Below are 225,824 nucleotides of genomic sequence, written 5' to 3'. Positions count from 1 at the left end.
GTTATGTTTTATCCTTTCTTTCTTTTTTTGCGGGGGGCGGGGGGGAGGTGCTGGGGATTGAATCCAGGGGCGCTTGACTACTGAGCCACATCCCCCAGCCCTATTTTGTATTTTATTTAGAGACAGGGCCTCATCAAGTGCTAAGCGCCTCACCATTGCTGAGGCTGGCTTTGAATTTATGACCTCTTGCCTCAGTCTACCAAGCCACTAGGATTATAGGCATGTGCCTCCGTGGCTGGGTTTTTTCTTTCTTAATACTGTTTTAAATCCTTTCTTACACATTAGGACCATAGCATACTCCTTATGTATGCCCAAAGGGAATCTCTCATTTAATTTGCAGAATAAACAGTATTATTTCCACTCTAAATACATAAAATTAAAAGAACATATGAGATTAAAGGTATTAAAACTGGGTCCCTTGCTTATAACTATGCATCCATCCAAGTGTCAATCTTCCACAGAGAACATACAGTCTTGCCCTTTTACTTAATACTGATTGGGACTATTAATCTCACAACCTGGTCAGGCTCCCAGGTTGGACAGATTTCTGCAGGGCTTGGTCCCCCTACAAGTGGGAAAGACTTAGCTGCTTCTTACCCCTTGTCTTCAAAAAGATCCAGAGGATCTGTTTTACCCACAGGCTTCTGAGATAAATGACTGATTGTCTTTCAGGAATTCAGAGTTTTTGTTTGGGGGCAGCCCAACCCTGATTGCTCAATTTTGTAGGCAGAGTCACAGATTAATCATCCATATATGAGTTCTTCTTCTATACTATCTAAAGTTTCTTGGATGGTTTTTTAATTTATATGATAAAGTTGTAGCCTATTTAATGTTTCTAATTCATGAAGCATTTATACAAGAAAAAAGAGAAAAACAATCGAGGGGCTAGTGACAAATATTATTTGGCACAGAGTGAGATTGAGTTTTGTATCTGGGTGAATAGTTGGTGCAAAATTGTGATGCTGTGGTGTTTTGTCACTAAAAAGTGCTCCATTTGGGACGGCAGAAGGAAACTGAGATTGCTGGGTTCACACAGGCCAGAGGAAGGTACACTGAGAGTTGCAGCTACTGTTTCAACATGTTGTCTTTTTTTCTTCTTCCTTTAATGCAGTTTGAACCTGACTAATCAAAAAATCTGAAATGATCCAAAATCTAAATTCCGGATTTCAGATTTTTGACTTAGGGATGTTCAACTGGTGAAGTTTGTACAAATATTCCAAAGTCTGAAAAATTGTGAAATCTGAAATACTTGTGGTCTCAAGCATTTTAGATGAGGGATACTCGACATAGAGTTATCTTGTTACAAAAGGAACACTTCCTCATTATCCAAATAGAAAATTGATGACACAGAGAGAGTAAAAAACACCTCAATACTACCAAGGATTATTAATTTCTGCACTGGTTTTCCATCTCCTTGGGACTTAATTTCTAAATTAAGAGGAGAATATAAGATGGGGATGTATTTTGGTGATAGAGCTATGGTCTAAGATGTGCAAGGCCCTAGGTTCAAAAGAGGGCACTAAGAATCACCCTCTAAAATACCTCAAATCACTTAGTGTCAAAATAGAATGTTGTTTTGTGTGTTAAGCAATAAAGAAAAGTTGTAATTGTAATCCATTTTATTTAATTGTTAACAAACATTTACAACAAACAAAAAAGATTCTGTTAAGACTAGAGTCACACTCAGCATGAGCAGATATTTGAAATATGAAAAGCACATGGGGCCAGAAATGGATCATATTTACATCATTCCTTTCAGATTTATTTTTGGCTAAGTTCATGTTAATTCAAGGGGAGGTAAAACAGGACTCATCATATCATTTAAATGTCCTCTTTTGCTCTCCTGTTCTTTCTCTTTTTTTCCCTTCTTTTTCTCTTTCCCTTATTCTTTCTCATTTGCCTTTTATCCTTTCCAAGTTAAGGCGAATCCTACTTAAGCTAAATGCAAAATAGTGTACTGCTACTGTATTCCTACTTTTGTATCTAGCCTTCAATACCTTTTTCCTCCACACTGGGGATTAAACCCAGGTGCACTTTTAACACTGAGATGCAGCCCCAGCCCATTTTAATTTTTAAAATTAAATTTTAATTTTAATTTATATTTTAACTTAAATGTCTCACCAATAACTTTTAAAGTTTGAAAAATACATAGTCGGAATGAGAACATTCAAATACAGTAGTTGTCCCTTAACTGTGATTTTAATTCCTGAGGTTCCAGTTATCCATGGTCAAATGAGTTCTAAAAATATTAAATGGAAAGTTTCAAAAATAAAGAATTCACAAGTTTTAGTAACTTTAGTATAGTATTATTATAATTGTTCTACTTTATAGTTATGTTGTTAACCTCTTACTGTGCCTAATTTATAAATTAAACTATCATAGTAGTTAATAATTTAATTAAAAAAGTCAATAATTTAAAAAATAATTTAAAAAAGGCACTAAATTTGTATATGCATGTGTATATAGGAATGAACACAATATACAGTGTTTGGTACTATCTGAGGTTTGGAGCATTTACTAAGGGTTTTGGGACATATCTTCTGCTGATAAGGGGGGAATATTATAGCACAAAAAGATAAAATAAAAAGTAAAAATATTTTTTCCCCATTCTTACTCCTCAGCATTCTTCCCACTTCCAGAGATGGAGTCAAGACCCAGAGATAGGATGGGGTGAACTTAGGGGAATTTCTTTTTGCACTTTTATAATTATGTTCTTTGTGACTGTCTATATGTGTGTTTTAAATCATTTTAGAGGGATTTGGAGAGTAAACAGGGATTTTTCCTTTCTTTTCTTTTTTTTTTTTTTTGTGGTGCTGGCGATTGAACCCAGGGCCTTATGCATTTTGTGGTGCTGGCGATTGAACCCAGGGCCTTATGCATGTGAGGCATTCTACCAATTGAGCTACATCCCAAGCCCTTAAAGGGGGATTTAAAAGTATGAATTAAATTTATCATCTTGAGCCCAAAGCCCTTTAAGAACTTTTAGAAGAGCATGCATACACATGCACACATATTTACTTTACTAAAAGGGAATCATTGAGCACATATTGATTGGTCATCTGTTTGTCCTTAATACATTTTAGATATCCTATCACATTAATAAACATTTACATATATATTAAATATATACATACAATGATATGATATTTTATCATATCATTTATATTTTATATATATTATATATATTTTATAAATACATTTTATATCATACATTATATTATATATCATTGTATGTATGTATTTAATTAAACTCTTATTTTTCAACACTCAGGTTACTTTTATTGTTTCTGTATGATGAACACAGCTCGTATGATCTGCTTAGTAGTTCAATCTTTGTATACATGCCTAAATGCTTCCTAAAAATAGTTATAAAATTGAAATGATATAAATACTTTTCCCCTAGTGCTAGAGATCAAACCAGTGCCTTGGGCATGCTATGCAGGTACTCTACCACTGAGCTACATTCCTGCCTCAATATGTGCTTTTTATTTTATTTTATTTATTTATTTTTTGCAGTACTGGGGTTGAAATCCAGGGCCTCATGCATGCTAGGCAAGTGCTTTATCACTGAACCACACCAGTTAGCTCCTACTATACATGCATTGTTAAGGTCTTTGAAAATAACTAGGTACTTGCTGTTTTTACACCTTATTTTATTATTATTTAATATTTTTATTAACATGTATGGGTCATACATATTAAAAGAGCTTAGCCTCAACACATGTATACTGCATGCATTAATCAAATTCAGCTTTCCTTTATCCATTCTCTCCCAACACCAAGCTGTAGTAATCACTATTCTACATTCAAGTCCACAATTTTTAGCTTCTACATTTGACAGAGAAATGGGGTACTTGTTTTTCTGTCTGACTTATTTCATTTAATTAATGTCCTTCAGTTCCATCCATTTGCTGAAAATTATGGGATTTTTATTCTTCTTTATGGATGAATAATATTCCATTGTGTATATATGCCATATTTTCTTTATTCATTCATCCATTGATGGGCACCTGGGTTGATTCCACATTTTAACCATTGTGAATAGTGCTGCAGTAAGCAAGTAAGCATGGGTGTGCATGTTCTTGCATTTTAACTATGCAATCTAGAAGCTAACAATGAATTTAGCTTCTTTTCTAGGTTGAGACACTGTAAACTGCTTTCATGTCAAGATCTGCCTCATTTTCTAAAGTGGGAGTTCCCAGCATCAGGCTTGTGGGGGTGTATGCTTAATCCTTCCACAAACTGGAGTGAGTCACTCTCCATTTCCTTTCTCCACCCTTCCTGAGTCCATACATATCCTGGCTTTAAAAAAAAATCTTTTTTAAGAGGTGGAGTCCAGCCTAAAGATTCTATTGGAGTGAAAATGGAAAGGGGCATCTGTTCTAGGTCATTATTATTTCCAAATTGGAATTGACCTTGTCTCTTAAGACAAAGCTATCTCAAATTCTTATCTTAGCAGCTACCTTAATAAATATTAACTACTTTTACAGAAGAGAGAAAAAAATCTCTAAAACTCTTTGAAAAATGGGGCTGGGGTTGTGGCTCAGTGGTAGAGTGCTTGCCTCACATGTGTGAGACACTGGGTTCAATTCTCAGCACCACATATAAATAAATGAATAAAATAAAGGTCCATCAACAACTAAAAAAAATCTTTGAAAAGTATTAGCAATAAAAACTTGGTTTGCTTTGTTTTATTTTGGTGGTGCTGGGCTGTCTGAGGGTATAGCTTAGTAGTACAGCACTTGTCTAATATTGCTTGAGGCTTTGGGTTCAATCCCTAGCACTGAAAAAAAAAAAAATAGTGCTTGGGATCAAACCAGGGCCTCACACATGCTAAGCACATGATCTACCACGAAGCTATATGCCCAGCCAATGGTTATTTTTTAAGAAATAATGAAATGACTTGGTTGGGATGGACAGCTATTTTGGCAGTAAGATTAATATGGATTCTTTGACACTTGGGTAGATTCCCCAGCTGATCTGTGCTCCTTTCCTTCTGAACGCTGGGCAGCCTTCACAAATCCTTTGGGGCATACAGAAAAATTGGTATATGGCATGGACACAAACACACCTCACTCCACCCTCCTGTTTTTTTTCTTTCTTTTTCTGTTGTGACTATTATATCACCACCACTGAGATTTAGTGATGGTTTTATTTTTTATTTTTAGGTACTATTGACTGAATCCAGGGACTGTTTACCACTGAACTACATCCCAAGTCATTTTTATTTTTTAAAATTTTCAGACAGGGTCTTGCCATGTTGCTGAGGGCTAGCCTTGAACTTGCAATCATCTTGCTTCAGCCTCTAAGTGGCTGGGATTATAGATGTGGACCACCACGCCAGGCTAGTAATGGTTTTAAAATATAATGTAGTAATTATAGTTGGTCAGGTACATTCTAGGTTAAAAAGCAAAGGAAACATAAAAATAAATTTTCAAAAATCTGTAATGTTGTATAGCTTTAAAATTTATAAAGCACTTTCACATATCTCATGTGCTTTTACAACAGCCTTGTTAAATAGGTACTATGACCTCATTTACAGATAACAAAACCATGGTGGATGGAGGTTTTAAAATTGCTCAAGACAAAGTATATAGTTATCTTTCATTTCAATACTCTTCCTTTCCAACAGGTGAGGTGTACAGGAAACTCATCCTATTGAAATGACTCTTAACCTAGAAGGGAAGCAACAAGATGAACTTACCAGTCTCTGGAGTTAGGAATTCAATGTTTTTGTTTTTGGGTTTTTTTTCCTTTTCTTTTCTTTTGAAGCCTTGACATTCTGCTTTCCATCAGGATCATGAAGTGTTTGGCCAGACATGCCCAAAAGAGTGGAGAAAATGGTTCTGGTTTTTCCTTCTTTAGGACTAAAGTCATAGTCATCGAAATCTAAGATAAATTTCAGGAAAACTAGCTCCCATAATTGATCATCTTACCTTCAGCCAATTAGGGGTTAATTTTTAGTAGATTTCAGATTTTTTTTTTAAGGGTAGTTAGAACTTATTAACACTGCTATTGAAGTCTTAATCCCTACCAGAGAGCTCTCTCTGCCCTGGACTGGCTAGAAGCACATATTTGTTCAAATTAAGAACAGGTGTTACGACAGAAACATCTGCTGCAGTCTGGAAGAGTAAAGACTATAGAAAATATAAATCAGAAGTTCTACTTTTAAGTGATCAGGTTAATAATGATTAAGACACAAGAAATGCAAGGAATTTGAAACATGTTTCTTAACTAAGTTTTGTATCCAGATTGAGTTCCATTTTTTTTTTTTTAGAAGTAGAAAAATTTTTCTACAAAAACTACATGTAGTGGCTAGGTACAGGGTTCATAAACTCTTTAAGGCTGTATTTACTTTTAAATAGCATTTCCAAATTTCTCAAGATTTCATCTTGGAAGTAGAAGCATTGAGTGTGTTAGCAAATAGGAAAATTAAATCTTGAGACCTATTGAACACAAGTGGTAACAGATGGGCCCTTTTTTGGATTTGGTAGCCTTTAGATGAGTGTAAAAGGAAACTTATGACACTTTAGGAGGTGACCCAAAAGAAAGGGCCATCAAAAACAAAAATAGGTTTTATATATCTGAGCATCAAATCAATGGGTGAGTGACAGAAAGACTCAGCTTTCTAACCAATTTAAATTCCATTAGAATAAGAGAGATAACTTAGAAAAATTAACTTTTGTGTTCCCTATGATTCTTGTACTTCTTTTTCTCCCTATCCCATTCAGCCATCAGAACTTGTATAGAATGTATACCCAGTGCCCAGAAATATTTGATTCATGATTGAAAAAGATTAAGATGACATGCCTTCGTGTAATGGATCTTTGCAAAGGTGAATTCTTTGAGATGATAATAAGAGGTTTGTATAAAATCTGAGAGGCAGAGTAAGGGTGGACGAATGGATTATTAATGAGCATTCACACAAAAGAGTAAAGAGAATCAACCCACAGCGAAAGGTTCACCGATAATGAGATACGAGGGCTTTGGCTATATTACCTAACCTAAATGTCCTCATCTATAAAATGTGAATAATAACAGCAACTATAATATAGGGTTATTATGTGGATTAAATAAGACAATGAACATAGAGTAATGATAGACTGCCTGGCAAGTAGGAATTGGCAAGATCCTAAGGGCTGTGCAGATGGTTACACTTCTAGTAACCCCCAAACAATATAAGGCCCTGCCTACAAAGGGGCCATGGGAATTCTACAATGTATATCAGTTTGGGCCATATCATCATAAACCAATTAAGGACTAAGATGCCTGCCCCATTCCAGAGTCCTTGGCAATAAAATCCTAAAACTATATGATACAACTTATAAATATACCCTGAAATGACTTCCTAATGGCCCAGAGATATGGGGACATGAAATAGAAATTGAGTTGGATAATAAAAAAGTCATATTTCACAACCCACTTCAGCTATTATTATTAGTGAATCAAAGGATATATCTAAATGTCAAAGGAAAGAGCAGGGATTCAGGCGCAAGGTGGTTAATAACTTTACTCCAGATACATTTTATTGTCTTAGTAGGCGCCTCATAATTTCTAGAGGACCCTTTGGGGGAAAATCTGGTTGTAGGGAAGCTAGGAAGTTGTTTCAAAACCTCCTCCTTTGCATAGCTTCTCTTATAAGATTGAGAAGACATCAATTGTTTCGCAAGGGGGAAAAACCCCTACAGGGGGCGGTTATGCCTATAAGTGGTGATAAGCAGGATGATGAGCTTATTTCATTCATTTAGGAGAGTCAACTTTTTTTTCAAACCTTTAAAAACAATCCCTTATATTTACTTTCTTAGAATAGGTAATAAATTCTACATTTCTTTTGTTTTTGCGGTACTGGGTATTAAACCCAAAGCCTGGAGTATGCCAGGCAAGCACTGTACTACTGAGCTATACCCTCCGCCCACAGCTACATTTCTTTAAAAGTATTCTGACATTCACACTTTTCCTCCAACTCTAACCCTGCTCTTCCTTTAATTTATTTGAAAGTAGATCAATTCTTGCCATAACTTCTAAAAAAGAACACAGTGCTCTGGGCAGCACTGATGACATTCTAAGAGGCTAGATAAGAAAGAAGAGGCAAAGCAGCTGTAGGAGGTGAACTGGTGCCAGTATGCAGTGTGGGAATCACAGAAGAGAACAATTTTTATTTTTGATACAGAGGATTGAACCCTGTGGTGCTTATCTCTGAGCTATGTCTCCAGCCCTTTTTTCTTTTCTATATTTTCAGGTCTTGGTAAGTTGCTGAGGGTCTTAATAAGTTGATGAGGCTGGCCTCAAACTTGTAATCCTTCTGCCTTAGCCTCCCAAATCATAGGGATTACAGGCATATACCATAGCACCTGGATATTAGGAGATCACATTTGGAAAAAAGATAACAGGGTTGAGAGTATAGCTCAGTGGTAGAGTATTTGCCTTGCACGTACGAAGGCCCTGGTTTCTGTCCCCCAAACTGAAGGGGGAAAAAAATTCACAAATTGGAGCTACTCCACACACCACTCAGGCCAGGGATCAAGCCCAGGGCCTCACACATTCTAAGCAAGAACTTTATCCCTAAGTTACATCTGCAGACTGAAGCTATGTGTTTTATGGTGTAAAAACAACACCCAACTCTGCTAGATATGGCTTTTTGCATTCATTTTCACCACTTTCTATATTCAACCCATCTCTAAATCACAGTGGTGCAGGAATTGGAAAACTTGAAATCCAGTTCCCACTTTTCACCATACATGAAAGTCAACACCAAATGAATTGTAAATCTAAATGTAAACAGTAAGGCAATAAAATTTTTATAAGAAAACAGAATATCCTTATAACTTTGGAGTCAGCAAAATATGTTAAACTGAATACACAAAAATAAGTGAACCATGAAGGAAAACATCTGATAAACAGAACTGCATAAAAAAGTGAAAAAACAAGCCATAGAGGGAAAAAGCCATTCTCAACATCTATACCCAACCACAGACTCATATTCAGTATATATATAAAAAAAAAAAAAACTACAGAGAACAACAAAAAAGACAGGTCAATAAAATAGAAATTTAGGCAAAAGATCTGAATGGCATTTCAAGGAAGAGGGTATCCAAAAGGCCAACAAACATGAAAAATCATTTATTGTTAAACATCAGGAAAATAAAAACTAAAATGATGATGCAATTTCAATATATTAACCTTTCAAGAGAATGGCTAAAATCTGAAAATTGAAAAACTTCAAGTTTTGATTAAGGATGTGGGACATCTACTAGTAGTAAGACTATAGTAAAACTACCATCTCCTTACCTGATATTTCCCTTTCTTTGGTTTCAATGACTCATGGTCAATTGCAGTTCAAAAATTTTTAGTAGAAAATTTTAGAAACAGGGCTGGGGATGTGGCTCAAGTGGTAGCGCGCTCGCCTGGCATGCGTGCGGCCCGAGTTCGATTCTCAGCACCATGTACAGACAAAGATGTTGTGTCTGCCGATAACTAAAAAATAAATATTAAAAAATTCTCTCTCTCTCTCTCTCTCCTCTCTCACTCTCTCTCTAAAAAAAAATTAGGAGCATATGATTCCTTAAAAAAAAAAAAAAAAGAAAGAAAATTTTAGAAACAATTAACAGATTTAAAAATTGCATGCTGTTCTGAGTAGCATGATGAAAGCTCCCATTGTCCCATTTCCTCCCACATGGAAAATGAATCATCCCTTTGTCCATTGCATCTATACTGTATCCACTATTCACCTGTTAGGCAATTAATTGTCATCTTGGTTACCAGATTGACTGCCATGGTGCTGCAGTGCTTATGTTCATGTAACCCTTAGTTTACTTAATGATGTCCCAAAGCGAAAAGGTTTGACTGGAAATTTGAAAATGACAGAGTAGCAGTGAACTGTTTTCTTTATGTGAAAAGATAAAAGTTGTTAACTTAGTTAAAACAGCAAAAAAAATCTTATGCTGAGGCTAAGAATGAGTCTTGTGGTTGTTTTGTCATGCTGGGGATCATTCTAAGAACTTTCTCGATCAGCATCTGGCTACATCCCCAGCCCCAGAATGAATCCTCTATCTGTGAAATTCTAAAGACAAAGAAGGACAAAGAAATTCATGGTAGTTTTGCCACTGCATATCAAACGGCAAAAGTTAAGGCTATAGTGTGATAAGATGAAAAAAGATATTACATTTATGTATGTGTTTATAGGAAAGTACATAATATATTCAGAGTTTGGTACTATCTATGGTTTCCAGTATTACTGGGAGTCTTGTAACACATCACTCATAGTTAAGAGGGGACTCTGTACAGAGGTTTCTTGACTTATGATTAGGGTTACATCCTGATAAACTCATCATACGTTGGAAATACTATTCAGTTGAAACCTACTGAATGTCAATAGCTTAGCCTAGTCTACCTTATATGTGTTTAGAACACTATGTTAGCCTACAGTTGGGAAAAATCATCTAACATGCTGGGTGTGGTAGTGTATGCCTGTAATTCCAGTGACTTGGGAGACTGAGGCAGGAGAATCACAAGTTTGAGGTCAGCCTGGGCAAGTTCAAGGCCTGTCTTGGTAACTTAGCAAGACCTATCTCAAAATAAAACAGGTTGGGGGTATGTAGTTCAGTGGTAGAGCACCCCTGGGTTGTGGTAAGGTGCGCCAGGTTTATCCTTAGTACTGCCCAAAACAAAACAAAACAAAACAAAAACATCTAACCCATAGCCTTTGTAAAGCATTGAACACATTGTGTAGTTTATTGAATACTGAAAGTGAAAATCAGAATGGTTATATGGGTATATTTTCATGCCAATAAATTGTATTTCAATAAAATTTGATTTATAGTTAAAACAACTGTCATTCTTAGACTGCCCTGCTAACATGATTCTATAAATAACTGAGATTTTTGTTAACCATATGTAATGATGTAAGATTTTGAAGAGAAAGGAATATAGAAGCTATTTTCCCTGTTAGTTTTCATTTCAAGTTTTGCTATATGTCCTACATTAAATGTGATTTTTTAGTAACCAGACTTTCTGTGCCTCTGTTTTCCCACCACTTCCACTGGTGAGAAGTAGCTGTTATGTCAGCAGTGGTCTCTACACTTCCTGACCTCTAGATTGTAGCTGTGAGGTCTGTGCAGGAAGCCTAAGGGCAGCCCTCTGACTTCTGTTCTTCCAGCTCTTCTAAGGGTTTTATAAGCATACGATTCCTAATATTCAAAATCTGGAGTGGTGTCTTTACTGAATCCCAACAGACAGGTAATCAACTATAGCACAAATGAAAGGCAACCAACTAGGGGGTTATGGCTGATTTTAATAATGTTTGAAAAATTACCATTGGTAATCCTACACCTAAGATCATGATTATCACGAGAAAGTTTTGCTTTAGAGTGAAGCTAAATCTAATCTGGCATACTATAAAGCTATTTACTTCAGAGAATGTGCTGGTTTCAATTGCCATTCATCTTTTTTTTGTCTTCTCTTCACAAGTAAATAGTACCAATGCTTTTAATTTTTATTACATGGTGTGTGCTCTTCCAAGTTGTGGCTAATCTGAATAAGGTATTCATAGAAGGACTCCTTATTCTGGTAGGATTAACTGTCCCTTTCTTTTGGTGATACTCCCAAGTTCACACTTGCTTATCTCACCAAAGCCCTGCATTGCTGACTCAAGTATATAGCATATGCTCCCAGCCCATACCATGTTATTATTTCCCATGAATTGAGGTAGATTTGTAGGAGATTGAAAAACAAAACATGTGAACTATGAGAATTTTTACCTGCTTCCCCATAAAGAACAACACCTAAAATAACAGATTTAAATGAGAATCAGAAAACTAAAGAAAATTATTTAATAGGTGAAAAGGGATTATTACATTGTGGAATTGTAGCTATAATGGACCTTAGAAATACTCTATATATTCCAGGAACCTGATCTCAGATCCAGGCTCACAGTAGTGCTGAATAACTTTCAGTCTGCCCATGCTTGATACTCAAAGTGTGACCCAGACCAGCAGCACAAGCTACTTGGACCTTGTTAGTATTACAGAATCTTTGGCCCCAAGACCCACGGAGTCTGAATCTGCATTCTAATGAGACCCCTCCAGGTGATTGTTATGCATGTTAAAAATTTGAGGACTAGAGGCAAATGCACCACAGGTGTTTGTTTTACCACTTAAAGACTTGTCTAAATTACATTTCACAGAAAATCTGATCTCTTTTGTGTTATTACAGGTCCTGTAAGATGAATTGAAGAAAAAAAGAAAAACTCTCTCTAATGATCTCTGGAAAAAGAGGGCATCTATTTGAGCTGTGCTAGTTTTTAATGTACCTATTTAGATCTTAATCCACTAGAAAAATGAATAGCCTATTTGGTAGTGGCATGTCTTGCAAAAATAAGTGCAATAAAATTGAAAGTATTTAAATGGATATTTAAACTATGCAGTCCTCAGTGATTTAGTTTTCAATTACACAAAGGTAATTACACTAGAATCCACCTCATTCACCCTTCCGTGAGAATATGCTGGAGTGTTGCAATAAACTGGTGCTTTCAGGCAATGACTGATCTCCACTCCTTTTTGGCCAGGACCTGAATTCATTTGCTTTAAGCAGTTTAGGGAGTATGCCAGGAATATAAATGATGGAAACACCCTTCATGACCCTTTTCACAAATTAAGTCACATCATTCTTTAGGGTGCTTGTGAGGCTCTCAGATTTGGGAGTACTCACACAGTATGAGGCTTTGGCCCTTAAGGGAAAGGTGGGACCCTGGGGAAGGAGAGTGTCACAATTGGGCTCTGACTAGAGCAGTAGTTCTTAGAGTTTGCATTCAGAGGAGGCTTCGAGGTGCTGGTAATATTTTGTTTATTGATCTGGGTGCTGCCTTGTGGTTAGTTGCCTTTAGCTTAGAAGTTTGAGGACTTTGAAAAGAGCAAAAATGGACTTTACAAAACGGAGACAGTATTACAAAGGTAACGTGATTCAAGGGCACCTTCTGCCACCCCCACTAACCTAATGGATTTATTCTAGATTTAAACTATGTCCTTGAACAACCTAGATGTTCACTTGACCCTGGTGTTCAGTGGTAAAAGTACAGAGGTGATGTCATACAGTCAGTAACTTCCCTATCTCATCTGTCAAGTAGAGTAAATAAGTTGATAAAGTGCTTTTTTTTTTATTGGAGTTAATAACTTACTTCAAAGTAGACTTTAACTACTGGACCTTGCTAACGACCAACATATGAATTAATTATCTCAAGTCACTGCCAAGTTCAATCCCTGTACAAGTTTGAAGGAGAACTTTTCACAGCACTCAAACCTAAAGGAAATATTAATGATATAGATGATGGAACACAATTAAGTTTATCATGCATCATTATAAATACGAACAAAATACAGTGAATAATACTATAAGCCAGAATTGGAATCAATTGGGTTTTCCACAAACCATCTTAAGCAAAAACATGCTTCTATCTAGGCTGGAGATATAACCTAGTAGTGGAGTGCTTGCCCAGCACAATCAAGAGGGAAAAGAAGCAAAACAAAACAAAACAAAAACCCCAAAACTGTTCCCATTCTAAGCCTTACCTCATTTGAGGAAAGAGTCCTTCTACCTTATTTGTGGAATTAGAGTCCTATGTTTCATTTCTTTCCACATATGGAAGTGCAGTTAAGAGATCTTTCAGTCAGGTAATATATTCTAGGCCCAAATACTAGAGAAATGATCAATCTCTATCAATTTTACAAAAAATTATGGTGGGGCCAGGCATAGTGATACAGGCCTGTATTCCTACCTACTGGAGGCTGACATAGGAGAATTGAAAGCTAGAAGCCAGCCAGGCAACTTAGTGGAAACTTGTTTCAAAATAAAAATTTTAAAGGGCTGGAATGTAGCTCAGTGGTTGAGCACTTACCTGGCACGTGTGTGGGCCTGGGTTTCATCCTAGCGTGTGTGCACATGCGCATGCATGCGCATGTGCTCGCATACACACACACACACACACACAATTAATACTACTTTTCCAGATGAAAGGAAAAATGAGCACAAAAAGGGAAATTAGAATACATAACTAGAAATCAGAAGACCCTTTTTCTATCCTCTTCCCCTAGTTTATTTAGATTTGTTTCATGTCTGGGTAAAATACCTCCAAAGGGAAAGATTGCTTCTTGCTGCAGATAGAATTTTCTGACTCTAAAGAAGTAAACAATTGTTAAAGTAGCTTGTATTCAAAACTTTGTATTTAAAAGAGTCATAGTAACCTGGGATGTGATCTATAACATATTCCTTTACATATATATCAGAGAAGTGCTCTACCATTTATTTATTTATTTGGCACTGGGGATTGAACCCATATACACTTAGCCACTGAGCCACATCCGCAGCCTTTTTTTATTTTTTATTTTGAGACAGGGTCTCACTAAGTTGCTTAGGGCCTCACTAAGGTGCTGAGGCTTGGTTTAAACTTGAGATCCTCCTGCCTCAGCCTCTCTACCTTTGGGATTACAGGTGTATGCCAACACGCCCAGCTGAGAAGTGGCCTTCTAAACGCTTATACACATTCTCGTTGATTTTTAAAAAAAATTTTTTTTAGTTGTAGATGGACACAATGCCTTCATTTTGTTTATTAATTTTTATGTGGTGCTGAGGATCGAACCCAATGCCTCCTTTGTACTAGGCAAGTCCTCTATCACTGAGCTGCAACCCCAGCCTGTCACAATAATTTTTTATGGTCAGTTGATTTTTGACAAGAATGCCAGAATTGCTCAATGGGGAAAGAATAGTCTTTTCAACAAAGATTCTGGGACCACTGGATACTGCATTCAAAATAATAAAGTTTACCTTACACCAAATATAAAAATTAACACAAAATGAATCAAAAACCTAAATATAGACACTTAAATGATAAAAATCTAGAAGAAACCATAGGCATAAGTATTTGTTAATTGGGATTAGACATTGGTTTCTTAGGACAACACAAGAAAGCACAAGAAACAAAAGCAAGCATAGATAAATTTGACTTCATCAAAATTTAAAACTTCTACATTTCAAAGGATACCAACAAGAAACTATACAGAGTGGGAGAAAATATTTTTAAATAATATATTTGATATAGTATTTGAATCTTGAGATACAGAACTCTTATGACTAAATGATGAAAAGACAAATAGCCCAATTTAAAAATGGGCAAAAGATCTGAATAGACATTTATGTAAAGAAGATATGCCGTAAACTTTAAGAACAGCTGGATCTTTAAGAAGGGTCCCAAGTGGCTAATTGGGCCTAAATTTAGAATGGAGGCTGATCATACTCTGTGTTTTCAGTACTGCAAACTAAACTTTGAGGCTCTTGCCTGGGCATGTTCTCGTTTGAATTGCCAAGATAAACAGCCTCCGTAAAGTCCTATTTTGCTACTGGAACCTGACCAATGAACTATGACCAACTTATCAGGACCAAATGCTTCCCTCATACTTTCATCCCTCATTTATATAACAGACTGCAGTAGGAACTGGGTGGGAACTTTATGTAGTCAACCCCTTTCTTTGTTCCTTGGAGCATGCTTTCATTTTGTACCAAAGTCTGGTTTGTAAACTGTTTATTATTTTTGAAATAAAGCTTCCTTTTTTATGTTGAAAATTTCTTCTGGTAAATTTTTTTTTGATGAAACAAATAGTCCAGGAAATGATGCTTAACATCATCAGCCTTCAGGAAAATGCAAATCAAAACCATAAGGAGCTACCACTTCATACACTAGGATGGCTAGAATAAAAAAGAACAGATAATAGTATGTGTTAGTGAGAGCGTGGAGACATGGAAATCTTCATACTTCGATAGTTGTTGGGAATGTAAAATGGTGTAGTCGCATGAAAAACAGTCTGGCAGTTTTTCAGAAAGCTAAATGTGAAGTTACCATATGATCTAGCAATTTCTCTCTTAGATGTTTAAGCCAAGAGAAATTAAAATATATGTCCAAACAAAACTTGTATATAACTGTTCATAGCAGTGTTATACTTGCTTTTCAACACCTAAAAAACAGAAATAGCCCAAATATCTATCAACTGATGAACAGATAAATAAAATGTGATATTCATACAATAGAATATTATGTAGCAATAAAAAGGAAGTACTGACACAAACTTCAACATGGATGAAGCTTGAAAACATTATGGTAAGTGAAGAAGCCAATGACGAAGGACCATATAATATATGATTCCATTGACATATAAGGTCCAGGATAGGCAAATATATAGAGATAGAAAATAGATTAATGGTTGCCTAGGGGGAGAACAGGGGTATTGGATGAAAATTGGGAGAGGTTGTTAATGGGTACAGAATTTCTTTTGGGTAATGAAAATGTTCTAACATTTCAGTTGTGGTGATAATTGCACATATATACAAATATTTTAAAACTATTGAATTTTATGCTTTAAATGGGTGAATTATATGGTACATAAATTATAACTCAGTAAAATTGTTTATTTGAAGAAAAAAAAGGGGGCTGGGGTTGTAGCTCAGTGGTAGAGCACTTGCCTAACATGAGGGGGCCTTGGGTTCAATCCCCATTAACAAAAACAAAACTCAGGGAGACACTGTCACATCCATAGAATCATTACAGCATGTGGTTCTATATGCTTCTTGCCTTGCCAAGGCAATTGTAGAAACACATATGGATAGAAGATGCCATAAGAACTGAGCAACTAAAATACAGCACCAACATATGGAAGAAAATTGTTCTGGAGACACACTCAGACCCACAGTTGACTTTGACTAAAAGAGAAATAAAATTTTGTGTCTTCAGAAAACAAGAAATACCCCATTCCAATTTTAGTGTTGAAAGAAGATTTAGAAACAGTTCATAGTTTTTCAATCCCTTAGTATTATTGACAGTTTGGGCTGGATAATTCTTTCTTGTGGAGGGCAGTCCTGGCATTGTAGGATGCTAAAATGGCCTCCCTAAGCTGACAACCCAAAATGTCTCCAGATATTGCTAAATGCCAAATGTCCCCATGGAGTGTGAAGGCACCAACACACACACACACACACCCCCAACACACACAGACACACACACACACAGACACACACACACCCCTGCTGAGAACCACTGAGTTAGTTTAACATTTACCAAGTCCAGGCTGAAAAATAAAAAGGTTCCACAGTTTACTAAGTTTGGGAAACAGTAAGCTAAATAAATTCTCCCTTTCCTGCCTCCCACTTACATTTTAAAACAATCAAAGCTCAGGAACAGAAAAGTGAGATGACCTTGCCTTGTGTCAGTCCACAAACAGTCTAATGTGCTCTCTGAGTGAAAAGCTTAGATTTTTCTCTAGCTTAGACAAATGCTCTTTTTCCTTCTTTATAAACTGAGCCTCCTACTTCCTGATTTGGTATCAACCAAATAAGCCTTTGGGACTTGTTGGCAGATTCTACTGGAAAGGTCCTACCATATAGATTCTCCCAAAAGGTCATCTCTTTTGAGATTTAGATGTAGTAGAGGGCTTGTCAAGGGGCAAATGGAAGGAAGATTCAACAGGTCAGAAAGAATTTAACAGTAAGCATCTGCAATTTGTGAAAAAGTGTGATCAATAATCCTTAAGATTAAAAGGAGTGTACTGAAGATATATTCTGATGTTTATTTAGCTGATATTCGAAGCTCAGATGTGCATCTTAAATATGAACATTAAAAAACAGGGAAACATACTGTATCAAATGATACCAAAGAATCATTTAAATTAAAAAACAGGGGAAAATAACATCAATAATACAAAAATTAATCAATATAAAAGTAGGGGAAAGGGTTTAGGCTACCAAATGTTTTTAGAAACCAAACAGATTTTTTTAATGGATTTTTGCTTTTTACTATCTTGGAATACAATTCAGACCTAAATATTATGTCAAGTAAACTTAGAATGGTAATTTCAAAGGGCTGTTCTTCGTGACAGCTAAATAATACATTGCAGGAGCCAAGCCTCTCCCTAACATTTGTTCGGCCAAAGGCAAGAGTACAAATGGAGGCCCATATTCCATGTGAACGATAACTATGGTAAAGTTATAAATCAAACTACTAAACAAATTATGTTTTCCTACCTTGATAACTGTCTTCTTAAAGACCAGAAGACCAGGAGTGAATGTACAATTCTTGTATTCTTTGGAGTTCTGCACCATGATCTCTAGACATGTGAGGGCAGGACCCCAACTTGAGGTTGTCCCCTGTCCTCCTATCCTGGCTGAGAAGGGCCTCCTGTGCATGCATGTGACACCCCAGTGCTCCATGTGTCTTTTTACATATGATCCCCTGGGCCACAGTCAGGCGGATTACATGTACCAGAAGCCTGGTCTGCCCTGGGGAGGGTGGGTTTGGGGATGAAATCTAGGCAGACCCTGGAAGTAGTGGTGGGGGCATTTGGGCAAGGAATTCTGAGATAGCCCAAGACATCTTGGGTATGGTCTAGACAGAAGCAAAATGGGTTCTAAGTGGCTACATCCCCTCGGGCCCATAGTCTCCTCACCCTGTGGTAAGGAGCACAACCAAGGAGGGTCAGAGCAGGGTGCTCTAAAAGCCTAAAGGCAGAACCAGCAAGAGCCCCACATTCTGGAATGTGGTAATTAGCACAAGACACGCAATCCTGGCTCATACCTGGGGCTTGGTGCAGCACAAGGGAGGGAGGCCAGAGCGACTTGTCTAGACAGGAATGGTAGAGCATACATCACTTGCCCTGGAGGGGTCACAGAAGTTAATCAATTCTTGGCAAAGCAGATCAGCCCCGCCTGAGAGTCTGCCCAGATTTAGCTAATGATTTAAAGGGGCATTCACCTCTTTACTTTATGAAGAAAATACCTGGAAGATCGTGGTGCTGTTTTTATCAGGGCCACTGAACTTCCTGTTTGTCCTCTTCCTTATGACCCCTGCTCCCTTGCCTTCCACTCTTCTCACAGTGCCAACGATCATCTGTTCATGCTGATGATTTCAGCAATAGCTCTGATAGGTGCCCTTATTCCCTTGGTCCTTCATTCATTCCTGTCTTTTTAGTCAACATCCCTGAATTAAGTTCATTATATACTTTCTGGTTTTGCTCCCAAGCAGAAGATATTATTGGAAGAAATTTAAAAATCTGATCCAAGCCAGTATTAACTTATTGGTTCTAGCTGAGCGCTTGATACTACCAGGCAATTCTCTGATTTTTCAAAATTGTTTTCCTGTAATATTCCCCACCACTATTTTTCTAAATCTTTTCTATTTCCCTCCAGCCCCAATCCCACTTCTGCATATGACTTTCCCTTCTTGCTTAATGGAAAAAATCAAAATACTCCAACGTCACCCTCCTCTTCCTTTTTCTTCTCTACCAAGAAATACTTAAAGATGACACCTCTTCTCCTGTCTCACTTCAGAGGAAGAAGGAAACCTTATCCTTTTGGGGAGTTATTTTCCTCTTGGGTCCTGGATCCCGTGGACTCCTATTCCCTTCAATCATAAATAGGCCCTTCACTGTTTTGTATTTCTTTTGTATTTTGTATTTCTTATTACAAAATAAGAAATCTAGACAGACCCTGGAAGTAGTGGTGGGGGCATTTGGATAAGGAATTCTGAGGTAGCCCAAGACATCCTGGATATGGTTTAGACAGAAGCAAAATGGGTTCTAATTTTCTCACTTATTTTTTGTTACAGCAAAACATCCCTTCCCTTCCATTCTCTCTTCATTGTGCTGGAGATTGAATCCTTACACAGGCTAGGCAAATGCTGTACCACTGAGCCATATCCCCAGGTCCAGTTTCTTGACCCTCCCCTTCTCTCCCAATCTATCTGCACCACCCAGGCCCACTTCTATCACCATGGAGCCTAGTGCCATTGTTCATCATTTTGAATATTTTTTTCATGGCATTGTCAATCCCTCTCCCTCTTATCTTCTGCCCCATCTTCTCAGCACATTTCAAATCTTGGATCAATCCACCACCCATTTTCTCAGCTCTTACTATAGGCATTCCAAGTTAGTATAGAAAAATCACACATTTGTGTAGACTAGTGCCCATATCAATTTTGTTTTCTAACTTCAGACCCTTAGGAGGTAATAACCCTTACACTTTTTCTTCCTTACTTAATCGTGTGGGTGGGCCTGATTCTGCAGCCTCATGGAGGAATGCTTATCTTGCTCATTGTGCAGCAGGGAAGTCCTAACATAGATCGCTATGTTTTGGGATGAAGTGCTGTCAGAACACTGACAAGCACCATTTCCTTGCTCCTTTGACAAGAAGTTATTCCCTTGTTGGTACAAGTTCAGCCTACATGGCAGTTCCTGAAACTCTCGGTGTCTGGACTCCTATAATATGGTATGCTGTGATTCTAGCCTATTGTGACTGTTTTATATTAATTGGCACATACCCATTATAAAAGCTATTTTTGTGGAGCAATAAAGCAGACACAGTTTTCTGAAACCCTCTCCAGAGGGGTTTCTCTGAACCCTCAAGCTTCCCACAATCAATGCTGGAAGGACAGGCCCCTCAGCATAATTGTCTTTCCTAGTCCCCTTACTAATACTACTAATCCTATGACTCTTTCAATCCCTACTCTCTCCATCTTCCAACTATCATCATCTTCCTTCCTCCCTTCCCTTTCCTTATCTCTTTCTTCTTTCTTTTTCTATTTTCCTATGAGATGAACCCTATATTCCTCTTTCCTTTCTCTTCTGCCTTCCCAGACTTCTTTTAACCCCACTCTCTTCTCTTTATTTTGTTATTTTCTTAGTTCAGGCCACCATTTCTGTCTGGCCTCATTCAATTTTCTTCTAAATGGTACTGCCTGATACTAGCCTCATCTATTTCCAGTTGGTCTTCTATAGTCCTCTCAATGTGATATTTGCTTAGGGAAAGGAAGTAGAGACCTAGTTGGAGGTGGGGAGCAAGAGGAAGGGAAAATCAAAAGAGGAAGATCAACATCTAAAAGCCTGGTTATAGATAAATAAAAATATAAAAATATGTGCTATTTAAACCACCATTATCTTTATGAAATCTTCAGCCAAGTCTACATTGGCCACCTCTACTTTGTGGAGTTGACTTGCTGTGGGTGAAACAATAAAGTATTGAGTCCTTCTACAAGGTAATAAGAATGCACATGAAGCTGGCTAGTATCTGGCTTGCTCATTCAATTTATTTTTTATTCATTTATTTAATTTTTATTTAACAAACACTTATTGAGCATCTATCAGGTGTCAGCACATGCTAGGTACTGGAGAGTAGACACTGATTAAAACAGACACAGTCCTGCTTTAAAAGCATTTGTAGTCCAATGATAGAACAAAGGAAAAAAATAAATATTAAAAGTGGTATGACATGAGAAGATTATGAGAGCAGATATCAGGGGCACATTTTATCAGGGTTTAAAAGGAGGCCAAGGAAGGTTTCCTGGGGAGGTGGCATTTAACCTGAGATCAGAGGAACATGCAAGAATTAGCCAGATGTAGGGAAAAGTTGGAGAGAGTCTTCTAGGAATGTGAGAAAATCGAGAGGCAAGAGGGAGCAAGGAACTGAAATAAGAGAAGAAATTGAAGGAAATGAAATGGAAGAGGTAATCTGCAGACAGATCTTAATTTGTATATCAAGTATTAAAGTTTAGACTTTATCCTAAAGGCAGTGAAAAGCTACAGATGGCTTTAAGCAGGTGAAAGACTTGTTTAGATTTGTGATTTAGAAAGAACACATGATGGGATGATATGTGAAGTATTAAGAAATACACTCTCTTCATTCATCTTTCTTCTCAGGCTCTGGATTTCCAGCCTGAACCTAAGCCCCCACCCTATACCTTCACACACTTGTGCAAACGAATGCTTGCCCACAAATGCATGCCCATACAGGAACACAAACATTCTGCCAGACTCATTTGTCAGTAGAAGGGAAAACATATTAATTATTACGAAGGGACTGTAGTTGAAAGAGATCCAGACTCTACATTGCAAAACTTAAACATGAAAGGCTTTGCACTTGAACTCAGAGATGAAACCAGTGAGAGGAAATCAATTCATGCAAATGCATAAATGTGAATTGGGTTTTCCTTCTGTGCTGTGAAGGAGAAGAAATGGCCTGCTGTGAAAGATGATGTGCTAGGCAAAAGGATGGGGTGTCCCTAGATTGCTTACTGGGGTTGCAGGAGATGTGGCTGTTCCTCTGACAGATGAAGCTAAAGCACCATATGTATAACCAACCAGCCCATCACCTGTTATCAGAATCAGCAGGATCCAATATCCCAGAGGACACACTGGGCCCTGCTATGTTGAGAGGATAAACAACAATGGCATTAGCAGTTCAGACTAGCATTAGGACCACCTCAGATTACACTTGATGGATGGCTTCCCTCTACCTCACCCCGCAATCACAACATGCACCCAATCACACATGCACCTCCATCCTCTTCCCCACTTCCCTTGGGCCCCAGCCAGAGAAGCCTTTAAGAGTTAACAGGCAAGAAAGGGAAAGAAGGCCTGAAATTGAATTCTGAACTGAAATATTTATGTAATCTTAGTTGACAGACAAAATTGGTGAACTCACTTTAGAAAACTTAGATTAAGTTGTCTGCCAGGAAAAAGGCTGGAGGTTCAGATTCAGAAATCAAATTTACTCCAGGAAAAAAATAAAGTTACCTTTTTGCATACCTGAGTGTTTACAGACTCTTATCTGTGAGATTCCTTGTGCATTACAATCACCTGGCTACTGCATGGAGAATGGTTTGAAAGGAAGACTGAAAATGGATTTAGGGTGATGGGAACAGAGGAGAAAGAGATAAGCACCAGAGTAAGAGAGGTATTTAGGTGAGAGGATCAAGAACTATTGGTGATGCAACTTGATGTGAGAGATGATGAAGAGAAAGCAGTTAGGAATGATACACAAGTTTCTAGATGTAACAACAAGTCCATACTAGTGTTTGCCACTTCCAGGAGGAATCCAGGAAGAGAAGTGTTTTTGAAGAGGAAATGAGTTCAGTTTAAGATACCTGTGGAAATAATAGAGTCTGAATCTCCAGAGAAGGGTCAGAGCTGGTGAGATATCTGACTGTTTATAGATGGTGCCATAGATACTCAGGCAAAAGAAAGTATCAAGAAGGGAGGCCAGGTATGGTGGTGCAGGCCCATAATCCCAGCTACTGAGGGGTTGGGGCAGGAGAAATGCAAGCATAAAGCTAGCCTGAACAATTTAGTAAAACCCTGTCTCAAATTTAAAAAAATTAAAAATAGGAGCTGAAGATGTAGCTCAGTGCTTGTATTGCATGTATGAGGCTCTGGGTTCAATACCCAGCCCTGGAGGAAAAAAAAAAGAAAGGTGGGGTGGAGGTACATATGTCAAATATTAACATAGGTCAATGAAGAGAGAACCAAAAAGAGTCCTTTGAATTTAGCTACCCAGAGATCATGGGTTACTTTGGAGAGAGCAATTTTGGAGAGTGAGTGGGAGGGGACAAAGTTGAAACAGTGAATGGAGATGACTTTTCTAAGAAGTACAGTTGATAAGGGGAGAGAGGACTGTGGATAATGGGCAATGCGACTGTCTTCCTTCCTTCCTTCTTTCCTCCCTCCCTCCCTTCCTTCCTTCTTGGAACGAAGGAAAGATTCAGAAGAGAGGAAGAAGTTTAAGATAAAATAGAAATGAGAAAGAATAACTGAGAAAGGTGGGATCTAAAAAGTAAGAGGTATGACCAGGTGGCCAGTAGATGACAACTGGAATAGGGAGTTTGGTATAATGAGTCTGCAGCCTGGGACTCAGAGGGCAGATAACTCAAGACTTTGGGAAATGACTGTATGACAGGAAGGATCCGACCCTGCAGCCTCCACTTGTGAGGGCTGTAGAGGAAACAGTATGCTTGTGGGAAAGCTAGGGTTCTTAGTGCTAGAAAGCTAAAGAATGTTCAGTGAAGAGTCTGGGAGTCTCAGGGTTTGGTGATGAAATGGGATTCCTGAGGCCATAGAGGAACAGTTTGGGAGGAATGGGAGTGAAGAGATGTAGGAAAAATCCAAACTGCTTTTCTTTTTCTCACAAACTCAACCAATACGACAGTTCTGGTCACCAAAATATACAGGGCTCCCTCCACCAATAATCAATTTTTTCCAGCGGATATTAATTGGGTGTCTTATAATTCAACTGAATTCTGACACTATGTACCTTGAGGGCTCAGTCCCGCAAGTTTGCCCCCACTTCAGATGCTTATTGCAAGAGGCTGGTCATATTCTGACTGGCTATTTTGGGGGTTCCCACAACCTCCTCCTCAGGATAAGTCAGTTTGCTAGAATGACTCACAGAACTCAGGAAAACACATCACTTGTGTTTACCCATTTATTACAAAAGATATTACAAAGGATATGGATGATTAGCCAGATGGATGCACAGGGTAAGGCACTGGGGAGGCACATGCCTCCCTTCAGGTACTTGTATGTGTTCAGGAATATGGATGCTCTCCAAACTATGTATTTTGGATTTAATGGAGGCTTTATTACCTAGGCATGATTGATTACATCATTGGCCATGGGACTCAACTCAACCCCAGCCTCTCTCCCCTCTCCAGAGGTGGAGGGTGAGACTGTAAGTCCCAATCCTCTAATCATGCATGGATTTTACTGTGACCATGACCAGCTTCCATTCTGAAACTACTTGGGGGCCCCAGCAACCAGTCATTTCATTACCATACAAAAGACACTTTTTTTTTTTTTTTTTTTTAACTCTGGAGACTTTGAGGGTTTTAGGAATTTGTGTGTCAGGAACTAAGGATAGAAACCAAACACCTATTTCTTATCTTTTTCACAGATAAGAAAGGGAAATTGAGTCAAACATGAGGATGAAAAATTCATAAGATAGCTCATTGGAAGGGCCCCTCTCTTGAGCACATATGAAGGATAATGAGGGTCTGAGGGATGGTGGTTTGGACAGGCTGCAGGGACACAGGAACATTAATGGGAAGAGGAGAAGATTCCAACTCTCAGGATTCAGCTTTGTCCTGGGTGTACCATTACTCCAACGCTCCTGAGTCTCTGGAAGAAATCATCTGAGGATTGACTCTAGGGATAGACTCAGAGCTGAGGGCTGTTGGTCAGCAGCCCTTGGTGGCATGATTCTTGAGATGGATGCAGACTGGGGCTAGGTATTCTTCTCTGCCCCTTGTGCTGTGCTTTCTTAATGCCTCTCTTCCTGTTTATTTTAGGTCTTGATTTTCTCTCTAAACTTGGAGCCCAGGAAAAAGCATTGAGTAGTCTTGGAGAACCAGGAGTTGCTTTGGGAAAGACAGGCTGATCCACCATAGTATTACTCAATTTCAACCCACATGAGTTATTAAAGGTACTCACTCAAGGAAAGATCTGATTTTAGAGTTACATTCTGGAATGACCACTTTCATTAAAAAAGAAAGAAAAGCAACAGAGAATTTAAAAATTCTCTGTACATTGCAAATTGATTTTTTTTTCTTAAATACAAACCAAAATCCACTAATTTATTATTTTGGACTTAGGTTGGTTTATTTATGGACTATCTTCCCATGGTGATTTTTTGTTTTACTGTTTAAAAGGCACAGGTCACCTTTTAGCTGCTGTCCAGTTCATTACACATGAACAATTTAGTGTTTTTTGAGCACTTTGGAGCCCTTGAAATGCCATACATTGCAGGGACCAGCTTCCTTATGTTTTTTTCCCTGTCAGCAGATTTTGTTGAGAACATCTTGGTTGGTAGATCCCATTTTATTATTTAATGAAGAGATTCAATGAACCACTGAAGGGTAAGGTTTTAAAAAACATCCCTAGTGGGGCTCTGATATAAAGTATAAAGGTCTTCTAAGTCTGTTCCACTCCTTTTCTCTTGCATTATTAATTCAACTATAAATTGTGCACTTTAATGAAGTGTTACCTTCATGCTAACTTCCTAAGCTTTAGTGCAACATCTAGTGACACAAGGATCACTTTACAGTGGCTTCAAAACATGGGTTGGCAAAAGGGTCAGTAAAGAGAATTGTTACAGATCTTAAATTCAATACTTAAAGCAAAGGAGGTGTCTCAGAGTTTGGCTGTATCTGATGCTCAGTGTAATGATGCAAGTGATCATGCTCATATGGTATGCTGCATGACTTAGGAATGTTGCTGACATTATTTTTAAGATAGAGAAAATGCAGCTAGCCTGTGAGCGATGCTGGTAAGCTCCCTCATCCACTGATTATCAGTTGTCATTAATTCTTTGCATCCCTAGTTAACCAATTAAATCTATTTGGGAAAAAGATAAATGTTAGCCATCATACCTTAGGTTCTGTTTCTTAAGGGGAGAAAAAAAAAGAGAGAGAGAGAGAGGAGAGAGACAGAGAGAGAGAAGAGAAAAGAAGAGAAGAGAAAAGGGAAGGGAAGGGAAGGGAAGGGAAGGGATGAGGAGAGGAGAGGAGAGGAGAGGAGAGGAGAGGAGAGGAGAGGAGAGGAGAGGAGAGGAGAGGAGAGGAGAGGAGAGGAGAGGAGAGGAGAGGAGAGATGAATCGGAGGAGGGCAGTTGGTGACAGTTTGCTTCTGCTAAAGCCAGCCTGCTCTGAGCGAGCTCTTCTGTCATTTTTTCATCTGTGCTGCCATCTAGAGAGAAGAATTAAAAAGACACAAAAATAAACTGGAAGTCCTCAGATGGAATTAAGAGGAAATGGATATCAAATATTTATTTGTATAAAACTTTTAAAAACATCTGATGACTAACATATAATGCTTTTCTTCTCTCTATCCATCCTGCCCAGTTACAAAACAAGATTTGGATACCTTTGACTGTTATAAAAATGTTTTAGGCATTGCTGGAAAGCCATTTCCTGGATTCAAATTGACCTCTTAAATATGTAAAAATCCAGTTGTGTAAACTTTCTGGTAGCTTTTAACTGTCATATCATGGCCTCATTTTTCTATAACTAAAACATTGCTAGAAAAATGCTCACGTTCCAAGTATTGAAAGATTCAGAGATGAAATAGAGGCATTTGTTACTGTTGTTTTTTGTGAATTAATGAGAAGAAAAAGTCCTTTCAACACAGAGGGACAGTTTCCTGAAGTCTGTTGTGTTCTGCAGAACCTACTTGTTCTGCAAGATGTCTATCGTTGAAATGTTGGACAAATAAATTTGGGGACTGCTACGGAAAACAGTGTTAGCCAGTTTTCTTTATAGTCTTTAACTTACAAATGTGCATTGTGAACTTTTAAGAGAGCAAAGTGCTGGGTAAGCTTTCCCAAATGTACTTGACCTTAAAACCCTGGGTTTTTCATAAGATTAGTGTTGTGAGGAGCATACTTTAGGAGATACTATAAGAGGGAAAGGAAGTTGGCCTGCTGCATGCACAGCATTCACAAACATACCAGTCCTCCCTGGTCCTGTTCTATTTCTTCTCTCTGTGTCCAAACATTTTCTAAGCTTTGTTTTGGGCGGAGCGGATTGAGGAATTTAGCTACAGTCACTAACAATGGGGATAAGTCATTATGAGAACATCATTGAGTGTGCTTGCGCAAACTTAGGGGGTATAGGTTAATTACTTGACGTATCTTGTGGTAAACACCAGATGTATGAGGCTGCTGTAGCTTAACACGGTGTACTGTCTTATAGTAATTTTTTTTATTAGTAGAAGAATTTTCCTCTAAAATGATGATAAAATTATAGTATAGCAAATTATAAACCAGTAATATTGCCCTTTATTATCATTTCTGAGCACTATGCACTGTACATAATGTATTACACTTTTACTTGTATGGCAGCACAGTAGGTTTTTTATTTGTACGGCATCATAACACATGAGGGAGTAATGTGCTACACTACATTACGATAGTGACAATGTCACAAAATTTCTGCTTCATTACAATCTTCTAGGGCCACTGGTCATACATGTGATCTATTGTTAACCTAAACATTGGCATGTGGCATGTGACTGTACTTTTTTTTACTAGCAGGAATGTGATAGAGGTGGGATTTGTTTGATATTTGCTACTTGTTAGGGAGAAAAAAGTAAGTTTACCTATAGCACAAGTCAGATTTTCTCCGAGCTTGCATGTTGAGTAGCATATTGGAAGATGGTCTTTTTATTTAGTACATATTTAGTGTGCTCTAACTCTAAGGTACCAATGGGAGGGGAGACACAGCTGAGTAAAACATGACTCTTGTCTTTGTGTAACTATTATACATGTGGAAGTGTGTTAAGGTCTGTAAACAAGTCAGATTGGCACCTGTTATTTTGCCAGAGAAATGTTAGAGTCTGCAAACAAGTCTGCATGGCGCTTGGCAAAATGCCAGAGGGAGTGGTTTGTGAAGTAACAAAAGCGAGCCATTAAGTGTGGAGATTCCTTATTGGTTGACTGCTGTATCTATTTTATGCTAATTAGATAAGCTGTGTAAAATGTATAAATACCGCTCTTATTCTACAATAAATGGCTCTTACTCCTGCTGTATCAAGGTACACAAGTCATTCGTCACCCCCCCGGATATTCTGCTGCAGCCGGACTGCGGCAGAAGTGATAAGTTTACATACAAATTACTGAAAGATTCCTTATAAAGATAAATAATGGTGATACCACATTTTTTCATCATAACCGAAATAATAGATTAATTTCTATGAAGGAAAACCACACTGATCTATGGGAAAAGAAAACAGCCTTACAGAAAGGCTGTTGTAGTAGCATCATTGTTAAATCATTTCAATCTATTTTTTAAAAAAAATCAGAATGTCAAGGGCCATAAATATTTATCTGTATTAATTATGGAAAATTATTCTAGATAAAATGAAGTGAACAATATTGTTTCTCTTTTGATAACTTTTCTGCATTTTAGGAAAGGAATATATAATTTATGCTTTCACTCAGGAAGTAATGTCTCAGTTCAGGTATTAATAAATGTGATAAAAAAATCACCCTTTAGAAGGGAAACATTATTTTAATTTTATAGAAGCAACTGTGGCTCAGAGAAGTTATTTAGTTTATCCCATAGCTTATAAAGGGAAGAATAGGTATTCAAATTCAGTACTATCTGGTTCCTAGTCCTTATTATTTGTTCCCCTTAAGGTGGAGCAGATTAATTCTAGAAAATGTTTGAATATTCCCTGATTTTTATAACCTAAAAATATAACTTGCCAAAGTGAAATAGGAAAAAGTTTTCCTAGAATTTAGAAAATTATACACACAAACATAGGAGACTATATGAAAACAGAAACTGTGGGATCATATCTGTTCTTTTTATCATACTAAACCCAGTGCTTGCTACATGCCTGACATGTAGGGCCTCAATAAAAATTTGCTTGATGTGGTACCCATAAATGATAATGTTTGGGAATAGGTGGTGTGTACACATGAACACTTCAATATCTTATTGTCATTTTTTGCAAAATAATTCACAATTATGAATCTGTAAAAAGGAAATAAGATAAAGGTTAATGCAGGTCAATTAAAAATAAGTCTTAGATGGGCATGGTGGTGCACACCTGTAATTCCAGCAGCTTAGGAGGCTGAGGCAGAAGGATCATGAGTTCAAAGCCAGCTTTAGCAATTTAGCGAGGGCCTGAGCAACTCAGCAGAATCCTGTCTCTAAATAAAATACAAAAAAGGGTTGGGGATGTGGCTCAGTGGTTAAGCAATCCTGGGTTCAATCCCTGGTACTTAAAAATAAAAATCTTCTCTCTCCACAAAATGGTCTGAACCTGGCCAAGGGTTTTCCAGAATTGCAAACGTATTTCTAGTTAAATCTCAACTATTAACTATCACATTGCAAGTCAATTTGTAGATGATTAATTAGAGAATTTTCTCCTGCATAGCTTTCTTGTCATTCTCCAACAAATTCATTCCCTGAAGATTTCTAAAAAATTAGGCTTAAAAGAAAATTAGACTTGAAGATAAAGACTAAATTAATTTTTTTTTCTTAGCATCTTGCTTTATAGTACATACATAGTTCATGTTGAAAAAGAAGACAGAAGAAAGAAAGAAATGGAGAGGGGGAGAAAAAAGAGAGCTATGATCTTAGATTTTAGCCTTGGGTTAGTTATGTGAGCTTGAGATAATAATTTCTCCCTTTTGTTCAGTTTCCTTATCTGAAAGTCAGAGATGTTGACCTAATTAACCACTAAGGGATTTCTATATTCTAATTGCCTGGAGATGAGACTGAAGCCATTCTTGACTACAAACAAAACCAATCTTCCATGTGTCCACCAGGGGGTACTGTAGTACTAGTGCAGCAGCCTCTATCTTCCAATTTATCCAGTCCTATTGCTTGAGTATTTTCCTGAATTTATTCCCCTGGAAAACGTTTCTTTTCTTTACAATTTTCAAATTTAATTTTATACTACAAAGTCTAAGGTTTAATCCCATAATGGAAATTGGATAAACCAAGGAAGAATTCAGCTCAATGGATTTACATCTTTTTTTTTTGAGAGAGAGAGAGAGAGAGAGAGAGAGAGAGAGAAAGAAAGATAAGTTTTTAATATTTATTTTTTTTTAGTTCTCGGCAGACACAACATCTTTGTTTGTACATGGTGCTGAGGATCGAACCGGGCGGCATGCATGCCAGGCAAGCACGCTACCGCTTGAGCCACATCCCCAACCCGGATTTACATCTTAATAGGGAAATTAGAACCGTAGAGCTATTTGCACAGTAAATATTACCTTGTGATTTTTCATGGGCCAAAAGGAGGGCCTTGAAATTTTTTCAAAGGAAAAAAACTCAATTTATTGGCCATTCCCCAATAAATCCCAATTTCTATAACAACAAAAACATGAACTTAATACATGTGCTAAATCTATATGAAGACATCTATGAAATTACTCAAGAGTAGAAAGCAAGTTATACCATGTTTAAATAGTTATACCATGTTTTTGGATAAAAAGAAGTAAATTTGGGGCTGAAATAGTAGCTCAGTGGTAGAGTGCTTGCCTAACACGTGTGAAGCCCTGGATTAGATCCTCAGCACCACATAAAGACAAATGAAGTATTATGCCCATCTACGACTTAAAAAACAAATTTAATGCTCAAGGGAACCATACACCAACAAGACTTGACGATCATTAATATATATGCCCCAAACAATGGTGCAGCTATGTTCATCAAACAAACTCTTCTCAAGTTCAAGAGTCTAATAGACCACAACACAATAATCATGGGAGATTTTAATACACCTCTCTCACCAATGGACAGATCTTCCAAACAAAAATTGAATAAAGAAACCATAGAGCTCAATAATACAATAAATAACTTAGACTTAATTGATATATACAGAATATACCACCCAACATCAAGCGGATACACTTTCTTCTCAGCAGCACATGGATCCTTCTTAAAAATAGACCATATATTATGTCACAGGGCAAAGCTTAGCAATTACAAAGGAGTTGAGATACTACCATGCATTTTATCTGATCATAATGGAATGAAATTGGAAATCAATAATAAAATGAGAAAGGAAAAACCCTACATCACATGGAGATTAAACAATATGCTACTGAATGAACAAAGGGTTACAGAAGACATCAAAGAGGAAATTAAAAAATTCTTAGAGGTAAACGAAAACTCAGAAACAACATATCGAAATCTTTGGGACACTATGAAAGCAGTACTAAGAGGAAAATTCATTTCATGGAGTTCATTCCTTAAAAGAAGGAAAAGCCAACAAATAAATGACCTCATGCTACACCTCAAAGACTTAGAAAAAGAAGAACAAATCAGCAGCAAATACAGCAGAAGGCAAGAAATAATTAAAATTAGAGCAGAAATCAATGAAATCGAAACAAAAGAAACAATCGAAAAAATTGACAAAACTAAAAGTTGGTTCTTTGAAAAAATAAATAAGATTGATAGACCACTAGCCACACTAACAAGGAGAAGAAGAGAGAGAACCCAAATTACTAGCTTACGGGATGAAAAAGGCAACATCACAACAGACAATTCAGAAATACAGACGATAATTAGAAATTATTTTGAAACCCTATACTCTAATAAAATAGAAGATAGTGAAGGCATAGGTAAATTCCTTGAGACATATGAACTACCCAGATTGAATCAGGAAGATATAAACAACCTAAACAGATCAATATCAAGGGAGGAAATAGAAGAAGCCATCAAAAGACTACCAACCAAGAAAAGCCCAGGACCGGATGGATATACAGCAGAGTTTTACAAAACATTTAAAGAGGAACTAATACCAATACTCCATAATCTATTTCAGGAGATAGAAAAAGAGGGAGAACTCCCAAATTCATTCTATGAGGCCAATATCACCCTGATTCCCAAACCAGAGAAGGACACCTCAAAGAAAGAAAACTACAGACCAATATCCCTAATGAATTTAGATGCAAAAATCCTCAATAAAATTCTGGCAAATCGTATACAAAAACATATCAAAAAGATTGTGCACCATGATCAAGTAGGATTCATCCCTGGGATGCAAGGCTGGTTCAATATACGGAAATCAATAAACGTTATTCACCACATCAATAGACTTAAAGATAAGAACCATATGATCATCTCGGTGGACGCAGAAAAAGCATTCGACAAAGTACAGCATCCCTTTATGTTCAAAACATTAGAAAAACTAGGGATAACAGGAACTTACCTCAAAATTATAAAAGCTATATATGCTAAGCCTCAGGCTAGCATCATTCTAAATGGAAAAAAACTGAAGGCATTCCCTCTAAAATCTGGAACAAGACAGGGATGCCCTCTCTCACCACTTCTATTCAATATAGTTCTCGAAACACTGGCCAGAGCAATTAGACAGATGAAAGAAATTAAAGGCATAAAAATAGGAAAAGAAGAACTTAAATTATCACTATTTGCGGATGATATGATCCTATACCTAGAAGACACAAAAGGGTCTACAAAGAAACTACTAGAGCTAATAAATGAATTCAGCAAAGTGGCTGGATATAAAATCAACACGCATAAATCAAAGGCATTCCTGTATATCAGCGACAAATCTTCTGAACTGGAAATGAGGACATCTACCCCATTCACAATATCCTCAAAAAAAATAAAATACTTGGGAATCAACCTAACAAAAGAGGTGAAAGATTTATACAATGAAAACTACAGAACCCTAAAGAGAGAAATAGAAGAAGATCTCAGAAGATGGAAAAATATACCCTGTTCATGGATAGGCAGAACTAACATCATCAAAATGGCAATATTACCAAAAGTTCTCTATAGGTTCAATGCAATGCCAATCAAAATCCCAACGGCATTTCTTGAAGAAATAGATAAAGCAATCATGAAATTCATATGGAAAAATAAAAGACCCAGAATAGCAAAAGCAATTCTAAGCAGGAAGTGTGAATCAGGAGGTGTAGCGATACCAGATTTCAAACTGTACTACAAAGCAATAGTAACAAAAACAGCATGGTACTGGTACCAAAACAGGCGGGTGGACCAATGGTATAGAATAGAGGACACAGAAACCAATCCACAAAATTACAACTATCTTATATTCGATAAAGGGGCTAAAAGCATGCAATGGAGGAAGGATAGCATCTTCAACAAATGGTGCTGGGAAAACTGGAAATCCATATGCAATAAAATGAAACTGAATCCCCTACTCTCGCCTTGCACAAAAGTTAACTCAAAATGGATCAAGGACCTTGATATCAAATCAGAGACTATGCGTCTGATAGATGAAAAGGTTGGCTCCGATCTACATATTGTGGGGTCGGGCTCCAAATTCCTTAATAGGACACCCATAGCACAAGAGTTAAAAACAAGAATCAACAAATGGGACTTACTTAAACTAAAAAGTTTTTTCTCAGCAAGAGAAACAATAAGAGAGGTAAATAGGGAGCCTACATCATGGGAACAAATTTTTACTCCTCACACTTCAGATAGAGCCCTAATATCCAGAGTATACAAAGAACTCAAAAAATTAAACAATAAGAAAACAAATAACCCAATCAACAAATGGGCCAAAGACCTGAACAGACACTTCTCAGAGGAGGACATACAATCAATCAACAAGTACATGAAAAAATGCTCACCATCTCTAGCAGTCAGAGAAATGCAAATCAAAACCACCCTAAGATACCATCTCACTCCAGTAAGATTGGCAGCCATTATGAAGTCGAACAATAACAAGTGCTGGCGAGGATGTGGGGAAAAGGGTACTCTTATACATTGCTGGTGGGACTGCAAAATGGTGAGGCCAATATGGAAAGCAGTATGGAGATTCCTGGGAAAGCTGGGAATGGAACCACCATTTGACCCAGCTATTGCCCTTCTCGGACTATTCCCTGAAGACCTCAAAAGAGCGTACTACAGGGATACTGCCACATCGATGTTCATAGCAGCACAATTCACAATAGCTAGACTATGGAACCAACCCCGATGCCCCTCAATAGATGAATGGATAAAAAAAATGTGGCATTTATACACAATGGAGTACTACGCAGCACTAAGAAATGACAAAATCATGGAATTTGCAGGGAAATGGATGGCACTAGAGCAGATTATGCTAAGTGAAGCTAGCCAATCCCTAAAAAACAAATGCCAAATGTCTTCTTTGATATAATGAGAGCAACCAAGAACAGAGCAGGGAGGAAGAGCAGGAGGAAAAGATTAACATTAAGCAGAGTCATGAAGTGGGAGGGAAAGGGAGAGAAAAGGGAAATTGCTTGGAAATGGAAGGAGACCCTCATTGTTATACAAAATTACATATAAGAGTTTGTGAGGGGAATGGGAAAAAAATAAGGAGAGAAATGAATTACAGTAGATGGGGTAGAGAGAGAAGATGGGAGGGGAGGGGAGGGGGGATAGTAGAGGATAGGAAAGGTAGCAGAATCCAACAGTTACTATTATGGTATTATGTAAAAATGTGGATGTGTAACCGATGTGATTCTGAAATATTTGTAATGTTTTGAATAACCAATAAAAAAATAAAATTAAAAAAAAAAACAACAAATTTAAATTATTCCCTGAATAAATTCATACTATGCTTTCAACCAAAATCCCAATGGGATGATTTTGGATATTTGACAAAAAGAATTCTAAAATTCATGCAGAAAAATTAAGGTAGAAAAAAAAGACTTAAACTTTTGTGGAGGAAGAGGATTTGAACTACCAGATTTAAAAATAAATGATAAAAAAGCCAAAATTTAAACAATCTCATAGTGGCAAAAAAATAAAATAAAAACAGACCAATACAACAGAATAGCAAATCCAGAAACAAAACCAAGCACCACTATGCCCAGGATTTGTGTGTGTGTGTGTGTGTGTGTGTGTGTGTGTGTGTTGGTTACCCAATATCCCAATACTCTTCTCAATATGGGAACTAAAGGATTCTGACACTGAATCCAGAAGGAGAGAAGCAAAGGTGCAGGGTCCAACAAGTTATTTACAGACAGTGATGACAGTAATAATCCAGGAAAAGAGAATGTCTGGAGATGACAGGGTCACTAGGAGCTTAGATTCTTCCTATAATAGTTCTTGACCAAATTCTGGAAGCATTCTAACTAGGTTGTTCTTAGAGTCACCCTTGATTCATTTTTCTACTGCTAGCCTCCTTTGGTTCCAGTTTTCTGGCCTGTTTTAAAAACATTCTCATGGATTTTGTGAGACATTCCCAACAAATCCCTTTCTGTTTAAACCACCTAGAATTATTTTTAATGCTTGCAAATAGGAATCTTGATGTGCAGAAACTGGTAATGGGGAATTAGTTATAAACAACGGACTCTTAGAGAAATGAGGAGAATCTGGTTATCTAGATTCTTTATGCTTAAAGATAATAAGAGCCAATTACCATTCAGAGTTAGGACTCTGGAAGCCCATGCCGGTAGTAGTGAGATAGCTTACAAAATTAATATTCTTGAGGGGCTGGGTTGTGGCTCAGCAGTAGAGCACTTGCCTAGCATGTACGAGGTCCTGGGTTTGATCCTCAGTACTACATAAAATAAGTAAATAAAATAAAGGTATTATGTCCAACTACAACTAAAAGAATAAATATATTAAAAAAGTTAATACTCTTGAACCTTAGGCTGAGATGGGCATTGAAGACAAGACTATGGGGAACCTAATGGCAGTTGTCTTAGAACAATATGGAGGGTGTAAGTAGCTATGTGCTGAGGTTAGTTACTTCAGCTAGGAGATTGACAAATGAAAACCTCTAAATTCTCATTTTAAAATGTGAACTGAAACCCAAAGTGTGAATCTGTTATGAGAAACTGTTACAGCTTCCAGGTCTAAGATAGCTATAAACCAATATTTGTTGTTGTTGATGACTTGCAAATTAGTTGAATTTACTTCCTTACCTGGTTTATTGAATGAACATATTTAAGGTGTGGATACAGAAAGAAGTAGGTTCTTTAAAATTAAAATACAATACAGTGCCGCGGTCCGGCTGCAGCAAAATAACCGGGGGGTGACGAATGACTTGTGTACGTTGATACAGCAGGAATGGGAGCCGTTTATTGTAGGATCTGAGCGATATTTATACATTTTACACAGCTTATCTAATTAGCATAAAATAGATACAGCAGTCAACCAATAAGGAATCTCCACACTTAATGGCTCGCTTTTGTTACTTCACAAACCACTCCCTCTGGTATTTTGTCAGGCACCATGCAGACTTGTTTACAGACTCTAACATTTCTCTGGCAAAATACCAGGTGCCATCCTGACTTGTTTACAGACCTTAACAATACAGGGGAGAATTTGAGAACTTAGAGAACTCTTGCCCCTGAATTGTGAGCCTTCTTGACAGCTGAAACTTTTGCTTATGAGGTTATTTCTTCATCACCTAAAGATATTGAAACTCCATAGTTTGAAAGGATAACATTGTGAGAAAGTTGATTTTCTGATTCCCTACTCTCACTCTGCCAGATCTATAAAGTCAAATTTTAGTCTTATTCAAGAACTAATTACAAGGGCTGGAGGTACAGCTCAGTGTTAGAATGCTTGTTTAGCATGTGTGAGGCCTTGAATTTAATATCCAGCACTCCCCCCCCCCACACACACAAATGCAATTACAAAGTGAAATTCAGAAAGACAGGGCTCTAGCAACAAATGAATTGAAGACTTTGTTAATATGTGGGATGTGAGTTAGAACATATTTTAAGAAAGTTGAATGAAGACAAGGAGGACATAATTTTGAGTCTGGGTTCAATTTAGTAATAGGTTTATAAGTGATTCTAGATTAGTCGTGGTAGTTTGAGAAGTTGGAAATAATTCTGTTCAGCTAATGGTAGATTGGAATCTGGACTGAATGATTGATTGTTCATGCAAAATGAAATTGAGATACAAATTTCTTCAGTGGAATGTAAAAGAATAAAGTTTTAAATTTCAGAAGACAGAAGCTTGAGTAGATTTATATTTGACCTACCCACCCACCTCAACTGTATCTACCAAAAAAAAAAGAACCAGAAGACACTTGACAAATCTGTAAGAAGAAGGTCAGCATATTTGAAAAGTGCTTTGGAGAATGTTCTCTGTAGATCAGGACTGAGGGCAAAACAGATTATCGTTGAATTTGGCTACTGTATTTCATGGGAATGGGAGAATCCCAGAATGGGTTGGTCTAAGCAGTATTTGATACTTGCATGTGGCTAACTTGAAAGGTAGTAGGGTCAATGTGAAAAACAGAATGCTCTGACCCATTGATTCTTGAGAGGTGTTATGGTTTGGATCTTGCATGTCCCTCAAAAGTTCGTGTGTTGCAAGCTTGGTCCTCAATGCAGCAATGTTCAGAGGTGGAGCTTAAGGGAAGTGATTGAATCATGAGGGCTGTAACCTCATCAGTATATTAATCCATTGATAGGTGAGTGGACTCATGAGAGATGGTGGAAACTGTAGTCAGGTGGGGCATAGTTAGAGGAAGTAGAACAGTTTTTCTCCATCACTCCCTTCCACTGTTATATTCTGTCTTACCTCAAGCCCAAAGCAATGAAGTCATTCAAGCATGAACTGAAAACTCTGAAACCATGGGCCAAAATAAAATTCTCCTACTTAAAGTTTTCAGGTGTTTTGGTCAGTGACTATAAGCTGAGAAATATAGGTGGTGACTGACTGATCATGAAGCCCCTAGAACCAAAACAGACAGGGAGCTCACTAGTGGTCTTACATGACTTATGTAATAAACAAACTTCAGGTTGAAAAGAGAGACATTATCCAATTCTCAGTTATGAATGCACTCTCAGACACAGTTTTAAAAAAATCTAGGTACCTTGGGGAAATGCCTGCTTGACATTTCCTACTAGATCAAAAGAGTTAAAAATAGTAAATATTGTTGAAACCTTGAAAAAAATATGTGAAAGTTAGCAGAAAAATTTCAAATGTCCAGTAGTGCACAGAACATGTTTGGCTGTGATTCTACAGTGAGAGATAAACTGCAGTACCTAGCTGTTTATGAATATGAGGAGGCACTATTTTATAAAACTCTTTCAATTTCAGAGACCTGCTACTAGGTCCCCATAGAACACCTAACCCCGGGACACCAGGTAACTTTGTAATTGTAATTGCCAATTCTTATGTAGGAGTTAATTGAGACTCCTAACTCAAGTTGAAAAAGTGAATATAGAGCCAGACCTCGACAGATCTTGAAGGCAAGGACTTTAATAGACACATTGCTCATATTCTCCTGCTGCCTACCTGTCTTATTCTCCAATTTATATTTAACTGTCTCATTGGGCATTTGCTATGACAAACTGACTTGTGAAAATCCTGGTTCTCTGATGCTCCTTCCTGGCAAGAAGTTTATTGCTTTAGTATTTAAAGCTTACCAGAATGACCCAGAAAGATCAAGGAAAAAGACAATTCTCACAACAAGCAAAACTTGAAACAATATTGTTTCTAGGGATTAGTAGTAGTTAATGCTTTGATAATCTAAGTAGAGCTTCGTAAGGGGCAATATTGGTGACAAGGCAGTTTAAGAAAAAGGTATACATAAGGACATCTAAGAATGGGCCCAAAGATGCAAATATTATGTCTCATTTTATCATTGAAAGGGAAACCAGAGATGATCAAATTCCCTAATAATGATGTTTAAAGTTTTAATTAGTTTTGGACTTCACTCTGAAGATTAATAAATCAAATAAACTTGATCCTTCAGTGGTTGAATCTGGCTTTGTGTGTGTGTGTGTGTGTGTGTGTGTGAGAGAGAGAGAGAGAGAGAGAGAGAGAGAGAGAAATACCACATATTTTATTTTTTTACTCTTCCTTATAAATACCTAGGCTCCCCAGACTATGGTTTGAAATTCACTGATCTAGTTCAACCTCATTTTAGAGGCTGTTTAAAGAATTGGTTTGATTGGTCTCAGTCTTTACAGTTAGTGGCTTAGCCAGAAAAACCCAAATTTGTGTTTTAAACTAGTACTCTCTCTAAAAGAGCACATTACTTCTTACTTGGGAATAAATTTGATTTAATAGCAACTCCACTCATATTTTCTAATCCTTAACTCATCATGACAGAAAAGTATCATCATTTGCCATTCTTCAAAAGGTGGAAAGTTGAATGGCACTTGAGTAAAAACAGGATTAAATATTTGAAAATAAATTTATAATTTGCATCACATAAACTTTCCCTTTCAGACTTGGAGTGACCTTCCAGCCATGTAACAAACACTGTGCTAAGAATATTGTACCCATTGTCTAATTTAAGGGACAAGCAGCTCAAGTATTGGAAATATGCTATTGTCTCCATCTATGAGACTTCTCTTATTTAAGGTTGCTCTATCTAGTAATAGTAGCCAGTAGGCCCACATGAAAACTGGCTCTTGAAATCTGATTAGACTGAGATAAATATATCTCAGTGTGAAATGTGAAATGGTAAGTATGAAATGGATAGCCAGGCACAGGATGCATTCAGAACCCCAAACAGACAAGATCAAATTAGAACCTCTCCATGACACACATTATGATTAAATGCCTAACATAACATAACAAAGAAAAAAAAATTTTAAACCTGGAAAAGTAAAATCAGCATTACTTCTGATTTCTTAGCACAAACTCTTAAAGTCAGGAGGGCTTGGCATGATGTGTTCCAAGTTCTGAAAGAAAATAACTGTCAATGAAGAGCACTATGTCAGCAAAGCTATCCTTTAGATTCAATGAGAAATAGAAAGCTTTCCAGATAAGCATAAAATAAAAGAATTCATGACTACTAAGCCAGCATTATAGAAAACACTTAAAGAAATACTCCACACAGACAAAATCAAAAGCAAATCCCAGAGCTCACAAATAAACAGATCTCATTTGCAGAGTAGCTAAGAAAATGAGAAATGGGACTAAATTAAACATTTGAAATAAATCAAAATGGCAGGAATTAATAAACATCTCTTTTTTTAAAATTAATTTTTATTGTTGGTTGTTCAAAACATTACATAGTTCTTGATATATCTTATTTCACACTTTGATTCAAGTGGGATATGAACTCCCATTTTTACCCTGTATACAGATTGCAGAATCACATCAGTTGCACAACCATTGATTTACATATTGCCATTCTGGTGTCTGTTGTATTCTGCTGCCTTTCCTATCCTCTACTATCCCCCCTCCCCCCTCCCCCCTCCCCTCCCCTCTTCTCTCTCTACCCCCTCTACTGTAATTCATTTCTCCCTAATAAACATCTCTTTATAATACCACTGAATGAAAATGATCTCAACTATCAGATTAAAGACATTGGCTGGCAGAATGGATTAAAAAATAAGATCCTCCAGGCAAAGTGGCGCATGCCTGTAATCCCAGCTGCTTGGGAGGCTGAGGCAGGAGGATTGCAAATTCAAAGCTGCCTCAGCAATTTAGCAAGCACTAAGCAACTTAGTGAAACCCTGTCTCAAAATAAAAAATAAAAAAGACAGGGGATATGGCTCAGTGATTAAGCACCCTTGAGTTTTTTCAACTTGATTAAAAAAAAAAAGTGGGGGAGGACAAAAAGAGAAAAACAAGACCTAACTATATATTGTTGTAAGAGACCAACCTTACAGGCAAAGACAGCCACAGGCTAAAAATTACAGGATAGAACTTGATATACCATACAAATGGAGCCTGAAAACAAGCAGGAGTAGCTACTCTCATATCTGAAAAAGCAGATTTCAAGCTAAAATTAATCAGAAGAGACAAAAAGTGTCACTTCAGGGGCTGGCTCAGTGGTAGAATGCTTGCCCAGCACATGTGAGGCACTGGGTTCAATCCTCAGCACCACATAAAAATAAATAAAATAAAGGTATTGTGTCCATCTATAAGTAAAAAATATTTTTTAAAAAAGAATGTCATTTTATACTGGTAAAGGGAACAATCCAACAATAAGGTATAATGATAATAAATATTTATGCACCAAACGTTGGTTGTTTTAGTCACTTTTTTTACTGCTGTGACAAAAAGACCCAACCAGAACAATTGCAGAAGAGGAAAAGTTTATTTAAGGGATAACAGTTTCAGAGGTCTTAGTCTATAGAAGGCTAGCTTCATTCCCTGGGGCTCAAGGTGAGGCAGAACATCATGATGAAAGAGTGTGGCAGAGGGAAGTAGCTCACATGGTGATCAGAAAGCAAAGAGAGAGAGGTCTCCACTGGCCAGATACAAATATATACCCCCAAAGTCATGCCCCAATTCCCACCTTCTCCAGCCACACCCTACCTCAGTTACCACTCAGTTAATCCCTATCAGGAGATTACATCACTGATTGGGTTAAGACTCTCACAACCCTATTATTTCTCCTTTGAACCTTCTGGCATTGTCTTACATGTTAGCTTTTGGGGGACTCCTCACATCTAAACCATAACATTGGTGCACGTAATTACATAAAAGAGACACCACTTGAATTAAAGCCTCAGATAGATCCCAGTACGATTATACTTGGTGATTTCAACACACATTTCTCATCAATCAATAGGTCATCCAGACATAAACTCAGGAAAGACTCTTTAGACCAGAAAAATATTAATATTATAATAAAAATGGACTTAACAGATAGCTATAGAATATTTCATCCAAGAAAGTGAATACACTTTCTTGTCAGTAGCTCATGGAAACTTTTCCAAAATAGACCATGTTTTAGGGCACAAAGAAAGTCTTAGAAAATACACACACAAAAAAAAATTCATATAATTCTTTGTATCTTATCAGATCATAGAGGAACAAATTAACACCCAAAACAGCAGAAGACAGGAAATAACTAAAATCAGAGCTGAAATCAATGAAATTTAAACAAAAGAAACAATTCAAAAAGTTGTTTTTTTGGGCTGGGGATGTGGCTCAAGTGGTAGCACGCTCGCCTGGCATGCATGCGGCCTAGGTTTGATCCTCAGCACCACATACAAACAAAGATGTTGTATCTGCTGAAAACTAAAAAATAAATATTAAAAAATTCTCTCTTTCTCTCTTTAAAAAAAGTTGTTTTTTTTTGAAAAAAATAAATAAAATTGATAAGCCCCTAGTTATGCTAATGAAGAAAAAGAGAGCAAAACTCAAATTACTAAAATTCATGATGAAAAAGGAAATATTCATGATGGACACTACTGAAATACAAAAGGTAATTAGAAACTATTTTGAAAATTTTTATTGTCAGCTTCAATAAAATAGAAAATCTTGAAGGCATCCACAAATTTCAAGAGACATATGACCTACCCAAATTGAATCAGGGGATATACACAATTTAAATGGGTCAATTTCAAGCAATGAAATAGAAGACACCATAAAAATCTTAACAATCAAGAAAAGCCCAGGATCAGATGGATTCTCAGGCCAAGTTCTACAGAACCTTCAAAGAAGAATTAACACCAATACTCCAATTATTCCATGAAATAGAAAAGAAGGGAGCCCTTACAAACTCATTCTATGAGGCTGATATTATCCTGATATTGAAGCCAGACAAAGATATATCAAGGAAAGAAAACTTCAGACCAATATACCTGATGAACATAGATGCAAAAATTTTCAATAAAATTCTGGCAAACTGCATACAAAAGTGTATTAAAAAGATAGTGCACCTTGATCAAGTATGGTTCATCCCAGGGATGTAAGGTTGGTTCAACATATGGACATCAATAAAAGTAATTAATCACATTAATAGACTTAAAGACAAGAATCATATAATCATCTCAGTAAATATAGAAAAAGCATTTGACAAAATACAGCACACCTTCATGTTCAAAACACTAGAAAAACTAGGAATAGTAGGAACATACCTTAATATTGTAAAATCTGTATATGTTAAGCCCAAGGACAATATCATTGTAAATGAAGAAAAATTGAAAGCATTCCCTCTAAAAATTGGAACAAGACAAGGATGCCTTTTTTCACCACTTCTATTCAACATTGTACTTGAAACCCTAGCCAGAGCAATTAGAAGAAAGAAATTAAAGGGATACGGATAACAAAGGAAGAACTCAAACTATCACTATTTGCTGATGACATGATTCTGCATTTAGAAGATCCAAAAAATTCCACCAGAAATCTTCTGGAACTAATAAATGAATTCAGTAAAGTAGCAGGATATAAAACCAACACCCATAAATCAAATGTATTTCTTTATATCAGTGATGGATCTACTGAAAGAAAAATTAGGAAAACTATCCCATTCACAATAACCTTAAATAAAATAAAATACTTGGGAATCAACCTAACAAAAGAGGTGAAAGACCTCTATGATGAAAACTACAGAATGCTAAAGAAAGAAATTAAAGAAGACCTTCAAAGATGGAAAGAGCTCACATGCTCTCAGAGAGGCAGAATTAATAGTGTCAAAATGACCATACTACCAGAAGTGTTATACAGATTTAATGTAATTCCTATTAAAATCTTAATGACATTCTTCATAGAACTAGAAAAAGCAATTATAAAATTCATTTGGAGAAATGAGAGACTCAGAATAGAAAAAGCAATCTTTAGCAAGAAGTGTAAAGCCGGAGGTATCACAATGGCAGACCTTAAACTATACTACAGAGCCATAGTAACAAAAATGGCATGGTATTGGCACCAACACAGACAAAGACCAATGGTACAGAATAGAAGACAAGAGACAAATCCACATAAATAGACAAAGGCTATAAAAGCTTTCCATTGAAAAAAATAGCCTATTCAACCAAAGGTACTGGGAAAACTGGAAATCCATATGTAACAATATGTAATTAAACCCCTATCTCTCACCCTGCACAAAACTCAACTCAAAGTGGATCAAGGACCTAGGAATTAAACCAGAGACCCTGCACCTAATAGAAGAAAAAGTAGGCCCAAATCTTCACCGTCTCAGCTTAGGATCTAACTTTCTTAACAAGACTTCTAGAACACAAGAAGTAAAATCAAGAATCAATAAATGGGATAGATTCAAACTAAAACGTTTCTTCTCAGCAAAGAAAACAATCAATAAAATGAAGAGAGAGCCTACATAATGGGAGAAAATCTTTACCATAGGCACCTAAGATATAACACTAATCTCCAGGATATATGAAGAACTCAAAAAACTTAACACCAAAAAGCCAAATGACCCAATCAATAAATAGGCTAAGGAACAGAACAGACACTTCTCAGAAGAAGACATATAGTCAATCAACAAATATATGAAAAAATGTTCAATATCTCTAGCGATTAGAGAAATGCAAATCAAAATTATGGTAAAATTTCATCCCACTCCAGTCAGGGTGGTAATTACCAAGAATATAAGCAACAAAAAATGTTGGTGAGGATGTGGGGGAAAAGGTATACTCATACATTGTTGAAAGGACTACAAATTGGTGCAACCACTCTGGAAAGCAGTATAGAGATTCCTCAGAAAACTCGAAATGGAACCACTATGTGATTCAGCTTTCCCACTCCTTGGTTTATACCCAAAGGACATAAAATCAGTATATTACAGTGATGCAGCCACATCAATGTTTATAACAGTTCAACTCACAATAGCTATGGAACCAACCTAGGTGCCTTCAATGTGGTATATATATACAATGGAATATTACTCAGATTTAAAGTTAAAAAAGACATTATGGCATTTGCAAGTAAATTATGGAGCTGGAGAATATCATGCTAAGTGAAAGAAGCCATTCCCAAAATACCAAAGGCTGAATGTTTTCTCTGATATGCAGGTACTAATTCACAATAAGCTGTGGTCCCTAGGAAGAATAGAGGTACTTTGGACTAGGCCCGAGGGAAGTGAAGGGAGGGGAGGGGGTAAAGAGTGTAGAAAGGATAGTAGAATAAACCAGACATTATTACCCTGTGCGCATATATGACTAAATGACTGGTGTGATTCTACATGATGTACAACCAGAAGAATGAGAAGTTATACTCCATTTATGTATGATGTGTCAAAATGCATTCTACTGTCATGTATAACTAAATAAAGCAAATAAAAAAAATCCACAAGCCTAAGGTAGTGGGCCTGGGCCAGAAGAAAAAAAGTCTCTAAAAAGTAAATTAAAATTAATTTCACATGATTCTGTTTACATTTAGAAAATGTGACTATTAGAAATATTTAAATTACACATATGCCTTGCTTTATATTTTCATCCATCAGTGCTGACGTAAGAGATATATCAAAGGAGTGGAAATCAAACCAGCAGAATTTGGCCAATGTTTCCTGTAACTTGTGTCAGAAATATAAAGATGTTAATTTCTGGGGTTTTGGGTGTGGCTCAGTGGTACAGCTCATTCTGGGTTCAATTCCTAGCAACCAAGACAGATACAAAACAACATGCAAATAAGCAAACAAAAAGTTGTCAGTTTCTTCACAAGTATGAGCTGCTGAGCTTTCACTTTTGCATAAAATCACTGTCTGCAAACTTGAATTTCACATTTTCCAAAAAGTATTGCAATCATAGTGAGCTTGTTGTCCCCAGGAATGTGGACTGTGTCTAGTTATGCTTTCAACACAGAACAAGGTATCTTGTTGACATTTGGCAATTTTGTTTTAGAAATCTGATGGAAAAGAGCTCTTTGTTTAGTTCCTCTGGGAAGGTATAAATGGGTCTTCTAGTGAATGGCTTTGAACATAGAAATGTGTTTCGAAAATGTGAGCCTCACATCACCTTATCATATACTTTCTAATTCTATTTCACTATAATTTTTCTTTTTCTTTTTTTAAAATTTTTATTTTCTGGACCTGGGGATTGAATCCAGGTTCTCCTGCATGCTAAGCAAGTGCTCTATACACCACATTTTTTTTTTTTTTTTTTTTTGCTTTGCAAATCTGGAGTAGCTGGGATTATAGATATGCATCACCACATTTAGCACCCTACCATAAAATTTTAGTTCCTCTACCTCTAACCTTGAAGGTAGAAGAAGGTAGAGTAGATAATTATTTAATATCATTCTCTATATCTGATATATAAAATTTGAGTTTGACCGTTATTGCTTTTAATTATATCAATTAACCAAAGATTTCTATTAGACCAATATACATCACATGATAAAATCACAGTTAATGCCCTTCCTTATTAGAGACCAAGAAGGAATCCTAAATTTCTAGAATGTAACAATTTCCTTGACATCATAAATGTAGGGGAATTCCAGTAAAGTACAAATTACTGAGATATAATCATATTGTGACCGTTTTTGAAATGCTGGAGAATGAGAATACATAAGGACAGCATACCTGCTGAAGTATCAGTTAGTGTCTTCTCAAATCTGTTCCTCCTTCTGTGTTGATGGTTTTCCCATCTGTTCACAACCCTTTTACAGTTCCTCACAAATTGCTTCCCTGTGCTCAAGTGGTCATTCATTAGCATCAGTTCTACCTTTAAACCATCTTTTGACTTCCTCTGTTTTCCAATCATTTTCAGGGTATCTTTCCTAGGTAAGTTTCCTCATCAACTCTGACTTGAACACCTAAAATAGTCCTTAAGTGACTGGGTTTCCAGGATGAAAACCTATTGAACTTTTTTCAGTTTGTTTCCCATTTTATTGAAGTTACAAATTGCCATAAGAATTATGTATCTAAACATCCTAAACATATAAGTATATGATTCCCTCACTTGGACACTTTCCGAATAGATCCCAATGGTTTACTGGATAAAGTTTAAACTTTTTAACAGGATATTTAAGATCCTAGGTACTCTAATCTTAATTTATCTTCCCAGATTTATCTCCTGCCACTCCCAACATATTCTTTATCATGAATAACCAAGTTTAAAAAAATCATGCACATAAAAATCTATCAATATTTTGAGTTTTTTATTAGCAATAGTGGGCAGGAGGAGGGTGAAAGAGAGAGGAAGGTGAAATACTGGGCGATGATATTGATCAAATTATATTGTGATATTGTGTGCATGTATATGAATATATAACAACAAATCCCACTATCGTATATGATTTTAATGCATCAATATGGAAAAAATCAAGAGTCGGGGAATTGAAAGGACTTGTGTATGATACAATAAAATGGAAATTATTCAAATACAAATTTATTACTTGTGGAAATTTTATTCTATGTGATTCCTTTTGTTAATGAAGTGGGAATTCTTTTGATAGCAAACAACAGAAATACAATTTAAATGAGTTCTGGCAAAAATTAGAAATTATTGCCTTATGAATTCCATGAAAGAGTTAAAAAGTCAACCCAAGAGATGAGTAGGTGCAGTTGGACCTCAGGAACACCTGGAGGAACACTGCTGCCAACAAAATTCTCTGTCTCATTTGGCTTGTTTCCTCTCAGCAGGTTAGCTTCCTCTTCCTCTGCTCCAACTACATCAGAATCTCCTCATAAATCAGAAAAAATGGACACCAACAGCTCTTTGGTCAACATCCTTTAACAACTACATGGTTGCCTCTTTATTCCAGTCTAAAAAATCTAGATAAAGTCTTCTTATCTTACCGGTTTAGGTCAGGAGCCTACCCCTGGACCTATCAAGTGTGACCAGAGGAGGAGGATCATGTAGCATAGAAAAGTTCTGATTATAGTCATGTGGATGGTGACAGGAGAGGGAATATCAGTTCTTAGGAATGAGATTTTTGGGAAGGCAACATCACAGACATTTTCTATGGTAAGTAATTCTTAAGATCTTTTAGTGAATTAAGTTAAAAAGAGTTGAAATTTATGTTAATTATATTTAACTTCAATTATAATTATTAGTCAATCCATATCTGCTAATACTGCAGCCTGATTCATCATAATAGATTTTTAGGTCTTCTTGGCCTGCAAGTTTGTATTCATAATTTGCTTACTCTATTTTTTGCTCATTCAGTTTGTTTTAGGTACCTATATTGGTTCCAAATACTGATAATTTTCTTTACTGACAGTCATAGCTCATACTTGTTTTGTTGCTTATTTTATTGGTAATCATTTGTGCGGTTGTAAAGTTTGTAGATATGTGTATAAATAAAACCTAGTAGGATAAGGAGTCGGTAAAATGATTTCTCGATTGAGTGACTGTATATATTCTGGTGGGACTAGATGGGGACTTAAAGACACCAAAGTTTTAACTAGCCAGTATGCAGAGAATGAGCTTCCCAGTTTTTAAAATGTTGACACAGTCCCATGTGTGTTGGTGAGTTTCTGATCTCCTAAGGTATTATCCTTATTCGCCACCCCACAGTCCAATAACTAGAGAATAAGATCATGGTATAGCATAGGGCTGTCCGTTATGGATGATTCCAATTGCTTTTTAATATTTTGAGTATCACTGGTATTGAAGTACAAGTAATTTGGCTGAACACCTTTAGTGGGTATACCTCAGGACAAAACATAACAAAACAAAAAAACCAATAAAGGACTCTTATTATTACTACTACTATTACTCCTCTGTTGGGAATTGAACACTGGGGCACTCTACCACTGAACTACATCCTCAACCTTTTTTATTTTTTACTTGGAGAGCATTTTCCCCTAAGTTGCCAAGGCTGTCCTAGAACTTGTGATCAGCCTGCTTCAACTTCCTGAGTTGAAGGTGAGTACCGCAGTGTTTTGTAGTCAAATTATCTTTAATGACCAAATTGTTAGTAAAAAAAAAAAAAAAAAAAAAAATATATATATATATATATATATAGAATTTTTTTGAAAGTAATAATGGAAATAACGGAGCCAGGCATCATCATCAAGTATTGCTAACATCATAAAAAAGATATAACCAGACATTACTTCCTCCTGATGTAAGCCTTATCACCACCTATGAGTGTTCTTGCCAAGAAACTAAAAAATTAAACCCAAATAAAATAAAATCTCTAGCCCCATCTAGCAATTTACAGATGGTAAAGGGAAGAGAGAAGCAAACCAATTGATGCCACACAAAGTCAATTAGCACAAATCCAAAAATAGAAATCTCTTTAGAGTGAATGACCTGGCTTCTTTAAAATAACTTATAAGGAAAAAATATGGATGAGGTGAGGAAAACATAGATTAAAAGAGGCTTAAGAATGTCAGCCAGATACAATGTGAGGGCCTTATTTGAGTTCTGATTTAAATAAACAACTAGATAGATAGATAGAACATTTGCATCTAGATCCATGAGTTACAGCCATAGAAGAAAGGATTAAGTAAGGGAGTCTCTGCACCATGGGTTGTATACATCACACCACTCAGAAATAAACCAGTGCTGTAAAACCTAGGAAGAAACTGGCTACAAAGCTGGAAGAGTATATTCTATTTGAGGGGTGAAGAAACCTCATGGTTTCAGGTCTGGTACCATGGCATTCTGTGAAATTCGATGTTATCAGAAGTCCATTGAACTTGGGATTCACAAACTTCTCTTTCAGAGTTTGGTGTAAGAAATTGCTCAGGACTTTAAAATGGATCTCTGCTTTCAGAACACAGCCACTGGTGCTTTTCAGAGGCAAGTGAGGCCTATTTGGTTGACCTTTTTGAAGACATCAATCTGGATACTATCCAGGCCAAATGTAAAAGTAATAATTATGCCAAAAAACATCCAGCTAGTACACCACATACCTGGAGAAGATACTTAAGAATCCACTGGGGCAGGAAACATTTCATTCTAAAAAAACAAAACATAAAAAAACAACCGGTCTTTTCTTCCTGATACTGGTAGTTCTGGATATTAATTTTTTCCCCTCCATGAGGTCAAATGGTACCTAAATATATGCCCATGAATAGAAAAAAAAGGGGATGGAAGTCAGGTATTGGCAGTTATTCTGTTTATATTTGTGAATTTTTAATATAAATTCAGGGTAGTAAAGCATTAATACAAGTCAGTGTTTCAGCTACTAAGTTCCATCAGTTCAACTTTATAACAATTATAAATAAACTTGTTAAATTTTTCTAGATATTGCAATGTTAGGATTTTGTTTTGGTACTGGGGATTGAACTCAGGGGTGCTCTAACACTGAGCTACATCCCCAGCCCTTTTTATTTTTCATTTTGAAGACAGGGTCTTGCTAAGTTTCTGAAGATGTCCTGGAACTTGTGATCCTTCTGCTTCAGCCTCCAAGTTGCTGAATATGGATTATAGACACAGTTGACCATGCCAAGTTTAGATTTTTTAAAAATGAGAATATTTTGTATCGATGGCAACTAAATGGTATTAGTGGCATTTTTATTATAAAGCAGATAGAATCTACTCACTACAATTTTCTGAGTTGTCCTACATGCAAGTTTTTTTTTTGAGACAGAATCTTTTTTTTTTTTTTATTGGTTGTTCAAAACCTTACAAAGCTCTTGACATATCATATTTCATACATTAGATTCAAGTGGGTTATGAACTCCCATTTTCACCCCAAATACAGATTTCAGAATCACATCGGTTACACATCCACATTTTTACATAATGCCATACTAGTAACTGTTCTATTCTGCTACCTTTCCTATCCTCTACTATCCCCCCTCCCCTCCCCTCCCATCTTCTCCCTCTATCCCATCTACTGTAATTCATTTCTCTCCTTGTTTATTTTCTCATTCCCCTCACAACCTCTTATATGAAATTTTGTATAACAATGAGGATCTCCCTCTATTTCCATGCAATATCCCTTTTCTCTCCCTTTCCCTCCCACCTCATGTCTCTGTTGAATGTTAATCTTTTCTTCCTGCTCTTCCTCCCTGCTCTTTTCTTAGTTGCTCTCATTATATCAAAGAAGACATTTGGTATTTGTTTTTTAGGGATTGGCTAGCTTCACTTAGCATAATCTGCTCTAGTGCCATCCATTTCCCTGCAAATTCCATGATTTTGTCATTTTTTAGTGCTGAGTAATAATCCATGGTGTATAAATGCCACATTTTTTTTTTATCCATTCATCTGTTGAAGGGCATCTGAGTTGGTTCCACAGACTAGCTATTGTGAATTGTGCTGCTATGAACATCGATGTGGCAGTATCCCTCTAGTACGCTCTTTTAAGGTCTTCAGGGAATAGTCCGAGAAGGGCAATGGCTGGGTCAAATGGTGGTTCCATTCCCAGCTTTCCCAGGAATCTCCATACTGCTTTCTAAATTGGCCACACCAATTTGCAGTCCCACCAGCAATGTACAAGAGTATCCTTTTCCCCACATCCTCGCCAGCACTTGTTGTTGTTTGACTTCATAATGGCTGCCAATCTTACTGGAGTGAGATGGTATCTTAGGGTGGTTTTGATTTGCATTTCTCTAACTGCTAGAGATGGTGAGCATTTTTTCATGTACTTGTTGATTGATTGTATGTCCTCCTCTGAGAAGTGTCTGTTCAGGTCCTTGGCCCATTTGTTGATTGGGTTATTTGTTATCTTATTGTCTAATTTTTTGAGTTCTCTGTATACTCTGGATATTAGGGCTCTATCTGAAGTGTGAGGAGTAAAAATTTGTTCCCATGATGTAGGCTCCCTATTTACCTCTCTTATTGTTTCTCTTGCTGAGAAAAAAGTTTTTAGTTTGAGTAAGTCCCATTTGTTGATTCTTGTTATTAACTCTTGTGCTATGGGTGTCCTATTAAGGAATTTGGAGTCCGACCCCACAATATGTAGATTGGAGCCGACTTTTTCTTCTATCAGATGCAGAGTCTCTGATTTGATATCAAGCTCCTTGATCCATTTTGAGTTAACTTTTGTGCATGGCAAGAGAAAGGGATTCAGTTTCATATGGATTTCCAGTTTTCCCAGCACCATTTGTTGAAGATGCTATCCTTCCTCCCTTGCATGCTTTTAGCCCCTTTATCAAATATAAGATAGTTGTAACTTTGTGGATTAGTCTCTGTGTCCTCTATTCTGTACCATTGGTCCACCCGCCTGTTTTGGTACCAGTACTATGTTGTCTTTGTTACTATTGCTCTGTAATATAGTTTGAAATCCGGTATCGCTATACCGCCTGATTCACACTTCCTGCTTAGAATTGCTTTTGCTGTTCTGGGTCTTTTATTTTTCCATATGAATCTCATGATTGCCTTATCTATTTCTACAAGCAATGCCTTTGGGATTTTGATTGGCATTGCATTAAACCTATATAGAACTTTTGGTAATATCGCCATTTTGATGATGTTAGTTCTGCCTATCCATGAACAGGGTATATTTTTCCATCTTCTAAGATCTTCTTCTACTTCTCTTTTTAGGGTTCTGTAGTTTTCATTGTATAAATCTTTCACCTCTTTTGTTAGGTTGATTCCCAAGTATTTTATTTTTTTTGAGGATATTGTGAATGGAGTGTTTTTCCTCATTTCCGTTTCAGCAGTTTTGTCGCTGATATACAGAAATGCCTTTGATTTATGCGTGTTGATTTTATATCCTGCCACTTTGCTGAATTCATTTATTAGTTCTAGTAGTTTTTTTTTGTAGACCCTTTTGGGTCTTCTAGGTATAGAATCATGAGACAGAATCTTGCTAAATTGTCCTGGCTGCTCAAACTTGGGATCCTCCTACATCAGCCTCCCAAGTCTCCGGGATTATTGTTCTGTGCCACTGCACCCAGTTACAAGTACATTCTTTTAACATTGTCTTTGGTGCTATTCCTGTGAATCATTTATGAAAATAGATTAAAACATTAAGGAGAGAAAGAGATAATCAAGGAAACAAACACTGGATATTTGATGATATTAAAAATTGGGTTGGCTTGGCATGGTGGCACAGGCCTATAATCCCAACTACTTGAGAGGCTGAGGTAGAAAAATCATAAGTCGGAGGCTAGCCTGGACAACTTGCCAAGAACCTGTGCCAACCAACCAACCAATCAAACAAACAAACAAAAGCTAGGGATGTAACTCAGTGGTAGAGTATACTTGGGTTCAACCCTCAGTACCTAGGGTAGGATGGGGCAGAAGCGGGAGTCGGGTGGGGTGTTGGATCTAGTGTGGAGAAGGAAGTAGGGAAGGTGAATGAGGCATGACTCAGTGTACTAGTTTCTCTGTATGCTTAATATTTTCCAAATAAAAAGTCAACAAATAAATTACATTCATTTAATAACTCCCTTTGAGTTCACATAATTAAGTTCCCTAATATTACAGTTGGAAAAAAAATTGAAGTCTAAAGGATTGAATCAGTGTGAAAAAAATAAAGACTTCAGAATCTCACTAGCTATATGATCTGGGGCAAATTTCTTAACTTCTCTGAATCTCATTTTAGTCATCTCTATGAGACTAATAGCTCTTGCCTTAAAGACTTAAAGACTTTAATTTTGTGAAAATTAAAGTAAGATGTTCCTGTGAAGTGCCTAGCACAGTGAGCAGAATAAATGCTCACTAAGTGGCAAATGTTACTACTATTAAGGTGTCTTAAGATCCCTCAGCTTGAGGTGGCTCAGTCAGATCTAGAGCAAAGGTTTCCTCATAAATGGCATAAATGGATCTTCCATGTTATGTTATTTTTTCTGAATAAATGACTTCTAATTAAAACCAGTTGAGTGCGAACAGAAAAGAAATACCTGAATGGAAATTATCTGGTGAGTAATGAGAAGTTGTTTATTCTGAAAAAGACTTGTATCCACAGACATGACATCATCTCATTTTATTGATTGATTGATTGACACTGGGATTTGAACCCAGGGGCCCTCTACCTCTGAACTTCATCCCCAGCCCTTTTTATTTTACTGTGAGACAGGGTCTCACCAAATTGCTGAGTATGGTCTTTTTTTTTTTTTTTTTTTTTTGAGAAAGAGAGAGAGGGAGGGAGGGAGGGAGGGGGAGGAGAGAGAGAACCTTTCAACATTTATTCTTTTTTTTAGTTCTCCGCGGACACAACATCCCCATTTGTATGTGATGCTGAGGATGAACCCAGTGCGGCGCGCATGCCAGGCTAGCACACCAACCATGGAGCCGCATCTCCAGCCCCTAAAAAATATTTTTTAAAACTTATTTTAAAAATATTTTTCCTTTTAGTTGTAGATGGACACAATACCTTTACTTTTTTATTTTTATGTGGTGTTGAGGATCAAACCCAGTGCCTTCAACATGTGAGGTGAACACTCTACCACTGAGCTACAACCCCAGCCTGGCCTGAAAATTTTGATCCTCCTGCCTCAATCCCATGAGTAGTCAGGATTACAGGTATGTGCCACCACATCCAGCTCTCATGTGATGTCTTCAATAATGGTATCAATCTAGTTCTCCACCTGACAGTCATGATTTAATTACATCCTTTCCCATATCCCCATGTGGTTCCACAAGAGAGCATGTTTAAACAGAAGAAAGTTTCTTTAGGAGGCTCTCTATTTTTAATTCTGTAATAAGTGGTCCCATATTGCAACACAATTAACTATGGACAGTAATTTGACTTGCCCAAGGTCACCCTGCTAGATAGGGGCAGAAATTTCCAGGTCTGCATTTTTGGCATTAGGGAATTTATTACTTTTAGATATTTACATACTAGGAGAGATAATTTCACTACTGATAATGAACAGTATTGCCCTTCTAGAATCAACAATTAGGCATGCTCAACTTATTATTGCATGAACTACTGCTTTTCCTTTTTTTATCTTTATTTTTTTTTCAGACACTAGTTTCAGCAGATGCCCTTTATCAAATGTTCCTGGCATTTTCAACTTCTTATCATTTGGGGAAGAGATATGGGGTTTTAAACATACAACATACACAATGTATGTGTTTATTGGCATTATTCAGTTTGTTCTCCATTTTTATGCACCTCCTTACTACTTTTCTTCTTTCTCAGTAATTTTGGAAACCATTCATAGAAAGGACAAAGAAGGTAGAATATTTCTGTTCTCTATGTTTCTCTGAAGTACCGAGAAAGTGGAAATAAGAAATAACATATAGTAGAACTGATTAATGGAAATGATAAGACTGAAGGACTTTACCCCAGTCTCTGCTACTAGGCCAATGAGAAAAGTTAATGTTGTATAATATATACCTAACATTACGGTGGATGCTGAGGATACAAAGATAATTTGGATAATATATCAGTTCAGCATACTTGCCCTTGGAGAAACAGAGTTCAGTAATTTGAGTAAATGGGCATCAAATATCCATAATAAAAAGCCAGTAAACGTCTAAAAAATGCTTTGGAAGAAGAGAAAAGCTCTGACAAGAATAGGCAGGCTTCTATACTGAAGAAAGAAATTAAAGAAGACTTAGAAGATGTAAAGACCTCCTACGTTCTTGGAAATGCAGAATTAATATTATTAAAATGCCAGCACTGAAGGGACAGTAAGGGAGCAGATACCAGGGTTAGGGGTGAGGGTGGGGGAAGAGTGTTCAAGGTAGGGGGAGACAAGGGAGGTGGTGGTGTGATAGTAGAAGCAAATGTGACTCCATTTTATTTTATGACTCATCCTGTAAAACAACCATGCCAAGTAGAAGGGTCATGACTGGGGCAAGATGTTCTTTGCCTTTTGCTATAGAAACCTTTAAGAACACGGAACTACCTAATAGGGCATTGTTCTGTAACTAGGGTAACGGGGCTCTGTTTCTGTAACTGGGGTGACTGGGATAACTGTGATTGGTTAGGCTTCCCAACGCTTGACTGCACTCTCCCGCTTTTGTAACCTGGCTTGCTTGCATTGGCTAGACCCCCGAACATCCCTTTTGCCATTTTCAGGCTTATAAGGAGCACCCTTGCAATTGTTCGGGGCAGGGGAACAGCTTTATGTTCTGGTCAGCTGCCAATAGTGTGCTTCAATAAAGGCTTGATTTGATTATACATGAGTGGTGTGGAAATCAGTTTATGAAACCCTGGGACGAAGATTTAACTATAACAGTGGCACCAGGGTGGGTGGGCCATGAAGAGTAGGAAAACCGAGGATGTGGGTGAAAGATTATTTGTGCATGGTCTTGTATATCCCCATTCATTATTTGGGTCATTACCCTCACACACTAGGAAGCAACACAGTTTTGAAATATTGCTCTGAGGGCAAGATGATGACAGGGTAAAAGTGAGACAATAATAGATATGGAAAGAACAGTCAGAAAGTTATTGTGTCCTACCAGGAATCCAGACAAAGAAGTGGTGGTGAATTGTTCTAGGTGGAGACGATGGGGATGGGAAGAAATGTTCAGAGGAAGAGATAAAGATCTGAAGACAAAGCATAGCTTTGACCACATCATATCAGCTGGGGTGTGGGGTAAGTGTGTTTCATTGCACTGAGAAGAATCGGATTATTTCTAAGCAGGGATCAGATTTTACATTAGTAATTCTGTACCACTTTTAGTTATACACTCTTTTCCTTCATAGTAGAATCTCCAAACTCTAAGTCATACCAGAACTTCAAGAATCAGTCATCCTTTCTTAATCCCCATATACTGAAACTGTGCAAGATATGGCTTGTGGGGTCACACCCAACCATTCTCAATTCTTTCCCAGAACCTTGTGCCCAACTTTAAATAATGACAAGGAAAGGATTACAAGAAGACATAAAAGAAAATGGGAAATCTGTCTGTAATCAGCTAGAAAGAAAAGGGAGAGGAGTATCTATGGGTTAACAGAACTGAGATATAGAAATACTTAGTCAATTTCCCCAAGCCTTCCTGTTTTGGGTGGAGATGACATAACCCTACAGAGAGAATTTTAGCTGCAACTATGTTTGAGGCTCTTATCTGCTGGAACAGCACCAACTCGTAAGGCTTGGACATTGTTATCATTTAGTAAATATTTGTTGAATTGAAGTATAAGTTCAACAAAGTGTCCCTAGCTCCTAAAGACTATATTCTCAGCACAAATTAGAGTCCCAGCTTCTGTCATTTCACTACAAGAGAAAGATGCATGGAATAGTTAGGGGCTTGGCTACTGTAGTGGAAATAGAAACTTTGTGGCCTAACGTTCCAGCAAAAACTGGGTGACCCTTGAAAAGTCTGTGTTTTGTTCTCTCAGTTTCAAAGTAAGAACATTATATAGGATGGAAGCTAAGTGCAACTTTTGGCTAATAAAATATGGAAAACAAGATCCAAAAGCTTTTGTAGATTTGAACAGGGCTGGGGGTAGGGGAAAGAAAGAAAGTCAACTATTAGAGGTCTTCTGTGTTACATTTTGAAGAATCTGAAATTGAGACAGGATTCAAAGGTGGATTACTTTCTCTGGGCTTCTGACTAAGAAGTGATTGCTACCACCTGTTTTTATTCAAACTGGCATCTGTTACTGTCTAAAACAAATGTTCTTTTTTCAATACAATCCTCAGTTTCCCAACAACTTTTCTAAGAACTCAGGCAAGTACTCTTGTCAAAGACTTGGGTTCATCTGAGTTTCTTCAACCCTAGCCTCATAGGACCCTTCCCCAGGCAGCAAAGCCTCAGCCTTCTTGTCCAGGTCCTCAGTCTTCATAACAAAGGAAAACATATTTTTAAACTCTAGAAATAAAAATAATTTTTATAACTTTTAGTGACTTCTATTTTCTCCATGCGGCACTGGAGATTCATATTCTCTCTCTCTCTTTCTCTCTCTCTCTCTCTGCAGGGATCTTCATGGATATTTTCCCCATGAAAACAGTGGCTGCAGTAGCTACTGGAGTTCTCTGGACTTTGGCCTAGAAAAAACAGGAAACTGAGTCCCTGGAAATCTTAACTATTTCACAAGGTATAAATGTAGTGGTTGGGCACTCCTAATGTTTCAATCAGAGCAGAAAGTAAGGGCCAATGGTAATATCTCATACTAATCTTATCTTGTTTGAAACACTGAATGGAAAGTATTTCTCTCATCTTTTCTTTTTTAATGCAAACAGATCAGAAGAGCCATCAAGTGTAATCTCAAAGAGAGATTTTTATCAAAGAGCCTATTGATAAAAAAATGCTTATTAAAATTTTTTAACAAAGAACCTTTAGACATTTTATAATTCTCTTTCATTATAACAGATAGTCAAGTTACTTCTTGGAAGGGTCCCAAAGGTCTTCCTAAGGAACAATAGACAATAGTCACAGTCTCTTAATTCCATTAGTCAGAAAAAAATGTGGTTTCAGGGGTCTTTAGTCAGGGGAATTTTTTAAAGGTATCCTATAACAGGGGTTGACATAGATATGTGGAAAACTCCCAGTAGGCACAATTTTAGGAAAGCAAAGAAAATAACACTGGGGGCTAAGAATGTATATAGTTCAGTGTGTGATAGAATGCTTGCCTAGCATGAATGCTTTGCCAGCACTGCAAAAAGGAAAAAAAAATACCTCCAAAAAAACCCAAAAATAACCCTCCAACACATGCACACACATTAAATTGGATTTATTTGCATCACTTTGAGATATAGTCTCAGGCCTATTTGAATATTGTTAAACCACAGTGAAATATATTGGATTGTCCCATATTTTTTATAGGGGTTTCATGGCAATTCTAGAAATTTTCTGGTTTGCTAATAGCAACAGCTTTTGTGTTTGTAACAAATATAATCATAATAGATTTGGGTCTGAAGACATGTCACTCCACTTGGATGAGTTTCCCTTTTTTATGGTTAGAATAGTACGGTTGGCACTCAACCAGCATGCACAAAGAATCATCGAGAATGGTGTTCTCTTATATGGTGTCCATTATCTACATGGCCATTAAAATTAAAATTAATAAAAATTAATAAAAATTTAAAGTACAGTTTCTGAATTTCAAGTGCCATAGTTTGGGTCTTTTTTTCCTTTCCTTTCTTCTTTCTCTCTCTTTTCTTTCTTGTATTGGCAACTGGACCCAAGGCCTCCCTCCCATCTGTTAAGCTGCTCTCTATCACTGAGCTCCACCCCAGCCTCGAGTGCCATATTTCAAGTTCTGAACAGTCACATGGAGCTATTGGTTACCTATTGGACAGCACAGCCATAGAACATTTCCATTATCACAGAAATACAGAAGTTCTGCTGTATAGCATTGATCTAGAAGAATCATTCATCTGTAAATACATCAATTCCTAATTGAATTTGAATTCATTTAAATTGAAACACTCTTCCTAAATACTTTCAGCCTCACTAAAAACTAGGAAAAAAAACCCAGTCTCTACCAACCCTTAAAAGTATTCTTTAGTATCAATGATTATTCAGTTAAGTGGGATGGTTTTTCTGTAAGTTATCCAAAAATAAAGACTATGTTCCAGTGTAGCTCCAAGTGGGCAGAAGAAGAAGTCCTTATTAGTGCAATTTGTGGAATGATCCATGTTAGAAACATAATCCTTATTGTTTCAGAATTTGAAAAGAATCATCGACAAGGGATATCCATATGGTATGAATTCAGGGAATGTAGAAAAGTTCTTTTGTCTTGCCTCCTAAATAGAACTTCTCTACCTACTCACTGGTACATGAAATTCCTTCTATAAGAAGAAAAGACTTTTATTAAGTAGTTAGAATAAAATGTCAGTATAGATATCCTTGGGAGAAACACACTAAGCTATAAATTACTCATCTACCACTTTCCAACAGGTTTTCTCACAGGAGATGAAAGGGAAGTTTCAAATTTGCTAAATTCCTGGATTAGAGTGAAACTGGTTAAGGAGAGAAGGATCAGAAGGTTTGGAGAAAAGATATATTATTTACTGTCCAATTTTGCCAAAGTTTGACTGTAGATATGGAGGGACTATACAATGACAATTGAATAGAAAGAACATCCAGCTCCAGTTTCCTTTTGCTTTGAAAATGTTGTTCTCTTGGACTTTGAACAAATTTACTCTCAGCTTGAGAATGATCAATACTGGTTTAGAATAGTATCTTATAGAACTCAGGATTTTTGGTGACGATAAATTATAGAATTTCAGAGCCTAAGGAACTTTAAGCAGCATCTTGTCTACTCCACTAAAACAAGAATTTGAAAATTATCTTCTTCTGAACTTTAGGGGGACATTTCAGTGACGTCATAAAATTTTACCCAATTTTTCATTTCTGAGCTATAAAACCCACTAGATTAGACTACAAGTTTCCTGCCTGTCATCTTTGGGGTCCAGCACAGGGCAAAATACCTTATGATGTTTATGGAGTTCCAGTTTCCTAAATCAAAGATGAATAAAATGAAACCCAGAGAAGGAAAATGGCTTCTCAAGGCCTTGGAGTGAGGTAAAACTAGGATGGAACTGGGAAAGAGTCTTCTTGTGTTCTTCTAACAGCACTCTGTTGATTTCTCACAACTGCTTTCTTTCTTCCAAGTACTTAGTTGTGGAGGCTGATACAGCTTCCCACAGTTCAACTGGATGACATTGTCCTTTCTTTTTCTGTGTATGTTTTTATTCATTTCCTGTCTAGCAGTGCTGAAACCATCAAATGGTTTACTTATTCTGAGCAAAGATAGTTATAGCATTAAAGAAAACAATAGGAACAGTTAATACAAAATATTATTGAAATATCTGAGTGCTAGAATCATCAACTATTTTTGTTTTATTTATTTTTGAATCTCCCGATTTTTCTAGAGTATCATTTTTAAAAGTGTATTTTTCTCATGAATTACTTTATAATCAAAAAAGAACATTATATATAATATATGTATGACAAACATGTTTTATATAGACACACCAAACCAGATATTTCCTTGTTCATTTTTTTAAAAATTATAAAAGTATTTTCCTATCAAAATTGCTTTCTTTGGTATCTTATTCTCCAGGGGTCATGTGTATAGATACAAGCTCTCCTTCTCCCTCTATTTCTACTGTTTGAAAGGATCCTGCCTTCATTTTCATAGAGTGAAGCAATGGGCTTGCAGTAAGCAGGATGAAGAGCACATTAATTATCCTATAGATATCTGGGACAGTCAAGGAGGCCACTTCATTTCTCATATTTTCAGTTGAAAAGAACTGACTGTTGTCTGAAGATTCCTGGTCTTATAAGCTAAAACAAGCTTAGTCCCCTTTTCATTCCTGGGCCAGTGTCTTTTGGCTCTCTGTAAATGTGTGAGGTCTTGTTTTATTGTCTCCAACCTGTTCACTTTTGTGCATGTACATATACATAAATATTTGTGTGTGTTTGTAGATCAAAAAACTATTAATCATAGGGGTAGATTTTTATTTTACTTAGAAGGTAAAGATTATAAGTTAAATTCCTTAATATCGTACCCAATGTTTCTTACTTTAAAAACATAAAAAAAGTATAATCCTTTCCCAATTTTCCAAGAAATCTCCATACTGCTTTCCATATTGACTACATCAATTTGAAGTCCCACCAGCTGTGTATGAGTGTACCTTTTCCCCCACATCCTCACCAACACTTATTGTTGTTTGTCTTCATAATAACTGCCATTTTGACTGGAATGAGGTGAAATCTTAGAGTAGTTTTGATTTGCATTTCTCTAATTGCTAGCAATGATGAACATTTTTTCATATATTTGTTGATTGATTGTATATCATCTTCTGATCAGGTTCTTGGCCCATTTATTGATTGGGTATTTGGTTTTTTGGTGCTTAGCTTTTTGAGTATTTATATACCCTAGAGATTAGTGCTCTATTTGATGTGTGAGGGGTAAAGATTTTCTCCCACCATTTGACCCAGCTATCCCTCTCCTCGGTCTATACCAAAAGGACTTAAAAACAGCATACTATAGAGAGACAGCCACATCAATGTTTATAGCAGCACAATTCACAATAGCTAAACTGTGGAACCAATCTAGATGCCTTCAATAGATGAATGGATTAAAAAAATGTGACATATATACACAATGGAATACTGTTAGAGTCTGTAAACAAGTCTGGATGGCGCCTGGCATTTTGCCAGAGGGAATGGTTAATGTTAGAGTCTTTAAACAAGTCTGGATGGCGCCTGGCAAAATGCCAGAGGGAGTGGTTTGTGAAGTAACACCAGCGAGCCATTAAGTGTGGAGATTTCTTATTGGTTGACTGCTGTATCTAGTTTATGCTAATTAGGATAGGCTATGTGGAATGTATATATACCACTCCCTGTCCTACAATAAACGGCTCCCATTCCTGCTGTGTCAACGTACACAAGTTGTTCGTCACCCCCCGGTTATTTTGCTGCAGCTGGACTGTGGCAGAATACTACTCAGCAATAAAAGAGAATAAAATCATGGCATTTTCAGGTAAATGGATGGAGTTAGAGAAGATAATGCTAAGTGAAGTTAGCCAATTCCAAAAAACCAAATGCTGAATGTTTTCTCTGATATAAGGAGGCTGATTCATAGTGGGGTAGGGAGGGGGAACATGGGAGGAATAGACGAACTCTAGATTGGGCAGAGGGGTGGGAAGGGAAGGGAGAGGGCATGCGGTTAGAAATGATGGTAGAATGTGATGGACATTAGTATCCAAAGTATATATATATGAAGACACGAATTGGTGTGAATATACTTTGTATACAACCAGAGATATGAAATATTGTGCTTTATATGTGTAATAAGAATGGTAATGCATTCTGCTGTCATATATAAATAAAAAATAATTTAAAAAGTATGATCCTAGGCTTTTGTATGTAGAAATAAATAAATTAAAAACAAACCCAAGAAACTATTAATGATTTGTGAGAAAGAGACAGAGACAGACACAGAGAAGATAGGAATGGGTCTTGTTCCTCTATAAGTCAGCTTGATTACATTTAAAGTGGTTTTCTACATCTATTTCCTCCTCCCAAATGCTAATGAAATCCCATAAAACTTAAACTGTTTATTTATTTCAAAAGAGAAGATGGTATCTTTTTAAAAATTATTTCTTTAGTTGTAGATGGACACAATATCTTTATTTTGTTTATTTATTTTCTTATGTGGATCAAACCAGTGCCTCACACATGCAAGGCAAGCACTCAACCACTGAGCTACAACCTGGGTCCCCAAAATTAGTATCTTTCAATCACCGTTGATGAACTTAAGTTTCTCCTCTACCTTTCAGCTCCTTTTCATTATCTGAACCTCAAATACCTTTACCACACTGCTCTATGATGCTGTTATTCAAAATTAAAAACTCCCAAACTGCAGTTGTTTTGCCATTTTCAGCTATGCCAAAACATTTACAACTAAGCACCTCAGAAGCTGTGCCAATTTGCTCATTGACATATTTTTCTTCAACAGACTAGGTAATATATAGTAAAAATATACACAGATCCTTCCCTTAAGGGACTTAATAAAACAAAGCTATTTCATTGGGAGTATTTTTAAAAATGCTAACATTAGTTCCTTATTTTTTTTAACCACCCTTTACCTGGTCTCTCTTCCTGCCTGTTGCTAAACATAGCAATGTACCATAAGGATGGCTTTTCATTGAGATTCTACTATATCAATTTTGGTGATTATGCCATTTGCACTTATCTTTCCTGATGTCAGCTCTCATGCAAAACAGTAGTTCACCACTGAGCAGATATTTTCTTGTTCATTTTTTTAAATTAAAAAAATTTTCCCCATCAAAACTGTTTTCTTTAGTATTCTATACTTCAGGGCTACCTATGAAGATTAGAACATATCCCAAACACAGTGCAATAATTGCTTAATGATTTCAATGGTCTCTTGTGGAAAAATCACTCTGAAACCTATCTTAGTAACTAATAAAGGGGGTGTCAGGAGGACAAAAACAGTTATAAAGGGGGTCTTTTCTTCCCCATCCTCCCTACTTTCTTCGCTTTCTTTTGTCCCTTGCTCTCATTTGCTCTCTTTCCCTTCCTCCTTTTTCTTCATTCTTCTCTTACTATACTCCTTCTCTGCCTTCATTATTTTTTTTAACCACCCTTTACCTGGTCTCTCTTCCTGCCTGTTGCTAAACATAGCAATGTACCATAAGGATGGCTTTTCATTGAGATTCTACTATATCGATTTTGTTGATTATGCCATGAGACTGTGAAAATAAACTTTTTTTTTTTTGTAATTTCTATACCAAAATGACTTAAAAACAGGGACACAGCCAAATCAATGTTTATAGCAGCCCAATTCAGTATAGCTAAACTGTGGAACCAATCTAGATGCCTTCAATAGATGAATGGATTTAAAAAAGTGACATATGTCCACTATATTATTATAATAATAGGACACTTACTACTACACTAAAATTATTCTAGCTTTATTTTATATTCTATATTACATCTTATTTTTATATTGTGATAATTATCTTATGAAAAAAATGTCCCATACAATATCCAGCTGATTGATTCTCAGTGCCACTGCAAAGTATGAAGGGGGCAGGTGTTACTTCTGCTTTTCTGATGAAGTAATAAAGCTTCAAGAGGTTGACTTGCCTGTGGTAGCAAAGATAGATATTAACAGGTTCAGAACTGGCACCTAGGAGTTTTTTGTTTTTTTGTTTTGGTATTGGGAATTGAACCCAGGGGCCCTTTACCACTGACTTATATCCCCATTCCTTTTTAAAATTTTGAAACAAGGTCTCACTAAGTTGCTTAGGGCTTTGCTAAATTTCTAAGGCTGGCCTCAAACTTGGTGATCCTACTGTTTCAGCCTCCCAAGTTGCCAGGAATACAGGTGTGTGCCTCCATGCCCAGCAGAAACCTATGTGTTCTGGGAGCTGAATTCTTCTGTTTTGTTACGGAATGTGGTACCTACTAAAAATGGTCTATGTTCATGGATGGAAATACAAGTAAAAGAAGTGGTGTCTAACTAGCAATCCTCTGTACAATTGGCAGCTGTGATGAGGTGGCTTCTGACTTGTCTTACTTCCAGGAGCTACTCCTGAAGTACGCTTTGGTTGCCTTCTCACATTTGGATTTTAAGATGTAAGCCCAGGATTGAACCAGACACAAACACACACAGGGTTTGGAACTTACTACAAAATATTTTAAAGAATTTTCTTTTACAAGTTTGTAATTTTTGAGTTGTTTAATTTGAGTTTTATTACAATTAAAATGGGTTTTTAGAGCAAAGAGGAATACCTGAGGCAATGTTGGTGGGAGTGAGAGAGCACTGTACAAGAAAGTACAATGAAGATAGCAGACAGGTTAGAGAAAAAAAAAAAAAAACAAGAAGCTATGATATTGCACAGACATCATGACCTTTCTATTGAACTCAGAATATTTTTGCTATAATTTCATCTGAGGCTGGATCTAGGCCAGCTTGTGAAACAAAAAACAAAGGTGAACTTTGTTTTTGCAGTTCCTCCAGGTGTCACCTGACTTTCTTAATCTTAAATCCTTCCTAGTTCCCTTACGCAATCTTCTAAGTATTTCTAAGGGTTACCTACATCACTACCCACCACATGCCCTAAAACCATCTCAGGCTTTCCTTCCTCTACTATTTTTGTTTCAATGCCAGAGAACTCTGCTCTGGTGCCTAGTGAGATCACTGTCTTACTTTGATCAGTTTCATCATGTGGCCATCTCTGTCTGCCCTCATCCATGACAAACTGAGATAACTGATATCTTTTATTCTCTTCATGTGCCAGAAACTTGGTGTGTGAAGCTTTAACTACTACCACCTTTATATGGTAACTTCTAAATGAGAACATTTCTACCTGGTACAATCAAAAACATCTCAAAATCAGCATGTCTAAAAACTAACTTATGGTCCCCCAACGCCAAATGTGCTTTTCCTTTTTGTGCTGTTAATTCATTTCTTAGTAGATTAGGCTCAAAAACCATTCAATTTTTATACACGCAAGACCTAGTTTAAGTTTCCTCTATATGCTCATATTTCTCCATTTCCCTATATTAGAACACAATTCTCTCCATCTTCTGAAATCTGTTAGCCCTTTGCTTATATCTAAGCTAGAGCATCTGGGAGAAACCACCTTGTATTTAAGATGGACCAATTTTTTAGAAATATTTTTTTTAGTTGTTGATGGACCTTTGTTTTTTATTTATTCATTTACATGCAGTGCTGAGAATTGAACCCAGTGCCTCACACATGCTAGGCAAGTTCTCTACCACTGAGCTAACTGCAGCCCTAATGACAACCACTTTTGAGGTTGTATGCATCTCTTTTCAAAGAGCCTGAAAGTCCTACCCTATTTTTTTCCTTGACTATCTATCTAAGTCCTGGCATAGCAGATGGAGGTAACAAGGGTGGGGTACTGCAAGCTACAGGAATTGAAGTTTCTGCTAAAGTACTTAGTTTTAGTTAGGTTCTCAAATGTGTTCTTAGTACTTCTCATTTTTCTCTGCAGCTATTCCAATTATGAATGCTCCATCCCTTCCCTTGTCCACCTTACTGAATCAATCTCAGGGAACACTTTTACCTCTTATTTCAATCAGAGAAATTGAGAACACCAAAGAAGAGCTCTCTTCTGAGAAAGTACTGATTAGGATCAGATCTTTCTTTACTTGACTTTCATCCTGAATTCATTAGTCTAATATCTTTTCTTCATCTGTAAAACTGGGATAACATTAGTGCCTACCCAAAAGGATCACTTTCAAGATTAAATAGAACAAACCATATGTCTGCCCATGGCATCTTGGTATATTTGTCACCAAGGAAGGCACAATTCAGTGCAGCATTGGTTGAAATAACACTTTACATTTTATATGACAGGATTAGAAGCTGCTTTTGCTAAAAGCACTAATTCTTTACTTGGCATTGCAGTTGTCCAGTGGGTAACTAAAGGAAAGATAAGGTTTGCTATATTTGACTTCATTTTGTATGTGTTGCCCATTGTTTTTTTTTATTGGTTGTTCAAAACATTACAAAGCTCTTGACATATCATATTTCATACATTAGATTCAAGTAGGTTATGAACTCCCATTTTCACCCCAAATACAGATTGCAGAATCACATCGGTTACATATCCACATTTTTACATAATGCCCTATTAGTAACTGTTGTATTCTGCTACCTTTCCTATCCTCTACTATCCCCCCTCACCTCCCCTCCCATCTTCTCCCTCTATCCCATCTACTGTAATTCATTTCTCTCCTTGTTTATTTTCCCAGTCCCCTCACAACCTCTTATATGTAATTTTGTATAACAATGAGGGTCTCCCTCCATTTCCATGCAATTTCCCTTTTCTCTCCCTTTCCCTCCCACCTCATGTCTCTGTTTAATGTTAATCTTTTCTTCCTGCTCTTCCTCCTTGCTCTGTTCTTAGTTGCTCTCATTATATCAAAGAAGACATTTGGTATTTGTTTTTTAGGGATTGGCTAGCTTCACTAAGCATAATCTGCTCTAGTGCCATCCATTTCCCTGCAAATTCCATGATTTTGTCATTTTTTAGTGCTGAGTAATACTCCATGGTGTATAAATGCCACATTTTTTTTATCCATTCATCTATTGAAGGGCATCTGGGTTGGTTCCACAGTCTAGCTATTGTGAATTGTGCTGCTATGAACATCGATGTGGCAGTATCCCTGTAGTACGCTCTTTTAAGGTCTTCAGGGAATAGTCCGAGAAGGGCAATAGCTGGGTCAAATGGTGGTTCCATTCCCAGCTTTCCCAGGAATGTCCATACTGCTTTCCAAATTGGCCGCACCAATTTGCAGTCCCACCAGCAATGTACAAGAGTACCCTTTTCCCCACATCCTCACCAGCACGTGTTGTTGTTTGGCTTCATAATGGCTGCCAATCTTACTGGAGTGAGATGGTATCTTAGGGTGGTTTTGATTTGCATTTCTCTGACTGCTAGAGATGGTGAGCATTTTTTCATGTACTTGTTGATTGATTGTATGTCCTCCTCTGAGAAGTGTCTGTTCAGGTCCTTGGCCCATTTGTTGATTGGGTTAATTGTTATCTTATTGTCTAATTTTTTGAGTTCTCTGTATACTCTGGATATTAGGGCTCTATCTGAAGTGTGAGGAGTAAAAATTTGTTCCCATGATGTAGGCTCCCTATTTACCTCTCTAATTGTTTCTCTTGCTGAGAAAAAAGTTTTTAGTTTGAGTAAGTCCCATTTGTTGATTCTTGTTATTAACTCTTGTGCTATGGGTGTCCTATTAAGGAATTTGGAGCCCACCCCACAATATGTAGATTGGAGCCGACTTTTTCTTCTATCAGATGCAGAGTCTCTGATTTGATATCAAGGTCCTTGATCCATTTTGACTTAACTTTTGTGCATGGTGAGAGGAGGGGATTCAGTTTCATTTTGTTGCATATGGATTTCCAGTTTTCCCAACACCATTTGTTGAAGATGCTATCCTTCCTCCCTTGCATGCTTTTAGCCCCTTTATCAAATATAAGATAGTTGTAACTTTGTGGATTAGTCTCTGTGTCCTCTATTCTGTACCATTGGTCCACCTGCCTGTTTTGGTATCAGTACCATGCTGTTTTTGTTACTATTGCTCTGTAATATAGTTTGAAGTCTGGTATCGCTATACCGCCTGATTCACACTTCCTGCTTAGAATTGCTTTTGCTATTCTGGGTCTTTTATTTTTCCATATGAATTTCATGATTGATTTATCTATTTCTACAAGAAATGCCGTTAGGATTTTGATTGGCATTGCATTAAACCTATAGAGAACTTTTGGTAATATTGCCATTTTGATGATGTTAGTTCTGCCTATCCATGAACAGGGTATATTTTTCCATCTTCTAAGATCTTCTTCTACTTCTCTTTTTAGGGTTCTGTAGTTTTCATTGTATAAATCTTTCACCTCTTTTGTTAGGTTGATTCCCAAGTATTTTATTTTTTTTGAGGATATTGTGAATGGAGTGTTTTTCCTCATTTCCATTTCAGAAGTTTTGTCGCTGATATACAGAAATGCCTTTGATTTATGGGTGGTTCCTTTTAACAGTATATAATGTCCTTCCTTATCCCTTCCTTATCCCTTTGGATTAACTTAGTCTTGAAGTCGATTTTATTCGATATGAGGATGGCCACCCCTGCTTGCTTACGAGGACCGTGTGCGTGGTATATTTTTTCCCAACCTTTCATCTTCAGCCTGTGTATGTCTTTTCCAATCAGATGTGTCTCCTGGAGGCAGCATATTGTTGGATTTGTTTTTTTAGTCCATGTTACCAGCCTATGTTGCTTTATTGGAGAGTTTAAGCCATTAACGTTTAGAGTTACTATTGATATATGGTTTGTACTTCCAGCCATGTTTGATTATTTATCTTTTTTTTTTTTTTTTAAATTTAGTTTGTTTCTCCATGATTAGCTTTCCCCCTGCCCTCTGTATTTACCAAGGCACTCCCCACTGATGGTTTTGGTTATTGTTTTTCATTTCTTCCTCGTGTAGTGTTTAGGCCAAGACGCTTTGCATTGCTGGTTTTCTGGCTGAAAATTCTTTTAGCTTTTGTTTATCATGAAAGATTTTTATTTCGTTGTTGTACCTGAAACTTAATTTTGCTGGATACAGAATTCTTGGTTGGCATCCATTGTCTTTCAGTGTTTGAAATACGTTGTTCCAGGATCTTTTCGCTTTCAGCGTCTGTGATGAAAAATCCGTTGTTAACCTTATTGGTTTACCCCTGAATGTAATCTGCCTCCTTTCTCTTGTAGCTTTTAATATTTTCTCTTTGTTCTGTATGTTGGATATCTTTATAACAATGTGTCTTGGCGTTGGTCTACTGTGATTTTGTGTGCTCGGTGTCCTGTATGCATCTACAATTTGTATATCCGTTTCCTTTTTTATTTCTGGAAAGTTTTCTGTAATTATTTCATTCAGCAGGTTACTCATTCCCTTGGTTTGAATCACTATACCTTTCTCTATTCTGATGACTCCTAAGTTTGGTTTTTTAATGTTATCCCATATCTCTTGGATGTTTTTCTTGTGATTTTTTACCAGCCTTTCTGAGTTGGCTAGACTCTTTTCAAGATGGTATATTTTGTCTTCATTATCTGACGTTCTGGCTTCTACTTACTCCACTCTGTTAGTGATACTCTAATTTGAGTTTTTAATTTGGTTTATAATTTCCTTCATTTCTAGAATTATTGTTTGATTTTTTAAATTATCTCTATCTCCTGATAATGATGCTTAACTTCTTCTTTTATCTGTTTATGTAATTCATTTTCAATGTGTTCTTTCATTGTTTGAATTTGTTGTCTCATATCCTCTTTAAAGTTCCATTCCATCTGTCTAAGGTATTCCTTGAGTTCTTTATATGACCATTTTTCTGATGACTCTAGGTCCTCCTGAATATTTAGGCTGTCCTGCATTGTTTGTACTCCTTTTCTTCCTTGCTTTTTCATGATGCTCATGTTACTTCTTGTTCTATTTGACTGCTGAGTTACTGTTTACACCTATAAATTTGTTTGATGCTTTGGAGGAAAGATATTATAAGGGAAGGGAAGTAGTCACTAAAGAGAATGAGAGTAAGCAGGTAGAATTCAAGGAAGGGAGAATAAGAAAATTGAAAAGAAAAGAAAAGACAAAAGAAAGAAAAAAATAGAAAATAAAAAAAATTAAAAAATATAATAATAATAATAAAAAATGAAAATGAAAATTAAAAATAATAATAAAATAATATAAATTAAAAAAAAATTAAAAAACAACAACAACAAAAAAATGAAAATGAAAAAAAAAAACCCAAATAAAAAAAAATTAATAAATGCAGTCTTAGAGTTTGATTAATTTCTCTTCCAGTAGGTGGAACTGTGCCCACTGGGCCAAGCGTCTCTCAATCGGCGGGAACCAATCACTGGGCAGCAGCTCTTCCTCCCAGACTGGGCGGGTCTCCAATCCTGAGTGCCTAGGGCCTTCTCTTGTGTCTAGTCACTTCCCCACTTTTCCTCAAGCCAGGCCCCGCTCACTGGTAAAGTTGACCATAATACTGGCTACACGCCAGATCTGCTGCTCCTGGGAGCCCTGTTTTTATGAATGCCTGGGCACACTCTCCCTGTTTGCCATTCCCTCAGACCCTAAGTTTGTAGAGCTTGGGGCTGAGAACCCTCAACGAATTTTGCTTGCCCTCCGGTAGCCACGCCCCTGGTAGCTGGTGCAAGAGACCTCAGTTGTCAGCACTGGTAGGAGCGGTAGCCGGGAGTTCCGCTCTGCGAGTCCCGTGCCACTCCTGATTCCCTCAGTCTGGCTATAGCGCTCACGGGAGAGCTGGGAGGGGCCCTTATGGGAGAGCTGGGAGGGGTCCTTAAGGTTTCCCCGCTGTGTGGAGAGGGATGGCTAGGGGATTACACATCTGTCAGCGCTGGTTTCAATGAAGTTGTCTCCTCCGCTGCGTTTTGGTGACGTCAGTTCTCTGCCATGGTGGTATCCCATGCAAATGGTGACAGTTCGTTCCCTTTGCTGGGTGACCAATGCAACGGGTGGGTCCTGACTGTCTCTCCCACGCCCCGTTTCAATCCTGTGGCCATTGCCTATGAAGGCTGGGTTGGCTTTTACCTCCCTAAGTTCAGAAGGGCAGACCAGTTGTTTCGGCGGGATCGTTAGTGCTGAGTCATAGCAGTTTGGCTGCAAGAAGCAGGCGAACAGGAGCTTGAATGCAGCCGATCCGGGCTCGGTGTGTGTTCTGAGAGGCCCAGACTGTTCGCCCCAGATCCACGTCAGCTCAGCATTGCCTAGTGATCCTGAGCAAACAGCCTTTAGACAGTTTACGACTCCCTATGCCCACGCAGGTGAAGAGGTCAGAGACTTGATCTCTCCGCGCCCGTCGCCATGTTGGATCCATGTGTTGCCTTTATTGCCTTAAACTTTGGGTCAGATTCCTGCTCAGTTCTGCACATAGGCATGTTAGTCATTCATGCCTATTCATCTAAAGCTAGAAATCTGCCCCTTTAATGCTGAAGACACCAAGTTAAGTGTAACTAAGAAATTTTCAAGATTTGCAGAAACATTCAACTTCTGGCTTTACAATGACCCATTCCAGAGCCCTGGAGTAACACTTAGAAATCTCCAGTCATTGCCTACACCTTCTGGGAACAGTGGAGCATTGTGAACAGATAACCCCATAATAATTAATCCTAAGCAGGAGTAATTACCTCAAAGGAATGGAATTGTCTGTTCCTCCTTACCAGGATCACAGGTCTGATAGATCTTGCAAAGCAAATGAAGGTTGTCCCCTCTAGTGTTTAGGACCTCTCTGGAACCACCTCACAGAATGAGAATTGAAATCATGCAGTTTAACCAAAACTGTTTAATTTTGCATGCCTCTTGCCCTTACCCCAATTCTACTCTATTTAAGTGTAAAATTCTTGTCGGTACCCCCAAAGCCAGGGCTGAGATGCTCCATCTCACTTTGCCTTCCCAATGTGGCCATATGGATTAAACTTCCTTTCCAACTTTTGCCACTACTTTTTCTGTTTAAAATAAAGTGAAGATAGTAAATGTAGACGGACCTTTTTGAGAAATTCACCTGCAAAGGAATGGGAGTAATTAGGAAAGAACAAAGAGAGATGGAGCATTAAAGGAGGTTTATTTTATAATAAATAGATTTGAGCCTCTTTATATGCTGAGGGAAAAAAAGCCAAATAGATATGAAAGTTTAAGATAAAGAGATTAAGTTTAGGACAAATTTTCCCCAAATTTCTCTTTATCTTCACTTTATGTTTGGTTTTTGAGATAAGTGGCCACACCTGATTTATTGGGACCCCCTGAGTTGGGCCTCTGGCCTAGGACTCCAGAAGCACTCACATATAGAAGAGAGAGAGCCAGGTCAGCTTTAATAGTATGCCTCAGTTTCCCTGGCTAGTAGGTCTCCTCCAGAAACCCTTACAGGAAAATCTGCCTACACACCCCTTTGTGCTGCAGACAAAGGACTCGTCCTTCTTTCTCATGAAGTCTGAAATACTGAAAGCTGGACATGCTGAGGGTTATTGACACATATTTCAACAGAACACAAGGAATGCTCATGGAGTATGAAACAGGGAAAGACACTGCTACACAGGTGAAAAGCCTGCTACAGGCTGTGGGATTCTTCAACTGAAAATATTCCAACCTCAATGTTCACCTGTATGTGGCTGTGTGGGGGTCCTAAGTCTGTGACCACGAGACTGCCCTACCTGATACTATGAAAACTGCTTAGAACATTGTGTGGTACAGAGTAGGTCCTCAAGGAATATCAATTAATGTTATTACTAATAATTTTCTCACCTCCTAAGAATTCTTTCTTACCCTTTTTCTTCTTTTTTTTTCCTGCCCAGCAGAAAAAGTCACCCTCTCTCTGCCTGTGGTTAATAGTTTATCCCTCCTCTTCTTATTTTCTCAGTTATCTAACCTTATCAACTACCATTCACCTGAATGTCTCTTTATCTTAAACTTTCATATCCATTTGGCTCTTTTCTCTCAGCATATAAAGACATTCAAATCATCTACTATAAAATAAACCTTCTTCAATATCCCATCTCTTTGTTCTTTCATGATGACTCCCATTCCTACATAGGTGAATTTCTCAAAAGGTCAGTGTACATTTACTGTCTTCATTTGTTCATATCCCCAGTCCACTGTATTTCTCTTCTCTCCCAATGTTCCTCTGATAATCATCATCAATGTTCCTAATAACCTCTTGATTGCTAAATCTAGTGGATATACTAATACTCAGTTTGATTTCAAATATCTTCTCTGGTGACCATAAGCATACTTAAGCATATTTCTATTCAGTCCTCACTATATTTTAGTTCTTTTGAAAATTCTTTCTTTCTCCCCACCCCTCTTTTGGTACTGGGGATTGAACTCAGGGGCACTCCTGACCACTGAGCCATATCCCCAGTCCTATTTTATATTTTTATTTAGAGACAGTGTCTCATTGAGTTATGTAGCCCCTCACATTTGCTGAGACTGGCTTTGAACTCATGATCCTTCTGACTCAGCTCCCCAGTCACTGGGATTATAGGCTTGTGCCACCGTGCCTGGCTTCTTTCTCATTTTTGAAAGTCTATTTGTATAGTTTTAATTTATTTTTTTGTCCTGCATCACACAAATATTGAATTCATTACATTCCTTTTTCTTATTGGCACCCTAGCTCCTGTCTTACTTTATTAACATTCTAGAGCATTTTTCAAAGTCCATAAAAATCATCTATAGTACTTATTTGTTCAAACACCCATTGCTAAGCTCCAACCTCAGATTTCTGACTTTGTAGATTGGGATAGCATCTGATAATTTACATTTCTAACAAATTTCCAGCAATAGTGATGTTGGTGTTCTGGGGATTACATTTTAAGCCAATCCTTTTTAGGATCACCTGGGAAACTTTTGAAACACATGTACTGATGCTGGGGTCCTACCCCCTAGAGATTTGAATGTATTACTAGGTGTTAGGTATGGCATTGCTATTTTTAAATAATTTCCTAGTAATTCAAATAAACAACTAGGATTGGGAACCACTGATTCACAGGTTTGATAAAAAATTTATTTTAAAAAGCCAACATGTCTATGGATCTGCCTCCCTACCTCTCCAAATTCCTTCCTTCCACAGACATTTTCTAAATATCTCCAATGAAAAAATGCATCCTATAGAAAGTATACAAATTAGAGTTGCCTGAGATATGGTTCTTGTTCTCTAGGAGTTCACAGTGTAGGGGGGACATAGGTATACACATAAACATCTACAGTGTAAATATAAAACAAAAATAAAATCTATTTGTGCCATATGGGTTTGGACTAAACACATGAACTAAGTAAAATACTGAACAAGAGCATACAGGGGAGGAACAGTTTCTGAATAAATAATGAGGCATTATGAATGAAGGTGTTTCTGACAATGCAATGGCAGGAATGAACCCTTTTTATTAGGGTGGAATTGGGCGTGAAAAATCTTGAAAGGTATAATGGGGAACCAAACTGTGAATGGCCTAAAACACCAAAAGGCAATAATAGAATAATTAAATGTTTTCAATAGAGCAATGATATGTTCAGAGAAGTATCATGGGGCACACAGCATGGCAGGAATGTGTAGGATGAATTGGAAAGTGTAATACATATAAGGACCTCATCTTAGTATCAGAGATATTTCCCTAAACTATGAGGGTAATTGTAAAATCAGTGTTTTTTAATGAAAAAATAAGGAAAAGAGTTTTACTGAGTTGACATTAGTTTTGAAGTCATAAGATTAAGGAATATTTGAAAATATTCAATTTAGTTTCCTTTGGAAATCATAAAAGATTCTTTCTACCTTTAGAAAAAACTTGGAAGAGGAATAGATGACTGATCCTGGATATAAATATTTTCTGTCTGACCTTTCCTAACCCCCTTTTAGGGTGGTGTTTTCATGGTATCTCCATTTCTGAAATGTCAAAACTTGGTCTTAGAAAAGAATTTGATCTCAATAATTTATTCTTTGGTGAGATCAAATACCCAGTGTATCTGAGGGTTTCTTCTACATGTGTGTAAAAAACAAGATTTATATCCCACCCTCCCATTAATTCTTCCTATGCCCCCACCTTATTACACATACATACTTATCTACCCACACACAAATTATATAGAACAAACTTCTGTGGATAAGGCTAAGCGAGTCATTGGGAGTTCCTCAAAAAATAAACACATGAGAAAGAAATATCCACTGCTATAATCAATAACAGTCTTTCCATGGGAAAATGTATCTGCCAAAGCAAACCTTAAAAAAACCTACATAGTTTGGCATGTAAACATAATAATTCATATAAGCTTTATCCTTTTGAGTGTTACACCCACACAAAATACCTCCTTTGAAGAGATACCAATGAATTATCTTGACAAGAAGAAAATACCTAACAACACTAATTTCACATATTTTGATACCATCCAAAGAAGACTAAAAAAATCTGTGACTCAGAATTGTAGGATATTAAGAGTGCCGTTGGGTTAGGCATGGAGTCGAATGCCTATAATTCAAGTGGCTAAGCCAGCCTCAGCAATGATGAGGTACCAGGCAACTCAGTGAGACCCTGTCTCTAAATAAAATACAAAATAGGGCTGGGAATGTGGCTCAGTGGGCTGGGAGGAAATAGTGATTGATAGTTTGATAAGTGACTATTAGACTGAGAATGAATGATCATATGCAACAAACTCTTTCCATTAAAGGGAGTTAATTTATTTTCCCACTAATTGTAAAAATGAATGATTAAGAGTAAACTATAAAAGTAAAAAAGAACTCACTCATCTTTCACTTCCCCTTCTATTTTTCAATAATCATTCTTTAGTTTGCATAGTTTTCCATGTTTAGGGCTACTTTCAAGTGTGCTGTTAGTCTCTATTTTGATGTTTTGGTATCTACATATCAGAATATTGTGTGTTTTATTATTATAACTTGATCAATATCATTGTTGAAAAAATATGATTCTCTTGGTGGACTGTGAAATTTATCTACTATTTTGATTGTTTACCCACATCAATTACTGTTAAGTTATTGGATCAAGTTTGTAAGCACAGTCAGATTTTGTTCTTAACAGATGACTTGCATTCCAAAAGCATGGTGGGAAACAAAAAATATTTTTAAAAATCACCAGTAGTCAATACATAAATGTGGTTTTAGAGATGAATACAGACAGAGACTGAAGCATAACTTTTAATTTATATAATCTGGTCCTACAGATAACTACTATCTATCAGTGTATAATGTTTCTCATATTTATTTTCAAGGCCTCCAGTTGTGAGTATGGAAGATTATTTTCCTCTTAAACTGAGATTTTAAGTTTGGTGAAGGCAGAAACCATATACTGTAATCCCTTTCTCTTCTACCATGATTCCTTGGTTGGGGTGATAAACAAAAAAGCCAGGGAAGCGCATTTATGCCAAGTCATATTGAAATCTACTAAGAATGGGACTAGAAACTAGGACCTGAGCTTTGGCAGAGTCCCACATAACACCATTCAAGAATAGTGTGGAGGGCTGGGGATGTGGCTCAAGCGGTAGCGCACTCGCCTGCCAGCGTGCGGCCCAGGTTCGATCCTCAGCACCACATATAAACGAAGATGTTGTATCCGCCGAAAAAAAACTAAAAAATAAATATTTTTTTTTAAAAGAATAGTGTGGATAATGCAGATTTTAGCAGCCACTGCTATTGCTGTTCTGTATAGCTTTGAATATAAGTAAGTCCAGCAAGTTCATGGCTTGAATGCTTGACAGTTGTACTCTGTCATTATACACAGAGATGTATAACCTTAAGTTATTTTCAAAGTTTTAAATGATTGGAAGTCATTGTTTGGCTTCCTTTCATTGACCTTAGTAACGTAACAATCCCAAACAGATTGGAGTCCAAGTATACGTCTCTTAATACTTGCAAATTCATTTTCATATATTTTGTCTCTAGGAGTTCTTTTTTTTTTTAATTTTACATGTAGTAGCCGGCCTCAAAAATGGACTCCAATGATCCATGCCTCTTGGTATTCATGCACTTATATTATTTCCTGCTATAACAGGATCAATAGGATAAGATAAAAATGATGTTTATGTCACTTCCAAGACCAAGTTATAATTGACTACAGATTCTAACATGGCCACTCTCTTACTTGCTTGATCTCTTTTCTTTCTTACCTCTCTCTGATGACTTTCTTCATGGAAAATTGGTTGCCATATCATGAAGACAGTCAGGCAACCTCCGGAGAGTTCCTTGTAGAAAGAAATGAACTTGTGAGTGAATCTGGAAGCAGATTATCCAGATTTGAGATCACAAAGTCTTGGCTAAGGGATTGGCTGCAACTTCTTATGGATTTGTGAACCAGAACCATCCACTTGAGTTGCTTCTGGGTTCTTGACCTTCAGAAGTGGATCAAAATAATCAATGGGTGAGATGATAAATGTTTTTTGTTCTAATATGCTAAGTTTGGGTTGATTTGTTACTATGTAAGTCAGCTTTTTATTGTTGTGATTCAAATACCTGACAAGAGCAACTTAGAAGAGGAAAAGTTTATTTTGGCTTATAATTTTAGAAGTTGAGCATGGTTGTCTGGCTCTATTGATTTGGGCTTAAGGTGCCATGGCAGAAGGGCATGGTGGAGGAACATCTACTCAGCTCATGGCAGCCAGAAGCAGAAAAAGAGAGGAAGGGACTGGGGGAAAGATTAAGCCCTTCAGGGAATGCACTCAATGACCTACTTCCTTCAACTGTGCCCTCTTTCCAGTAGTTTATTCAGTTATCAATAGATTAACTTATCAAATGGATTAATCAACTGGTGAGGTTAGAGCCCTTATGATCCAATTATTGTCAAAAAGCCCCACCTCTGAACCTTGATGCTCTGGGGACCATGCTTTCAACACAGGAGCTTTTGGGAGACATTTCAGGTCCAAACCATATACTAAAACTTTACTAAAATGTGCAATCTGGCTTTATGGTTAGGCTTAAGAAATAACCTCTCTTGTTTTCTGCAGCTGGAAGTGGCTCAACAGTTCTTTGCTAAGACGGTTAGCAACACTATTGCAAAGCGTAACTGACCGATGTCTTGGTTCCTTGACAGAGTTCATACAACTTGAAGAGGGTGAACACATTACTCTAAGGTATCTATTTATTCACACTGGTTCATCATTTGATCTGACCTTGCAGTTATCACTACTACTAGTAACTGAACAGCACAATGTGTTCCATAATGTTTTTTTCTCATCTCTAACTCTCAAACAGAATGGGGTAATGTCAGCGTCTATCAACATTGAAGAAATCATGGCATTAGAGTTAATAACTAGAAAGACTTATTAATTTACATTTATGGAGTGGCATTATTACATATTTGATATTTAAGTATTGGGAAAGGTAATGCATGCTAATATTTTATTACTTTTTTTGTTTTTTAATTCCTTCTTTACATTCTATATATTCTGGAATTTTTACAACAGATATTGTTTTTAAAATAGTAATAAAAAAGCTAAATTAAAAATTTAAATATGATTTTTAAACTTTTTATTATGGAAAAATTTAAAAGCATACAAAAGTAGAGTATGTGAACCTCCTTCTACTCATCAACTGGCTTTGAGATGGCCAATATTGTTTTTTCTATACTCTAATCCACTTGTATTCCCTGCTTACCTCCTAAATAAAATTTGCAAATCCTAAACATCATATTCTTTCATAAGACAGGATGATCTTAATTTTGTTTGAAAGTTGAGAAGAGCTTACCTATTGTTTTCACTGGTTAGATCTAAAGAAACGTGACTTAGATGAAATACGTTAGTATTTTAGACAAATTATACAGTTGGTTAACCTATATTTTGTGATTTATTTTAAGGCAAAACTGAAATTTCATACATTTTTGTGGGAATGTCATGAATTTACATTCTGAAATGTGGGTTTGAAAGTAAGAAAGATTTTTCCAGAACTTTTAAGATCCGTAGATTGGTTCTAATGATGATGGCATGGTTTTTAGAAAATCATGGTAAACTCCTGAGATGGTACTTCCCACGACTACAGATGTCCTTATAGTTTAGGTACAAAAGGGCAGGTCAATGGAAAGCCACTGAAGTCTTATGTTCCTGACCATTAGTGCATTGTAAGTGCCACCCAGAACTAACACAAAAGTGTTTCATTCACTCAATATCTTCCCTTCCTTTCGCAAATCTCATTGCTTCAGTGGACTGGAGATTTCCTTGTGGTTATTATTGCATCTGGTGTGGTGTTTTTCCAGCTGCTACCCTGCTTCCCTGTCAGAAGTTTCTTTCACCTGTTTTCAGTAGGTTCATTCTATGACCCCGTCTACATAGGCGACCTCTTCTAACCTCAGCTATGAGCAATAAGTGGGTTTAAAAGTTGTTTATGGATCATATGGGTCACCAAAAAATAGAGAATTAGAAATGATTATAATTAAAATTTCAGTTTTTTGAATATCAACACTGCCTTCACCTCAATAGCACAAACAAGTAAATCAGAATATTGCTTTTGATCCAGTAGCTTTGGGATATTTTTTAAGGAAAAAAAAAAAAGAGAACTGAATGTGCTAATAGCCCTGGTATTTGAATGCCTTCAAAACAGAAATGAAAAATTAGTATCCAACACACCTTATTTTGCATACAAATTTAAAATATGCTGGATCAGGATATATTTTAGGGACTATACTCTGAAGGGCCAACAATGTCCTTAAAGATCATATTTTGGAAAAGGATTGATTTAGCAGAATTTGTTGCCTCCTAGTGACCATCTTCACACAGGCTATCAGTGATTCTATGCAGGGCTCTATCTGGGGGTGTGTTTTCTGCTTTGGTTCCTCCTAGGGGGACCTTCTGGCATTAGCCTTGGTTATCTTTATCTTTTAGCTCATGGACTGATTTTATTGTTTATTATTGACTATGAATACTTTCTTTTCTCTTCTCTCCAGCACTGCATCATACTGACCCAAGTTGAAAAAAAAAAAAAAAAAAAAAAAAGAAAAGAAAAAAGATTAAGTGTAAAAGGAAGAAAAAAAAATAGAAAGGGGAATGTTTAAGAAAAAAAATGGGGATGAGCTGGGCGCAGTGGTACACGCCTGTAATCCCAGCTACTTCAGAGACTGAGACAGGAGGATTACAAGTTCAAGGCCAGCCTGGACAACTCATTGAGACTCTGTCTCAAAACAAAACAAACAATCAAATGTGCTGGGGATGTACCTCAGTGGTAGAGCACCCTTGGGTTCAATCCCCAGTGTGGGGGTGGAAGGAAAAGGGAAGAAATTAAGATCATGAAGAAATTATCATATGTCTTTGTTAAAAATACAATAATCTAATTTGTCAATATGTTAAAAAGTAGATTTCAAAACCAGACATTCCTACTTTCAGTAGCAGATTTTGTAGTAGTAGGAACACTGCATGGGTGATTAACAGGTTATTTTAAGCATTTGATTTAAAGTAGTTTCATGCTTCTTTAGGCTTCAAGGTGGTATGATTGCCTGTGGTAAGAGGCAATTACACTAGAGAGAAAACTTTTTAGACTACAGAAGAATAAGGATGGGGTGGCATTATAGGTGAATGTAACCCTAATATACTCACTGAAACTTTCTTACAACATAACCTAAGCCAGTGGGGAGCAAAGTCAGCTTCCCCTTTTAGAAAATAATGGAAAATGTTAAGGAGAGAACTAACAGCAGTTAAGCAGGCAGATTACTTCCTCGGTAAATTCTCTTGAATATAGAATAGGGATTCTGGGGCTTTGATACAGCCAAAGGCAGAGTTAGCCAGGGCCAATTATAGACTCTGGGAGATCACTGAAAGTCAGCTCTTTTTAGGAATCTGGAAGAATCTTAGTGCACTCAATGATTTACCTCATCTCTTTGCCCCACAATACTTTTAACCAATGGGAGGGGGGAAACAATTCCCATCTGAATTAGGGCAGAACATATTGGTCTTTAAGAATATCCTTTGCCCTTGAATGCTTGAATGCTATTGGAGACAACATATAAAGGTGGCCAGATGAAGAGAACTAAGAGACCTTGATGTATAAAAAGGTCAAATGCTGGGATTTGTGAATAAACAATTCCCAAGCTATGGTCTTGATAGTAGTAAAAAAAAAATGTCTCGGGAATAACTGGATTGGAATAACCTTTAACTATTTACCACTGATTTAAATGCAATGATAAATGTAACTTTGTCATCCTAAAATGGGAATGAATCTGCTCTTACAAAGAAATTTAAATCATGTTTAATTTTAAATTTTATTTTATTTATTTTTTTGATTCTTTTTTTTATTATTAGTTGTTAAAACATTACAATGCTCTTGACATATCATATTTCATACATTTGATTCAAGCAGATTATGAACTCCCATTTTTACCCTGTATACATATTGCAGATTCACATCGATTCCACATCCACTTTTTTACATACTGCCATACTGTGTCTGTTGTATTCTGCTGCCCTTCCTATCCTCTACTATCCCCCCTCCCCTCTCCTTCCCTCTCCTCCCATCTTCTCTCTCTACCCCATCTACTGTAATTCATTTCTCTCTCGTTCTTTTCCCCTTTCCCCTCACTTCCTCTTATATGTAATTTTGTATAACAATGAAGGTCTCCTTCCTTTACCATGCAATTTCCCTTCTCTCTCTCTTTCCCTCCCCCCTCTCGACCCTGTTTAATGGTGATCTTCTTCTCATGCTCTTCCTCCCTATTCTGTTTTTAGTTGCTCTTCTTATATCAAAGATGACATTTGGCATTTGTTTTTTAGGGATTGGCTAGCTTCACTTAGCATAATCTGCTCTAGTGCCATCCATTTCCCTGCAAATTCCATGATTTTGTCATTTTTTAATGCAGAGTAATACTCCATTGTGTATAAATGCCACATTTTTTTTTTATCCATTCATCTATTGAAGGGCATCTAGGTTGGTTCCACAGTCTAGCTATTGTGAATTGTGCTGTTATGAACATTGATGTAGCAGTATCCCTATAGTACGCTCTTTTAAGGTCTTCAGGAAATAGTCTGAGAAGGGCAATAGCTGGGTCAAATGGTGGTTCCATTCCCAGCTTTCCCAGGAAACTCCATACTGCTTTCCAAATTGGCCGCACCAATTTGCAGTCCCACCAGCAATGTACAAGTGTACCCTTTTCCCCACATCCTCGCCAGCACTTGTTGTTGTTTGACTTCATAATGGCTGCCAATCTTACTGGAGTGAGATGGTATCTTAGGGTGATTTTGATTTGCATTTCTCTGACTGCTAGAGATGGTGAGCATTTTTTCATGTACTTGTTGATTGATTGTATGTCCTCCTCTGAGAAGTGTCTGTTCAGGTCCTTGGCCCATTTGTTGATTGGGTTATTTGTTATCTTATTGTCTAATTTTTTGAGTTCTCTGTATACTCTGGATATTAGGGCTCTATCTGAAGTGTGAGGAGTAAAAATTTGTTCCCATGATGTAGGCTCCCTATTTACCTCTCTTATTGTTTCTCTTGCTGAGAAAAAAGTTTTTAGTTTGAGTAAGTCCCATTTGTTGATTCTAGTTATTAACTCTTGTGCTATGGGTGTCCTATTAAGGAATTTGGAGCCCCACCCGACAATATGTAGATTGGAGCCAACTTTTTCTTCTATCAGACGCAGAGTCTCTGATTTGATATCAAGCTCCTTGATCCATTTTGAGTTAACTTTTGTGCATGGTAAGAGAAGGGGATTCAGTTTCATTTTGTTGCATATGGATTTCCAGTTTTCCCAGCACCATTTGTTGAAGATGCTATCCTTCCCCCATTGCATGCTTTTAGCCCCTTTATCAAATATAAGATATTTGTAACTTTGTGGATTAATCTCTGTGTCCTCTATTCTGTACCATTGGTCCACCTGCCTGTTTTGGTACCAATACCATGCTGTTTTTGTTACTATTGCTCTGTAGTAAAGTTTGTAATTTTAAATTTTAAATCAAAACATAATAGTCACATTAAATTTAGCTATTCATTTATACCAATCATGTTTCTGTTCATCTATGAATTGGAATTTCAAATTTTTATTGATTTAGTTTTGGAGGTTCTAGAAATCCTCAACAACTGAGCAACATCTCAACCCCCAGAAATTTGATTTTTTAACCATAGTTTTTTTTGTTGTTGTTATTATTATTTTTGGTGTTACTGGGAATTGAACTCAGGGGTGCTCTACTATTGAGCTAAATTTACATACCCAGCCCTTTTTTTTTAAAAAAAAAAAATTTGAGACAGGTTTCACTAAGTTGTCCAGGTTGGCCTCTAACTTGTGATCCTCTGCCTTAGCTTCCAAAGTAGTTGGTATTACAGGTGTGTGCCATCACAACTATCTTAGAAACTTGATTTTAAAGTGCAGGAATGACTTTTACATTTCATTTTATGAAATTGAAAAAAATTATAGAATTCATCAAAACATGAAATTATGCCTCAAATATTTTGATAACTTTATTAATATTGGTTTTACATACTTTTTTTAAATGGAAAAAGAACATACAAAAACTGTTACATGCCTAAGACATAGGAGTATTTGACTTCTATGTACTACTTCATGTGGCAATATCATTAACTACTTTTGGCATCCAGTTGTCTAGAGCTTCCACAATTAACTTTTTAGCAGACATTTTAAAGGAATACATTAGGGCTTCAGTTCTCAAAATATGATCTAGAAACCTCTGTGGGTCCTTGAGATTCTTTCAGAGGGTCAGCATGGTGAAAACTATTTTTAAAATAAGACTAACCAAGATGTTATTTGCCCTTTTCACTCTCATTATTTCATGAGAGTAGAGTTTTCCAATGGTTACACAGCATGTGTATCTTGGTGGATGAAATTCAGAAGTAAATATGAGATATAGCTGTCTTCTATTAAACCGGACATTAAAGTGATCTGTACAAACGTAAAAGAATACATTCTTCTCATGCTTTTTATCTAGAAAATAGAATTATTTTTAATTTAAATATATTGCTTATTAAATGTATTGGTTTATCATTATTATTTTAAACAAATGGATAAAATAGATATTTTTCAGTTTTAATTTCTAACATGATATATAGATTGGTAAGCAGGGAGAAATAAACATAAATAGAATCTCTTTGGGAGTCTCAATTTTTAAATTACAAAGAAATCTTGGAGTCCAAAAAGTTTTAATAGTATTCATACATTAGAGTAGATAATTAAAATAATAGCACACATCCATCAGAGTAGTTAAAGCTAACCAGACTGACAACCACCCATATTAAAGCAATGAGAGCTTTCATATACTGCTGAGGTAGATTTTGTGTGGTTACTTTGGAAGACAGTTTGGCATTCATTATTAATTAAAATTAAATGTATGCATGATTTATGACTTAGCAATTCCACTTTTAGATGGACACTTGACAGAAATTCATATATTCCATCCAGAGACAGATATAAGAACGTTCAAAGCATATAGTACATACTAGTATCATACTGTAAATATCTCATATGTCCTTTAATTGTAGAGTAGATCAAATCTGGTATATGCATTCAATACAATACTATAAAAAAATGAATGCATTACAACTACATGCAATGATATGGATGAATTGCATAATGTTTAAAGAATGAAAGAAACCACACACAAAAGAACATACAATAAGGTTCCATTATATACATGCAAAAATGCAATCAAACCAAACTAGGTAAAGGATGAAAGCTTAGTTGTCAAAAAAACAATGGAAAACTAGGAAATGCTTACCATAAAACTCAAGACAATGGGTGTCTTGGCAATTAGAAGGCTTAAGGGCGATTTTCGGGTGCCAGCAATGTTTCTTAACCTAGATGACAGTTACATGGATGCTTGGTTTGTTTTAATTTATGCTTTGGTTCACTTTTCTATGTGTTATATTTCATAATTAAAAGGTTAAAAAAGCAAGAATTCCTGTATTTAGGGATCACTGAGCAGCTCTGATGATGAGTAATGAAAATCAGTATAGTAAAGAAGTTGTGTGTATGTTTTAGGAGTTAATCTTATTATAGATTTTTTTATGTGCCTCAACTTAAAAGAGTGATCACAAATGCAAATAAAGGCACTCTATTTATTCCACATGGCATGGGTTCACCCTTTATTTCTATGCATGTGATCTGCTCTCCCTTGGGATCCCAGGTTACTACTGAGGGCCATGTGTTCCACGACTCAGAAGGAACAGGTTCACTGATGGTTCTCCTGAGTGTGAGTTTTTGATTTTTTGAGGGAATCATAAGCATTTCAATAGGTTAGGCTTCATGGGATACATCTGTTTCTCTTAGGTAGCATGAAATAAATTTTGAACTCTTTTCTTGTAAGAAGAAACCTATCACTAAGGTCATCTCTATCACACTTATTCTATTCATGAGTATGACAGGTTTTCTCCATCTATATATCCTGACTCCTAACTAGCCTAATTATATCATGTAGATAAGCCATTGGCTAATACTTTTTGCATATCATAGCACTTAGTAGTGAATTGGGTATACAATATAATAGAGTAGCTCTTAACAAATATTTTACTGATTATATGTTTTCATCACCATATACATATTTGAAATATATGTAAGCAGTTTTTCTACTAGCACATAATTTTGGGTTACCTTAGTCTTTTCATCATCTAAGATAAAAGTTTTTGTTAGCCTACTGATATTTGCCAAATCTTTAAATTTGGTTTGCAAATTGCAGTTGTCCAAACTTCAATTTGGACAAGACTGAAGAAGTTAGTTAGCTATATTTATACTAAAAGTATGTTAGTATTGTTAGATTAAATTCTCTGTGGAGTCAGGCAAAAATAGACACATTGTATTCCAGAAACAATCTGGGGACACTATGGATTATGTAATATTTTGGCAAGAAATCTTGAATTTTACAGGATTATAAGCAAATGTGTTAGTTGGGGTTTCAACACTGTTCTAGTAACATCTATAAATGGTATAAAAAGCTTGAAGAGTAGGGCTGCTGAAGTGTTAAACTTGAGGTGCTTTTCTCCTTAGAGCACTTAGCAAATTACTCTTCCTGTATCCCTTTTCTTCACTCCTAGTTCATATGAAAAAGCCAATGACTTCCCCAAGCAAGAATATAATGATGAGAAGCAGCAGCTAAACAGGAGTTGGGCTCAGGAATTCTAGATCGGATTTGGTATCTAATGTTGAACTATCTCTAAGGATCTGGAGATTAGCATACACATCAAGTCCTTTCCTTATCACTGTCTGAATTATCTGAGAATCATTAAATAATTCTTATGTACTAGTAAACTCTTGAAATGTCTGAACTCTTTCACAGAGCTCCTGTTATAAAGAAAGTGGTTCGTCAGAAAGAAGGTAACTTCTTTGGGCTTGATACCCTTATGGCAGTCCTTTCTCTTAACATTCCCCAAACTTATCTTTGAATTGCACTTCATGCAAAAGGAACTTTATTTCCAATGGTTAGATCTTCAATGTGGCTTATAAAAGCTTAATTAACCTATAATGTCTTGGAAGGTATATTATTTTTGACCACATTTCATCACTTATAGCTTTTTTTCTTGGGGGGGTGGATAAAATATATTTATAGCATCAGGTCAGTATATAAAACACAAACATTTCTCCTTGACATCTCCTCTTGTTCATAATAAAAAGTACGAATTATACCAGTAGTAGGGGAAAGGAGGAAGGCAGTGTTGGTGTTTGCAGGCATCAATAACTTATTGATAGTCTATAACTGCTATTCAATATAGTCATCATGAGCCAAATGTGGCCATTAAGTAATTAAAATTTTAAAATTCAGTTTTTCAGTCATCCCAGCCACATTTTAAGTACTTATAGCCACATTGGGCTACTAGTGTATTGGGCAGCACAGAACCAGAACACTTCCATCATCATGGAAAGTGCTGTTTTATGAGACAACTTTAGTCAGGCATTTTCAGTTGGGGGAAGAGAGAAAACTGTTCCTATTAGGACTGTGGCTCCCCAATGTCAAATTTGTGAGTCTCTTATAAATTAAGTATTAGTCTTAGATTCTTGTATATGCTATCGATTCTGCTATCATAGAGATTTTGGTTTGTCTGGAGAAACAGATATATGCAAACAAAAAAGTTTATTAACAAATAAAGTAGTATATGATAAATGGTGAGAAATTCTTAGGGAAACAATGGATTTAAGAGACACAGAGGACCAAGTACTGTTGATGTACTGACTATAAAGAGACAAAAGAGATACTGATTGAAAATAACTCTGAGGTTTGTGCAACACGATGAAACATAAAAGGGAGGGGGAAATGAGCTCAGTTTCTGCCCCATTCAAATAAGAACAGGGAGAACCAATACATTCCTGCAAAAAGCAAATGACCTATATTAAAGGATATAGAATATTTTGATTAAATAACTGATAGGTCTAGATCAGTGTTGCTATTATTTTTCTCTATAACAAGATCACTGGTGACATCTGAGTTTGTTTTGAAAGGTGAATGAAGTAAAAATATAAAGAAAATGAAATGATGCCCAGATAAATCGAAGAATGATGCTTGCCTCATTAACTCTTGGATTGAGTAATCTCTATCTGTTCTGATGACTTTTATCAGATCAAAAGATATAAATGTGGCTTGGTCTTCAGATTGTACAATACAAAAAGACTATTAGGATTATGTATGTGACATTGGACAGCAATGTTGATGTTAAAATTTTAAAATAAGAGCTTTTCTCATTGACAATGAAGTCAGGTAAAAGAATCTCTCCCTTTGGTTTTCAAATGTGCAGGATTATATATCCACTTTTCTGGTAGTCAGCTGAATCCTGGAAATGCCAATCAGGGTCAAGATTTGTTGGTTGTGAGAGTGTGCAACAAAACAAGGAGCATGTATGCAAAAGTCAGAAACTAGTACCTTTGAGGCTTATTCAAGATCATTTAAAGATTCTCTTTCACAGTTACAAAAACCTAGGAAAGTGCTATGTGTGCCTCATGTTCTTGTACTGCATGATTGAGGTCCTAATGGATGTGGTAGTAATCCTTAAAATTCTTCCCATTGCTTGACTAGGACTATAACTTATGTCTAGGGCAACAACTTGTTTTAGGAAGTACTACTTTAGAATTTGTACACAAATAAAACCAAGCCTATATAAGGTGTGTGTGTGTGTGTGTGTGTGTGTGTGTGTGTGTTGTGCTGGGGATCAAAGTCAGGGCCTAGTGCATACTAGGCGAGTGAGTTACATCTCTAACGTCCCATATAAGTAAATTTTAATATGCAATGTTAATGCCCCAAAACTCTACTGGTGGAATCAGAATGATAGCATTAAGTATATGATATCTGGAGATAATATAGTTATTCAGAGAGGCCTCTTAAATCTCATTGAGGCTTTATCTCTAAAATAAGGACAATGAAACCTGTGCCATGATGTTGCTGCAAAATTGAGAAAACAGGTCTTGAGCCTTTCTGTCTTGTTCCGCCCACTCTGCTTTACCTAATCGGAGTGCTACTTTCCCTTTTAAACAATCTATACTTTATTAAAAAAAAAGATTGAGAAAATAGATGTATAAAATGGTTAGATTATAGCTATATATACATATACATATATATACATATACATATATATATATATATATATATATATTTCATTGTAGTTGGACACAATACTTTTATTTTATTTATTTATTTTTATGTAGTGCTGAGGATCCAACCCAGGGCCTTGCATGTGCTAGGCAAGTGCTCTACCACTGAGCCACAACCCCATTCCCAGATTATAGCTATTTTTATATTTAACAAATTCATAATAATTTCCTATGTTTCCACAGTTGCACTAAACTGTTTTAATGGCCATGATAAATTTAACATAGCAACATGATTTATTTAAAATTAAAAAAAATTTTAAGTTGTAGATGGATACATACCTTTATTTATTTATTCTTATGTGGTGCTGATAATGAAACCCAGTGCCTCACATGTGCTGGAAAGTGCTCTACTGAGCCACAACCCCAGCCCCTAATTTATTTTTAACCACTACTTTATTGATGGTCATTTGGATTGTATTCAGTGTGGCTTGGCACCTCTTTATGTATGATTCTGAGGACATAAAAGCTGTAAAGGCCAAATATACATATCTTAGGATTTGTGGGACCACATAAGATATCTATTGCATATTTCTTTTTCTTCTTCTTATTTACCCCTCCCCCTAATATAAAATCCATTGCTTGACTGCTATATAAAAACAGGTCACAGGCTGGATTTGGCTGCCAACAGTAATTTGCCTAGCCCTTAATCTATGGGTTTTAACCAGTTTGGGCCTCTTTGGAAGTTCACTGTGAAAACAATTTCAGTCTTGGAAGCTGGCAAGATCCTGTCAATATCTAGTCCTAGGTATGAGGTGTTCTTCAGATTCCTCTGCTAATATTTTTCTTTTCTCCAGGAAGGCATAACTGGAAGGTGGTGACACCACAGAGAATGACTGGCCAGTAAAAGTGGGAGTTTTAAAGCTAATTCTTAAGCTGCTGGCTGAAAGCGATTGTGAAGCACTTTCCGATGAGATCCTTCTAATTTTACAAAGTGCCATCTTCTAGAAAGGAGGTCAATTTGTAAATAATCGAAAAGCCTCAAGAATAGCTCTTAAGTAATTCTATCTGTAGTAATGAAAAACTTAGCTGTCATGGGTTAGGAAGGACACAGAATCCATTAATGAATGGAAAGAAAACAGGCTGCAACTCAGCTTTAGCATTTACTAGCTGTATACTCTCGGATAAGGTAGAAATGTCTCACCCTCCAGTTTTTTTTTTTTTTTTTAGTTTGTAAATTGGAGATTACTTACTTGAGATCTAGCATTAAGCACAGTGGAAGGAACGAAGTAGGAGATGAGAAATGAGAAAATGATAGAACTATCTGCTGTAATGGATAGAAACTAGGAGGATCAGTTCTGAGTGACCCTACAAGGGGCAAAGCAGAGGTACACACTAGGATCTCTTCCAGGAAAAGACGCCGCTGGTACCGTGGTCAGGTCCAATGGCATTGCCTACTTTTCCTGCTTCTGGGAGTCTGCCCCCGAGAGGGCCTCAGGAAGCCCAGGCCACTCCCCAGGACATCTCCGAGGCTCTGAGACACAGCGGGGGCGCTTGCGACTCGGCTCTTGGACCTGCCAAACCCGGGCAGGGCCAATCAAGTTAGCTCAAACTCACCTGCTTGGCAGGTGCGCGCGGCAGAGGCGTGACAGGGGAGGGAGGGCGGGCGCGGTGGGCGGGGGCAGAAAATGTAGAGCTCCAGGCGCATGGCACCCGCCGCCCAGGCACCGCGGTGGCTGCCGGGATGCGCCGCAGCGAATGGTCGCGCCGGGCGCCGCTCTGAGTGACCTTTCACCCACGCCCAGCGGTCCCGGGCGGCGGCACAAGGCGGAAGCCATGGCGGAGGCGGCGGCTGTGGCGGGCAGGACGGGCGCGAGCCCCGGCTCTGCAGCGGTCCGGGACTCCGACCTGGACCGCGCTGGGCGGAGGCTTCGGGTTCTCTCGGCCCATCTGCTGGGCCGGCCCCAGGAGGTTCTGAGTACCAATGAGTGCAAAGCTCGGAGAGCCGCGTCGGCGACCACGGCGGCGGCCGCGGCTACTCCCGCCGCACAGGAGTCGGGCACCATCCCCAAGAAGCGGTGAGTAGCGGTCTGTGGAAGCAGCCGGCGGTGAGGGGCCAGTCCGGGCCTGTGCGGCGCGAGGGCACTGGGAAGGTGGGAAGGGAGTCGACACGGGTGGGCGGAGAGCATCCTGGTCCCTGAAAGTACGGATTCACCTTTCGAGAGATAGTGGACCAGATCCCGGAATCCCAGAAGGGGACGGGATGGGGTGGGAGATTTTGGTTACTATATGAGGGTAATAGAATTAAGGAGCTTTTATTGGGGAAGGGCCCAGAGAGATCTTTTTTCTTGGGTTTTTGGTGTCAGGAATTCATTTTCTGTCTAAAATACTTTGGGGGTTAAGGTCTTGGAATGGGTAGCAGGGGCTGTATTGCTGTCCCTCCCAGGAGACTCAAGTTTGTACTAGATGATCCTGGGTGAAGGCGTGGGGAAGGGACACATTCTGAAAAAAAGGTGTTCACTGGTTTCTGTGGGCGAGGCTTCCGCTTCCTTTAGGGGCATAGTTTTTGACTTTGAAGTAGGAAGCCCATGAGTAGTAAGAAGCAATAAATTGCATACACTAGGTAGATGAGTAGGGTGGTATAGTTAATGAATTCTGTATATCATATAGTGGCTGGGCATATAGACCTGGGTTTGAATTTCCACTAGGCAATTTTACCTTTGGGCAAGTCTGCCTCTCTCAGAGCTTCAGTCTCCTCATAATATAAAAGACAAGGATCTGTGAATGAGAATGTTTGTAAGAGATCTAAGCTTCCGATTTGGGGTGGAGGGCTGGAATCTTAAGGTCCAATGAAAACTACTTCAAGAAACTATTTTCTGAGATGCAGCTGTATCAACATGGACATTGCGAGTGAAAAAGATGTTGCTAATGCTTGTATTCAAAGAGCTAGAGTTTGTGCTACATCCATTATTTCTTGCACTCCTCTCGCTATGAGGTAGGTGCAGTTTCTTCCCATTTTACAGAAGAAGAAATTTAAAAACTCATTAAGAAGTGGGCTGCAGGCTTAGCAGGTATACCGTGTGGCAAGTTAGAATTCAGAAGCACATGAAATTGACTTCAGAGCCAAGTTTTAAAACTAAACTGCTTCTGATGAATAATTCATGAATTCAACATGTGAGAGCCCTTTATTGCATACACATCATACTAGCAATACAGAGATTTTTAAAATGCACTATTTACTTTTAAGAACCTAATGATTATAACTAATAAAGTTATAATGTAGTATGATAAGAATATTTAGTTGATACCTGTAGCATATTTTGACTGTTTTTGTTAGGGCAAAAGCTTTTCTGAATAAAGGTTGTCTGAGTAATCCTGATGTTTATATTGTAAATAGCCTGCTGTTATGGTTTGGTGTCTCCCAAAAGCTCATGTGTTGAAGGCTTGGTTCAGAGGTAGTGTTCAGAGGTAGGCTTTTGGGAAGTGATAAGGTCATGAGGGCTCTGATCTCATTCATGGATTAATACACTGATGAGTTCATAATTGGATGGACTACCGGGAGATGGTGGGAATTGGGAGATGGAGCCTGGTTGGAGGAGGTGGGTCACTGAGGGCTTGTCCTGGAAGGGTATATCTAGTCCCAGCCCCTTCCTTGTTTCTTGCTTCCTGGCTGCCATAGGTGAACAACTTTCCTCCAGCATGTCCTTCTACTGGGATGTTTCTGCCTTGCCAATGGAGTCAGCTGACCATGGTCTGAAACCATGAGCCAAAATAAATCTTTCCCCTGTAAGTTAATTTTCTCAGGTATTTTGTCATCGTGGTGGAAAGCTAACACACTAGCTGAAGAAGGGAAAAAGTATTCTTGGTAGACAGTATTTTTACAGGTAAAGAAGTGAGAGAGATTAGGGAACTACTAGAAGTAAAATGTGGCAGCATGGGTGAGAATCACAAGCGATAAAGGAGTGAGAGATGAAACTTTACAGAATTATACGTAGGGCAAACCATGATCAGATTTACTAGAACCAAGTGAAAGAGTGTTGAGCAGTTTGGTTTGAATTTTCACTAGGCAATTTTACCTTTGGGTAAGTCTCCTCATTTTTAAAAATGTTTTAAAAATGTGCAGTGTTTCTGTGAGAATGCAAAAAAAAAATATGGAGTTAGAAAGATCAAATGCTCAGTGCAATGCTTATTATATAACCCTCAACACATAGTAGCTGCAGTTTTTACTGTGTCCAAAGACAAACCAATAGGTGTCTCTTATTCCAAAGAAGAATGTTGGAATTCTGAACTAAGGCATAATTTTTGGAAAAAACACTAGATGGGACATTTTCCAGAACTTGGTTACCAAATAGTGGAGAGGGAGAAATCAAAGATCACATCTATTTCATTCTTTGGTCACACTGATGTTATATTAGCTGTGATTGTGTTTAAGACTTTCTCTTTTGTAAATGGCTTCACATATATTTATGTCTACTTACTTGTATGCATCTCTGTGTGATTGTACATTCATGTGCATGTTCATACTACTAGTACTAAGCAGGGTACAGCAAAAAGAACTAAGCAGGGAGGGCAGATTTTCCTTATGGTTGGATTTAGTTGCCTTGGTTTACAGCATTTAGAGAAAAAATAGTTATGTTTGTACTGGGGTAATGGATCCGTCACTGTGGTTGAAGATGACTGATTTCCTGTATGGCTGCTCCAAGGACTGAATGCATTAATAGTCTAGGTGAAGCTCTATCCCATTTATGGCATAGCTCACAGCTGGTGGGAAGCTCTGTTTTTTGGTTCAGGGTTAGGTGGTTAATGTTAAAATCTAATCCTGTACAAGTACTTTGAAGTTTAATAAAAATGCTGACTAAAGACAAAATAGAATACTAACTTGTATTAGAAGAAAAACCTTTATTAGATGAAACATCAAAACTCCCTCAGAGAATGGTTTATTTGATAGATTATTCATAGGAAACCCAGTACTGTTTTCTGCTTTTTATTGCTTAGTTGGGCCTTGAGTTGTCAGTACCAGAACTGAGCCTAAGAGAAAGGCAAATGATGGAGCAAGAAGGAGCCAGAGTATATATCCAGTAAAGTGTGATTGTAATCATAAAGCAGTTCCTTTAGAATAATTTTGTGGTTTGTGTTGAAAATTATAATTGTTTTATCTCATGGCTGGTTAGACTTAAATTCACATGAACTTGTAGTAGTGACTTATTGAAACTTCATGCTTTAAATTTTTTTTTTTTAAAGAGAGGGGGGGGGGGAGAGAGAGAGAGAATGAGAGAGAATTTTTTAATATTTATTTTTTAGTATTTGGCGGACACAACATCTTTGTTTGTATGTGGTGCTGAGGATCGAACCCGGGCCGTACCCATGCCAGGCAGGCGCGCTACCGCTTGAGCCACATCCCCAGCCCTTTTTTTTTTTTTTTTTTAACAGGGATTGAACTCAGGGGCACTTGACCACTGAGCCACATCCTCAGCCCAATTTTGTATATTATTTAGAGACAGGGTCTTGCTGAGTTGCTTAGCACCTCGCTTTTTGCTGAGGCTAGCTTTGAATTTGCAATCCTCTTGTCTCAACAGCTGTTGGAATTACAGGTGTGTGCCACCACACCCAGTGAAACTTCATGCTTTCATTCTTCTTACAGAATAGTTATATATACATTATTAATTATGCTCACATAATTTAGTGAACATTTACACAGTAGTTAATTTATGACAAGTACTACCATACGTGTTAAAAAGGTGAGTAAATAGTTCTCTGCCTTAAAGAATTCAGTCTAGGAAGAGAGATAACATATTCCAGTAGTTTAATTAAAGCCACTGTAGATAAAGGTACTGATGTAGTACAAAGGAAAGAAAGAATGGTGGATGTACTCCATGAGGTCAGTAGGAGCTTTCTGGAGAAGGTTTTAAGATATTGGTGATAGTTTGGCAGGTTCAGTGGTGAGGAGAGTTATATTCCAGGCAAAGGGAAAAATATATGTCAAAGTAAGGGGCGGGGCTGGGGATGTGGCTCAAGTGGTAGCACGCTCGCCTGGCATTTGTGCGGTCCGGGTTCGATTCTCAGCACCACGTACAAACAAAAAGATGTTGTGTCCGCCGATAACTAAAAAATAAATATCAAAAATTTCTCTCTCTCTCTCTCTCTCTCTCCTCTCTCACTCTCTCTTTGGAAAAAAAAAAAAGTAAGGGGATATGAAAGTGCATATTGTATTTAGGGAACTGGACGATTCATTGTTGGTGCAGTGGGAATAAAGTGAAAAAAGAGCACAGTGTCTGGTCATGGAGGCCTTTGGTCTATAGGTCATCAGTCCATTCATTCAAGTGACCTATAGTAGTGAACAGAAACTGTGCCCTTTACAGAATTTATATTTTATTTGGAGTGGGGACAAAGAACAGATAAGTAAAATAGTATGTCATAGGTGATAAAAAAATGAAAGAACAAAATGAAAGAGTGAAAGGGCTAGGTAATGGCAAATGCTTGAAGGAATGAAGCTGATCATAGATAAGATCAGATTGGGTTTGGGTTGAGAGAAGTCACTTCAGCCATAGTATTAATAATGGGCTGGAGGTGGGCATAGTGGTACATGCCTGTAATGCCAGGGACTTCGGGGGCTGAGGCAGGAGGATCACAAGTTTTAGGCCAGCTCCAGCAACTTAGATCCTGTCTCAGAATTAAAAAAAAAAAAAAAAAAAAAGAAGAAGGAGAAGGAGAAGAGAATGGGTTGGTGAAGAGTAAAGATGGACATAGGGAGATAAGTTAGGGGAGGTATTTGGAGCGCAACAGGTAAGAAATACTGAAGGATTAAAACAAGATTATAACAGTGAGAATGGGCAGGAAAGGATGGATTTGAGAGTTTTGGAAGTTAGTACATTAGGTGATACTTTTAAGATTATGTGACTAAATTAATGCCACGGGAGTTGGACAAGTGAATAAAAATAGAAAAGAGATGAGAGTTCCTGAGGAACGTGGGCATTTAAGAGGGTCGGTCAACCAAAATGTGTTAACTTGTCATATCTCCTCTGAGTTGGTTCCAACTACTTTAATTAGCTAGGAACATACATTCTCATTATTTGAGGTTGCTGAGCAGATTTTTGAGGGTGACAGTTTAATTTTGGATCCTCTTTTTTTAAGTGTGTGTTACTCCATGTACAGTTTTCATTTTACCTTGTTTTTGAATGCAATTTTAGATTCTTAAAAATTATAGTAAATGTCAGCTACACATATGACATTTTTATGTCTTTTTTTTTGGATTTTTTTCAGTTTTTTTTTTTTTTAAGTGACTATAATATTACAGAAAAGAGAAGGAAAAGGAAAAAATCCCTTGTTGACTACTATCCCTTCACGTTGTTACGGGTTTCCCGTTTTTAACTTTGGCTCACCTCATTGTAATTTGCATTAGTCAGAGCTGCTCTAATGGCAGTTTTTACAGAAGTTATAAATTCTTCTGGTTAACATCAGAAGAATAATTAGATTAAGAATGCTACTAATTTATTTGCTTGTAATGACATTTTCATATGCTCTTTAAAAAAAAATACAGTATTTAACATCTACTTAGATAGATGTTTTCTAGAAAGGAAAAAGCTGAGTTAAGATTTGTAAATGTTTCCCAGAATGGCTCCTGAAGCCTGTAGGAGGTGCATTCCTGCAGCAAAGGTTATTGCATAAGTTACTGGACTTAAAATTCTTTGACTTATGTTAATAGTTACATTGAATGAAATAGTTAAGCATACTCTGAGTTCTTACCTAGGAATTCTAATGATGGTGTAGAGTTTTAATTTGGGTAAATCTTAACATGCCAGGCACCATTCTAAAACTTATGTACATGATTTCGTTTAATTCATACATCAGCTCTGAAGAGTAGGTGATACTATATGTAGCTTTCAGGTGAGGAAGTGGAGGCTCATAGTAGTTAATTTGTCTAAGGTCATGCAACTGTGAAATAAGAGAGATGGCATTTCACCTTGGGTCTTACTCCCAAGCCTATTTCTTTCTGTTTGCTCTATACATAACTTGACATTGTTCTTCAGGGAAAAAACTATTCATCAAATTGGTCTCTTTGTCATGGTAAGTTTCAAACCTTCTGCAATCAAATGGATCATAATCAAATACCATGTCATATAAAGTATTATCCTGTCAAAATTAAATTCATAATTTAAGAAAATAAAATACATGATTTAAAAAGATAGACTAATCTCTTTCTTTCTATGAGTGAATTTTGACTTTGTTTGGTTTGTAGGAGAAGAAAGTGTTGGGAATAAATAGGAATAAGGTTAGGAACAATGTGGAAGAGACAAGATCAAAGGAGAAAAGAGAAGAGGTCATGGAGGATTTATTGTTTGGCTTTAGGACTACTTCAGTCTTTGGACTGTGAATGAGTAAGAAGTCTTGAAAACTTATTATTCTCTATGGTTATTTGGTATCATACCAATCTGGATTGCATTTTGAGATGAACCAAATCTTCTCCAAACAGATGTCTTTATATTAAGGAGTTATTAGAGAGAGCTGGGGTTGTGGCTTAGTGGTAGAGCGCTCATCTACCATGCGTGAGGCACTGGGTTTGATCCTCAGCACCACATTAAAAAAAGTAAAATAAAGATCTTGTGTCCACCTATAACTAAAAAATATTTTTAAAAAGAAGTTATTAGAGAGCCATCTACCTCGTTGGCACTTAATAAAAATACCTGGAAATAAATCAGGTGATCTGATTTTAGGCTACAAAGAAATAGAATGCCATTGCTGTTAGATGAGACACTTTCTGGAACTTTTTAAAAGCAAGTGCTAAGCAAGTATCATTCCTTTTGATTTTATTTTCTTGTTATTGAGCAGGTAACTTCTGCTGTTTACCAGTTAGTATAGTGATTTCAACCCTAAATTAAACCAAAGCCATATTATCATAAAGTAGTAATTGTTCTCCCTCCAGTAGCACACTCTTTGTTGGGTTTTAGGGGTAATATTTTATCCTATCTCTGTCTCATTATCTGAGTACAGAATAATTTGATAGGTAGTTCAAGATATGAACAGTGGAGGTAAAAATGTCAGCTTTATTACTGACAAAACTGGTTGGATTGCTTAGATTTGGATACCAAGTATTTACCCTGAATTAGTCTATCACAGGCAGTGCGGGACCACAAAAGACCATCTCTTCAGGGGTAGAGTTAGCAAGCCTTAATACTGTCTCAGAAACATTAGAGGATAGATACCAAAGAGAGGGCTAACCCCAAGCGCTTGGTGTCTTTCATAATTCACTGACCAGCTGAATCACTCCTCCCATGAGAAACTGTGAGTATGTTAGGGCTGGGCAGGGGCCAGGAGCATTACTCTTGCTGAAGTCTTCCCGCATTGGAAACTGGAGCCTGAGAATGGAAGTATTGCTGGAATGCTTTTGGAGAAATTAGGAAAAATGGCCTGAAGCTTGATGGTAGCTGACTGGATGTCTTACTAGTAGGCGTTATCACCATTGCCTACTGAATATGTTACATAATTTTTTTGGTAGTAAGTTATGGTTCTCCAGGAGAGTCTGTTCTAGTCAGACTTTTTAGGCCTGTTTCCTATTTTTTGATAACTAGTATGTATTATAACTACATCAGACGTATTGCCATTCCCAGTTCATGCCTTTCCCTTTCCCTTATCTTTATTTGATAAGGTTAGTTTTTCCCAAAGTATAGTGTAATGCATATAGTCTGATGGTCCTGAGACAATTTGGGGGAGGTACATAGTGTAAAACCTTATTTGAATAGTTCTAAGTGTTTATGTGTACACACATACACACACACGTATATGTACGTACACATGCACTTATACACATATATACACATATTTTAAAAAAATTATTGAATAGTTATATAATGTTTCAAAAGTAAGTTCACATATCTCAAGTTTACAGCTTAATAAATTTTGCAGTGTGAACACATCTGTGTTAGTATTTAGATTAAGTATTAGATTAAGTATTATTATTATTATTATTATTATTAAGTATTTATATTAGTATTTAGATTAAGAAACAGCCTGACTAGTCCCCTAAAAACCCACTTGATATTCCTTCCAAAGGCTTATGCTATGCTGATAAACACTACTTTAACTTCTAGCACCATAGTTTAATTTTGCCTATTTAAAATGATATATAAATGGAATTATGTAATAGAATCATATAGTGTCTATTCTTTTGGGTTTGGCTGCTTTCCCTTATAATTATTTTTGTGATATTTATCCATGTTATTATGTATAGTTCATTTTGTTCATCCTGATAATATTCCACTGGTAGATATATACTATTTTATTCACTGTTATTGATTTGAATAGTTATTTATTTTAATATGAAAAACTAGGAAAGGAAGAGGCTAACGTAATTAAAATAGTATTTAGCATATTCAGTTTTCTTAAGTACATCAGCTCTCTGATGTAATCAATAAAATGGTCTCTGGTACTAAATCATTCTTAGAAACAGATTGAATTTTTAAACATGATGACCTTAAAATCCTTATAGTGTTCAAATATTATGACCTTAGAAGATCAGCTTAAAATCACAAGTCTAAATCTATTACCTGATTTTACATTTTAATTTTGAGTTATGAGTCAGTCATTCTCACTGGCCAGATTCTCTTTAAGTTTTAGAAATATGTAAAAGATAGTTTTTGCACTGCTCTCTTAAAATGAGAATGTTAACCTCTGCCTTTGATTCTTTTAAGCATTTGTATAGTGAATTCTGGGATCTTTTAGTAGTTGAACTATTCTTATTAAGTAAGAGTGTTACCATTCCAATTACTATAGTCTCCTTTGATGAGACTTTTGCTTTCTAGGTGAGATATGGAGTTGTAGATATCATATTGTCACTTGCTAAGAAAACTATTGTATGATTGCATGTAATATTTGGTAGATACTATGTTTGAAGATACTAATCAGAGATTTTAGCTAGGATGTTGAGTAAATTCATGTCAGCTACCTCCCAGGTTCTATTTGTAGTTGCTGTGTTAGAAACTTTATACTATCAAATAGGTGAATGTTCTTGTATTCCAAGACCTTGAAATCAAATAATATGACATCTAATTCATTATACCCACAGATGTTTTCAACTTAGGCTTGACATTTTCTGGAAAACAGCTTCAGAGACATAACAACACCCACTTGACTTCTCTCGTGACTTTAATCACACATTCTATTGACTAAATCTTCTGATGTCAACCTAAATTTTATAAATTGGCATAGTCCAATAGAGCTTTCTATTATCATAGAAATATTCTGTAATCTGCACTGTTCAATATGATAACCATTAACTACATGTGTCCATTAAGTACATGAAATATGGCTAATGTAATTGAGGAGCTGAATTTTAAATTTTGTTTTTAATTAATTTAAATTTAAATAGGCACACCAGACTGGTGATACTGTATTGGACAGTATAGCCATAGATCAAACCTAAATCATTTTCTCTTTTCCAAATGAAGTTTTTTGTTCTGGGTTTTTCTTACTTCTCTTAGTGTTAACACTAGTCCCAGTCACATCCTTCAATCCCAAATCTTGAACTATTTTCATTCTTTTAAAATTAAACTTTTTTGAATTCTGTAGTTAACCTGCTTGTCTTAGATATACTATGTTATTTGATCCTCATACCCCACTCATTTCACAAATCAAAAAGTTAAGTTCATAGGTATTTGCCAGCAAATAGTCATTTTCTAGTGAGTGATACAGCTCATATTTGAATCTAGATCTTTTATCTCAAATCTAGAGCTTTATCCTTGATGCTATTCTGATATCACAGAATCTGTTCCTTTTTCTTTTAATGTGCTTCCCATCCATTTTGTGCCTTTTTAAACAAGTATTTATTGTTCACTTGTGTTTTCGGTCTTACTAAAGCTTACATTCTAACAAGTAAATTATTATGTGTGGAAAGGTGTTGAGTACTATAGAAAAAAGAAAAGTTCAAGAGAATAAGAAGGTAGAGTTCAGATTTTAATAGGATGTCACTGAGAACATGACTTTAGAGCAAATATTTGAAGATGAGAGAGTTTAGCCATATGATATGTTGGCAGACAAGTGTTCTGGGCAGAGGAACAGTGTGTGCACTTATCCTTCTGGGGTATTCAGCCAATACCAGAGAATAATTGAACCCCCTCATTTTTAATATCTGGGTCACGTGTCTACCTTGCTCTAATCAGCTGTTGCTTGGAGGATAGAAGTGGTGATCACAGGACAAAGCTGCTTGGGCTGCTGAATGAGCTGAATAAACTCTGGCTATCATTTATTGAAAGATGATCATCTGGATTATCAGCTCATTGTTTTTGATGATTCCTTTTCTAGAATCTTTTGAGTTACCCTATTTATTTTTCTGAGCCAATCAGTTTTCTACTCTGATGACTTTCTGCTGCTTAAAAGGTATGCTCAAATAACTTTTTGAAGTTTTCTACTTGTATCATTTTAAAAAATATTATTATATAACATATAATGTATATATAATTATGTATTACATAAAATGTTATGTATTGTTATTATTATCATTATTATTTCTCTTTCCTACTTTAACCTAGCTCAAAATAATACTGATATCTTCCAAAGGATTGAAAGTTTAAATTCCACCATTTAAAATTATAAAATATTATCTTAAAAGCCATCAACAACCTATTTATAAAACCTTAGTCTTCCTTTTGACCAGTTCTAAATACTTGATAGATATTCTTATTTTTTCCTTAGCTCCCATGTTACCATTATTCTGGCTTTTTTTTTTTTTTAACTCTTCTTATCTAGCTGGCCAAATACTTGTTGACTAACTCCTGCTTCCTAAATTTATAAATCCCTAAGATTAATTTTTCTACATTTTCTTTCTTAGTAATCTCATCTACTTGGACTGTATTGGCTTTCACTACTATTGGGGAAACTTTTAAGATAATACTGCACCTTCAGCTCTCATTTTAAATTATTGAGCATTTCTATCTGTCTTGCTAGTATCTTCAACTCAGTGTGCATGTATAAGGTGTTATTTTAGTCTTCAATCTCAGTATTTCACTATTTGGATTTGCTTTCACTATTATTTAGACATTCAGGGTTAACACATCCATCATAACACCTTGCTGAGCTTCATTTCCCATCCCTTGTTCATGCTGTTGACAAATCGGATAGATTCTATTAGCTGTAATTCTAAAGCAACTTTTAATTTTTTCCACTGTCACCAATGTGGATGAAATCTTAATGGTCTCATGTATAGCCTGGTCTCCCTTTGTTTATTTTCCTTTTTTTAAAAAACAGTTTTCCATTCCATTCTATTACCCCTGATCAGTCTTTGTTCAGGGAAAGTGTGGTACTCACTGCCCACTGGGGCTGTGGTATGTTTTAACATTGCAAAAATGATTGGCAGTACAGGGGAGCTATATAAGACAGATACATAGAAGATACTCTGTAGTAAACACTGTTATCAGTGTATTTTGATAAAGTCATAAATTCCTGAGGAAGATAGAAAAGCTTTCTAGAAGTGATTTTTGGACTGGCTCTTTATGGATAAATAGGAGTTCTTTAGGGAGAGAAGGGCATTTTAGACAGGGAATATTTAACAAGTGCAAAGACAGGCAGACATAAAAGGGCATGGTATGTACGAGGAATTGTGTTAACTTTTAACATGGCTAGAAATACCTGTTAAGGTGAAAATGTAGATTGGTACTGTGTTGAAGAATTGGGATTTTATCTGCACTGGATAGTCATTGAAGTTGTAAAGCAAACATTGTTTGATTTTTGCTTTTAATAGCACCAGGGAACATGGAAAATATATATTTTTTTCATCCTATTGTTCTTACTGTTTTCCATGACTTTCTTGAATATTTATGCTTCAGTCAATTTGGGCTACTTACTAGGTGAGAAAAGCCTTGTGCTTTTTTGTCTCTGATTGACTGTTATTATTATCATAATAATTATTACTGTGCTAGAGATCGAATCCAGGGTCTCAAGCATGCTAATCACAGAGTTATACTGCCAGACCCAAGGGGATTTATTATGAGGACATGGGCACCAAGGAAGTCAAGGGCAAGAATGGAACTTGGCCTCAGTATGGAACTAGAGCTCAGAACCAGAAATCCATCAGGCTTCTTGCTAGAATTACTTCTTGCACATGTTTCTCTGGGTAGATAAGATTTTTCTGCTGCTTATCTGTCTAAATGGTAGAATGTGAAACCCCTCTCCTCCACTTTGCCCTCTTGTTGCCCATTGTTTTATTGCTGCACTCGACCCAGGCCCACCCTCTCCTATGATGCAGTGAGTTTAAAGTTTCTCCTTTTTTGTTTTCCTTTCTTTTAATTCCAATCTCCTGGAATCCAGGCGCACTTAACCACTAAGCCACATCCTCAGCCCTTTTATATATTTTGTTTAGAGACAGGGTCTCACTGAGTTACTTAGGGCCTTGCTAAGTTGCTAAGGCTGGCTTTGAATTTGTGATTCTCCTGCCTCAGCCTCTTGAGTGGTTGGGATTACAGGTATATGCCACCACGCCTGGCCTGGCCATGGGTGCTTTTTTAAAAAAATATTTTTTAGTTGTTGATGGATCTTTATTTGTTCACTAACTTAAAGTGATGCTGAGAATTGAACCCAGGGCTTCACACACGCTAGGCAAGCACTCTACCTCTGAACCACAACCTCCCCCATAGGTGCTTTTTTAAAAATGTGCATTCTGAGATCCACAATGCCAGAGATTCCAGTTACAGGTTAGGTCTAGGGTGGCATCCAGGACTCTGCTTTTAAAATAAAATGTTTATCTGTCTAAATAGTAGAATGTGAAACCCCTCTCCTCCACTGTGTTTCTATAGTATTTTCTTTGTATTCAGTTTTATAGTGTTCATTTTTATAGTTCCTGCAGAAATACAAAGCCAGACCAGAAATGGTCTTTGGTCACTTAACAGAGTAGTCAGTTTAATAAACTTGTGATCTAATTCCTTTTTCAATTCCTAGTAAGGAGGAAGTGAGCAATGAAAGTGAACTGTCATTTCCAGTTGGTGCTAAAGAGAATCTGGCATTGTTGTCCAAATCACAATATTGAATAGATTAGTGGACAGCAAGGGGAACAAAATCACGAAATTTAAAATATAGTTTAGGGAACACCAGTGGTCAAGGAAGGTATATCTCCTTGTGCCATTTCTTTTGCTACGGTAGCTCCCTGATACTGATTTGGGTTGGGTTGTGCTCCTTGTGATGTAGAACAACACATAAAGGTAGAGGATAAGATAGATGTACCTTTCCAGGCCTTCAGAATCGTGGGTGCCAACTTTGTGTGAAGATGTGTGGCCCAAGATATTTGTCATGGGTATTACTGTAGCTTACATGATTAATATTTCCATTTCCAGAGACATTATTTAAACCACAGTAAATTTCTAATTGGTAGAATTAGGATTCCTAATTGTATCTGTCCCTCCCACAGGCACTCATGAATGTTCTTCTATATATGTTTTATAAAATATACAGTGTTATTTAGTGTGTCTATTTTAAGTTTGCTTAAATGCTATTATGCTATGGATCTTGTTTCTCCTTTTTGTTCACCGCTGTTTCTGTATGTTTATCTGTCTACCTCATTGCTTCTGATTGTTGCATATTTCACTGAATGCATTTTCCACTTTACATATTTCTTCCTCTAGTGATGCCTCTTACAGTGTTCCGGGGACTGTGTCAGACATTATTAGGGACATATAGTAAGGGACTGTGTCCCTTATTAGAAACTGTGTATGAACTTCTCTATAGTATATATTGAGGAGTTGTGTTGCTGGGCCATAGACTTGACCTTACCTGTGAAAGCTTAGTACGTGGTTGCTGTGTGAAGTGGCTTATATGTAGGTCCCTCTTTTTCCTATTCTAGGTAACAATTTTCTTTATTCTTAAATTTCATATTTAAGTCACTTTATATTAGCACAGTGGGAAAAAAATCAGAAAGTTGATTAATAACTCAAAGGACTAAATTTTTATTATGGCAACTAGACCTGAAAATCTTACAGTGGGGGTGCTGGGGATTTGGTTCAGTGATAGAGCACTTCCCTAGTATGTGCAAGGCCCTGGTTTTGAACCCCAGCACTAAAAACATACAAACAACAACAACAAAAACAAAAACAAATGAACAACAACAAAAACTTAAAAATGGGGAGAATGAGGGGTGTTAACTTTCCTCACCAGTGATCAAAGTTAATTAGCAAATAGATTAATTCATGACGAAAACTAAAGTTGTTGTGCCTTGTGGCCATTTCACTTGTTCTGTTTCTCTCTGTAGGAAATAAAAGTATAATCAGATGAAGTATAATATTTTATATTATATAATATAAAATATAGCGTGGTATATTTTATACTAGGCAAGAAGAAAAATTGTGTGGTTCAGATATTTGATGGTGTTGCATATCAAAGCCTGGTAGCATTAGTATATTTTCTAAGTCAGATGTTACAATCTTGGAAACATGAGATGTTGCATTGTTAATTAAAAAGAATTTTTTGGGGGGTAAAGGGTTCTTTTAAAAAGAATATATAAAATACTATAAACTATTGAGATTAATTTACCTATTGAAAAGGATCGAGGTAGTACATATTGTAAATAGTTTTAAAGTTTTCAGAAGTAATTTTGTAGGACATGAATAACTAAATTACTTAGATTAATTTACCTGTACGAAAAGATTGAGTCAATACATAGTGTAAAGAGTCTTAAAAGGTTTCTTATTGAGTTTTTAGGAATAATTTTGGAGGACATGTAGACTAGATATAAATATGATTTTAAATTTATTTTAGAGCATCTACATTTGAGATTAAATTGTAGGATAAAAAATATTGCAAAGCCTCCCCCAACCCATGGGCTTTCATATTTCTAATGGGAATTTAGCTCTATTTTTTCTTTTTTAAATAAAGAAGTCAGTAGGAATAGTATTTCATTTATAGGATTTTCCTTTTTGGTAGCATATCTTTTGAAGAGTGTATGTGTTTTATTGATCAAGTATTGGTATCTTTCTCATCACTTTTATTTTTTACTTCACTTTCAGAATTTCTTGTAGGTAATTCGGCCTTAAGGTAATTAAGTGTACAAACAAATAATAAGGATAATTAGCACAAAAAATTCTTTAAGGACTTTAAAAAAAAACAAAAAAAAAAAACTTTGGCATGGGCTGGGGTTGTGGCCCAGCAGTAGAGCGCTCGTCTAGACCCTGGGTTAGATCCTCAACACCACATAAAAATAAATAAATAAAGGTATTGTGTCCCACTACAAAAAATAAATATTAAAAAAAAACTTTGGCATATTGTACTATCTGTGGGAGTGATTTGCCATTTAACTGATAAAGAGGTTGGTTAGTTAGAAATTTAGCACTTCAGTTTCATACTTCTGTTTCCACTTTTCAAAAATTCTGAGAATATGATATTTTTCTCATTTTTTTTAAACTGGAAAGTTTAGGCCAAAGTTTAGTTTTCATCTAAACTGAGTAGCATAGTATATCTTTTATCAGAATTTTGATTGTTGGAATTTTATCAGGGAAACTTAAAAATAAGTTGTTAGCTGAACTTTTTATTACTGCTAACTTGGAATGATAGTAAGCTAAATAATTTTTTCCATTTCCTTATTTTGAAGTGAAAAATATCATAAGAAAATAGCAATGGTAGAAACCATCATTTATATCCAGATGCTTGCAATTTATTACTTGTATAGAGGAATAGTAATCTGATTAATCTCTATGTAAACCAAGACTTACACTTAATCTCACATTTTAAGACTAAAGTAAGGAACTTTTTATGGTTTTAGTAAGAACAAGGATAAATCAAATATTTCACTTAAAGATAATATAAATATAATATAAATAACAGCCTGGGAAATGCAGAAGGCTGAATATGTACACCATGTATATTATGGAGAATACTGCCACCTTGTGTATATATGATGCTATTTTGTAAGTCTAAATTTTGTTTGGTTACACTAACTGAAATCGTACGTTTAACACCATATGGTACTGTGATCAATGTGTAAGTATTTTTTTATGAAGTAAAATCAACCCTTTTTTTTTTTTTTTTTTTTGGCAGTAGGGAGAGTCTTGTATTTTGAAGCTATTAAATTTGGTGTGGTTACCTCTAAGGATTGGAACGTCTGAGTGATCTTTCTGGTTAATTGACCTCTGGGGTTAGTTGAAAATTGCATTGTTCTATTTGAGTCTTATAGAATATTGTGAGATTCTTTTATCATTCTTCACTTTAATGCTTGCTTGTAGTACTCTGGGATTATTATTCTGAATGGCAGAATTCATTTTACTATGGGGAGGTATAGAGCATCTGGCTTAGTGATAAGCTGTATTCCTTTATTTCTAAATGTTTTCCTTTAGGTCAAGTACAGAAGAGTGACTGCAATAATAACATATAATAGTGCTTTGAAAATATCAATGTGGTGAAAAGGGTTCCTGGAATTTTTTTTTTTTTTTTTTAACCTGAGCACATGACTTAGTGGGTTTCAGATATTAACTCTCAGGAGACTGGGAGCCAGACTTTAGATACTCACAGCTATATTAGCCTTGTGATCTTCCTGGGCAGTTTATTTATCTGAAAACTGGGTGGTATCTAGGGATCTTTTTAGCTTTTGAATTCTGTGATATGTAAAGCTTACTCTATTTTTTAAATGCTATAATGCCTTTTAGTGTACTCACTATACTCTTGCTACATGGGAAGTTATTTTAAAATTTAATGTAATCACATAGTTGTGTTTAACTTCCTATTATGGATTAGTAATTCGAAGGGGATACATTAACATAAATTTAAAATAAAATCAGAAAATCAGAACCCTAGGAAATTTACCCACTTTTATCTAATACATTGGGTACTTGAAGATATCAGAAAGTTAGTTTTAGAGTAAATTGTATTTTAATTATGTACTATTTACGCAACATAAAACTGTGTTGGCACAAATATATTCCAAATGCTTGCATTTCAACTTCTGGGAAAGATTCCTAAAAAGTTGGTATATATATTGTAAATCCCTCATTCATAAATGTGTTAGCTTTCTGTTACTGTGACAAATACCTAAGATAGTCTCTTAATCAGAGTGAAGGTTTATCTTGGCTCACAATTTTGGAGGTTTTAGTCCATGAACATTTGGTCCCGTTGATCTCGTCCTGTGGCAAGACGGCATATCCTTGTGGGAACTGAGGGTACAGCAAAGTCTTTTACTTCATGGCTAGGACATGGGAAAAAAGAGAAAGGAAGAGATCCACAGTCTCCTTCAAGATCATGCCTCCAGGGACCTAATACTTCTTACTAAAGGGCCCACCACCTCCCAATGGCACCATACCTAAGAACCAAGCCTGTGACACATGGGCCTTGGGGGTGGACATTCCAAATTTAAACTGTAGCAATGAGGAAGAATTTTCCAATTGGGAGGAAAAAGAAGAGGGTACATTATCCCACCTTTGAAAACCTGGAAATTCTGTAGAGTATTAACCCAATTTGAATTTAAGACCAAAGCTTCTTGAGAATCTCAGTCTCTTTATTTTGGAGAATATAGCAACAGATTTTTCCTGCTTACCTTGATTCATTTTCTCATGCAGTGCTAAGGGTAAGCCCTTGTGACTATGTTTACTTTTTACTTTTGGGTCATCTGGGAATAAGATTTTTGAATTCTAGCGCCTGGGATGGTGGCTTAGTGGTAGTGTGCGAGGGACTGGGTTTGAATCTTAGCACCACATATAAATAAATAAAACAAAGATTCATTAACAACTAAAAAAATAGAAAGATTTTTGAATTCTAGGGATAATTTTAAGGAAATGATCCTCATTGTTAACCTACGTAAAATGCCAAGTTCAACATCTGTACTGAAATAATTTCCTAGTATCTGGTGGTTGTAATACCAAAGCAAAATGACTACTTTGATAGTTTTACATTTATTTTGTGTAATGCCAAACTATTTTTGTTTTAATTAGAATCACATGACAGTACAATGATCATGACATATCATACATTTGAATCAGATGGGGTATAATTTCTCATTTTTCTGAGTGTACAGATTGCAGAATCACATTGATCATGCAGTCATGTATATTAATGCCAAACTATTTTGTAGAATACAGAATTCATGCTATTTTGTAGAATACAGAATTCATGAAAAATGTTTAAATCCACTAATTAATAAAATGCATTCACATATAAATCTATGTATATAATTGAAAATATATTAAAGATTAATTTATTGAAATACACATTGTCCTACTATACATTATTATGGAAATATAATTAAAATATTTGTAAATAGTACTTATAAATGGTACTTCATAAACATGAAGGAAATTTAATCATTAAAAAGCAAAGTGAAAGATAATTTTCTTTTAGAAAGTATAATCTTAATAAAATGGGTGTCAGTGATAACATTAATCATGAGGTTTTTCTGTAGGGAATTCCCCTAAACTCTTTCCCAAAACTTCTCTTTACAATGAAGTAGGAATATTGTGGCATTAGAAGAAAATATTGGGCATTAGTTTATAACTCACTCATTATGAATGCTTCTGGATTGATACTCTTGAGGTATTTTGAATAATTTGTATATAGGAATTATATTTTTATTGATAATTGTAATTTTAAAGAGAGCATTCTAGTTTGTCTCAGTTTTATATATAGAGATTTTTAAAAAATATTTATTTTTTAATTATAGGTGGACACAATACCTTTATTTTATTTTTATGTGGTGTTGAGGATCGAATGCATGCTGGACTAGCATTCTACCTCCGAGCCACAACCTCAGCCCCTGAATAGAGAGATTTTAAGAGATTTCAGTATATGTTTTAAGTGTAAGGGCCCGGCGAAGGAAGAGGCCACCAAGAGACTGACTCATGCAATTGCAGAAGGGGATTTATTGAGGATCCATTCCAGTGCGCTGGGGTTCCCTGCTCACTCAAGAAGGGAGAGCAGCCAAGAGCCCCGGGCAGGGGTTGAGCAGTGCTTAAGTACACTTTTTGGGGAGGGCGGGGACTTTACATACATCACAGTCTCCTTTAACAAATCACCATACACCGCGGGAAAATCAAACAACAATTCTTAGACTTGATTAGTACATTCATTGGCGGGAACAGGTTGGGCGGGGGGCGATTGGTCACTTCTAAGTGGGGTACACATTCAAGCTGATTGGTTTGGGCTCTGTATGCCTACGTGACAAGCTACACAGGGTCCCAGGTTATTAAACAACCAGAGGGTCAGTGGGAATATTTACTGGGCAGTTCGGGTATTGTCCTAACAGCTACAGGAATTTCAGGTTTTGGGGGTAGCAGAGGAACTTAACAATACCTGGTCCTTTACTTTTTAACTCAGGCCTTGCAGTTTAGAAACTTTACAATGCCCGGTCTTTTACACTTTAACTTTTACACTTTAACTTCAATTTCTTTTACCCTTACATAAGTTATCTGTATCTGGTTCAGTTCATGTTCCACTTGTTTGCAACTCTTGAACTAGAGCAAGAATTAGGGTTGTAATAAAGTATTTGCTTGTCAGTTGTTATTTTTCCTCTCCCCTGAGAATTACGGACCATTTTCTAATGAGCACATCTTTATTTTGAATTATTATTTTTTAAAGAAACATCTAGCTGGGGATGAGTCTGACTGTGCCGCTGTGTCTGATTGTTTTGAGATTTTATTGCAGCAAATTGCTTTCTGGATAAAGAACAGTTTTCTTCAAATTATTTTCATCATAAACTTCATATTTCAATTTATAGTAAGAAGATTTATTAACAATTTATTTTGGTAGCCAAGATGTCACCAGGTCACTATGATAAAACATGCAATAAAAACTGACTTTTCTGTGTGTTGCCTATTGTGTTCTGCAGTCTCAGATCTATCTATTCCTATGTACTTTGTAAAATTGAGCGATTGCATCATTGATTTTAATGAAAATGATTTTTAAAACTGAAATATTGGCATATTAGAAATTTTAAAAAGCATGTTTTGGAGTACTGAAATCTGGAATAGTCATTAATTGTTAGGATATATAGGTAAGGGGGAGAGAGTGCTAGTTACTTAGAAGTTGAAGGATTTAGAAAATTTGAGTCCAGTACTGAGATTTTTAATTTATGTTATAGAAAGTGTCTGTTACTAATGAACCTATCTTGTAAATTGGTCTTTTTCATTATAGCAGAAGATTAAGAATTGTATTTTTTTTCTAATATAGGTGAAACTTTGTCTCCTGTTCAAGTGAATTCTTAGTTTTTTTAAAAAATTAATTTCTTCCTTCTTTTTCCTTCCTTTCCCTCCCTTCCTCCCTCCCTTCCTCCCTTCCTTTTGTCAGTCTTAAGTGAATACAATATCTTTATTTTATTTTATTTTTTATGAGGTGCTGAGGATCGAACCCAGTGCTTCACATGTGCTAGGCGAGCACTCTACCACTTGAGCCACAATCCCAGCCATATTTATTTATTTTTATGTGGTGCTGAGGATCGAACCCAGGAACTTGCACATGCTAGGCGAGCACTCTACCGCTGAGCCACAACCCCAGCCCCATAAGCCACAATCCCAGCCCTGAATTCTTAGTTTTAATTGCTGAATATTTTGGGGGCATCCTGTAATTTAAACTTAATAACATATACAAAATGAAGCATACTCTGAGCACATCTTTTCCTTTAGATCTTTTTCTTCTCCTTTTGATTACATTGAATTCATTGAGTATAGTCCTCTGGAAAGCATGTACTGTTCATTAGAATGAATCTATAGTTAGAAATATTAATATATAGACATTTTAATATGTGGTCATTTTCAACTAATAAAATACTGGTGGACATAAGGTCTTTTAAATGATTGTGAAAGTTAATGGTCAATAATATGCTGCTTAGTTTTTATGTGTTAGCATAGGTCTTATTTATAGATTTTTCTTCTCTTTATTAGGCAAGAAGTTATGAAATGGAATGGATGGGGATACAATGATTCCAAGTTCTTCTTCAATAAGAAGGGTGAAGCTGAGTTGACTGGGAAAAGGTAATCCTCTTTGTTTATTTCTTTCGTTCCTTCTTTTCCTTTTTCTCTCTACAAAAAATTTTAAACATAAAAATAGAGAAGATAGTATAATGATCCTGCCTTCATTTAAAAATTATGAGCATTTTGCAATAATTCCTTCTTTTTTTCTATATTTTTAATTCTGACATTATGTCTAAATATTTATATATGTATCTTTTAAAAAAAATAAGGACCTAATATTATAGGTCACACTTCCAAGATAGCAAACATTTTATAATAATATCTAATTATTCAGTCTATATTAACATTCCCCTAAATTGTCTCACAAATTCCTTTTGTAGGTAGTTCATTTGCCTCTGAATCCAAACAAGGTCTTCAGCCATCTCACCACCCAATCAGTATCCATGCCATTGATTTATTAAAAGTAACTTCATATTTATTATTCACATCTCTGTGTGGGTTATAATGAAAAGTAATAATTTTAGGTCTGTGCAAATATAAATGCTATTTAAAAAATGAATTTCTGAGATATATTGGGGAGAAATGATGAAGAAAGGTCATTTTTATGACAGTTTTCACATTTCTGAAATGTTCTGGTAATATGTTGATGAGAATTATTAAGGATATTTGTTCAGTCATACCTCAGAAGAATTATAAAGGATATTTGTATTGTTAAGTGTTTATTTTAGAGGTAGACAGAATTGTGAAATGTCTTCTTAGTTGACTTTAAACAACACTGCTCCTACCAAAACTGTATTAGTTTGTTTTTGAATTTTTATGTAACTTTTGAAAATGCAGTGAGTATAAATATGCACTATGTGAATGCTGGTTTTAAAAAAATAAATATTGAGATTAAGTGGAAAAAAATGGGATTAGATGTATTATTAAAATGGCAGTAAAGGAAGTAAATTTTATTTTTTTTTCTTATTTATTTATTTATTTTTAGTTGTCAATGTACCTTTTTTATTTTATTTATATGTGGGGCTGAGGTTCAAAGGTTCAAACCCAGTACCAGTACCTCACACACGCTAGGCAAGCACTCTATCACTGAGCTACAACCCCAGCCTGTTGTTTTTTTTTTTATGAAGTTATTTCTTTTCTTTGCAACATAATTGTAGTACTGGTCTATTTTTTGACTTCTCTATATTCTGTACCTAAAGTAAAACAACAGGAGTAGTAATTAGAAACTAATTTTCACGAAGGTATGAAGAAGTACATTTACATTAGCTTTTTAATAGGAAAAATAAACATCTGTGTTCTCATTTTTATTCTTAAATATAACTGGGCAGCATGCAGATAGAGGCTTACTTGAGAACTCAAGTAAGCAGATAGAGGCTTACTTGAGAACTTACTTGAGAACTTACTTGAGAAAATCTTTTGGAGAAAGATTTTGAAGATTTTTTTCAAAATCTTTTGGAGAAAAAAATAAATTTTCTAAACTTAGAAAACCAACTTTATTTTCTTTTAGACACCTCCTCATTTTTCTCTCTGTCTCTTTGAACCTGAAGGTACATTATTTCTATTGTATGGGAGGGGGCATGTTGTCATTTGTGTTGCAGCATAGTGCCATTGAAAGCATAAGACTTCTGGAGCCTTCTGTAGGTAATGGAGTGGTTTATGTTAGAAATGTATGTGGGTATGTGACATGATTAGTCACAGAAAACATCACAGGTAACTGCCTTAGTGGATCCCATGTGTTTAGCATCTGGTTCTTATTTTAGGTGTTCTGTCTGGCACTTGGTTTGTCATTTTTCCCAGGGGAGATCAAGCTGTGGAGACTTGACACATGGACCACACTCATGAGAGAGGTTTTAAAAATTAAACCCCAGTGTATTCATTGATGGTTTGATTATTCCTATACTTGTTTCTGCCCTTCCTTATGTTAAAGTATCTAGAGAACAAAATTTGTAATTCAATTATTGTTAGAAGAGCAGAAATGTAAGAGCAAAGGGATTTCAGTGACCCTGATAGACATTTTTGTCCAGACAGTAACAGAACCAGATAATTTATCTGTTGGGTTTACACACAGGAAGATTGTCACTACTGCCAGTCATTTCTTTGTGTCATTTCTCAGTGAGTCAGAGTTCATGGGGGAGAGGAAGAATAAGGGTACATCTAACCATAAGAGCTTGCAAGGAGACCAGGAAAGTGAATATCTGGTGTATGCTTGTAAGTGGAAGGTAGCTCTTGCCTCCCTCCAAGACTTATGCAGAGGGTAATTCCCCAAGCATAAAAGTGAAATTTAGACAACCTAAGATGAAATGTGTAACACACAACAGTACTAAAATTAAGTAACTAAATAATAGTCAATTCCCATGTTGGTGCTTCAGGGAACACCTTTATCTTTTCACAGACAGGATAATAAAGTGAATTGAATTCAGGCATAACTTTCTGTAAGTCTAGTCTAGTTTCCTGAGGATAATGGGTGAATCATTAGATTTCTCTGGTATCAGAAAGTGTTGCAAATTTCTTTCTTCCTTTTTTTATTTTTTTTTGGTAGTACTGGGAATTGAACTTAGGGCCCTGTGCATGCTAGGCAAGTGTTCTACCATTCTGTTTGTTCTTTCTACTGGAATAGTGACTACTAGAATCTCTTTTTTTCCCCCCTCCATTAAAAAACACACACACAGAACAAAAGTAGCAATAGGAGGACATAAACTACCATCTTGGAAAAAATTAATTTGATATTACCTCATACCACATACACAGATTATTTTCAGATAGAATGTAGACTTAAATGTATAAGCTAAAACTGAAACTGCTAGGAGAATATACAGAATTCTTTCTGAGTCTGAGGTTTTCGAAAAGCAGAGAACAAAGAATATTAACTAACAAAGGAAAAAAATAAACAACATTAAAATGTAGAATTTTTTTATCAAGACTCTAGTAATAGAGAGTGAAAATGTAAATCATAGAGTATGATAAAATGTTTAATACATATATTCCTGATTTCATAATATGTAGACAGTTCTGGTACATCAATAAGCAAATAATAATAACCCAAAAGAAAAATGACCAAAAAACTTGAACTGGCATACAAAACAAAGAATATCTGAAATGAGATACCAACAGAATGTTTGAGCGTTTCAATTATAGAATTTCTGTTTTGTTATTTATTATAATTTTTATTTCTATGCTGAAATTTCTGTTCCTTACTGGGAGCATATTTTTTTCTTTGGTCCTTAAGTTGTTATTAGCTGCTTTAAAATCCTTGTGTGCTATTTCCAGTATCTTGGATCATCTTTGGGTCAGTTGTCATTATTTTTTTTTTCTTTTGATGATAGATCACATTTTCTTGTTTGTTCATGTTTAATAATTCTGGAGTGAGTCTTGGATGTTGTGATTGATATGTCCTAGAAATTCAGGATTCTTCTGGACTCTGTTATATTCTGCCATAGAAACTTTTAATTTTTTTCCCCCTAAATCAAGCATTTAATTTGACTGATGTCAGACTCCAAATACTGCTCCTCTGAAGCAATAAACAATTATGTTGTCTTTTCAGTTCTTTTAAGCTTATCTGGGGTGTTTATAAGACTCTCATACATATTCTACCCATGTATAATTCAGGGTCAGCCAGATGTTTGGACAGAGTTGAAACATAGGTCCCTCCTGTAGGTTCTGTGATTTCTCTGTATGCTTTCCAGATGGCTGTGTTTACTACAAACACTCCCTTCTTCTGCTTCTTTAAGCTCTTTTTAAAAAATTTTTGTTACCTCAACAACTGTAGCTCTCTCCATTGTCAAAACTGTTTAAAAAGCAAAGCAAAACTGGATATTTACATAGTGCTTTTTCCTTCTTCCAAATGGAAGAACTTACCTACTTTTGTTCCATCTATACTGTCTTCAGATAGCTAGGTTTTATTTTGTTTTTGTTTAGAGTTGATAGGTATATGTTGGAGGGTTAGTTTGATAGGAACGGTTTGACCATTACTAGAAGCAGCATCTAAGCTTCAAATTTAAATGAAGATACTTTACTCTAAAATTTTATCTTCTTTATATCTTAGGTACCCTCTTAGTGGCTTGACTTTACCAACTCTTAAGGAATGGATCCAAAATACACTTGGAGTAAGTCTGGAACATAAAACTACCTCTAAAGTAAGCAAATAAGAATAATTACTAACTTCCTTAACTTTTTTTTTTTTTAAATCCCAAATTAGATTTATCTTTGTAATTTGTTGTGTTTGCTTTAATACAGTTATGGTTTCTTTTTTATGAAGCCCATTAATTATATAGGTCTTGTCAGGTTTTGTAGAAGGAGTTTTTTTCTCATAGTGTCTAGATTCTAAATTTCAGAATTTAAGAGTTATTTGACTATTTTTTTTCTCTTTTCTGAGTTTTGATTATTTTTAATTTAAGAAGTGGGAGTAATAACTGTTATACCTCTCACAGGGTGGTAGTGTTGTACAAATTAGTTAATTTTGTGAGTATTTTATTATAGAAATGAAAGTTGCTATTATTTTTATTTTTAAAATTTCTTTCTTTTTTTTTTTTTTTTTTTAATAATGTTTTTTAGTTGTAGATGGACACCTTTATGTATTTATCTTTATGTGGTGCTAAGGATAGAACCCGGTGCCTCACATGTGCTAGGTGAGCGCTCTACTACCGAGCTGAAACCCCAGCTCCTAAAATTTATTTATTTTTTTTGGTTCCAGGGATTGAACCTAGGGTGCTTAACCACTGAGCCACATCCCCAGCCCTTTTTATGTTTTAAATTTTAAGACAGGGTCTCTGTAAGTTGTGAGGGGCCTTGCTAAGTTGCTGAGGCTGGCTTTGATTTTGTGATCCTCTTGCCTCAGCCTCCTGAGCTACTGGAGTTACAGGTGTGTGCCATTGTGCCCAGCTAAATTGCTGTTATTTTTAGATAACAAAATTATAGGCAATGATCTATGATATATAGAATAAAATAAAATTGTTATGTTATACTTAGTAGTAAACATTTAGAATATTTGAAAAATTACCAAAAAACCTAAAAACTTAAAGATATGAATGATAGAGAATTTTAATTTGTTTGTGTAGTTTTTACTTTTCTGAAAGATTAAAAAACTTTAAACTGGCCGGGCATATAATCTCGGCTACTTGAAAGGCCGAGGCAGGAGGATGGCAAGTTTGAGGCCAGCCTGGGCAATCTTTTGAGATTCTGTTTCAAAAAAAAATGCTAGGCATGTGCTTCAGTGATAAAGTGTTGCCATAGCGTGCACCAGCTCCAAGGTTCAATCCACAGTTCCACAAAGGAAAAAAAAAAAAATCAATAAGCTGTATACATAGGAAACCGATGAAATATTTATCACCTCTTTATATTGTTATTGTTATTAGTTTGCTATACCAGAGGTATTCTGCATGTCCCTCCAATTGGATATGAATTTCCTAAATATAGGGGCTTTGTCATTCATGATATTCTTCACTGTAGCCAATATATTATTAAGTATTGGTAGTTAGTGGGTAATTGCTAGATTTATTTATAAATCCAGTTATTTTATTCTAGTGATTAAATGAGACTGCTGAACAAGCCATGCACCATGCAACATGCCACATGCCTGTAATCCTAGCTATTCAGAGGCTGAGGCAGGAGGATCACACAGTTCAAGGCCAGCTTGGCAATGTAGTGAGAACCTATCTCAAAAAATAAATAGAAAAGGCTGGGGATGTAGCTCAGTGGTAGAACTACATCCTGGATTCAATCTTCAGTATCACCAAAAAAAAAAAAAAAAAAAAAAAAAAAAAAAAAGAAAGAGTGGGACTGAATAGCTAATTCCTGCCCCTACCAAACCAAATTATTTTTTCTTATGTCTCTTTTATCATCTCTTAAATTCTTTTTCTGTCTCAACTATTTGTGAATACTTTTTATCTTTGACATTGATATAACACATGGTATATTCAGATATATCACCACATTTCAGATACATTCCATTTTTCTGCTTTTGAGCCCTTTTCAATTTTTAATAACTTAACGTATTGTTATTATTATTTTGAGGTGTTCTTTTGGTAATTTCCTTCTAGTACAGGATAAATTCCATGAGGTTCTTTTTTTTTTTCCTATTTAACTCACTGCTATATCCCTAAGGTCCATGCCTAGCTTATAGCAGCTAGCTTATAGCTTATAGCAGCTAGCAATCAGTATTTGTTATATGAATAAAATTCATAAGAGACCAGGAATATAGAAATATCATATGCTTTTCTTTATATATTCTTGTACTTTTTTCCCTGAATACTGTATCATAGTTTTTTGTTTTTTAAGATTTGCTAGACATGCTATTAGGTTCTTTTCACAAAAATTAGCACATTTAATCTGCTTTCCTCATAGTATTCTTACACATTTGGGGGTGGGTTTTTGTCAGCTTTTTTATCACTGTGACCAAAAGACCTATCAAGAACAATTAGAGGAGGAAAAGTTTTTTAGGTTCACAGTTTCAGAGGTATCAGTCCATAGAGGGCTGACTCCATGGTGGTAGGCCTGAGGTGAAGTAGAACATGATGGTAGAAGAGTGTAGGGAGGAAAGTAGCTCAGGATAGGGAGTCAGGAAACAGAGCACTGCTCACCAGGGACAAAATATAAACCCCAAAGGCACACCTCTAGTGACCTGTCTTCTCTAGCCACACTCTACCTGCTTACACTTACTTGCCCAGTTAATTCATATCAGTAGATTAATACACTGATTAGGTTAAGGCTCTCATAATTCAAGTATTTCACCTTGAAGCCTCTTGCATTGTCTCACACATGAACTTTTGGGGGACATCTCATATCTAAACCTTAACAGTGGTGTTAATCTCATATAACAGATGAAGAAGCCAAGTCTCCCAGAAGTTGAGTGACAAACCCAGTGTCTCATAGTTTTGACCTTAAAGTTCAACATTAGTTTTCAAAATACCTTTTAGCTGAAATTGGGTATTCAGTTTATAATTGTGTCATGAGATTTTTCAGCCCATTAAAATTTTTTTATTACTGTTATTGATCTTTTTAAAATGGTCAGTGAAGACTAGGAGATGATAATGTTTACAGGGAAAAATATAGATAATGCAAAACACAAATAGCTCTTTCCCACTCTTCTCCCACTCTCCGTAAACTAAAATTGAAGATTTGTGATGACTTTCTTCCCTGTTCTGGATTGCAAATAATGAAAAGTGGGTCATAGAAGCCAAGAGGAAATGTGGGACTTCTGTAATTCATGTGATAGTATATAATTAACCAGACTATTTGTAATTTGCCACTGTCAAAAGTTGGTTTCTGTGTTTACTGCTTCTAACTTTGAATGCAAAAAGAAATCTGCATTTCATAGTCACTCTCCTGAACAGAGGTATTCAAAATTTATTTTCTGGAAATAAATTTTATTTTCTAGGCATCCTTAAATCCTAGTGATACTCCTCCTTCAATTGTAAATGAAGATTTTCTTCGTGAACTTAAAGAAACTAATATTTCATATTCACAAGAAGCAGATGATCGAGTATTTAGAGCTCATGGTAAGCTACTTTAAATTGGCACCATTTAATTTTAATTAAAAATTTTCTAGGTTTTATAAAGATATTTTTACATTTTTTCTTTTTAAAATCACAAACAGGTCATTGTCTTCATGAGATATTTTTGCTCAGGGAAGGAATGTTTCAGCGAATTCCTGATATAGTTTTATGGCCAAGTAAGTTATTTTTTTCTCTCTGTATCATTAACTTAGTATTGTTAAATATTAAGTAAATTTAGTACTTGAAATATGTACTTTTTAATGTATGAGTTAAATATAAATAGTGATAGTTTTAAGAACTTACTAAAGGCCTTGAAACTCTTTCTTGATGAGATTGTTCTGAACAGTAGGTTTTTAAGGATTACTGTTGATTATTAAGTCTTTAAGTTAAATGTATATAATTGCATTTAATGATCAGTAGAAAAATATATATTTTATTCATTTGGAAGCTTAGTGAAATTAGTACAATTTATTCAGATACATAGAAATTATTAATAAATACAATTACTGTAAAACTAAAAATAATAGTAATTTGGTAACGTTAGTTTTTGGGCTAAAAAGTAAGGTTATGTGGTAAAATAAGTTGTTTAAAAATATATGATATACTTACTATCTTTGAAATGAATAAGTTTTGAGAAATTAACATTTTGGATTTGGCTTGGGAAAGAAGATGCGTGAACTTTTTGTTATTTTCCTCTTGGTAAGGAATTAGGTACTATATTTATTACATTTTTTTTTAACTATCTCTTTTACCATATAATTTAAAGCAGGGAAGGTATGTTGTTCCTTGCTGTCCATGATAGCATTGTTAAAAAAGTTATATTGATTTCCAGATCACTTTTTTCTTAAGATTTTCCACTTCAAAGTATATAGAATATTTTATTTTTCAGAAAATTGGTTCATTCATGAATTCTGAGGTCTTAGATAAGATCCTTCCACTTTGTAGGAACTTTCTGAAGGAAAAATGATACCTAAGATGGGGAGAAAAAGGAGGTAAGATAGGAAAATCCAAGATCATATGTAGCAGAGATGAAATTAGTTTCCTGATTCTTGGGATGTATATTCTCCCATACATTTGGAATAGTTATGGTCTTTTGTCTCTATTTAGTATAGAAATTTAGTTGTTCCTAAGAAAAAGAAAAAGGAAAAGTTATTGTCAAATAGAAGAAATATTTTGTTTTGCCTGCTGATTTTTTTTAGTAACTTTAGGCTGCTTCTTTACTAAGATTAGTGGAAGGTTTATTCCTTTTTTTAAATTTGAAAATTATTTTTTTCATTTTTTATTTTGTTGGTACCAGGGATTAAACCCAGAGGTACTTAACCACTGAGCCACATCCCCTTTTTAATATTTTATTTAGAGAAGGGTTTCGCTAAGTTGCTTAGGGCCTCAATAAGTTGCTGAGGCTGGCTTTTTAAATTAATTAATTAGTTAGTTAATTAATTTTTTTTTTTACAGTAGAATGCACTTTGGAGTATTGTACACAAATGGAGCACATCATCTTTTTCCTCTGGCTATACATGGTACACAGTCACTCCAGTAGTGTGATTATACATGTATATAGGATAATAATATCTGTCTCATTCTGCTGTTCTTTCCATCCCAAAAGCCCCACCCCTCCCCTCACTCCCCTCTAGGCAAACCAAAGTTTCTTCACATCTCCCCCAATCCCCCACTATGGATTAGCATCTGCTCATCAGAGAAAACATTTGGGTTTTTGTTTTTTTGGGTTTGGCTTATTTCACTTAGCATGATATTCTCTAGTTCCGTCCATTTACCTGCAAATGACATAATTTCATTCTCTAAGACTGAATAATAGTCCATTGTATATACCACATTTTCTTTATCCATTCAATTCTTTTTTTTTTTTTTTTTTTTTACTAGAAAGCATGAAAGCAAAATTTATTGATTTTCATTGGCCACAGGAAACTTAATAGACCTTCCTTTGACGTATCTTGAGAAGAAATTTCAAGTGTGTCTTCTGGGTATTTTCATTATGTTTGAATATTGAAGTACTGAGAGAATTCCAAAGTGAAAGTATGTCTTTTTTTAAGAAGTCCAGGTATTTTTAAAAAGCCAAATGTAGGAAACAGAATTAGTTGCCACACACAAATTTCTTTTGTTTGTAAAATCCTACCCATTTGGCTAGTTCCTACACGTCTGTGCTTGTCCATTTTATTTTCCCCACCCCAATTTCTAGTTCGGTCTTTTATTAGTGTGTAACTGGGTTTTTGCAATAATAGCTTTAAAGGTTTTCATGCCTCAAGTTTCTTAACTCTTCAGATCTCCTGTACACTCTCCAGAGGTTTAATTTTTGTGAAAGAATTCCTTGCATTTTATGTCATACTTTATTTATCTATATGAATGGTGTATTCCTGGATGAATCAAGTTTTTAACTTTATTCTGTTGAATCTTCTGCTATGAGAGCTTCATAGTAATAGTTTTGTTTCCCATCACATTGTCAGTTCACAGTGACCTTTATTTAACTTTGATATAAATTCTTATTGTTGATGCTTCTAAGTTTTCCTTTGCATGAGGGCAACTTTTGAGGCAGTGCAATTTGAGGTAATTCCATGGAATAGAATTGACTGTCTCACCTTGCAGTTTGGAGACCACACCTCTCCAAATCTGTATTTGAAGTTATCTTTAAGTCTATTTAATCTGAATCTGAATTCTACATATTACTTTAATGGAATGGCTATGGCTTGTTTAAGAGTAAAGACTTTGTGATATATGTAACTTCCCTGCTCTGGTGTCATCTTTAAAGCAGGATTTTCACCATTGTGACCTTTCCATAGTATGCATATTTTGACCTTTAGTTTGGACAGATGGTTAGTCACTTACACCAAAATGCATGTTTTTGGTGTAAGTATGCTCATAAAATTTAAAATTTCCTTTAGTGAAAAAATTTAAAAAATTACTTCACTTAATAATACCAGAATTTCAGGCCAAGGAAAACACAGGCTTCGCTAATGTTCTAGTGCCACTCATATTTAGTCTCAGCACCTCTTACTTAGCATTTACAGTCTTCCATAGTTACGTTTTTCTTACTTGGATAACTTTAACACTGATAAAGAGCCCTTTAGTTAGGTGCTGGTCTATTTTGTGTAAGATTTTAATGTTTTTCTAAAAAGCAGAAAAAAGAATCATTAATGAAGTGTTAAAATTAGTGGGTGAAAGTATGATGGGAAACATACTATTTATATATCTAAAGATATTTACTGATTTCAACAGGAAATATACCTACCAGACAATCTAACCTGTCTGGGTTTTTACCTACCCCCCCTTCCCTCCTGACCTGTGGGAGAGATTGGGGCAGCACGCCCTGGCCAGGACAGGCCAAGAAAGGTAAAGGTTGACTGGCTGCCCACACCCAGCCCCCCTCCCCCCCCCCCAGGACAGTCAGGGGGTCCAGGGAGAACAGTCAAAACAGGATCTCTTGTTTAATGAGAAAACATACACAGCTAATATAATGTACAGGAACCAATCAGGATAAAGGTCAGCAGGGTGGGGAATCTACACCCAACCTACAGACAGTAATGGGAGACATGAGCTGTCCTTGAGGGCAGAAGGGTTCTGAGCCTATCCTAGAGGTGGTCCGATTCTTCATCACAACCCATGGCAATGCCTTCTGGCTAATTGCTAGGTGCTCTCTTAGCCAACTATGGCCCCAGGACTGGGAAGCCAGTAGCAGCCAGCAAGTTAAGTTTCCTCTTTTCTGATGCAACATGCCCCACGTTACATCATGCCCTACACTAATCAAATGAACAAAGTTAACATTACTGGAAATAAGACATGTCTGCTGTGCATCATGTGTCTCCAGAAGTATTGCACTAAGAAAGGCATAATATCCACTTCTGTGTAATTGTTATCAAAATGTCAAATCTATTTAATCATGAGGAAACATACAAATCCAAACTGAGGATGTTTTATGAAATAACTGAACAGTGTTCTTCAAAGTGTCATGGTCATGAAAGTCAGAGATAGGCTTCGGAAATGTGTAGCTTTAAAGAATGAGGAGATGTGACCAGCTAAAATCACTGTGTGATCTGGATTTGACCCTGAACCAGAAAAGGGAACTTTGGTGAGACAATTGACCACAGTTAACGTCTGTAAATTAGTTAATTGTTTTCAGTATTAATTGCTTGGTTTTGTTAAGTGGACTTTTGTAATATAAGATGTTATTATTTGGGGATGTAAGGTGAAGGGAATTCTTTGTAGTATTTAGTGACTTTTTTGAAAATCTGAAATTATTTCAAAATGAAAAGTTGAAAAGAACTTGTTATGTCTTAATACAACTGTTTAGTGCATTAATGAATAAGCAAAGAAAAAGTTTGGATGCTAAATAACTTTATAGACCCTTATTTTTTAGGATTATCCAGATATTATTCATATCCCTTTAATTAATGTATTTTCCTTTTTTTTTCAACAGCATGTCATGATGATGTAGTTAAGATTGTGAATCTAGCATGCAAATATAACCTTTGTATCATACCAATTGGTGGTAGGTATTGTGCTTTTATATTTAAATATGATATAAATTTGTTTTATTTAAAGTATTTGTATTTTAAGTATTTTTGTTGTCTGCTGAAATAAGCATTTCTATAATTTTAATGAGTTTTTTTTAAGGAGTCCCTTTATTGTATCCAGAATTAATTATTTTGTTTATTTTTATGTGATGCTAAAGGATCAAACCCAGTGCCTCACATGTGCTAAGGCACATACTCTGCTACTGAGCAATAGCCCCAACAGATGAGATTATTTAAAATAAATTGGTTGATGCTGCTTATTTCTGTTCTGAAGAGGTTTACCTAAACTGAGACTTGGCTTACAAACTTTTAATTCCTGGTTTCTTTTTTCTTGGTGGATCATAGTTGAAACTGTGATTTAATGTCTAAATAAGAAAATGTTCCTGCTTTAGTAGTTACTTTCTAATCTGTATGTTTATGGATATGATTTTAATTTTCAAAGGCAAAAATAGATATACCCAGTCTAAACCTTTGAGAAGCAGAGTCATAATAGAGCATTCTATGGATTAAAAGAGCACCAGTATATGGTCAAATCATTTATATCTTTTCATGCAGAAAACTAGCATTGTTTTGCATTTTAAAATGGTTTTGATCTTTTATTGATTGCTTTGTTCTAACAACTTATCTAGGTAAAAGGAAATAAACCTTAGTGACCAAATTAGCATTGATGGAATGGAAATGGGACATTAGCAATTTCAGGAGCTCCAGATCCCTTTTCAGCTCACACTCTCTATTGAATTTATACAAAAAAGGGACTACTTATTATGAAATATTTTTCTGAACTCAAATAACTGTGATAATCAAATAGTTGTTACTACAGGAATCATGTTTGTAATTGATAATTGTCTCCTCTTTTGAAATTAATCTGATCAACATCCATATGTTTTTTATGGGAAGTGACTCCCATATGTTTTCTTACACAATAGTGTATGCAAGTATCAATTAAAGTGTATTCTGATATAGGCTGTTGGAGATCTAATTAAAGAACTGAAAATATTGTATTATTCTTGGTACCAAGAAAACACTTTTACTTTGACAATAAGTATTAAGAGAAAACAGCAGTATATTATTTAAATACTTCTGTGTATTATTTATTCTATAGTAAGGTCGATTTTTCACCAAAGAATATATTAGTTTGTTTTTAAATATCACATAATTTGGACATTTTAACTTGTTTGTAATTTATTAAAAGCCTTTTTGTATGAGAATATTATTTTAAATGACAAATGAATCTCAATATTAAAGTAGAAAGTAATAAATGGCATCTAGTTATATAGGATGTTTCTTTTTTTCGCAGTAATCATTAGCTTAGATTATGTATTGTTCTAATTATATATGTGGAGTTCTACAAATTGTAGGGGCTTCACTTGAGTGTGTTTTGTTCAGGGAAAGAAACCATATCCCATTGCTTTTAGTTCCATAATATTGCTTCATTTTGGCAATAAATAAACTAAAGGTGAGTTTTCTTTTAGTAGGTTGTTATCATTTGTGAATTGTATTTTGCAGAGTAGAAATAGATGTCCCTCTGTTAATGATTCTATTTATATACCCTGTGTTAGGAATTTGCCCTAGAAGTGTAGCTAAAAGGAAAATATTTAAACATGAAGTTGTTTGTATTTTGGCAGGAGGAACAAGTGTTTCATATGGCCTGATGTGTCCTGCAGATGAGACAAGAACAATAATTTCTTTGGACACTTCACAAATGGTATATGATAATTTAAGATGTATTTGAATGTTTATATTTAAAACATTGTCCTTATGACTTTGCCTCAATTATCATTCAAAAAAAGATCTGTTGTCCATTTTGTTTTGAATGTATTTCATCATTATATTTTAGCCTTGTCTTCAGATATTCAAAATCTTAAGTTCACTTACTCTAAGGTGCATATCTTGTTGCTATTTTACCAAATTAGAATGTGGTATTGATAATTTGAGAAGCATGAATTAGAAGATTGACATATAGATGACTTGATTTCATTTATCTATTATCTGTCTAGTATCTCTACTATTAAGCTACATCAACAGTCCTTTTTTATTTTTTATTTTGAACAGGGTCTCACTAAGTTGCCCAGGCTGGCCTGAAGCTTAGGATCCTCTTGCCTTGTTGTTCCTACTAGCTGGGAGTATAGGCCTGCACTGCCATGTCAGACTTCCTGTTTTTAAAAAACAGGACAGATAATATTAGTCAGTTAAGGTTAATTTGAATAATCAAAACTTGTCTCCCAGATTTATACTAATGCTGTTGCATTTTTGCTTGGTGGTGAATGGAAGAACTAATTTAATGATAGTCTATAGTTTGAAGTTTGGATTTATTGTGGTCTGGGAGTTGGATGTTGTGCTGTGTTAAGGCTTTAATTTGCGTATGCACTTTATATAATCAATGGTATTCCTGATCATTTCTTTATTATAATAAAAACAACTTTAAAAAAACTTTTTAATCTGAATTTTTTTCAAACACAGAATAAAGAGAATGGTATATTTATTGTCTAGATTAGGTATTAGCATTTTGACATTCTTGTTTTATCTTTCGTTTGTTCTTTAGTGTTTTAAAACAAATCCTTTAAAAGTGCTACTTTATACCTAAATATTTCTGCCTGTCTCTTTAAGAGGAATATTTTCTCATGTTACTATTACATTATTATCACTCTTGGCATAGTCAAAAGTAATTTCTTATAGCATTTAATATTGAGTCTTTCTTTATGCACAGTGCCTTTGTTTTGTAATTCGTTTATTCAAATGGGGGTTTAGAAAAGGCTTATGTTAGCTTTTTGTTGTTTCTCTTAAATCTTATTTTATCTGAAAGTGTCCTCTTCTTCCCCTTTTTCAAATGTTTCTGACTTTTGAAGAAACTGTTATTTATATCATAAAGTGACTTGCTTTGAATTTGTCTGTTGCTTCTTCTTGGTGTCATTTAACTCTTCTTTTATGCCCTCTATATAGACTAGTTAGATTCAGGCATGATTTTAAAAAAATAAATATATACCATAAATAAAAATATACCATCATTATAGATGGTGATATGCTTTTAAATTTTATTTTATGGAGACATAATTGTTTGTTTGTGAGGTTATTGAAACGAGTGATGTTTTTATACACGTATACTTTGGAATGATCAAATCAGAGCAATTATCATACCCAAGACTTTGTAATTATGTGCTGTTTAAATATCATATAATATCAGGAGAGGTGGTATACAATAGCTGATTATCCTACATTCATGATGCTAAAATTGATTACAAGTTTTACATGGTAGCTGCCTGATTATTGTACTATGAAGTTCCCTATCAACGTTTCTCCTTATTCCAGAATGTAAAAAAAAAAACTATAATTTATTCAAAATATAGAACTACTACAGTAGCCTTTTTTTTTTTTTTTTGGCATATATTTGGATTTTTGGCTCTTTATTTTGCTGTGCAAATTTACCTGTAAGTTTGTTACCAAATGTGTGAAATAGTAATACTAAAGAAGGTTATTAAAAAGGTTAAATGAGATAATACAAGTAAAAGTCTTGATGCTGAGTAGATGTTTAAAATTCTGAAGCAGGATTGCCATGTTTCCAAGTAGTTTTGTGTAGTCACTGAACTGTTAACTAATTGTTTTGAATATGATTGTTGGGTGGGTACCTATAACTGTAATTTGTGTTAAAGTCAGTAAGTCATATCTCAGTGATTTTGCTCGCTGTATTTCTGCTGTAATACATATAAAATAAGGGAATCAAAGTTGTATTTCAATACATATAATAATACTATGGCCTGTTGGCTGTGGAAGTTTTTGTTTTAACTTGGGTAGTGTATACTAGATGTAATAAGAGAACCTGTACATTTTCTTTAGGTTTTTATGTGAATACTCATGAAGGTGGTTTTCTTCTCTGCCTCTTTTAATTTCTTTTTTTTTGCCAAAAAAGATGTTTGGACCCTTACTGGGTACAAGTAAATATTTAGCACATATGTGTAATTGTCTCAAGGGTCAGTCTGTTGGGGAAGAAGATGTACATAACTTATATAGATGGTATTATTAGATTAATAAATTCTTTGTCTTTTATTCAACAATTTAATATATACATATACATATGTATATATGTATATAAGACTAAATTTGTTTAGCTGGTACAGAACCAAACACCCAATTATACCATAGTTATGTTGAAATTACTGTTATAGGCAGAGTATAATTAATGAGTTTTATATAACAAACCAAAAAATACATTCTCATCTTATTTAGTAATTATTGTGCCCTATGAATTAAGCAGTGCAGTTATTTGTATATGTTCCAGTTTGGAATTTAGGCAGACACTGCTCTTTTTGTATTGCCTATTGTATTCTTTTTATCATTAACCAGACTTATTTACATTAGTTGTTATTATGCAGTTAAACATACCAAAATACAAAGTAAGCTTCCTTGGGATCCAGAAGATTCTATGTGTTACCTGATTGCTCAAATAGAAGGGGAAAGAAGGATATATAGGAAGACACATATATACATAAAAATTAGGCCAAATATGAATGTTAAAAACACATTTTTTATTATTATCAGTCATATATTTCTGCCAGAAAATACTCAGTTTCTTCCTTTGAGTTTGACACAGGGATGTACTTTGTTTTCTCTGTGGGATTTCTGGTCTTTTTTTCAGATTGAAAGAAAGCAGAGATGCCATTTATTAATTCAGATGCCTTGGCAGGTGTTTTCTTTCCTATTTTCTGATTCTTAATTAGATAGGATTGCCATGTTGACAGAAGTACAGATAGTATCTGCAGAATGCCAGGCCTCACATATGCTGTTTGTTTTTTTATATGCATTATCTCATTTATTTCCAATAGCACGTGTCTACATTATTATGAGTATATAGTATTAATATATGTATATGTTTTTACAGGGAAGAAACACTAAACCTAGGCAGATATTTGCCTAAGCTAAGAGTTGGAGTTTAATTCATATTAATATCTGCCTAAAGAATCAGTATTTTATATGTTATGTTATATAATAAGGGGTAAGTGTAGCTCATTTCCCACGTGGGTGGTGGTTGAATAACCCTACTTATTTAATTATTGTCTTGTCACTTGTTGCCTTGAATTAGGAAGTTCTGTATTTCCTGAGAAAATGTTAGTAGAACATGGAGATGAGACTTCTCACTTCTTTCAACAGAATCGAATTCTTTGGGTTGATGAGAACAATCTGACAGCTCATGTAGAGGCTGGCATAACAGGACAAGATTTGGAAAGACAGGTATGTTATCTCTTTAAGGTTTTCAAAACTACTCTGTCCTCTATCTAAATGAAGTACCTTTCATGTTACATTTTTTCCCCCCAGGAACTCAATGAATTTGCCAAGTTTCTCTGTGGGTCAAGCATTAAGCTAGATGTTGAGAACATAGTAGTGAAAAAGACATTATCTACTACCCTCAGGTGGCTTACATTCTATTAGGACAGAAAGTTAGGTAAATAGAAATTTAATGATTGAGAGTGAGAATTGCCATCTGAAGACTAAATTCAAGTCATCAAATGGGGGCAGGTGGGAAGAACTTGTACAAAGAATGTGTGACAGAGAATAGGGCAATTTGAGATGAGATTTCAGGATGAGTCAGATTAGCAAAAAAGGAGGTGAGGTGGGAAGAACAAGCAGTCAGAGGAAGAAGCATGTGCATAGGCCTTAAAGGTAGTTATTGCTTTTAGTGGAGGCTGCAGATAACTGAGTATGACTGCAGTGTAGTGTGTATGTAGAACACACATCCTTGGTGTATGTTGGATGGGAGTAGGTGTAGGAGTAAGAGGATGAGTCCAAAAAAACATGAAGAGGTCAGAAAATAAAGGACCTTATAAAACTACTTTGAAAGCTTGAACCTTATCTTTGTACCTTAGATAATTCTGGCTACTGTGTGGAGGATGAATAGGCCATGTAAGAGCTGATTAAGAGACTGCTGTAATAATTTAAATGAGAGCTGTTAGTGACCTGATACACAGTAGGAGGAATGGAAGGGAGCAAAATGGAACATATTGGAAATATAATTCTCAAGTCTTGATGGTAAATTGCATCCAGTAGGTAGATGTTGGTGTTTGCTGTTTACTGAACTTTTTAATGAATAATTTTATTGAAAACTGCTCGTTTATGAGTAGTGAAATTATATCATAGAGTTCTTGTAGCATGTTTTGGGGATTCTAATGAATTTTTGGAAAACTTCAGGTTCTCTTCATAGGTTCTAAGCAAGTCATTGTTCAAATGGTTGGATCCTTCAACTTCCTGAATTGTGATCAAGACAATTGTAACTTAGCTTTTGTAAACAAAAGTTAGAAATTCTATTTTGTTGGTCATGTATTAATCACTTTGTCCAACTTGGGATTATAGAGACCCTTCCCTCCAAAACTTTAACAGGACATAGAGAAAGATATGATTGTTGATCTTACTTTTTATTGTCTTTTTCCTTCTTTTTTGAAATGTTGACTGAAGTTGGTCTGCTGAGACTCATTCTACTTGAAGGGGTTTGAAAACAATATTTAAGTATTGTCTTTATTTTTTTTAATATAGTAAGATGTAGAGAACTAGAGTAAATAGAGAACTATAATAAATTAGGAAGCTGATTTTAATTGGACATTTCTTGAGATGTTAAAGATCATCAAATAAGTCAAGGTTTTGTATGTCAAGATAAGGAAATTTATTAATTATTATAATTTGTAATGAACTTCAGTGGGCAGAATAGTAGTATTTAATGAAAAACCCCCGAAAGTCAAATATTAGTCTTCCATTTTGCCGGAATGAGGCATTATCAATCAATATAGCATTTCTTTTTTAAATTAAAAGAATGGCTTTTTATGTCTCTAATTTTACATAGTTTATTATAGCATATTAACCTTTTGAAGCTTTCTTTTTTTTTTTTTAAAGGTTAAAATTAAAATTCAAGGAACATATTTTCTTTAAATTTGAATGATATCCTCCTAGACTAGAAACTTCTGATATTTTACCTACTAGTTTATTTTTCTTACTGCCAATGTACCACTTTCTATTTTGATTGTAGTAGGCTGTAGTTTCTGCAGCAGTTAAAAAAAAAATTTACTTAGTTGTAGATGGACACAATACCTTTATTTTATTTATTTATTTTTATGTGGTGTTGAGAATCGAACCCACTGCCTCACCTGTGCTAGGCAAATGCTCTACCACTGAGCCACAACCCCAGCCCTCTGTAGCAGTTTTGATCCCAGTTCAAGTTCTTCCTTAAAATTCCGTGTCCTTCAGATTCTATATCAGCTGAGATAACCAGTTTAACATATATTGCTTTTTGTTTCTGGAAGTTTAAAAAGGAAACAACACAGTCATTAGGAAGCTGATTTTAATCTCTTTAACTTGTAAGTTACTTCGATTTAAGTATGTTTAAGGGAAGTCATTAATGGGGAATTTCCTTTTCAGGTTTATTAAATTACTTTGACTACTTTATTAGCTAATAGACTGGGGATGTGTGGCCATAATTCTTTTTTCCCCTTGGGTCCATATTGCTAAAAAACTTCTCATTTTCTTTTTCTCTTTTTTTTTTCTTTCTAGATATTAGATCTTAGTGTAAACTTCAAATATAGCTTGTAGCTCTATGATATTGGGCAAGTTACTTTTATGCCTCAGTTTCCTCATCTATAAAATGGGGATGATTCTACTTCTTTAGGTTGTTCATTAGGGTTGAATTAAGTTAACACCTAGAATTTTGATTCATTCTACTAATTTTTATGGAGGATTATCTGCTTCATTCAGGTACAGTTAACTTTTTTTTTTTTAATTATTATTATACTGAAGACTTCCTAATTTGTACCATTGACCCAGACTTCTTTCCTGAATTGTATAGACTCTTGTATCCAATTTCCTAGTTGATGTGTCCGCTTGAGTAACTAAGGGATATTTCAAACTGAATGTTTTAAAAACTGAATTTTTAGAGATAAAATTTTTAATCATTACTCCCAATTTTACTTACCCTGTAGCTTTTCATTTTCAGTAGAAAAAATTTAGTTGATTGAGAGTTAAGATCAAAATCTGAGTCATATATTTTTGTTTTGTTTTGCTTTATAATAGTTTCATTTAAGATGTAATTTTCATATAGTAAATTGTCTTCACTTAAAAGTGTACAAATTTTATAAGTATTAAAATATGAATACAACTGTGAAACCCATTATGACCATCAGGATGGTGAACATATTCATCAATCCCAAGAGTTTCGTCTTGCTTCTTTATAATTCTACCTCATTCTTACTCCCAGCGCTTACCTTGTCCTTGACAGTCACTGATCCGCTTTTAGACACTGTAGATTTATTTAAATTTCCTATAATTTTATTAAATTAGAATCATACAATACTTTTTTTTTTGGAGTGGGGGGACGATGGGGTGTTTCTGGTTGTTTTTTGCTACTATGATTATTTTGAGATTCATGTATATTGTTGCATGTATTAATAGTTTGTTTCTTTTCATTGCTCAGAAGTATTCTGTTGTATAGGTACTCCAGAGTTTATCCATTTACCTGTTGATGAGCACTTGGTTTTTTACTAGTTTGGGGCTATTAGAAATAAAGCTGCAGTGAACATTCATGTACAGGTTCTTTTATGGATGTATGTTTTCTTTCTCTTGGGCAAATATCTGGAAATGAAATGGATAGATCAAAATAATAGGTTGTTTTTGAAAAAATACCAAACTTTTCCTCAGAGTGATTGTATCATTTTATATTGTAGCTTATATTAAGAGTTTCAGTGTCTTCAAATCCTTGCTAATACTTTTTATTTTTATTTTTTTAATTTTAGTCATTGTAGCAGGTGTGTAGTAGTATCTTATTGTAGTTTTAATTTGAATATCTCTAATGACTCGTGAAGTTGAATATCCTTGTATATGCCTAGTTGCCATCCATGTTTCATCAGTGGTAAAGTGTCTGTTGAAATTGTTAGCCCTATTTTTAAATTGAATTGTTTGTTTGTTTTCCTATTATTGTGCTTTGAGAGTCCTTTTGTTTTTGGTGCCAGGGATTGAACCCAGGGTACCTTACCGCTGATTCCACATCCTCAGTCCTTTTACTTTTTATTTTGAGTTGGGGATCTTGGTAAGTTGCTATGACCTTGCTAAATTGCTAGGCTGGCCTCGAACTTTCAATCCTCCTGTCTCCTCCTTCTGAACCAATGGGATTACAGGCATGCACCACAATGCCTGACAAAAGAGAGCGTTCTTTATATTCTCTGTATAAAGTCCTTTCTCAGGTACATGTTTTGCAGATGCTTTCTCCCAGTCTGTGGCATGTCATTTTATTCGGTGTATTAATTTTTTTTTTATCTTACACATCATGCTTCTGTTATTGTTTCTTAACATAAGGTTACAAAGATCTTCTCCTATTTAAGTTTTATAGTTTTTGGTTTTACATCGATTAGTTTAGAAGAATTCTTAGTTTACATATAGTTTGAGGTATTGATATTGATTGAAGTTGATTTCTTTTTGCATATGGATATCTAACTGTTCCAGCACCATTTGTTGAAAAAGATAAAATTTCTTCACTGTAACAAGTGCACCATCATTTAAAAACAAAACAAAACACATTTGAGTGTGTGTGTGTGTGTGTGTGTGTGTTTATGTATGTATGTACATATATATGTGCATCTAGTTCTGGAGTCTGTTCTGTTGCATTAGTCTGTGTGTATACCTTTATGGTAGGACCAGACTGAATTACTGCAACATTTTAAATTCATTTTCAGAGTTGTTTGGGTGATTCTAGGTTTTTATTTTTTTATAGGAATTTTAGAATAATTTTGTCAATTTCTGTTTGGAAAAAAAAGCCTATTGGGATTCTGATTAGGATTACATTGACTCTGTATTGGTGAGAACTGACATCTCAACAATATTGGTTCTTGTGACCTGACCCATAAACACAGTATAGCTTTAGTTTTTTTAGGTCTGTAATTTTCCTCAGCAGTGTTTTATGATTTCTATGTGTGGGTCTTAAGTATTTATTAAAATCAGATTAATCCTTATGTATTATATAGTATTTAGTGCTATTGTTTGGATTTCTGATTTTTAAGATTAACATATAAAATAGAGTTGATTTTTGTGTATTGTTCTTATATCTGCACCCTTATTAAATTCACTGATTAGGTTAAATATTTTGTATATCTCTTTGGATTGTCTATGTAGATGATCATGTTGTTTGTGAATGAAGACAATTTTATCTCTTCCTTTCTAATCAAAATGCTCTTTTATTTTTATTTTTTTTCCGGTACCCGGGCTTGAGCCCAAGGGTGTTTAACTACTGAGCCACATCCCCATCCCTTTTTAAATTTTTTATTTTGAGACAGGGTTTTGTAAGTTGCTTAGGGCCTTGCTAAGTTGCTGAGGATGAACTTGTGATCTTCCTGCTTCAGCCTCCTAAACTGCTGGGATTATACACCTGTGTAATCTGGATGCTTTTTATTTCTGTTTCTCACCTGATCATGCTGACCAGAATCTCTTAATACAAATAAATTTGAGTGGATATCCTTATCTTATTACTGATATAGGATAGATGTATTCAGACCTTTAACATCAAGTGTATATTAAATGTAGGTGTTTTTTTGTAGATACCTTTTATCAAGTTGAGGAAGTCCTTTTCTACCTTAGTTTTAGAGTTCTTATTAGGAGTGAATGTTGGATTTGTCAAATTCCTTTTCATATTTTATGGCAGAAGTTATGGTAATTTGAGGTCTTGTTTTCTAATAAAGGGATTCACTGTTGTAAATTTTTGCCTAACTATTGCTTTATTGGCATCCTCAATTTTTACCCCATTTATGTCATAATATTTTCTACTTCTCTTTTGATTTTTTTTCTTTGACCCAAGTTTTACTTATGTTATTTGGTTTCCAATTATTTAGAGATTTTCTAACAGACCTTTGTCTGTTTTTAATTTCTATCTTAATTCTATCTTGTTAAAAAAACCTACTTTATACAACTTGGATCCTTTCAAATTTAGTGTCACTTGTTTTATAGCCCATGATGTGGTCTGTTTTGTACATGTTTCATGTGTACTTGCAAAAAACTGTGTCATTTGCTGTTTGGTGGCTTAATCTATAAATATGTATTAGGTCAAAATAATTTATAGTATTATTTAGGACTTATTTATATTTCTTATATACTGTCTGCTGTTTGATCAATTATTGAGGGCCATTAAAACCTCTAGTATAATTGCAGATCTATCTACTTATACTTCTATCAGTGTTTACTCTGTGTACTTTAAAACTTGTTATCAGAGGACAACAGTAAATAAATGTTGAAGATTATTGTGTCTTCTTGATTAGTTGACCCTTTTATCATGATAAAATGACCTCTTTTATTCCTGATAACATTCTTTGCTCTGAAATCAACTTTAATATTAAAATATCTACTGTAGTTTTCTTCTGATTATTGTTAGCATGGTATGTTTTTTCCCTTTTTCTATTCTTTTACTTTTAACTAGTTTGTATCTGTTGCAGTCCAGCTGCAGCAAAATAACCGAGGGATGACGAGCAACTTGTGTACATTGATACTGCAGGGGTGGGAGCCGTTTATTGTAGGACCGGAGGGGTATATATACATTCCACACAGCTTATCTTAATTAACATAAACTAGATACAGCAGTCAACCAATAAGGAATCTCCACACTTAATGGCCCACTGGAGTTACTTCACAAACCACTCCCTCTGGCAAAATGCCAGGCGGCATCTTGACTTGTTTACAGACTCTAACATGTATCTTTATGTTTAAAATACTTTTCTTGTTGGCATCAGATAATTGGGTCTTTTCTTTTTGTCTAACCTGAGAGTTGCTACCTTTTCATCGGGGCATCATTTCATCTTTTGACAGTTTTAGTTTGTTTGTCATCTTGCTAACCGGTTGAGCATCCCTAATCTCAAATTTGAAATTCTCCAGAATCCAAATTTTTTTGAATGCCAACATGATGCCACATTGCAAAAACTTCACTCTTGACTTCATAAAATGGTTTGAAGTCAAATTGTAGATACCCAAAAAATACTGTATAAAATTACCATCTATCTGTGTGCTTACGATATATATGAAATATAATTTCATGTTTAGATTTGGTTTCCATACCTGAGATATCTTATAATATATGTATGTATATTCTGAAATCAGAAAAAAAATGAAGTCTGAGCTGCTTCAGATTCTAAGCATTTCAGATAAGAGATATACAACCTGTATTTATTTTCTATATTGTCCATCTGTTTTTTTTCTTTTCCTCTTTTTTACTACCTTTTTAAGATGTATTATTTTTTAATGATACTTTTTATTTCCTTTGTTTCTTTATTAGCTATGACCTTTGATTTTGTTATTCTAGGGTTTACTATTCTAGGGTTTAACTTATAACAGTTTTACTGAATAACGGCCTCAAAGGGCAAGAGTAGTGATGCTACAAGAGAAGCCTAAAATACTGCATAGGGTTTGATACTATCCACAGTTGCAGATATCCACTGGGGTCTTGAATATGTCCTCTGTGGTAAGGGGAGACACTGTACAACCTCCACAGTTTAGGATTGTTTTTGTTTTGGTGATGTATTTGAAGCTCGGCACATACTCAATAAATACTTGTTTTGGTATTGAAGGGGACACAGAAGTGGGATAAAGTTCCTGTTGATATAGTTTTTCATGGCACATGAGAAGAGATTGATGGACAAAGTTGTTACTTTTACATAATGCAGTATGGAACAGAGAGGTTATTTTGTTTAAAAGATTATTTGTTAAGTATATGAATAAATCTGGACCTTCCTTCAGCAGATTATTCTTAGGTTGCTAATGACAATAACAGAAAATATAAGCTTTTAAAGGATAAAGTGGCTCCTATCATGTATATGGTAGTAGATACAATTATAGAGTATTGTGTCCCAACAACAGTTTCTTAGTAAATTAGCATGCTGTAGTATGCAGATTTTCTAGCTAGGATAAATTTTTTTTGATATTAATTTTTTAGTTTTAAGTGGACACTGTATTTTAGGTGAGCACTCCACCACTGAGCCACAACGTCAGCCCCTCAAACCCAGGTTTAACTGTTAATACTTAACTCACTTACTTAGTAGGAATTTAGTGAGATTTTTTAACAAGAAAGTAGATTGAAATATTTGTGCTAGGTAGAGTTCCTTTAGCATAAGAACTCCTTGTTTTTATTTTTGGAGTCTTTATCTTCATTGCTTTACATAATTCCTGGCACATAGTAACTATTTGTAATTGGAGAAAGTAAGGAAATGGCTTACCAGATATAAGATCCAACTTAATAGTATATCTTAATATTGGATATACTAATGGAAATAGTTTACGTGTATATTTAATGATGTGAAGGTTTCTGAGTAAGTAGTGTGGAAGTTCATTTTGTCATTAAAATATGTGAAAATTCTGTTTAGTGCCTGCCACATCTTAGGACTCCATAAATATTTTTTTCTTTTCCTAATTTCATAAAATTGAGTAACTAGTTTTTTTGAGAGAAAATAACATCAGTTTAGATTGTGAGTGGAGTTAGAGGAGAAATATAATGTAACAATCTTATATTTTTAATTTTAACCTGTAAAGACATGTACTTGGTTTATTTGTGGGTAGTTATTAACCTCATTTCAAAAAATTATTAGTTTATTTTGGTATTGAGGATTGAATCCAGAAGCTTTCTACCTCTGAGCTACACCCAACCCCCATTTTTTGTTTGTTTTAAAATTTTATTATGATACAGAGCCTCAGTTGCCCAGGCTGGCATCAAACTTGGAATCCTCCTGCTTCTACCTCCCAAGTAGCTGAGATTATAGGTGTGCACCACTGTACTTGGCATTTACCTCCTGAAATTAAATAAATGTATTGGGTATCTAGTGGAAAAGAATGTGGCAATTGGTGTCTTTTCAAATCTTGTTTTCTTAACAGCAAAATAGAAAATATAGTTTGCATCAGTGGTGTACAAAATCTAACAAGTTATATTTAACTAGTAGGCTTTCAAATTTGGGATTATAACTTTCATACCACACTCAAATACTCAGATGCAAACATAGCTGAAATATTCTATGTCTCTGCATGGTTTACTTGAAAAATAGAAGCAGTTGCTTAACTGGATGACTATCAAAATGGTCAATGCAGATTGATGGGCTTGAGTGCAGTAGATAGTGGATATGCAGATGGTGGTGTCTGTATCATTTGACAGGAGATGGCTGAGTCTTTAAAATTATTTCAGTGGAATGGCTTTGGTGTTGTTGCAGTAAAGGGCATCCATTCAACCTCAGGTGCTGTACAGATGGCAAAGCTAAGCTAATATAGAAAAATGAGAAACAAGTGACTATTTAATGTACAGGAATGCATGATCCGCATCACAAATAAATGATGGTATTACATGCAGGAAACCTAGCCAGATGGCTGTACATTAAAACACATGACTCCTTGAGAGAATTAAGTACAGGCAATTTGCTCAGATTTTCTGCAGGCCTGCTGCATATTATATTAGGGCAGGGAGAACAAGAGATTAAGTGCTTTATTTATTGAAAGTGTTTAGGTGAAGTTGGAAGTTATTTAAGCTTAATCTGTTCTCCATAAGTATTTAAATTGTCTCTTTGTGTGGGTGGGTAGAGGTGAGGAGGGACAGCTGGCTTTATAACAAAAGGATATAAGGAGCAAGATTTTTTGTTGAACCTGTGGACTACAGCTATCTTTTGGCCTACATGTTCCAGTTTTGTAAAGCTTTCCATTAGGCAGAAGTTTAAAATTTTTTGAGAACTACTAGTAAAAGTATTTATTTTTCAGTTTCAATGAAAATCAGCAGTGTCATATGGAAATTTTAAAGTGGGAGGAATTAATGTGTTGAGTCCTATGTACAATGGCACCATTTCGCTGTTCAAATGTTAACATTTTTGTTTTCCAGCTTAAAGAAAGTGGTTATTGTACAGGTCATGAACCAGATTCCCTGGAATTCAGCACTGTGGGAGGATGGATATCTACTCGGGCATCAGGCATGAAGAAGAATATCTATGGCAATATTGAGGACCTGGTGAATTTATTTCTGTTTATATAATTGATTAGCATATAGGGATTATTATAAAGAGGTTCATCTTCATCAAAATGTAGCTCTTTTGATTATAATGATGTGGTGTTTGTATGTATGTGTGTATATATATATATACACATGTATGTGTATATATATATATATATACATATATATGTGTGTGTGTGTATGTGTATATATATATATATATATATATATATATATATATATAGGAAATGATTAAAAGACATAATTGTAGTCATTATTTATGAATGCCCTTGTCACACTTAAACTTTGTAGATATTTCACAGTATCCAATTTATGAAATACACAAATATTATTTACAAGCCTTATGGAAACTCAAAGATTTTAGTCCATTTAAGTATTTTAGCATTGCTACTATGTTACTTTAGGAGATTTTAAATTTATTTTTCTGAAAAAATTTAAAAATTTTTTCAAAAATTTAATTAAAGGGCTATTTGAAATTGTTCTGTTAAGTAGTGATATGACCTGTAATGTTTAATGTGTTTACCATTTTGTTTTAGCTTATCTGGTGCCAATTTTCTGGGAGTCAGTGTGATAATAGTGTACCTGTAGGCATCCTAGTTAGGTATTAGGTATCATTTGTTTCATTGGTAGTTTTTCTAGTGATTAGTTATGTGATCTTATGCAAATTGGTTCACCATTCTAAACTTCAATTTTCCTTTCTATAAAATAGAATAATAAAATTCACTGCATAGAACTATTGTAAGGAGTAAAGGGCATGAAGGGAAAACTCAGCAGAATCTCTGGTGTGCAATAGGTGCTTCATAAATGTTAGTTCCTTTATCTTCAATATTTTGAGAGTAGTTCAAAAGAACTTTAATTTAAGAGGGTATTAAAGTGACGTTCCTAACATTATTCCTGGACTTGTAAAGCTTCTTTTTCAAATCTAAAGTTTCAACATTTTCAGTTGATGTGAATTTAAAATTTTTAATGAGATCTATTTGTTCTTTGTAGTTAACACCCAGTAATTTAAGACTCTTGTCAGCTTATATTGTCAGCTCTTTAGAAACATTTACATTATCCTGGTTTCTTCTTCCCCTCTCTCCCTTTCATTCTTTCTTTTTTTTTCCTGTTGAGGATACCCAGGCCCACATTCATACTAGTAAGAGCTCTACTGCTGAGCCACACTCCAGCCTATGTGCCCATGTTTGTTTTCTTTTATTGCAGACATATTTAAAAATTACATTTTTCTTTTTTGTAACTAAAATAACTAAATTCAATTGCAGGGGAGAAGCTTTAACTTTTTTTTTGCTATTAGATTACGAACTTTATCAGAGGTAGGCAAATACTTGATAAACTGTTAGATTTGGTACTGCCAAAGCATTTAATTTATTTTAGTCATTTTTTGGAGATAGTTAAGGGCCACAGATTATAAGTGTACATCCTAATGTACTTATCTGACAAAGCAGTTAATAAGCACATTTTGTTTTTAATTTAATTTTTTTGCAACATCTTGTATCCTCTGAAACTATCTTAATTTTCATTGCTTTTCTGAAATCTCTACTAAAATTGATATATTTTTAATATCTGTACCTGCACTGGAACTCATGAAAAATATTACACTTTTTAGAAGTATTAACATTTCTTTAATCATTATTAGTGTATAAAGTATAGTTAGTATTGATATTTTAACTTTGGAAAAAAGTTGAAAGGAGTTATTTGGTCTAACTTTTAATGTGAAGATTCAAAAGTCTTGAATACTTTTTGTGTACAATAGAATAAACTTTTAACTTTAAATTTCCTGTCCCCCTTTGTTTCCAAGAACATTTTAAGGAATTCTAATTAAAGGATTTCCTAGCATTTTTGGTTACACTTTCTTACACTGATGCTATGGAGTTGAAGCTCATGATCTTTAACAATAATGCACTGCCACTGTAAAAGGTGCTCTGCAATACTTTTTCATTATAAAGTACTGTTAGAAGGAAAAGTAGAATCCTACAGTAATAAAATCAAACTAAAAATTCTGAATTTCACAAAAGTAAATAAAGTGTGACATAGTAAGCATTTAGTTTTTAAAAGTTTTCAGAAGAAAATCCTTTTTTAAAAATCATAACTATTATATGGATAATTTATGTAATTAGACAACAACTTGTTTTTATTTTAAGAATAATATATATATATACATATTATAAAAAATTACATGTTCTTTGTATATTAAATACATAGTCATTTCTAACAATTTTAACATCTTTATATTTATTTTCCCAATTATTTTTCTAGGCATACCACAAACACATATGAGTATATCTAGTTTTTAATATAAAAGGAATCATACTGTGTTTGATTTGTTCTTTAATTTTTGTTACCAGTGTATTAACATGAATGAATGGAGGTGTACACCATCATTTAAAAAGGGTTTACATAATCTTTATGGATAATTCATGGTTTATTAAACAGTCTCCGTAGTTATTCTTGATTTTAAAATTACAGAAAACTGATAAAAATATCCTCTAATGTAGTTTCTTGGGCATATTCCTTTGTTTCAGTAGGCTCCCTGAGGTTGAATTGTTGGATCAAGAAATTTATACATTTTTAAGTCTTTGAATCCTCCAGCCGAATTGCCATATAACGTGTTTGTACTGATTGATATTCCCACTAGCACTGTGAGAATCTTTGTAGTTAACTGGGCCTTTTTGTTTATATTTTGTGTTTTAGTTTTGTGTGTGTGTGTGTGTGTGTGTATTTTTTTCTTTTTTTAATTGCTAGAGTGTAAACTTTGAAAATGTCTTCACTGGCACTTCTCATTTCTTATTTTGTGAATTGCTTATATGTCCTCTCATCATTTGCTTTAATAGTAAATGGATCATCGTTGTTTAGTGGTCAAAAATCCATTCTAAAAATGTGTTGGATTTTTACCTCTTTCCAAATGAGATATTGAAACTGATTTTTAGAATGATCCTTCTTGCCCATAATATTGACTTTCTTACCTATACAGTGCATTTACATATATCTCTTGCTTTTTCTCTTTAACTCAGTTCTGTCTCTTTAAATCTGTCTGTCTATTTTTGTGGTACTTGAGATCTAATCCAGAGCCTGGTGCATGCTAGGCAAGTGCTCTACCACTGATCTATAAGCCCAGCCCCATCTTCATTTGACATGATCATAATTGGTATTTCATTATTTTTGTTTTTGTGGGGATAAGGCAAAAATATGATTTTTCTTAGAATTTCAAGCGTGTAGCACAGTACCTGACATGAGTAATAGTGTTTCATAAAATACGTTTAAATAGCCAGGTGTAGTGGCATATGCCTGTGATCCCAGCAGTTTGAGAGTCTGAGGCAGGAGGATTGCAGGTTTGAGGCCAACCTGGGCAACTTAATGAGAAATAAAAAAATAAATAAAATATATAAATATATAAAAAATATTATCACACATATACATGTATTTTATGTGTACATATAGCATATGTCATATACAATATATAGTGTATAATATATAACATAATATTATAATGTATATTATATAGTATATATAATCATATACTAAATGATATAATAATATATTACTATATATGCGAAATTAATGAAAGAATGAGCCTGTTAAAGTAATGTCTTCACTGTTGTTTGTTGTTTGAGTCCTTAGTTCTTTGTCATATGGATAACCTTGGACTAAATCTTTAATTAAAGAAAGTATGTTTTTCTATTCTTAAGATGATGAATATATTTAAACCAGCTTAAATCAAGAGGCATATAATAATTTAGAATTTTTCTCTCTTTTAGGTTATATACAAATTTTATCTTTAGTCTAAGAATTACTAAAAGATACTAAAGTCCTAAAGGGCATCACAATCTATTGCTTAGCCCCACATTTCTTTTTTTTTTTTTAATATTTATTTTTTAGTTTTAGGTAGACACAATATCTTTATTTTACATTTATGTGGTGCTGAGGATCGAATCCAGTGCCTCGTGCATGCTAGGTGAACATTCTACAACTGAGCCACAATCCCAGCCCCAGCCCCACCTTTTAAAAGTAGTATTTTATATGAATATGTAAAATGTGTATATATATATGCACACTAATTCAATGGCTGATTCCTAGAATTTACATCCTGTATTGTATTAAACAGGTGGTTCATATGAAAATGGTAACACCTAGAGGTGTAATAGAAAAAAGCTGTCAAGGACCTCGTATGTCGACAGGCCCTGATATCCATCACTTCATCATGGGATCTGAAGGTAAATATAACTGCAGATTTATTATGAAAAAAAATACAGGTGACTCAATTTTGTGAAAAATCTATGTTATTTGATATCAGATCTTTGAAAGAAAGACATTTTATATACTTAAGGAATAGTAATTTTTTTAAAGTTTTATTATTTTAGTATTTCATAAAGTTTTTATTATGAGAACATCTTATTTAACTTTCTTGTTCATTTTGCTTTTTTTCTGGAGACAGTGCATTTTTTTAAATTACATTTTTTTCTTTCAGAATTTTTAATTTAGGAAAAGTAGGATGTAAAGTAGTTTAATATTGTGTACTATACTGTTTAATATCTTTATAGTTGTCAGGGGAAAGAACTGTAAACATTATCTTGCTGTCTTATTTTTCTATAATTTTATCTTTTTTTTTTTTTTACTATTTGATTTTTAGAAGACCTGAAATTAAATTCTGATTCACATCTTTATTTGTGCATTATACATAATAATAGGGTTCATTTTGACATATTCATCAATGCATGTTACATAATTTTCTTCATTTCAGCCCCCAGTATTTTGAGTCACATATCTTTTAAACCTGTTGGTCATTAAATTTCGCAAGTAGTATCCTTAGCTGGTTACTTAATGTTGGATAGATTAGAATGTAGTTCTTTAGGTCATCCTAAATACGTAGTTGCTATATAGATTAGAAGAAAATTAACCTTTTCTTTATGTTTCACAGACTGTAGGTAGACATAGTGAATTGTATGGATAAGCTAAACATGACCGTAATTTTCAGTTCTTTGAATGGGAGGCTTGGAGAATTCAGAAAAATAAGAATTTGGAGAAACAAAATAATCTAAAACAAGAAATTATTTCTAAATTTAATATATTAAAACAAGAAAGTGTAAATTGGCAAAGGAACTCATTTATTTTAGAGGTGGTCCAAGTAGAAAAAGATTTTAAGCTATATTGAGAAATGGAACAAGTAGTTATAATGAATTAAGATGTTAGAAGATAGATTGCAATCTTTGATGGTACATCAAAGAGGAGAAAAAATGACAAAGTCTAGCTCTTGGTGTTATGATAAAGTGATATGATCTTTACCATATCACTAAAATTTGATAGACTCTTGTCCAGGGGTATAGCTTAGGTGTTTTGCAGGATAATCAATGAGACTTTTGTTGAGATTTCTCACCAGTTTACTTAGTTTATTCCATTTCTGATCAGCATAATCTTCTAGGAAAAAACAGCTACATTTTTAATGAGAAAAATAAAATATTAAGTTTCTTTAAAATAATATAGTTGTCAAATATTTTTCTGGAAATTCTTACATTAATGCATTATCTAAAAGTTAACTAAAAGAATATAAATTTTGCTATTAGATTTCAAGGTAAATAAGAAATGGGTATTAAAATTCATATTTATTTATTTATTTATTTATTTATTTATTTGTTCAGATACTGGGAATTGGACTTAGGGGTGCTTTATCAGTGAGCTACATCTTCAGTCCTTTTATTTTTTACTTTATAGACAGTGTCTTCCTAATTTGCCCAGGCTGGCCTGGAACTTGCAGTCCTCTTATTTCAGCTTCCCAAGTCACTGGTATTGTAGCTGTATACCACTGCTCTCCCCCTAAAACTCATAATTTTTAATTTTATTATTGATATATACATAGTTGGAATTGAATCTATAAAATATAAATCATCTTTTCAAGTAAACTCTTCAGTTTTTTTTCTCAGTGTTTTAAAAATTCTGCTTGTTAGGTACTGTGCTAGCACATTTAAGGGCACTTAAGTATAGGTCATTACACAACAGTGTGATAAATTCTATGATTAAAGTAAATGCGGGAGAAATACAGATCAGGTCAGGTTGATGGGTATTTGAAGGCTTCCCCTGAGAAGCCATACCTAAAGTGGTTGTTGAAGGTTGTTAGCAGAAAATAATTCCAGGTCAAATATAGAAAGATGGACAGTATTTACTCTTTAAAAAACAACATAGAGACAGACTGAGAAGTGAGAAAGCCCCATGTCTGCTTCATCATGAAACTGCCAATTTTTCAGTATAAGTAGGACATAAGGTTTAATTGCTTGGTAAACAGCAGGGTTATAAGGGGACTGGAGAGAGATTTAAGGTAGGAAAACAGTAAAGTAAGTGAAGAAATATGATTTATGGAAAATAGGTATAAATAGTTAAGTGAGATTTTATTATGAATATGTATTCAAAATAGCATACTGATTTAAGAGCATGAACCATGAAGTCTGTCAGATTTGGATTTCAATTCTAGTTTTATCACTTGTGTTTCTGGGACTTTGTTTAAATTAGGTAATTATCTGTGTCAAATGTCCTCAGCTATAAAATGAAAATAATAAAAGCATCCCTCTTCATAAATTTGTTGTGAGGATTTAATGTGATTGTGCTCAGCAATGTTAAGTTTATTACTGTTATTCTGGCTGTTTATTATTTTGATATCATTGATCTTTACCATTTATGATTCCTAATCACGATTTCAGCTTATATGCAAATATAGCATTATTTTTATATAGGCCAGGAGATAACATGACTGAGAAAGTAAATTTATGTACATCATGTTCTGTTGTAAACTATATATATATATATATATTTAATGGACAGCATGCCTTTATGTGTTTTTTTTGTTGTTGTTGTTTTTAATGCGGTGCTAAGGATTGAACCCAGTGCCTCACACATGGTAGACAAACACTCTGCTACTGAGCTATAACCTACACCCTGTAAACCATTTTATCTACTTAATTGTAGAGCAAACAATAAATAAATAAAGACCATTTCCTGAGTTCTGGTATAAGTTATAGCTATAACCTATACCCTGTAAAATGTATTTTTATGTGCTGTTTTGAACTACATATATAATAACCTTATGCCTTAAATGTGTTCATAAACCTTTCCTGAAGGTTAAAAATGTTTTTTTTTTTTCTTCTTTTCCGTAGTTAAATTATTTGATGACAACCTTGAATTTTTGTTTTGTACCTGGGATTGAACCTGGGGGCACTTAACCACTGAGACACATCCCAGCCCTTTTTATTGTATTTTCTTTTGAGTTGGGATCTTGCTAAGTTGCTGAGGGCCTCATTAAGTTGATGAGGCTGACTTTGAACTTGCAATCCTCCTGCCTCAGGCTCCTGAGCTGCTGGCATTACAGATGTGTGTCATTGCACCCAGTAATCCTAAATTTTACATATGCCTAATAACCTGAAGTATAATGTGTTTGTCTTGTTTTGTGTTGTAAATTTTTCATGTTCTTCCAATAAGGAGTTTTCTTCTATCTTAGGTGCTCTAACATGATCAGTATAATGCAAATTATAATAAATATTCAAAGCATTATAAATGCTTTGCATTCTTTTCCTAACCATAGGATTTACTAATAATTTAACTTTCTTTTATTTGAAAGACAAAGTGTAATTTTTTTTAACCTACTGATAATGCTTTTGTTTTAATGTTTGCTCTACAATTAAGTAGATAAAAATGGCTTATATCAATCATTTTTTAAAGATTCACTAGTCATGTTTTATTTAAATAAAGATCATCCTTGGGTGTATTTCTCAGGAAAGGCACTTTGACCATTCCCTGAGTTCTGGAATGTTCTAAACTGGTTTTCTGTGACTTTGATACTAAGGACGGATTGAATGGATATGTCTTTGGGTCATCCTTTCTCTAACTTTCTTGAAAATGCAGCTCCCCTATTATATTAATTTTATTTATTGTTTTAAAAAAATGATACCAGTCTATTTCTCTTGCTTTTCATAGGTTGTTTTCTCTTTTCACCTGGAGGCCCAGGATTTTTTTTTTTTTTTTTTTTGTCATTATACTCTTAGAGTTTAAGTTGATTGGTTGGGTTATTTGCTGTGGTGGTATCTAGTAGACCTTTCCAATGTATAGACTCATGTCTTTTATTTTTAGCCAATTTTTTTGGATTGTAACGTTAAATTTTTTTTTAAATTTCTATTTAAAAAATAAAGGTATTTTGGGGGGCTGACATTGTGGGGACTCAGTGGTAGAGCGCTTGCCTAGCATGTGTGAGGCACTGGGTTCGATACTCAGCACCACATTAAAAAAAAAGTGTTTTATTATTTTGATTTTTATTCTTTAGGGACGCCTATTATACATATGTTTGAATTCTTTTGCTTATTTTCCAATTCACCCACTTTTTTTCTGATTTCTTTATTCTAGTGTCATTCTTTGGCTATTTTTCTGCTTTTTAAAAATACCCTTTAATAAGTTTTCATTTAAGTGTATCTCTTATTCAGTTACCTTATAATTTAACCGTCATTTTTTAGGTGCTTTTTAAAATTGTTGCTGTATTTCTTTCCCAAATTTGATGGTTTGTTTTATTTCTCCTAGGGTTTTTTAAATTTGTTTTTAATTTTTGTGTTTCTAATTCTCTGTTTGTTTTTAGTATTCCCAGTAGCTTGTTTGGCAATATTTAATTCCTTTTGAAATGTTGTATTGCACTTCTTCTCAAGATCATGATTGGTTTGGGGAATGGGATTTTTTTCTGCATACTATTATCTGTATTTTCTGACTTTTTTGCAGTATTTCTTTTTTTTTTGTACTGGAATTGAACTTAGGGGCACTCAACCACTGAGCCACATCCCCAGCCCTATTTTTTTAATTCTATTTAGAGACAAAGTCTCACTGGGTTGCTTAGTGCCTTACTAAATTGCTGGGGCTGGCTTTGAACTCGTGATCCTTCTAAGCCTCCGGATCTGCTGGGACTACAGGTGTGGACCATTGTCCCCAGCTGCAGTATTTTTTTTTTTTTTTAATTTTTTGCTCTGTTTTTTTCTATTCATGTTTATTACTTTAAATAGGTTTCTAGTATGGTAGTGTTTTTTTCCCCATGTTCTGTCCTCTTTTGTGCTGTTTGTTTTTTGTGGTAGTTTTATGGAGGCAAAGGATGGCTATCTTTTCCCATTCTTTTTCTTTACTGCCTTGCATCTAAAGAGTCGCAGTCTCTCTCTCTCTCTCTCTCTCTCTCTCTGTGTGTGTGTGTGTGTGTGTGTGTGTGTGTGTGTTTGTGTCATTTGTATTTCTCCAAGGCTGTAATTTTTGGTTCTTCACATTTTCAAATTCCACTCTGTAGTCAGGCTGTGGACTACTGAGGTCTTGTACAGTCTATTGTTTTTATTGGCATTATTTGTCGTGCATTTACTTTCTGGGTGTAATTTTGTCTGTACTTCTTCCAAGTCCTCAATTACCCTCTTTGTTTTGTGATCTTTTAATCCTTCCCTTATTCACTTTTTAGCTTGTAGCAGCTGGAAAGCTGTAGGAGGTCTGTTGGAGTTTTTTTCTTTTTTTCCTCAAATTTCTTAGAGGTAATTTGAAGGTTGCAGGGTTCTTTTGTTTTTTGTAATACTGAACTTGTAGGCCTTGTGTGACTTGTTTTCCATGTTGATTTTTTTTGGGGGGGAGAGGGTAGGGGAAACAAAATGAGAGGAAAATTTCAGAATCAAATGACTGTCATTATTCCTAATCAGAAGGTTACTTGAGTATATTTTATGAAATTATGAAAGATTTTAAATTTGCTCCAAGCAAATACTTGCATTTTATAATAAATAGCAATCAAAGCTTCATGTTTCCTCAAGAATAAAAATTATATTTGAAAATCATAAAACAAAATGTTGAAAGTTATTGCAGTCTATTTTTTAAATATAAGCATGTGTTTTTAAACATAAACATAATATGTAAGCCTCAGTGGTGTCACATTTCCATGAAGTTATTTTGTAAACAGTTATATAAAGTATATATAAAATATTGGCATAAGATGTGTATAATCAAGTGATAAATAATCTATGTAGTTTTATATATCACTACTGATCTAATATTCCTAGAACAGAAGAATTAATAAAAATTAATTAAATAAAAATACCATAGAAATGGGCCTTTTGATGAAGTGAATTTGGACATATCCATTTTTGACTGGCTTAATTTGAGTATAAGTCTGAATGGAAGCCGTCCCCATCAAACTGCATTTGGGACCTGGGTGGATTTTGATCTCATAGTGAGAGAGTAATGAACTGATAGATGACAAGTTGCGTAGACTCACCTTGATCACTTCCTTGACCTTGTAAAATAATTTATTTTACACCAGATTTAAAAAATCTCATAGTATTATGGTGGGCTTTACTACTTTAGGGTGCGTATCTTACATATATAAAACAATATGGATATATAGAAATTTGAGACATGCCTTCTTTTTATTAATACTTAGGAATTTTGAGAATTTCAAAAAACCTTTATGTATGTATAGAGATACATACGTATTTTGAAATAAGCTTTTTGAGTAATAACATGTACGTTTACAAAGTTCAGATATGTAGAAGTATGTACAAAATTCAAGATGTGTATTTGTCCAGAGTCAACACTATTGTAATATATATCCTTTATTGGTTGATGTTTAAGTAGTTTCCATTTTTTTCCTTTGGATCATATTTTGATTATAGTGTTGTGATTCAGAGAAATATTTTCAAATTACTTTATTAATCAGAAGTAAGAAAATATGTCAAAATATGTCAAAAATATGAGAACTTGGAGTTCAGTTTTTAAATAGAAAAGTTTCTTGTCAAAAGTCAGGGTTTGTATTGACCTTCCCCTAAATGAATTTAATCTGGTGAAACTTGAATTTCAGAAAGCATTTTAAAAGATTTTCTGTAGCCTATGGATAGATTAGAGTAGGTGGATGAGGTGATTTATGTGTTTAGGAATTTATGACTGACAAGTTTTAAATTTGTTTGTAGAACTGACTTTGAACATCAGGTGTTAATTCCAAGACTACCGGGAAACTTGTAAAAATGTTGAAAGGAGTAAAAACATTTTAAACTAAGTTTAGTGACGGTGTCAGTATTCTGGAAGGAAATTAGCAACTTTAAAAACTGTCTTGATAATATAGAATAGTTGTGATAGATAATTCTGTGCTGATGGGTGAGAAGACAGCATAGTACTCACCTGTCAACCTTTTGCCCCTTTCGGACAAAAGACTAAAAGTTCACCCCAGAAAGAAACCCTGTCCTTTTTAGCTATCAGTAACCCCACCCTGTGCTCACACTCACACACCTCCATGCCCTGAGCAACTACTTTTTGTCCCTATAGATTTGCTTTTTCTGGACATTATACCTAACTGGAATTATATATGTATAGTTAGTGTTTTTGTGACTTCTTTTACTTACTATAATGTTTTTAAAATTCAGCAGTTGTAGTATATATCAGTAGTACTTCTTTCCTTTTTATAACTGAATAACATTTATTGCATGGATATACTACATTTTGTTTATTTATTTATCAATAACGGACATTTTGGCTCTTTCTACCTTTTGGCTATTATCAGTTATGTTACGATAAACATCCTTGTGCTGATTGTTGTGTGGACACGGTGTTTTCATTTTTCTTAGATATATATCTCAAGTGGAATTGTTGGTCACACAGGTCATCATCCTGAGTTTTATAGTTCAAAGAACATCCAGACTATTTTCCTGCATGGCTACATCATTTTATTTTCCTACAAGCAGTTTATGAGTTCCAAATTTCTTTACATCCTTGCCACCACTGTTATTTTCTGTTTTTTTTTTTTTTTTTAAATTATAGTCATATGAGTGGTGGCGATCTGGGATCTCATTCTTAATTAGCATTTTCTTTTGACTAATGATCCTAAGCATCTTTTTTTTTTTTCATGTGTTTATTGATCCCTTGTATATTTGCTTGTATATGTCTATTCAGAATATTTGCCTACTTTTTGGTTGGTTATTTATCTTTATTATGGAATTATAAAAGACTTTATTCTGGGTATGAGTCCCTGTCACATAAATGATTTGCAAATGTTTTCTCCCATTCTATAGATTTCTTGCCTGTGTCTTTGAAGCACAAAAGTTTTAAATTTTGGTTGAGTCAATTTTTTTTTTCTTTTGTGGCTCTCATGTTTTGGGTATCATATCTAAGAATATAATGACAAATCCAGTGTCCTGATGATATACCGCCATAGCTGCTTCCCAGAAATTTATGGTTCTAGCTTTTATATTTAGATCTTTGGTCCATTTTGAGTTGCTTTTTGTATGTGGTGTGAGGTAAGCATTCAACTTCATTGTTTTGTATATAGATATCCATTTATCCTAGTGCCATTTTTTTTCAAAAGACTGTTCATTATTGGAAAGTCTTGGCACCCTGTCAAGAATTAGCTGACTATAAAAAAAATGGGTTTCTTTCTGGATTCCCAGTTCCATTGATCTCTGTCTGTCTTATGCCTGTACTATACTGACTTGTTTACTGTTTTTTTAGCAAATTTTTAAATTGAGAAGTGTGAGTTCTCCTTTCTGTTGATGTTGTGTTTTTTTTTTTTTTTTAATATTCTTTTAGTTATTCTGGATCACTTGCAGTTCCATAAGAATTATGTAATTAGGTTGTTAATTTCTACAATGAAGCCATCTTGGATTCTATTAGGGATTACATTAAATCAGTAGTCTAATTAGATAAATTTGAGGAATACTTTCATCTTAACAAGGTTGTATGGGGTGTATTTCCAGTTATTTAGATCTTTAGTTTCTTTTGACAATACTTTTTAGTTTTCAAAATGTAAATTTTGTATTTCTTTATCATATTTATTCCTATTTTATGTTTTTTGATACCATTATAAATGAAATTATTTTCTTAATTTTATTATAAAGAAACAGTTGATTTTTGCATATTAATTTTATTTACTACAGTCTTGCTGACCTCCTTTTTAAGGTCTATTAGTTTGTTATTAGATTCTTTAACATTTTCTGTATACAGATCATGTTATCTATGAATTATTTTTTCCTTTCCAGTATGGATGAATTTTAATTTCTTTTTCTTGCCTTGGCTAGAACCTCTAGTATAACATTGAATAAAAGTGGCAAAAGCAGAACTCTTGTCTTGTTCCTGATCTTAGGGGAAAATCATTTAGTCTTCCCCCATTAAGTATAATGTTAGATGTGGGTTTTTTCATGGATGAATTTTATCAGTTGATGATATTCTCTTCAATTTCTAGTTTATTGAGTGTTTTTGTCTTAATGTTGAATTTGTCAAATATTTTTTACTCTATTGAGATGTTCATGTTATTTTTGTTTTTTTATTCTACTGGTGTGTCCTATTACATTTATTGATTTTTTTTTAGATGTTAAAGCACTCTTTCATTCTGGGGTTAAACAAACCCCGTTTGGTTATAGTGTTATTTGGTTTTATTTTTTTATTTTAATTTATTATGCATGACAGCAGAATGCATTACAATGCATATTACACATATAGAGCATAATTTTTCATATCTCTGGTTGTATACAAAGTAGAGTACAACATTCGTGTCTTTATACATGTACTTAGGGTAATGGTGTCCATATTATTCCACCGTCTGTTCTACCCCTGTGTCCCCCCACTTCCCCGACCTCCCCTTTGCCCTATCTAGAATATGTCTAATTATCCCATGCGCATGCTCCCCCCAACCCCATTATGAATCATCATTTTTATATCAGAGAAAACATTCAGCATTTGTTTTTGGGGGATTGACTAACTTCACTTAGCATTATATTCTCTAGCTCCATACATTTACCTGCAAATGTGATGATTTTATTCTCTTTTAATGCTGAATATTATTCCATTGTGTATGTATACCACCTTTTTGCTATCCAATCATCTACTGAAAGGCAGCTAGGTTGGTTCCACAGTTTAGCTATTATGAATTGTACTGCTATAAACATTGATATGGCTGTGTCCTTGTAGTATGCTGTTTTTAAGTCCTTTGAGTGTAGACCTAGGAGTGAGGTAGCTGGGTCAAATGGTGGTTCCAGTACTGCTTTCCATATTGACTGCACCAATTTGCAGTCCCACCAGCAATGTAGAGTGTGTCTTTCCCCCCACATCCTCCTCAACATTTACTGTTGTTTGTATTCTTAATAGCTGCCATTCTGACTTAGAGTAGTTTTGATTTGCATTTCTCTAATTGCTAAAGATGTTGAACATTTTTTCATATATTTGTTGACTGATTGTATATCGTCTTCTGAGAAGTGTCTGTTCAATTCCTTGACCCATTTGTTGATTGGGTTATTTGTTATTTTGGTGTTAAGATTTTTGAGTTCCAGTTTTCCCAGCACTATTTGTTGAAGAGGCTATTTTTTCTCCAATGTATGTTTTTGGTACCTTTGTCTAATATAAGATAACTGTAGTTAGGTGGGTTTGTCTCTGTGTCCTCTATTCTGTACCATTGGTCTACCAGTCTATTTTGGTGCCAAACCATGTTGTTTTTGTTATTATTGCTCTGTAGTATAGTTTAAGGTCTAGTCTACTGATGCCACCTACTTTACTCTTCTTGCTAAGGATTGCTTTAGCTATTTTGGGTCTCTTATTTTTCCAGATGAATTTCATGATTGCTTTTTCTATTTCTTCAAGGAATATCATTGGGATTTTTATCAGAATTGCATTAAATCTATATAGTGCTTTTGGTAGTATGGTCATTTTGACAATACTAATTCTATCCAAGAACAAGGTCTTTCTATCTTCTAAGGTCTTCTTTATTTTTTTCCTTTAGTGTTCAGTAATTTTCATTGTAGAGGTCTTTCACCTCTTTTGTTGATTCCCAAGTATTTTATTTTATTTTATTTTTTTGAGGCTATTGTAAATGGTATAGTTTTCCTCATTTCTGTTTCAGAGGATTTGTTACTGATATACAGAAATGCCTTTGATTTATGGGTGTTGATTTTATATCCTGCTGCTTTGCTGAATTTATGTATTAGAAGTTTTCTGATGAGATTTTTTTTGGATCCTCTGGGTATAGAATCATGTCTTCAGCAAATAGTGATAGTTTGAGTTCTTCTTTTTCTATCCATGTCCCTTTAATTTCTTTCATATGTCTAATTGCTCTGGCTAGAGTTTCATGAACTATGTTATATAGAAGTGGTCAAAGAAGGCATCCCTGTCTTGTTCCAGTTTTTAGAGGGAATTCTTTCCATTTTCTCCATTTAGAATGATGTTGGCCTTTGGGCTTAGTATAGATAAATTTTACAATGTTGAGATATGTTCCTGTTATTTCTAGTTTTTCTAGTGTTTTGAACGTGAAGAGGTGCGGTATTTTGTCAAATGCTTTTTCCACACCAGTTGAGATGATCATATGATTCTTTTCTTTAAATCTATTGATGTGATGAATTACATTAATTCATATGTTGAACCAACCTTGCATCCCTGGTATGAGCCCCACTTGATTGTGGTGCACCAAATTTTGATATGTTTTTGTATTTGATTTGTCAGAATTTTGGCATCTATATTCTTTAGAGATATTGGTCTGAAGTTTTCTTTCTTTGATGTGTCTGTGCTTGGTTTTGGAATCAGGATGATAAAGGCCTCGTATAATGAATTTGGAAGTGTTCCCTCTTTTTCTGTTTCATGAAATAATTTGAGGAGTATTGGTATTAGTTCTTGTTTGAAGGTCTTGTAGAACTCAGCTGTGTATCCATCTGGTCCTGGGCTTTTTCTTGGTTGGTAGGCTTCTGATGGAGTCTTCTATTTCATTGCTTGAAATTGATCTGTTTAACTTGTGCATATAATTCTGATTCATTTTGGGCAAACTGAATCATAGGACTCTAGAAATTTGTCAGTGCCTTTAATATTTTCTGTTTTATTGGAGTACAAAAAAATTTCAAAATAATTTCAAATTCTGTATTTCTTTAGTGTCTGTTGTGATATTTCCTTTTTCATCACAGATGTTAGTAATTTGAGTTTTCTCTCTCCTTCTCTTTGTGAGCATGGCTAAGGGATTATCAATTATTTATTTGTTCCAAGACCAATTTTTTGTTTTGTCAATTTTTTCAATTGTTTTTTGTTTGTTTGTTTGTTTCAGTTTCATTGATTTTAGCTCTTGAGTTTAATTATTTCCTGTTTTCTGCTAATTTTGGTGTTGGTTTGTTCTTATTTTTCGTGGGCTTTGAGATATAATATTAGGTCATTTATTTGTTGACTTTTTCTTCTTTTATGTAATGAACTCCATGCGATGAACTTTTCTTTTAGTACTGCCTTTATAGTGAGCCAGATATTTTGATATGTTATATCAGTGTTCTCATTTACCACTAAGAATTTTTTAATCTCCTCCTTGATGTCTTTTCCAACTTATTGTTCATTCAGTAGCGTATTGGTTAGTCCCTAGGTGTTGGAGTAGCTTTTATTTTTTATTTTATCATTAATTTCTAATTTCATTCTATTATGATCTGATAGAATGCATACTTTTTTGTATTTGCCAAGAGTTGTTTTGTGGCATAATATATGGTCTATTTTATAGAAGATTCCATGTGCTGCCGAAGGATGAAATATTCTATATATGTCAGTTAAGTCTACATTATTGATGTATTATTGAATTCTGTAGTTTCTTTGTTCAGCTTTTGTTTGAAAGATCTATCCAGTGGTGAAAGAGATGTGTTAAAGTTACCCAGAATTATTGTGTTGTGGTCTGTTTGACTCTTGAACTTGAGAAGAGTTTGTTTGCTGAACATAGATGCTCCACTGTTGTGTGTGTGTGTGTGTGTGTGTGTGTGTGTGTGTGTGTGTGTGTGTGTATATATATATATATATATATATATATATATATATATAATTGTTATGTCTTGTTGATGTATGGTTCCCTTGAGTAGTATGTAGTGTCCTTCTTTATCACTTTTGATTAATGTAGCTTGAAGTATATATATATTTTTAAGAAACCCTTGCTTTCTTCTGCAGTCCATGTGAGTGATATGAGTTTTCCCAACCTTTCACCTTCAGTGTGTGGGTGTCTTTTCCTGTTAGATGAGTCTTTTGGAGGCAGCAAATTGTTGGGTCTTTTTTTTTTTTTTTTTTTAAATCCAATCTGCCAGTCTATGTCTTTTGATTGGTGAGTTTAGGCCATTAACATTCAGGGTTATTATTGAGACATGATTTGTATTCCCAGCCCTTTTTGTTTATTTTTTGTATTTAACTTGACTTAGTTTCTCTTTTGATTAGTTTTTCCTTTCGTGTAATCTCTCCCTCTGCTGATTTTCATCATTGTTTTTCATTTCCTCTTTATGGAATATTTTGCCGAGGATGTTCTATAGTGCAGGCTTTCTAGATATAAATTCTTTAACTTTTGTTTATCATGAAGGTTTTTATTTCGTCTTTAAATCTAAAGCTTAATTTTGCTGGATATTAGATTCTTGGTTGGCATCCATTTTCTTTCAGAGTTTGGTATATGTTGTTCCATGATCTCCTTGCTTTGAGGGTCTGGGTTGAAAAATCTGCTGAGATACGAAGTGTTCTCCTCCTATATGTGATCTGATTCCTCTCTCTTGCAGCTTTTAAGATTCTATCCTTATTCTGTATGCTAGGCATTTTCATTATAATGTGCCTTGGGTTAGATGTCTTGTAATCATGTACATTTGTTGTCCTATAAGCCTCTTATATTTGATTTTCCAGTTCATTGTTTATGTTTGGGAAATTTTCTGATATTATCTCATGGAAGAGATTGTGCATTCCTTTGGTTTGAAACTCTGTGTCTTCCTCTATCCCGATAATTCTTAGATTTGGTCTTCTGATGCTATCCCATAATTCTTGGATGTTCTGTTCATGGTTTCTTACTATCTTCACTGTGTGGTCAACTTTATTTTCCAGATTGTGTAGTTTGTCTTCATTAATTGATGTTCCGTCTTCCAAGTGATCTAGCCTGTTGCTGATGCTTTCTCTTGAGTTTTTTATTTGGTTTATTGTTTCCTTCATTTCAAGGATTTCTGATTGGTTATTTTTCAGAGTCTCTATATCTTTCTTGAAATAATCTTTTGCTGCCTGTATTTACTCCTATATCTCTTTGTTTGATCAATTTTGCCTCTATTTGCTCATTTAAGTCATTCTTTAATTCACAGATCATTTTAATTATGAACATTCTGAACTCCTTCTCTGTCACTTCATCAACCTCACTGTCATCGGATCTGTTATTATCCTGGTTTGTTTGGGGCACTTTCCTTCCTTGTTTTTTCGTATTGTCTATGTATCTTCCCTTCTTACAGTGTGGATCTGAGATATTACAGTTTCTATCCTATAATCTTGTAGTATCCTTGTAGATTATCTGTACCTAATCTTGATGCTGGGCTTCCAGACCCTGCAGGTGTCCCATGATGGATGTTACTGCAATAAAGGTGGTGGCGGCAATGGGGGAGATAACTCAAGATAGCAGTGGAGGTGCCCCAAGATGAATGCAAGGTCTTTTAGAGATGGGGCTGAGATGCTGGGCCTTCCACTGGCTTTGGGATGCCTGCCGTGAGATGTAGCTGCTTCTAGGCCCTGTCTGTTTTTGAAAGGTAGAGGCTATTGCATGGGGAAGAGTATGGCGATGTTAGCAATGTCCCAAGATGGAAGTGGGTTAGGCCTGGGCTCCCAGGTGTGTGTGTGTGTGTGTGTGTGTGTGTAGGGGGTTACGGACCTAAACCTACCCTGGGCCTGATTCCTGCGCAGGTGAGCAGAGGTGGATCTGGACTGGGCCTGAGCTGTGGCAGGGGTCTTCTGGTTGGAGGAAGTGGTCCTGTGCCAGAGCCTGAGCTCCAGGGGGTGTCTGCTGGTGGTGGGATGGATCTAGGCCTATTCTGGGCCTGGGTCCTGCGCAGGTCTACAGTGTTATTTTTTTAGGGTTTTTGTGTTCATATTCATAAGAGATACTGATTTGTCATTTTTTTTTCTTGTGATGTCTTTGTCTGATATTATTGGAATAATATAATACTGGCCTCATACAATGAGCTGGGAAGTGTTCTTACCTCTTCTACTTTTTGAAAGAGTTTGTGAAGAATTGGTATTAATTCCTTAAGTACTTGGCAGGATTAAGCAGTAAAACGATCTGTGCCTTGGCTGTTCTTTATGAGTATTTTTGGATTATTAATTACTAATTTGCATTAGATTGTCTACTTTTTCTTGAGTCAGTTTCAGTAGTTTGTTTCCCTTCTAGGAATTTGTCTGTTTTACCTCCATTGTGTAATTTATTGCCATAGTGTTTACGGTTCATAGCATTCCTTTATAATCTTTCTTATTTTTGTAGATTTGGTAGTAATGTCCCCCATTTCATGCCTGATTCTAGTAATTGGTTCATCTTTGTTCAGCTAACAGTTTGTTAATTTTGTTGATCTCATTAATATCACTTCTAGTTTTAGTTTCTTTTGCTTGCTTTATTTAGGTTTAGTTTGCTTTTCGTCTTCTAGGTGGGAGGTCAGGTTATTGATTTGATATCTTCAGTATTTTAAAAAAGAGACTTTATTTATAGTAATATATTTCCTATTTTAGGTGTTGCTTTAGCTATGTTTGATGAGTTTTGGTATGTTGTATCTTATTTCCATTCTTCTCAAACTATTTTCTAATTTCCCTATTTATTTATTTTACCTGTTAATTATTTAGGAATGTATTTAATTTCTACATATTTGTAAGCTTCCCAGATTTCTTTCTTATTGGGTTCTTATTTCATTCTATTATGGTCACATAACATACTTTGTACTAATTAAGGTTTGAAAATTTGTTTGATTTGTTTTATGGCCTAGCTAGTATGTGGTCTGTTCTGGAGAATGTTCTTTATGAACCTTAAATGAATGTATGTTTTGCTGTTGTTGAGTTAAAGGTTCTAGTTTTGTAGATTTATAGTGTTATTAATCTTTTCTTTCTTTGTTGCTCTTATGCTTAATTGTTAAGACTATTATTGAAGGTAGGGTATTGACATCTCCCAACTACTACTAAGTTTCCAAATTACCTATTTCAACTAGCTCTTCCTATATTATTATGTCCTGTTCTTAGGTACATACCTGTGATAATTGTATGTCTTTCTGCAGTTTATTATTGTACAGTATCCTTCTTTAATAACATTTTTGTTTAAAGTCTGTTTTATCATTATTAGTATTTAGCCTCTCCACCTTTTCTTTCTTTTTAATTCTTTTTAGTTGTAGATGGATACTTTTATTTGATTTATTTTTATGTGGTGCCAAGGGTCAAACCCAGTGCCTCACATATGCTAGGCAAGCGCTCTCCCACTGAGCTACAACCCTAGACCCTCTCCACCATTCTTGTTGTTGCTATTTTTTATGATATCTTTTCCCATATTTCAACCTAATTGTATCTCTGAATTTAAAGTGTGTGTCCTGTAGCAACATACAGTTTGATTTTTCTTTAAATCTAGTTGTACTATCTCTCTTTTCTTTTGGATACTTAGTATGTTGACATTTAATGTTATTGCTGTAGTTATACTGATGTCTATCATATTCCCCCCTAGTAGGTCTTATGTCTGTTTCTCTGTTCTTCCATTATTGCTTTTCTTTGCATTAGTGAGTATTTTTTAATCTCTTTAATTGCCTTAGTGGTATTTTTAGTGTGCCTTTTAAAGTTATTTGAAGACTTTTTGCCTTGTCTTTGAGCATTTTTACTATTATGTGTCTGTTTATGAATATTTTCGTGTTCATCCTACTTGGAATTTGTTCTATTCCCTTAATGTATATGATAGAGTTAGGAAATTTTTTTAAAAAAATAGTCTGTCTCTGGTCTCTTTCTGATACCTCCATTGTACATGTAGTAGTGTGGTTAATGGTTATTCATATTTCTCTGAGGCTCCATTCATTTATATTTGTTGTTCTATTTGTTCTTTGTATTGTATAATTTCTATCAATGTATTTTCAAGTTTGTTCTTTGTTATGTCAGATCGCATCTGTTGTTGAGCACCCTGTCAGTGAATTTTTCATTTCAGTTATTATACTTAGTAACTCCAGAATTTCCATTGTGTTTTTTTGAATGATTTCTCTCTGTTGAAAATTCGAATTGGTGTAACATTATCAGCATATCTTTTTTTTACTTTTTTGAATCATGGTTTATCTTAGTCTTTTGAACACATTTTTACTGACTATTTTGAATTCTTTTTCAAATATGATATCTAGTCACTTCACAGGCAGTTTCCAGTTTCTTTTTTTCTTCTAGTATATGGCTTATACTTTCTTCTTTTGTTGTAAGCATCAGAATTTTTTGTTGTTTTTATAAAGTGAATGTTTTATGTAATATATTGAAGCAACTCTGTATATTGTCCTCCCACCCCAGAATTTGTTTTTATTTGCTGAGGGACTGACTGTATGATTTTAGTGAGGTCCTTTTTCTCATACTTTTCTTTTTTGCACTGTTAACTTTCTGATATTGTTCCTCTGGTGATGCACTTTAGGTTTGGCTACAGTTCCTGGGGATGGCAGTATGACAGGGATTTCTTCGATATCCTTTTTGCTTAACCACATTTAGCTGTTAATGGCCACTGATTGCAATCTGATTATGTTGGTGTTTTCAAAAATGTTCTGGGGCATAAAATGATCTACAGACTAATCTAGGTAAATTCAATCTCCTTAGAAGGAATAGTTTGAGTTTGTTTTTTGTTTGAGTCTAGAAAGGGTCCTACACAATATCTCTTTCCCAGGGCAAACTAGACAGCTTATAGTTTAGTCTGTTTCCAGTGAATCTGTGTATCCATTCTATCCATAGGCAGATGCTTCACTTCACTCCATCCTTAGTTCTTTTTGAGACTGTTCATAGGCTTAATCTTCCCCATGTTGTATTGCAAGTAATTTTCCTTTGGTAAAAGGTTAGTTAGGAGTTATCTATCTCATGCCCCCTACACTATTCCCTGACCCATGTTAAAATCTTTGAACTAGGGCTCTGGGGAGGAGGTAGAGACAGTGGCATGCTTCTGTCTGAGTGACACCCTGCTTTAGAAGCTGAGTGCTGAGGGCAAGTGGATAAGGGAAAGTAGGCCATCTAGGTTTGCTATTCCTGGCAAGATATCAGCCCTGTTATAAGGCAGAGCAAGGATGATTGGGACCCAATTATTAGTGTGACCTATTCAAGGGAGAACAACTGTACCAGCGGTTCTGAGATTCAGAGAAGTGAGTTTTACCTGTTGGCTGCATGGCTGCATACTTCTGGAACTTAATTTCAGGAAAAGGTAGCTGGCAATCAGGTAATATATGAAATAGGATCAGAGATTTTCTTTGAAATTGTTTTTAGGTATTTGAGGCATCACAGTAATGCCTCTCTGTCTTTTCTTTGTGTATGTATATGTATATTCATAGTAGCATTATTCATTGTAGCCAAAAAGGAGGATCCCAAATGTCTATCACTGATAGCTGAACAAAATGAGTTATACCATATAGTGGCACATTTGGCAATAAAAAGGAATGAAATACTAATATATGCTATAACAAGTGAACCTTAAAAACATAGTTAAGTGAAGGAAAGCTATCACAAGACTACATACTGTGAGATTCCTTTTATATGAAATGTCTAGAATATACAAATTTTAGACAAAATAGATTCATGATTGACTAGGGCTAGGGTGTGGGTGCAAAAATGGGGTGTGACTGTTTAATAAGTACAGGTTTATTTTTTGGGATGATGAAAGTAGTCTAAACTTAGATTATAGTGATAGTTATACATATCTGTGAATATACTAAAAACCATTGAAGTTTGCACTTTAAACAGGTGAATTTCATTGTCTACATTATCTCTTAATAAAGATGCTAAAACAAAAAGAAAGTTTTTTATTAAGGTTTTATTTTGAATTTAATGAGACATCTGTTTTACATTCAAATATCAATCAGGCCAACTTGTAGAGCTTTTGTGATCATATAGATTATAAGAGGGTCATATTTTATAATTTCAGTTTTAAAATCAAGTGTATTTGTGGTGAATATATTGTGATCTATACAATATGATTTACTTTTGATGAACTCATACTGGTTTTTCATCTTGTATTATATATTGACAAGTTGTTCTAGGCAAATCATAAAATTTATTGGTAGTTTTGATTTTGTGATAACTTTTATTCTGATGTTGTAATTAAGTTCTGTAATTTTAATGATTTCCCGCTTTACACTTTTAAAACAGTCTTTTAAAATGATTCTCAGAAATTTTACTAGTAGTGTAATTTATTTCTACCATTGTACATTAGAAACCACTGACTTGGAAAGGTTGGTTTTGTAAATATATTCCTTTTTAACCATGTTTCTTCAAATATTTTGTTATAGATATTTAGGTCAGGGTTATATTTAACATTTTTTTCATCTCTGATTAATCCCTTGTGTCTCCTGTGATAAAGAAAAAATTTGTTTCATTAGTGGTCCTCTTATGCTAGATATTTATAAACTTTTGTCTCTGAATATGTCTTTTGATTTCTTATAAGGGCATCACAGTAATGCCTCTATCTTTCCTTTGAATCAGTTCTTAGGAAAAATGGCTAGGTAATATTTCCTTAAATTTCTACTGTCATCTTTGGTTTTCAAGAAAGTTAGGTTCTTTTGCCCCAATAAATTGTTTTCATAGTAAAAACAGGCACACATATCAGATATACTTTTGTGTTAAAACAGATGAAATATAAAAACCTGTATTTTTTCCAAAATTTTTTTCTTTTAATAAGTTGTAATATTTTTAAAATCTACTTAAAAGTAACCCTCTTAGAGGTTACTTTAAAATATTTGTATGTAAATTAAAAAGTCTATTCTAAAAACTTTTCTTGAAATTATAAAATTTGCTTAATTGTTTATCTAAAAAGACTTGGTTAGCCTTTGTTCCCCAAAGAGAATAAATTAAATAGATTTAAATATGAATAATAGAATAAATTAAAAGAATAAATAGATTAAATAGATTTAAATATGATTTAGAAGATTGTCATGTGATATATTGGATTATTCCCCCTTCTTTTTCAGGAACTCTTGGTGTAATAACAGAAGCTACAATAAAAATCAGACCAACCCCTGAATACCAAAAGTATGGCTCGGTAGCTTTCCCTAATTTTGAACAAGGAGTAGCCTGTTTAAGAGAAATTGCAAAACAGGTAAAAACAAAAACAAAAACAAAAACAAAAATAATAAGAAAATATATTTATACTTTTAAAATTCTGCTGCGTAATTGTGGAAATGTTATAAGTAATCTTCATATTCAGTTGTCTTATATTTGTGATTTTTACCCAGTTCTCTATGAAAGGAAGTGCTATAAAATCACCCCTTTAAGTGCAGTTACTATTACTTTCAGTAATTATATTGCTATCACACCTATTTCTTGGTTTAAAAAGGGATGTGTGATTTTAAGCCAAGGTAAGATATGTACTTGGATTGTGGCTTTGAATGACTCTGCCTTTTATTGGATATTCTATTTCTTAAGTTATCGTTGGGTAAGATATTTTGTGGTTAAAGTGATTTTTAATTTATCTTAAATTAAGACCTTTATTGAAATTAGAGTAATGTCTGAATATCAGTGACCCTGAAATTTAGAAATGAAATGTAGACAATTAGACTTCCATCAGTAAATAGAATATGCTGCTAGGCTTTACTTTGTTTTATAATATTACTTAAGCTATTGTTTAAGTAATATAAAATAATATAGTATAAAACAATATATTTAACTATAAGCTAAAAAGAATTCCCATTTTCTTCTCCCTTAAAAAGAGATATATTGTTAAGTGTTTTTCAAAAGACTAGATAATGCCTAGAAATCATATTTCTGTATTCTGTGTATTAGTATGGAAATTCCTGCATTTTTCTAGGCATTTATTCATTGTTTGAACTGGAATAGTTTGTAAACATTCTTTCTCAACATTTTTCAGCAGGAAGGAAGTTAAGGGTATGTACTTAGCCTTTTTCTTTTTTCTTTCTTTAAACTCCTAGAGCTCTTTAATACTTACTCTCATCCATATTTAAATAGAATCTTGTGAGCAAGGGAGTTTTTCAGTGTGACCCAGTATCTAAGTTTCTCAGTGTCCAGGTGGAGGGAGTCTGATAAACAAATGAAAATAACTAACAAGTCGTCTGTCTTCATCTTGGACTTTGTAAGATACTGAAAGGGAAAATGGCAAATAGTTTCATCTTCCCACCATCCCAAGACAACCACTATTGGTGTTTAAAGGAAATTATCAACACACACACACGTGTATGTATACCATTTCTAGTACTCTTGATTGTATATGCTCAGTCTTGCTTTCTGAGACACCATTCTGTTAATTTTGCATTTTCAAGAATTTCATCTGTTTTCAAGAAGCTTATTTATCACAGTTAGATTGCTAGACTTAGCATAGGCCCCTTAAAGAAATATGGTGAACATTTTTGGACTATGACAGGTTACTTTGGTGTTAATGCAGAAATAAATATTGACAGTTGAAATTTTTGCCTAAAAACCCTAATTCACTACAACCTTGATAATACTATATTATCATTAGGCAGCTAGAGTATATAATATGACATCACATTTAACAAAATGATTATTGGCAGTAATATTTAAAGCAGGAATATTAAGGAGGCATGGAAATAAGTTTTAGGAGTAAATAGTATTTCTTGTGCTAAAATAATGGATAAGAAATGAAGTTCAAGTTGTTCTGATGCATGTTTGTAAAACATTTCCATCACTTGAAGACCAAGGAAAACATGGTAACTTTATACGTAAGCTACCTGAAGTATTAAGAAGCAAAGAAACTGTACAGAGCTTTACAGTTTTGCTTATGAGTTGATACCTTAGAAGAATGGGAAGTTCATCAATTAAGAACAAAATCAAAGAATTTTCAGAATAAATTCTGTATTCTTGTTAATTTCAGATCTTAATGAGTGATTTTTTTATTCAGATATTTTTCTACCTTATGTGTTAAATTCTTTTATTTCCCCTGCATGTTTTATCAAGCTTGACAATTTCCCACCAAAAAGCTCATTAAAGATAAAGTTTATATTATCTCTTGTTCAAGGTTTGAACAACATATTTCTAATTATTATTATTCCCTCCATTTTATGGCAAAATAAATATGAATGCCAAGTTAGAATTTTAAAAATTATAGTTATAAAAGTAGTTTGAATTTTTTTTTCTTTCTTTCTTTTTTTTTTTTTTTTTTTTTTTTTGTGGTGCTGGGGACTGAACCCAGGGCCTTATGCATGAGAGGCATGTACTGTACCATCTGAGCTATATCCCCAGCCCTTATTTGTTTTTAAACAAAAGACCTCAGTGAGATCATGTTTATTCAACACTGTCCCTTCATAATATATGCACTATAAGAACACAGATTCAGTTGACTCATTAAAAAGTACTATGTGATCTTTGGAGTAGATGTGTACACATTTTATGCTTTCCCGAGTGTTCCATCAACTTTTGCACATTATAAATACATGTAAATCTGTGTTACATTTCATCACAAAAAGTGATGTACAGATGAATCAAAATCTTAAGTTTATGATTTCATTAGAATGGAAATGTTAAATTTAAACATACATGGTTGGTGCAGTCTGGTGCTGTTTGTTACAATTTGTGACGCTCCTGATAGAAAGTGATAAAAGAGGAGTCACCTGTGCCATTGAATAGTGGGTGATAGATTTTTTTCTTTTTCTTGTGTAAATCTGTAAAATTTGTATTTTTATTTATTTAAAAAAGTTCTTAGGACACTCAAAAATTCTTAGAATTCACTATACAAAATTATGCTGCATATATATCTTGGATTAAATAAGTAATGATTGAATTTATCTAATTCTAGATAGGGAAGAGGGGTGGGAGGGAAAAGGAGGGGGCAGGGGATTAGCAAGGGCAGTGGAATGTAATGGACATTATTATCCAGAGTACATGTATAAAGACTTGAATTGGGTGTCAACATAATTTATATATAAACAGAAATATGAAAAATTGTGGTATATATGTGGAATAAGAATTGTAATGCAAAAAAACAAAGTACATATATAAAGGCATGAATTGGTGTGAACATACTCTATATACAAAGATATGAAAAATTTCACTGCATATGTGTAATAAGAATTATAATCATTCCACTGTCGTGTATTTAAAAAAAATAAAATCAATAAAACTAAAAAAAAATAAATAAAAAATAAAGGTAATGATTAATAGAAAGTACCACCCTGTGATTAAAAAGCAAGTCAAAAAGAAAGCACTTTTCTGATAGTTTTGACAGTTTGGTTTCGTGTAGTTAGTAGTAGATAATCTCTAGAGACAAATGCTGTGGTCTTAGAACTGATTCAAAAGTCCAGAGAGACAATATTTTATTCTTGAATATTGCTCTTATGCATTATAAAGATGCTAAGAACCATTACTTCAATTTGGAGATATTACATTATTTTGGGAAATTAAGTATTTTACTTCTCTTATGATATGTAGTAGAAAAGCATTAAATGTTTACCTGGAAATGGATAAAGGATTGTATAATGGTTTGGGGATATTTGCATATCAGTTTACAGTGTGTGCAAATCTCATATGTCAAGAGCAAGATACTATTTGCTGTAACAGTATTCTCAGGCAGGAAAAGTGAGAAAATAATCAGATATTGGCACTAGTCATTGTTCAATTTGGGATTTGGAATTTCTGCTGATAGCAGGCAAATTAAGATCCATTAAAATAGATGGTACATGGTTTATAATTGTGCCAAATTCTTGATTGAATAATGAGTTGTTTGCTTGTAATTCCTCACTGTCATTTCAAAGCACTTCAATTTTTGCAGTATTTTCAGACTCAAGTTGCTTTTGGAATGGGAAACTGTATTTTGGATGAGTATCTTTTGGAAAGGAGCACATATGATTGTTCACAAATAACAAAGTGGATTCTGTGTATACTTTTTATTACTATTCTTACTGAGGGAAATAAATAAGCTACCATACACTGGCAGCAGAAGGATTCTACTAAGGTTTCTCTCATATTTGCCCATGTGAGGAATTGCCCTCTTTCAATACTTCACTGTCTTATGAGGAGCTAGAAAGGAAGATTTAGTGGAAGATTAATGTGATTCTTTCTCATAAGTGGCAGTTCAGTATAATCTCCAACTTTACTCAGTAAATGGGTAAGTGAATTTTAAGACTTTCTTAGAAAATAGATTTGTTATAGTAGCCTCTCAAGAAGGGGAAACATGATTTTTTTTTTTTTTTAAATCAGTGTCATTGTCAGATGTAACATTTTATTATTCTCTTCTTATTTTTCTGGAAATGACAGTGGACATGTCTTTACATGGTTTGAAGGAAAACTGAATGTTGAAACAAGCTTAAAAGCACAGTTTGTGTGTGTGTGTGTGTGTGTGTGTGTGTGTGTGTGTGTGTGTATGGAATTTGTTTAAAAAATACTTAGGATTTATACATTATGATATTGAGAAAAGAGCATCTGTTTCAGTAAGAGGAAAATCTGACTATGTTTGGGATGGATTCTACTCATTCCATTGAAAATTGTGTTTCTCAGTATCAGAACTAGATTTTTAGAATTACAGGGTAAATGATAGCCTTTCGTCTCATTACTTTTTGACAAGGAGTAGCCTTTTCTACTTTCCAGAATTTTTATTTTAAACAATTTTAAACTGATTGGTATTTTTTCCTGGTGACCTTAGATCATAATTTAGGAAAGAATAGATCTTGAATTTTCTGTAAAAATTTATCCTGCAGGGGTTCAAATAAATTGAAAGGAGTTAGGCTTACCACATAACTTTGTAAAATATTTAAAACTTCCTTATATTCAGAAGTAATTCTTGGGAATATTTATTACATATAGAAGATGGAATTGTCATTTAAAATCATTTGTGTGTAGAAAGAATAACCCTAATTAAAGCTTGGTAACTGAATTTTTTATTGTGTAATCCAGCAAAATGAGGACAACTATAAGACAGACTCTATCAGAAGCCACTCAGAGCAAGTTATTTTACTTTTATTAAAGTGAAAAAATAAAAATTATAATTAGGAAACTGACACTAACTTTTGGCCTTTCCCTTAATATAAGTGGAAGGAAATATTCACACAATGATGTATATTATTTCATTTTTAAAAACTAAGAGATAATTGTCTTCAAAATATAAAGTTCTTCTTGTTTACAATAAGACTCTTAGCTGTAAGCTAGTATGTCATTTCCAGTATGACCAGCCAGTAATTGTAATAGTCGTAAATATTATATGATTTCATCTATAATATCAACTCTGTCTTAAAAGAGAAAGAATCTGTCTACATTTAAAGTTTTTATTTCTAGATATTTTTATGCAATAGATTTCTTTCAGCCTTTTTTTAAAAAACTTTTATTTTTATTAATTTTATCTTGCCTTTTGAAGTGCTGTGTTCTTAGTGCAACGCACACATAGTGCAGTGGATAGTATGCAAGTTAAGTGGATGGGATTCCTCTCCTGGTAATCACTAAGAATATTGCATATCATGATAAATTCTCCTTTTAAATTTTTGTATGGCATTGCACATGGGGTTTAGTATTGAAGTATTTGCTTCTGATGCAATATGAGATAAATTCACTATCTCTGATATAGTGTTTAGACTGAGGAATTTGGGCTGTTCTAGACAGAAAGTTTGATTTATGTTTTGAATAAATAAACCTTATTAGTTCAACGATGACTCATTCCTTAGCTGTGGTTCCAGATACTGGACCATTTGGTGCTAATCTTTTTATAGTTTATCCGTAAAAAGTTAGAGTAGTAGATATGCTGCAGACATTTGAAATGTATGTTAGCATTGAATTTCTTTTGCCAATAGCTAGATAATTAAGAGAAATCTTCCCAAATGATATATGTATATCATCTGAAATGCAAATTCTGATTTTCTCTATGACAAATGAAAGCATGACTTAGTGCCAGAAAAATAAATTTTACAGACAGCTTTTGGTGTGTTTTGTATAGGGACTTTTTTAAAAAAATAAAATAGTTGGATAAGATCTGTTGGTTCTTGAATTAGTGCAGAAAATACTACCAATACTTAGTAAAATAAGATTCAACAGAATGATTATTTTTTATTTATTAGGTTATATATTCAAGTAAATTCCTGGTTGTAGCATCCTGGGAAGAAATTGCCAGCACTTTGACTTAGTTCATCTTATATCCATATTTTAAGGTCAGAGTGATTATTTATTTCTTCAATGTCCAAGTGAAATAAAGATACAGATATACTTTCATTAGTTAATAATAGTTTTTTTTTTTTTTTTTTTATAGTTTTTTAGACTGTTTACTAACTATGAAGTATACTCAGGTACCAGTCAGGATACATGAGATATCCTAGTAAGTGCATATAATTTATTCTATTAACTCCCATTTGAGTGAGCAATTTTTTTTGGAGAATTGTTAAATTCTTTTAATTTTTTTTTTAATTAACTTATTAAAATTAGTTAAAAGATTCCCTCTCAGGTTAGTTCTGATCACCTACCAGCAGAGGTCACTTTTACTGAAGGGCCTTTTATCCCCCTTTCCTTATCTGTGGAATACAGTATTCTTAGTCCAGCATATTACAATAGTGTAGTAATGAATTTAGATTTTCAGTTATTAGCATTTGTGCTGTCTCTACTTCAAAGGCAATCTTTTGAGTGCTTTTAACCTCCCTAGTTAGTTTTAAAGCAATGGTGACATAATCGAATCTTAACCATAGAGTATATCAGATTGAATAATGTTGTTTTTTAAGAATAGTAACATTATTTTAATCTTTTAATTATAGAAACTTCTATTTAATTAGTTGCAATGACTTTAATTATTTCAAATTGTAAATAAGCTTTTTGTATATGTAGAATGAGACAATGATTTACAAATTATTAGTTGCCAGAGAATCACAAACTAATTTAGATTATTATTTTTTTAATTTCTGAGTGTTTTACTTATCAGAATATGACAGTAACTGAAAACTCTGCTTAGCAACCTTTGAAAACCCTGGCACGATTACAATATGAAACTTTAAAGCTCTTGCTTTGCATTTGATAATTTCAGAAAAGTAGATGTTATTTAGAATACAATTTTTTTAGCTGCTTGCTTATTCTTTTATAATAGTATGTTCTCATATACTGTACTTCCTCAATGTAAATGGGAATAGTGTACTAACTAGTTTATGTGACTCACTTGTCAAAAATCATAGTTAAAATCACAGTCAGTTTAACTGAATATTGGTAGCTGTGTGTATAGCAAGTGCCCTGAAACTTTTATTAGCTCTCTTTCCAGTTCTTTAATTTGGAAACTTAAAACATATAAAACATTTAAAAGAATAGCACAGCAATCACCTGTATATCCACCTTGTATATCTAGCAATTATTAGTTTTTTACAGTATTTTTCTTTGTGTGTATATATATGTTGTCTAGGCCATTGGAAATTAAGTGACAGACATCATGACCCTTGACCTCTAAACACTTCAGCATCTATCTCCTGAAACATAGAATAGTACCATTATCATATCTAAGAAACTATGCAGTAATTTTCTAATGCCAGCTAATTACAATTCTCTATTCAAATTATTCCACTTGTCCCTCAAATATATTTTATAGAGTATTTGCAGACTAATATTTAATCAGAATCTGCATATTATACTTCAATTGCTTTACAGATTTAGTACCAATAGAAGTTTATTTAATGTAGTATATTTTCTTCCCATTTTCTGATACAGATGTATTTATATTGGTTGTTTTCATTAAGAACACCTGATATTGATATAGGTGAAGTAGAATCTGGTTGCAAGTAGGATAAGGAATTTACAAGTTGTTGATAGGAGTTTAAAATGTTTTTATTCTAAAAATGAAAAATGGCTCTGAATTCTTTTATATTTTATTAGATATAAAAGACATCATATAAATATGTATGTTATATGGATATTCTGTTTATTTTATGGAGAACAGAAATTTGGTCTAATCACGCTTCATATGTTTTATTAGAAGTCAATGTACTCATTTTATTAAAAACATTTCAGATTTGTAAATATGAAAAAAATGGATTTTCTTTTAGTATTTTGGAAACTGGTAGCATTTTTAGAAGCATAAGCCAAACTACAAAGATATCTTTAAACCAAGATTTGAAATTACTCAGGTTGTAAATGTATTTTAAAAATTATGATACTCTTAATAAATTCAGAAAATAGCAAATAAGAGAATTTTAATGTAGCTATTGTTTAAAATATGAATCTGAAGCTTTGTGTGAATGTGTTTTAAGTGATTTTTTTGGAAGATGTGTGATATACTTGAAAAAATGTTCATCTAGGACCCAAGATATTTTGGTCTTACTTCTGTCTTTATTATTTAACAGTCATCTGACCTTGGGCAAATATTTTGCCCTCACTGATTCTGGTGTTATTTTCTGTAAAATGGGGGTAATATCAGTTTTGCTATCTTGATAGTGTTGTTTCTTATATGAAATAAAGACATGACAGTAGCTTGGGAACTGTGATTCTTAATAATATAAGGTGGTGGGTTATTGTTATGATGTGTATATAAAATTATCTAATACTGTTTCTTTAGACTTGGTGGTAACTTAAAAAAAATAACTTTACTTACCTCATTTTTAGTATGAAAACTGAGTAAATAAATTGAATCTCTCAAAATAAGAAGCACTTAGTCATTTTATTGATTAAAATAAAATGTGTATTGTATGTTACTATTGTGTATTGTTTCTTCTGAGTTTCAGAAATTTATGTTGCTAGAAATTGTTTTGATAAATATTACTCAGAAGATAAATGCTTAAAAAATCTATAGAATTTGTCAGACTTATGGTATAAAAACACCCCCCCTTTTAGTTGTAGATAGACATAATTCCTTTATTGTTTTTAATGTGGTGTTGAGGATGGAATCCAGTGCCTCACACATACATACTAGGCAAGTGCTATATTACTGAGTTACAACTGCAGCCCCTAAAACATTAGCCATGTTGAAAATTTGTATAGAAAATAAAAAATTCCATTTAAGGTTCAGCTCACATGAATATGGAGAAATTACACTTAATGTGAACCTTGCTAGTGTTAGTATTGTGATGTTTTATCATCACCAAATAAATATAAATATAGGTTGGTGATATCCCTCATCCAAAATGCTTGGGATCAGAGATGTTTAAGATTTTGGAGATTTTCAGACTTTGGAATATTTGCATAGACATTACCAGTTGAATATTCTAATCCAGAAATCCAAATGCCCCCAAGTCTGGGAAGTTGGAAGTCAGAAAGTTAGGAATTTTGGAGTAATTTGGAGTTCAGATTTTTGGGTTAGGAATGCTTACTTAACCTGTATCTGCTTTCCTTGGTTTTCTTTACTTGCTATTTGTAGTATGTGCCTAAATAACTACAACATTAGTGCAGTTTTTATTCTTCGGATACATTATCTTATCCTTCAGAATTTCATCACTGTTTTCATACAAGTAATCTTGACAGGACTTGCAAATCAGGAAACTGGATGGTTATTCTATTTAAAATGGGTTATGAGAAGGGATAAAAAGAAAGAATTTCAGTTCCTAGAATTGTGACACAGACAACATTTTAGTGCTTTGTCTCCTGAAAATTTTCACCGCCATGTTTCTCATTTTAAAAGTGTTACAAGAACCTAACATAACTAGTTCATAAACACATAATTATTGAGTTAACTGTATTTAGTCTTAAAATTTTCTACTTTGTTCTAAAATAATCCATCTTGAAGTCAGTTCACCTTGAAGCCCAGTTTTCTTTTATGGCATTTCCATAGGTCTTTGCTAGACAGAAGCACATCTTATTGCAGAAATTAAAGATATTGTAGTATGTATTAATCTATTTTGCATGTAGATCTCTCCAGATAATTTAAAGCCACTGATGTTTTATTTATCTTCATAGAATTGTATAAAAAATTATTTTCTTCTGTATATTTTTAGGAAGTAAGCTCTTAATCTCTTAAATATAGAAAAATATTCATTTTCTACTCATCTAGCTTTTTATTGTATTAAACTTATATCACATTATTCTCTTTTTAAACAGAGATGTGCTCCTGCATCTATTCGCCTCATGGACAACCAGCAGTTTCAGTTTGGTAAGTAAGGAGTGATAATTTTAACATATGCTCATTTATTCTCAAAATTTTCAGCACTAGAAAGATAAATGTCATAGTTCCTGCCATTCAGGAAGCTCTCTCAGATAGTTACATAAGTGAATGAATTCAGTAGTGTTGGAGAGACTATGAAAGAAGACTGCATTGGATCCTGTATAGATTTTAAGTGAAGGAACAGTTGATTCTATTTGATTTTGTTCAACCTAGGGGTTGAAAGTCAGAAAAGACTTTTAAAGGAGGGTGATACTTGAGCAAAGTCTTAAAAGGTAAATAGAAGCTTGCTTGAGATTATTTCTTCCTTACCACACTCATTCACTTGTAAACAGAAATACGAATTTTTTTTCAAGAGACTTAGGCAGGAGTATCAAAAGTTTAAGGGCATTCTGAGCAACTTATTGAGACCCTATCTCAAAATACAACAATAATTAAAAAAAGAAGCTGGGGATATAGTTCAGGGTTAGAGTACTTTCTTAGTATGCACAAAGCCTTGGGTTCAATACCCAGGGCTGCCTCCCCGGTATTTCACCCCCCCAAAGTTATGAAACCTCAGTGACATGTTTTAGGATACTGGGAATCATTTTGTTTACCTCAAATAGAGGGTAGGACAAGGCTTGTCATATGAAATAAAGCTACATGGGTCATTTAGGGCTTTGCAGAATAGATTTGTATTTTATCTTGTAAGCTGTGGGATTTCTTTGTGGAGGGAATAAAATCATCTTTACATTTCAAAAGTTCATTCTGGCAGTTTTGCTCAGGGTGGATTAGAAGGGTACAGACATGAAACAGCTCAAGAGGCAAATTTTGGGACCCATGAGTAAGGTAGAAATAATGGAAATAGAGTAGAGGATAGATTTTTAAAAATCAGCTAGCCAATTAGATGTGGAAGGCTAAATAAAGGGAAGAGTTGAAGTAAAAATGGTCGATTTGGGGGAAAAATGTATTATAATGGATTGTATCTAAGGTGCCATTGGGCTCTTGGGTGAAGAATTCAGTAGGTATTTGGATCCAAAACCATTTTTCTTTTCTACCTGTTTGTCTAAATTATTGAACTTTTGATACAATTTATTAATCATGTTTTCAATTCTAGTTTTATTGCTTCCATATTTTTTTTTTCACGTGCTAAAATTTACTTTGGGATTTGAGTTTGTAGAATTTAAATACCATCAAAAGAGTTCCTGAGCCGGGCATGGTGGTGCTGGAATCCCAGCAGCTTGGAAGACAGAGGCAAGAGGATTGTAAGTTCAAAGCTGGCCTCAGCAACTTAGCAAGGCCCTAAGCAACTCAGTGAGACCCTGTCTCTAAATAAAATATGAAAAAGGGCTGGGAATGTGGCTCAGTGGTTGAGTGACCCTGAGTTCAATCCCTGGTACCAAAAAAAAAAAAAAATCAGTTCCTAAAATTATGGAAATTATTGTTCAGTAATAAATACAAAGGCTAAGGTAGGCAGATTTTATTGTTGTTGTTGCTGTTGTTTTGTTTTATTTTGCTTTTTTTGTAGTTTAGGGATTAAACCCAGGGCTTTGCACATGCTAGGAAAGAACTGAACCACTGAATTATTCCCCCAGCCCTGAAAGGCAGGCTTTTGTTTGTCATGTCTGAAAGTTGCTTAGGTTTTAATATAGGGAAAAATATTATAGTTATGTAGAAACTTAACTAGGAAAGTCAGGTTTATATCAAGAATTCATTTTTAAATTAGATTCTTTTTATTCACAATTACTTCTTTAATAAATTATTTTCAATATACTATAGTATTAAGAAACAAAAGTTGATAATTGTGTCTTATAAATAATGTGATATTTAAGTCAAATGAAAATCAAGGCTCTGGTATGTTTGGCTTCTATATATATTGTCATGACCTTGTGATAAACAACTAAAAGAGTAATGCTTAGCACAGCAATTCAGACCCTACAATAGCCATATGGCTGCTTATTTTTAGTGTTTGTATCATACTGATTAATAAAGCATAAGCCTTATTCACAAATGGTGAATATTTTTAATATCACCACTTCTTTTAGTCCTATTACATTATATTTAGATTATCTGTTTTCAGTATATTGAAATGATCTATGGATTTCCTCTGTAGATCAAGGTTTCTCAAATTTAGAGGATGTATTTTAGTAATTTTTAAAATTTCTTGCATTTATCACATTGTAGGCATTTTAAATTTTGTGTTTTTGTGGTTCTATGGATCAACCCAGGGTCTTTCTTGCACATGCAGGGCAAGTGCTCTACCACTGAGCTACATCCATATATCTTTATTTTTTATTTTTATTTTTGAGACAGGATCTTAATTATTTGCCTAGACTGGCCTCAAACTTGCAACCCTCCTGCCTCAGCCTCTCAAGTAGCTAGGATTCCAGGTGTGCACTATCATTCCTAGCCATAACAGGCATTTAGTTATTATTTGAACATTAATCATTGCATTGATAAAGAAGGTAAGCATATCCTAAATAGCTCTTAGCACATTGCTAAGCACATTATCTTAGTATAATTTATGAAATCCCTCCTCACAACTGTTCTTCAAGGTGGTATTCCCATTTTACAAACAAATCAAGGTTCAGTATTTTAACCAAAGTCTTCAAGTCCTGTTTGGTAGAGATGAGATTGAACTCATTTAGTTTGAATCCAAAGCCCAATACTTTTTACACTGTTTCAAACCACTTCTTTGAAACATACATAGTTAATATATCCTTTTTAATTAATTCAAATTGTAGGAACAAAAAGTACACTGTCAAGCTGTTTGGAAACCAGATAACTATAAAAGATAAAACACTAGCTGAAATATGTTTAGAGTATAATTAATCTCATAGGAAGCATTAATTTAAGAAAAAGTAAAAGATAACAATATCCTCCAAGTGATACTAATGCTTGACTCAAAAGTCAGTGTCTCTTTTGCAATAATTTATTCTTTAAAACTATCATGTCAACTTAGTATTGGAGATGTGTGTGACTAATTGCTACTGATGTAATGGAAATTATACTAATAAATGTCAGTGGATTATTTACCCGTAAGGATTATTTCATATTGGAGTACTAACATTTGGATCCCTTATGCATGTGTAAAGATAAATGAATGAGAAAACTTTTGTATGAATAGCAATTTCCACTTTGCAAAAAACAACACACATACTCAACATATGTTTACATGTTTATTTCCAATTGTTATTTAGATAGGATGACTTCCATTTGGTACAGGAAGTGTTTTGTTGATACATTATTTCTAACTTAAATCATGCTAAAATTATATCAAAAAGCACTGGTTATTCTGGAAAAGTATCTCTGATAGTTCACAATAAAAGAAGAAAAAAATAACTACTTTTGATCCAATAGCTCAAAAGGATTGCCAGGTGGATCTCCATCTAATCTGCAGTTCTTTTGGAGTGTCAGGGGCGGCAGGGGGTTTGTTTTAATGCCTCAGAGCATGAATTTCTATTAGCTCCTGGTTAAGACTTATGTTATGTGTCCTTTTAACAGTTTCCTATTAGAGACAGCAAAACTGTAGTATCACAGATTCATAATTTCAGTTAAAAAAATAGGTGGGTCAGAAAAATAGACTATCAGTGATAGTTGTTTTAGAAATGTTTGCTTTTGTACTTATTTTAGAGGGAAGTCCTGCTCTTTAAAAACAAACAAAATCCCTCAAAGTTGAAAGGCTTTAAAAAAATTAATCTCTTTTTGGATATAATTTTAGATTTAGTAAAGACTTTAAAATTCTTTATAAAATTTTTATATAAATGGTTGCCATATTTTTGTGAATTGGGCTCATAACATTAAAGCCAGATGCATGACTCTTAAATGTAGCAGTCATGGAAGTTGAAGTTGCTACTCTTTGAAAACAATGGGGAAACAGTAAAAGGTTTTCACTCAATTAAGCTTAATCTGCAGGCAAAGATGTTAATTTAACAGACTCTGAGACACCATTTATGTTATTTTGGCAATTTTAACTCTCAGGGTGTGATTAAGAAAGCAATTGCTAGTTTTATGCCAAGAATTCTCGATGAGTTAAGAATTAATTAAGAAACAACCTTAAACTTTGCATTGACTCCATATTTGGTTATACTTCTGAATGGTTTCTGTATAATTAGAAAAATAAAAGTGAAACCAGCCACCATTGGGAGTTCTTAATAAAATAAAAATTAATGAACTAGTTTTAGTATGTATAAAATACATCATTGAAAGATGACCTTAACTATGTGTAGTATTAATTACATGTGGTAATTTGAATTTAACAAATAGAATGGGTTTTGAAAATGAAAAGTTGTGATTTTTGAAAGAAGGGAAAAGAAAAGATGAAGATCTTAATATAAATATACATAATATAGATTTAAAAGTTAAAGTCATAAAACTTTCACTTTTAGGCTACTAAGTAGTCTTTTAATCTTCTGAAAATATCATTTGCTATTAATTTAATATAGAAACTTTTTTCTCAGGTCATGCACTTAAACCTCAGGTTTCCTCTATTTTTACATCATTTTTGGATGGATTAAAAAAGTTTTATATTACAAAGGTAAGAATTTTTATAAAATGCTTAATGTTTAAATACTTGGGATTTTAATTTGGTTTCCTTCCTTCTTCCTCTCACAGATGCCTATTATAAGGTTGTTTGTTCTTATAATAGTTGCTGTGTACATCTTATAATTATTGTTTTTCATATTGGAATAATATTAAATCAGTCATGTAGTCATTTTCAAAAATTTTCCTTTTCTAGTTTTGAGGTTTCTAAAAATAATATTCATTGAACAGTTTAATGCACATTTTCTAAGAGTATGAATTTTTATTTAAAATTTGCTGGATTGCTTTCCTAAAACGTATACCAGTGTATAGTACTGGCAGCAAAATGTGTGTCATTTTTTTTGTTGTGGCCTTATTATTGCATATGGGTTTTTGTTCTTGTTGCTTTTTTATGTTTTAAATTTATTGGGAGGGGAATAGTCCTTTGTTTCAGATGATGTTCTTCAAAATCAGTGAGACAAAACATTTCTTTATATTTTCTAGATGTAATTTTTCTCTGAGTTAGTTGAATATGATTATTTTGCCAAGGTGATTGATTCTTTTTTTTTCCTCTGCTATGTTCTCTTTGAGGAATTATTAGAGATCCTTTGTTGTAAATTTTGTAAATAAATGTTTTCAGTCCAGTACTTCCCATTTAAAAAGAGATTTTTCTTTTTGGTGTTAAAACTTCAAATTTTTTAAGCCTTTTCTGTAATTATTTAATTGCTTCTAAGCTTAGAAGCTTCGTTCATTTGGACCTATGATTATGACCATTTGCTTTTCTCTTTTGTGTTGAATGAGAATTTAAAATTTTTCCTTATTACACTTTAATTTATTTCAATTTTATGATGTGAAGTAAATATCTAAAGTAATCTTCACCTCCTGATCCCCCAGTTGGTAACCAGTTGAGTCACACCATTAACTAATTAATCCCTTCTTCTTTCATTGATTTGCCATAACCAACACATCTTCTCATAGTATTTATCTAATAAACAAACTCCATTTGAATGCATTTTTAAAAAAAAATATTTATTTTTTAGTTTTAGGTGGACACAATATCTTTATTTTATTTTATGTGGTGCTGAGAATCGAACCCAGTGCCCCATGCTTGCTAGGTGAGCGTGCTACCACTTGAGCCACATCCTCAGCCCCTGAATGCATATTTTTAAGTGAGCTTTTTGTTCTTGAAAAATTATATGGGTTTAATTGTTGTAGGTCTGATTTTCCCTCTTGTTATTCAGAATTTTCCTTGAGGTTATTATTACCTACCTCTTTTCTATTCTAGAAAAAAAACTTTAGAAACTCTTCATTTTCAGCAGTCTACTGGGGTTCTTACTAAACTCAGAATAGAGTAATATATAGGTTTGTAATGCTTAGTTTATGCATTCAGGAGCATAAATCTTACTTATATTTTTTAGGTATGTTTTCCTAATGAAGTTATATATTTCTTTATAAGATTATTTCTCTTAGTTTTATGTTTAAGATCTCTTTTGAAAGTATTTTTTAATAAGAAGTTCTTATTAGTATGTATGGATACTGTTGTATTCCCCCCTACAACTAGCTACTTTATTATTTTGTAGTTTTTATTTAATTCTTTATTATAATTCTGATAATTTGTTATATTTATATATCAATATGATATTTGATTTAAACCATGGCATACATGGTTTTATATGATTAAAACCATGGAATACATATAAAATGTTTTTTGTATGCTGTATAGTTTTATATTGTAATGACCTGCATAGGTACATTAAGCATTCTTATTGTTTGAAATTTAAAGTTCCGAAGTTCAATTTTTAAGAACTTGGTGTATTTGAACTCAGACCAGAAGGAAAAGAGCAAATGCATTTTGATTTACTGTTTTGCAAGGTTAAACTCATCTGTAATAAAATATATATTTTTTTTAAGTTTAAAGGATTTGATCCAAATCAGCTAAGTGTAGCCACATTACTATTTGAGGGGGACCGTGAGAAGGTTCTTCAACATGAAAAACAAGTATATGACATTGCTGCAAAATTTGGGTATGTCTTTAAGTTCTTAATGCCAAGAGAATAATAAGTTAGAATTCTAATATCTCCAGCCAGTTATTAATGCACCAAACTGTAATGTTTATAAACAGGCTGCATATCTCTAGGCAGTTATTAATTTAAATTTCATTTTAAATTTCTGGTAATTTATGATAGTAAATTAAAAATACTGTTTTGATTACTTCCAAAATTTGTAAGAAGTTAGATTGATTACTCTAACTTATCTAATTATATATAGAGTATATAAATATTATTTTTATTGGTCGTTTGCACTAATACCAATTTCATATTTGTTGTGGTAAAATAGGAAAAAATTCATTGTCATGTTACTCTTCAGTGAAAATAGTGTATGTATAAAACATGCTATTAGTGTATTTTTAAAAGGAAATTAAGTTTAATCCCTAGTATTTGACAAATTGTCTATACTCCACCCCCTGTCATTTACAGTTTTGTGCTTGTATAAAGAAACAGAAAACATTTCACATCTATAACCAATTGAATAATGATAGGGTGGTTTTGTCTGTCTGCTTGATGGATTATCAGACTGATCAATGAGAACTATAGTGGAAATGCAGGACTACATTTATTCTTTTCTAAGTACATAAATTATCAGTTGTCTGGATACTAGTCTTACTTTTTTGTTTGTTTCAGTGTTAAAATATAGCATACACATTATGCTTAGTCTGAGTTCTTTCTAATACTTTCATTCTTTTTTTCCTTCTAAGCAAACAATTGAACACTTAATTTGGAGCTGTGTGTTTTAGAGTATCCCACTCATACACACACACACACACACACACACACACACACACACACACACTTTAATATGTAACTAGCTTTTTACTTCCAGGATTGTCTGAACAATGTTGAAGTGAAGTATTGTCAGAGTGGAAAAGGGTATAACCTTGGGCTTAAGTTTTAGTTTATTGTTATACTGTTTTTGAATATTAAAAATTAGGCTCTCACATTTTTTCTCCCTATTCTGAAACTGGCAAGTAGAATTTTAATTTTCTTTAGTAACAGATAAAGTTCACTAATCTTTCAAACTTTCTCTGCTAAAGTTTTTATATGTTACCTTTTGGAATTACTGATGTTTCAACTAAATTAATTAAAAATAATTATGCTATAAAGATTTATTTAATGATCAAATTGCTTGGCTTTCAGGTCATCTCATTTTTGTTTGCATTTTTAAAATGTGCATGTTTCCCTGCCCAGAAGGAATTTGGCATTATTTGTATACCTACTGCTTAGGAAGTAGGTACTCACAGGTGATAAGTGAATTTTAATGAAAACATTTTATCTCTGCTCTAGTCTTTAATATTAGAAACTGAAACATTAAAATTTTTTTTATATATTTAAGTATTTAATTGGGACTATAAAATTTTTCAGAAGGACTTGTAGGGAAATGGAAGAAGACATTTTCTAATAATGTTTTGGATTACTGTTTATAGGGTTGGATTTGCTTAGTTTTATCCCAGTGTTCTTACATTCCTAACACAAACAGGAAATCTACTTTGTAGGATCAATAATTATAATTAAAATTCAGAGTAACTAGCAAATCTTTACTAGTAAGTAATGTGTCACATTTCCTGTTAAATGATTAAAAAGTGCCCATTGATGATAAAAAGTGCCCATTCTATCTTACACTTAATTTTTTTAATAAGACATGAATTTGTTTGTTCCTGGGCCTCACTCTTGATTCTTGGAACATACTTGAAATTGACTAAACATTTGTTGAATGAATTGATGAAGCCAAGCTCTGTATTTTTCCCTGATATCTTTTTTTTTCCTTATTCTTTTATGCCTATGACCTGTAAGAGTATTTTAATCTTTAGATGGTTTTTCAGAACCATATTATCAGTTTTGTTTGAGTAATCAATTTCAGGCATGTCAGTAATGCCGGGTTTGTTTTCTCACATCACACCATCAATTTATAGCTTATAAATAAGAGTGAATCTTCTTTATAAGAAGATTCTTATAAATAAGAGTGAATCTTATGTATCTACAGGGTTCAGCTTGCCAGACACTGATACTAAAGCTCCAGAACTGTTGGTTTAATTCCAACATTTTGCTTACTCCAAATAACACTTCTACCAGATTTATCCATTAAAAATAGATTATAGTAAATGAGATATTAATTTAAAGCAGAGATAAACTGTTAAAAACATTGGCTGAAATTGGTGTCTCATGTTTTTGCTATTATTTGTTCCTTTTTGGTTACATTACAATTAATTTCTTAATGTACTTTCTTCCTGGCTTCCTTCATTGAGATGCAAAAATCTTTGGTTTTGAGCAACCCATATTGTTGGTTAGGAAAATATCTTTGTTTTATTTTTTTTAAAACTTGGAAATATCTTATTTTGATTTTCTATCAGAGATCCTGACTGCCCCCTTGTTTTCTGTTAAAAATTTTTTTTTTTTTGGTTCTAATTATTGAAGACTCAGGGATATTTTTCTTTAAGGTACCACTCCGCAAACCCTAAATCCTCAGTCACTTCTGCATAACAATTTAGAGGAAGGCACCACCAACTTTTTTTCTGCTAAAGTTTTTATATGTTAACTTAGTTCATGTATTTAATTTTTAATTAGAGCTTTATTAATCTGTCCATTATTTTCTCTTCCTTTTGTCCTGTATTCCCATCACCTTATTAGCTAAAGTTGATTGCTTTTAATGAAGTACTCTGAACAATCTAGAATACATGTTATCTTAGCCATTTTGTCTCTTTATCTTCCACTCCACTCTGACACTGTTAAATACCTTTGAACATATGTGACCCAACACAGCCTAGTAACCAAATATTGAATAATCATCATACCTGGGTTGTTTATCCTTGTTGACTAGAGCTTTTACTTTTCTAAGAACTGAGGAGAATAAATGTTACTTGTCAGCACTCATGACAGGTGTTTTGACATTTACCATAGAACTTAAGGTAATATATTATCATTATTTTTAAAGTGTTTAACATAATTCAACATGAGAGTGATTAGATTTACCAGATGGCCCTTTTATATAAATGATTGTCTCATTCCTCTTTCATTAGTCTTCCCAGTGCTTCCTCATGAAATAGCTTTAAATTTGTTCAAGAACCATGAATTGATGTCTGAAATTTGCAAAGAGCAGGAAATAAGGGATGGAAGTTGCTACTTTAGAATAAAGCAGTTTGAATTTAAATAGTTTTTTTTTTTTGTAGTGGTTATATAAGTGATTGTGTTCATGTTGTATGACACAATTGTATCTTAAGATAATTCAGACTAGAAGATTGACAGTTTTAAAAACTTAAAAAAAGAAAAATTCTAAAAAGTTAAATTTGCCAGAAAACATGACTTGGAAAGAATCCCAAATTGACTTTTTTTCTCCTTTGGGGTTTATGAATTTAGAATGGACATCCAATTTTAATCTCTTCCTACTTTAGGTAAAACAATGCATGTTTCTGTGTGGTTTGTCCCACTGGATCCCAGTGTGAAACAGAAACCTTCACCAGATGTTAGAAGAGAATCTAAAGAGAAATGTCTTGTCTGGGAGAGGAAAGAAGGACTTTTTCTCAACCGTACTTAACAGAGATAGGCCAACTGAATGTTTATTCACACCTGTTACTTCTCACCACATAACATATTTAGCATGCTCCTTCTCAAAGATTCCTAGCACAGGTATCTTGTACCCTTTTTTAGGCTTCACTCTTATCTCCTTTCCTTCTACTTTTAGTTCCAAGATGAGCCATTTGTATTTTCTAGATCTATAGCATTTTTTCTCCTTTGGTTTTAATCTTGACTGTTTTATATCTACGTGAGTTATGGGTTCAGCTGTTTTCCTCCAAGCACTTGTCCCTGCAGTGTTCTGACATGTGTTCCTTTTGTTTGAGGACTTTATTTGGCTCTCTACCTACAACCTCACATCCAACCCAGAACTGTTTTTCTGTGTTTTCTTACTTTTCACTTTCAGCAATGCTTCAGCCTTGTTTATAAACATTCTGTTAATACAAACAGTCCCCTGCATTTCATTATAGCTTGTCCTCAAGTAGTTCTAGACTAGAGCTATTCTGTCAAGTCTGCTACTCCTTCTAGATGAGACTAACTTGTGTTTATCCATCCAGAATAGAAAGTCAGGAAATTCTGAATAGTTTGGATTTTAGATTTTCAGATTAGGGATACTCAGCCTATATTAATAAAGTAAGAATACTTAAGTGTCTTGTTATGCATGTGAGAATTAAGCTTATTTAAGCTATTTTTCATGACTAATTCTCTGCTCTTTTTGAGAATATGAAAAGTAATATAAATCAGCTTTATTAGTGTGGTGGATAAATTTTGAAATTAATGACTAGACTGAAATATTAAAAATATTTTTTAATTTTTGTCTAAACTTATTCTCTTGATATCTCTTTGATATAAATGAAATTAAGATAAAAATGAGATGTAATCTGGAAAAGCAGTTTTCTTTAGATATCCTATCAGTTTGGTTAGTTTTATATATTTTTTAATGGTTCATTTAAAATGTATTAACAGTTTGTTCTTTAATTACAGTGGATTGGCAGCTGGAGAAGATAATGGACAGAGAGGATATTTGCTGACCTATGTCATTGCATACATTCGAGTAGGTTACATCATATTTCCCTTGTCATTTAATTTACATTGCACATAATAATCTTTCCTACTTTGAATGAAATCATAGTTTTAAGTTTCTTAAACATCTTAAGATATGATAATTAAGCACATCATTTATATGAACCCTGATTTAATGTCTGTCTTTTCTTTTAAAAGAATAGAGTCATTCTCTGTCTGAACATTGAACATGCCTTTCCTAACATTACCTTGTTAGAATCAAGCTGTTTTATTTGGCAGTATTCCTCACTTAATTTATAATCTGTTTTTTATGTGTATAAATCTTTGTCTTCTTAAAAATTGATATTTAACTTAATTCCAAGTAGTTATTGGTTCACTAGTGATTGTTACTATTTAGAAATAAATAATTTATGTGTACTTGAGCACTAAAATTTTTTTGATTATAGATTTTATGGGATATATGTTAGAAACTTCATTAGTCATATTTAAGTCTATGCTACATGGCATTGTTCTTTTGAAATTTATTTCTTCCTTTATTTAGTGTTTTTTTTTTTTTTCTATTTTCTAACAAACTCAGGTTTCTTAATTGTTTTCTGCTGTTTCCCGGGTGATTAGTATTGTTTTGTTTTGTTTTTTAAATATTGCCTCTTATTTAATGTGAATGATCTTATTCTAAAAGGTCGTTTCTCAGCTACTCTATTGAGAATTTGGCTTCCTTACTACTGAGTTTTCTAATACTTCAGTTAGAAATTGTTTGGAAGGAAATACAAAAACTTATATACAGTTTGGTTTTACTTATTTAAGAAAACTTGAATTAATATTTTCTCATTTTAGAAAGAATTTAATTCTAGTTAAGATCTAAATTATAAAATTGCAGTGAATTTGAAGTATATTGTTAGTCCTGTGCCTTTCTGTCCCCCACCTAGTGGTGCCAATGGGGAAAAATATATTTATTGCCTGTCCACTGTGTTAAAAATTCTGATTAAGGAATGTACAGATCATGAATGATAATAGGTTTTATGCATTATGTGTACATCCATAAATTGTCAGTATCCACAGTTCTTCTCATAAAAAGTATTTTGAGTATAGATAAAATTTTGTTTGTTGTTTCAACAAAGGGTATTGATCATTTTCTTATAATACTGAATTCAGAATTCTAGAAAATGAAATACAGTTGTAGCAAGTACAGTGTACATACAATTTGGGGTAAATGTTTTAATTTAAGTTTCCAGTTAATGTTAAAACTGAGTCAAAAGCAAATTAGGGATTTTTCCCCTAGATTTATTTGTTTCATATTTTAAAAAAATTCCAGGGCACAGTGCCATTGTTACATGTTCAGATACATGTTTACTGAATAAATGAATTCATAAGAGAAAAACAACCATTTTAGATCAGTAGTTGCGTTCTCCCCCCCCCCCCCCCCCCCCGCCAACCACTAGTAGAGTCAAAGTGATTCTTTTTATGGGAAGTGCAAATTTATAACCTGTATTGATTTTTCTGCCTTTTATAACTTTTTTTTTCCCTCAAATCTTTACATTCTGTGGTCTTGTGAATCTTATCTTTCTAGCTGTGATGACAGTTGTGCTCTGGGTAAAGAAATCAAATGGTATAAGTTACTTGTAATATAAATATTACATCTTGTAAGCTAGAAAATATTTTCCAAGCAGAAATCCCTCTGTTTCCCTACATTTGACTAATCTGTGAACCTCAAGGAGAGAGACACTATTTTTGGAATTTGTTTTTAAAGAAAAGTTGACTTGAAGAAAGGAAAATACTTGCTTATTTTAATCCCACTCCCTCTCAACTTCTGTCCCTCTATTTCTTCCATTTTGATGACCAATTTTTGATATTGGTTAATTTGGTATTTAAGAGAGTACAAATCTATTCTATTAGTCTTCTCTGTATGTACATAGATTTTTCCTGGATAGACACTCCATTCAAGGGAGAAATCTTTGAATTCCTATTCTGTATTAGGCACTCTGTTTGCTGCCAGGGATACAGAAGAAAGCAGATCATACTTCATTCAGGGCACCTTCCCAGAGCTCTTATGGGATAGATAATAAAAAGCATTTGAGGTTAAATTAGAAATGTAATACTAACAGTTACATGAAATAATAACAATATTACTTACTGATTATTGCATCTGTTGTAGTTTAGTGATTTTTGTGTGTCTTAACAGGACTTGGGTTTGGAATACTATGTATTAGGAGAATCTTTTGAGACTTCTGCTCCTTGGGACAGGTAATATATAATAGAATGTTGGATATTATTCAATTCAAATATGCTTTGTGAGTTGCTAAAGTAATTTATTTTGGTGTATGAATATATAAACTTTCAAAATTTTGTGAAGAAGCCTAGAAACAAGGTGGCTGCTTTTATTTAAATTAATATATTCATCAGAATACCAGAACTTTCAGCCATTACATTTTTTTTTTTTTTTTGGTTTGAGGCAAATTTATCTGTAATCCAAAAAAGGAAGGTATTATTGACGTTTACATTTTGAAGACTCTTACTAAAAACTAAATGTTAAAAATATATAATAACAAATCCCACTGTTATATATAATTATAATGTGCCAATAAGAAGAAAAAAATACTAAATGTTACTGTTTGTTTTACTTAGCTTTAATTTAAATTTTCTTTTTTTTTTTAATACTAGGATTAAACTCAGGTATGTTTTACTATTGAACTACATCCCTGTCCCTTTTTAATTTTTTATTTTGACACAGGGTCTTGCTAAGTTGCATAGGGCCTTGCTAAGTTGCTGAGGCTGGTCTCAAACTTGCAATCCTCTTACCTCCCATCCTTCTTAGTAACTGAGATTACAGGCATGTACCACTGCACCCAGCTTTATTTAAATTCTTGGGTCATTAATATGTTCTCCAAAAAGTCCCCCAAAATTTTAAAACCAGTTAATCTATTGTAATATATTATGTAGCTTTTGATGTTTGTGCATGTATGTATTAAGCAAGATCTTAATTAATTTCATTTAAGTGATTTCTGAAAGAAACCCTGTTTAAGAAATGAAGTACAGTGCTTGCTTCAGCAGCACATATACTAAAACTGGAACAATATAGAGAAGATTAGCAGGCCCCTGCGCAAGGATGACAGGCAAATTCGTGAAGTGTTCCATATTTTTTGAACTCTAGATAGTACAGAGGGCTGAGAAGGGAAGGGAGGGGGCATGGGGTAATTAATGATGGTTGAATGTGATGATCATTATTATCCAAAGTACATATATGAAAACATGGATTGGTATGAGTATACTATGTATATAACCAGAGGTGAAAAATTGAGCTCTATATATGTAATAAGAATTGTAATGCTTTCTGCTGTTACATATAAATAAAATAAATAAATAAACCAAAAAATAAAATATATTTATGAAATAAGAAAAAAAGAAATTAAGTACATTTCTATTTTTAAATATAAGCAAAATTCTAATATGGGAGAATATTATAAGAAAAGGCCCAAATCGATAAATGGAAATAAATGTATAGATTTCTTTATCAGAAATACACACACACACACACACACACACACACTCTCTCACACAAATATTAGTTTGTAAATTAATATAAACTTATTTGGAAATGTCAAGTAGTTTTATTAAAAATGGACTTGTGAATTAATTCCTTCAGGAATTTTATATATATATTTTTTTTAATATGCCTACATTTTACTTTTTCTTTATAAATTTGTTCACTATTTAAAATCTACAATAAAGAATATAGGCTATAACAAATTGCCATGAATCTACTGTTTAGATAGTACATATCATAACATTTTGTTTTCCCTAAGCTCTTTTTTGTCCCCTCAGAAAACTTTCCTATCATGTTGTCTTCCCTTACCCAGGACTGTGACTATTGGGACATTGGTACTCATGTTCCTTGGATTACTAAATATTAACCCAATTTATAGTATCTCTCTGTTTTCACATTTAATTTTAATAAGGGGAATAAATTTTGTAAATAAAAAGAATTACCAGCTCATGGGCATTTTACACTTGAGCATCAGAAGTAGTTTAGAGGCTTTTCATAGTGTTTTCAAAGATGATTTTAGTCTTTTTTTTTATTATTGGTTGTTCAAAACATTACAAAGCTCATGACATATCATCTTTCGTACATTTGATTCATCTCCTCGCTGGGTTTCTTAGTTTGGGCTGCTATACAGAATACCATAGACTGAGTGACTTAAATGTTCTTAAACAAGAAATATTTATCTCTCACAGTTCTGGAGTCTTGAAGTCTGGTATTAGGGTGCCAGCATTATCAGTCTTTGGTAAAGGCTGACTTTATAGCTTAGAGATGGCTCTCTTCTCATCGTATCCTTCTATGACAGAAAGCAGCGAAAACCTTCTTGTGTCTTATTTATAAGTGCCCAATACCATTCATGAGAGCTGTGCCTCTTCCTCAAAAGTCCCACCTCCTAATGTCATCACACTGGGGGTTAGGATTTCCATATGTGAATTTTGAGATGGACACAAACATTCTGTCCTTATCACTGGTACACATGGGTTAGTGTAGAGGTTTCTCTTCAGCATTATGAAAAATTCATAATTCATTAATGTTAACTGATGACATTAGTGAAAAGTAACTGCATTTGTGAAGTAAACTTTACTTATTACACATGTACTAACTAACTTGCTTTGTTTTTTGAACTTTTAGCTAGCTGGTGACTGTATTTAGCAGTAGCCCATGGGACCAGGACCTTCAACTTTCACACATTATTGGGTCTTTGGCCTCTTCATGCAAGGCCACTTAAAGGGTTATTGGTCTTAACTAATCTTTGTGTGTCCCATAGTGACCCTAGCACACTGACTATACCTGGTAAGTTTTTTTTTTTTTAAAAAAAGTGCTCAATGAGTATTCATATAGAGTCCTATGAATCAACTCTGGAGTCATGTTTTTGCCAGACATGGTTGCAACTGCCTGTTATCCCAGTGGCTTGAGAGGCTGAGGCAGGAGGATCAAAAGTTCACAGCCAGCCTCAGCAACTTAGTGAGGTCCTAAACTCATGAGACCCTGTCTCTAAATAAAATACAAAAAGCATTGGGGATGTGGCTCAGTGGTTGAGTGCCCCTGAGTTTAATCCTCAATACCCAAATAAATAAATTTTAAAAAGCTGGTTTTTTTAAGAGTTGGAGGTTTTAAAGATTTTGGAGATAGCAGTGGGAGTGTGGTGATTTAAACTGTTTTATACAAACAGAATGGAGTAGAGGGAAAAATAAAAGAACCTATGAAAGAAGTCCTAGGGACTTTCAACATATAGAAGATAGTCTACAAACAGCAGCTGGCAAAGTAGATTGAGGAATAATCTCTAGAGATTTTAGAAGAAAAGCCCAGGGATGTCCCCCCCCCCACTCCCTGCCAAGGGGAAAGTGATCAACAGTGCAAAATTTGCTGATAGGTCAAGTAAGAATTTTAAAGTATATACATAGTTGCATTTATATCCAAAAAAAAAAAAGATTGGTCCAGTGGACTGTATTGAACTTATCTAAATTATATGAGAATACTTTCAGAATCTCTTTCCCACAAATCATGTATAGAAACATACCTTTGGCAATTATAACCAGTTAGTCCTGTGTTCGTGTTCTCTCTCTCTCTCTCCCTCTCTCTCTCTCACTCTCTCACTCTCTCACTCTCACTCTCTCTCTCACTCTCTATTTATTTTGGTGGTGCTGGGGATTGAACCCATGGCCTTGTGACTGAGCTATATCCTCAGCCCTCTTACCATCTCTTTTATTATTCACTTACCAGGGTTTAGATATAGGCCATTCTTAACATGTCCATGTTTCCTATTGCATTTTTGACAATTAAGTATATTTATATGTATTTAATCTGAAACATAGTCCAATCAACAGAAGAATTATATTAATATTTTTAGAATACTTGGCAGTAACACATTGTTTTCTAAAGCCAAGATAAAGAACTTGTTATTTTAGTAACTTGTTATTTAGTAACTTTATTATTATAGTATTCCTTAGTCTTTATAGATATTAAAGCTGAATAGGTTTTATTTGTATTGAAAGCTTTTTATAAGTGAATTTTCAAGATAAAAAACCAAATTTCAGTAATTTAATACTTTATATTTTTAGAAATATTCGTTTTTGCCATTCTATGAATGAGGCATACATAACATTGGTAAATCATATTTACCTGCAACTCTCATAAATTAAATCAGAATTTAACTTAAAAGCAGTGTTTTGTAAAATTAGAATTTATAAAATTTTCATATGCTGTATTCATAAAAATAAAAAATATGGCATGATAATATTAAAGCCTTATTTATATTTTAATCCTATATTTATTGATACTGAGAATATAGATAACTTAAATATGCTTTATAAGGCTTAATCCATTTAAATGTATGGTTTTTATTGATCCTACACAGTCGAATCAGTTTGAAGATTAGAAAGCTAGGCTATCCTTCTGAGTTTGTTCTCTTGGTGCTAAACAAACCATTGTTTAAAACACAGATTCTGCCAGTATGTGGCCAAGATATTTATAGGGGAATAAAATGGTTTATATATGGCTTAGGAGTTTTATTGTTTAGATAAAACAAAATATGTAGTTACAATGACATGCTGCAGCTCACATTTAAATATGGGTGAATTTAAAAATAGATGAACATTGTTAAATATTGTCAAAAATTTTCCTATGAAGGATTATTGCCACCCATCCCCTATTTTCATTGACCCAATATCAAACAGTCTAGCATAACACATTAGCACTTTACACAGTCTATATCCAATAAGTCTTTGTCAAATTGGATTTTAGCTTGAGAATAGTCTGTGGCACTTTGATAGGACATAATTATTTTTGATTGAATTATTTTGAATTAAGGAAAGCTGCTTAGATATCGATAAAGATTGGTATTCGAATAACTCAGAATTGAATTTTCATTAGCATATTTTTTGTAACTTGTAAAATCTTGTAATTAAGTTTATTTTGAAGTTAGGTTTCGTAAGTATGGGAAACTCCATTCATGAGGCTTGAGTCTACTCTTCTGATTTGTATTTCTTTTAAAGCAACAAAGAAAGGACTTTGTTACCTTCAAAGTTATGAGTGGAGGACCCAATATGAATGATCAAGGCTCTTTTTGTGCACTCTCTAAAGAGTAACTATGAAAGTTTATGGTTAAGAGATTTTACAGACATGAAGGGTACCAGATAAACCAGCACTTCTTAGAATTTGTGTAGTTTTCATTTGAAAGTGTAATATTCTATTCAATTTTCTTTTCTAGGGTTGTAGATCTTTGTAGAAATGTAAAAGAAAGAATAAGAAGGGAATGCAAGGAGAAAGGTGTACAGTTTGCTCCTCTTTCTACATGCAGGTGAGTTTTCTTATTGTTCTTTTACTCCTTCTTCTGAAAAACTACTTTATTTAATCAAATTATAATTTCCAGCTGAGGAAAAATTCCAGTTTTTTTTCCTTGGAAAGCTTCCCTGTACTTTACTCACCACCTTGTTAGGATGTGTCAATAGGATTTCACAGGGTCCTGAGCTCTTTAGGAATAGGCCAGCCTTCCATAAGCCTTTTGTCCTATCTGGATAACATGGCAGGGAAGAGTCAAGGATCTAAGCTCTTGGAAAGAGGACTACTCCTTTATTCACAGCAAGTATAAATTACATATGTAGCCAAGCAGGTATAAATTAGATATATAGTCAATATAGCTCTTTCTTCATCAGAGGGGGAAAAAAACCACTTTAACCATTTTAGTTGCTGATTAAGGAGATAGAAAAGGGATAGAGGACTAAGAGGCACAAACAACTCAAATGATGATTAACTTGGTTCTTTCCAACAGATCTTTCTTTGATAATGGAAGTATTCTGTATCAACACTGTCCTGTATGGTAGCCACAAACCACATGTGACTAACAAGAGACTGAAATGTGGCTAGTGTTATTGTGGAGTTAAATTTAAAGTTTTTATTTAATTTATTTTTAAAAATGTATAACATTATGTGTGGCTAGTATTTTCCATATTGGACAGTGTGTTTAGCTGATGATCTTTGTTACATAGCACCAGCCCAAAAAAGGAAGATTCCTTGAACAAGGACATTTTGTATTCAGTCTTTTGATATTAATTTTCTGTGCAAACACAGAAGATGAAATGTATCAAGTCAAACAGTTGACTTCTCTATAAAAAGTTACAGAATTAATTTGAATCTAACAGTAATGATCTAGCATTCTGTATTGTATAACTGCCTCAGTTTTATTCTGTATGTGTTGGGGGAGGCTTTCAAGAACACCTCTAATGTTTTAGAAACAAACTTTTACAAAATAAAAAAAAGTAGATAATTTTGGAAATAATGTGTCTCTGTTATTAAGTGCGCCTGACACTGGACTTCAAAAACAAGTGTGCTTCAGCATAACATTTCTATGTGCAAGACTGTCCCTGAATTATGATGGTTTGACTTAAGATTTTTCAAATTCACAATAGTGCACAAGCACTGTTTTTTCACTTTCAATTGAGTATTCAGTAAGTTACATGAGATATTAAACAATTTATTATAATAGACTATATTGATTTTTCCCAATTATAAGCTAATTTAAGTATTCTGAGCATATTTAAGGTAGATTATACTAACCCTGTGCTTGCTAAATTAAGTATATATGATGCATTTTCAGCTTACAGTATTTTTACAATGATTGTATTTGGACAAAACACCATCATAAGTCAAAGGGTATCTGCATTTCTATTAATGAAGCTTATTTCTCTGATTTGAATTACTTAATTTCAGCCTGGGAAACAGATCAAGGCCTATTCCAGCCCAGGAACCTGGGCCTTCCAACCCACCTTGCCAACTTCCTGCCTACTTTGAAAAGTTGGTATTGTAAAATTACTTCCATTGGGAGAAGTATCCTTAAAGCATTTGCTAAATGTGTGCTTCTGAAGAGTAGGAAAGTAGAATTCTCACACGAGATCTGAGGAAACTGCTCATTTCATTGAGAAAGTTCTCATTGCAAATGGTCTTTTCTCTTTCTGTGTGGGGGAATCTTTCAGGGTTTGATGAGCATTACAGAAAGTACCAAGTCAAGTCAGTATTTTAACATGCTTTAGAACAAGTATACTTGGAATAGAGAAAATAAAATTTTTAAAATGTAGATTTTAACAATTATTGACTGGGCATTTGAGATGTCCAAAGGAAGGAAAAGTAGAGGCCTTGTTCTATATAACAAAAAACTATAACTTCATAAACCTAATGTTGGTTTAGTCATTGACTTTGGAGAAAACCTTTCTAAATAAAGTTGTAAGAATATACACGTAGGGGCTGAAGTTCTGGCTGAGTGGTAGAGCACTTGCCTCGTACATGTGAGGCACTGGGTTCAATCCTCAGCACCACATAAAAATGAATAAACCAAATAAAGATATTGTGTCCATCTATAACTAAAAAAAATTTTTAAAAAGAATATTCATGTAACATTTTTAATTTTTTAATTTTTAAATTAAAAAATTGATGTCTTTAAAGGTTAAATTCCTTAAAATCTAAAGGAAAAAAAGTTGTATTTACTCATATTATCCCAAATTGATCCTTGTTTCTGCTCTTGACAATCTATTAGGCCTCTTTTATTATAATCCTGAAACAAATATCCAAAGGCAACTTATTATCATTAAAGTTTGAAGTATTTTAAGTCAGAGAATAATAAACTAGAATTAATTATTGTGTAGTTGAGAAAGTATTATTCCTTTTTTTGGTCAAGTGGAAATTTATATATTTTTGCCCTCTTCTCTTCCTCCTTTTGTCCCAACTCCCTATTCAGTGTCTCTTGAGAACCTCCTCTTCCTTCATTGTGATAAATATTTACTTAATTGAAAAATGAATGGAAAGCAAAATATTCTGCCTTGGAGTGTACTCCATAATTAACAGTTAAATCTTCATTTTTCAGAAAGTATTTGTAAGGCTACGCATCTTTATTATGTCTTGTAGACATTAGAATTAATATAATCAGACTGAATTGGCTATATGTTATTGTTAGTTGGCTATTTGTGGCTGTGATCAAAATACATGACAGGAACAATGTAGAAAAGGAAAAAATTATTTTGGCTCTAGGTTTTAGAACTTTGAGTCCATGGTTAGCCAGCTCCAAGGCAGAAGTATGGCAGAAGGACATGGTGAAGGAAAGCAATTCATCTCATAGCAACTGAAAGTCAGGGAGTGGACAAGGAGAAGATAAACCCTTCCAGGACATGCCCCCAGTGCCTTACCAACTAGGTCCCACTTTCTAGTAGTTTATTCAGCCCTTATTGAATTAATCCTCTAAGCCCTCATGATCCAATCATTTCCTCAGAGCTTCACCTCTGAACACATGAAACTTAGGGGGACATTCCAGATCTAAACCTTAAGAGTTGTGTTTATTAAATAGCTATTTTTGTAATAATGATTTTCTTATAAAAGTTCTGTGTGCTCAGTTTTTGTGATTACTTTATGAAACCAGTTTAGAATGGCCAAAGTATAATTATTTAAATAGCTTTGGTAAATTAGAATTTTGAATTGTTCTTATGGCTTTTACTTTTTTAAATTAACATTTAACTGGAGTTTTGATTTTTATTTAATTTTATTTGATCTGCTTAAAAGTGACCAAGGAGATTATTCTCTATTGAATGTATGAGATGCATTTTTCAAACCAGTTTTTTAAAAAAGCTATTCCAAGATTATTTTTAAATAATTAATAACTCTAAAATCAAAGAACCCAAGAAAAATAATTCAGATTATAAGGGTTCATTTATTGGATTATTTAATTTTTAACCATTAAAATGTAATTTGTACATTGGAATAGATATTTTAACCCTAACTCTTAAGGAGGTTATATGGGAAGGAACTGTTAGTGAATCTAACATAAGGAAAGTACCCCAGACAGAAAAAGCACAAAAAAGTTTTAGAAATGAAAAAATAATGAAGTGACTTTGACAGCCACATTTTTATTTGTGCAGATAATTTTGAAAGAGGTTAGTTTTTAAGTGTCTTTAGTGCTGGAATTAATCTGTTTTAAAAGGAGTTAGATCTGAGTTACTTTCTGAAGTGGACCCAAATGGAGGTTTTCCAAAAGGTATTTTTATTATTAAACTTTATCTTTGTCTGAATTACTGATCATTTAAGCCCATTATGTTTTATGTTGACTTTAGTAATCTGCTCATCTAAGAAAACTGAACTGGTCATACACATCCTAGATTTGCTGGAAGGTGGCAATGCTCAATTAATGTTTAGTTACCTATTCTAGTGTTGTTATTAATGAATCGCTTATGAGTTATATTTTACCAAGTGCTGTAAACTCATTCATTTACCTGTCAAATTTTATTTGAATTTGCTTATGTCTAATGATAGTGCACCCATAGTTAAAATAATTCTCCAGTTTTTCTTAAACTTTGTAAATCTGGAATTTTAAATGTTCAAGGGATCTTTTTATGAGTGTGAATTAACACTAGAAGAAAAACACAGCTGGCAAATTGACAGTAGCATTGTTAAACAGTTCATTTCTTCTGTTCTGATACACCTAACATTTGGCCTAAAATGCTATTAAAATTTTAGATCAGATTCTGTTTGTATTGTGTAGTAAAGAAAGTATTTCCTCTGTATTTGTTTCTTCTGCTAAATTAAATTCTTCGTGGAAACCTCCATAGATTGAATTTGGAGACTTGACTAGGATTGCCTGAGCTCCCTTTTAAATGTTTCCTAGTTGCATTTTGAAAGCCCAGATTATATCGAACATATTTAATTAATATTCTTTTATGTACATATATACAATATGAACACATGTAGGTTCTTAGGCACCATTTTAAGCTCATGTCATTTCACTGTATTTAATATGATCAATTCAATTTGTTTTCCAAGTCCTTCTAATTGTTAATATAAGTTTAGTGAATATGCTATAGTTCATCTAGTCTGATCTCATTTGGTATTTTTTCTGAGCTTTAAGTTCTCATGTTTATGTTAACTTTGAGTTATAACTTTGAGTTATAAGTTTGGAGGACTTATAACTGATCACCAAGTTCTATCTAGTGTGTTTTGGCTCTCTTAACAGTAGTATAATTAGATTGGAGGGGGAAACCACCAGAAGGAGATGGGTTTGTTTTTTGTTGTTGTTGCTTATTGTTTGTTTGTTTGTTTGTTTTTTGTTATTTAGGCCAATTTAAGAAACATTTACACTGCTTTTAAACTTTTAGTTTTGGTGGGTGGTGGGGGAGGGGATAATCCAGACTTTCCCCCAAAAGTTGCAAAACTAATAGTTTCTATATACCCTTCACTCATCTTCTCCAAATATAATATCACACATCATTACAGGATGATTGCTAAAACAAAAAGTATTGTTAAAATACTATTAACTAATCTAGACACTTCTATTTACCCTTTCTCCCACTATTTTTTTTCTTTTGGTTCAGTGTTTAGATTTCATGTCTTTGCAGTCATCTTTAATGTGGAACAGTTCCTCACTTTCTTTATCTTACGTGACTTGTACACTTTTTTTACATTCACTGGCCAGTTGTTTTGTAAAATGACATTCAGTTTCTTTTTTTTTCTTTTGTTGTTTTTTTTTTTTTTTCATGTTGCCTTCTGATTGAATTCAATTTATACATTTTGGCAAAAAGGCTACAGATTAACCTTGGAACATCATATCAAGAGGAAAATGACATTGATATGTCATATTATTGATGATATTAACTTTGATTACTTGGTTAAAATGGTGCCTGCCTGATTTTACAGCTCTAACATTACTATTTTTTTCCTATTTCACTTAATAAATACCCTTTGGGAAGAAATTTTGAGACAATGTAAATATCTTGTTTCTCATACAGTCTCCTAAGTCATAAGTCTCCCATTAATAATTTCAGATAATAATAGTTGTTATTGTGAAATTTTCAAATGGCAACTTTTATTTTCATCATTTCTTTTACATATATCAGTTGGAATTCACTAGAAGAATCCCTCTTTGATTGGTATGAATGCATATATGTTTTCTTCTCTGAGTTAGATCCATGATTATCACTATTCATCTTGTTTAAGTTTTCCCAGATTAGGCAGTTAGAAACTACTTTAAATTGGCTTCAGTGTTCTTTTGATATGGATGGTAGTTTTTGAAGAGAAGGAAAAAGGGAGCTCATACTTAGGAAGGACAGTAATTGAGGCAGGGTGAGTGGCATAAGTGAAGAAGTGAGGGAGAAAAAAGCAAGTTTTTGTGCCACAAAGGGTGTGGGTGCTGTAGAACTGGTGCAAAGTGAAGATCATGTCCACATGCTGTCCCAGCAGTATTAATAATAGCCTTTGCTCACCATTGGTCTTTTGGTCTTGATTTCGTCTTCATATTCCTTGGTTTTTCTTATTCCTCATGTCAGAATTGTGGTTATTTTCATTTTGTCCCTACTATGTTTCCTCCATCTTATTGCTTATCTGCTTCCTCTGCTCCTAGTTAATCTTTCTTATTCTCCTCTGTTATCTCCTGATTGACTTATCCTGTATGTTAGTAATGTGGCATTTTTCTTACATAGAACTATATCTTCCATTTTTTTTTTCAGTTTTCATTTAGGCATACCTTTTATAACTAGGCACATTTCCTAATTTTACCCACACAGGTTTTCTTATTCTTTGTATCATCACTCAATGTGATATCCTTTTCATTTCCCATCTGTATTTTCTAGAGTCTAGAGTGCTTTTTAGGCTGCAAAAAGTGATTGATGTTGTCTGTCTTTATATTCTCTCTGTCTCTCTCAAGGTCTCTAGTGCATCGTCAGATAGCCTATTGAACTGAACTCAGAAATATCAGCATTCTTTACTCGTATTTGTTTCTCTGTGTTTTGAGACTTTATCTTGTATCGACTATAGAAAGCTTATAAAAGTTTCTTCTAGTTCACTTGACTTACTGTGAAGAAAAAAAAATGTTGTTGATATTTATTTCATTTATTTTTAAAATTATAGCGAGTACTAAATAGCTCCCCCTACCCTCTTTAATAGCAACAATTTCAGTGCTTTAATTTTTTCTGCCCAGAATCCTTAAGTCTCTTGAACTAGAAAATCAAAACAAATGACAAGTTCATAGTATTGCTGTCAACTTAATATACTTTGAAGCGGTTATAACTTGCCTATATTTTACCAATATAGATTTATAAAATAATGAAAATTGATTTTAGTCAGTGTTTGCATGCCCATATGTATTCCATGCATTTCATGTTTTTGCTTTTCAGTGATGGGGCCAATGAACAGAATCAAATTTCTTGTTTCTAGTCTAATACCACCTTTCTCAAGGAGGGGACATTTACGTCATGTGTTTTTACTGTGCCCATACAAAATGTAATTAATATCTATGTGTATAGATCTCATTGTTTGGTCTTTTGGCAAGAATACTTGGCTTTTGAAAAATAACGGAGCTATACTGTTTGTAATATGGGTGTCCCTTGAATATTGTCTTTTACCAGTCACAAAAGGACTATGCATAAATATTAGTCAAATAAAGAGAAAAATATTACTTTTATTATCAAGATAGGTGTAATTTTAATTGTCATGCTTTTATTAAATGTTACTTTGAATTTGCATTTTAAAACAACTAATACTGGTACTCTGACTAAATTTTAAATATATTTTTACACATACTACTTATATCTCCCATTACTTCTAGATAACAAAATAGTATTCTGTCATAAAATGCTAATGAAATGTATAAAAAAAAATTTGTCATTCAGGTTTTAGTAACTTGGCACAGTCAAGAGTGTACTTAAAATATTGACTAAATTGGCACTTAAATGGAAGTACAATCCTCCTTTTTCTCACCATATTCTCACTTTACCTATTTTAGCAATAGCTCTAAAGAAAGCCACTCTCCATTCCTTCCATGAAGTAGGAAGCCACAAAGAAAATAACGTTATAGCTTAATGATTTTTCAGTTGATTTTTGTCTAGATGTTAAATCTGTTCTCACTTAACTTAAAACCCCTGTGGGGATTTTTGTCTGTTTGTTCTTTTAGGGTAACGCAGACTTATGATGCAGGTGCATGTATCTACTTCTATTTTGCCTTTAACTACAGGGGAATTAGTGACCCACTGACCGTGTTTGAACAAACTGAGGTAATTTTGTATACATGCATATACACAATAGCTTTCACATTCTTTTAGTAATTTGAATAAATTTTAGTATCAGTTTGTGAATTTTAGTTTGACTCTGTTTAATTACAGCTGGTATGCCTGGCTGCTAGCCTGTAGAAATGAAAAATGTATTTGTTGCACTGGTTTGTGTACTAAATTCTAAGCCTAAAATTATTGTTCTGTATAGCTATCACCTGAGATTATTTGATTGTTATTTATAGTACATGATAGTTGATGAAATTAAAAAACAACAAGAATCTTTGCCATCCCTTTGGCAGCCTACCCATCTCTATGTGGGAATTGCTATTGAGGTCATGCTCTGGTCTGTGTTGTCCTAATATTATTCTAGGCTTATAAATTCTTTGTGTATTGAAAACGTATGTAAGCTATTATATATTTCTTATATGTCCTTAAGCTTCTAGTTTTTAAAAATTTTTAATTTGTTATATACGACAGTAGGGTACATTACAATTCATATTACACATATAGAGCACAATTTTTCATATTTACAGTTGTATACAAAGTAGAGTCATATTCTTCTTGTTTTCGTACATGTACATAGGGTAATGATGACCATCGCATTCCACTATCTTTCCTACTCTTATACTCCCTCCCTTTTCCTCCCTTCCCTTTTCCCCTTTGCCCTATCTAGAGTTCATTTAATCCTTCCACCCCCAACCCCTGGCAGCATATTATGGATCAGCATCCTTAAATCAGAGAAATTATTCGGCATTTGTTTTTTTGGGATTGGCAAACTTCACTTAGTAGTATATTCTCCAGCTCCATCCATTTACCTGCAAATGCCATGATTTTATTCTCTTTTAATGCTGAATAATATTCAATTGTGTATATATACCAAATTTTCTTTATCCACTCATCTGCACACACATGTCAAATAGAGCACTAATTTCTAGAATATATAAAGAATTCAAAAATCTTAACACCAGAAAAACAAATAACCCAATCAATAAATGGGCCAAGGAACTGAACAGACACTTCTCAGAAGAAGATATATAATCACTCAACAAATGTATGAAAAATGTTCAACATCTTTAGCAATTAGAGAAATGCAAATCAAACTGTCTCACTCCAGTTAGAATGGTAGCTATTAAGAATACAAACAACAATAAGTATTGGCGAGGGTGTGGGGGAAAAGGCACACTCATACATTGCTGGTAGGACTGCAAATTGGTGCAGCCAATATGGAAAGCAGTATGGAGAATCCTTGGAAAAGTGGGAATGGAACCACCATTTGACCCAGCTCCTCAGGTCTATACCAAAGGACTTAAAAACAGCATACTACAGGGACATAGCCACATCAATGTTTATAGCAGCACAATTCACAATAGTTAAGCTGCTAGGTTTTTTTAATTATTATTTTTTTAGTTGTAGTTGGACACAGTACCTTTATTTTATTTATTTATTTTTATGTGGTGCTGAGGATCAAACCCAGGGCCTGACATGTGCTAGGTGAGCACTCTACCGCTGAGCCCCAACTCCAGCCCAAAGCTGCTAGTTTTTATAAAACCTTTTGTTGATGGCCAGTATTTCTCAAAACAAGTATGTGTAGAGTTAAAGAAACAAATGGAACTATGGAGGACTCTATAGGAAACAGTTTTCTTAAAAACTCAGGTGCCCTAGTATTTGAATTCCATTGTGTGCCAGTCCATAATTTCAGTGGTGCCGCACATGTACCCGTGTTTAGATCTGAACTATAGACATGATTTGGTGGGCTCTTCCCTACCCCTCTTCCTTTTTTTTTTTTTTTTTTTTTTTGTTAACAGCTTTTTGAAGTGTAATTAAAATAACAGTACTCTGTACATTTTAAAGTATACAACCTGATGTTTTGATATAAGTATGTAGTACTGTCACCGTAATCAAAATAATGAATATATTTATCAGCCCTTAAAAGTTTGAGTATATTAGCCCCTTAGCTTTTCAGTGCTTTGGTGGTATTCGCTGGCTACCAAAGGTTCTTTCCCTGCAGTAGCACAAGTGAAGTTGTTTCCTTTTCCTAGTTTAAGCTGCCATTTGCTAAGTGCTACTGACCTCAAGGAATCATTGCCTTATTGAAGTAATTTGTTAGAAATGATAAGTTCTAAGAGTAGGACTAGCATAGTTGTGATTCTTTTGGAGAACCCTAAATCCTAAATAATGAGGTTCTTCTAGATTACATTGCAATGGGATGTGGTCCATTTGTCTGTCCTACCAGGGCCCTCTTCTACCCTGACCTGCCTCCTCATGGTTTATGTGCACTTGAGAAAGTCTTAGACATGCAGGGCACTGTAGATACCTCATGACTATTACATATTCATGAATCATTAAGAATCAAAGGTAATTCCACTTTCTATTACCCTTTTTTACTCTGCACTTCAGTCTGTATTTTGTTATAAGTGTTTATCTTTTTAATCTGAGGGCTCCATAAGGAAGTTAATCAGTATGTAGTGTGTCAGGAGGGTTACAACAAGGAAAAAAAAAAAAGCAAGGTTTTTCCTTCCACACTTTTATACCCATAGAACTGATAGGTAATTTGTCTCATGTCATTGACCTAAGAAGTGTTCTCCATAAAGATTTTTTAAAATATATTTTTAGTTGTTGATAGGCCTTTATTTTATTTATTTATTTATATATGGTGCTGAGAGTTGAACCCAGTGCCTCAACATGCTAGGAAAGCATTTTACCACAGCCCCAGCCCCCGAAGGATTTTTATGGTTGATCCCCAATAGCTTTGTGGGTGATTTTTTTTCCCCCTCTGGTGCTCATTGTGTGGTATTAGATAAGTAATTTAACCTAGTTAAGCCTGATTTTTGTATCTGTGAAATGAGAGTAATTATAATCATTCCTTAAGATTATAGTGAAAATAAAAGAGATACTATAGGCAAATTGCTTGGTACCTTTCTGGACATACAGTAGTAGTCATTTGATATTAGTTACAGCTTATGTTGGCATAAGCTATTTATTCAAAGTAAAACCTAACTCCACATTTATAACTTTTTACCTGTTCACAATTTAGTGTTGAGGTGGTTATTTTGCCTTTACCCCTCTAGAATCTCAAAGTAATCTTTGTAGATAATGACTGTTTACTAGGAAAAAAATTATAAAGCTAGCCCACAAAGTTTAATTGCTTTTTAAATGAAATTAACCTATGAGGTAGGAAAATTAGGCTTCTGTTTTATTATTTAACATAAGAAGTATGCATCTCCTTTGGGAGTTGGGTTTTACTCTTTAATTCCAAAGTAAAATCTAAGTAGCAGTGATTGGTTGTTTTGTTTCCAAATACAGGCAGCTGCTAGAGAAGAGATCCTTGCAAATGGAGGGAGCCTGTCACATCACCATGGAGGTATTCTTTTTTAGGAGCAAAATTTTTAGTATTCTTACTTTTAAAAATACTTGGTCTGATAAAATCCTGGGAAGAGTCATGATGTGAGTAATTTGAAAATGCTTGATATTTTTTAGATGCTTTTATGTTTTAGGATGACGGTGACTGAAGTAGGTAGTTAGGTTATGGTTGTAACCAATAGAAGCTTATTTGACAAGGCTGCCTCTGTCTGGAACCTAGCCAGTATTCTGGGTTCTCAGGGGTCTCATGTTACCAGAGAGTAGCCCAGCTTGCTTGGGAGATAATTGGTCATTACCACAAAACAATACCATTCATGAATGATTTTCAGCTACTGTTGGAATATAGGCGGACATCAGTCATACATATATTGAAGAGCTATTTGTTCTACCTACACAAACCAGCAAATTGACATATGAAAAAAAATTTTTCAAGATTTTAATGCTGCTTTATTATTACTTGGTAGTCATTTTGATATAAGTATCAAGTTTTGTTGTAGAATTTATTGTATCACCAATCAACATGATGGTGATACATCTACCTTCAAAAGCTTTGGAAAATAATATGAGGCAATCTTTTAAAAAAAGTTAAAGAATGACCATTCATTCTGTCATTAAAAATCTTAATTTTTGAGATTATTTACCAGTTCTGTAGCAAAAATTTGTTCTTAATATAAATCCCTGCATACAATTTAATGCTTAGAAAAATATAAATGTGTAGATTTTTAAATTTTAAATAAATTTTAATGAGATCATGAAGACAAATAACCGCTCAGTTTAAAATGTAAATCCTCGCCTGACTTGGATTCTCTATATCCTTCTTCCCCTATTTATTTTCATTCATAGCACTTACTATCTAATATGCTGTGTGTTTGTGCTTTTTAAAAATATTTTTCTCTGCCTACTGGGACATTAGGATCCTTGAGGATATGGATTTTATTTTTTGTGTTGCTGTATATCAGCACCTGAACTACTTAGCCCACTCAGTCCCTACGTTTGTGTAGAATGGATGAAAGAATTTGGTGGGAAAAGGAGTCGACTATAAAAGGCCTCTGAGCATATAGCATTTTTGCAGTCAAGCCTGGAGAAGATTGCTAATGTGGATGAATGAAACAGAAAGAGTTCCTAGCCCCATAATATCATTTTAATCATTTGCTTGTCACCTCACTTTTTTCTTAACCCCCACAAATAAAATTTTAACTTAGTTGTCTGGTAACTATTAAAGTGAATGAATTTGCCCTTTCCCTTTTTCTTCTCATTATCCCTTCCTTTGCTGGAGATTCTAATGAATATTAGAATTACAAAAATGAAAGGAGGAAAATGCATATTAGAAGTCTCTCAAGTAGAATTAAAAGCTTCTGATTAACAGTATAAACTTAACTGGAGAATATCATGCTAAGAGAAATAATCCAGTCCTAAAAAAACACAGGCTAAATGAATGTTCTCTGTGATATGTGGATGCTAACCCGTAATAAGGGAGGCTAGAGAGGGGAAGTATAGAAGTTCATTGGATTAGACAAAGGGGAAGGAGGGAGTGGGGATGAGAAGAAAGACGATAGAATGAATTGGACATAACTCTCCTGTACTCTTGTATGAATATATGACCAGTGTATCTCCACATCATGTACAACCACAACAATGGGATCCTAATTAGAACAAGTTATACTCCATTTTTGTATAATATGTCAAAATTATACTATTATCCTGTGTATCTAAAAACAACAAATTTCTTTTTAAAAAAGAATACACCTAATCTTCAAAATTTAAAGGAGAGATATTTCAAAAAGAAATTTAGATATTTTTTTTAGCTTCTTTTAAATGTTCTGAAGGCCACATAAATTATTTCAAGTCTTTTTCAATTCTGTTTCAGGATGACACTCTATTAATAAGTAAAGAACTTTTAAAAACAGATAATATTATGGAGTATTCATATTTTCTTTAATCTGAATTGATTGCATCAGTGAAGGAGGCAGAATAACTTAGACATATTACTTATTTGAAGAAAAATTAAAATGTCCTTTCAGGAACTAACAATTTTGCACATGCCAGCAATCAATAGTGTACCTTTTACTTTCTGTTACCAGAGAGTAGCCCAGCCTGTCTGGGCAGTGTAGGCTCTGTATTTATAATAGTAAATGTAAGAGAGAGAGAATTCTGGAAAAGGATCAGAGTGGCTGAATTGTATAAGGAAGAAACAGAAGCTTGTCATTTAGATAACTGGTTATTAGATGAGCTGTTTCCTTAATTGTGGGATAATATTCTTAGCTCACTTAAGCTTTACCGCGTCAAAAATTCTGTAGAAGTTGGAAATGAGCAAGTAACCTGAAACATTGCAGAGGAAAGCCAAATGCACAGTTTTTTCCTCAGCTCTTTATCTCTTTAAGATCTATTAAGAAAGTCAAGTCCCTCCAGCAGTGGCTGAGATGGCAAAAGTGTAATATGCCAGAAGTACTGATGTTACTGTTTTAGGTACACCTCAGACACTGAGAGCTTCTTGCTTGGCTTTAACAGAACCTACATAAATATACTCAAAGTAATATATCTATAAAGCTGACGCTACAGAAAAAAGTAATTTGCAAATTTAAAATAATACAGTTAAACAGCTGTAGTATAAATTTACTTAAAGCTCGGATTTTATTTATGAAACCTGTGCAAATATATTAATATTTATTATATTAATATTAACACACATAGAAGTTAATAAGAAAGTTAATAAGAAAATAATAGTTGGAAAAATGTAAACCTTAATCTGCAGTGTCATGATTATTCAGTCCTTGGTCCTAAAGCAAAAATGCAAATAGTTCCTGTCAGTTTCTCTCTCTACCCCTCCCCACCCCACCCTCAGGATTGAACCCTGTGATATTTGTACCTTTGATTTTTGCCAAAAGGGCAAAAAGTAGTGCTGTGGTATTTTTGATACAAACTATACTTTTAGTGCCTTTTAATGTCTTATAATCTGTTTTCCATATTATAAATATTTCTCATCTGCTAACAAAGGAATGAAACACCCTTCCTTGAGGGTCTGTGTAGTTCATTAGAGTAAAATATTATAATGTTTCAAAAGTCATTGATCAGAATTGGTGGGATTGTGATATCATTACCACCTTAAGACACCTTTTCTTTGAAAAGCATTTAAAAAGTGACTTTTTAAATAAGCATGTAAATGCTATAGATGCTGAAACAGTGAAACAAAGGGAGGAAAGAATGAAAGAAAATGATTAACATTTATAAAGCTCTAAAAGTTTGTTGTGGGGGGGTCTCTGTGTGACTTAATCTCTTTTTATCCTGCTCCCAATGCTGTGGAATGGGCATTATTCCTATCTTTCAAACAAAGACACTCAGGCTCTTGATGTGTAGTAGTGGCCCCCAAATAAGCAACTGTTAGTATTTGAATTTGAACTCACATCCTTCTGCTTCAGTATCCCTGTCCTCTTACTTAACAGTCAAAAATATCTGAAATGGTTACAATCTAAAAAGATTGAAATTGACATCCTTTGAAAAGAGATACATAATTAGTTTTAGAAATACATATGAGACTACTCTTTTTTAAAAAACACAAAACTTTCTTTAATTTTGACATTAATTACCTACCTTACTTTAGATGAAACAGATGAGCAGAAATGATTCAGAATGTTAATTTCCTACTCATAGATATTTTCATTGTTTTCTGAGTTCTTGCCCTTAAATCAGTTTCACTTTCTAGTTGTCTTCATACTTCCTGACTATAGGTATCTAACATGTCAGCAATGTCAGGTAATTAAACAAATGTAGGTCAGATTATGTTAAAATAAAACTACTTGTATAACTATCTAACATGTCAGGTTCTATATTTAGAGGCCTTTATTTATTAAGGATTCCAATTTTAGTGAAATAATTTATTTTTAGATATTATTGGCTTTAAGTTGAATGGACCTTAGTTTATTGAGAGGCTCTGCCATATTTAAAAAATATATTTTAAAATTTCTATCCTATTTCTCATATTTTTATTTTCTATGTAGTCAAAGATATGACTGCTTAGAAACAAATTTCAAACAACCTGGATTTCTCTAATTCTTTGAAAAAGGAACCATAAAAGCCTGAATACAAAATATACTTCAGATGAAGATGCTTTTCCCTTTTTCAAACTGTTAAACATTAAAAGTGTTTCAGGGCTTAGCTCTCAGCTTTCATTCTACTGTGTTCACTCCCTCTGTGATTATCTACCTGAATCCCACAGCTTAAAAGAGCATCTGTAATCTGATGACTCTAGGTACCTGAAAAGATCACCTCCTTTTCCCACTCTGTCTTCTGCACTACTGCAGGGCCTCCTAACTAATCTGCCTCTTCCATTCTGTTGCTGTGTTCTCATTTTTTTTTTTTTTTCACTGCCAGAGCAATCTTGTCAGAAATCTGTGGTTTCTCCTTACATTGAAATGAAACCCAAGCTCCTTAGCAGGGTCTTCGAAGATGTAAACAGTGTATCTGTCCATCTCTCTGTCCATGTTTCTGATTACTTTTTCCCCTCTGGCAGTGTTGGCCTTCTTGGTGTTCCTCAGACATACCAGTAATCTTTTTTTCCTCTTCAAGCCCTGTAATATTTGTTCCTTTAATTTCTAATGTTCTATCTCTTGTTCTTCCCTTAGATATTTGTATGGCTCTGTTTCCTTCACTTAGGTCTCCAGCAGAAATATCACCTTCTTAGAGGTATCTTCCTTGGCCTCTTCTGTAGTTTCAATTCAGTGAGATTACTGACTCTTTTTTATTTGTCACTATGTTCCCCAGTCCCTAGAACAGTGACTGGCTGCTGTACTTAGTTATGTAGTAGATATGAACATGTTAAGTGAATGGATAGGTGTATGCCTCAGTGCTTGCAAAATTTAGAGCAGTTTTACAAATTCTCACACAAGTCTAAATGTTTCATATTAGAATGGCAATAATCCCATTGCTAATTTAGCTTTAAACATTTAATGAACAGTCCCAGTTTGAATATAGGAGCCTATTTAATCATAGGAAGACTCAATTTATTTTATAATATTTCTGGGAACGTATATTATCAGAGTCAGTTATTCAGTGGATAAATAGATTAGAGGAGAATAATGTGCATTTCTCTGAAGTTCTGTACCACCAGCCACTTTTGTGTTCTTCCATAGGTACCTTATGTGTACAAGGTTCCATTCACACTTTTAAACAAAACAAATGAATTTGAGGGCTGATAAATAGAAAATATCAGATTTGGAATGAGGTCTATATTTGACTCCTGGCTCAGCACTTAACTAGTCATGTAGTCTTAGGGAAATAATTTCTCTGAACTGCAATTGTCCTTACCTGCAATACAAGAATAATAGTATCTACCTCATAGATTAATTGGAAGACCTAACTCTGATAATGTATGTAAAGTATCTAAAATGCCTTGCGTGTAGTAGGTGCTTTCAAAATTGTAGTGCATTTGTTTTCTAATAGCAATAGCAGTACCAGGAGGAACTCTGGTTTGTATTCATAATCTCTTGTCCTAACCATTGAAGAAAGGGTCGCAGTTTATCTGGAAAAGATCCATGTATTCAAAAGGTATGAGTCAGTGATGGACTTAATACTTTGTCATCTATAAACTGCAGTTGACTTCACTCTATGGGAAGGTTTCTTAAAATCTATAAGGCAAGAAAAAAAATTTCTTTCATACTATTAGCTATGAAATTTGTTGCAGAAAAGTATCTGTTTCTATAATGGCTTCTCTGCTTAAAATCATTTGATTTATAAATGTTAAATGTCAGTTACTTTTCATTATAGTTCATGAAGAAACCTTTTCAATATGAATTTTAAATAATGCATTTAATTTTCCTGATAAACTTAGTCAATACTGGAGATTTTGAGGCATCACTTATTTTTTATGTGTTCAAAAGGTTTTCCTTGATTTGCATCCTGAACTGAAAACCCAACCTTAGAGAAGCATCTTTATTTACTGACCTTCAGGGAGTGTCATGATGCTCTCAGTACCATTTTTGAGTTCTTTACGAGAGGAGCTTGGGGTTGGAAGAATATTGATGCAATTTCTCATAGAGGGTTTGGCCTGTAATTGTGATTAATAACAGTTGCTTTCACTATCTGGAAACAGACAGGCTGGTTTGTCTGCCTACAATCATGCTGTGATAAATGGAGCTATTTTAACTCTGGTTTTGTGTATCAAAGAAAACAGATGTAGTCTGGAACTGGAGGCTATAGGAAATATAAAGTCTGCTTAACTTAATCTTCATAATGCTTGTTTTTATAACTGACGAGCTGGGCAGTTTAACCAGCAGAGTTTATGTCAGCTATGTATTTAATTTCAATTTACGACTGAAGTTTTTAAGTTGTTCATTCGCTAAAATTATATCTAAGACCTTGTCAGAAAGTAAAAAACATTGATTAAGCATAACCAGTCCTAATTTAAATATTGGTGTCTATCAAAATAATTTTCTATTATAAACACAGGGCAGCTACTCTTAGCTCTTTTCTGTGGTCTTAACAAAATCTAATGGTATCAGCAACTTTTTTCAAAAGACTACTCAAAAGACACTCTATAAAAGATCAGCTTTGGGATCATTTGTTGAAAAGCTTCTAGTGTGAAATTAAAAGCATATAGGTTGGAAAGGAAGAAATAAAACTGCCCTTATTTGTAAATTACATGATTGTCATTGTAGAAAATCCCAAGGAATCTACACAAAGCAAATTTGCAGAATATAAGATCACACACAAAAATCAATTACATTTATATACATTAATAATACATATACTATGTACAACTATAATATAACAATAAAAGAGTGGGGAAAATAATACATATAGAAACCAAGATTTAAAACAATACCATTTATAGTTCCTCAAAAAATGAAATAGGCATAAACCTAATAAAAGATGTACATACTTACACACAAATCTAACAAAATAGATATAGAATCTGTGTGCTAAAGATTATGTTGAAGAAAGAAACCAAGGAAGACCTAAATAAATGAAGGAGTATATAGTGTTCTTGGGTTAATGGAAGATTCAACATAGTGAAAATGTCAGTTTTCTCCAGATCAAAATTGCAGAAAGGATATTTTGTGATTATAGGAAAGATTATTCTAAAATAGAAGTGGTGGGGCAAAGGAACTAGATAGCTAAAACATTTTGAAAAGAGAAGAATAAAATGACAGCGATCAGTCTACCTGATTTCTTTCTTTCTTTCTTTGTTTTGTTTTTTTAAAACTGGGGATTGAACCCAGGGTGCTTTACCACTGAGCTACATCCCCAACCCCCAACCAATTTAGTTTTTATTTTAAGACGAGGTCTTGCTGAATTGCTGAGGCTGGCCCTTAACTTGTAATCCTGCCTCAGCCTCCTGAGTTGCTGGGATTACAGGCATGCACCAGCATGCCCAGCAGTCTATCAAATTTTGAGTCTTATAACTACAGTAATCTGTGTGGTTTTGAAGGAAAGATACATAGATCAGTGGAACAGAATTGAGAAGAACACCCACACAAATATATCCATCCAGATGATTTTTTACAAAAATACAAAAGCAATTTGGTGGAGAAAGCATATCCTGCAAGAACTGGTGCTGGAACATTTGCAAATCTGTGGTCAAAAATAACACAAAACAAAACATTGACCCAAACCTCACATCTCTACAAAAATTCACTCGAAATGGGTAATGGACTTAAATGAAAAACATAATATGCTACAATTTTTAGAAGAAAAGCATAGTATAAAATCTTTGGGATTGAGAGGTAGTCAAATAGTTCTTATTCTTGAACTGGACACCAACAAAAGAAAAATATACAAAGAAAAATTAACAAGCTGGATTCATCAAAATTAAGAATTTTTACTCTATGAAAGACTCCATTAGGAGAAGGAAAAGAGGCAGAAAATATGTGCAGACCACATATCCAAAACAAGACATCAGCTGTGTTCATGATGATCCCAAACTGGGAAGCCCAGATATTCTTCAGCTGGTGAATAGCTAAACATACTGCAGTATATCCATACCATGGAATACTACTCAGCAGTAAAAAGGAATGAATGCATGTAACAGGTTGGCCGAATCTCCATGGAATTATGCTGAGTATATAAAAACCAACCCAAAATATTACATACTGTATGATTTTATAATTTTTCTGAAATGACAAAATTATAGGAACCAGAGAAGTGATTAATGGTTTCTAAAGGAGTCAGAACTTGGGAGAAGGTGATTATAATCAGGCAACATGGGGGATCCCTTTAATGATGTAACTTGTTGTGTATCTTGAATATCAGTGTCAATATTCTATTCTTTTGATAACCTTCAGATGGGTGTAGCCTTTCCAACATTGAGTTTTTATCCGATTGCTGTAGATGCAGAAATTTTGTTTTGCCCTTCAAATTAATTTTCCCAGTTTCTTCTTTGTGATTGGCCTTTTCTCATAGACTTTAGATGATGATTATAATATTTTTTCTATTAAAGCAATATAGTAAATAATTATCTTAAGAACAGACTGAAAAACAATTTAACCTTTAATTTAGCAGAACATTATGTTACTTCAGCTATATCGTAGGTTAAGCAGTTTTGGGAGTTGACAGAAAACCCATAGCAAGAATGTATTGATTCCTACCCTTCCCCACCTGTGCAGCTACAGATGCGACAGTTCAAGAGAACAGTCAGGGACAGCATTGTGTTCACTTTCTTCTGCTACATGCTGTATTTATATTTCTTTCAGCCTCATCAGTATCATTAGGAGAAGATAGTTAATACTACTGCTCGTTAGACTTCTAAAGAGAATTTTTTCTTCCCAACAGTTTTATGTGTAGGACAGAAAATTATTAGTCTGAAAGCACATATTGTTACAGAATATTTTTCATGGTTAGATTCAGTGATTAGCAAACAGTCCTAATAGATGATCCTTTAATAAATAGGTGACTTTAAGTAAAATTTATTTCTTGTGTTATCTATAACTCTGCTGGTGAATACAGAAACCCCTAGTATACATGTAGTCATTTATATTTACATTCTGTAATTAAAATTAAAATTTTAATTAAATTTAAATTTTAAACTGTAAATTAAATTAATTTTAAATTTAAATCAAATAATTTAATTTAAAATTCATGCCCTTAGTTACACTAGGCACATTTCAAGTGCCTTATAGCCACATGTAACTAATAACCACCATCTTAAACAGTGCAGATATAGAACATTTTCTTTATCATTAGAGTGTTCTTTTGGACAATGCTAAAAGCTTTACTTTGCATGTATTTTCATCTAGAAAATAGTCTCCCAAAATATGACTTGAAACTTTTTTTTTCAGTAGACATTAGATTAAATTGCATTTGTCATTTATAATTGATATTCTCACAGATTTAACTTCTGTCTGCCCCTTTTCCCAAAATTTCTCTCGTGTGATCAGTAATGTCAAATTTAGAACAAGGTCCCCTTGCAAATGGTAGTAAGTCTCTTACTGCTGATCCAGTTAGTTAGCTGTAGCAATGACAGTAGCCTTTATGGAAATTGGGCACCTAAAGATAAGCACTGGGAAACAGACACCAGGATTTCTCGGTCCTGTTACTGTTTACAGTTTGGGCCAGATATTTTTTTGCTGTGGGGACTGTCCTGTGCATTTTAGACATTTAAAGCATCTGTAGCTTCCACCCAGTAGATGCTACTAATGTCCCAGTTATAACAACCAGAAATGTCTCTAGACATTGTTAAATGTATCCTGGGGACCAAAATCACACCAGTTGAGAACTACTGATACAGTTCAGAAAGTTCTAGAGATTGTGAAGGAAATGAGAATTTGAGATTTCCTGATGTAACTTCTTTTGTATTTGCTACTATGTAACAGTTCTGAATATATCCAAGAAATAATGTCAAAATATAGGAAATGCAAGACAGACACAATCAAAGGAAGTTGAGGAAACCCATATTTCTTTCCCTAAATACTGGAATTCCTACACCATATGTATGGCTTCGGAATAACTGTCGTTCCATACTTTTTAAATTTTAGCTAACATTTATTGAATTCTTACTGTATGATGTATACTATGTTATGCAACAGCACCACAAAGAAGAATAAAACATGGCCTTAGTCTTCAAGAAGCATACAATGCTTTTTGTCTTTTTCTATTCTTATCTCAGATTATTTGACCTTTTCACTGGCTTTGGTCTCTATTGTATGGATATTGATTGCTATGCTGGTTTAAATTTTAAGTGTGCCAGGGCATCATTTGTGAACATACAATATAATTAGGACTTAATTATGATTCTGAGGACAGGCTCAATCCAGCTCTTCTGATGTGTTATCATACTAATAATCTAAACATTTTTTTCAGTTTCATAATCTCTGAAGACTTACTTAAGGATCTGTAAACACTTATAGCTAAACTGTACTAAAGAAATCTTAGCATTAAGAAAACTGACATTTTGAGTATTGACAATGAGAGAAAAATCTTATAATACTGGATTTTAACTGCTTTAGTAAAGTTCCTGATATTCATGAACTTGTCTTCATGATATCAGAAGTTTAATTAGTAGAAAATTAGTCAGATGACTTAAATCAAATTGACCTTTATTACCTAGTAAGCATTAAATTTATTTTTGTTTTAATAGTCATGGTCCTGTCTCATATTCTGCTAAAGGGTAGATGTTATCATTCCCTCTGTTAGAGGTCTGTTGGCTGACATTCAGTATACACCTCCACTGAAACCAACTAACCAAACAGAAATGTGTTTTATATTTATAGCACACACAAATAAACTACTACCTCCTCTTTTTTTCAGGCCAAAAACCCCATCTGAAGAAATATTACAGTGAGGTGTACTATATAACTCAAAGAGTAGAAACAGTCCATTGTTTTTCTCTGTTCCTGTTCCTGTTAGTGCCAGCAAGTTCCAGGATGCCAAAGCCTCATCTGACAAGAGACTGGATGTCCTTGCAACACTGGTTCCTTACATGATCTATCAGGAGTTTGGTCTGATTAATTAAATCTAGAAATAAAAAGTCATTGCTCAGAATACTTCTATCAGCAGTGAACTCTAGATTTCCTTTTTAAAATATGACCTGTATATTAATGATAGCTATCGAGGATGCTGAAAACTGAGTTTCCAAAAATACAGGGTTTTTTGTTCCAATTATTGCAATGCTGGGGGTTGAACCCAGGGCATGTTAGGCAAGCACTCTGCCACTAAGCTATATACCTTCAGCCCTCAAAATGCAATCATAATAATGAGTAGTTGCTTTTTGGTTTTGACTAAATTCTACTTCTGTGTTGTAGTTTTAGTAAGTTTTAAGTGTATGGTTCATTCCATAATTCGTTCTTTTAAATAAAAGTATAAAAGTCATTTTGACTTTATAATCAAAAGGAGAATATAGAAAGTTAAAATATATCTAGCTAAAGAGACCTCTGTACCCAACAAACCCCAGGTTTGTCCCTTTTATAATGGAACTATTTGATAGTTTTTGCTAAGTTTTTGGTCCCTTAAACCACAAAGAGTAGTTCCAGATAAGGTGAATATGAGTAGCCCCAGAGGGCTAGGCTGGCCCCCATGTTCACATTTTCCACATACAAAATCTCTTTACCCCGTGCCCCTCACATGTCTGTTTATTCTTTTATACTGTTGATCATACCACAAAACTTGAGATCTTCCTTGATTTGTTAGCATCCAAAGGGGATAGGAGACTATCCCTGAAAGCTTTCATTTTCTCTGTTCCAAAAGTAAATTTTTAAAAATGTACTGTATATTCTAGAAAGACACATTTTAAAAAAAAACAGTTTCTTTGTATATTTATTATTCAAAAATCAGACTCTAAAAAGGTGAACTCAGTTTTTAGTTCAGATCCCCCTACACCATTAGTTTCATAACATTCAATTTTGGATTCACCTTTTTTGTACCTTGTAAAATACTTTACAAGACTTAAATATTTGGTTTATATACCTAAGGCATTCTTTATATAGAGTAATAATGAATTGTGGAATTTGGGATCTCTGTCTTGTTTTTGAAGATGGTAGACCAGGCATTTGTAGCTCTAGTGTTACCTCTCGGTTAAGTAAAAGGAAAGTACTTGAATCAGCAACCATGAATGTCTCACATCAGATGATCCAGGCCTAGAAAGAAGAATGTGCTTTATGTGGTCTGAATGTGCATACGCCTTTTCAATGGATGATAATACCAGGTGTTGAAAGTATTCTTAGGCTATCTCTTACTGTTTTTGCAATTTTTATTCATCATTCTTTCCTCCTGCAATGTGGCACACTACATAAAAGAGAAATCATTTCTTCCCTTTCAGAAAATGAACTGTACAAATGTTTAGGTGTGTATATATAGTGCATCTGTCTGCAGGACAGTATAGCCAGCTAATTTCCCAATGCCTCGCAGTGCAGTCTAAGGGTTGAGCAAAGGGCATTGTTGTCTAGCTGTGGAACATAAATTTTCTGCTTCAGAGTCTTCCTTCTCTGGGATTAGGCCTGTGGAGTTTGTTGTTTTAATCTGAGGTAGCCACAGAAAGTTCTTCTATAGCCACAAACTGGTTTCAGTAATTGCCTTATAATGTACATTGTTTTTGCTTATACTTTGCTTTTTTTTTTTTTTTGTACAATGTAGTTGACTTAATTTATTGAACAAAACCAAAGATTTCTAATCCCTTTAATTGTATAAGCCCTGGCTTCTTACCCCATTTCAGTTTCTGTTATCAGTACTAAAAGAAGCTCACCAAGGGGTTAAATTCTTTCATCAAGTATGTTTATGAGGGTCCTTGTTGGCTGTACTGTCTTTTTTTTTTTTTTAAACTTTCTAGTTCACTAATCAAATGTATGTTAGATTGATTATTGTAAAAGTATAAACCATAGAAAATTTGACAAGATAGATGTGTAAATTATCCTTCTGACAGAACTAATGATGCACTCCAAGCACCTTCTGTTTTCCAGCGCTTGGTGAGAGACTTCATTAAATATGCAATGGCTGTTGGGTGGCTTCTCAGATGATGGTTCAGTTCCTTGTGGAATTGCATTATTACTAGAGGTGTAAAACCAGGCAGACAAGCTAGCTGTTGGGCATCCTGCTGAGCTTCTAATGTGCTCCATCTTGTTGGAGCAGTTGTTTGCAGTCTTTTCAGGACAATTACATCTATAACCACAGGACACATTCAGTGAAACTATATTACAGATAACAGTGATCTGGCATTGACTGCTCTCGCCCCTCTTGAGCTACTTCAGTATAGTTAGCTTATAGAAAGTAACACAGTAATCTAATGCCACCTCCAACACTTAGACTAGTTACTTTTTTTTTTAATCTTACAGAGCAAATCTGGAAATAACTGATTTTTAACTTGTTAAATTCTTAAAATCATAGAATATTTGAATTTAATAGACTATAGATTCTAATCCATTTGCAGATGAGAAAACTAAGGCTAATGCATAGTCATGAGTTGTCCCTTAAATAAAAGATCCTGGCAGAAAAATCTCTTACGGAGCAGAGATTGTATAAGTAGTAATTTGTAATTTTTGCCTCTGGTTTTAGATATATTTTAAACAAAAGTTTTTATTTTGAATTCAGTTTTTTCCCCCCTGCTGAACCTCATTACCCCCTTTCTTAACACCAGCAATACTCCCTTATTTCTAAAATCTAGGCAGAAACCATGCTATTTATTATTTTGATGACAATTTGATGGTTTCCTGGAGAACTGGACACAGAAGATGGTTTGAGTTGAGCTGAGATGGTATTTAAGGTTTCCAAAAGGCAGATGCTATGATGTATTGCTGCAGCCTGATAAATGGGAGTGCATTTTAGAATGACAGGCTGAATAGTTTAATGAGAGAAGGTTTCCCATTTTGGTGGGTCAACAAATCACTGTTGATGACTTTGGATCATAATGAACATTTGTGGAAAATGACCATTTGAGTAATGCGTGTGTTTGAGAAATACTAACTACAAATAATCCTAACCATAAATTAGAAGACTTACTTATTTTGCCACAGATAAGTCAGCATATTGCTTTGTTTTTCAGTGCCAAATTAAGTTGACAGTTCAGAATTCTTTTACATATCCTTTCTTATAAAAGTTATATTTAGAAAAGTTTTGTTTTTCATTGAGTGCCTTTTAAAATATAATTCATGCTGCTAATTATTATGTTACTTCATTCTCAAATTAAATTAGTAAGACTTAGAAACAAAGAATAAGAACATGATAGTTTATAAAGCTAAAGATTAAAATGGATTAGGCATCTAATTTTTTTCAGTGCCCAAAATATTTCTTAATTAGAAAAAAACAATAGGAAGAAAGTAACCATTATTTGGGAACATGCAAATTTATTTAAAAGCCTGTGACAAGAAAATGTAAACAGAAAGCTTCACAGCTAATTTTTTTTTCCCCATAAGCCTGTTAAAGATTCAGATTTTTTTGGAAAAGTCTTTGTGCTCCTTAAAATATTTTAAGGATCTATACTGTTAGTTTTGCAAAGCTTTGCCAACAATTGCATCCCAATGTGATGTTTTTCTTTAGTTAACTTTATTTTCTCTGAAACTTGGTACGTTTTAGTAGTTAAGATGGGGGTGGGTTCTTTTGAAATGCATGTTTTAATCATCATTTTTATTTTTAAAATGGGCTGTAATCTCAGTCCAAGCCTCCTTCAATCTCCATTTCATAGTTTACAGAGAAAGGAGACACTGTGGAGCACAGACTTCCCCTGGGAATGCATTGAGCTTAATGAGCTTGATAGTCTGGTGGGCTCAATAAATCAAATAAAGCAAAACATTTCTCATTTTTGAATAAAAGCATTTATCAAACAGTGTTTGTTCACTCGTGGTCACAAGATTGATTGGTTCCCAGCATCATAGTGTATATTAAAGCATTTTTGATTTTGTTTTTCCAGTGGGCAAGTTGCGGAAGCAGTGGCTAAAGGAAAGTATCTCCGATGTCGGCTTTGGAATGCTGAAGTCTGTCAAGGAATATGTGGACCCCAGTAATATCTTTGGAAATAGAAACCTTTTATAAATCCATTAGTATCATTATGGAAAATGTCACCTTTTTTTTTTTAAGTCTTGAACTATATGGTTATACCAGTAATCAGATACATTATGGACTATATTTTGACTACATTTGATTGTTGGTTTAACATAAGTTTGCTTTCATTCTGTAGTTTTGTTTCCACATCTATGGATTGACAGATGGTGTTCTTAAATCTCTCTCAGTGTAGGTATATCAGTTTACAGCCAACTGTTTATAATTTCAAATTTTAGTCAAGCATCACAAGGCTACCAGATATTTCAGAGGAAGATTCTGCCTGCTGTTTTAGATTAATGCTTCCTCTTGAGGAACAAAGGCAGTATCATTGCTTCTCTGGCCTTTTTAAAAAAAAAAAAAAGAGAGAGAGAACGTTTTTGGGAAGCAGATATCTAGGAAAAGAGTCCGCTGAGGAGTAATACAGGTATATGTTTTCTAAGAACGTGTTATACTGTGATAGGACATTAAGGGAGGAAAGAATATAGGCAACCTGTTGTTAGGAGGCCTTCAATTCTATAAGGTGCTTGGCCTACAGTTTTCTTTGAAATTAGTATACAGTTGTAATTACCAGTATAGGAATTACTCTGTGAGGGGACACATTTTTGTTCTTGATGTTTCTCTTTCTGCTGAGATATGAGTTTGTATTTGCATCACTGAGATCATTCATAGTATGTTTTGTAAGAAAAGCTGACTTATCCTTCACTTATTCCTGTGAAGGACAGGTTTACTATGAAATGAATGCCTTTATCCACCCTGAGTCCCAGTGTTTCTCCTGTCCCATGCTTGTTGCTGAGCGGCAGAAGCTGCAACAGGAACAGAAGGAAGACTCCTGACCCTAATGTCTCCAGCTGAAAGAGCCGTTTGGCTAAAGAAACAGTCATGATTTAGCATTTGGATTTGAAAGCCTCAACAGTTTCAATGACAAAAATCTTTAATTTTTTAAATTAACCCAAATAGCATGGTAAATTTTCATGTGAAAATAAGTTTCAAATTAGTTCTTAATAATGGTTTAATGCCTTTTTTGAATTACTGGTTTAACCTAAATTTTTTTAAAAATGTATTAATGCATATACCATAATCAGAAGTTTGAAATATCATATTTCTTATGTAATAAAGAAAGCATTAATCACATTTAGCAAACATTTTTACATTTAACCTGGCTATTAAAATGAGTGAAATTATTACTTTAAATCACTGTCTGTTTGGTTCATGTTTTACATTTTAAGATGGATTCTTTTCTTACTGCAATACCTAACTTTTGATAACTTTTTAAAACTAATATTTAATCAGATAATATATGTCAAAATGCAGATGATCCTTTGAAAGGACACTCTGTGTAGCAACAACTTCAAACTATTTTGGGGCAGTTTACTATCTTTTTTATCTGAAGTAGCCTTAACCAGAAAAGTGAAAATTTAAATTTGACAAAATGTATTTTTAAGACTTCAAAATGATAATTTTTAACTATTAAAATTGGCCTCAAACTAACAAAATTAAATCTGTAAACAAATCAAAATTAAGTACTAGTGTAACGACAAAAACTAAAACTATGTATTTTTAGAAGCTGCCTCTCTTCATTGGTGATTTATTTTTAATTATAAAATTTCCAGCAAATCTATGCTTAAAACCCTTGATGATTTGAAATAGTTGGACACTTGATGAGGAAATTGCCTCTAGAATGATCATATTCTCAACTTTATAAAATGCATCTATTCATGACGATGATTTTCCTAATTGGTGATCAAAATGTAAAATTTAGTAAGGTACTAATATCTCACTGAAAGTGTATACATGTTTCTGAGCAGTTTTAAAAAATAAAACGGATTCACAAGCAAATCCATTCCTTTGCATGTGATTGTTCTAGTATTCTTTCCCAGGGAGTTGAGATTTCAACAACCTCACAAATCTGTATTAGATATTAAGAATCTATAAAGGTAACACCTGGAATTGTTGTGGTCACTATTCTACATGAACCTTATGGAAATTAGTGATTTATGTTTTTGTGTTTCTTTTTCCATGTATGCAGGCCTTCCCAACCTTAATTTTATAATGGTGACTATATTTTGTAGTTGGAATCATTTCTACAGGGATCATTTTGAAACGCAAGAACCTTCATCAGTACTGTTTCACTCTGATTTAGTAAATCAGAAAGCCTTCACCCAGCTTTGACACATTCATATCTGGGAGGTGCCTGAGTACAAACTTAGTGTCTGGAGCACTGAGTTCATGAATATGCACAGAAGCACTTAAACCATACCTCTTGATTTTGAAGTATCTGAAAATGGCTTTGTGAAAGTTAAAGCCTGGAGAACATTGTCTATGTGAGGCTTCTTAACTAATTCTGGACAAGTTTATTTAAAATTCTGAAGACCCATAGCCTATTTGGTTTTCTAACTGGGTAACACTGACTTTCTTAAGCTAGTCATGTTTGTAATATTTTGCTTATATTTTGATGATGTCTCACTTGGTTGGGTTTTCAATGGTAATGGGAACTTGCTGCTAGTGAGAAATGGAATTGAAGAGACCTAATATGAACAGGTCTCTTATTGGCCCTTAGAGAAACTGTTGCCTTAATGTTTGGTGCAATTTATAGTTGTGCAAAAGTGAATTAGTCTTGAGCTTTTTTATTTTGGGTAAGAATTGTGGAAGTCACGTGTTAATGTGCCCAGTATTTACCACAGAAAAGAGGATTGCATTCTTCTGCTTCTGAATAATTAGGAGTTTTCTTCCTAAAAGCGCTTGCATATTGTGGGACTATTACTGTAAAGTTATTGTGAAGCTGGAAGCCATCTAGTTGGCATAGCTGTGTTGATTTGGAAAACAAACAAAAAAAAAATGCAATAAAGGATGAGCTGCCATCAGTGTGCATAATATACCAGATGCAGATGGTTGCAAGGAAACCTTTTTTTTTTTTTTTTCCAGAATATTAGTAACTAAGTCCTAGCTTGCATTTTGACAATGCCTTTCTGCATGTTGGCCCCAGAGATTTTCCCTTGTCATTTTTTCAGAGCTACTTCTTAACTGCAGTCAATCACAGAAGCTGTGAAGTCCTAAACTGCAGTGTGTTCCCTCAAGTCTTCAAATGGGCTGGGTTTGGTTGAGCTTCTATTCCATATCAATATTAGAACACGCTTATTCAATATGGATTGATTCACAAATTGCATGTGGTGGTGCTTGAGGCAGCCAAATGGAATGCTGTGGAAAGCATATCTACATTTTAAGGAACTGAGATAAGAGTAAAGGACAGCTTTAGTACCTTTTTGTTTATCACTTAAGATTTAGCAACTTTGATTTTAATTAGGGCTTAGCTCATGGTAGGAAAAAAAGCAGAAAGTGTTACAGGTGCCAGTTTAGGATTGAAGAATTCGCTGTTTCACCTTTGCTTTGAGTTATGGAAGCTTGGCTTTGCCCAAGGCTTCATGTTCCCAAATGAGCCATATGTCAACATACTCATTTAATTCTTACTAATATCACTTTCCTGAAAAGGAAAGGGGAAAAAAATGAACTTATACATTGATGCTGAAATCCAGAAAGTGTGAAAGGTTTACTGAAACTGTTGAAATATACTGACTGATATGAAGGATGTAAGTTACTTAGCTTTCTGTTCCCTAAGCCAAATAGTGTTTGTCTTCAGTGTGAAATTTAACTGTAAAAACTGCTTGTATAATGTTGAAAGATTATAGAAACATATTATTAATAAACTGGACTTGGGTCTAAGATTTTTTTTTCCTCAAAGGGAGTGTCAAGGTGTTATTTGTTCTGTTTGCATATGGGTTTTTCTTTCATCTTTAGTCTATCATGTTAATATTTCCACTGATCTGAAAATAGGAAGTTAGTTTTTGTTGTTTTATTGATGTAGCCTAATCAAGTATAACCTATGACTAAATCTGTTTGGATTACTAACAGTCTGTCATTAGCTAGGTTGTATCAATCTCTAATTATTTTAAAAATCAATGTTAAATTCTTAGGAAGCATTTAGTTTTTTGTAATTATAAAGAATTCCCTTTAAAAACCTTGGAAGAATCTTAAAGAATGAGCTTTCTCTTGCTTTTCTAACTATAGAATTTAATTCCTTAACAAATATCTATCATACTCAAGCCAAAGAGCCATCACTGAATTCAGTTAACTTTAGGTCTGTGAAATGATTTCTTTTTAGGTTCCCAAAGGATATTATTTTATATATTTTTTACAAAGGAAAAATAATACATTAAGTATTGCTAGTAAAATTTTTCAGGTGTTCTGAATTCCCATTCTGAAAGAGAGAGAGAGAGATCTGGTTTTCATGTAGATTTCTAAGTAACATATATACATGTTTTTAAGGCACCTTATTGTTGGCAGTTTTTCATGACCACCTTAAGCACCACATGAAACATGTTTTAACTCTTAATTGGATATTCAAAAAGAACATGACATGCTTATACTGGTATAGTTTCTATAAATAGTTATTTACTGAGCTATTTAAATAGTACCCCTTTGCTCACAGTGCCTTTTTGGGATTTCCTCTGCCCCCCCCCCACCCCCATCGTGAAATAGCCATTTAAAATGAGAAGAAGAGGATAAGTCTTTAAAGACAGAGGTTATTTATCAGCTCAAGGCTATTCCTCTTTAAAAACATGTCAGGAATTAAGTAGTTGTGCATTAATCTGATAATCCTCTCCATTGTTGGTTTGGCTCATCTAGCATATTTAACTAATTGTATGGTGGACTTGTACCCTCACATACAGATGAGGTACTAATCAGTCAACAGGAATTTCCATCCCTACATTTTCATTCCTACTGTCCCAACCTGGTAGCTCTGAAGTGTGGCTATTCACCCAGCCTTGAGACACTCACTCTGTGCTTTGGATGTCTGCTCACATGGTCCCTGGGGAGCAGAGCCTGGAAGGGGGAGTGGGGTCTATTCCTTATATTGTGTGTCAGTCCTTTTGTGTAATGGTGCCTTCTGGTTAATAAATATTTTTGTTCCTGAACAGTGGTAAATCTTATGAGAATTTTGTGTAGGTCATATTAATTTTTGTCCATTTTTGCTAAGCCTGTGAAATACTTTGGCTCTGATACAACTTGAATAAAATCTTATCCTGAGTCTTCCTCCAAGGCAGTGCGTATTCCTGCCAGTACTCTAGTAAATCTTTTGGGAATTATGTGTGGGTAAGCACTTGTATGTAAGCCATTTTACTGCTGTAACTAATGCATACAGTTCTTCTCTTTACATTTATAGTCTAAAAGTGGATATGTAGTGGGAAGGGAAGTTCCTGAGAGATTCCAGTATAGCGTTGTCAATTCATACTGAGCCATGTTGTTTTCCACAAGGGCTCACAACATAGTCTATGTACTGTGCTTTCGGTGTATGTTCAGATTCTCTTTTATTGGTTTCCCTCCAGTGTACTGTTCTATAAGCAAATGCCCATGTGTGATTTTGTTTTTTTAAGATGTGCTGGGAACAAATAAAATAATATCAAAACAGCTTATTGTTACAGAAATTTTTATTTACTTCATATTGATTTCATTTAACCTGTGTTCCTTTTACTTCTACCCACTAATATATTGTCCTGCCTTCTGTAGTCATAAAGAATTGGCCATTTGTTCTGTTGAAGTGTAGTTCTTCAGGTGTTTAAAGACTGATCTCATGGGCCCTCAGACCTTTTCCAGTCAGCGTTTGCTCCTGTCATTTCTCAGACCCTTCACCATCCTAATCTTCTCTACATGTGCCCAGTTTTTAAAGTGAGTTGTGTAGGCCTGAATACAAATATACCAGAGGTGGACCAATGCTTCCCTTAGTATAGTCACTAATAAATGCATGTTTGCTGGGCATTGCACTCTCCATGCAAACTGAAATTAAATTTAACAGGGTTATTTTCTCTGCATGTGACATTTTATTCACATTTCCCTGGAGGTGATTTTTTTAAGGTTCCTTTTCCTGTTACTTTATTTATCCCTACTAAAATTTGTTCTCTTAGTAGGTTTTGCTCCAGATTTTCAGAATCTTAGGATTTTGACCTGTGCCGCAGCCCGGCTGGCTGCAGCAAAATATCCGGGGGGTGACGAACAACTTGTGTATGTTGATGCAGCAGGAATAGGAGCCATTTATTGTAGGACAGAAGTGGTATTTATACATTTTACACAGCTTTAGTCAACCAATAAGGAATCTCCACACTTAATGGCTCGCTTTTGTTACTTCACAAACCACTCCCTCTGGCATTTTGCCAGGCACCATGCAGACTTGTTTACAGACTCTAACATTTCTCTGGCAAAATTAACAGGTGCCAATCTGACTTGTTTACAGACCTTAACAGACCTGTACCCAGAATATTTTCTGTGTCATCCAGCTTTGTATCATTCGTAAAATTGAGACAAATACTGTCTGTATTCTCATCTAAATAGTGGCAGACAACAGGTACTTTATAAGGGCTTGCTTGACCCACCATCCTGATCTTCCAACCATGAACAAGCATTTAGATTCCATTTGACATACTGTTGTCCACCTCATATTTTTACATTTTGTCCACAAATAGTCTTTTTATTCAATGAGTCAGTATCTGTTAACCAAACATTAAATACACAATCATGTTTGCTTAATTTAACATTGTCAGCTGCCAGACTCAAATATGGATAAAGCTTGCTGCCCCAATTTCCTGTGCTACCCAGTCAGGAAAAGACTTGAAGTTTACTTTTGCCTGTGTTTGTCCTCAGGGGCACGTCTTTCCAGAAGACTCATAAACCCGGGGCCTACTATTGGCTGATGGACAAATTCTGAAATCCATCCTTGCACATAATTCAGCTGTATCCATTGTACTTCATTGTGCTGAAAAAAAAAAAAATCTGTCTCATCATGAAGCTGTAAAATAGGAAATGATGGGATTCTAAAGGTTAAAAACAAAGTGGAAACAGCTCTAGACCTTCTGGGTATACATCATTTTTCTCTATCCATATACATCACTTTCCCTGTTTTGTAAAATGAAAATCTATAAGGTCCCTTCTAACCCTTCTCAGTGATTCCAGTTGAGTCTATGTACTTGTGTTGAACACTGCCCTAAAATTTACTATTAATTATTTAATTTTTAATTTACCCTTCAAATGCCAGACTGAGGAAAGAGGCAATTTTGTTTTCACAGAACTACTGTCAAGGAAGTGGAATTATCCCCTTTTTATTGGTGAAAAAAAGTTAAGAAACACCCTTAGTGGTAGAAAGTGGCATTGCTGGGTTATGCAGTTGAATATGACTATACCCTGTACCACTGTGCTGCTGGCTGCTTCACTGCATAGTGCAGGGTAACTGGTTTGTACAGAATTTCTGCTTTAAAAAAAAAAAAAAATATATATATATATATATATATATATATATATATATTTTTTTTTTTTTTTAGGTGGACACAATATCTTTATTTTTTATTTTTCTGTGGTGCTGAGGATCAAACCCAGTGCCTCATGCATGCTAGGTGAGCACTCTACCACTGAGCCCCAGCCCCAGTCTCAGAATTTCTGCTTTTTAAAGCAGATTATTAGTCATTGTCCTTTATAGAGGGGATGAGTAAGGAAATACAGTCCCCTACTACCGGGTGAAAGCTGCTTTCTTCAGGAACACATATCACAGAAATAGCAGAAAGTCTTTTGAATCAGTTGCTGTCTTGCTATGTAAATGTTTACTCCACAGTGTCCTGCATGGATGAGTTTATGGGTTTAATATGAAACTCAAGTGCAAGTGCTGCATCTGATGACTTAGTAAATTTGCAGTTTTGACTAATTTTGTACTCTTTGAGCTGCACTTTAAAATGTAACCTATTTCTGTAAGTTAGACATTTTCCAGAGAGGCTGGAAAGTGAAATCTAATCTAAGTTTAGAATCTGGTGGTTATAGTCAGATTATGTAGTTGGACAACTAAGAACCTGGAGTCATCTGTTCATCAAAAAATGTGCTGCTTGGCTTAACACTAAGGGCATGGCTCAATAAGTAAAAAATACGGGAAACCCAAGTGTAATTTTAGCAGCCGGAGGTCAACACTGGATAAGAGATACTGGGTGTCATGCTAAAGTTAAAAGGCATTGAGCTGCAAGTCACACTGATACCAGGAAGCTGCTCAGTGGAGCAGGGAATGCCCTTAGAAAAGCACAAACTCTCAGATGTTTCCAGATTTTCCATGGTCATTAAGGAAGAAAAAAAGGAACCTAAAACAAAAAATTCTATTTGAAAATGTTCATGTTCACTTGGAATGAAAATTTTGTCTTTGGTGTTGTTATTCTTTTAAAGTGAGGTGGTTTAAGCAGCCAGTCTGCTTACCTTGAATTGGACTTCAGCACTGCTCACGCCCTGGGACACCATTGTGGAAGTAAACCCAGGAGAGGATTTGTGGGGCAGCAGGGTCAGAAAGTTGCTTTCTTAAAACTTCCCATCCAAGTCATTTGCCCTTTCTTATCTCACATTTCCTGATAATTTTATGTCTTTGGAAGTTTAACATATAGCTCTCTAAAAACAAATCACTGAAATGTTGAGCCAAACCTATTATGACTATATATATATACGCACCCCACCTATATCACACTCCATGCTTTATCACATCCAGAGAGTAAAACTGTCTCATTACAAATGATTCACCTCCTTCTCCATAAAATTCTCCCAGCTCCCAGTGGTCTGCTTCCCAAGACTGGGTTAGAGTTTGCCCAATGTTCATAGATGGTATTAGCGCAGACATCATTCCACAGCTGAGGTCACAAAGAGGAACTGTCATGAAGAATACAAATCCTTTGGCTGGCATATCATGTCATGATCAAAGGATTCTGGTTTGCAGTGGTTCTACACTTAAATTAAGTTCTTGTTTATGCCTATAATCCCAGCAACTAGGGATGCTGAGGCAGGAAGATTGCAAGTTTTGTGGCCAACCTGGGCAATTCAGTGGGACCCTTTCTCAAAAAATAAAAAGGGCTTGGAATATAATTCATTTATA

The 225,824-nt window shown here is 34.5% G+C and overlaps 1 protein-coding gene and 1 non-coding gene across 3 annotated transcripts; both read left to right on the top strand.

Annotated features, from left to right (window-relative positions):
- Nucleotides 1-90,393: 90,393 nt before the first annotated feature.
- Nucleotides 90,394-222,349, top strand: Agps (alkylglycerone phosphate synthase). 2 transcript variants are annotated; one of them, XM_076865890.2, is made up of 20 exons: nucleotides 90,394-90,713; nucleotides 111,465-111,554; nucleotides 115,537-115,627; nucleotides 118,867-118,987; nucleotides 119,086-119,160; nucleotides 123,414-123,485; nucleotides 125,136-125,215; nucleotides 128,653-128,733; nucleotides 138,362-138,487; nucleotides 142,593-142,701; nucleotides 162,394-162,521; nucleotides 172,373-172,424; nucleotides 176,873-176,949; nucleotides 178,845-178,957; nucleotides 183,482-183,551; nucleotides 185,700-185,761; nucleotides 190,765-190,854; nucleotides 198,475-198,574; nucleotides 201,875-201,932; nucleotides 216,756-222,349. In XM_076865890.2, exons 1-20 carry the CDS (start codon nucleotides 90,394-90,396, stop codon nucleotides 216,875-216,877), a joined length of 2,037 nt encoding a protein of 678 aa, XP_076722005.1. In that variant the 3' UTR covers nucleotides 216,878-222,349. The 2 variants fall into 2 exon arrangements, with proteins under 2 accessions (XP_076722005.1, XP_076722006.1); XM_076865891.2 differs by having other exon boundaries at nucleotides 90,447-90,713; nucleotides 115,537-115,597.
- Nucleotides 186,553-186,658, top strand: LOC143407671 (U6 spliceosomal RNA). The gene has a single exon (XR_013092412.1). It is a non-coding gene; the product is annotated as a U6 spliceosomal RNA (small nuclear RNA).
- Nucleotides 222,350-225,824: the final 3,475 nt, after the last annotated feature.

This window comes from Callospermophilus lateralis, chromosome 9 (assembly GCF_048772815.1).
Source record: "Callospermophilus lateralis isolate mCalLat2 chromosome 9, mCalLat2.hap1, whole genome shotgun sequence".
Taxonomy (NCBI): Eukaryota; Metazoa; Chordata; class Mammalia; order Rodentia; family Sciuridae; genus Callospermophilus; species Callospermophilus lateralis.
Note: the sequence above shows the minus strand (reverse complement) of the source record. Positions and strands in the feature narration are given on the sequence as shown.

Excerpts from the sequence above, each read along its gene's own strand:
- Agps (XM_076865890.2), top strand. The coding sequence starts at position 90,394 with ATGGTCGCGCCGGGCGCCGCTCTGAGTGACCTTTCACCCACGCCCAGC. Across the intron at positions 90,714-111,464 it reads GGCACCATCCCCAAGAAGCG|GCAAGAAGTTATGAAATGGA; the intron begins GTGAGTAGCGGT and ends TCTCTTTATTAG. Across the intron at positions 172,425-176,872 it reads CAACCAGCAGTTTCAGTTTG|GTCATGCACTTAAACCTCAG; the intron begins GTAAGTAAGGAG and ends CTTTTTTCTCAG.